We start from the raw sequence: 270,059 nt of genomic DNA on the forward strand, positions 1-270,059 counted from the left end.
TAAAAGACCGCTACTGAATAAAGATCAATAGGCTGCACACCAGAAACCCTAACAGCAGGAAATGTGTAGTGAAAGAGACATGCAAACAAAAATCCCATAATCTTCTGCAGTGGCTCGGAGGGCTGCAGCCTGTAGTCTGGTAGGGACAAAGAAGGGTTTTATTCTTTGAGCAGGCTGCAGTTCCAACAAAAATATGCTTGTCCTGCAATTACCTTTTTGCAAAAGGAGACAAAAGATTGGGGTTTTTTATTCATGAATTGTGTGGCACTGTCAGATTAGTGATTTTGTGCATTTTGGAGATACTCTTAAAAAAGACTAGTATCTTCTAATTCTGCAGACTACATATGCATGTTAAATGTCCTCACCAGCACCCACACTAATCAGAAAATGTAGAATTATTCATAAATTTCATTAGAGGTCCCTATAGTGAGTTATAATCATTATTTTTAAATAGACAGTTGTTACTTATGGCACTGTTTGTCTTAATGTTGATTTATATGTGGCAAATGTCAATGACATTCAGATAATCTTCTTCATATGTAATTAATTTAATTGAGGAGGCTCATTTAAATTCTACTGTGAAAGCATTACTAACATTTGTCTGAATCGCAAGTGAATTAATACAGTGTTTATTTTAATGGGAGTAATGTTTATTTGTCTATATCTGTCTATTTCCTCCTTTTTTTCTGTGGTTAACATGACTAATGAGATATGACTACAAACTAAAACTACCATCTGCAATTTTTTTTTTCTATCTGAAAATACTGACAGATGTAAAGTTAAACTGTGTTTTGTGCACTGAAGAAACAGCTGTTAGTCACAATACCAAATAAAAAAAGTTAGTTTTTTTTGGGAAGTAGCCAGAGGTTTGGACTAATCAGTTGTGACAAAATGAAATGAAGGCTACCAATTAAACCAGTAATTGCATTGCAGGGCAGTAATTAATTTTGGCAATGAACAGCTAGTGAGATGTGCAATCCATTTATCCAGTGGCACGACACTTAAATTACTTTCAGGAAACTACATCAATAACGATAAAGCTTCTCTAATCACTGTTTTTATATTAACAGTTAGTAAAATGGCTGTGTGTAATGTGAAATGGGATGCTGTGATGAACCTACTGAGCATGCAGCCCCACACAAATCCTCCTCCTTTATAGCATCTTTTCACTTTTTTATTTATGGAGTTTTATTGTTTATATTCACTCTCTCCGCTCTCATTAGTTTCGTTTCGGGCCACAGCAGATTTTTCTGGTGAAAAAATTGTGATAAAACCCACTGTCCATTACCTGGGTGTGCTCTCTGGATATATTGCGGTTGAAAGTTTTGGTGTGTGGCCAAAAGAAAATCAGTTAGGGCAGCTTTAAAATGGCAGAACACAAAAATGAAGTTTAGTATACAAGAATATGTTATGACTACACTGAAACTAACCCCTAAAAAATGATAACTAACATCTCACAAATTTTCTTGAATTATATCATTTTTATTTTAGCAGGTTCACAGTTCCAACAAATAATCTTCTAATTTTCAAGGTCTGGTTTCCACAGAGTGTGTGTGCAAGTAACGGCAACAATTACCAAACGTGTGCAGTTATTAACTTTTTCTCAAGTACACTTTTCACATCCTTTGTTTTGGAGTGGATGAGAGTAAAGGTAAGCAGCGCAGACTTGTTTGAGTGGCTAAAAGTTGAAGTATCTGGGTTTTTGTCTCAGGGAGATGAAAAGAAGAGTGGGAGCGAGAGATAAAGATGTATTAAGGATTTAGATCCAGGCTCTGAGCCCAGTTCATTATCCCAAACAGCAAATCCATAAAGAGGAAACTACAAACACTGTGATCCGTCATATTACAGTGCATGTGTGTTTGTACGTGAGTGTGAGTGTTCGCTATTTAACCACTCCTGTATTTTTTTTTTATACTTCAGAAAAAATTCTTTGTTCACTGTTTTTTCTCTTGTACGTGATCCCAGTGTTTTTGCCTGAAATGATAGGAGAGGATTTCAAGACCTGCACCTAAACTCGTTTCTGTCAACAGCCTTGAGCCCCATTTGGGTCAAGCATATCTATACTACATGTGTGAGGTTGATGTGTGTATCTCATGATGATGATAATGAGCCTCTGAGGTGTGCTAAACGATAAATCAACACTCTATCTGTTGTAAATAAGAACCTCCCATACAAATGTCTTTATTTACACAGCACTTTTCATACGTGAAATGCAGCTCGCAGTGCTTGACAGTGCAGTTTAGCTTGTTGAGAATGTTAATCACGTGTTTCATCTTTGTGAATTCTTTTGTATCCTCCTCCACGCATCCACAAGTTAATGTGATAATGAGAGAAACAGGACCAGAGTTTAAATAAATAAGTTTAATAATTACATAAATAGTGATGAGAACACAAGAGACGAGTTTACAACTCCACTCCAGTTAGCATGATAATCAAAAGTGTAAATGTAATATATTTCTTATTAATGCAGTGAATCATTAAAGCAGCAGAAAACTTGCCACAGAATCACAATGGCAATGCCAACACAAGCTAGTTTACATGCTGTGTGAACTGTTGTTGGTCAGGAGCAAAGCTGGAAGAAGCGGGATGTTCTCGTTGCCAATGCAAAAAAACCTTGTGGGGAGCAAGTTGTGGTGAATGCAGATATCAACAAAGCACTGTACTTAGACACAGGAACAGTCGATGCTGGTCTCTTTGACAAATCACCATGTTTCCTGTAACATTGGTCAAGTCATTTTTGTGCCAAATGTTTTTTGGAAAGAAATAAAAAGCAATATTTGAGGGATCTAAAAAAAAAAAATCAGAGTTTCAACAATACCTAAAGTACAGCACGCAGCGCGGAAGTGGACTGATGAAGGCAATGGAGTGAGAAGTGTCACAGCTGTGCTGTAAACCTGCATGAATATAACTGGATATCACTAGTCAGCTGAAATAACACTTTTAGTTCAGTAAGCAGACACCTTGAAGACTAGATTGAAGAATGTCCAGGGTATTGTGACATATCCACGCCTCCGAATTAGTCATAATAATTCAAAACACTTGATGCATGAGTTTGAAAGTAGAATATGAGATGTCACATTGGAAAAGAAGGTGAAAAAACTGCTAAGCAGCTAAAAATGAAGCCTTGTGGACTTTCATCTTTTGCAAAGTCAAGGGTAAAGGTAGGGTCCATTGTCTTTTGGGGCAAAGGGTGAATGCAGAGCGAAGTGAAGCAGGTGAAGAACAATATTCTTGAGAGGGAGGAGCCCAGACAGGTGGACGAGGATAAACAGTATTAAAATGCTACATTAAAGAGCAAAACAATAAGCGACAGACAGGCCCTAAATAACCACATACCTTGAATATGTATTTCTAGAAAGGACCTGTTTCTTGCTTTTAAAGATATATGACCTGAATGACTTGTAATGTAGATGGACGGGAAAACAAAATGTCAGACTTTGACACTGAACACCGCTGTTCTCTCCCCGTTTCTTTTAACCATGACTGATGCTTTTCCTTAACCCGAATCTCCCTTTTGCTTACGCATAACCTCAATTACAGAGGTGTCAGATCAGAAGACAGTTCTAAGTGTTGGAAGGCAATGCTGATACGGGTGTCAGATCAGAAAATGCTTCTGTGTTGTCCTGGAGGGAAATTACAAGCAACGTATATTCTCGTTTGATTGGGAGGATTTATCTCTTTGAAAGTCTCGCTGAAAGACTTGAAGGTCTGACAGTTTGAGGACCGAGATGTGAACTCAGTGAGTGCATTTTTATTTGACCTGTAGTCAACCAGATTATCTATGACAAACTCTATACCCCAGCAACAACGTTCAAGTGCCTAGTATGATGACGTCCTTGGGTAAAATGTCATTGATGGACTAGTGGTTGCCTTGAGTCCAAAAGTCCTGACACCAACATGGAGACAAATAACTCTGGTGGCAAGTTGGAGCAGATCACAGCAGGAGGCTGATACAGAGCAAACCCACATGTATAGCAATCAGTTTGCAGGAAATGCCTGCTGAAAGCATTTCAACTCTCACCTCTGAATGAGCTTTTCGTGTCCCGGAAGAGGGTGAGACGTATAGTTACACCCCTGTCATGGAAATGGCTGCAAGGGAATTTGGACAAAAGGTGTCCAATGCTTCTCGGAGCTGTAACCAAAGAGAGATTTAATGGCTAACAGTAGTATGGGAGGGGGGAGACAAGAAGAAAGAGCCTGTGATGTTTTGGAAACGTGTTGTTGAGGCTGATAAAATGAGTGCCTCAAAAGAACTGAAGTGACCTGCAATTTGTGTTTTATTATCTCAAAAGGGCAGAAAATTATCATAAAATTGCTCCAAACAACATATTCTTTGTGTTCTGAAGCTAAATGTCAATTCAGGGCAAGTGTGTAATGACCAATATTTCAGATGCATAATGCAAAGCATTCCTTCAAGGTGGACTGTGATGCAGTTTTGAAGTACAAAGGCTGCACTCCGCACTCATTTATCAAAGTGTACCGTTAGAGCTCCACTCCTTCTTCACTCATCATCTTGGGGGGAAAAAAAACCACACTACCGCTTCACAACCTTTGTTACATATATTACTGTAGCTTTATTTGAAGGTGAATCGATGAACTGGATTACCGTTCTCAAAAAGTAATGTATGTAATATGTACGTCTCCAACTGGTTCAGGCAAAATAAATGAATAAACCAATGCAAAATAATGCAACAAAAATATCCAAAGTTACCAATTAGAAATCTGTGTGAGAACCCATGAATAAATTGCTTAATGTAACTGCAGGACCAGCAAATAAATAAACAGTAAAAATTGCCCACTTTTCTGTTTATGAATCATTAATAATACAAATATTAGTCCACTACACAAGCATTACTGCTCTCATCCAGAGCAAGTTTATATAACAGTGTATTGTTTCTGTGAGTGACTGAGTATGACTCAATGCTGTACCCACAGAGCTGTGGTCAGCCATGTTTGTGCAGGATGGGAAAACAATTTGTTTGGTTTTTTGCTTGTAGAAATTCCAACAGTAGGCCTGAGTCCTGAGTTGATTCTGACAAATCAGGTCTTCACAGCACTACTGAAAATTCATATTCTTCTTATTATATATCTTAACTGTACTGTTTATCTGGTTGTTTCTCTGTCTTTGCAACTTGCTTACTTAGTACATAATACATTTTTGTTGCAGTTATACAGATTATTTCTATTTTCAATCTCTTTCTGATTTTGTTGTGTTTTTCACTCTATCAAAATTAATGAATTATGTAAATCACATGTAACTGCATGTAACTTTAGCTGCAGGCAAAGCCATTAAACTAAATGGCCAACAACAGTAAATTTGACTTGGAACTAATTGATTGTCATTGTGAGCACTGAATGAAACACACACCTTGTTTACGCTTGTTTTAGCTTCACATGCTGAGATCTCTTAATTTGCCCCGTCCTATAATTTTGTGTTGTTCTCCCACTGAATGGAGAAACCCTGTCTCCTAGAAAAACAAATCTGCAACGGCAAAAGCATTTTGCAGGAAATTGTAAACGTTGGCTGGATTATTTTCAGAGGCAACATGTTTTTTTCAATGATAGAAGCCCTACATTTATTAACGCCAGCAGAGATGCCAGGAGTTGGTGCGGGTGGCTGGTAGGCGTACAAAGCACATGACTGCCACACCAGAGACCAGGGTTGGCATTTGTAATCCCATCTGTGGCTAGGCTTATGCATCAAAACCTCCTTTTGGCTAAAGTTAGGGAAAGATCATGGTTTTGCTTAAATGTGAATAAACACATTGTATTTAAAGTCACTTTGAAGTTTTTTTGTTTTGAATGAGATTACAATATTTCCCCAATATTAACCAAGTATTTTGAGTGTCTAAACATAACCATAAAAAAACAAAACAAATCCATTATCTGTCAACAGATCCTGTTAACAGATACTGATATGTTCATCATCAACGTATGCCAGCATGCACAACAGGGCCCTGGAACTGGGACACCTAACTGGAATACAGCCATCGTTAATGTTAGTAATTACACCTGCGCTTTTCCAGCTGTAACATGCATGTCCGGAAACATCTGTGTAGAGCTCTGCAGCCAGATGTGCAGCTCACTTGAATATTTCAACCCATGGAGGTCAATGCAGCGATTTACTTTTTCTTCTACATACAATATTTAGCACAGAGGCAGCGTTTAAGGGGGGCGTGTTTCCACAGTACTTCTTACCTGTTTGCCCACAACACCGACACTCATAACAACCTTTTGTGCTGTGTAAAGTTAATTAGCGCTGACATATTCAGTCCATGCAGTCATGAATGTAGTGTTCGTTTCCATTCTTACTTTTAGTGATCTTGACATTGCTCTGAGCAGCACTGCAGACATGGTCTCTTTCTGGCCTGTGGATTATTGCCTGAATTAAATTACATTCCTGTCACTGCTTTAGAAGCTCTAGTTACGGTTTCCTGTCTCTGTTTTCTCGTTCCCATGAAGACTACCAGAGAGGTTCACGTGGAGTGATCCGAGTATGTGCATGTGTGAAAGACACAGGCGGACACAGTGTTGTTCATTCTTGGACGTGCGTGCACACAAGTGGATGATCATGTCACTTCGTCTTCTTTTGGATTGTCACTGTGATGTCTCAGAGCTGTCTGTCAAGAAAACATGGGAGATCAACACGAGGGACATATTTCATAGCAATGCTTCAGACCATTGAGACGCCAAAAGGCTTTTTGCATAATGTTTAATATTCTGTCGTTTTATATATTGTGAAGTAGGAAGGTCATTTTATCCTAAATGTAAGAGTCTTGCACAAACAAGCCCTGTGTATTTGTTTATCTGTTCACTACTGGGAACATAGAAAAGCCTACAAAGCCCAAAGGGGCAAAATAAAATCCTTGTATCATTTATGTGACATCTTACCTTTGCAGAGACAATGTCTGTCGGTGGGACAAAGATGAAATATACTTAGCATAAACAGTAAATATTTTAAGGGCTGGAACCTTCATACAACTTAACTTTGGCATACATTTTAAAAATAGCACCATGTCTGTAAACAATGAATAATTCAATAACATATTTAAAAGCACACATGCATGTTTTAGCAATCAAGGTCTAATGCATGTTCTCATACTACATTCTGTGGCTTAGTATGTTAGTCACTGGCAACGGGTGGTCCAAGACAGTTTAGAAGGAGAATGGCTTGAGTATCAGTGATAAAGTAATAAAGGAGGACTACTTACAGATGCCATAAAAGCATTAGTATATGGTGTAAAATGATAAGGACTCGGACACTGGAACATACACTCACATATGCACAGACCTTTTTGTGTTTCAGTAAAGTATTACTGGTAATTTTATCTTTAATAAATGTTTTTCACCAGCCTGAAATATACCTGCTGTTGGTGCAGACCAAACAACGTTTTCCTACATTTGCAGGATTACAGCAGAAAATGTAATTAAGTGAGTAGACGATGGCCTTGTAAAACCTTCAGTCCTTTCAATAGTTGGACATGGACAAAAGCTGCACAAAAGAAGAGAGTATTTAAAAGCTCAGGCTTGTTTTTAAAGAGGGGCCAAGGCACACCACTACCTTTTTTAAAATGAAGTAGAAACTACAGACAGAAAATGTTCCTGTTAGAAGAGGAATGAGTGAGGGATGTTAAAGCTCTGGACAGTCATTAACTTTTAAACCTTTAATAATGCAGAATTTGGGCAGAGTAATAGGACTTGTCCTGCTGGGTTTACCTCAAGCTTTTTGTTCCACTGGTTCTGCTTATGCAGATGATATAACTCTGTTTATAATCAAAAATCAGAGGGCAGTTTAGGGATCTATTGGAAGCCCTCTTTGGCCAAAGTAAACCGGGAGGAGGCAGATCCTCAAATTTCAGTGGGCTTTCACTGTGGAACCAGTCTCCCAGACTGCTCACAGGTTTATCTCACAGGTTTGTGCTTCCCAGTCAGGTCTGTCAGGACTGTCTTTCCAGCTGTCTGAAAATGGGGACTAGATTGATGCTATTTTAAAAAAAAAGAAGAAGAAAAAAAAAAAGTATTAAGTATCTGTTAAAAAAATCACACTTGTACACTTTGACAGATGGAGTTTCCTCTTTGACTTAACATTTGAACTTAAGCATCTGCTGTTGCCAGCTCTAAATACACCCCTGTGTCTTTGTATTGCAGTGTGACCAGAAACACAGACACACCTTATTTGTCATGCCTAAAAAACACTGGAGTGCAGTGTTAGTGATTAACCCTGCATAACATTGCTATGTGAACGTTGACTTAGCATGTCTTCAATTAGCTCAGCATGGGTAGATATTGATGTGTGGACAAGTGGCAACCTCTGGGCTTTATTTAAAGTCTTTGTGTGTGGATATAGCACTGTATGAGATTCATGTATTGACAGGCTTAAAGCCATGTATGAACTGAGGGACAAACAGGATTTCATCCCAAAGTGTTTGGTCAAATGGTTGTTGCAAAGACATAAGCCTGCTGTGCTTGACATTTATACCTCCAACCAGGACTCGGCTGGTGTCTCTCTGCCCCCCTCTACTCTTTGAGGGGATCAAGATGGTTATGTTACTCTGACCCTCCTTTTTCAGATAGGAGTGACCTCATGGTCAACAGCTGCCGTTTTGGTCTATGACCACTATGTTTCATTGCAGCTTGGAGAGCAATTTGTAACCAGAGGATGAAAGCAATACAAGTATTCCATCTCCTAGGGACACTTGCCTCAGGTTAGCCCTTCAGTTATATAAGGGCAGTTGATGTTCTTGGCCCTTGAGCAAATCCATATTAAAATCAATTTTTCCTTGTCCTCGAAACCTGCCTCCTGGCCATTGAAAACCCACAAACACTGACATTAACTAGTACTTAGGTAGCTTGTTGTTGTTCGTTTCAATTCCTCTGCATGCATGGCTTGGGTATATACCATTTGAAGCCGTACCTGCTGTTATACAGCTGCTCAAGCCACCTACATCTGGGTCGTTTCCTGCGGAGACTGCATCTGTTCATGTTGATTGTCTACACTAACTCACATTGGGCACAAATGAACACATTAAACGGGTCAGGGCATACACAGCCATTCATTTGTTTAACAAATAGATTCACAGTCACATGTTCTGTGGGGGTTCACATGACCGGTCCCTAAAATGGGATGAAGAGGGGATGAGAATACACAACACCGGAAGGTGTCCTCACAGAGAAAGGATGCACAACAGTGTCCGTTGTAAAAGTCTTTTATTAAACCCACACACACACACACCCACATCCCATCATTGGAAAACTATTAGTGACTCAATTTTGCAGTCCGACTGGAGGCTGCATCTGATGAGACTGATATGGTAGACTGCCCAGAACAAAGGCCTGGGTCATGCCCACAGACACCACCAGCTAAAAACCATTAGCGACATAACTGTTGCACAGTATCTAAGAAAAGCTAAGACCACCACCTAAGATACATACAAACAACTACTCACTATTGTCACTATTGTGGCTGCAAATAGAGTGTCAGGACAAGAACTGTTATGTGGAGATTAAGTGAAGATGGTGGAAGATTTTTCTTTTTAATGAACCCCCATTAAGTGTAAGATTTATAAAAGGAGAGACATAGCACTCTCTGCTTTTGAGCTTTCTGTCTCTGAAACATTTATGCAAATTGTCATCTCCTACTCTCCTAATCAAAAAGTAATCTGTAGAGGTCAAAGTACAATATGCATTTGAAAACTATAGAACATCATTGGTCACATAATTAAAACTGTCTCTTATCCTCTCCATCCAGGACTACAATTTGAAACATCCAAGGTCACCAGTCTGTGACCACAAAGTGACATGTCATAAATCATAATATGTGATTTAATTAGTTTTGATCTCAAATCTTCCTCTTCTGCCTGTTTTCCCTGTTCTCTCTGGAGAGGACGGGGACTATTCTGCTCTTTAACTGTGCAGTTTACAGCATAAAGCAATGTGAGATGTTTGCAAATTACAGGGATAGTGAGTAGAGACAGTGAAGCTATCTTTCTTCATCTTGCGCGCTCTGTCTCTCGGAGCGAAGATGGATGTTGCTCCACCAGCTGCTTCCAAGAGGGTTGATGATGGCCGCTTAATACTCTAATCCAGCAGCTAATGCTGATTTTCAGATGAGATGCTCTTGAGATGATAAAATCAACAGAGAAACAACAGCAGGCCTATAGTTTGTCATGCTTTGTTTTTTTAATATAAATAATTCAATTTAAAAATGATTATTTGAAAGATTATTATTATTATTGATTTATTATCTGCTTTTGTTTATCTTTTACACTGAAAAAAATCTTATAAAATAAGTGCTACAAAGGATTTTGACATCTTATAGTGATAGTTTTCTAATTTTCTATTGCATTGGTTTATATTAGGTTGTTCATGATATAAAGTCTACCAACTGCTTGTCAAGATGCTGGTTTAGCAGAAACCAAACTGCAGCCCTTTTGAGACTGTCCACCCATTAAAAAGCAACCCCACAGGTTGTTTGTGCAAGCACATTATTAGGACCCATTGTTAGGTTTTATTAGTAAGTGACATCTAGTATTAGTCTTTTCAGCGAACCTAAACGAGTTGTTTTTGTGCCTTAACTGAAACAAACCTTTCCCATTAGCACTGTCATCGTAAGGGTTTATCTGCAGCATATCTCCTGCTGCTGTAGGGGTGTTAATTCAGGGGATGCTCCCTTTGAGTTGAATCAGAGGATAGGGATAAATGGCCTGTATGGTCATTTAGGCTGGAGGACTTGTTGCCCTTTTCTCCTCTGAATGTCTGGCTGTTTTTTTTCTGCCACCTTCATCTCTATCCCTCTCATCCTCTGGGCTCATGTCTACTTTGGCTTTCTCTTTCTTTCTCTTCATTAGAATATCTTTCATGTCTTTTGCTTGACCCCATTTCTCCTCAGTCCTGCAAGCTTGTTCATCCTAAAGCATTTTTAGAAAACTTATCCAGGATCAGACTCATAGACACTAATGGTCAAAAGAGGATATCTGTGGATTATGTCTCTTACCTCTTGACAGCTGACTAGAGACATGAGTAACATGACTGCAAGATAGTATAGCTATCTTGGTGTGTGTGTGTGTGTGTGTGTGTGTGTGTGTGTGCATGTGTGTGTGTGTCATTCCGCATCTCAAATAACAAATTGCTGCAGAATCATACTGAGCCTAAGGGGCCGATCTCACAGAGATGCTTTGCTAAAGATGAGTCCTCTTTACACCTCGCCTTGTGTTGGACACAAAGGGTGAGTGCACCTAGGGCTGTTCTGGCCTGAGCAATTTGGTCAACTTTTGTTACTGAGGTTTTTTTTTTTTTTTTTAAATAAAACTTGTAAACCGCTAAAAACAAAAAGAGAAGAGACAAAACGAGAGATGAGACAACATGTTGTAAGAGTCATGTAAAGTACAAAATATAAATCTCATGTTTTATGAACAAAATGTGGGTGTTTTAAAGCAGTATGGTTCCTCTCAGCTTTACAGAACTGTTTCGCCTCTTCCAGCTTTACTGTTTAGGTTTTAAAGGAGCTATTAGTAAGTTTTGATTCTAATAGAAGTTCTGTAAAGCTGAAACTCCTCTGCTGAGCAATGCATTGCCATTTATTGAGTCACAGAGCATGAGACTATGTTTAGCTATCAGAACTCACAGTTGCATCGATCTGCAGGTGCAACTGTGGAGCAGCACACTGATCATCAGGGTCTGCCTGTACTTATAGAGTTGGTTACAGTGTGTAACCTTTTTTCTATTTCACCCTACCTGTTTGCCCTCTCACGGACTCTACAGAGCCAATAGATACACTGCCTGCCATGACAATGACACAATATTTCGAGAATGACTTGTGCCGCCATGTGTGTCACTAATAGCCACACTCCAAGCTGTTGACAGCAGTGAATGAGGAAATCAAGCCAGCAACACTCGACTGCACCTATGAAAGTTGCATGTGTGTGTGTCACAGTGTAAACCCTGAAAGACACGGGCACACCTCAGAACTGTTGCAGATGGAATGGGTTTGGGGCAAGCCCAAGGAGAAACAACAAAGCAGCACTGAGCAGCAGACCCATCCTTATCGCCTTGGGAAAGGTAGTGGATGCAGTAACATCACATGACCCAGTTCACAACATCAAATCTCTCTGAGATAAAACTGCACTAAAGGGCAGGGCATAGCCCAGGACATTTTGACTGACCTACTGATTTTGCTCAGACAGAAAAGCTGCCTGAGCAACACAGCCGCATGTCATCAGGTAGATAACATTCAGACAGAGCAGAACTCTCTCTTTTGTCTTTTAATGCAGTTCCTATAAAGCTGTAGATTGTTTTATAAGGAACCATTGGAGGTTGTTTTTTATAGAATACAAATTCCAGAAAGAGGGTGACTTTTATTTACAATCTAGTGGAAGACCGTTTTTCTTTTCTTTTTTTAATTAAGCAACTTTCAGAGCAGTGCGTTTTTCAAATGCGTCTGTGACAGGAAATTCATTTAGGCATGACAATGTACAATAGAGGTAATATAAAACTAATTACATATTTGTTCATCCCCAAAACTCCCTGTCCCTTGCATATACAGAATTCAGTAGGCTATTTAAAATGTGCTGTAAAAAATGCTAATCTACACAGACTGCCAGGAAGTTGAAACTTAAAGTTATAGTTTGACATTTTGAGAAGGACAGTTATTCACTTAATTGCTGAGAGTTAAATGAGGAGATCAATAGCACTGTCATGTCCCTCTTGTAAACATGTAGCTGGAGCTAACATCTAGTTAGCTTAGCTTGGTGCAAAGACTGGAAACAGGGGAAACAGCTTGTTGGCTCTGTCCAAAAGTAACACAAGCCACCTTTTTTTAAAAATGTTTTTTTAAGTGTAAACAAGCGAGATATATTGTGTTAATTAAGAAGCTTGTAGGTTTATTGTGTTACTTTCAGAGTAAGCCATGCAGGCTGGTTCCCAGTTTCCGGTCTTTGTGGTAAGCTAAACTAAACTGGCTGTTGGCTAGATTCAGATTTAACAGCATTTGGTATGAAAGCAAATAAGCAACGAACAAAAACTATGGGGGACAGGACGACTCATTTTATGGCACGGTTTCTGAATATGGGCTGTGTACATTTCTCTATGGATTGAGTATTAATAGGCCTATAGAACCTAGACCTGCTTTATATTTTAAAAAAGACATGGAAATCACACTTTACACAATACTGGACCTTTAAGCCTCAAGAAGAAACATTCACCCAAATTTTCATTGGTAATTTCCAAATTTTTACTTTCATTCAGACAACCCTTATCCTCAACACAATCATCAGTGATCAGAAACATACAAGCAGCTACACACCTTAGAAGTAATTAATTCATGTTCTCATTCATACTTTGCCATAGCACACACACTCAAACATCCATGCCATGTTCATGTTCATTCATAATGGTGCTCACGTCCACAGGCACACTGTCACCAGGGAGATGATTGCTTCTGTTCCACAGTAGGCAGCACAGTGGGGGTCGGAGTTGTGTGTCTGATGCTCAGTCTGCCCCGGGCATTCAGCACATGCAATCTCCCCGTGAAAATTTATTCACACACACTCAAGTTCTTTTTAACAGTCTCCCTGCCTTCAATGAAACATGCACACGAACAAATGTGCAAACACACACATGTGAAACTGTAAACAGACACATAATATGTAGCACTCACTCGGGTGAATAGTGATGAGGACATTTGCATATACTGAGCTGTTGTTTATCTGAGCATGCTAGTTATTGCTATTATTGTATATGTATACTCTGTATTTGCCAACTCAACCATATCTTTGCCTCAGCTTTCCTACCAAAATATTTTGTGAATTTATTCGTAATGATCCTTCCTGCTTTTAAAACCAGGCCCAAAACTGTCAGTATATCCCCTTAATCTGCTGCCTCAAGCCTGAGTTTGGGGCCAAGTGTAAGTGGAGTTGCACCAAACTCATCCACTATGTGCATGTTACACAGCTTTTTTCCAGTGTCATGCTGAGGTCGCCAAACATTTTTGACTGCTTTCGTCAGGATGGTGTCTGAGACTGCACTTCATTCACCAGTGATGATACAAAGATCACATGAAAAATCTTAATGACCATAAGTGCACAACATATAGTAAGGTGATCATCTTTTCAGAGTATTCAGCAGCAAATACAACCTTTCAAATTGTTTCTCGATACAAGGCGACAAATTCTGTAGTCTTTCAACCTCATTTTTCAAACTCGTTTCTCAAAACACACTCAGATCTCTTCCATCTAGTTATTTGTAAAATATTATACAAAAAATACAAAAAATTACACCAAGTCTGGGTCTCATTCAGTCTGCCTGGGTTTAAGTAAAGTTGTTGTATAAAGGAAGAATTATAAACATATTACCAAAAAAAGCATTTCTCTCCTGAGCTTAGACCAAAGGTTCCTCTTTGAAATGATTGGTGTTAGTTAGTTCTCAACTTCTGAGCTTTATTCTTCAGATCCAGGTCTTGCTCTCTGTGCCGTCTGCTTATGTTGCTGAATATCAAGAGAGTCAAGGAAATTAATTTCCTCATCTCGGCATCTATGATCTTCTTTTGGAATGACCTTTCATTTCCAAAGTTTTGAACTGATTTTTGAAAAATTTTACTCAGCAGCACAAAACCTGCTCTTGTCAGGGCTTTAAAAACAACATATTGTTGAATACTGATAATGTCGAGGTCAATGTTAGTGCTCCTTCACCTTTTCCTACTGTTGACCCTTGCATTGACGGAGTGAGGCAGAGGGTTGGTATCTCAGCAACTGTAAACTGTATTGATGTGATTTTCATGCCAATGGTAAGAATTGGACAATAATAAGAGCTGGGGTTATTTCAATAACCTGGCATTTCACACGCTCTCCACTATTTATACCTGGCTTCACACCACTGTGTAGATCCCAAATATTAAATTGACTAAGTAATCAAAAACATATATACTGTATGAATGTGTACAGGGATGCACCAAGGTCCTTTCAACCTACACAATGAAAGAACCATATGTGATGTTGGTGTTCACATGCTTATTGTGTTATATAGATGTGACTTCTAAATATACTGTAGCTGTATGAGATTATGCTCGTCTTCCCTCCTGGGTTCTTAAAGGGGCAACCTGACCAGGGGCTACAAAGAGCTGCTCATCTGTTCAAATGTTACCTCTTACCTCTCTAAATCCAGTGACAGGGAAAGCAGCCAGTTCGATTGTTGTTTTCTCTCGTTTTGTCATATTTGGCTTTGTAACACTTAAGGCTTGTTTTCCTGCCACTAATCTAAAATTTGACCATCTTATCATTTTGAAAACGAAAAATTTCAGAGTATATCTGACATGGAAAGCAATGAAATCAGTCGGATTATTATTGTGATTATTCTACTCAATCTACATGTGCAGAAAGTTCCCTGACATACAGTAGACTTCAAATCTACAAATCCTCTCGACTGCCAGCTCTAATATTATAGTTAACAGGTTGCTCTCTGCCAAACTCTTAGATTATATCATTAGCAGAGCAGTACTCCAATTAAGTAATCTATTATTGCACTGGAATTTCTGTATAAGCTACAGAAAAGACCTTCAAATAAAAACAAACAAAAACGTCCACTTATCAGGTCTTTCCAGCTGACTTAAAGATGACCATGACATGAAGTTGAAAGCAACAGAAAAAGCTAGTTGATGGACCTTAAGTCAAGACTATGTTTGTGCAGGTGCATTGCACCATATATTGTAAATAAAGATGGTCAGAGCCTCCATAATATCACCCATATGTTTCTGAAGAGCATTGTTGAAACTCAGAGTGGGCTGCTCCACCATTGCCATCTTGGCAGTACCTGACTGCGCCTAACTCCCGGCTAATCCCAAAATGGGCAAAGAGGTGGGGATTGTGTGGAGCCAAGACTTGGGTGCATGCTGGTTTGCAGCAAGCAGACATTGACCCACCTGTCACTCAAAGCAACCACACTCTCAATTATGCATATCATAAGCCTTAATAACTGGGAGGAACTGCAGTTTTTGGCACTTTGTAGTTGTCTTCATTTTTCAGCCCGAGAGGATGCTGCTTGCTTTGCACGAATAAAGAATGTTTTTGTAGACATTAACCAGAGTGCTAAATTTTTCAAGCGCCTCTGAATCAGAAAACACATAAATAGCATTTCAATAGAAAACTTAAACTGCCTATGCTTGTGCATATACACAACCACATTTAATACTCAAAATTCAATTGCAGTTGTTATGCATTGGTGTATACTCCACACATGAATAAAATACATGCAAATCATAATGTGTAGAGGTTGAAAAAAACTTTAACTCAAGGAAGAAATCTAGAAATGAGGCAGACGTGGGAATCATCTGCGCCCTGTGCCTCCAGTCATGAAAACACCAAATACACTGCTGCTACCTCTGAGCACAGTGCACTTGACTACGCTTTACACCCGGAAATTAGTGCCTGTAGTGTCACACACAAAAAGCAGGTCATGCCAGATGGCATAGGTTAATAAGATAATGGATCTCAAAACAGTTCTCTATTACACTTTTTTAATCATTTATCTTTGGGAGATCAAATCAGTGACTCGAGTACTAAAATATTTCACTGGAGAGTCCTCATGATGATTTTGGATTAAATTTATGTTCATCGAATAAAATAATTTAAATAGTATAGTAGTTATATTTAAAATGTAGTCCTATGTGTGTTTTATCAAAATCAAAATGTTCAAAAACGCCCAAATTCAAAATTGGTTTAAGGTTAAAGGTGATGACGCACAAGCAGATATTCAGAAGCAAACTGGGCCAGAAAATTTAGCTGTAAGCACTTTAACAGACATACAACTCCAAAACGGGCTGAGAGGAGGATACTTTTTGCTGTAGGAATTCCATATAAGGAGAATTTCACCACCTCTTTCCACAGACAAGATTTTTTTCACATAAAAGGGTTCCTCTCATCTGCTACTGTTAAATATGGCCCTAAGTCTGCAGTCATGCAGTAATCCACTGAGTGTGAACCAAGACAGGTCTGATAATCTTGTCATTTTTGGAGTTCCTGTAATAATAAATTATAGACCCTCTCACAGCTCTTCAGGGAAAATAGCTGTAAATGTGGCTCCAGTACAGACTTGACAGTTCAAAGTAATATCTGTAGTTAATTGTCCCCTCAACATAAGATCACTTTCTAATAACATAAAATATTCAACAACATTAGAGTAAAACTTGATTTGAGCAAAGACATGTGGTTGAACTCTGTTCCCATAACTATGATTTTATTAGTTTTCCAAGAACCGGTGGTTATTTTTAGTAGATGTAGCCCCTTAGCAACTAATAACTTGTGCTGCACAAGTTCAAAGTTTGGTGCTCTGACTCTGCTCTGTTCTGTTGTTTATCGTCCCCAAAATATAATGCTATATTTGTATCTATATTATCTGAAGCTTTAGGCTCTCTGGTGTCTCTCTTGCATCCTGACAAAGTCGTGATTTTGACCATTCGCACGGATGAGTGTGTCAAATGGCTTTGCTGCAGAACATCTCGGAGCCCTTCTGAGACTACTCAGTTTTTCTTAATTTAGTTCTTACTTTAACTGGATGTTTACTGTTTGGTCCTGTGAGAAGTGTGTGTGATCACAGACCCATTGTGTTTGAATCCACTTGTCGTTCTCACATCTTCAAAGATTTGAATGCTCAAACATTTACCTCTGTATTTGCCAACTCAACCATATCTTTGCCTCAGCTCTCCTACCAAAATATTTTGTGAATTTATTTGTAATGATCCTTCCTGCTTTTAAAACCAGGCCCAAAACTGTCAGTATATCCCCTTAATCTGTTGCCTCAAGCCTGAGTTTGGGGCCAAGTGTAGGTGGAGTTGCACCAAACTCATCCACTATGTGCATGTTACACAGCTTTTTTCCAGTGTCATGCTGAGGTCGCCAAACATTTTTGACTGCTTTCATCAGGATGGTGTCTGAGACTGCACTTCATTCACCAGTGATGATACAAAGATCACATGAAAAATCTTAATGACCATAAGTGCACAACATATAGTAAGGTGATCATGTTTTCAGAGTATTCAGCAGCAAATACAACCTTTCAAATTGTTTCTAGATACAAGGCGACAAATTCTGTATTCTTTCAACCTCATTTTTCAAACTCGTTTCTCAAAACACACTCAGATCTCTTCCATCTAGTTATTTGTAAAATATTATACAAAAAATACAAAAAATTACACCAAGTCTGGGTCTCATTCAGTCTGCTTGGGTTTAAGTACAGTTGTTGTATAAAGGAAGAATTATAAAAATATTACAAAAAAAGCATTTCTTTCCTGAGCTTGGACCAAAGGTTCCTCTTTGAAATGATTGGTGTTAGTTAGTTCTCAACTTCTGAGCTTTACTCTTCAGATCCAGGTCTTGCTCTCTGTGCCGTCTGCTTATGTTGCTGAATATCGAGAGAGTCAAGGAAATTAATTTCCTCATCTCGGCAAGTTTTGAACAGAGTGGATATTTTTGAAAAATTTCACTCAGCAGCACAAAACCTGCTCTTGTCAGGGCTTTAAAAACGACATATTGTTGAATACTGATAATGTCGAGGTCACTGTTAGTACTTCTTAACCTTTTGCTACTGTTGACCCTTGCATTGACAGAGTGAGGCAGAGGGTTGGAATCTCAGCAACTGTAAAGCCCACTATCCTTAATTACATGTGAAATGCCTCAAGACTTAGTCCTTGGAATGTTTTTTTTCTTTGTATGTGCACCTCTGGGTCACTTGATGAGTCAAAGACACAACATCTGCTTAAATTCCTGAGCACTCAAATGTCAAAGGGTCAGGGAGATGGTGGGCACTAACCTGTAAAGTCACTGGCATGTATGATATTGTTGCTTTCAACGCTCAACATGGATTCTGTTATGCTTCCATCATTAGATGCTCTCATCTGAGTCTATTAAATACCCCTTCTCCTCAAAATCAAGCTTCTAACCTTGTTAACATATCCATATGAGTTTTTTTTAATATATATAATACAAGACATATCATGAGTGAAATAAGCAGTCGACACGAGAATTCCCAGGTGGGAACTGCAATGAACCAATGACTCAAATCTCACAGGAACAAACAGCCAGGCTTCCATTCGTCGTAAACCCAAGCGACCACTCCCGTCAACTTGTTGGGATGAGGGGCATTCAAAAATAAACCTGATACCTTGTCAGTACAAAGAGCGAAAGTTTGCAGTAGCACAACCACTGTGTCAGCCACTGCCAGTTGCAAGCTAACAAACAGCATAAACAAATTAAAGATGCTAACTACACTAACCATTCTGATACGTCTGCTAGTTGCGGATTTTGTTCACAACAGACTCGTCATCTGAGTCTCTCCAACATGTGGCTGAGTCTCTCCGATGTTTCCTCTAAAAAAACTCTTGAGTCGGGGTCTGACTGAGGCTCAAACATGTGGCTGAGTCTCTCCCATGTTTCCACCACCAATCATCTTGATCTGCTCTGCTCTTTCACCTGTCAACCTAGAGCAGGCACTGGTGGTGGGCGGGGCACGATGAGGAAGTAAATGTAGATGTACTTCCAGCTGGTTTTCTGTTTTTCAAGTGGGAAAATATTGTTAAACAAAATGTTCATCACAGCAGAGTATTTTTACATAGAGATAAAAAAAAAAACAGTTCACATTGATATTTGTAGCTTGGAAACAAAGCTTTTGCACTAAAGTACACAAATTGTGATCAAGTTGTGTTTTTCTGGAATATGTTAGAAGTTAATTAAACCCTCATCTTCCTAACACATTTGGACAAAGAACAAACTTGTGATGCTCAAGCTGTCTGGTGATTTTCTGCAACACTTAACTAGTGAGACAGGAAGCTTTGGATTCACTCAGTGCCTCACCATCTTAATATTGGTAAATCTTACACTAACACTGGCATAGTAATGTCTGTCTCACCTTCCATACAGATAGTGTCGAGACTGCTCTTGCATGAAAAACTGCAGTTTTCCCACGTTGAACTATGACTGTTTCCCTGTGAAGCAAAAGCCTGGCATTGTTATAGTTTTTGACCCCAACACCGGAGACAGTAGTTCACATCTCTGTGTGTTTCTAACAGCCAGCATGTGGTTTCTTTTCCTTTAACCATTACCACTTAGCTTTAGTTGCCTAAACTTGACCAAGAAAGGTGGAAGATCTGCAGCAGTAGATCAGAAAACACTCATATGACCAATTTTTTCCAATGGTCACATGCATTTTGAAAACACTGACATGTGATGTCATCCTGCCAATAGGGAGCACCAGATCACCAAAAATTTACATGGCTTGTTTCAGAGGGCAACGACCACCTTAGCTGTTTAGGTTTTCACATATAATGGACCATCTGTGGGACATAGCCAATGGTGATGCATTTGATCATGAACCTTTAAATCAAATAATTAATTCAAACTATCCCAAAGGATCTGCATGTCTCCTCTGCTGTGTTTGGTGAACTGATGTTAGGATATTGTTCATGTACATTACCCACAACACTTCATTCACCACGGTCGATTACACAGGTGCATCAGAAGTGTTGCTTCTTGTCGGAGGGATTTTTAGAGTTTTATTTTCTTGGGAGTGTTTGATTGGAACATATGGAAGATATGATTGGACGCTGGACGGATGGATTATCTGAACAGTAGGGATGTTTTGATAGCACTGAACCTTGTTTAATAGTGACTATTCCCTCATTAGAATAGTAGTAAATGAAGAGAGGTAACGGTGAGGTCTGTGGATTATCCCGAATGAATACTGCTTTTTCTTCTAAAGATAAACCGTTGAGTCTTTTTCAAGGTTTGAGCACCACACCTCCACTGTATTGGAGAAGGGATGAACCTGGGGGATTTTGTGTGTGTGCGTGTGTGTGTGCGTGCGTGTTGTTGTTTTTAATGTAGTTTCAAGTTCATGCTCAGATTTAGCATTGGTTTTGTTCTTCCTTTTGACTCCTATCAAAATGTACTGTCTACCTAGTGCTGCCCTTCCTACAAACCTGGTAAAGGTAAAGTCACAAGTCAAAACAGAAAAGCAATTTAAACATGCCCTGTCAACACAATATCTGTCTCCCTTAGGTCGCACATCTTCAGATACCTTGTGTCAGTGATATGGGAGGCAGGAGTCTAAAAGAAAATTGAGTATGAAAGTCTTGATTCTCATCATCTGTCCATGTAATTCTTTGAATCATTTTTGATGAAGGTAGATTATATTAGAGATATGAAACTGACATGATTAAATATATTGTGGCCATTCTGTTCTTCAGACAGTAAGAAACGGACCACTTGCTATTTATAGGCCCTCTATTTTTAGTCACAATGGTGCCACAGGAATTGACAAATTGAAAAGCACAGCACGTGCCAGACTTAGCCTCTACAGCTCACCCCCTTCCACTTCCTTGGATGCATCTTTCTCCTTCCTTTCCCCCACCGTCTCACTGAGGAATTTTTTTTTTTCTTCTCCCTCCCAACATTAACATTATGTCTCGCTCTTTTTCTTTCCCCGTTCTTCCGTTACCTGCCCTTTCATTCAAATCATTCCCTGACTCGTTTCAGCTCCCCTCACTCTCTCCTCTCCTCCTCTCCATTCAGTCGTGAACCACTGACTACACAGTCACGTTTTGCTTCATACTTTCGCAAACCCCTGAAGGCAAGCCATTTCAGGATATTTCACAGCAGAGCAACACACCAACTCTGTCAGTCTCACAGACGTGAGCATACAAGCCCACGTCAGTGAGAGAGCACAGACACGCACACGTACCCCAACCCGCACAAACAGGCTCGCTTCTTTTTTTCCATAACCTGCCACAACTGATAGGGTTTTACCACACCGAGATGTTTTGTGTGCCATTTGCAAATAAGCCAAGCAGCAACAAAAGCAAAGGATGGGATTTGCTGGAGGCAAGAAACAGCACAATTCATATATAGATTCATAAATGTATGAATGCAGCGGAGCTAAAAATAAATTCACTTTTATTTATTTATTTTCTCCTACACCCCCCCCCCCCCCCCCACACTCCCCGCCCAAAATCATTCAGCTCATGCTTGTGCTTTGCTCTCAGAGGAAATGTGCTAAAAATAGAGGTGTTTCCCATGCACGTTCCAGAATTATTTCCCTCAGTCACTAACCCTCGCTCCCCCTCCCTCCTGGTCTGTTCTTTGCACACACACACTTCATTCATTTACAATCCTCTGTCAGCCAGATGCACAGCAGTCATTTAAGTTGGATGGTTGCCCACATAGGCAGGGGCTAATGCTCCTTATCTATAGACACACACCCACACACACACACACATACATATATATATATAATCAATCAGTTTGCCAATTTGTTAATTGCTGTTTGTGTTCCAGGTCCATAACAACCCAACAGAAACCACTCTGGCTCAATAACACATGGGGTATAAGTTTTTGTTTCTTTGTGGATGAAAGAAAAACAAAATCAATAACAGCCTTGTGTCCTTAAAACCTGCGTACAAGCCTGTTTTGAGGGAAACATAATTGCTGCCGATATTATATTCAGTCAAAAAGAGTTGAAAGTCCTATCAAGACGTTCGTGGTGGATGGTGGGTGTGGGTGAGGTTAGGGAAACTTTTTTTGTAAATGTATGTGTTTATGTAATATGTAACAACAACAAGGAGCCAATAGACTTCAAAATGGTCATGTTATAGAAAAAGTTGTTCCACAGCGGACATGAGATTTCCAGTGATTCTTGTGACACAGAATGGTTGAATCTACAAGATGAACATCAGTCAGAAATAGTCACCATGAAATTGGTGATGCAAACATTTATCACAGCTGAAAGAAATATGTCTCAGTCCTCAATAGACTTGACTCAAACAACCATATAGGTTGTTTGCCCCTACCCCCAGATACGACTCATCGGAGCGTTCCAGTCCTTTGTTGTCATGGTAACATATAGTAGGTCATACAGGTTTATAGGAGCACAGTCTCAATGGAAGATACTTGACTTGGAGGTAGACATGGGGGTGGGAAGGGAGACAGGGTGCCATGAAACTACGGAGGGGAGCCTTGGTTTGAAAATGTCTGGAAACCAATGATCTAGGAGGCAGGGTTGCTCTATCACACCCTGTAGATAAAATCATTAACAACACCCTCCAGTCTAAAATGTACAAGTAAACTAAGCACTGTGTTTGTGATTAGATTTACTATATAAAAAACAAAAAAAAACCAAACAAAAAACATTATTATTTATTTCAGACTCCACTATACAATGACACTTCACAACCTCACAACTGGGGATAGATTTGCACATGCAATCTGTTTTTAAATTAACATCCAATTGACAAAGGCAGAGGCTGATTACACACTCAGCCACAGCAGCTGTGTCCGTAAGTGTAAAAAAGGTTTGTTAAAGCAGCAGAGGTCATTAAACAAATGTGTAAGGAGACGGAAAAGAAAAGTAAAGACATAAATAGACTGCATTTAAAAAGAAAAAAAATAATTCCAAGCCCCCTGTGCAATACCGAGTGGAGGGAAGGTTGAGATCAAACTTAATGACCAGAAAGCCACACCTCCCCGTTCACTCTTTGTTTGGTGGTATTAAATACTCACCTTTTGTCTTGAGTTATTACTTCTTCTCTCTTCCTAAGAAGTTGTATTATTCTCACCTCTTTTTTTCTGCTATCATGGTGATTTCTATTGAGGAGGTTAATTAAATTTTCTCCCACCGGTACCAGCCTTTAATATACCCATGAAATTTTCGCAGCTACTTCTCAGACCTATTTTTCTTTTTTTTTTCTTTTTAATTGCATGAATCCGGAGCAACCAAATCTATCCCATCTTCTCAGTATTTGTGTGATCCCCTCAAATGCATATGTAATAAGGAGAGAGGTGCACTCAACTGATTACTCTCAAAACTGACTCTCTGTATGCTTATTACAATACCTGATTATGTTTCACAAATGGATGACAGGGTTGTCCATAGCGAAGGAGCATCAGATTTTTCTTTTTTTAAAAAGATTAATCTTTTGGATGACCTTGTGTTTTGATTGGTTGCTCAAAGTTCAGATGACAGCAGGGCTTGATTTCAAGGCAAAAGTTTGGGAATCCCATTATCACAAAGTCCAGCTGCAAAGTATTACCCCCCTTTTAGCTGTGCTGAGCCAAACCAAGCCATGATCTCATGCTTTCATCTGCACTTACCTGCATGAGTGTAGGTCCTGCTTGGTAGCAGAGCACATCCTGTGATGATGTCACACTTAAGTAAAAAGCATGTCTTGGCTCAACACACGTGTGGTCAGGCTGGTGACCACACGTGTGTTGAGTGCTGTAGAGAGAACACGCCATTTGAAAATGTCTCACTATGTGCAGCTCTCTTTGCAGCTTGCAACTGAATCTCTGCGATTTGGAGTTTTGTTCCACTCTTATGTTCTTGTTTGAGACAGATGAACAGATCAGTGATTGCTTTCCTGCAGCTGTTTCAGAGCTATATGTGCTGTATTAATTTAGGGCTACTGCAAACTGAACATTTCCCACTGGAAACCAGCAGAAGGCTTTTTTTTTTTGTTTGTTTTCAGCGAGATTGGTGATTGGTGATTAGTGCTATTGTTCAGTAAAGACTGGTCTTGATAAGAAGATATGGACGCTCTTTTGTCAGTGGATCAATGTTGAATATTGTAGGGGCCAACGGTAGCAGAGGCAGCAGCCACAGTGAGTTGTGAGATGATGAAGATGCAGGCAACAGGCTGGTATTGTGCTTCGTGTGGACGAGCACATCACCAGCCATGCCTTCAGCAATGCCCTTTATACAGTAGCACACAGCAAAACATTGGCTCTGTGCTACCCCTACCATCAAGTGTGGGAAAAACAGCCTATATATAAATCATATTTCTTCTTGTCACAAAAAGGATTTTAGAGATACAAATTTATGCAACATGCATTTTTATCTCAAGTGAAAAATTCACAGGAAAATAACTGGACAGGAAAGATGAATGTATCCCTGTGTACAGAAAACCACAGGATGCATCTCCTAATGTAAAAATCCAGCAACGCCATAAACTGCTCTGTCACAAAACTCCTTCAGCAATTCAAATCAATAATGCTGCAGAACACCTGAACTGAATTTCACGTTTCCATAGAGGGAAACATTCCCCTTATACCATTTTCCCTGGGTTGAAGCCTGAGGAGCAGAGGAGAGACGAGGAGCAGAGGCGAGACAAGTTTCCGACAGCGCCCTGGAAGTGTGTTAAAGCATGTTTGGTACTGGTAGCAAAGTAGCAATGCAAAAACCTGACAACAGTGGTAGTTCGGAGCTAATGGAAAGTCTGTGTCATTGCTGATGCCCATGAGATGAAATTATCTGTAGTGAACGGTGGGATTGCACGAGCAGAAAATGGGAGTTGATGTGTTTTACATCGACATATATTCTGTCGTTGCACCTCAGCTGGTCACTGAGTTCTTCCAACTGATAATCTGGAGCTTCTTTTGGACATTTGGTTGTGTTACACCATGGCTACCCATGTTGTAGTCACTGGAGTGCTTCTCTTATTGTCACTACTGCTGACATTAATAAAAACAGTAATGCATTTAACCTGACGAATCTATGCACTCATCAAGTCTTTTTCCAAGTTAAACAAATTTTTTGTTGAAGTTGTTATCATTAATCTTCATCTTCATCTGTTAGTAATAGTCCTCAGTGACTTATCTGAAAGTAGGCAGGTGCATATGTGTATACAGTATATCATAGAAATATAAATAACAAGGATAATACGTACAATGCAGTGGCGTGAGAAGTACAACTATGTAAAAAATGTCACATTACAATTAATTCTACCTAGGTAAATGTACAAAAGTAGCAAATCCTATTAGCGTTGCATCAGTGCATATGCAGAATTTTATTATTGTAGCCTAACTACAGAGAACTTAAGAAAAAGCAAAGATCTTCTTCACTAACTTGTAGGCTAATTATATTTTTGACTCTTTAATCTTTGTTTTTTTGGTGAAATAATTTTACCTTTCGGGGCCATGAACAGTTATTTAAATGTAACCATCTGACAAATTCAGTCTCAGTATTTGATGGAACTGCGAAGAATTCATAGACATCTGAAACATGATAAGGTATCTCAGTTAGACACAGCTTTTTATTTATTTATTCATTTAACCAAAAAGGTACATTTTTAAGTCAAATATGTGTCTGAAAAGTAGAAGCTGTTGCTGTCAAATACAGTTGATGGGAAAACAGGACCTTATATTTGTAGAAGTATTAAGTAGCATGAAATAGTTATTCTCAAGTAAAGTACAAATACTTCAAGATGTTACTTAAGTATAGTAAATGTTCTGTGGATCCACTAGTAACATGTTAAACTTGTAAAGATGCATAAAAGATCAATAAAAAAAACTAGATAATTGAAATATATATAGACAATTCATGGAGGTTCATCTCCGCTGGAATATTTAATCTAATAACAGACTGTTCGTGTTAAGTGCACACCTTCAGTTCAGAGAGAGTGAGAACGTTCTGTTCAGTGCGTTCAGTGTTCTTTGTTGTGTTGTGCTTGTCAAACAGCATCAAGCTAGTTTACGTAGACTTGTTCAAACTGTTGACAGGCCATGTTGTGTTGAGTGTAGACATCCTGAGGGTGGTAACAAGAGTGGAAAATGAAGACTTCACTGAACTTATGCAACACTTTCTAACCATCCCTTAAAACAAGCAATCAAGCTAGTCTCAGAGCACATGGAGTCTCTTTGGTGGAATGTCGACGGTGCTTAGGTGCTCTACCTTATTCCCCTGCACAGGGCTGCAGGAGCACCTTGGGTATTGTTTGCCATTAGCCACTAGACTGTACAACATTTACTGCTCAAATGGTCTCCTCCTGCAAAGCGAAGAGGATGTTTTGCGATTATGGAAACAGGAGCCTTGAAAGTGCATTACATCTCTCACAAATACCTACATGGCATGGAAAAATGGACGGCGCTCAGCAAGAAGACGATCAATGAACACAGAAGCCGTGCAGCTTTAGCACGCCTTCCCATATCAAGGGTGTCTGTCATCTCAGAAACTCACTGAGGGTGTTTGCAGCAAGCTCAGTTGGACTATATGCCACTAAGTGTTTAGGAAAAACAACTTCTGAGCTATTGCTTGCCAAAGGAAAAGCCTGCTTCTTAAATGTTTGCAGGGTTGAAATGGCACCTAGTAATTTTAACCTGATCAATGAAAGGTATGGGTTTATATTTGTCCATGCGTGTATCATTTACACTAATATTATGATACCATACGTTAAAATGAGTGTACGGTGTGTTAAACTAAAATTACTCAAATTATGATGCTGCCATTAGGGGACCATGACATTTAACCATGAACTGATTTAACTGAATTTTATACCGATGTGACAGTAATTTTCTTATAGTCACACATTTAGAAAAAGAAAGGAGCATTTTATAAAAGTTTATTTTTGATGTAGACATTGTAGACATAATCAAGTGACCTAATATATAGCCTAATGTGAACCCAGCGCTAGAAGTACCGATCCCACCCAGAATCAACACCCAATGCTGCAGCTTGCTCCTTCTTATAGTTTGCTGGTCATTGATCTGCAATATCTGTGCAGGGAAGTTACACATGGTTAGGGTTATGGAAACATGATGATGATGGTTAACTATGGTTAAGGTGTGCTTAAGGTTAGGCAACTAAGCCACTTATTTATGGCAGGATCATGGCTAAGAAATAAGCAAACATTACTTGAAGGACTTAAACTCAGGTCACCCAATATAACATTTCAGATACTTACTCTCTTAGATAGTAATGCAAAATTACTATAAACTTGCTACTTACAGGGCACATCAGACTACATCCTGCATTGATACTGAATGTTGTCATAAGTCAGTCACTGCAGCTTTGTCCGATATGAACATAATTCCTCAGCACACTGGGCTGTGAATTCAGATATAAAATTGTCGCCTGGATGAAAGTATTCTATTGATTGAAAACATGATAGCGCTTGATAAGCCACTGATACTTCAAGCCTTTGTTGCTGTAAGTTTATTTTAGATTAATTCAAACCTCCAACAATAAAAAGAAAAATCAATTATGGCAGGTTAAAACATGTCTTGCTTCAGGGCACCTCAGAGGGTGTACTGAAAAAGGGAGCAGGGAATACACTTTTACTTCCTGACCCGGGTATAGCATTCCAGTGCAGGGATCAAACTGATGATCTGATGTGCCGCCTGACTGCCACAGCTAATTTCCACCCCTTCCACTTAATAACTGTTACCTTTTCTAATCCATTTCTTTTAAACCCAATGCCTTCATCTTTAGCTATTCAAGTGTTCTTGGAAAATTTGATTCAGACTGATTGTCTTCCCCTCCAGCTAAATTTGTGCTACAATTGAATTTTGGTTGTAATTTTACCAGCGGGTGACACCCATGAGACCATATACTCTGCCTGTTAATGTGCTCATTAGCATGCAATTCAGTTAGACCCACACTAGCACCAGGTTAATCTGCTCTTTGTGTAAAGCAGCAATAACAACCTTGGGGTCTGACCCTTTTTTGTTGCACTACACAATCTATTATTCTCTGATCCATTTTTTTCTCCTACTCATTAGTGTCAGACAATGAGATGAAGTAGGGATATACTGTGGAGGACACTTGTGATTCTAAGATAGACCGGCTGATCCCCTGATATTGGATAACAAATTAGTTTTTATGCTTTATGAGCCCTAGTTGTTTGATGTTGCGTGTCTATTAAGCCTCTTGAGAAGTATCAGAAGTTAACTAAAATAAATAGCAATGACCCACAAAAAATATGGAGTTAAAATGACGAAAAATTAGATTTAAAGTACAAGTACACTCCAGTAGGTGGTATTATAAGTAAAGCGTGAGAATGCCACGTAGGACATGAAAAATACAAACTTTTTACCTTAAATGTCATTAAACTATTGGATCTCTCTGTGTGAGCATTAAAATGTTGCCAGATTGAGGTGATGAATCCACACTGATTTCTGACAAGGTGCCGATAGTTTTACACACCAGACTTTCAATATTTACTGAAATCAATATTGATGGATCCATCCATTAATTTATCCATCATGCAAAAGGTGCTGGAAAATTATCCAAGATGGCTTATTAAACAAGTCAAATAAAACTATAACAAGGATGAAATTAACAATGTAGAATACACTACACAAAGTCTGCTCAATGTGCCATTTATTATTTTCTTACGATAACACATTTTTATTTCATTTTTTAAATTTATTTCCTATAATTTAAAAAGGTTTTGTCTGGAAATGATCAGCTAGTATAAACATAAGCCCATAATTACGACATTTATTGTTGATTGGAACGGTCCTTCTCTATAAAAGCTGAATGTGCAGACTTTGCCAGAGGCTGGTTGAGAGTATTGCAATTCAAGCAGTGCTGTACCACTTTGTAACTTCTGTTTAATAAAGCACTCTTTAAATAATGCAAAAAAAAAGAAAGAAAAACTGTTATCTATGTTTCCATCAGATCATCAACACAAACAACAGCTTCTGTTTGATGGAAGCCAATTGTGTTCCTGATGCGCTAGCTTGGTCCGCACACACAGACCATAACCTAGATATCCTAAGATGGAGGTAAACATTGGCTTAAGAATAATAAGCCTTAACTGACAATATTCAACAGAATGATAATGGAATCACCAAGCTACTGTCAGATTAAGGGAGCCACCTGCCAATGTTTTCTTTGATTTTTCAGAAAATCTGTCGGGTTGAGCTCATCTGCCGGTCAGACTACACTTCTTGCAATCACTCCATTGATTGGCTGCCTGCTGAGAAACTATACGCTTGTTACCACGTGAATAAAAAAAAAACATGCTTTGAGTGCTGAATGAGAGATTTGAGGTGAATTTGGCACGTTGACGACTGAACACACATGTTTAAGGACCAGAGGGCCACACCTGACTTATCAGAAGATCAATAAATTGTATGAATAACCCTGTAAAAACAACATAATAAAATAAACAATGTGACAATAAACATGAATGGGGGACCAAACCAACATTAAAACAAAGGAATAATAAGAGAAAGAAAGCCAACAATAAGCAGGTTAATTAAGGGCAATGTAAACACATGCTTCGACAGTTTATTAGGTTGCTTGACAACACTGTGTTTATGATACTGGATATCAGAACACTGTCTAATTTATGTACGGAAGGTAAAGTTAATTAGCCAACATTCATAGAAAATACAGCTGAGGTGGAACTAAAGATATAACATTTACAGAATAAAATATAATGTGTAGAATGGATTCAATATAAATTCCTTTATCATTTCATATAATTGTTTTGAGTTTTTATGGGTATTAACTGTTTATTTTTTCAGAATTTATTTCTCAATGTTTTTTTTATTTTCAGTTTCTTTGATCAATTTATTCATATATTACTTCTTAATAATGTTATTAGAAAGATGGAGAAGATGAATTAATTAATGAGTAAAGCAATATAAAATATGAGACATAAAGCCAACAATAACCAGGTTAGTTAAAGAATCCGCACTTTGTTATGCATTGCATTTTATTCAATTCCATTAATTACTTAGACTTCAGCACAAAAATGGGTGACTCTCACTTTTTTGGTATCATTTCTTGTTATGTCATTTTGTTCCCCACACAACTTTCATTAAACAGAATAAATCCAAATAACTTATTTAATTTTGTATTAATGTTTATGTTCATTGGTTGTGAGCGATTAAATTAAAAATCTTACCAATAGCTTAATCGGTTGGTTGCACTGAGCCTTGTCATACTCAATGCAGAAGGAGGTGAAAATTTACATATGTACAGCAGAGAATACACAATGACTTCAGAGGCACAGTCTGTGTATTGCCATTGTTTTCCAGATTAGATTTCTCTGCCTTGCCATCTTGGGTGGAATCCAACTCTCGTCTTGTCGATCCCCAGTGAGATGCCTTTGAGAGCTTCAATTGTGAGGAGCATGAGGCAGAGGAGAAGCCATTTTCTGAAACTCCATTCTGTGCAGCTTCCAAAGGCTGAGCAGATTTTATGTGAAGGGAGAAAACAGGCTGAAGAGATGGGTCAAATCCTATAAGGGTACTTAAGTGTGCTTTAAAGTTGAGATTGTTTTTTAGGGCCAAACAGCTGAATGCTCTCGCCTGGCCAAATCAGATGGTTGTCTGTCTCAATTGCTGAAGACTGAAGTAAAAAAAAAAGAGAAAGGGAATAAAGAAAATGGGCAGGAAATGAAGATGGCTGCAGTAAAAGGCTGGCAGATAAGGAAGAAAGAGTATGTGATATCTTTGTTTACTTTTCAGGCAGTTATGAATCATGACGATGCTCCAAATATTAAGTGACTTTGAAAAGAATTTGTCCAATTAATTGTGCTTCATAAAAATCTGTGCGGTGGGGTGGGGGGTGGGGGGCGGGGGGTGGGGTGTTTAATCTGATCAAATTAAAGGAACAGTTAGACATTTTAGGAAATGCACTTATCTGCCCTCTTAGCTGAGAAGAACGGTATCACCGTAAGCAAGACAGAATTTCTTGACATTTCCTGACATATTGCTTTAAAGCTTAAATCAGACACTTTAACTTTATCACCCTGTGTGTCTGCTTCTTTCTCCCTGGGAGGCACAGAGACCTGAATCTATTGCACCATAATAGTGACTATGCTGCGGACCCGGTCGCATGCTTCACTTCACCTCTCTGAGGAAAACATTAAATCTTCTCGTTAACAGACCAATTCCCTTTTCAATTACATTTCTTTTTCATTCCTCTGCCATACAGCTACTGAAAAATCACCAATAACAAGTCACAGAGATAGCTCTATATTAAATTTACTGCAATGCCGGGACACCAGACCATTGCTCTGAGTTGACCGTTTATCTGTTCTGTTAAACATTAGCTGTGAAGACCCACTGTCTCGTCAGAATTAATTAAGAGTAGTCATTTGTCTTAGAATTTAACTGTTATAATTAAGCCGATCACCAGCGATTTACCAGGCTTCTCTTTTGGGGATATCATTCATCTCCAAGTGAAATCCAAGACAGACATGATTGTGCTTACATTAATTAAAACGCTCTCACTGGGTACCTTTGAGTCGTGAAAATAGCCAGCTAGGCCATTTGGACACAACCTTAAGGATTAAGTAGTTTGCTTAAATAACCACCACTGTGCTGGGAATAGATCCTGGATGTGATGTGCCTATGTTAAAAAACATCCAAGCTGCTGCTACGATACTGCTGTGCCTGAGAGTGAAACCAAAAATGTGTAGCTCCCCATAGTCCTCATCACACTGCTGCCCTCATCAAAACTGTGTGTAATCAAATTTGATCTTAAATAGGCAAAAAACTATTTTACTGCAACTGTTGGTATTTTTTTTAAATACATTTTTCATTAATCAATTGATGGTTGAAATATAAATATAATATTAATTCCAATTTTTCTAAATAATAATGAATGTCTGCAGTGCTCTTGGCACTACCAGGGCCAGTGCATCGACACATAGCCCCATAGTGGACCTGAATGAAGCAGACATACACAGATTGCCATTGTTTTAATTGCAATTTTTTGTTTTGACATGCATGATGTCTTCATTAAGCTGGATTTACAGGCATGAGTTAAGGGTAGGCACCATAGGCTATGCAGTAACTAACATGCACCTCTTAAAAAAAGACTAGGTCAAAAACCTAATACATGGCTGGACCGCATCATAGGCTATTTACATTCTGCCTAATGGCAGCCGTTTTCTGCCCTTCATCTGTTCGCTTCTCTCTTCCTCTCTGTGCTCACACCGGATTTCCAAAAAAGCTGTTTTTCATTTGCATGTTTTTATGTTTCTGATGTCAGACAATAGAACAAGTATGAAATAGTCACTGAAACTCAGCCAATGAAGCTGTTGTCGGCACCAGATGTGCTGTGATCTCGGCTTTATTTAAAATAATCACTAAGAGAGGAAGTTAGAAGCCTGTTCACATCCGCTGCCATGAGGTCAGCATAGAGAGGTGGGCCTGCAGAGAGAAAGCCCGACCTGGCACTCGCTGAGCAACACTGGCGACGGTCTTATCTGGAAAATAGATAAAGTTTGACCAAAAAGTCACTAGATTTGTCGCTGGGTGCTTTTTTGGAAAAAATTAAAAGTTGGTTAATGTAGCGACAAGGGCGCTTAGTTGATTACACTGCTTGTTTGCGCTAAATCATTTTGAAAGAGTAACGACCAATGTAAGCCGGTCGACCAGTGGTGTAATCTAACCACTCGGTCATGCAGCATGCGGCTGACCAACAGTGTAACTTGATCAATCAATCAGTCAGTCAGTCAACGACATTCACGTTTATAAGGATGACCCCACCATTGTGGTACCACATGGCAATAGCAAAAGCTGTGATTGGTCAGCTCAGGCTTCCCCCTACGTGTTTTTTTTCTGATGCTTGTGTATTGTTGATGATGAGGATAACATAAACAAGTTGAAAGAAGGCTTCTCCTTTTCACTAACATACATCTAACAAAATCGTCTCCTCTGCAAATCTGCTCACTGCGATTATCACTCTGTGTTGCAGAGAATGAAAGAACGTGAACATGGTTGCTCAGTAATACTTTATTCAGTAGACTAGGCTAAATAGAAGATACCTTCATGTAATAATACATTAATTCTGTACACACATTGCTCACCATCACTGTATGTCACAACGTAATTCAAAGAAATTAACCACAATTACTGTGGCAAATAAAGCAACCTGATCACATACACCTGTCCATTCAGCTAATGTCATATTGCCACTAAGTATTAAAACGAAATACTACAAGAGGGAGGGCTAATCCATGTCTTCATGAAGACAGTGCAGCACAGTAATGATGGTGGAAAAATGGAGACAACAAAGAATTGCAAACAAAGAAAAGTGAAATCAACAGAGCAAACTGAAATCAAAGTGATTCGGGTCACACCTAATTTCTCACAAAGGATTAAGGGGAATTCTGAGAAAGACCCATTGGTTGGCTTAATAACAATGGTTTTCCGAATGCACCAGTCTTTTTTGAGAGTCTGAGTTTGGTGTCATGTGGTTGTGATTAAATGCCTGACTGGCCTTTTTCCTCAGTCCCTCTTTTTTTTTTTTTTTTTCTTACAACCAGTCTTTTTTTTGTCAATTTTATGATGATGATCATAACTCTTGAGACTTGTAAAAAGCCATTTATTGGAGATGCAATAGGTGTGACTGATCCTTCACCTTGACGAAAACAGAGGCGGTAGCGTGTGTGTGTGTGCGGCAGGTGTAAAGCTCTTTCGGTGTCTATGCTAAAAATCCTACTTTTTATCAAAGCCTTTTTCATTTCAAAATGTATTTTCCTTCACCAACAGCAGGAAAGGCTGTATTCATGAACTGCTTATTTAATCAATACATTACCATATGAAATGGTAAGGAGTGATGGCTTCAATAGTTCCATAAATATCACAGGTCCACACATCACTGAAGGGCAGAATATCATTAGTGTTGTCTCATGCTGAAGTCTGATTAGTCAGATTATTCACAGCGTTTTCTCAGGTGCCCCTGGAAACTGTAGCCCCCCCGAGACGCTGCAACTCCTGGCCCCCCACTGAGCCTGGCTTAAGACAGCACCAGGAAACTCTGGTCCATTGAAACCTGTAATTATTATGGGATTGGCTTCAACTGTGTTGGTCCACGAGGATAGCTTTGTTTCTACCAAGATAGACACTTTGAAAGAAAAAACCAAGGTGTAAAGCTTTCTGTTCTCGCACAGCTTTATGCAGTTTACAATGATAACGGGGATACATTTAATGAGCTGATCGAAAATGCAGTCTCTGGCTGACTTTGTAATGTTTCCAGCCGATGTGATGTAAACTCAGAATCATGTAAAAGGACTTAAATGTGCACCTGATGGCAACATGATACTGAGCTAAAAGCCTGAGGCTAAGTCTGCCCCCCCCCCCCCCCCCCCCTCCCCGGTTCAATGCACGTGTTATATAGGTGATAAGGAAAAATGTAAGATCAGACTTTTTTTTCCAGTTTCCAGTTTAAGGATGAGGACAGTCCAATGTGTTTGAGGAACAACACAATCTCCAATAATGAGTTTGGCAGAAAGCTGGGATGTAGCCAGTTTATAGCTAATATTATAATACTAGCTAATGTTGCGACTGCTAAGCTATATTTGAACAATTGCAGTTTGGGGATTTGGGCTTAGCAAACACTCAATTGGTGAAGTTTCTCAAAAGTTTAACTAAATAATCTAAAAGTAGGTTAAAGAATATGGAAGAAAATAAATGACAGCGTCTTGTCCCAGCAAATTGGCAGTGAAACTGAGGACTGCATTTACATTCATTGGCTCTCTCTTGTCTCAGATTATATTAGATGAATCCATCACAATGGAAATCGCAAATCAGCCTCAGCTGCAAGCAGAACCAAGGATGCAGCAAAGGAGGTCATCTGTTAAGACGCACACGGACACACATACGGACACACACGCACACACACACACACACACACACACGCAAGCCTTTAACACCAATTCCATCACTGTTTCACCCTCAGCCCGCCTTGACTATTAAAGGGCAGTTCCCATGAGGTGTCCTGCACGAGGTCAAGATTATCACTGCCTGTAATCTCCCAGGACAGAAATGATACAATTCCAGTTAACTGTCTCAGGCCAATAATGACACTGCAATGCTCTTAATATAGTGAACCATGTGTGGCCGGTGTAATTCTGGTCTTCATCCTTGCAGTTGTGGTCACCGTGGCCTGACAATGACACCGTGATGCGATATGATTCACTAATAGGGCGAGTTGGATATCGATGGGAGGTCACACGCGGTAAAGACAGTAAAGTGGTTTCGAGCAGTCAGAACCCATGAGGGGAAAAAAAAGACGCACTAAAAGAAAGTGAGACTGCTCAACCTGCTCAGTTCTTTGGAGGCTGGCTCTGAATCAGGTCAGCATCATCGTCAGGCCTGTATAAATAAAGGGACACAGTGTCATTTATAGAGCTTATATACTGCACATAGTTACTTTCATGGGTCACCCATGTAGGTGATTGCAGAATGTCTTTCATGACCATGCATTTCATTTACCGGCAGTACTCAGTATATTGTTTTTTTTTTTTTTTTTCTGTTAGAAAAAAAGAGGTGGTGAGGTTTATTCAGCCTGACTGCAGATAGAGCCTATAGGAGAAAATTAAACATCGACTTTCTGTTTATATATGGCATCTTTTTCAGGTTTCAGATGCATAAGAAAGATTTTCAAAACATCTTTAATGAACTCATGTAGCCTGTTATGTCTTACCTTTCCTCTCTGCAGTTATAATTTACACCTGTGTTTCTGCCTCACACAGACGACAAATTTTCTGCATTATTGCATAGGGAGCAAACGTTATAAATCAAGTGGTTAACTTCATCAACTACTCAGGCAAACAAGTTATGGCCAAACCAAACTGTTTCCAAAACATTATAGAACCCTCCCTTCCACCACAGGATATGCTGCTAACATCATTAACGTAACACCTATGGAAATCAACCATTCACTATGAATTTCAACTGGGAAAGCTGAAGAAAAAAGGGGCCAAATCATCACATCCTATACATTCTCACCTCAAATCTGCTGCACATTTCACCTCACACAGTACGACTGAGAAACAACGTGCAGCCCATTACCAAATTATTCAAAATAACAAGTAATTCAAAATGTTTGCGTCATCAAAATGACCCCGATCGCATAATGGCCTAGAAAACACAACTGAGTATCAAGGATTCAGGTGCGCTGCACTGGCAACAAAAATACCTTACAAATGAGGGAAAGAACGTTTCAAGGTCAAAAAAATAGCAATTTATGTGCCGCTCACTCTGCTAGTCTTTGCGCTGCCATGGAAATAGAACCCATAATCTCATTACAGGTGATCTAAATCAGTGATGCATAGCAAGCATGCATACAACAACCTTGTAAACACATGCTCGAATACATACTCAGACATGTCGACACAAGCGCGCGCGCACACACACACACACACATGTTCAGTCACCGTGAGTTATGTGATATTGTTGTCAGGTAATAATGATGTTAGCTAATAATCATTTATTATCATTATTACAATCTGTGCTTAGTCATCTGGCTTTTGATCTAAGTGGTAAATTGTACATAAGAGCAAGATAATGAAATCAGTAGTAATATACAAGTAGATTATACAGCGAGGAGCCCATCACAGGTCATAAACTAACCGTTTGTGTTATTGTTCTCATTCAGCCCCTAATTATTATGTGCATACTTGTAGATAGTTGTGAAGATGTTCACTTTCACTGAGAGAATGATCTTTTATCATGCCGGTTTGAAAGGAAGAGGCTGTACTTATGTGGTTTGGGTAGTGGAACAGTTTTCCTTTCATCTGTCAGCAGCCATTAAGCACGGCCAGAACACTGACTAGCTAAACAAGGTTGGCTCTCAGTACTCCCTCCTCACTCTATGCAAATTTGTCCCTTTGATGTTGAACCAACAGCACAGGGAAGGACAGCGTGAGGAAGAGAAGACGAGAGAGGGGAGGGTAGAGGAGGATGACGAGATGGGCTTGTTTTTAATCAGCAACTGGTTCTAATGAGGACCTGTGTCAGCAAAACAACACGGCCACGCTGCTGACTGACCCGAGCAGAATTTCAAATATTATTCATAACCCGGGAATTTCATATAAATGGCTGCTAGACTTTGTTGTTGCTGCTGTTGTTATATTCTTGCTGTTATGTTGTTTTGGGTTTTGGCTGAAAATCAGACCAGGGCCACAGTCCAGAGGGGGTTTAGGAAGAACAGGAAGCTGCTGTAAACCATAGAATAATTCCACAAACATCAAACCATGTAATGAGCTGACTTGAAACTTTAAGTAACTGTTTGTTATTTGTTACCTCCTTCAAGAGGGTTACGTTTTGTGTCTGTATATTTGTCAGCAGAATTATGCCAAAAGTGCTTAACTGATTTGCACTGAACTTGGGTCATGGTCCAGGGAAGAACCCATTCAAATTTGGGGCAGATCTGGATCATTTACTATGAATTAGCATTTTTCTTCTCTGTAGAATGATACATGTTGTCTGCACTCTCTGAGTGCCCTTCTAGTTTTTAACTATTTTGGGGTTAGTTTAATTGACTATATAACAATGCCATATAACATATTTTATATCCATCATAAGTTTTCAAAATTATGATGTGAGCATTTTACAGATAAAAACACATTTTTTAAAAAAATGGTTATGGTCAACGGTCCAAACACCAGTGAAAAGGGTGAAAGGACATTCAAAAAATCCTAAAGGAGTTTTAAATCGAAAAAACATGTACGCATCTGACCAGGCTGGGACTGGACCAGTCCCAGCCTGGTCAGATGCGTACATGAACTGATGAAGCCTCTTGGATGAGAGGTGAAACGTCTTCCCAGACAAATAATCAAGTCCAGTTGTTTTTTCGATTTAAAACTCCTTTAGGATACTATGACCTGGACAAATGAGAATATGCACAGGCTGACATTCAAAAAAACAGCTTTGGTCAACAGTTCAAGATAAAAGATGTCTAAAAACATGTTTAAAAATTAGTTAAAAGACATTCAAAAAACAGCTTTGGTCAACAGTGAAAACGAACAAAAACTGAAAAAATCCTATTCAAATTGAAGAATAACTACCTAGTGAGCATTTTACTGCTGAAATAATTTTCAAATAAGGGCGATGGACGACAATCCAAAAACTGGTGAAAATTCAAAAACAGTTTTGGTCGGTGTTTCAGACGATCCGTCACTGTGCTGCGAATCTCTCACTCTGTGAGGCTGGAGTTGGACCGTATGACGGCCTCTATGGTATTAGGGGAATGGCGTAATCGATTACGTTACATTATTAAAGAAGAGGCTTTGACTTTATGACCACACTATTAGTAATATCTTTAACCACAGAGTACATAGCAGTTTCCCACGAAGATCCTCTTGTTTTGAGATTTGATGGAAGGAAATGTTGGATTGCTTGACCTCGGTGGAGGTGTGTGCTCCACCGAGTGTCATTCTAGTTATCTCCACCAGGGAGGTTATGTTTTAACCTGACCCTGTTTTTTGGTTTGTTTGTTTGCCAGCAGGATTTTGCAAAAAGTACTTAACCGATTTACACCGAACTTGGTGGTGGGATTGGGTGTGGGCCAGGAAAGAATTTATTCAATCTGGGGACAGATCTGGATCGTTTACCATGAATTTGAATTATTTTCTCTGAAGTCTGGTGTATGTTGTCTGACACTGGCCTTGGCAGCGGGCCCAGTCTAGTTTTTGTAAGACGTGCTATTACAACTGATCATTGGTTGCAGTAAATTATATTTTCTAAATTTATTTCTGCCATGGTTCGCTCGCTCATCCGAGAGCTATGTATGCTATTAAAAAAAGGCAGTAAATGTAATCTATAAGGTTACCTGCGTATATTATTAAATGTGGTTTCCATTAGGCAGCCATAATTGTAATGCCAAGGGGGCAAATGACTACGTACAGGTATCAGGTATCAGGTAGCAGTTGCAGGCAGTTTTTTTTTTTTTTTTTAAATTAAAAATCAGAATGACTTCAATGAAAGCTGCTGCTGTGGATGCAATTGATATACTATTGCAGTTTAATTGAAGAATTAATGAAAGGAGAACGCATTTTTTCCCTAGTTAAGCAATGTGCAGCTGCAGGAAAGTGGTGTGTATGCCGCTCATACATATCTGTCATTAGAGAGAGAGAGAGAGCAGAAAATAGTCAGAGAATATTCATGACATGTTCTATACATCAGGTGTAATTTTCACCAGGCATGATGGTTTGTGTAACAATCAGGTGGTACCGACGTCTGCATAAATATGTTACACTGCATTACATGGATGTGAGCTGTTAGTACGACATCATGACATGCTGAGATCAAAATCATTTTGATCGGAGCAGAAAACACATCAGATCAAACTGTTCTGCTGTCACTAAGTAACACTATGATCAGCTTTTATGGAGATGCCTTATTAGATGAATGAATTGAGAGAATCTAAAACTAAACAATAAAAAGATCTTATAAGTTTAATTACGGGCTGCTCCAGCTTGCATGTCAGTCAACTTGAGAACTCTGTAAAAGTATCATCATCTTATATGCAAAGCACAGAACTTATTAAATAAACAAAAGTACTAACTAGAAGAATTACAAGATGTTATGTGAACTAGTGCTAATTAAAAAATCAGGCTCTGAGTCATCAGTACATATGACCCATAATAAACTTACTTAGCATTGTGAAGTCTAAGGACAGAGAAGACAGCGTGGACGCAGATAGAGATGCCAACTACGCTACACCCTACACTGCTACACAGCACTGCTGCAATGTGCATGCAATACAATGTAACTGTGCTACAGCTAAATGGGGCACAAAAAGCTTGGCTATATAGTCAATCTCTGATTCATTAAAAAAAAAAAAAAAAAAAAAAAAGAAATCAGAATCATGCCACCTGATTGTTTTATGAAACTGAAGTAAACTCACACATCAGCTCACTAAACTGCTCAAACGGACTCGAAGTGGCAGGCTCTCTCCTGCCCACATACTCGACTCCAATCAGGCAGTTCATTTCTCCCATTGCTTCTATACCAGCACAATAATTTCCCAAGTGCTGTGCGCCCATACATTGTTTATCTTATTCAACTCCCTGTGGTTATATCATATTATTTATGAAGTTACATCATTGAGAATTGGGAGACTATTGAGAACTGTACGGTTCACTGTATGTTTACATAATGCTTTATACTTCGCTGAGTGCAGAAGGTTAAAGTTGACATCTGGAGTTTGAGAGCACAGCTGAACCTTTCTCAGCTTCCCCAGGTTATACTGCCTTGAGCCTTTAGTTGTGCTGTGCAGCACCAGCAAGTTCAGTTCACAATGAATGTCTTCCTATTACCTCTGCAGTGCTTGAGCCCCATGTATGAACAGTGGGTTACACCATCAATCTACATGTAAAGCTTGTGCATGCTGGTGGTAGCATTTTTTTTTTCTAGTACTTGAAGCATTTGTTGTTGACAGGTTTGTGGCCTTTGCTGCGAGACACAAAGTCGTGTCCATCTGCAAAAAAAGCCTTAACCATGAGGAAACCTGTGTGATTATCACTATATTTTCTGGTCCCTGCTCTCACGGGGCGATACTGTGTTATCGTCCATGTTTGGCTTACAGACTGCATCAACAAGACGGGTTTTTTGGCCAAAGTCTGAATGTCAACAGTTCGTTGTTTTTCGCCAGTTTTCAAAAGTTACTAAATCGAACAACAGATCCACCAAGTTGCCAACAGTGTGTAATTTTGATTTGGAGGATTAGGCCCTGTTGGCTGTGTTCCCACTGGCAGGTCAGCCATTTGTGCTTTCTATTGGCTGGGGCTGTCACAAAGTCAATCCAAAGCAGCAGCAGACTGTCCGTGGCAAATCTCTGGGCAACAAACTAACATCAAACATCATTGAGAGTTCATTTGCATCCGCTCGGAGGCTATTTGCGCTGCAGCTGATTGCCTCGATTAAAGGGAATTTGTTAAGTGGCAGGGACAGATTTTTTTTACATAGTGATGGGCACATCCTCAACATTGTACCCACTGAATATAACACATTTACAGTCAGAGGCATGTATTCAAACAACTGCAAATACTCCTAGGCTTTAAAAACCAGCTGAATACTAACCTAATCTTTAATTAAATCAATAACTGTGAATAAATTACCTGTCAATTTCCAACCCTCACCTATAGTCATGAGCTCTGATCTTAATGCAATTCATGTTCATGCAAGTGAATGAAATGAGTTTTCTTGCACTGTCTGAGTTCACCAGTAAGGACACAGTAAAGTCTGGAAGGAGCTCAGAGGAGAACTGCACTTCTTTTGCATTGAAAGAAACTAGTTAAGGTGGTTCAGGTGTCTGATTAGGATGGTCTATTGATGTCTTCCTGTCGGGGTATTCCAAGCACGTCTAACTGGGAGAAGAATCCGAGACAGGGCCAGAACACGACGGAGGGATTACATATCCCATCTGGTGTGGGAACTTCTCAGGGTCCCCCAGGAGGCGCTGGAGATGTTGGCTAAGAAAAGGACATATGGGCTACTTTGCTTAGACAGATAAAACAAGGACCCAGACCTGGACAAGAAGTAGAGTATGTATGTATGGATGGATGGATGGATGGATGGATGGATGGATGGATGGAGTAAATATCCTGCCAATCTCTGTGCCCAGAGATACATAGACATGGACTGAACATCATGTATGAAAAAGCCCAAATATAAGACAACCTTCATTATAAGAACCCTCCCTTTTCTAATACCTATATTTGGAAGGAGAGGATACAAACACTTTTAGACTATGTTGGGAATGTTTCTGTGAAATACTATTAGTCCACATTGAACACCCTCAATGTCAAAAGAAAGAAAGATGGAAGGAAAAGCATAAAATATAAAATAACCAAAAAATAACCAAGTGATTGCAAATGCAGGTTATCCAGTTAGAAATTATCCCACCTAATGATTTGGTTTTAAACAGCCCCTGTCTCACAAACACATCTGAGTTCCTGCTCAAACAGAATAGAGGGCCAATCACAAGCTATCAACCATCAGCCTCTGATGAGGGCTTCACTTGCTGCGCCATGTTTGAGCACAGAGCCCAGTGATGCGTGCTGCCAAAATTCAAACTCCATTGTGGCTGAAATAATGGGGTGTGGTGGCGTCTTGGGGCTCGGTTGACAGATCCGAGCCTTTTGGGTTGCAGACTGGCGCTGATTGCCTCTGCTTAACAATGACTCGCATCTCTCTAAAAAATGTAGGTTTACAGCATTTGTAGCAAAGTGGAGCGGAAACTGAATGTATACTATACTGTTAACCACACAGAGGCCATTACTGCTGTGGAGAAAAAAAAAGCATATCTTTAATGAAGACTCCACAACAATAGATTTTCATAAGTGGTCTACTAAAGCAAAAGTGCTTCCTCGGCTGTGAGGTGGATACAAAAATGGCTTTGACACTCTCAGCCCTCTGCCCTCTGCTGACTCTTCTTAGTGTTACTGCAAAATCTGTATTAGGCCGTTTCATTATAACTTTTATATCCCCTATGTGTTCTGGAAAAACAAGGTGTCTTAACAATGAAACTCGGCAAACTTGGCAAACTTATAAACATAACCGAGTAGCTGTAAATATACACGCGCACACGCCGTTTGACTTGGATGGATGTTTATACTGACGGTTGCCAATTATCGCAGTGTTGACAGAGAAAGGCTTACACCTACACAACCCAGTCCACTGGCCTCCGTATTAGCAGTTAGAGACATGCTGTACAGAGAAAAGGGTTGTTATTGAAAATAACATAAAAATTTCTCATTGCAATGTTAATGTGAGTAGTTAGATTAAAGAGATGAGACATGCTGCCAGTGCCAGCAGCTGCCTCTGGTTACCGAGTCCTTTACAGATGAAGATAGACAAATATATAATGAGCTTGTAAACTATGTTGCTTTAATACTGAATCATCTACCGAACAGTATATAAACTATTTCACATTTCCATCTCGCTTTGCCTCAACTACACAGCCACATGCATATTTACAAAGTAGAAAATACAGGCCTTATTATGACAGTGGCACACTGGGTAAAGCTGAACCTACTCTAACCTGCCCGTGTTCAACCAAAATTCAGTCGAAAAATAAACATGTTCTGCTCTCTGACAGCTTCACTCTGTATAGCTCCACATTCTGTAACGATGTCCAGCACTTCTGCCCGTCCATATCATAGAAGGACAGGTGCCCTGGATTCAAAGAATCTTTTCATCAGCGACGCCACTACGAGTACCTTTCTCAAAGGCACGTTCACCTGTGATTCTGAGCGAGATAAAGGTAGCACCGTCTTCCTCTAGTGCCTGCTGACAGCTGCTTGGATTTAGTGTTGCAAAGATCATCAAAACACAGAGATCGCCACAGAAAACTATTTAATTTATAGGTAAGGTCTGACTCTAAAGTTTGAAACCTCACTTCAGACTGTAGCCTAAGCAATAAACCATGTGATTTTGGTAATAATGTAAGGCATAAACAATGGACCTGCCTTTGATCTTACTCAGTAAGCTAAGGCATAATGAGAGCCACGATCTCTGACATGTCATACCTTTGTAAGTGAAGGGCAACTCATGATCATATTGCAGCTGTTCACTCACCCTTTCCAGTCCAGGCAGTGGTGTGTGTGGTTCATATGTAATGCAGCCCCTGAATTCTCTCCTCATCCCCTCTGGTCCATGTTGCACTTCACGCTGGGACAGTTGTAACGGCCACTTATCCTTCCCAAAGTCATAGATGTTATGAGTCAGCAGACCAATGTCACTGTTGGGGACACGGCGAATGCAACGAGAGCATGCTAGCCGTTTTTTTATTTTTAAAAGCACAACGATCTATACAAGGGCAAGCTGCAAGGGTAGGAAACTGTAAGGTAAGCATGTCAATATTTGTCACGTGTGCATGACCACCTCTGGCCAATGCTGACGATGAGTGTTTTGCATCTTTTATTTTGGTGACTGTCTCAGGGCGCAGAGGGGAATCATTATTAATGATGTTCACAGGTTTTAAATGTGTCACAAGGTTTCTGTAGATTTTGATCGACATTATTACACACAACCTCATATAGAACAGGGAGGAATCGTATTACCAAAAAAAAAAAAAAAAAGTCCAATACAAACAGTTTCAGTTCAATCACCAACAGGACAATACACTAAGCTTATCTCTCTGCAGAACTAGGGCATTTTATCTATGTTTTTATTCTGCTTAAGATAAAGCACAGCAATTTATAAATGAATAATTTGCACTCATTTCAGAGATGTGTTTCAGATTCACTTGAGTGGCTAACTGGCTAATATATTCAAACAAATTCTAGGCACAAGATATCTCATGGCTCCAGGGCTCTGGCACAGGACTTGGTATGGATCTACTTCTGACAGGATGCCCTTGCATTCGAATGTGTGTGTATGTGACTGTGTGCGTATGCGTGGGCATGCATGTGCACACTGTGGGCCAAAGTGAAACCCAGAACAGATGCCCTGGTATGCTGGACTCAGAGGTCTTTGAAGAGCTTTTATCTCAACAGATCAAAGTGGTTTATACTTGCCCATGCTGTCAGTGACACTTGTAAATACAATACTGTCTAGTTTTTGACATTTACTGCATTACTGTCGGAGTCCTCTGAAATCTCGCATGTGGCTTCACACATAAGACTAATGTGGAAAAGTAGTCTTTTCTTGATTGATAAGAGTGACCTTGGTTGTGATACTTCAGTAAACAAAGAACAGAAGAAAAAACAGATGACTCCAAAGGAATACATCACTCAAAATGCATCCCTTCAGCCCTGAAAGCTGGAAAAGCATATGTTAAAGGGGCTGTTTGTAGGTTTTCTCTACTGTCGGATGTGGTTTCTTGCCGGGAGCAGGTGGTGGTAATTGTTGCGTGACAAGATTGGCCATTTTTTCCGTTTACAAGACAAGAGGTTATAATACGCCCTCTGAGCAGCGCTGTGTCTTCAGGACAGATTGGAGGCTACAGTGAATCTTTATTGGAAAGTGACGAGACGGGGAAGGGCTAGCTGGTTAGCGTGCTAAGTTTGATGTTTAACTCGCAACATTTCTTCTAGACTGGAGAGTAAACAGGCGTTAATGCCCACACTGGCTATGTAGCAATAGCAAAACTAACAAGTAGTTCATTAGTTTCATTCTCCACAGAGGATTCAGTGCTGTTGTAGCAAGTTTTAGCATCAGAAAAATAGAATAAAAGCTTCCAAATAAACTTCTCAAAACATTCCTGCAGCATATTCAAATTCTCTGCTGCTCATACATTATCTCACTTTGGTCCAAACACACATTTTCTATCAAAACATAGCTAAATATATGTTTGTCCCAAGCTACCATAAGCAATATTTTTCTGGGGAAGTAACAGCATCACCATTTCAAGTTTTTATTGTGAATTAAGGCCCATGATATATTTACCACCTTGACTAATCAAGAGTTTTATTTGTGTCTCCTGTCAGACATTTTTAACTACAGGTGTCTTGACCTTGCACCCTCTCTGGCTGACTAAGACCTTGATGTGCAGCATTTATGAAAGAGCATAACTGAAGGGAAAGCAGGCAGAAAACCTTTACACTTACACGGTTGATTGTATGGTAGAAAATGCCATTTGCTTCTCATGAAAAGGATATAAACATCTTTGAATTTGATTGTGATAAGAGGCAGTGAGCTAAAATCGTAAACAGCAACCATGTTTTCAGAAAGCTTCTGCATCAGCTTTTAATATGATAGATGTTTACCAGACTTTTAGCCAGAGCTGCGAAACCATTTTAATCAGGGCTGTTCAGAGGATGATTTAAGAGTACGAGGGCTTTCTCAGGCCACGCAGGTACATGACTGTGAAGTTGCATCGGTGAAGCTGAAAAACTGATGCGGCATGAGTCATGCCATTTTAAAAACAAGCCTGAGACAACATCATTCAGGCATTATGATTAGAAATCACCTCAGACTTCTCTAGATATTAACCATTTATTCAGGTTGATAACTCACAGTATGAATTTCCAAAGTAGTCACACCTGCCTAATGCTATGCTTGCAAGTCACACCATCGATTGGAGGTGGTGGTGTTGAAATTGTCTCATTTTTCACTCTTAACACACACACACACACACACTCACACTCACTTGAGTAACACTGTTACTTCATAGACATGCAAGCCTGGCACCTAATTTCATCTTTGATGTATGTAACACTAAAGGCAGAGTAGCAATATGTTGACATTCACTCCTAACTCCTGTAAGAGGCAGGGAACAGATGTCACAGCAAGTATGGTTTGAAGAGGAATGAAGTGAAAAAGATGGAGGTGAATGGTAGTATCAAGGGTGATTTTCTGCTGAGCAGGTGTATGTACATGCGCATGCTACATTTGAAAGATTAAAGCCGATAGTTGCGGAATAAAATGGGGCTTCTGTCAGCATAAAAAACATGATTGAGCTGTTTACACATAAGTTAGAAAGATGACGTTTTGTTAATCTTCAAGTGCCATTGTTCAGCTGCTGCTCTATTCCTGGATATATTCATACATTAGAATAAATGGATGAATATTAAAATTACATAAAAACTATCAGATGTTTATAGAAAGAGTGCGGAAACAGTCACTTCATTGTATTTTCATTGGTGAAATAACTCCATATCCAGGTTCAGGCTACCAAAAGAATAAAATAACAGGATCCACTTACACCAACTAACACTGCATAAAGTTATATAAAATATCACCAAATATGTTCATATCTTCAACGCTGTGCACCACATAAAAACTACTAAGGTCTCATCCATGGCAGTGAAGTGGAAAGAGAAAGTAGGTGGTGTTGTATGATGTCGGTGGAGACAGTAAAAAGGATAAAAGGACAAAGAACAATCAAGTACTTTGAACAGCAGAACACAAATCGAACCATATGCTGTCTTTGTTAGATCAGTCCAGTATCCCTGGGAATTATGTCCCTGCTAGATGATTCAACAGCACACACTTCATGTCCGATGCCAACGGTCAGTGCCAGTGCAGGAAGCACCTTTATGTAGCGGGGCGGAAAGTGAGGGCGTGAGGGTGCGGGTGGTGGAAGGGTGAGAAGAACGTCCAGCTGTCACACCAGTATAGATGAGGAGGTTGTGTCCCATCCCAAACCAACAGCTCATCTTTGCTTTTAATGCGTCCAATATACACTTTCAGCTGTGTGTGTATGTGATAACTAATGAGAAGATTGATACCACTCAGGTCTGTTCGTCTGCAAGCTGCCAGCTATCTTAACACATGGATAAAGACTGAAGACAGGATAAGCTTGGTTGGCTCTACCTAAAGGTCATAAAATCCCCTCGCAGCACCACTAAAGCTCACTAATTTATAACTTGAGTATCATTTGTTTAATCTGTACAAAAATGGAAGTGAAAAAAAGGACAATTTGCCATTTTACAGGAGGTACTGAATGTGTCAGACTGCTTCTTGGCCAGGACCACTAATTTCTTAATTGTTACCTGGCAACCAGTCCTGGTGGAAAAAATAGTTTGGTACAAAACCCCCTGTAATACTACAGGTTGTTGTTTTAACAAAACAAATGAGATATAATGTGTTAATTAGTGAGCTTCAGAGTCGCAGGCAGGGGGAATTTGCTACCGTCTGGACAGAGCCAGGGTTGGTGCGAAGTTAGCTGGCTGTGTTTTATTTACCGTACACACACGAGCGTGGTATCAATCTTCTCTTTTACCTCTCAGCAAGAAAGCGAATAAAATAACTATTGCTATGAACACTCTGTAGCTGGCATGTGTTGATATGTGGATAGTTAAATTAACAATTAATAAACAACATTGGCATTGAACGTTCAAACATGTTGTCATTGAACATCATCCAGTCAGCTGGTAGCAGCCATCTGTCTGACGAGTGGGTTGGTTACACCTAATATATTCACCAGCCGAAACAGCGGGGCGGGGATTGTTTTTAGCTTGTGAGTCTGTGTGTGTGTCATCATGGCAGAATGTGGTCCTGAAGCAGGAACTACCACAGAGGTGGGTTTAAGTACTTTAGTAGGCGTTTATATGTCTGTCTCAAATTCACCAGAATACCACAATAGCATTGCAACCGTGCAGGGTACAGTCATGAAACTTTACACGTGTGTAGCTGAGATCAAAATGAAGGCTAAGTTCGAAGATGTGTGCGGTCAGACCGATTAGTATTCATGTAATAGTGTAGTGATGAATATGTCATGGGTGTCGCCACTGGTGTGATCCCATAACAAGATGGTCTTTTTTGTCGCTTTTTTTATGCTATACTTTTCTGTTTTGTTTTGGTTTTTTTAAAGTCCCATATTGTAAAAAGTCTTTTTTTTTAATGATGAATTGGGTGTAGGTTTTATATTAATACTGTCTAGGTATTAAAGCACTCCAAGTCCAAAGTCCAAAGAGAAATGCACACGGCCTGTATTCAGAAACTGAGCCTTAAAACAAGCCATTAGGACCTCTGTAACTTTGTGATGTCACAACAAACAAAGCAGTCACCGCTCACATCCATGCCCCAAGCCCAGCCCACCTGAACCCACCATCCATCCTTACAGGACTTGGTTTCTCTTTTATTCAATCAGTTAGAAAACAGTCAGCCAATCAGAAGAGAAGCTCAGAGCCTCCTCTCTTCTGATTGGCTGACTGTTGTTGCTAGAGCTAATTGCTAAAGTTTGAGAGAGAATATGAAAAATATGTCTTATTGGGTACATAAATAAAGCAACATTAATGATCGCTAGAACAGTTTATATACATCAGTATATAGTTCTTTTCGAATATTACTTATGGTTATCTGAATAATTGTCTTTTCTGGCTTCAAACTAAATCATCTCTTTGTAAGTAGAAAACTGCAATTACGGATTTATCAGCATGTCACTGTGAACATGAGCTGTGATTATAAGCTCTACAAAGTAATTTGATAAACTGACTAATGAGCAACATACGGACTGCAGCTTGCTGATCTACTTTTGCAGAAATTTCTGCCAATCACACACTCACCATGTGATAATACTTAAAATTCTGTGCCTCGTCCACGTAGCCTGCTGCTCTGCTCTGCTATCTACTGCTGTGTGTGTGTGGCTGCATCATATGTGGATTCTGCTGTTTATCACTCAGCAGCCAACCCTTCAGACGTGACCTGCCCGTGCCTGCTTTTATGTACTGCAGCAGGATATAATTTGTATGCATCCTGCATATATTTCTGTGTGCAGAAGGTACTGTAAAGCATATTAATTTATAGATGAAATCATATTACACTGCCATGTCATCTTATTCCACAGTGTCTCTTTCCAGTGCAGCTTTAAAGATGAAGATGAATGTGGTTACAGCATTTGCATGCAGGGCTATGAAAAAATGCAGCTCACTGCAAACCACTAAATATCTCTAATGTATTAAAGCACATAATGCATTACAGCTTTAGCAGTGAATCATCTGCTATACTTCCACTGCTTCCTCCAATTGCCATCGTCTGCTGTCCATCACACACACACACACACACACACACACACACACACACACACACACACACACACACACACACACACCTCTTACATAATGTGTTAGGTAACAAGCACTGCCAGGCTTTTTTCATCATTGGTTTCAGCCAGTTTAACCAAATCACTCAGTCGTTGCTATCTCTTAATTTGACTTCTTAAGAGTAATGGCTCCTTTGCACACAAAATGCAGTATCTAGTTATCTGGATCCATTTGTAAGTCTCCTATTCTTTCCAATGAGGAGCAGCGAATCACTCAAGCACAGCATGATGGCATTTATCCAGCGGTAGAAGTGGGTGGGGCAGGAATAAATGTTTAATTCAATAAACTCTAACTGCCCGTAGATCCATTATGTGTTGCTTTGCAGAAACACGATGTACTGAACACCTCAGTAAAACAGACTAAAACAATAATCTAAATTCATTTCAATTCGATTTTATTTATATAGTGCCAAATCATAACATACATTATCTTAAGGCACTTTACAGAGTAAGGTCAACATCTTAAAAACTTATGGAGAGAAACCCAACAGCTCTCACCACAAGGAAGCACAGTGGAGAGGAAAAACTCTATTCTAACTCTGTTTCAAAATGTATTCTAACACTTCAGTCCTGCCGTTTATTCCAGTCATAAATGCTTTGTTTAAATCTGACTCATGTATATCAGACGTGGAGTTTTGAGACAGCTCATACCAACTATTTCCCGTGGCAAAATTGCAGATAAAACGGATGAAGCTCACTTTTTGGGACTGTGCTGTATGCGGAAATATGTGGATGAGAAAGTCGTGTGTGTACAAACTTCTCCGAAACACTACAGAGGTTTGTTTTGTGGATAAATATGGACATTTCCAATTCAGATCTTATTTGAATTCTGGTCAGGTTTTGGTTGCTAGCTGACAGCGAGCTGTAAGCTTCAGCATGTATTGCTGTTTTCTATGTGAAGTGTTGTGTATTGTGTATTTATTGTCATATAATACTGCTTGGTTTGTTTTTTTATATTTTCTTTCCACTCGTATTCCAGAGCTACATAGCATATAATCTGAAATTTATTGTGTTTGTCTGCGTACATATGAGTCAATTAAACCATGTCTATGTAAATGAATTAGATCAAATAGATCAATGAGGAAAATATTTTCAGTTTAAGTTGTGTGCACAAGTTTAGGGTTAGAGTACATTCAAAGTATAAATGATAAATAAAGTATAAATAAAACACACCAAATACAGAGGATTTCGCCAGAACACGTCATAGTGGCAAATGAACGTGGATGCGAGCAGGACAAGAGACTCTGACTTGGTGATGAACTCAATTCACCCTCATTGTGGCAAATTCACTTATGGTGTTAGTTAGGTTGACTGTCAACAAAAATTAATAACTCAAATAAGCCGCAGCCCTAAAGTATGCGCATGTGTATCTTTCTCTCTGTGTCCACATGAAAGATCAAAGTGTGCTGACAGGTGGTCATTATATCCATTATATGTTTTCGTCTGTGTGCATACCATGTTGTACGAGGTCATCGGATCATCTGCAGCATGTGAGCCGAAGGGTCTGAACACTAACTCCAGCTGGTTGAACTCCAGCTGTCTAAACATGATGTCACGCGCCTGTGCTCTGGTGTTGACACTCCCAAACTGACTCCTACCCACTAACCCTTCACTGAGGAGTGTTATCTCTGTGTGAAGTCAGACTGGAGGCTGTGGAGGGAAATCTGGATTAAAGGGGGGAGGGTACGGGAGCAGGTAAAATTTGGGACACACTCGCCGCTCTCTGCCGTGAGCAAGAAATGTTAGAGACCACGGATACTGCTGGACAATTTGCACTGACAGAAGACTTGCTTATTCAGATGTTGACTTATCTCTATATTATCTACTGTTTTACTGCAAACATCATCCAAAGCAGTCAGCGTGTGCAATAACATAGATGGACATTCGTTTTTAATTGATTGATGGGTTTTGCAGTTCATTTATTAGCTTTTGATCATTATCAGTAGATGGGAGTTTCTCTGGTTGTCATGGAAATCTAGATGTTCAAATATCCTTTTTTCGGAGCAGTTTAAGAGCTTCTCATCCAAGTTGGCTTAAAGAGTGACTATTCAACTTTTGAATAAAGAAATAAAACATCAAAGTTGAATTCATGAGCAGTAAAATATACTCTGGCGCACTATTATATATTATATATTCACAACGAATACTTGAATGGAAATTTGAGCATCTACAATCCCATGACAACCAGGTACAACTTCAGCCGCTGGGGACGAACATGTGATATGATCAAAAGCTTCAACTGCTGTCAAACCTTGAGGTGAGGGGTTTTTTTTTGGTCAAATAATCAAATTAATTTTTCCTTTTCTTCCACTTCAGCCTCACACCATCCCTCTTGCACTTTCCAGATCTCGTCATTCTATCACTTTCTCCTCAGAGATTCCCTCCTTTGTCAGTCGCATGACGCTGCTTTTCCCTGCACACCTGTCCCTCGTTGCCCTATCAGTGCCACAGTAAATACGCCAGTCACCCATTAGCAGCTGGACAATAGTTTTTAGCGAACACTACTCAAACAGGAATGTGCTTTAGCTGGGGACTATCTTCAACCCCAGTCTGATACACGTTTGGTGTGAGCATCTAGCAGGACAGCATTGCAGGACTGAGTAAGGTTAAGTGCCCGTGTTCATTGAAATAAAGAAACATGTCATCCAGTGCAACAGTGTCGTTCACTGATGTGTTTTTGGTTGTTGAAAAACAATCGAGCTCTATGGCACAGAGAAATAAACTCTTTCAGGCTTTAGCTACACAGACAATATTTTAGCAGGATAAACTGATTGTTGGTTTGGGGCTTTTCATGGGATTTGTTAACAATAAGAAAAATAATAGGATAATACCAGGCTCATCCTTTTAAGACAGTAAAACCTGTCTGTCCTGAGCGCATTAGCTACTGATGAAACTTGATTGTTTTATCTATTATTTTATTTCCCCTCCACTTTATCCTAGCCGGCTTGGGACGGCCCTACATATGACAAACCCTTCGTGCCAATGTGCAAACAAAGGCAGGGATGGATAAGTATATAGGCACATGACTGGGATTGAGCTGCAGACAGTCAAAGACAATATAAAACACATGCACAGCCGCTCCGACAAATACATACAGGAACGGTCTCATTATTTATCTCCCTCAACACCTGTTAGCCGGAACAGTGTGTGCAAAACACAAAGTTTCATATTCATGTGTTGTGCAAGTGTCAAGGAACACGGCATGGGCAGATGTTATCATTTCTGCGGCAGAGGCACAGAGTGAGTGGAATTGGTAATACACTCATTAGAAAGCCAGTGGCAGAAATCTCATTAGTTTTGACCATTTCATAATTAGACAGGGGATTTATTATTAATCACACCATTAAGCATGGAAAGGCTCAGTCTTATCCCATGCCCCTTCTCACTCTTAACCCCCCCGCTCCTGTTCACATGGGCTTGATTGACATTGCCAGAGGTGTGACTGTATGAAAAATGAGACCTCACCTGTTCGACCTTGGCATATGTGGAATACTAAATGGACACAGTGAATGCACGGAAATCCAACTTCCTTTAAAATGACGAAGGGGGGGGGGGTTGCTTACAGACACTACAGGAAGTTCACCTGGAGGTTACCTGCCCGTTTCAGAGTGAACAAAAGTGTCATCTCAGTTGTCGTGACAATTTTTTTCTTAACACACGGGAGCCAGCAGCCAACCCCCGCCTCCTTAACTCTGTCTAAGGTCTTTACCCAGAAGTCTGTGCTGTTATCCAGTTACACCGCATTATAAATTAATCCTCCTCAGCTGTCTGACCCAGAATCTTCTCCCCACTGTGCCAACATGCACGCTGCTTTCTGACCTCCGTCTTTTGTTTTATCAGTGATCCTCATTAACCTAATGTGGCCTTTCAAGTGCAGTTGTTCAACGGTAATTGTGCCGTGCGCCTGGGTTTGTTATACACACTCATACACATGCACTTTATAACTAAATATTTATTTTCCAAATTTTCTTTCTCTCCGTCTCAGTCACTTACTCTTGCAGTTTTTCTGTGCAAGTTCTCACAAACAGAAACACACACACACACTTTTCTTTACCACTGCTTTACACCAGCGTTTGTTCTTGAATTGCTCGATCAATAGATGAGTTGAAGAAAAATCTTCTGTCGTGTGACCTCTCACCGTAAACCTCCAGCTGCTTTGGTTAGTGCTTGTCTCAGCCAAAGTGATTTTTGTTACATTTGCTCACTCAGACCAGTAGACTTGACACTGTGTGGAGATTTGGCGCTGCTTAACCTCATTGCCTTGCTTTCAGTATATTAAGTAACTCTCACAGCCAGAATATGAAATGTTGAGGAGGTGCCTAGAACTCGAAAGATAGATTTTATTGTGCATGAAAACAAGAGTACTGTAGATAAACAGGCCTGCCTTGATTTTTCAGCCCGACGTTTCCGTCAGGTTGCACACTGCACTGCACCGACTTCATGCATTACAGCTTCCTTCAGGGTCATGTTTTTCTTTGCAGCCATGTTTACCAGAGCAAATGTAAAAGCCTCCTCCTGATTGGACATCGACAATCAGATGCGTCATCAGCCTCATTCAGACAATAAACTCCTCATTGAAAACGTATTCAAAACCATGCGTGTGTGCTTGACTGGACAGAATGGATCAGCGTGACTGTGTGTTTACCATGAATGGATCAGTGTTGTGCTGTGGTTCATTTCCAGGGTGGAGACATCATCAGATTCAAAGTAAACTACTTTTCCTTTTTACCACAATGTAATAAAGTTGCTATGCAAGAAACTTTCAATTCAACATAGTGGCAGTAAAAAGCCGGTGAAAATCTGACTAAAACATCAACAATACAAAATAAAAATCCATGTGAAAACTGGATTTTTATTTCTATTTTGCAGTTTAACAATTTATTTACTTTGAGGAATAATCAGCAACTCATTTCCATTTTCTCTCTTAATTTCCAGAAGCATTTTCTGAACCGTGCTCCCCACAACAGGATGTCGTTTACTATGAAAACTACGATACGCAGCTCTGTCTGTGCAAGTTCTCATTCGTCCAGGTCATTGTTATCTCTTTCTCAAATTAAATCCAAGGCAACTGGACTTATATTTGTCTGTGGAAGACGTTTCGCCTCTTATCCAAGCGGCTTCATCAGTTCTTATGTATTGGTCTCTCTAGTCCGCACTAGTCTGACCACGAAAGTGGAGTAGGACCCAGGTATTTAACCTCTTGTGGGTGGGTCCAGCTCGTTCTTACTGCGGGAAAACAATTTTTTTTTTTCCTGGGAACATGAAATCCAAACAAAAATCATTTAAACTGATCTGCATCTCTGACAAGGTTTTGATGGTTTAAAAAAAAAATAAAATAAAAATTGTGCCTCATTAAACAGCCCATCCTCCACAGTTGTTAAAGTGAGGTCTGTTTTAGCTGCTGCTCTGATCACTTTGGCTGTTTTGCAAGTGCTCTGTTGCTGTTTGTGTGTCAGGTTTTCACTGTATATGAAAGGACCTCACATTACATATGGTGTTCGAGTACTGACAGCATTACAATGGCGTATGTCAAAAGGGTCCCTGTATTGTACGTACTGAACTTTGTACAGAGAGTTTTTATTAAATTGGGCTGTGTGAACATGTCGTGCTGTGGAGGATATATGAGATGCTGTTTTACCACAAATATAAACACACAAACTGTCCTGGATGCCCTTGCTGATTTTCTTCATTATGCACATCTCTTCAGATAAATACGTTTTGGCTGAGCTGCAAAGTTGGCATCTAGAAAAAGAGAAAAAACAGGAGGTGCAATAAAGGCTGACAGAGACAGATTCTTCAAGTAGACCTTGACGCTACAATGCCAGCTTCTTTTTCTGCCACTCTAGACAAAGTATTCATTCATACTGCCATTCAGTGTAACATGCCTCCAATCCAGATAGGCCAAAATAGAAAAACATGAAAAGAGAAGAGGTGTCAGGTGTCATATGATCACAATGTCCCTTGGGTCAAATACAGATGAGGGCCCTTGTTGCATTTTACCCACCTTTATATCATAAGTGTGGCTTTTTTTTTTTTTTTAATGCCACAGGGCACATCATATGGATCAGAAAAGACAAGTTCATTCATAGAAAAGAAAAATGTCATTTTAGTTGAGGGGCACAACAAAAACAACAGCAGAGAAATGATCCAATCTCTCTGCTTCAAATGATTGCAACATTTTAATGGAGACATAAGTGATCATAATTACTCAATAGTAATTTCAATTCGTTGCGGTGATTGGCAGGGACGTCTGTCTCCTCCAAAACACCATCACAGTTTCAAGTTTTCACAGGCATTTTTATCTACTAGATTTCAAGAAATTACAAATTCAGGGAGCATTTAGTTGAACTAATTTGAATTGTTGATTTAAAGCAACATGGTATTTGCATCTCAGAGAGATTATTACAGGAAGAGCTCATTTTCACTGATTTATTTATATACTTAAGGGCTCAATGGAAGCCTGAAATGAAGTAAACCTAAATTAGATGAAGAGCCATCAGTGGTTAAACCCCCTCATCACTTGATTGAAGAAGCATAATCTAGCTTAGTTTTCTGTTGGACCATCATCCTCCTACAGACACACGCACACTCACACATGTGCACTCTCTCTCTCACACAATAGACCACACACACTCCCACTATCCAGAGCCGTCTGACGAGGATTAGCGATTGAAAGGCCGAGGCGTGGGAACCACTTCCTCTCCCAGTGTTTTCGTGCTGAAATCAGGTCTCCTGAGGGAAATGACATCAGCGCAGTTCAAACAACGATCCGTTTTGAAACAAAGGATGTCCAGCTCTGGGATTTGCAAGCAGGTCGTTCCTAAGGCATCGCGTTCTGGAGGTGCAAAGGTTTTCACTGATGAGAGCAATTAGACAAACAACTCAAAGAGTTTCAAATGGCTACTCATCCCAATCAATGACAAAGTTATGCTACATCTGTGTGGGCAGTTGAGGCCAGTGTTAATTTATTAGTCTAATTGTTGTTCCCAGAATTGTATGTCCCCACGCACCCACAGTTTAGAGCAGTGGTGCCCGTGGGGTGGGCTGCAAAGGTGGTGCAAGTGGGCCAACAAAACCTCAACAACCCCAACAAAAAATTTAACTATAAAATACATGTATGTATGTGTATATATATATATATATGTATGTATATATATATATATATATATATATATGTATGTATGTTTTTAAATTATCTTTAACAACGTCTATGTAACAACGTATCTTTTTTTTTTCTTCCTTCCTCGTATTAAGGCCTATCACTGTGAGCCAATGATAGGAACTTTTATGTTATGATGTCAGGTGACCTTTCACCTGCATTTGAGATACAAATAGAATATTACCTTTATAGCCAGAGCAGGAACTGGTCCTCAACATGTTCAGTCCACTTCAGTGCAAACATCACATCACCAGAATGTCCCCTTTTATTAGTGCAGAAATAATCAGAAAAGTAATTTATTCCTCTATTACTTGCAATTTCACATTGAAGCTCAACCCTCCTGTAATCACACCGGGGTTGCCAGGTTCGTCTATCATGAACATGTGACTCTTTGACATGTCACTTTAATAAGAAAAAGCTGGCTCGGCTTGGCACATCCTGAATCTATCTCTGTACCAAGTGGGTGCACAGAAAACAAACGGATATCGATCTCTTCAAGTGAGTGAGGATTTGTCAGCAAACAAGTACATTTTCCAAACTGTCTGACTTTTCCTTTAACTGCCTGAACACTCACAATCCAATCGCACACAATTCAAGCAGCTGAGAAAAACCTGTTACATATGAAGTTGCCCATGACCCCTCTGGTCACCTTCATCTTCTCATCCATCAGTTTCTAAATCAACCTGCCATTCCTAAATCCATTCCCCTGCTTTGAAACACAAGAAAACATCTTCTGTTTATATCTCTGTCCTCGGCTGCCTCCACCTGCTTCTCTCTTTCTCCTGAGGATTTCGTGACCTACTTTGAGAAGGTTTTCAATGCCATCTAGTCTGAACACAACCGCCTCCTTTAACCCTACAAACTTTGACTTAACACGTTAACTAACCATGATAAATAAAGACCTGCCGCTGCTTTCCCCCAGCGTGGTTTCGGTCTGTTCTGTCAGGCCTCGCTGCTCCGCAGAAAGGTGCCTCTGTTGCTCCCACTGTTCCCAGCTTGTTGCCAAATGTACTGATCCAACATGGCAAGCACAAGCTGTGATACATCTTCCCACACAGTGTCAGCAAGTAAATAAAATAAAACCAAATTCCTCAAACACCTTTCTGGATGCATAACATCTTGTTAATTTCACAAATCTTTAGCTTTCTCTCATCTCTCTGGCTGCAGCCACAGTTTGTACCGATGTTTTTTCAGGTCACTCGGGCTTTGATCATTTTTGCCTTGAAAAAAAAAAAAATGAATTTATTCTCCTGCTACCTTCATTAAAGATAAGTAGAATGAAACTCTAAAGGTAACCTTAGCCTTAAGTACCACAAAACTGCTGAACAGCAAAGTAATGTTCTTAATCAATAACCACTACCATTGCAGTTCTCTTTGGCTATGACATCGATTTTTTTGCAGCGCTGTCTTTGAATTACTCGCAGCGCCTCTTGTTTACCTTTTGAAAAGTTATTTCAACAAAGAAAAAAAAAAGAGAGCCCTAACAAAGAACAGCTTCACGATAATGCCTTTAAGCTCCTTTCAGTCTGCGCTTGTCACTTAGGAATGAGCCGAGGAAGGAAACGTGAGGAGAACAGAGGAGGGTGAAGAAAGTGGAAACTGGGACGGAGACGCCAGAGAGAGAACAGATCAAGACAGATGCGCCACTACAAGCAAAAATCTTTCCGATCTAGCAAAGGGTATTTGTCTGTTTTGAGTCGATCTTCCGGTGTCAGGAAGACAGTAAGGGCACAGGGGAAAGCCTCTCTCAAGTGTGACCTATCGATCATGCCTCGCGGCGCGTCCCTGGGCGGAGCTTAGATGACCAGTTTAGGCAGAGCGGGAGGACAAGCGCGGAGAGACAAGAGGATTTACCGACGGCAGACAGCTGGTCCCCGGGGAAAACGGGACAACGGGTATGACTTGCAATTACGGTGGTAACCAGTCCAGGAGGAGTCCAGAGCTGGGAAGGGTGCTCAGAGCGGAGGAAGAGGATGAGCGTGGCTTCCTTCGGTTTCCACAGACCGGCATGCAGCGCGGCAGCAAGCTGACAGACATTCACAGGATGTAACAGAGACACGGAAGAGAGATTTTCCCATGCGGTGCGGCACATCTGCTGCCAGCCTCATTAGTGTTAATGAAATGTATGTGTGCATCAGTATCTGTGATATATTAATATATATATATATATATTAGATGCACAGATTACCGTTATCATTATGACAGCAAAGGTTACAGTATTTCATCATATAGCACTAAATACTTATTTTCTGGGAGCTGCACAGATGTGTTTTAGTAACAGCGGTGGCTCTTGACAGGATAGATTATTGTTTGATTATTGCTCCAAGGTTTTACTAACTAAGAAGGCAGAAGCGTGTTACTAAAATAACGGCAGACTTTTTCAGTGGTTATTTGCAAGCAGTTTCTAAACTGACACATTACAAGAACACTATAGGAAGTAATTAACTGGATTCATCATGTAATAAAACTTTTCTTGTAAAAAGAAAAGAAAAAAGCAGTGAAATGGGAATTAAATGTGACAGTTAAATGAACCATATACCAAAATAAGAGTTTCACACTTTAAACACTTTATTTAGACTTTCTGCATTTTGCATACTTAACTAAATTTACCACAGGAAAAAATAATAAATAAGGTAGGTTGTGTTTAACTCATTTAACTTGTATGTCCTCTGTTGTGAACATGGCCTGTAGCACCAAGCAGAAGCACCGGTTACCTGAAGTTTAATAAAGCTGTGCAATGATTTAGAGCGATGGTCCATCGTAAAGTATTTAAATAATTACCAAAATGAATTAATCAGTCACATTTTCCGAGATTTCCGTTATTTCCTTCTTTAATGTTTAGAGTTTCAATTCGGTCTCATGCTTACGAGACTGAAATTGATGGATGTGCTTAAACGCATCTGCAATTTTGATCCAGCAGGAGTCTGCCATCTAGCAGACTGAGAGATAATCATCGGATAATAGCAGCCCCGTCTGAAATCATATCCCCATCATTTTCCAATAATTATTATATTATTGGTGGCTGGTTCATCATATCTCCAGTTCCTAAAGACCGTTCAAGTTCATGGGACATTGAATCAACTATGAAGTATGAAGGGAATAAAGATTATCTCTTGAATGTTATTATTTCAGGTAGGTTTTCTGACTCAAAATAGCGTTCACACAGTTCATAGAACATGTTGCTGTTATCTAAAATGGTGGTCATACCAGACCATCATCAGATCGTCTCAGCTGTTTCAAACTTTGTCATTTAAGCGACATCACTGCGCTCCTCAGCAATCATTTTGGTTATTACAGGTTGGTTTTAAAGGTCCATATTGTATAAAGTGAAATGTATTAATTCCATGGTAACACTGTGAAAGTATCAAAGTGCTTAATCCACAGAGAAATTCACACAGCCCTTATTCAGAAACGGTCCCTTGACACAAGCCGTCCGGGCTTCCATAATTTAATGATGTCAAACTGTCACCACCCTCAGCTTGGCCCACCTGGACCCACCAACCCTGCAGGATTTGGTTTCTCTGAGAGTTTTTTATACGATCATTAAGGACTCTGGAGAAGCATATTTTCGCTATATACGCTGCCGTCACGCCGATGATGTCCCTGATCCCTATACACTCACCTTAACATCGCTCCTCCCTAAACCCTCTCTTCTGATTGGCTGTTCATTGGTCGGTTCTTTCTAGAGCTCCAGAGAGGAACCTGAGACAGGAGATGTAAAACTACTTTGAGCTGTTTTATGGTACTTACTACCACAAATATATCAAAACCTCCAATTAAACACTGTAAAAGTGTAAAATATGGGACCTTTAAATGCTAATAGAAACAATGGCTGAACCAAGAAAATAAAGATTACAGTTGTTGTAAACCAGAATTATCCTTTGAGATAGTGCTACTGTACCTTAATCACTCACATAACACATTCTTCATGTGTTCTACCAGTTCCACAACTAAATCTAATAAGTCAGGGAACATGGAAGTGTCACATCTCCAGTACATCCTATGATCCATCACATCCTTGTATTAACTGGCTTAGATGTGAAAAGATGAAGAGATGAGTGGACAGCAGTTGATTTTGAGGGTCAGTCTATTCCCCTCTTAATAACCTGTGTCAGACCTCATATCAGATACAGTGTCATGAGCTCATCCTCTTCACTCTGGCTCATAAAGATACTCAATGAATGTAACCTTACCAATTCCACTTAGTTACACACTTCCCCTCATCTAAGTGTGTGTATTTTAAATCCCAGAAGCAATTGTGACATTTATAGAGTGAATGCAATTATTGAGTTATTTCACCACCGGGACAACCTGGTGGAAGAGGAGACAACATGACATGGGCTAAGATCATCTCCAGCCTTGAGATGCTTTTGGGAAGAAGGGACGAGGGCCAGCACAGGGACGGTGTGTGTGTGTGTGTGTGTGTGTAGAGTTGGCATGGCTTCCTTCACTGCCTGGTGCACCAGGCAAACCAGGATAATACATGTATTTGGGCGGGTTGAAGTTTTTACTACAAGCACCTGTGAAACTGTGAGAATTACACTGATATAAGAAACGTGACAAATTAAATGATAGTGATTATGTATCAATAAAAGATAAGATAGAGTAAGAGATAAGAGTTGGACCAAACATATTGTAGAAGTTAATTGAAAAAGTAAAAAGGACACAACGATCACAATAGAATAGACTAGGCTACCTAGGCACAGGTAAACTTCACAAGAGAGATTAGAGAGAACAAGTCCTCCAATTTACATGACAACAGCTACAGTTAGTTTATCTCAACCCTCAGATATGACCTATAGGAGTGTGGCACACCCACTTTTGTGTTCATGTCCAATTTTATTTGTCCTCAGTTAACTTCTAGCGACTTCAGGGGCATTTCATCAGCCTAGGAAAATTAGTGAGAATTACTATATCTAATTTTTTAAATGTGGACTGTACAGAAGGACAGTAAAGCAGAACAGCACCTCAGGTGGAACTGTTGGCATGGGAACAGTTGCGCCCACTTTGCCTCAAGAGGGATCTTCCGCCCACACCCCAAATGCAATCTGGAAGGCAAAGCGAGTGCTCTGTGTCTTCATTGCTACTGAGTTTTACCTGCACCTTGAAGTAATCTTGGTAAAAACAACTAATATCTACCTTTTGAAAAAACAAGTTTTATTTGTATGCTTATGTTGTGAGAGCATGTGACATTTTGAGCATTTATGTGGAAATATGAAAGTTTGGAAACCTGCAACAGCCTCAGGCTGCAGGTTTGGGCTTAGCAAGTGAAGTAGTTGCCACACCGCTGTAACATGGGTCCCTGTTCCTGAACGTAGTCTTACAGGAATCTCTCTGTACTTTGTACTTTCAGCTCCTACGCACTTCATGGACACCGGGTTGAACTGTTTTTATGTTTCAGTGCCTTGGATATAAGTACATTTTGAAGAGTACAGAGTTTGTTCACATTGAATTTATTGACTTGTGAATGTAAAAATGTGAATGAGAATGAGTTTCAATAATATGTGGATAATGTAGTGCCCAGGACAAGTGCAGTTGTCCACTATAATTTCCAACAGCTAAATGAAACTAGCTTCAAGTTGAAGGTGTACCATTATGTTACACTTGAAATTGTGAAATGTCGACAGTGAGGATGTCTGTTTTTTCTCTCGTAATAATTGTGGGAAAAGATGGACACTTGGGCACTTTAAGGACACCGGGACTGAAACAGTTATGTGCACAGAGATATTATCAGTGTGAATGGGACATAAAATGCGAGGTGCTCTGCGTCTTCATCGCTGCTCAACTTTACCTGTAACTTGCAGGTTACTGCTTAGAATTTCATTTTTGTTGCTATGGTACCGGTCCCTGGGATCCGTAACAGGAGTGCACCAGCAGCAGGCGTACTGGACCTTCATCGTCATGGAAACTGTTATAAACACGCAGTTAAGATTGTGGAACAGTTAGGGACTGAAGAAAGTGCTGACTATGGCTTTAACACAGGAATCAAATAGCTGCATCCTGTGTTTTGGTGAGCTAACCCTCTTAACGCAGACTTTGTCGCCCCATATACCACATCATCCGACTTCCTCGTTTGCTCCCGTCATAATCACTACGGCTACTAGAGGTCGCATTTCAATTAAACAGAACTACGGGTTGTAATGAGCTATTTGCACAAATGACCTATGGGTTTGTCTCCAGTTAGCCCAACATCTACAGTTATCTGTGACCAACTGCTGGTGAGAGAACATACTTATTTCTCTCTCCAATTAGAAAACCATTTCATACTTACTCCTTCCCAGAAATACAGTGAACAACTGGAAACACATGACAAAATACTAGATGAAATGCATTGGGATTTGTATAGGAAATGCATTCTTAAAGCTTTCTGAAATAGTTCTCACCAAATTGATGAGGATGAGGAATGCATTCACGTGCATGCGTGAGTGCAGGTAGCCTCTCTGCTCGTTTTTAAGCATGCAAGAATTGTGCTCATACCAATTTCCATACTGATTGTGGTTACCTCTGTGTTATCCCTTAGGGGGAGGACAATCTCACATATTTCTGATTTTTGCAAGATTACTTTCCCTGTGATGAGAATGAAGCGACGTCACACATTGCATTCCACAGCCTTTTCGATGGTATGATTTGTTACAGGCTGAAAAAAAAAGGCACATTAGTTTTACCGCAATAATTAAGCTTCTTATTTTTTATTCTTTTTGGTCTTGTTTGGATTATCTGACAAAAGCTTACAGTGGATATTTTCAGTTTGTCACATATTTGCTACAATTCAGTAACCATAATATAAAATCGAGTTAAATCAGAAGGTCAGGAAACAGACGGCCCTTGATGCTAAAACATTTACCGTGTGTGTGCTAATGACTACATCACTCTTATAAAGTTTAAATGTTGGACAGCCTCGGGCTCTGAGACAGGTGTTCCTGCACCTGAGGAATTTGAAAAGAGAAGCGAGGGGAATGTGATGGATCACTGATCACTTTGTGCGCCTTGTGTTTGGACCGAGTGTCACGAAGAGGGAGTTGTAACCAATGATCTTAGATGATGTGCATTCCCCTCTCTGCTGGGTGTTCAAGTTGCCATAACACACAGTAACACACTCATGTCCCAAAGTGTGCTTTCCGCCCTATCTGTTCATTGCACAATATCTGAAGAACAACCATGAATAATGAAATTAATACTAGTGCACGTACATGCACGTATGTGTTTGCTATAATAATAATATCACTAACACTGGGAACAGGCAGTTTGGGGATTGCTCACAGAGTGCATTTTAGAAACGGCATAATTGTTTACTGAGTCAATAGCAAGACGCTAGTGAGCATGAACAGGCACAAATTTGCTCTAAATGCAAAGACGAAGACTTGTCCGCATGAATTAAAAACGTTTCAACTTGAGCGAAAGATCTGTGTGCATCGAGGCTCTGTGATTCCACTTCATCACTGTGCAAAGACAAGAAATAAAGGACAGGAAAATAACACACACACACATTCACAATTCGCCGCAATTTTTACAGTCACAGCCATTCTGCTCTACTTACGTCATGAAAACATGAAAAACTTCCCCACGATGAAAGACATTAAGAGCTGTAAGATGAGCCCAGGATGTTATAATTGAAGAATTACTTAAAGTTACAACTCCTCCAGTCATAATTCCGTCACATAATCCTTTCATGTTATGAAAATGGATTGTGCTCACTTCACAAAAGATATTTGAAGGCAGTCTCTGCTGATTAGTTAAATTGCTCAGCAGTTTAACTTAAAAGGAAAAGGTGCTCTGAGACTTAAACGACGTAACTCATGTCTTCCTTGTCTCTCTTTAAACTTTCAAAGGCATTTTTGTAAGGTCCTTAAACTTACAAGTGAATTACAAACAAAATCATCTTTACACAGGCACAGTGTGCGTCAGTACATCGTCAGTATGTCAGTACGTGATGAAGCCTGTACATTGTTTGTTTAGTAAGTGCAGGAGAACTGGACGGCCAGTCATTTGTGTTGCTAATTTTAGGCTCTCCCCAAGTCTCACTTCATCAAAGCACGCAGATCAAAGCGGCCAGCTGTCTAATTCACCTTTTGGAATACATTGCGTCTCCATGACTCTCTTCAGAGATTATTGACACTATAAAGCAGAGTGCTGACTAGTTTCATAAACAGACCTTCTTAAATCTGGTATCTCATTAGAAATGAGTGCATGTTTGGTTAAGGCTGGACTTGAATTCCGTATATTAAAGAATATATAAATGTCGGCGTGATGTTTTCTCCGTATGGGATGAATCGCTGACCTTGAGGCGCAAACATTCGGTGAGCAAACCTGACTGACCGACTGTGGAGATGCGTATCGCATATGGATTTTCTGTGAGGCCCTGCAGCCTTATTGGAATGTGAGATCATCCTCACTAAAGAGCGTCTGCCTCATCATAACTTAAGGCTTGAGTTCCCATGCGGTAAATCAGATATGGGCTCATGCATCCGACCCTGAAGTGATCAATGTGAGTCACGTGACGACGGCTTGTGTCTCGCCTCTTGCCAAAAACTGCACAGGATATTAGGTACACATGGGTAAATTTTAATTTGAGGTGCAAATGTGAAATTGTTTTGTCTACTTCCACTTGACAAATTCTCTCTGTAGATCCTCGCTCGTTGTGAATGTAGCCAGCTTTGCCTCATAGTTTGTGTTTTCTTTTGAGACTTCCTATAATCTGTCTTCCTCCTCTTGAAAGCTGCACTGATATACAATGTTTTATATTTCTGTCACAACAAACACTGTGGGAGAAGTTTCTCAGAAAAAGTAGCTGTCATTATCTATCACTTTTAAAACAAAAATGATCACTTAATTTGTTATTCACTTCATTTATCTTCCCTTCCACAAACAGTGCTTCCACCTGCAGAGCTTGTGAAAGAGTGTGTGTGTGTGCGTGTGAACTGGTAGAACGTGTGTGTGAGAAACTAGACTAAAGGGTGTTTTCTCTCTCTAGGTCAAATAAATAGGACCCAGGACAATATCGAGGCGACTGAACCCTTAAACTAAAACAATGTCCACTTGTGACCCCTTGTCATAGGTAACCTTAACCCTTTAGATCAGTTTCTGTAGCATCTGGTGATGGCAACGCTCTCTCCCTCCCTCTTTCCTGCTCTCTCTTGCTTGGTGTTTCTTATGTTTAGTTATTCCTCCCTCAATAATAACTACTTCAAAGTAGTTTATTTGCCGTAATGGAGGCGAGGCTCAGTGAATTGGAAGTGCTTCTCAGCTTCCCTGCAGATCCCAAGCAGCTGGGAAACTAGAGTGGCAAGTTGACTGCCCATTACAAGAGGTGTAGCCCCAAGCCCAAGGTAGAGGAAGGAGAATGGGAGGCTGGATGTCGGAGCGTGGCTGAAGATGGCAGGTGAGTGGCGGGGCTAGAGAGACTGGCGGAATCATATAGACAGGCGCGGTGTGGCAGTGATTCCTTGACAGGAGCTGGTTGCACGAGTCACAGACACGAGAAGACTTCTGGTGACAGGAGACGAAAACAGACTTAGACGTAGTTTGGCCGATCACTTTCCCGTGTGAGAGACGGAACAATCCGGCGAGGAGTGGACGAAAGCCAGGGGTTCTTGTTGTGACTGTGATGAGATGATTAGTTGCAGGTGTACCAGGGTGCTCTGGAGATCAGGTGGAGCCACGCCTCTGGCGGGGACGTGTGCGAACAAACCAGACGGGGGAGACAGAGACAGGGTAAAGATAAACACCAGGGCAAAACAACACACACAAGGAAAACCCAGACACAAATTCATTTTAAAAAAGCAAAGGCCAATGAGGAAACTCCAACTCAGTCATGTGACATTCAGCTGACCAGTGGTGGAAATATGATCACTCAGTTAGTCAGGGACATTTGTGATTACAGGGATTGCCAAAAAAGCTGCAATCCAGCCAATAAAGCTATGAGCAACGAGCCAGATTTTGACATACATTTTATTTTGTGTATTTTATTGTTATCATCGTTATTATTGAAATTTAAAGTGAAACACATCAACCGTCAATGTGTCTACTAAAAGTGAAATGGTATTGCACTGCTTGTGTTACTGTTAAAAGTATTGAATTAAAGTACCACAATCCTAACTTTAAACAGTGGCAGGTACCAACAGGTATCTGTATATATGTGATCCACTGAATCCTGCAGAGGCTGACATGTGAGAGCTGGTTTTCAGCAGTAATCTGAGCGTGAGCGTCCGTCTCCCCTGATGTTTTGATTGGTGTCACGCTGAATCGTGCAAGGTCCTGTGAGATCAGAAGTTCTGACGTCAGAGGAGTCCACACATTAATCTCAGTTATTATGTGTGAAAGCCCATCTTTGCTTAATCTTCTTCTGTGACCATAACTGGGAGACATCATAAGTCAGATCCACGCTTGTGTGTGTGTGTGTGTGTGTGTGTGTGTGTGTGTGTGTGTGTGTGTGTGTGTGTGTGTGTGTGTGTGTGTGTGTGTGTGTGTGACTCTGATACAGCACTGTTCCACATCCAAATTTGGTTAGGACCGTAACATTAGCAACCCAGTAGACTCACCAGTTCATGATTTCAAATGCATGTTATGAAGCCATGCACAAAGCTTCAGTTAAATTCTAGGGTTCTGAAGTTTGCAAACATGTGATATGCAGAAAAAGCTTAATGCAAAAACATCTTGATGAGGACAAAAATAACTCATACATGATGGGGACAGTAGAGGAACAGGAAAGAAAATGTGCATGATGCTACACACTAAACTAATAAAGAAAATATCTGACAGAAAACAACCACTGACATGGAAGAGTGTATTTGACAGGAAGAGTAAAGGGATATAAAGAGATCACGCAATTCAGTGGGTTGAACAAACAATCAGTGGGAAATAAATGGAAGCAAATGATGTTAATGTGTTTCTACATAGATATTATGTCAAATGTGTATGTGTGAGCGTGTGTGTGCTCATCTGGTACAGTCGATTTTTAGTATATATTTTCCTTTGTGCTATATATAGAAAAAAATCAACTGTACAAAATGAATGAGGCTAAATGAGCTTAATGTGGTTCATCCATGCATTAACCAGCGTAAAATTAGTCAGAATTAAATCTTATTAATATCAAGAATACAACATGTGGTCAACATGAGGCCATGCTGTGATGATACCAGTGTGTCGAAGGCGTAACATGAAACAATTTTAGGCCTCGAGCAGTGCTCTACTATCCTGGTCAGGGCAGTGTGGTGCAAAAAAAAACTAAAAATAAATAAACTTGAGCAAGTAGTCTTTTGTGTGCCTTACACAGCGTATTGTGTCTCTTTGTATGGTGTCTGTTCCACAGCAATGAAAAAGGTTCCGGGGAGTTTTGGGAAAAGGACTTGGTGTTCCTCGTAGTGACTTGTGGGAGTTCACTGGTGGTTAACAGCAGTGGAGTCACCAGGTGGTGCTGCTGATTGCTCTGCAAGCAAGGTCTCTTTTTCAGGAGTTCCCTTTTTTCTCGGCCAATCCAGTGATATCTCGGTAATTTCATCCTTTTATTCAGTACAGGAACAGCAAACATTGGTACGCAATGACAGATGATTGATAGTAACACAGTGGTCCTGTCATCGTGGTTGTTCATGCATAATATACCAGCTGTTAACATTCACAATTCTATTATTACTTGAATGGCAGTCAGATCTTATTACCAGCTTTTGTCGACATTGCGTCAAACTGTGATGTCGTGTAAAGAATTGCCTTTTACGGTAAGGTGATTGGAGCACTGGAGAGCTGGAATGGGAAATGGAGATGGGCACGAGGTCACAATATGATATAATTGAATTTTTCTGTTTATTTAGTTGGCATATTGTTTCATGTGCAGATGAGCAGACACAGATATTTTCATCATCATATAATCCCTAACAAAGAAATATGCAAGTGGAGTCATTTGAGATGGCAGGTGAGTAGTTAAGGTTGCTCATGCAAGGTGACGACAGGCAGAGCAGGACAAACAGACAAGTCTGCTTCCAAGTGAACAGGTCACATTTGCTTTCCCATCATGCATGGTTACATTTGGCCAAATAATGGCTGCCAGGATAAATAACCCATGGCAGGTTTGGCTGTTTAGTCAAGCGGTTTTGACCCGTCACATCGCTCCGTTATTTGCTTTGAGATTTTACATACCCAACATATCAAATACGTGCAAGTAACACAGAATGGATGCAATGACTAAGTAGGAAGTAATATCATATTATTGTTGTTTTATTTGTCTTCACTCTAATAGTATAGAACTTTTCCAGAGACACAGCAGCATTAGTAAACTCAACAGACGGTGGAAGAGTCTAACATGAGAGCAGTTATTGTAATTAAAGCTCTGTGATTAAAGAAAAACACATTGCTTGGCAGGGAACCAAAGTCAGTGGTTAGAAGGACCCTGAAGCTAAAGTTTTAATATCCATCTTTGGAGAACACGTTAAATTTTTGGACAAGAGTGTGTTGAAGAGAAGATGAGCGGCGAACGGTCATTTAAAGGCTTTCAGCATATATAGAGCTGCAGAGCTGCTTTAACCTTGATGAAGCTTTCACCTCGGCCCTCCTGTGCTTGTCAGGCCCCGCTCATGATTATACCACTTTGCTCCTATTAACACACTCCTCTGCCCTCTAAATGGTAATCACACACTGCTTTTGTAGTTCAGGGCAATTTTGGATGCAGCCCTATCCATTCTGCATGCAGTCCATCTCTTTCTTTCCCTCTTTCTTTGTGGCCACTGGGAGCCCCGGGGGCTTGTGGAGAAGCCAGTCATGGAGAGCCTGATAAGGTGCAAACTTTGAGTAGCATGTAAAACCCCTCTCTTTCTCTCCAGCTGTCTGTTTCTCTCTTCCGCTACAGTAGGGAGAACCCGCACAGAGGTCATTTATCACTTGTCCCTCTGTATTTGTCCTTTTCTATATTCAGGTTGAGCTGCGTGTGTGGTTTGACTGATAGCTGAGCTTTTGTAGCAATACTGGCAGGGCATTTTCAACGCATTTTTGATTGCTATTTTTTCTCCTTGAACATGAAAACCCTGTCATTTTGTTATAGATATTTCTTTCTCTTCTTGGCCACATGCCATCACACAGTAAAACTAGCCTTGATATAGATTTTTTTTTCCTTCTTTTTTTTTTATTTTTAGCTAGTACCAGATGTACAGGTGGGTGACAATGATGGGTGAGCAAAAACCAGGATGAATTAGTGGAGAAACATAATTAATTCAAAAGCTTCCATACAGGGATAAGGGGCCACTGACTGGTTTGATGAGCAAGAAAATTATATGAAACATGACCCAGTAGAACACCTGTGGAAGATTATGGGTAAGCTAGCCATAGTTGCTTTTACATGATAAGAGGTTATAATACGCCCTCTAAACAGCGCTTCTAACGCCTGGGGCTAGCTGGTTAGTGTGCAAACGTCAGTAGAAGAAAAGTGATGGAAACAGTAAAGGAATAAACTATGATGCTGAACATTTCTTCTAAAATAGTAAGTAAACAGCTGTTGATGCTAACGCTAGCTATGTAGCACTCACGAAACGTACAAATAGCTCCTTTAAGCAGAGGTGTGGACTCAAGTCACATGACTTGACTCAACATTTTTTAGCTACATATATATATATAAATATACAGTATACTGTATTATTTCTTGTTGTGTACTGTTTGTGGAGAGGTGGCAAATACTCAGCAAAAATTCCACACATCTAAACAAGTTTAAAACACATCTAAAATCATCATACATCCACATAAGACCACTGTCTATATATATATATATATATATATATATATATTTTTTATATATAAATGTGTTGATGGTTCTATAAACTTTTCAGCTCTGTAACATTAATTTGCGCAAACATACCTTTAAAACTGCCCTTTTTTTGGACTTCTCATCAGCAGCTTCAGCAAATTGTTTTGACCCCATTCCAACACCTTTGTTTACCTGCGGCTGCTTATAATTGAAACTTAACACGAAGCATGTCCAGGAACTCCTCTGATTAATGAGAAATTATTATAAATAGATGATTTTGGAGTCAAGGTACAAGAGGGACTGAGCACTGATACATTGAGCTGTGGTTGGTTTTAAAGTCTTACCCCAATGTAGTAAAATTGGAGCCATGACCTACATTTCAAACAATTTAGCTGTGAGATTAAGTATTGGTGTACTTCAAAGGCAGTGAAGAATGTGTGGCCTCGGCGCCTTGAGCAATGCACACTCGTCCACCACAAAGTTGGTGGCTAACTCGCTCATGTGTTTCTATGGGAACAGTAAAGATGGCAGATAGATGGGTTTATTTTAACCCATAGAAATCACTCCTTTGCTGTGACTGCAATATCCTCAGATGATAGCTGTGGAGGACAGTTTATCTGGTTTGTGTGATCGTTGACTCTCACTGATCTTCATTTTCAATTTGTCCCTCCTTTAGACTTCTGCTCGTACACTTTCACTCAGCCTGACATCTCATTTACTTTCATTTTATCAAATCCTACTCGCTTCCTGTTCCTGTTTCTCTCTTTCTCCATCACTCTTTGCTTCCTTCCATATTGGATGACACAATCCTGATCTGAGTTTGGTTTCTAACAGTGAGATTCACTTGATGTGAAAACAGATCGAATCGAGGCCGATGGAGAAGGGAGAGCAAAAAGGGAGAGGGTCTGGAAATCGAGTGGGTGGTTTAACCGTGAGAGCTGGTGTGGCATTTGTGTGTGTGTGTGTGTGTGTGTGTGTGTGTGTGTGTGTTTGTGCATGCATACGTGTGTGTGGGAGAGTGACAAAAAGAAACCAATGGAGATAGTAGTGTGTCATGAAGCTCCATGCTCAGTCAGATCCAGGAATACTGTCACATCCTATCCTCTTCAACACTGGTCTCTGTGCTCTGTGGGCCAGCAAGATCTATAAGAGATGTAGATATAAATACTACACCGTCTTGGCTACATCTTCCTTTAGTGTCCCGAGGCAGCTGCAGCAGAAATCTACAGTACTCCATTGATCGTAATAAGCCATTAAAAATGATTTGATTATTGTTTTAAGCAAACGGCATCAATAATCTGAGGAATAAATTCATAGCGCACATGAATGGATTGTTTTAACATGAATATTTATGATAGCATACAGCACAATAAAAATCATTCATGCAAATAGATATACAAAGAATGTTTTAATTTATTTTCAAATACCTTATTTATTATATCCATATCTATTTCACTATATCGATTTGTCCCATACAAATGCAATTTCCTTTTTCAATTTTTTTTCATGACCCAATTTTCCTTAGTAGTAAATCAAAATAGTAATTTATTTGCTCTTTTAGGATAGGATGAGGATGGCACTTTTCTTTGTTTCGTTTACTGTCACCAATTTGCATGGAAAGAACAAAACCAGCAATGCGTTAGTCCATCTCCCAGTGAGCGTGGCACGGTTGTTGGTGCCACGCGGGCTGGTTTGAGTGTTTCTGAAACTGCTTACCTCCTGGGATTTTCCACACACAGCAGTCTCTAGAGTTTTTACTCAGAGTGTTGCCAAAAATAAATTAAAAAAAAGATCCAGTGAGCAGCAGTTCTGCAGCAGAAACACCTTGTTGATGAGAGAGGTCAGAGGAGAATGGCCAGACTGGGGCTGGCGGCTGACAGAAAGGCTACGGTTACTCAGATAACCAAGAACAGAGGCCCACATCAGGTTCCGCTCCTGTCAGCCAAGAACAGAAATATATCAGGCTGCAGTGTCACCAAAACTGGACAGCCGAAGACTTGGAAAATGTAGCCTTGTCTGATAAATCTCAATTTTTGCTGAGGCGCGCAGATGGTAGGGTCAGAATTTGACATCAACAGCATGAAACCAACAGTCTAAGCTGGTGATGGTGGCGTATATTTTCTTGGCAAACTTTGGGCCCCTCAATACCACTCAATCATCATCTGAATGTCACAGCCTATCTGAGTATTGCTGCTGACCATTTCCATCCCTCTATGGCCACAATCTACCATCTTCTAATGGCTTCTTCCAGCTTGATAATGCACCATGACACAAAGCGAAAGCCGTCTCAATCCAGTTTCACGAACGTGACAATAAGGACTGTGAACTTCAGTGTCCTCCTCGGCCTCCAGATGTGAATCCAGTAGAACACCTTTGGGATGTGGTACAACAGGAGATTTGCAGAATGAATGTGCATCTGACAAATCTGCAGAAATGTTGTGATACAATCAAGTCAACATGGAGCAGAAGCTCAGAGGAACGTTCCCAAAATGAGGCTGTTTTGAGAGCAGATAGAAGGCCCTACCGAGCATTAGTATGGTGTTCCTAATAATGTGCTCAGTGTAAATATTGTTTGATTTAAAAAATAAAAAAAGGTTCAGTAATTTCCTATCAGAGCACTGTGGGTTTTTATGAAACTTCGTTCAAACAGGAGTAAATTGTGCATTTGTTAGGGACTGTTTCCAGTTGCGGATTGATACACGTTTGGTTCTCCATTGAGATTCTTCCCTTCGTGATGAAGACACGTGTTATCTTGTGCAACAGTGTGGCTCATTTTTGTGTTTTCTCATAGGTTAAGAATGGAGGTCTAAGCCCCAGATGAAGAAGCTTTACCAGCTTTATTTTTTCGTTAGATGTGTTGTCTTTTCATGGGATTTTTGTTTTTTTCCCAGACATTAATTAAAATGTACAATGTGACAAGCCTAACCCTTAAACTTTCTGTTAAACCAAGCAGCCTACCAGCTGATATCGAAGCTGCGTGCCGTGCCTGTTTGTCTGCGTTATTATTTTTAGGTGACCGTGAGTCATGGCTTGTGAGGAAATTAAACAACATTTAATAAGCTCAGGTCTGCTACTTCAAGACTAGATGAGTTTACTGAGACTGCAGCCTTGTGTCATTTGCAAATGACAGCAAGTGGGTTGGTATTTTTTTTTTTTACTTACACTATGTTTGTATCATGATCTGAATGATCTTGTTATAGCCGTCATTGGAGTTTTTATGTATGATCTGGAAATGAGATTTTTCCCACAACGGGATGAGAGAATCTCGGTATATGTTGTGGATCTGAGCTGCAGTGTTGCTATGACTGGACACATGTTCATTAATATCATTTTTAAAGGGACATTGCACATTTATCATGTGTCATTCAAGTGTCAGAGCACTGAAAATCTGAAACTCACAAGCTATAAACTGTTCATATGCTGCATACTGCTGTCAGTCACATTAACACGAAAGCTGCTGGGCACCGAGGCAGGAAAAATTAATAAATAAATAAACTGTAGTTACATTCTGCTGTTTGTGCTGTTCTTCCATCCCCCTCACTCACTGTCTGGCACACACACGCACACACACACACACACACACACACACACACACACACACACACACACTGTACAACACAGTGAACTCTTCTCTTTGCTCATTCCTGAAAGCAGACACTACTGCCTCTGTCTGGACATCAGTTTGAACTACACTCTGTTCGAAAGCAGGGCGGTTTAATGACCGTCATTTTCCACCGCTCCTCGCTCTTTTGTGTTTCAGGAACTCACTGTGGCCCGAGAGCACGGGGTATTTTATTTTATCCATAGGGTCGCAATATTTCATGATCACTTCAACAAAATTTCAATTTTCCAGCTGAAATTGGAAAATCTATCATCATTTTGTTGCTCAAGTGGTTTCATTTAATTTCATCACAGTGCCCAAGGAATTGTGTATCTGTGTGTGTATCTCTGTGTGTGTGTGTGAGTGTGTGTGTGTGTGTGTGTGTGTGTGTGTGTCTTGGATGAAAGTCTGATTGAAGCCGTTCATGTTATATTTTTTATTGTTGTGTCAGTGTTTCACGTGTGTCTGGTGGATCGTCTTGAAGGAGTGCCACACTGTAGATTTGCAGCCTAAAAGCAACAGTGTAGGTCAGACCGTCATGACAGAAATGGGTCCTTGTTAAAATTGCAGCGTTTATCAGCTTTTGTTGTTGCTCCCTCTGATGCAGTTGTTGTGTTTGGATTGTGACTTCTCAAAACCGAGAGATGTGTAGTTGTAACTCTTTGTCTCAGATTGTGTAGCAGAGCTGTAAGTACACAGAGGTCATGGCCTCTCTATTTTTTTCTGGGAATATGGGAGCCTGAAGTGCAGTTTATATTTTATCATTTAAAGTTAGATATAGTGGGATTTTAAAAGGCAAATACCAAACTCTTTTAGACTCAGTGTCCTTAAACGCTTTAAACAAACCATCATCTAGAGAATTCATGGATATAAAAGTTTTTTTTTAATGAATAAAGAATTAAAAATCAATGGAAAAATATCCAAACTCAAAGAAAAAATTCATTTTTAAAAGTCAAAAAGAGGATGCTTGGATTTATGACCTCATTTTCAAATAATCCTGGCTACGACCTTGTTTGTGAGCTTCATTAATAAATGAATTTCCTTCTCAAAATGTTTCATGTGAATAATATTTACAGGGCACTGAGAAGATAGAACTATCTATGATTACATAAGAACCAAGAAAATATTAGAGAAAAAATGTTGCATGGCAGTAATATGGTTTTCATTCTGTCTTATAATCATCTCATGACCCCTCAGATTCATCTTGTGACCCCTTTGCGAAAGCGCTGGTTGGGAGCCAGTGCGTCAGTGGTTCATTCAGTATCTGTTTTGGAATTGGAAATAGCCCACAGACTTTGAACAGGTGCCAACTGCTGTCAGGCGTTTGCAAACCCGGCAAGTCCCTGCCAACGACCTAATGCCCTTTACCGTGTTTACCAGTTGTCTTCACGAGCGGGTATTCGGTTTTCCTTGTGTAACTGTGGAGCTGATACCGCTGTACACATGGAGCTTTCAGCTGTTGCTGCGAGCAGCTGAAATGTAATTGAAAATGATTGTGTAACTGCAAAGCACAGTAGAATAAAACCACCAGGCATGGGATGGGGTCAGTTCTGTGCACCCTCAGCTTTTTTTCCATTTTAATTTCTTTTCTTTTACACTCTAAAAAATATTCAGTAAAATGAACAGCTGTGGTTATGAAGTCTATCTCTACAACCTTTTCAAGAATACGTTCAGAAGGCATCAGTACTGACAAACTGTATTAATCATTATCATTAAATTCTCATTAGATTTATTCAACTCTATCCTTGTCTTTTTTTATAATAATGTTTAGACACTTTAATTATGGCTCACTGTGAACATTTTTTACAGAGAACTTACAGAGATTTTTTCAGCAAAGTGAAATGAATGCTTTATCATTATAAAATATCTCATGATAAAAGCTTAAAGTCCTGGAAATGAGTCTCATGTAAGCCACCCACTGTAGTCACACAACAGATCTGACCTAACGCTCCTTTATCCGAGCCATTTATTAGAGATTCTCAGATAAATGAATTCCTCCCGCTTCATGTGGAGCTGAGGCGCCTCAGCTCTATCCAGCCATTGATTGGAGATGTGCTCAATAATTCATATAATAGCATCGGAAAAGAGCGTGTCATTCATCATCAGTCATGTCATTTTGGTGTAAGGCAATGACCCTTGCAGGCATGCCAGTTAAATCATCCCATGACATTATGGATGGGGTCATTTGTAACTGTGTCATGCTATGATTACTTTGTTACAATGGATCCTTCTGACCTTAGTGTGATTCAGTGAGTTAAGAGTGTTTGCGCTTTATGATCATAAACCTGAAGTTTCTCTCATAAGAGTTCCAGTTGCGGGGCGACAAGAGGTCAGGCTTTTATTTCTTTATTTTTTGACCAAAAGGTTTTTCAGAAGAGCTCAGTGTAATGTATTTGACAGTTTTAGAGTTATGTGTGAGTGTTTCTATTCCTTACAGAAATACTAAAAGTTAAAGAAGTTATGAATCAAGATAAGTTTATTCACCATGAGGAAAACTACTGCACCTTAATGGGAACTGTGGATGGATACTGGGATCTTTGTGGAAGTGCAATATTACATTACTTGTGTACCCCTCAATTGCGGCATATTAAATGGAAGAACTAATAAAGTGAAATGGAAACTCAGTTTTGAGTTTTGTGTTTCTGATTGGAAAACAAAAAAAAACAAGACTACTGCTCTCCATGACCTCTTATCTAGAAAACATTACCGTGTTCACCATCATCAGTGTCTGGGAGGATGAACAGGAAATAAAGACCATGAAGGAACATAAATTTGATCAAGTCCTCTTTTCCAGTGTGATCCAGATGCCCTTCTCTGGTCGCAGAATGAGCTCTCCTACCGGCCGCAGCTCCTCTCGTTTCTGACAAGCTTCAACGTTGAAGTTCCGCAGAATGGACGCCAAGATCACCTTCTCCTCCATCAGAGCAAAACGCTGACCTGAGGAGCATCGTAGTGGAGCACACACACACACACACACACACACACACACACACATACATCAGTAATGCTACACACATGACAGATTCAACAGACATCACTCAGAAATTAAAGTATGCACGGAAACAGATCCAGTCAACTACAAAATAAAACTCTCCTGTTCTTCTCACCTATGCAGTTGCGGAGTCCAGCAGAGAAGGGGAGGTAGGCGTATGGAGGCCTTCCTACTGAATTCTCTGGTAGAAAACGTTCAGGCCTGAACTCCTCAGGCTCAGGAAAGTACCGTGGGTCACGATGAAGAGTGTACGTGATAATGGTTGCATTGGCACCTTCGGGAACCTTGAAACCGTCTACAGGTAAAAACACGACTTAGTTAAGAAAAGAAAAAGGATCTTCTTAAATTATTATTTGGACTTTCTCCATGAAGGATCCTTATGAATTTCACTGCGTTTAATTTAGACGTAATGAAATTAATTTCATTGCGCCATCAATCATGACAGACAGATGAGAGATGTCCAATTACCAAAGGAAGAAAGGCTGAATTAATTTTTAAACATTATAAACTGTAATCACCAAATGATTTGCTATAGTCTGAGAGAAAAGTTTTTTAGCAATGACATCATACAGTATTCCCACAATAGGAATGATAGCAATAACTACAAAAATAAAGCCCAGTTGTAATAAAGCTGAATTATCTTTTAATATGATGCTCATGTTTGATCCATCTCCTCGGGTTGACGCCATATTTCGTGTATCTTTGCTTCACTTCTTTTAATCAAAAACTCAAACTTTTCTTGGCTTTCCATGAACAAACTTAGTATGATCATATGCCGCAGAACACCATTTACTCTTTCACCACACAAACTGATTGATATTTACCACATGTATTAGTTCACATTGTTGCCATTTTATTAATTTGAAGAAACCCAATGAAAAGTGGTGACGAGACAGCAGCATAAAGTAAATGGTGTGTGACAAAGAAAACTATTTTTCAAATGAAAATAATAGAGAGAGCCTGGCTTCCCTTGGCTTCTCGGTAAAAAAAAAAAAAGAAAGAAAAGAAAATACCACCGCCTTGGGGGATTTGCACTCAACAAATTAATGTTTCATTCAAGTGTCATCACTCATCTGCAACTCACTGATATGGCAGTCTTCACAGATTCTGCGGGCAAAGAAAGGCACAGAGGGAAAGAGTCGCAGGGCTTCTTTGATCACACACTCCAGGTATTTGAGCTTCTTCAGGTCCTCAGTGTTAATGGCCCGGTCAGATGTACCTTTGCACAATAAACAGGAAATACTGTTAAGCTCTTCAGCACAGAATATAGTTCTTAGGTCAAACGGCTGTTGATAAGTTTGAGCTCTGGTTGCTTGGTGTTGCACTTTCGCCTACTTCTATATCCTTGATATATTCTTGACCTGCTACAGTAGATAAGACTTTGCTAGTAGTGTATTTATTAAAGTTAAGAGTCTTTACTGCACTCATTTTTATAGGTATTCATAGAATGAAAAACCCCACCTATAGATCATTAATAAGCAACTGGGTGGCTACATCGTAAATGTTGGGAATAGGATAAAATGAACACTTCTGTTGTTAGAACCTCAAACTGATGCAATCTTAGTATCTATTATTGCTACAAGGCCGTGTAGCTTACGTCATGGAAAAATGTATAGATGGATCCACACATGTGTGGAAATAATTCAATTATTCTCTATGTATTTTGGCAAGGATTTTCACAGCTATTATCCATGTATAAGCTCCCCTAGACTTGTAAAGAAGAAATGAGTCTGAACAAAGTTGAGTCAAAAGGCCTTCGGGCAGGAAAATAAATGATGTCATGAAAGTGAGAACGCGTGCTGTTACGGGGATAGAGAGGGATGTTGCTGTTACCGAACACCTCCTGAAGCTCTTGTTGAACTTTGCCGTGCGCCTCAGGGTGGGAGCCCAGCAGATGTATGGCCCAGTTCATAGAGGCGGCTGTAGTATCATGACCCTTCAAAATAAAGGCAGTTAAATACAGAAAAACAGCTCATTCTTTAAAACTTTAAAGATACATAAATACTTTTTTTTTTTTTTTTGTCATATTATCACCATAGCATGTTAGCAAACAATTGCGCACATCAAGCAGACGATAGTATTCATTTGGAGTTGCTTTTCTAGCCACTCCATGAATGTAAGTCTTCCACTCACCCTCCTTTTCACTTTGGGGCTCAAACAGCCTCTGAGGGAAATATCTGGCGCCTAAGCTGCTAAATGCTCCACAGGCGCCATGTTTACCAGCTAATGGTTAACTTTCTCTGCCATGTGGTGCTCAGCAGGTAACGTAGGTGTACTAGAGAGTTTAGGTTAAGCTGTGAGAGTGAACCAAAACAATGGGGTTAAAGACACTAAAACGCTCTGCAGGCCTTAGGGATGATAATTCACTGCAGCTTTGTCACTATGAGCAACATTGTTCATATCAAATATTTTTTTGGTGCAGCTTTACTTTGTGAGTTTTATTTGTCACCACCAACCCTAAACATAAAGGTGTCCACTTCCTCCTGAATGTCCTGATGACTCATCGTGTTGCCATTCTCATCTGTAGTCTTCAGGAGCATGTCCAAAAACGCCCGTCTTTTCTTTGTGCCTTGATCAGAGTCGCTGTCTGACTCCGTATCGGAAATCTTTTCTGCTCTTTCATGTATCACCTGAGAAGAAAGGAAGCGGAACATTGTCTTAATATTGTGTCCTCTGTGAAACGCTGGTATGTTTCAGTGTAATAAACACACTGAATATTCACAGATTTTCATACCGCCGGCTCCATTACTCACATTGTATGTGAAGGAGTGCAGAACCTTAAGTGTCTTGTCATGCTCCCGGCCCTCACCAAAGTAGTTGTACACAAAGTCAGGCCAAAACCAAGGTGTCCTCTGTCTGCGGCTGATAATGTCGCTCATTCTGAGGACAAAGTGAAATAAAACACAACAAATATGACATAAACCTAACTTTTTAACTCATTATTGCCCGTATAAACATGTTAAAAAGAAAATAACTCACTTGTACACACTTTTAACATATTCTGATTCTGAGTTGCTCTGGGCATAAATTTTCTTTCCCATTGCGGTTTCTGAAAAGACATCGTTTAAAGAGTGTTTTGTTCAATCCAGTGCCCAGTGCATGAATTGGGTATCTCTTCTTATTGTATATGCACAAGATGTAAAAGGTTCATCCATACTTCTACATTTGATATCCACATACTCACCACAGATAATGTCCAGAGCGCAGAGGGTGATGTGACTGAAGCAGTTGAATGGACCCTTCCCCGCCTGCTTCTCCAGCTTCTCCACCAGGATATCCGCCTGCTCGTTCATCACCTCCAAGAAGTCTGTCAGGATGGAGAAGTGGAAGGTGGGAGTCAACATCTTCCGCCGCTGACGCCACTTACGCCCAGTGCTGATCAAAAGGAAGGAAACGAATCAAAGATGGTTTAAAGGTGAGACGGAACACAGGGCCCACACATTCTTATGAAATCATAACTGGGAACAAAATGAAACGGAATCACAGGAGAAGCAGAAATTAACTTTTACTTTATTAAATTTAAATCATCATAAAGTGGCAGATTACCATGAAACTGACCTTTTACACTTTTATACTCACAAAGAATGGACACCAATCTGCTAAGACTTAGTCTATATTATACATTTGAGATATAGCTATAAAGTTAATATTGTTATTGTTATTATTCCATTACCATTTTTTCAAACCCACAGTTCCTTTTTCTGATTGTTACTTGTCATCTTTTAATATCATGCAGAAGAGGATTGCAGGTACACACCTGGTGAGAAGACCAGTTCCAAGCCACGGGTGGAGGAAATTGTATGCTTGAGCCTTGTCCATATGAACAGGGTTAGACAGAACTGTCTACAAAAGACAGGTTGTAGCAAAACAATAACATTTTAAACAACAAAATATATAGCACAAAAGCAAGCATCCATCTTACAGCTTAACCACTGGTTGTATATTGTAAATACAGGCTGTAAATGCAGGTGGAGGCAGGGCTTAAATGTTTAAATGCAGTAGCTCGGTTATATAGAATTGACAGTGGCTGCAATCTGAGCATCAGCACTGTTTTGAAATGCAGTGTCATCCTAAACAGAGCAGGTTGTCTGGCAGAAATTAGCTTTAGCACTGTAGCCCCCACTTCATTGAATGTGTGACTTATTTAACATATATGTGGGTGTTATGTTTATGTCTGCGAAAGACTGCGATGGCTTTACATGTCACTGAGCTGGAATTAAAATGAAACCCTCCTTGTTGGATAAGAGACATATTTACAAGATAAGGCATGAGGACATTTACAAGTTACACCTACTATATGCACTGTACACTTGATGTTGTAAATGTGGAGCTGTCAGCCAGCATACCTCAACCGTTTCAGCATGAAACAGAATCACAAATGGCACTGGTCCAATCCAGAGTTTAAGCAGCGGCGCATCACAGAACTCACGGGTATAATCCTCAATTTGACGGAAGAAATCTGGAACAAAGAAACAACTGTAGGCTATATATGCAGTAATGGGGCATTATCCTATCAGTTATGTCAGTTAATGTAAAATTTTGCACCGTATGAGTTCCATTGTTTCTGATAGTCTATGCCTTAACAGGCTGCACATGCTGTAAATCAGCCTATGCAGCCTCCTGTAGCAGCAATGTTGACTGCTCTCTTACCTCCTGCGTTGGTTTTGAACTGCAGTGCATTTCCAATGAAGGGGTATGTCCCCCCCAACTCGGGAATAGGCTTCATCTCAAACCATTTGTGCAGGTAACTGCTGAGCAGCTTGTAGGTGATGTAGATCAGAATAGCGATGAAGACGCTGACTCCAAGTGAAGGTATCATGTTACCACCAAGTAAAACTGCCATCTTGTTTGCAGGTTATACACACTTGTACAGACAGTTTGGGTGTGTGTTTGTGTGTGTGTTCAAGTTATGCATTCAGTATAAAGGTGCTGTGACGTATGCCCAGCTTTTACTCCTCCTTCCCTCTGCTTTCAATCCACTGAAAACTTACTGGATCAAGGGGACCGACTGCATTTGCTGTCATTTATTGATCTTGGGCAGTATCATAATTTAGGAAATGTTATAGACTGCTGTAGAGGGAAATACAAGATAAATTATATATAAGATTGGAGCTTGATCCACATTAACAGGCTACTAAAATATGTAAAAAAGCTATAAATATTGGCAAAGATTATATAATGAAGATGTTAATGATCTAGCTGACTGGCCCTGACCTTTGTCCGACTCCCCCCTCTACTTGTCTAGTATTTTTCTGGTCATGGCATACCCATCCTCTTTAATGAATAACAGCCTTACCAAGTATATACCACTATATAGGATCTTATGTGGCAGCAATCGCTTCAGAGTGTCGGGTCAGGACACGATCGGAATGTTCAGGATGCGTTAAGAAGAGGCAGAGTCCTTTAATAACGTTCAAGCTGTTTATCTGAGTTTTGGGTCAATTAGTGTGTGTGTGTGTGTGTGTGTGTGTGTGTGTGTGTGTGTGTGTGTGTGTGTGTGTGTGTGTGTGTGTGTGTGTGTGTGTGTGGTTTCTGCAATACAAGCACAACAATACAGATGGATTAGAAATAAAGCACAACTTAGACATAAGATACTGAGCTAGATGTCTCTATCCAGATAACAACTGAAAATATAGCTCAAGATTAGTTATGAATTTACAGTCAGCATTAATTTACAGGGTTGGATACAATACAAGATAATAAAGTTAAGTTAAGTAAAGTTAATTTCATAGTGTAAATAAAAATATCCATATCTATATCTATATCTATATAATATATATATATATATATATATTTTTTTTTTTTTTTTTTTTTTTTTTTTAAGATTTGACTTTAGTAGTGTCTAAAATGAGTGTTGTGTAAACACAGTTTATTTCAACCCAGCTTTTTTTCATTTTTGAGGCTATGGGTAGTTTGACCGGTTACATCATTACCTCTTTGACCAAAACAAACATCAGGGCCGTCGCTGTTGACACTCAGCACATCAGACACTAATGGCGGGGCATGTCTCTCTCTTTTTCTAAAATCCTATTTTTGTTCTAGTTAATATTGTTATATAATGGCAATAGAATTGAACATCAGTCAAAAGTAAGATACAAAAACGAAATGCAGTTTATTGTCAAGATGTAAATACCACATCGTCTTTTAAAGGGTATCGTTATTGTAATGATACAGAGGTTTATGTAGCATTTCTCCTGTTAGTTGTTTGTTTTACTACTTTTCCATTATCAAAAGAACAACATGTGTTACCTCACTGTGTCCTTTCCACCAAACATTCTCCTTGAAGATATAAAGTTTATGAAATGTGTCTTCATACTTTCTTTTCAAAATTTTTTCCATTAGAGGTAAGAGGTCCTTTTTTTGGGGGGGGGGTGTAAAAATCTGTTTTACAGTAAGCTTCACAAACGTTTAAGAAATTTGTATCATGTCCGATTGGGGCTTTGTCAAAGCAACCAAATGTGTGTCTATTGCCTGAGCTTTTCTGTTTCTCAATTTTTCAAAGCTTAGGAAAAAAAATCGCTGCTGTTTGATATGTAACTGGATGGGTTGACAGATTGAAGAACCACACTAAATGGGAATAGACAATCCCATGACTGCTGTTATATTTTGCCCCGAAAATTAAGTTCTACAGCTGTGCAATATTTATCTTGTGTTAAATAAATTTCATAAGCTCATTTCCAATTTCAACAGTAACAATGACCTACTTTGTAATTTGCAAATGGTCATATTACTGATGAAATATTTGTGTAGTATTTGAAACACAACAAATATTGTAGTTTCTTATTACAACCACTAGATGTCAGAGTGACACATTCATTCATTTTAATTAATTTTTCACTGAAAATGAGACAACCTTTTAGCAAACACTTTATTAAGAGACTGCATCATTAAATTACTTGCAATAGATTTAATATCATTTATACTTTGCATTGTGCGTTTTTGAAAACAGTACTGGAAAACATGACGCTTTTGCCTCACTTAAACAGGTAAACAACAAATGTTAAACACACACACACACACACACACACACACACACACACACACACTAATAACAGTATATTCCAGCATCAGTGAAATGCCTTCAGGGACCAAGTGGACCCGTATGGGAGCTGTGTGGCTGCTGGATAAAGATGAAGCCATAATTCAGACCACTGTTCAGAATCCACTAAATCTCAGGCATACTGTCTGAGTTTCAAAACAAAGACTGAGTTCGAAACAAACGCAGCGGAAGAACAGAGATTTCCTTAATTACTGATCAGTGGTTTGACAGGGGGATCTGTCTGATTCATTAATTCCCCAGTTAGTTAAACAAGTTCCATATACAGACAACAAAACAATCAGCGATTGGTAGCAATTAGTAATAATTTGACAAACTTTGGTAATTATTATTATTACAATTGAAATTTTCCACTATTATCAATAAAAAACAGTCACTCCCTCAATCGATTCGTCATGCCGAGTGCAATGAGGAGCTTCTGGTGAAAGGCCGGCACCCTCTCCTTATGACCATGCCAGTCCAGGATGCATCTCGAGCGCAACATGCCCCTGCGGAGGAAGAGTGAGCGAGACAACTTGTAGTCGTGCACATCCTGCAGGAAGACCAGAACCACAGAGTCCCTGCTGGCTTCAATGACCTCGTTAAGTGCATGGTGGGCTTTAAATCTGGATGAGAAGAGACAGGGGGTGGAGGGACAGTTTGAGAGCTGACGATACTGCTAATGTACAGCACGGATAGAGTATAAAATATGTCACACATCACAACATTTTAAAGAATATATTAAATGAAGCTGTGTATGTTTGATTTACCGTCTACACCAGGGATCTTTGAGAAGACTTTCAGTGACGACGAACAAGATTTTCCTGGACATTTTCATATTATCCACAATGGATTCAAGCAGTGGCATCCCAGGGACTTCATCTCTGTCCTGCAAACAAAACTTGCACCTTTCATTCTCTAAGGGGACCATCATCCTTTCCACCCAGCGGCTGTCTTCTTCTGCATGTATGATGTAAGCGTCATATTCAAATTCCCTGCCCTCTTCAACGCTGGCGTCACTAAATCCTAATGTGCGATTGATCAGTATGTTCCAATAAAACTGAATCCTCCAGCCATGGAACCGCACCACAAGTGCAGTTACCATCAGCATCAGGACAGCTGTGCTGCTCAGTACGTAAAGAGCCTGAAAAGGGGTCATATCTTTGCAAGAGAGGGTGTCAAAATCCATGATTGATCGATTGAAGTAAGCACGTGGAGTGTTGCACCTATACTGGTCCCTGAGGTTTGGCAATCTGGTAACATTTGTGTTATTCAACCATATGACAAACCACAGGATGCTCTCACATGTGCAGTCAAATGGATTTTTGTCCATGACAAGTAGGCTGAGGTTTCTCATCGGAGTTTTGAACACTTCGGGCCTCACAGTTGTGATCAGGTTCTTCTGTATACGTAAAACACGCAATGATGTTAGATCATCAAAAACGGAGTCCTTAAGACTGTTTAGGAGATTGCTTGCGAGACTTAGTTCACTGAGGTTGCTCAAACCTCTCAGAGCCTCCTCTGGGATCTCATCCAGCCCGTTACTATCCATCTGTAAGGTGATCAAGTTCTGTACCCCTTTGAGAAACAACACTGGCCCACCTAGGTTGGCACTCTTCCACAACCGGGCTAAGTTATTGTGTTGGAGCTTCAGCACCTTCAGGTTCACAAGCCCCTCAAACGTATTCTCTCTGATGTTTGCGATGTTGTTGTTACTGAGATCCAGGAAGGTGAGGTTGGACAGGGGCTTGAATGGAGAGGGATCCAGTTCAGAAGCTGTGATATTAATGCTTTTTCCCAAAGTCAGGACCCTAAGATTGGGCACCATAACAAATGAAGTGGAGCTGAGTTTGACTTTCTGGTAGTTATCGCTCAAGTGTAACTCTTGAACCTGACAGAGGCCTTTAAACTCTTCGCCAGTGAGAATTTTACCTATAAAATTATGATCTAGAAGGAGGATGGTGAGGTTTCCCAAAACAGAGAAGCTTCCAGGATTAATCTCTCCTATATCTGTTCCTCTCAGATTTAGCTGTCTGAGAGGCGATCCTGCGAGAGAGACTAAGGTCTTGTCACTGATGCTTTTGAGCGATGCACAACTACTCCAGCTCATATCAAGTTCCCGAAGGCTTATCAAGCCTGTAAAGGTGTTCGCTGTGATTTCCCGAAATGCAGTATGCTGTAATGTTAAACTCTCCAGGGCACTTAATGGTTGGAAGGAGAAATCATCAATAATCGGGGTGGAGGAGGTACTTCTCACCAGAGCTTTTGTCATTTGGAGTTTTTTCAGACTTTTGAGCCCCTGAAATGTGTCCTTGGTCAGGTGCTTGATGTTGTTGTTGGCCAAAATTAAAGTCTGAAGTCTGGGCAGCCACTGAAATGAGCCTTCCTCAATTTTAACCATGCCATTATGGGACAGATCCAGAAAAGTTAAATTTGCTTTCTGCAGCCCTGTAAAGGTTGCATTCAAGAGTGTGACCAGGTTCACCTTCTGAAGAGACAGGGTCTCAATAGATGTCCCTGAAAGCTCTAAGCAGAGTTTGGAAAGGACCTGATTGCCCATATTACTCCCATCCATGACTAACGTATGTAGGCCTGAAATGGGATCAAGGCAACCGGGCTCCAACTGCAACAAAAAAAAAAAGGGATCTTGCATTAAGACAAAAATTGGGAAACAAAACAGACAACTGAAACCAAGGTAGGTAACCCTACTTTATACTACTAGTTCTGGTTTTGACTGCTCAATTTCATTTCTCAATTCCATGTAAGTTTCTTACTTTTTTTAGAGGCACAGTTGAGAGATTGAGGACTCGTAGAAAGGGTGAATGGTTAAGGAAAGAAAAGTCGTCTTTCTCCAGAGTGCTGAAGTCGTTGAATGCCAGATTGAGGTTCACAAGGCTGGGCAGCTGAGGCTGAGAACTGAGCTTGGCTGAAGGCAGTTTGTTTGTGGAAACATCAAGAAATTGCAGGTTCTGTGAATGATAGCAGGTGAATAAACACAAAATAAAGTGTTAATTAATGCAATGCATGACAGGCACGTCAAACAACAGATTCCCGTAAGTGATGTGGGATACATCAGGGTGAGAGAAACCTGTACCTTTAGCGCAGAGAAGGGCTCTCCTTGAAGCTTTAGCCTATTACTAGCCATATTCAACCGTGTTAGACTGGTGCAGTGGCTCAGATCGTCCTTCTTCAGCAGATGCACTTCATTGTGTTCTATGATCAGCATCTGCAGCTGGGGCAGCGTCTGGCACAAACGCACATCCAGCTTGGTGATACTGTTGTAACTGACATCGAGGTGGAGGAGTCCATGGTACAGGCTTAGAGACTCAGGGGAAATCCTCACCAGCCTGTTGTGAGACATATCCAGGCTGGTGATGTTCCTGGGAAGGTTTTGAGGGGTTGCGTTGAGGCTGAGGTGGCTGCAGTCAGCTCTGCCATCTTGCACGCTGCAGGATGTCTTCTTCTGGGACGCCATGCAATGGTACGGGCCCGTCATAAAATAACATATGACGATGACCCATGTCAGGAGAAGGGAGCGAGGGGAGCGCATCGCTTCAGAAACCTTTACAAAAAGAGAGAGAATAAAATCTGCAAAAGCCTTAAACTTACATTAACTCATTTTTTTGACAAAGTGGGACAGCACAACAAGGACATTGACATTTTATCATCTTATAAAGTTGACATACAAAACAATTTATCAAATAGTTACTTGTTTGCACGTGGAGCAGACACAAAACACCACTAGGAAATATTCTGTAAAATGTAAGTCCAATATTCACTCTTATTTAAATTATTTTCCTCCCCACCAGCAGCGATGCTCCACTATGCTCACCAGCTAACTTTGTTTATCTGCTGTTTTACTGTTAACATATCGTGGGTTAAACAGAGCGTTTTCACTGAAAACCACAGCCTGCCACTGCTGGACACAGGGTTGGTGACAGTAAAGCAAAACAGTCTCTCTGTAAGTTCCTCACTACTAGCAACATCTGTCACTTTACACATAATCATTTCATTTATTGTTAATATTAAATACTGATTAGTGCAGCTTATACAATGCTACAATATACAGCACTGTCCAGGTATGGCATGTGATAACTCTCCTTCATTACATTACAATATAGACTTGATGGTATTTCAAAAACTGTCTACAGAAATATTTGTGCCAAAAGCTTACATAATAATAATAATTATTGTTATAATTAACACAGTATGCTTAATATGATTACTATAGGATTGCATCATAATTATAGCACTGTCACCTTGACATTTCACACACACTGGCTAACATCTGAGATATAATACCTGCAGAGCTCTTACCAAATGCTGCCTTTGCATATTATCTGTTGCATTTAGACTCCATAGACTTCAAACAAACAATGTTCTTCAGGGAGCACAGAGGCAGCTTATGTCACAGGCACTGCAGCAACAAAGCAAGAAAATAAGGAAATGAGACGGCACCAGCTCCGGTTTCGCTTCCACATCACCGTCTGAATCTGCTGGAGGATTAACTCTTTCATGCAGGAGGATAACCAGTATATGGAAGTTTGAATGAAACTCATACTCACATGCTACAAACCAGCCTGGAGCCAGTGTGTTTAAGTCCTCAGAGTTATTAAACATATACAAATGCCAGTTCTAATAAACTCTGATCAACATGGCTCCTGATATCGGTGAGGATTTGGTGACACGTGGTGTAAATAGGCGAGGTTACGGCACAGGCGGACTTTGGGGCGGATATATGTGATGTGTATTTGAGAGGACAACTCTGCATCTGAAACCGTAACGCATGTGTTAAGTAAGGACAAGTTAATAACAGTTATGAAAAAATCTCATAAATCTGTTCAAATAACTACCCTGCAAGGGAAGACGAGTTAAATTGTAAACGGTTGCTTTAAACATGAATGTGAGGTCACATTTGTGCTGTTTTCACTAAAACAAACTTGTGTGTGGGATAAAGACCGTAAATTTATGAGTAGATGTGCAAGAAATTTAGCGTGGAAGAGCAAAACTGATGCAATTTTGCTGTAAATAATGTTATTTAAAAGATATAAAGCCTGTGATAAGTTTTTTTTTTCATTTTTAGGATATATATCCTCTGAAAACAGAGCATGACTGTACTGTGCACATTAGTTCTTTTGAATCTTTTCTGTTCTATATAGTTGACGAGAATGAACTTGTCTTCAGCCCATGATGTGTCACCCATTTGTCTGCCCAGTTTGGCTCTTACAGTGACCTGACACACATGAAATAAGTGCTCCGCTCCACTTAGTCAAATTTATAAATTATATTTTGACCTATTATTTTGGACTGAATTGCAATGACACATTAAAACAATGGGCAATAACAGATAAGTATCAATTTCATTCACTCAGTGTCAAACTGCCTGACAAATGAATTATTCAGAATCTGAAAGCCAGTAGATACAATTATGGTCTCATTTTATTTGAGTCCAAAATCCAACAACCAGGTGACACAGACTTACAGTATAAAGCACACACTTATACATTCTGTTTAAAAAACTTCAGCACCTGTGGCTTGTGGTTCCCTAAAAGAGACTGCAGCTATCAAGATGCAGAAGTAGGAGAATTTAGAATTTACCAGACAGTATACCTTGAACATCCACTATAATAGAATCAATTCAACCCTGCAGTGAATGATCTTTGCAAAAGAATTTGTATGATGGCATATAGGTTCTTATTTATTTGCACAGTCACTTGCACACAAACTTGGGAACTGCCCACAAACAACAAAGGCTTTCATTAGCCTTTCTTGCTTTTGCTCAATGGCACTTTAAAAGTTTCATTTAACTCAACTTAGGGCAAGGAAACAAAAAACTTTGTCATATGATAATGTTTAATTTGACATGGTTTTATAGCATTACATAACTTGTCCTCATTCACAACACAGGATAAATGAAACCTAAGTAATCTAAACTAAATCTAGGTTAGTTAAAAAAATAACCACTAGATGGCAGTACAATACTGTCACGTAGCCGCTCAACATCCCCACTATTAGTATGGGATTTGGCATTATATGGGACTTTGTGGGATGCTTACCTCTGTTGGCTTCACCCCAGTCTGAACCCTGAAAATGACCATTGGCTGTCAAGATCAAGTCAGCTGTGAGTTGAAAAGAGAGTTCTTGTGGCAAATAAGACAAGAAAGTGAAATGTGTCACTTTAGTTTTTGAATGGAAATATGGTCTAGCTGTTAGGAATATGCTTTATTGCTTTTATTTGATGACTGGACAGTGGGGGGGGGGGCAGGAAATGAGGAGACAGAGGTGTCACCCCTCCTTTGCTGATTGGAATCAGATCCCACTCTTCAAGATTTCAGATTGTCATTTTAATTGTAGAATATGGACATACATGTAAAGTATGAATGTTATGTAATTCATGACACCTAGTTGCCCAGGGGTCTGAGACATTGACCATGTAGTAGCAACATCGCCTGTTTACAAGCCCCTTTGTTGTACGTCACCCCTCTTTGGGTGACTGAAACTGGATAGGTTCAAGCAGCTATAGCTGGAAAATATTATGAAAAGCATCAGGGTAAACAATTGTAAATCCTGTTAATGAGTCTGTTAGCTTTCATTTGGAGCTGCTATTGTGCAAATTGATTTGGGCCATCTAGGACTGTTATTAGTAACACATGAATTATTTTCTTTCTTTTTTTTTGCTCTCTTCGAAATGATGACTTAGCTATTAAGAAGCATGCATGTTAAATGAAATGCATTTCCTCTAAGATTGTGCATTGCGAGTAAATGGAGTGAAGCTAATTTATTGAACTTTAGGCCTAAATATCGGTATCACTGCAGTTGCAGGCTGCAAGGAAGTACATTACTGAGACAGTCCAAACACCAATAAATCTGAATATAACCACATGATTAAATCCATTTTGAAAGGTCAGAAGTAATATAAAGGTAGAAATGACCTGGGGCTAAACGAGTCATCAACAAAACCTGCACCTCTTCAAGCAAAAGCAATTAATGCCTTGTCATTAGTTATGGGTGACAGATGTGTCATTTATCGTTATTAACATGGATTGATGAGTAAGTCTTTTCAGTTCGGAGCAAACTGCAGTTTAAACAGAAATATTTCAAACATCTTTGATATCCTGTTGACAGTTCACTCACCGAGCGTGACTAGAATATCCTCAGTGTTGTTTTGAATCTTTAATCATATCACACTTTGAACCACAGTGTCTTAATTAACTTGACATCAGGTGTCACACAACAGAGCACATCTATCATTCCCAAGCACAGCATTAATCCAAACCTGCACTGTGTCAGAGCGCTGCTGAAATGAATGATCCATCTCCCTGAAATACAACATTAACTTTGATTAGAAATCTGTCTGTATTTCAAGGCTTTTTTCAAATTCATTGTTCAGGCTGTGTGTTTGTGTTTAGTGCTAATTCACAAATGTTCACTTGCTAACACTTGCTAGCTCACAGTGTTTTCCAACCCCCTTGCACAATCTCTCTGCTACTAGATTGATTATGTAGAGATTTATTGGAGGGAGGACACTCACCCTACAGTGACCTCTCATCACAGCATGTTTTCTCTCTCTAGTAACTGGATTAATACCGTGGCTGAGAATGATTGTGTTGCATGTCTTTGTAGGTGATTTGTACGACATGCAAAGCAGAAAATGTTGCATTGTTTCAAGAAAATAAATGCTAAAATAAACAAAGTCCCCCTCCTCCACAGTCGTACACACACACACACACACACACACACACACACACAAATATGCATTCACACCTTTCCATTCACCCTGTTTTCCCCTTTATCCTTCCCTCAGATTAATAGAGCAGGTCCTTCCTGGGATAGACCTCAGGCCATCTGATTGGTTTAGTCCAGTACTAAGCCCAGGCAGCTTATAGAGCTTTGTGCCAATGACTGGACTGTTGAAGACCTGTAAAAATGTGGAGGAGAGCTAGCATGGTCAAGTTAGTGATATGATTTAAAGAAAAAACACAGAGATAAGAGTCAGGGATTTACTGCACAGCTATGAAATAAAAAGAGAGCAAAAGTTACATGGAGCAGAGAGGGCCGTGATGAGAACCAGAGCAAATGATGCAGCAGGGAATCGTTGCAGCTCCGTTCTGCTGTAACACCGGCTAAATCATGAGGTGCACTGTCAAGAGCTCAGGAGGGGAAGGAGGCAAACAGAGACATGAGAGCTGACAGGAATCAGGTGCAGATCACATTTTCAAAGGAGAAATAATTTGGCGCTGGAGAGAGAGATATTAAGAATAAGGAGAAACACTCATACTGTACTGTGGAGTGAGTGACAAGCATTGATATACACTAACTTTAGCCTAAGAGTGGCTAGTGCGTATCATGCGTGCGTGTGATTGAATGCACTCATGCAAAAGGGATAACTGGTGGGGGGCAGCAGCTCCATCAATGGGAGTGTGAATGCCACATTCTTCATCTTACCGGCTCGGGGTAAATCTCCTCTCCCTCATTTGCAGACTGAACCTCTGGAGTGTTGGAATGCTGCGAAACAAAGGGTGAGTTTGCCCTCATGGCTCTTCACTGTTGTTCATAGTGGATGTTAACCTATATGTTATGTAATCATGTACATTAACTCACACTGTAAATTCATTATCAACGTGTGCACTTCGCTTCACTACACACTGATCTGCTCACATTTTGTTGTGGGATTATCTGTTTATTTGTTCTTGTTGTCTCACAGCAGTGCATTGTCATTGTCTGATGTAATTGGCATCTTTTTACATATGTGCAGTTTAAGTCAGAGAAACAAAAAGTGGAGCATGGATTCCTAATAAAAAACTGAAGAACAGGGTTTTTTTTTTTTTTCAAGTCTTTGTTTGCTTGACTTTGCACTGATATTTTAAGAGGAGGGAAATAAATCCCCTGTTTCATCTTCCCATGGGGCTGGTGAGGTTCAAGCAGGAATAAATAGGGTAGCTGCGGGATGAAGAGATTTTAGATAAAGGGCAGGAGATGTGGAAGACGGAAAGGGTAATGTACATACAAGGAGAGGTGCAGGCAGCAGCAGTAATGTTGTAGCATGTTCTCCCTCCCCTCTGCAGAAAAAAAGAACCACACTGCAGTATATCGCCCCCTCCCCAGTTTGCTGACCAATGATGTTTGGAGGTCAGACTCCCAGCTCTGTTACTGGTGTCAGCCATTGACACACAGCTTGTCCATGAACATGGTGGTTATTACACCTCACAGGAAGGGAGGGGCAGCTGATTATGTGCATTTTGATTTCATGCTGGAGGGAATACAGAACAGAACATGGATGTATTAAGATTAGTGTATTTAGTGAGTCTGTCCTTCAGTAAGGACCTGAACACACTTACTACATGCATGACTCCACCATGTGTCACACTGCACAGACGATGACAATGATGGGAATGAGCAGTCAGTGTCAGATGACAGGTGTTTATATATATATATATATATATATATAATATATATATATATATATATAAACAAACTAGATCATTTTTACTTTATTTATTGATTCATTTATTTATTTTAATTTTTGAGCATTAGCATTAGCTGATGGTATGTGCGTCTCATCACTGGCTAGTGCTCACTAAGTGCTGACTCAAGTCTCTTCTCACTTTAAGTGGTCCCCAGGGGTGACAGCACATCAATACTGAACTGGAATCAGCAACATGGATCTACAACTGTGCTGTTAACTCTCTGCAGTGCAGCTCAGCAAAATGCACGGAGAGACAGTTCAGTGTCTGTGTGTGTGTCTGTGTGTGTGCGTGTGTGCTTCTCAGATTGAGCAATAGTGAGGTCCAATTTTCATGCTCCTTTTCGCTCTGTTTTGGTGCCTTGAGAAAAATATCTGTCTCTTTAGCTGCTAGATGCTCTTAGCTAGTCACCAACTGTGTCTGCTGTTTGATGCTGGGATGGTAGCGTACAGTTTTTATAACTTTTTCACTGAAAATTGGGATGTCAAGAATGAACCAAAACAGTAAAGTTGTGGGTTGTAAAGCCAAGACGATGAGCTGAAAGATGCTAAAAAGGTCTATAGAGCTCTGGGGATCTGCAGTCAAGTCATAATTCTCTGTTGAATATGAAACATAATTCATTGTTAACATAAAAATATTTATTAAAGCAGCTTTATAACTACAATTAATTATTTGCTTACATTATTTGCTTAAAAAAATAATAATATAAGAGGTTGTGAACTTTGGGTTTTCAAATTAATTTTCATGAATAAACTCAAGATGTTCATCTTGTTAAAATAAATTCTCCATCTTAGAGCTATGTGTGGAGGTGTAGTGTAATTTGAACCTGAGGTATACAAACACTGTCCTCATCTGTGTCCTCCAGTTTTGATTTTCTGTAAAGTGCTGAGACCGCTGGGATTTGACCATGTGCTAAAAGGTGTGAGACAAGTGGCCTTTTCAGAGGGAGATTACACCTTTCTAACAGCAGGCAGAGCGCATGGAAGGCAGGCCGAGCTTTGTGCCAGCACCTTAAGCTTTGGCTACAATAATCTGGCAGTGCCAACAATCCAGCCTGTCAGTGATAGTTAACAGATGGGACTTCATGCCTTTGGGATTTAAAAAGCCATGTGTATGGAGGCAGCGTTGAAGGTGTAATTGCCTTTTTCAGCATACAAAAAGGAAAAAAGAAAAGAATCTAAAGTCAAGTTACAGAAACAACATGATCTGTCTCTCATCAGAGCGTCAGTAGTGTCCGGGAAAGGTCAGAGAGCTGGCTGCAGACTTCTGCCATTTTCTCATGATTTGTATGCGCTGGAAGAATAACATCATTATACAATTGGGGACTTGTGTCTTCAGTCAAACAAACAAAGAAACAAACCACAAACACAAGAAAAGCAGATGTGAGCAATGCAAAAAATACCCAAGAAACAATGTCTTTTTTGATAGGATTTAGTTAATTGGAGAGTGTGACTCGGTTTTAGCTGACAAATAAATAAAATAACACATTTTTGCTTTGTTCACTCCTCTATAAGAAGTTCATCCCCTTTGGCTAAATACACAAATATTTCTGTGGGTCATGTGGTCAGAACTGATTTAGCGATTTAGGTCTCTTTTGATGGTGCAGCCCTGTTACCAAAGAAGGAAGAGGGAGATCCAGGGGTCACATTCCTTATCCCAAAAAATTCTGAGAGTCTGAACAGATTCCTTTGCCCCAAAGATAGCAGAGCAATTTTCTGCTGTCCATTATTCCAATTTCCTGTTAAATGTTTGTGCTAAATTTGGACTTACTTGATAGGATACTGAAGGTTAAAATGAAAAGTATTTTTGACAGCTTGATGACAGCTAGTTTATTAGGATTAGTTTTTTCTTCTGCTGCACATTTAGATGAATAAAAAAGAAGTAAACAGCACAGTTTTTCTGCTTTTCACCACGTTTCTTTTCAAACTTTAAATAATTCTCCGTCTGTGTTTCCTCTCTGGACACAAAGATCTTCCTGGCACTTTGCAGCCTGTTCCGTCTTTCATTTAGATTTCTAAACCCATTAGAAATTGTGCACTGTTGTCTGCAAAATTGTGTACCAGTATTGTTGTATGTTTGGTCTGTACTAATCTCCTCCTGTTGGCTCCTAATGAATGTCCCTGCTCTCCCCTCTGGCAATGCAGGTTGGATAGGATTAATTGAGCCATTAGTTAATTACAGGCCCAAGAAGAAGCTGAAAATCTTTGAAGAGGATTTACAGCTTTACCAATAAATCAAGGACTGAATTCTGAAGCAGTTTTTTTTTTCATAAATACGCTCCACCAACAGGCTCATTAGTGAGTAGATGAAGGAAAGAGCTGGTAATGCTGTTGATTCTGTCAACTCTGCAGGAGCAGACCCAGCTGGTTTCCCCACTGCTGATATGAACAATCACAATAATTACTCAGTGGCAGTATGTGGACATGGGCAAAAAAAAAAAGTGCTGTTGTGAATTACAAACCATTTGTTAAAATTAGACAAAATATATTTCAAATTATTGACATATAGAAAAATGTAGCTGTACACAAAATCTACTGTGGAGTTGCAAAGTTCAACAATGATTTGATATTTGACAGATGTGGCATGTATGTACAAGAGTGTACATTTTTATGCACTGTATATGTAAACCACATAAGAGCAACAAACCTAGGCACATTCTGTATATTACAAATGAAAGTTGATGAGTGCCTTAGAATGATTTACTATCTATATTATATGGTGTAAAAAATGTTTTAGGTTTTACTGTAAAATCTGAAAGTCTTTACGGCCTTTTTACAAATTCATGTTGGGAAAGCCTCGGGTTGGAATATGGTATTGGATTGAAAATAAGGCATATGACATGGCTGGGCTAGTTGGATGACTAAATAGATCAATACTAGTTCTCCAGGAGATGGTCCCTGCGTTGCCCTCTACTGGCTAGCTGCAGAACAACATGATACTCCATCAACTTCACAGATGGAGCAAGTTTCTAAACAAAACAATGGCACATCAATATATGTTACAGAATTGGACTTAACATTCAGGAGTGTTAACACCTGAGCATCTTAGGTGGGTCTGTCAAAACCAGTCAGGACGCTGTTCCCTCCAAGATAAACAGGCATGCTATCCAGCAGGAAACAGTCATTCCGGTGTTATTCTTGCATGTTTGCCTGTGTTTTAGTTTGTCTGGTGGTGTCACTTGTTGGGTGTGCTGCAGGTGTGCTGTGTGTGGAAGCTAACTGCAAAATGAAATAAGGGTTTCCAATCCCAGTCCTTTAAGTAAAATCAAAACTGGGCACTAAAGAGCGAATATTGCTCAAGTGTAATTAGATGTATTTTTAGGCTGTTTCAGGTGTAACCTTTAGCTCATGTTTAATGATGCCTTAAAACACTGTTTTGCCTGGCCATGAATTCAGGTGCATTAAGTGGAACAATTGTTGATACTGAATTTTATTTTTGGCTCCAAGCACTTTTTTCTCAACAGTTGATTGTAATTTCCCTCAGTCCAGCGCTTACAACAGACAAAACAACACATTTGCACATAGGTAAATAAAATACATTATAAAATAAAAAATACAAATACATTAGAAATAACTACAAACAGAGCAGTAAAACTGTTTGGTTGGTAGCACAATGTGGATGCAATTAAAATATGCCAACACTCCCATCAGTTCTGTAATAAAACCATATTTTCAGGAACTTGTAATGTTGAATAAACTATATCTGAGAGATGTTGACTAACCCCCGTCATTTCCGAGGCCAGAGCTAGTTGTATAGTTGCACTGTAGTTTGCTGATCACGTGTCTGCCCCCTGTGCTTTTGTTACACCATCAAACCCTCAAACACTTCTCTCCTTAGCTGAGCATGTGTGTATTTCCTCAGTTATTAAACACTTGATAGTGCGAACTTGAGAGGTTCAGAGACCATGTAAATACTCAGTATGAGCCAGCTGGCATATCCACAAGTTGACTGCATCGCATTCTCTTGGAAATGCCCTTCCACTCAGTCATGTAGCTTTTCATCCCTGCATACTTTTTGCCTCTGTCTTCACTGTATCTATGTGTCTATGTTATGTTTAGTGCGATCTTCCCTCCTGCTCCTCTGAGGGGGCATGTCTGGCAGACATCGCATCAGCATCCAGCTATGCAACATTTCATCAGCCACAACACCACTTATCAATCCACTTAGCAGCCATACAGGAGAGGACTGGTTCACCCGCAGTGAAGTGCATCGAGGTGGATGTGAAGTGCAGAGCAATGTTAGAAATGTGTTCCAGAGAAACTGTCTATCAGATATTGTGTTTGGAAGACACACGTGCTACACATGAAGAGGTATGTTGCATAACGGATGAAAGATACTCTGCCCTCCCTTCATGGCCCGATAAGGAGAAGGAGAGAGGTGGGTGACAGTGTGAGGTCCAAGAGTCAGAATAGATGTTCCAATATCAAGGTATTGAGATGATTATCAACGCAATCAATACATTAGCTGTCCAGATATCCAGATATTTACACAAGGGCTCAGGTCGGAAGATCACTGAAGTCATCAGGCTTTATCATCATGAATGCCTGTGCAAAGATTGGTTCCAGTCCATCTTGTAGATGTTGAGATATTTTTACTGAATAAGTCGAAACCTTGACCTGTCGATGGAGCTGCAGGAAAAGTCAGGGGATCAGGATCCGTCCTCTGGGCACCATGTATTGCTGTATCAAATGTCATGGCAACCCATCCAATAGTTTTCAAGACATTTCAACTGTATGGTGATTTGTGTAACAGCTGATCATGATGACAATAATAATTTGGGCATTCATATTGTTCAACTCAATCCAAAAATTAAAATAACACATCACAGACGTTTTTTTTTTTTTTTTTTTTATCTGAATAACCGAGACAGTCAGATTGTGGATCTCACTGTACATACATATATATGTCGAGCATACTATATGAAGTTATTGCAACACAGATTTCATTTTAAATGAGGTTTAGTAGTGGTACGAGAATGGTAGTGTAAAAGCATCCTTGTGTCCTGCTGTTGTAATCACAGCGTTTGACTATGTTCGTTACTACAACTACAGCCTCTGCTGCCTCTGACTGCTGGACAGCTGCTGACTCCTCATTTGAAGGGGGAGAAACAGCAACGTCTGCCTTACACTGTGCCATGCAGATGTGCTGAACTTGTAATATTGTCACTGATTTGAGAGCAACTGCCACTGTCAGCTTGACAAGAATGTGAAAAAACAGTCTGCTCCATAAAGATGTCAAACACCTGACTCACAGAAATACTGTGTGAAAGTAGTCATACAGCATGTTAGGTCTAAGTGTTGCATACAAGCATTAACTGTGCTAGTGACTGTGTATCTTGCATATGACTCAAGGAGAGTAAGTTGCTTTTATTACTGCTAAGAATTCTGTATCTGCACATCCAGCAGACACGGAGGAACGTGCACCCATTGTGACTCTTGTTTTAGATTGAAAGCCAAATATACAGCACATGACAATACGCTGTATGCACTCTTTTGATTGCCATCAACTTCTGTTTTTCTTCACTAACTAGTTGCTTACTTTTTCTGTTTTCCATTTGGTGCTGGGCGAGTGTGGTGTGGATTAATCAGAGCTCTTTAAGCTGAAAACAGCTGCCTGCTGCTGCTGCGGGGAACCAGAGCCGTACGACCACAACAATGAGCTAAAAGAGGCTCAAACTCCACAATGCTCCACAGTAGGGTGATAATTCTCTGTGGCTGTCACTACAAGTGTCCGTGTAGTCATCTGATCCATTGTTATCATAGAAAATATTAATTAGTGGAGCTTTAAAGACTTGGCCAGCACTTTCAGGCAGATTGCAGATAGAGGCCGTCAGGAGCATCAACACCAACTTTCTGGACTATTTTAAACAAACGACTCAGCAAAAATTTTTTGTTATATTGAAAAAAGAAAAACTTACATCTCCCCTTTTTCGGCCTCCAGTCTCACACATCTTCAGCACTATTGATTACCAGTAAATGAAAAATATTAAAGAGCAAGTACGCAATGATTATCTTTATCATGAATTCAGACAAGTTGCAGACTATGCCATAAGACGGTAGTGCACCATTTATTTTATTAAATGCATGGTGGTATGAGTTTGTCATTCTTTATGAGAATTTCCATTCTAGGTTATTGCAAAATTACATATAAATTTCAATTAAATCAAATGAGAGGAATATAGAAATAACTGGACCAGTGTGGCTCATGCCCAGCATTTTATCACAGTTTTTTAAAAAAATTAGAATTGCATTTCTGTATGAAGCAGCATGGGTTCAAGTAATTCAGTTATATCACACACTGTCATGCAGTTACGATTCACATGAGGTGATCATGTCTAGACAGGGACTGATGATGTCAACTTGCGTAAGCTAAAATTTAGCCTATGACTCTTAGTATCATGCTCCTCTGGTCCTCTGTGTCCTTCACAGCGCACTTTGTTATTCCGTTATTCTTCATCTTCTTTCATCAACCAATTTTTTTTTCTATGTTCTGTTGTGTCAGCCTCTCCCCAGCATCTGTCATAACACTGCAGTGCCAGCAGTGACACTGGGCAATGCTCACTCTTTTTGATTGATATAGCACAGTAGGAAGCCAGAGGCCAGGGTGAGTGTTGGGTCAGATGTAGTGTGATTTGTATTTTGGTGGTTGAGTGATGGTTGGTTGACAGAATTCAGGGTTTTGTCTTCATCACCGCTGTCTCAGCATAATGTGAGGTTAGACCCTATTAAAATGGTGGCAGCCAGTGATGCTTAATTAAAGTAGACGTCTGACTAACAGCAACTGATGAAGCGAAAATGAGACAATTAAGGAAATCAAACAACACTGTTAACATACAAACAATACACAGGAGGTAAAAGGTCGGCACGCATTTTATTTCAGTGACAAAGCTTAACAGAGCGATGATGCAGGACTCCACATCAGCAGCCTTGTTCTCACACAGATTTACTCAGGCATTTCACCTGGTCAGCTCTCAGACATCAAAGCAAGCCTGGAATATAAGTAGAAGTGACATGATGTCATTGCCAGACAATGTCCTCATGCACTCATACGCCGTCCCCTCAGCACCACTGTATTACATTAACATTAGCCAGACGACCGAACCTCAGTATCAGCTGTTCCAAATGTGGATCTCTTTGGAAAGCAACAGTGGAAAGATGTGAGAGAGTGCCACTGCTCAGATAAAAGAGTTATTTTCTCACAAGATCCATGTGCCAGCCTGCTCTCCTTCATTGTGGGCTATTCTAAGAGAGGCTGTGAGGGCGTGCTCCTAGTATATGTGAGGGCTTGGACATTAGATAATTGCAGACGTGATGCGGATTAAGATGGGTTGCTGGGGCCATAAAAGCATGGCGCATGGCTGATGATTTCACAGCCTCTAAGATAAGGTTCATGTTGCTATCCTAAAAGGGAAATACTACTAAGGGAAGTATTATTATACTTTTGCATTTGGAAGGAGGTCTGTCGCACATCCAGTAAATACCTGTGTGAATAGTGGTTTTGTTGACTGTGGTCAGCCTCGATATATCCTGTATCTGAGACCAACTTTTGGATTGCACTGCACTGCCCGTCATCACTTGACTCCACTAGAAGAATGTTGCACAGTGGTGGGCAACTCCACTCCCCCTCTTGGCTCTCAGAGAGGGGTTGGTAGTTACACGGTCCAGGAGACGTCGCTAGCCTTGCTCTGTCCTAAAGCTCCGCCCTTAGTATGTCTGCACCTGTATCACCAATGGACCGCCGCATACCAGACATAATGTATCGTCATCATCTTCCCTGGCCCCGTCAGAATGGATTGCTAAGAGCATGTCTGTGGATAGCATGCCAACTATAAAAAGGCACCTACTTGACAACAGTAAGATTCAGTAGGGGGCCGCCTATACTGCGCATAAGAGCTGGTGATAAAAGACCGACACATGCATGCGTATAAGTGCACGCTCACACAAAAACACGTACACACAAATACACACTCACAGATGTAGTCTTGTTGACACTTCACAAAGGTCAGCTATCAATAACGGTCTAAATTTGTACACCTTTAATGTTGACAGAGGAAAGGGTTCTTTATGCATGCGTTAACAACAAAATCATTCTGCAGCTTTTAAACTTCTGATTAGACATTTGTTTTTAAGGTAATTTAAGGTGGTATTTATATCTAAGATGCCATGTTATAGTGTAAGATCCCCTTAAACAGTAAAACATGATCAGTAATTTGCACTACACTAAATTAACTGACAGGAAATTCTTTTACAAATGTAATTAGAGGGAAGACTTACTTTGGATGAAAACTTACGTAAACCAGGTAATCTGCAGATTAAAAGCACCGCATCTTTTTCTTCTTCTTTTTATTTTTAGCAAACATGATATTTTATTATGTGCAAGCGGTTTCAATTGGATTTGTATAAAGCAGTGTGTGCTGCTGTTGTTGAGTTGATAATATGAGCCAGCTTTGTACCACAACAACAACATCATAATAACTACATCATAGGGCTGAGTGAATTAACACAGAGCTGGAATAATTAGTTCAAAAAGGATTGTATTTGTTTGATATTTACACAAGAGCTTGTGCATTCCTGAGGCGCCATTTTCATCAGAAAAAAGGGTCATATTTTGCATTTGTGTCTGTTTCCATATCAAGTCACTAGACCATCTCTAACAGCCCTCTAAAGATTTTAAGAATTCATGAGCAGTTTGGCTTTTGCATTCACATTTTCACTCCAGGTCTGCAGATCTACGTTTCTGATGCTGCACTTAGACTTTACATTTGTGGCCTAATTAGTGCAAAAGATACATGGATAGACAGATTTAGTTCTGAACCTGTTGATTTAGCTTCTTCTTCAAGTCCACCAAAACAGATTACTTATTCTATTTCCCTTGAAACCAAAGCTAAACAATGTGCTAAATGTGTAAAGGCCATGTTTTCTGGTCACAAGATACCTAGCATTGACTATAAAGGAATACCATCCAGTCTGTAAATAATTGAACAGTTTAGTGTGTGTGTGTGTGTGTGTGATGGTGACACACGGACACAGGGTGGGGAGAATTCAGCAGTTAAGCCATCAAAAATCAAGACACAGCTCAGTGGCTTTGCATAATGAAGACAGAGTTAAAACAAATACAGTTTTGTTTCAGGGCAACACTTCGTGAGACAAAACCATAATTTAATGTCTTGTGTTTATCCAGCAAGGGCAGCAGTCCTCACAGCCAAAAATGTCAGTTTTAATCTAAAATGCTGTGTGTTAAAACCAGCACCATGCCAGGGCTGATATTAATCCACACCTATCAGAGTTCAACCCTGCAGCATTAACACTGAAACATTTGCTGGGGAGCTGCACCACAATGATTAATCATTGCTAGAAACTCATTTATCCAAAACACACCACAACACTGTGGTTGCAGGCTACTGGAATTTGTAATATCCTATCCTAAGAAAATCTACCAATATCCTACAAAATGTCTACAAATAGAAATAAAGTTAACCTACACCCCAAAACACCCCACATAATCTCTATTCAGTGTAAACTTGTATATAACAGTACATATATATATATATATGTATACAAGCTAATAGTATATAACAGTATATTATGCGTGGCCTATAAAGAAAAAATAAATAATATATATACATCTATATACAGTATAGATATATATATACAGTATATAATTACTTTGGCCCTTATTTCAAATCAAAGGATCAGATTCTTTGCTATAGAATTTGTAACCCTATCCTCAAAACACAAGTTAGGCTTACCTCAAACTGTTCTGTATTTCTTCAAGGATGTCAAGCTACTTGTCATTTATTAATAGCTCAGCATTCCCCTTGAAACAGTTTGATGACAACCTGATATACTGCCAGGGAAACAAGGCTGGATTCCCATTCGGTAATCCAGGTCAACCGCTCTCTGGTTTACTCCTTATCATTTGAGTCTTCATATTTTACTTCAGCAACATTACATCACAAAATAGCCAGAAATTTGTACCACTTAAAGAATAGAATAGAATAGAAAATATGACAAGTACTCCATCCTTTGCCTTGTGGATCTGATCTTGTCAAAATCTACTTGTAAGGTCTTCATTGTTTTAGTTTATATTGCTCATTTTCTCCTTCATAGGGGAACTGTAAGGCTGAAACCAATTATTGTTTTCATTATCAATACATCTGGAAGTATTTTCTTTACAAATTGATAAATTGTTCGGTTTATAGAATGTCAGAAAATAGTGAAAAACTTCAAATTGCTTGTTTTGTCTGTCCGACAGTGAGAAATTCAAAGATGTTGAGTTTACTGTCATAGAAAACTAGGAAATCTTCCCGATTGAGAAGATCAGTTAATTATTACAGTAATAATTAACTGATCATTTCAGCTCAAGGGTACTGGTTGATATGTGGGTGCCCATGGGGAAATAACAAAACTGCAGTGTAAAATCAGGGTCAATAGGGGGTCAACAACAGGGTTTTTTTTCCCTGGGGCCTAGAAGGTTAAGCTGGCCATGTGGGGAACCACACATAGTAACAAATTTTGGCATAGTTTTAGCTTATTCCTGTTATGGACCATGTTCTATCCATTAAAGGATAAAGACAATGATATTCTATATATAGCTACTGTCAACAAATTCACTTAAAAGTGAAATATGGTAGTCTTTCTCACAGTGAAACTTTCTGTGTCTGTGGCACCTAGCCCTAAACATAGTAGGATCATTTCATTGTTGGTTTTGGTCTTTTCATGTAATGTGTTGACACCCAGAGAAATATAGATTATCCCCAGACATATGCATTAACACACAGCCTGTATCCTCCTTAAGCTGAGCTGAGGTCAGTCTTTTGTATGTTTATACTGCGGATAGAAATTAAAGTGGCACTTTCCTGTTAGCGGTGAGCTGTAGGCTACACAGGCCTACTGTGTGTCCTCTGCGAGCAGTGATTGAACCGCGGGCGTTGCCATGGCTACACGAAGACCCAATGAGAAGCTCGCGGTAGACTGTTGCTGAATGAAAATAACAGAGGCCATTTTGCGCACGAAGCCACGGCATCATTCAACAATAATAAAAACGGAAACGGGGAGGCAGGTTCAGTCCATTTCTGGATAGACGCGAGTGCTTTTTAGAGCCAGCAGAGTGGTGTGGGGCCGCGGTGCCACTGGCGCTTGTAGTCAAGAAAAAAAAAAAAAAAAGGCATGCGGTAACTAATTGTGCCGCCGCGTCGTCACCTCTCTTCCCTGGAGGTTTATGTTGTGAGGTAAGAGGGACAGGACGGCTTCACTGCATCGCTATCCCCCCCACCAGCAGTGACCCCCGAGAGAGGGAGTTGCCTTCAGTTAGCTGACCGACACCGGCAACATCCATGCGCGTCGAAAAACAGGTGTACGGTTTCATCACACGCACACCGCGTTAGCTTCCGAGACGCCGTGGCTCGCTGCGTTTTGTGTGTGCACTTTTGCGCTTGTTCGAGTGAGGACTTCATTCATTTCACACGGAAGAGGCTGTTTACCTGATGAGATGTTGCGGAATTAAGGGGCAGTCGTTGTAAGGTAGGTACAGCAATATTGTTGGGCTAAAGCTCTATCTCTCCCTCCGCGCCGCTTTTAGCAGCTGCAGCGGACCTGACCCACAGCTCACTTTCTTGTTGTGAAGAGGTAAACAGGCTATTTTGAGTGTTTTTAAGCGCGTTACAAACAACAACGAGTCTGTGGTTGTAATCGCCGATACCACAGCAAATGAATCAGCTCATCTGGGATGCGGTAAGGTCGCCTCTGTTTCCTCTAAAGTGCATTCCAGTGGATTGCTGCTCGTAGTGCATTAAATGAAGATGCGGTCAGGGCTGGGATGATGTTAAATACTGAAACCACAGGCATTTTAAGCTGTGGAGAAGAGAAATGTTGCTTAACATTAGCAGTGAAAAACCGTGAGCAGTAGCCTGCTTGAAAGTAATGAACATGAATTGAGATATCCATGTTTAACCTACATCCCAAATGCTTGGGATAATCTCTATTGTTAGAGCAATAATGCAAAAAAATATGCTTTATTTGGTCTGTATTGCAGGTTTTTTCCCCCAGTGTCTTTCATTTCGAGAAAACAGGACTTATTGAGTTTTGTTTTGTACCTTGTGGAGCTAGTCTAATTTATGATATCAACACTAGTAACCCCAAGATACATTCTGTGTTGTGAAGGCCAGTACCTCACAGGGGAACTGTAAATATTGAATTTTTCCTCATTCCTGCTGATGCTTGTTGCATTCACCTGCCATCAAAGGTTCAAATCAGACAGTCTCTCATTTATAGAGGGCTAGAGTGAAAATCCATAGGGTCCTGAGAGATCAGTGCTACTGCAGTGGTGCATTTAATGTAACATCTTAAGACTTATCTATAGCTGTGTTGCTTATGTCTTCTCTAGGTGCACATTAGAAAACAATAAGGAATTGTCGGCTCATATGTTTCTTTGGTGCCATCTGCTAACTGATATGAAAGGATGATGTAATGAGGAAACAAAACAAAAGGCTAGCAGAGATGGTTGGTATCTGTAAAACCCATTTGAATGCTGGGTGAACAGGGAGAGTGAGGAGGTGTCCAGGATGCACAAAGTGTAACACTATCACTCCGGGAACCTCATACCACTCCCAGTGTGGCCTACCTGGCCTGTGAGTGTGTTATTGTGTGTGTGTGTGTGTGTGTGTGTGTGTGTGTGTGTGAGTAAGTGGGCTGTAGGCTTTCCTGGTCTGTGATATTGATGTAGTATTTTATTGCATACTTGTCAGGGGAGAGGAAGTGACACGGCGGGCGGCAATATGACAAGCAACAGTTGGCTGCTATCTGTCTCATGAGGGGCTGCTGCACCAATAAACAGCCTCTCATAGGGGCTTAAATATACACACTTAATGAGCGATCATAGCATTTTGACTTGATTGATGACCAATGAGCCAGAAAGTATGTCTCTGTTAGCGTTAACTCAGTTGCACCTGCCAGTTTAGGGTTACTGAGAGAGACAGCTTGTGTGTGTGTGTGTGTGTGTGTGTGTACATGTATGTTTCAGTGAGACAGGCCGAAGGAGAGAGAGTGAGAGGAGGAAAGAGGATCAAGGCAGGCCATCAGGGAATAGGAGAATGTGATACATTTTCTTCTGAAAGTACAGAATGTAACAGGGGGTTACTTGTCACTTTCTTTCTCCCTGACACTCTCTTTATCTATTTATCTCTCTCTCTCTCTCACTCACTCACTCACTCACTCACACACACACACACACACACACACACACACACATTCCTTTTAATTTTCCTTTGTCCTTTATTTCCTTGTTTTGGTGCCCTCTCTTTTCTCATTGTCCCTCTGCTGCCTTCTTGCTCCTTTTATATCTTCCCCTCTCTCTCCTCTTCCTCAGAGGCTGATGTCATGGCTCAAGTGGTGTGTGAAAAGCTTGCCTAATTCTTAGTCTAGCTGATAATAGGGGCCGCCTGCAGGACATGCTTGCTCCCTGAGCTTTCTCAATAACCAAATCCTTTAGAGCTTACTGAGCTGTTTGTGACTGTTACCTAAACTGCTCAACTTTTTAACTTAAAACTTGAAACTTGAAGATATTCATCTGTTTTTTTAAATTATTGGGATGATCAATCATTGTTGGTTACTGGGATGTCACAATAAAGATCTGTGTATCTATCAATTAATGAGATAATTATGAAAAACTAAAAGTGGCTACCAACATAAAATGGTGGGGTCTAGTTTTTACTGCTATTATCATTTCAGTAACTAACAAGAACACAAGGGGAGGCACCTCTATGCATCACAATAGCTTGGACACTGGCATACTGGTGCATACAAGTTTATAATGTAATAATAATGTGGAGAAATACATGTTATATTGGCAGAGACGGAAAATGATATAAAGTGCATATGAATAAATGTGCACATTCTTTTTGTGCATTTCATTTTAATTGTGTTTTTAAAATGAAATGAATGCCTCCAACTTGTAGAAAATCAAGACCTTCTAAGATGGGCTAAGTGACCACCACTACATTGACATATCAATGTACTAGAGGATTTAGTTGTTCAATATCTTAAAACTCAGAAATGTTCAGTCCAGTTAAGTTCATTTACTGGTACATCTTGTATTTTTCATAGTTATCCTGGCATCTAAATACAACTTCAGTCCAGTCAGTTTTAATTTATCAATTTCATTGGTCTTAATAACAAGCGCCAGTTTATCAGAACACTATAAAAAAGGCAAAATTTAAAAACGGTCTTTAAGTAGTCGAGGATCGGGATATACTTTAAACTGATTAGCAACACTACACAGAGGAATTAAGGAGCCTATCCTGCCCAGCTTGGAGGAAGAAGACTAGAAGACTGCCTTTAGTACATGTGTAGGTTTGAAATGCTGCAGTTTAGATGATGTTGCTGCCTTGTGCTGGCAGATCATGGACAATGGAGAAACACCCCCGAGGAATAAACAACATAGTTTTACCATTTCACAACAACTGTAGTATTCAGGCCGTCACAGATCAAAATAGGCAATTTTTAAAGACCGAGAGTCAAGCTAAATGCTACGTTACATCCTGTAACTACAACCAAAAAAGTACTGTAATATATGCCCATCTAGCTCATATTCCTCTGCACTGTTTCTGCACTTCCTAAGCAGCAATGCCTTGGCGCTGTGCCTGTTCAGCAATGTAGTTTTGGATGTATTTTTTCCTTTTTTGATCTGCTCCCAGGTTTAAGTGTTTTCCAGTAAGTGACACTTACTAATGTGAACATGCACAGCTCCTCTGCTTTTTATATCCCGCCACTTACTTAACTGGAAATGGCAGGGCCTTGCAGAAGCTGATAATGAATTAGGTGTTGAAACTGTACGGGTGAGACCATGTCGACGCGGCCACTGTCGTCCGGAGTGGCTCATAGGTCAAAGTGTCGGTGCGTTTGAGTGTGAGTGTGTGTCACTTGCTATAAAAATAGTTTGCTCTGCTAGTTTAATGAGATCATTCCCAAGCTGCTGTTGTGTCATGATGGTTTTAATTGTTTTTTTATAAATCATTCGTAGTTTAGATGCACGAGGGATCTGATCTAGATTTGTAAAGTTACATCCCTCAAAGGTCAGAAACTTTGGGTTGTGTGCGTTCAGATGTTGATGGAGCTCTTGTTGGTCAACCTCTGTGAAGTCTCAAGTAGGTTAAAGGAGAATATCTGAAGTAAAAATATAATAATCAATAACTAAACTCAGGTGCTTTACCTCTTCATTACTTTATTGGCCCCTTGATACTCCCCTAATTCTGGCCCCAAGGTTGCATCATTAGCACCTGTCACTCGTCAGCTTTTCACCATACCTCACTGATCCTTGGCACGTGACCAGAAAGTTCTGGGGGGCAGCTGCTGTTTGATCGTGTCTGCTGACACACTGATCACTCTAGAGCACTCTGGAAACCCCAAGGTCTGAAGCCTGGGTGTTTGGGAGGACATAGTTGTAGAAGGAGCACTACTTATCATCATTGGAGCCATCTGTGCCTGTGTAGATTTTTACATTACCACTTCATCATCAGCATGATGAAAGCCTACACAGATAGTGTTGATCCAGGACAACTCAACTAAGTCCATCAGTGCTTGATTTAATGGTTGACAACAGGTTGACATTTGGCTGAACTTGTCCAGAAGTTTAGATGTTTACCTTTGTGGCTTCATATATTTAAGGTACTTCTTGCTGACCCAGTTAAACTTATTATTTTTGATAGACTTTGATAGATCCATTTGGGGTGTAGGACCATACAACTGCTATCAAAAGAAAGGCAGTGAATTAAGTTGATGTCACTTCGCTGTTTTGTTGACTAAGGCTGAAATCAGGCAAACTCAGTAACCGTAATAGTCATACTTTGAATCAGTTGTTTTGGCTATCTGTTTTTGTTGGGGCAAATAAGTCACCATTCAGCAGTCTTATCAACATCCACATGCCATTAATAGAGCTGCATTACCATGAGTTAAGGAATTTCCTTTTGTAGTGACTGCTGAACTCTTCCTGCACCCTACCACGCAGTAATTTGTTAGTTGCTGATTTTTGTGCCCGTTTTGTTTATTGTCGAGTGAGGGTGTGAAGGGGGGAGGTGGAAGTGGTTCAAATAGCATATTGCACAGTAGCTGCCTGGCTGGTTTTAGGTATCCAGTCTCTAAATGTGAGATGCTAATAGCAGTAGTTACATCATCATTCTGGGAATAGCAGGGAGTCTGGGGTCTAGAGGTGCTTCTGGCTGACCTCTCTCCTGTGTATATTCAGACCTGAGTGTGTATGTGTGTGGTAATTTCCAAATATACATTCCCATATGAATTACACAGCAGTAAGATTATTAATGACACAGGTGAGTGGATATATAATTAGTCTGTATATATTTACAGCATCCACATGCTCATGGCTTGTTTGTGATAAAAAGGGAAGGGGTGCTGTTTGTGCCTCTCCTTGTGTATGCTTGTACATCACTGACCGGCCCTTCTTGACAGGCAATCAAAGTGTCAGCAACAGAAAGTGAAAGAAAATCTCATGTGAGAAGAATTTGACACTCCTGTCAGTTTCCGTGTGGAGTAGGCCACTTCACATAGCCCCACACTGATGACATTGGCGACTGTGTGACATTAAAGCCCGGGGAGGGGGGGGGGAGAGAAGATGGGCTCTCTAACACCCCATTTAACAATACATAACTTATCAAAGGTGCACCTACCTGGTGTCGCTGTACCATAGAATTACAATATGTATGTGTGACTCTGTTGTTGTATGTACAGTGAGTGAATGTGTGTGTAGAAATAGCCTGTCTTTGTGTGCATGAGTGTGCATACTACATGGTATGCATGCATGCAAACTTGTGAGTGTGGTAAAATAGAGATAGTCAGCCCTGTCACTTTGCCCCCACCCATGTACACTGGGGGGTAACTTTCCAGTCTCATAGACGAGCATGCCTCAGTCTGAAAATAGCCGTATCTGATCACTGCTTCACCCAAACAGGGAACTCTCTTTCCCTGTCACTCCCTCTCTTTGGCTCTCTAACTTTCTCCTCATTCTGTTGTCTCTGTGCTTCCCAGGCATTAAACGGGGAAAGATCTGGGAATAAAGCTTGACCGGGAGGAGAGACTTATCCTGAGCAGAGTGAGGAGGAATAGAAGAAGAGAAAGAGAAAGGAAAGGTGCTGGTGCACAGAGCTCACCTATACCTGACTCTTCTTAGCAAGTCTCCAGTCTCTTGATTTTATGACGGTAAGAGTTACATTTTCTCTGCTTGATGGACTGTTGCACCTGCACTCTGCTGGTCGAGAGGTCAGGCTTTTAGGATTAAATGTCACAGGAGATTAATAAATAATGTGCTTATGTGCATTTTCGTGCCAAAACTCAGGAGAACCTTTAAACTTTAAGTCCTGTTTTTAAAAGTGGACTATAGACTGACCAGTACAGGTTTAACTGACATTGTTAATCCATGCGAGAATATACATATAATATTTCAATATGTGTATATCTGATTTATTTTGAAGTGTTGCTTTGATGTCATGTTTGAATACACACAAACACAGATCTCACATTGCTGTTTACTGATTTGTGACACGTCTATATTTACTTGTTATGAACACATCGATGCTTTAAAGAGGAAGCAAATTAAAAGAGGCCTGAATAGTTTTTACAGCCCAAACACCAAAAGGGGAATTGTATTTATCTGTTCTGCCAAAACCCACAATTATAGACCAAGAGTGGAATTTTTGTCTTTTGTGACAGTGGACAGTGGAAATGGTGTCAAATAAAAACAGTGGTTTTTACCGCGGTCACCTCGGAAATAGCATCAGCAAATAACTTAGAGTACAGTTTTGAGGATTTAGAAGTTTTTATGTTTTAACTTTAAAATGTAAGTTAGATATACACACAACAGAAATTCACCAGTTGAACTTTATTTTATGTTTTTGTATCTTGATAAACTAAACGTTTCAGTTCAATCCCTATAACTCTTCCTGTCGTCTTTCCCTTTACCTCTTTGTCTTCATATAATTTTGCCCCAGAATCTCATTTTCCTCCCTCTCTCCTTTTTACATACTTCCATCTCTTGTTACACCCTCTTTTTCATGGTCTCCTCTTTCCCACTCAACAAAAGCCATGTACCAATCCCTCCAGTAGGGCCAGTCTCAGAGGTGTTGTGGAATGTCACCTTGACCCCTTGGGTACACAGTAAGGGGTGGTTCCCAAGCTCGGTTCGTATCATGGTTCATTTGGTTCCCTTTTCCTCTGGACCTGTTGTCTGTTCCATGTAAATGTCACAGTTTACACCCCATTTTTCCATGGCAAATTTGGCATTTTTAATACATAAAATGATTAAATCCAATACCAGTAAAACTTTATTAGTTAGCAGAACTTTACAGTGCTCCTTTAAAACTCTGTGGTTAGTCTAAGCTACATTATTTGGGACAGAGCTGGCCTGATTGCTTGGTTGGATCTGTATCACCTGTGATGTGGGTCTAGGAAGTATATTTCGTCTGTTGGAGAGAGACCAAAATAAGTCATGATTTATTTATTTACATGTAGAATAAAGTACAAAATGCTTTGACATATGTGTGCCCATAAAATCAGTTAGCTTAACAGTACTTTTCAACTTTAATTCCCTTGTTACTGTCACTCTGTTGTGACCCTCCTCTTCCTCATTCCTTCCTGATACGGGGCATTTGTTTAAAAGCTGATGTACAAAAGGACAAAGACATTCAAAAGTTGCCTTTAGGCTCTTGAATTTCAGTCTCATGTGCGATACTCACAGTAAACAGGCATTTTCCTTGCTCTGACATGCACAATAGTAGATGCCTCTGTGCATTAGACTTTACAGGATGGTCTTGTAGAGTTTGAGATCTACAGTTGCAGCCCACACATAAACATTCATATTCTGAAGCTTATGCCAAGCAATTGATATTCCACATTGTCAAACTAATAATGACATTTTCTTTTTGGACTGTGAACTTTACTGATTATCTTTAACCCTATGTTGGATTTCAGGAATTTAAAAATGTTGAAATGGTAGTATATCCTTCCTGACACCCAGAGAACATAAAGATTCCACAGATAGATTTTCCTGATGATCAGGACCACCTTAGAGGGTAAACGGTCCTGTCTAATGGCAGTAAATATAGCACCACTGCTAATCAAGTTCCTCTTATCTTCATGCTCGACACTTAACACTGGTACCTGGGGAATCCAGACTATGTATGGAGAATGTAATTTTAGTCACAAGTGATAGTCATTCTGCTTTACTGTTTTACTTCAAATGTGCAAACTACTTCCAAATGTCTTTCTTAAATACTGTAAAATGGGATATAAATGAGATATAAAGAGTTGATTTCCTTTTAAGATATCAATTTTTTTTACATGACAACCAAACCTTCACACAGAATATGAATAAGATGTTGAACGGTAATGATGTACAAGGCTTCTTTGCCTTGTATAGTGTTCACAAAGAATTTAGCTGGAAGAGCAGAGCGTCTATATTTGCTTCACCATCCTCCTTCATTCTTTAGAAAGGATTGTTTACTATCCCCGAGTTTGAAAAACCTAATGTCCTAATTTCTGCATTCTCCCAAAAGACCGCTCCATTAGGTCTCTGATGACACATTGGTGCCAAACAGGAGAAGAGATGAAACGGTGACAGCTTTAGAGATGCTGTTTACTGGTGATGCTGTGTATCCCCAGACGGCTTTAGCCAGACAGATTACATAATACTACGTGCTGATATGGACCTCCTATGTCATTTATTTAGTATTTCATCGATCATATTCCTTTTTACAATCTCTCTTCCGCTCTGTAATCTATAACTTTTTCTGTGTTCATTATTTCATTTCCATTTATATTTAATTCTTGTCTGTGTTCCATCTTTTTCTGTATCTTTTTTTTCTCTATTCCTCTTCATCAAGAGCAGTATACAGTAAATGCATCTTCAGCTCTGTATAGAAATCGTCAAATAACAAACCCACGAACTGTCACATCCGATTCAGTCTTCTTCGCCCATAGCCCCGACTCAGTACCCGGGCTTGTGTTGCATAATTGCATTAGTGCTCTCAGGCCAATGGCTCTGCTCGTTAGTGGGGTTGTGATGCAATCTGCAGAACACATGGGCCTCTGTTGTTTGCAGTATGGACAGTGAGTGGGCATGCAGGGTCAGTGTATTGACCTCCACTATCCATTCATACAGCCAGAGGGGGGTCTGCTAATGAGTGGCAAGGTTGAACAAACAACGCAGATAACAGAGACTTTGTTGGAAATGGCTGTTGTTCAACTAGTGGCAGTAATGTGGTGGCAGAGCACTTACATGGTCCTGATATTAAAAAAAAAAAAAAAAAAAAAAAAAAAAAGAAATATTAAAAAAAAGAAAGACCTGCATCTAACAACAACTGGCTTTGTATTTGTGTGAAAGAGAATTTTAAAACACTACTTTGAATGAAGTAGAATTTGATTGAAACTGTAGTTCTGCACTGAAACAGAAAAAGACGTTTCTCAGTTTTTATTAATGCAATAAATCCCCTATATGTGTTGTATTTGTTTTTCTTTAAGCCATAGTTTGGCTCAATATTTGATGTATTTTTAGTGTTCAGGGTTATTTGCTTTTATAAATTCAAATGAAGGCCACAAAGTTTCTTAAAAACCTATATAACCATGGCAGCACACTGAATATAAGAAGGCTAACTTTTACTTACCCCCTACATCCTTGACAAAAATCAGCCTCATTATTTATTAATGTATGATCAAGATGCATTGATCCACTGTAATACGTAGCCACACTCCAGTAGGTTGGTTGTCTGTCAGGCCAATATCATTTTATTAACTTGTTCAAAAAGAAAGTTTAGAAATGGGAGACAACAAGTGACAAGTTGTCTTTGCAGCAGCTGATGTAATGCTCCACTGCTAAGAGGCTCACAGGCTATACTGAAAGTTATCAAGTTTCTTCTGCTTGTAGTGACTTTAAGTAAAGCGTCAAGACTGTGAGTGTTTAATGACTTACTGTGATCCAAGTCTTGGGATGTGAGTGTCAATTACTAAAGTTCACTGTAGAACTCTGAACTGCTAACCCCAAAATATTACAGTTGTCCTCCTGTATTGTTGTATTATGTCACTGAATTATTTGCTGTTGAAATGTTTACTTGTTTGGCTGATGTCTAACATAAATACTTGAAGCACTAGAAATACTTGAAGCTGTAAAATACCATGTCCACTTAAAGCACAATGGGTAATGAGCTATAGCTAGACTCTTATTATGATTCCCAAGCCTTTCTTTCTTTTTCTTTTTTTTTTCACGTCACAACCCTGCATGCCCCACGTTTTTACCACAAAAATGCACCACTAAAATAACTTGGCTCCGATTCAGTAATTAAGGATTGAAGCAATTCTAAATTCTGCCTTTTTTGGAGGGGTCACTCTCCCTGTCAGCTGGGTTTAAGGCTAGCTATGTCTCAACTGAGATTTATGTTGGATCACCAGGGACATTCTGTTGCCTTGTTGAAGCAAGATTTGTTCTCTCTGATTCCTACTTTAAGATTTTAGAGATTGCTCTGTTTTGTGCTTCAGTTTTATCCCCATCAAATTTCCAGGCTTGTAACTAATATTGACTACAGAGCAACACTGCTGATTATACATATATTGCATGTTGTGTCCTGTAATATTTTTGCCAGAATGTTTTTAAAAAAAATCTTATTAAGCTTGTAACAGCTGACAATCTTGTCTTTTATAGGAACAGCTGAATAGAATCTATCCAATGACTTTTTGGTGAGGTCTTTAAATAGATTTGCTAAGGAGCTTAATCTGTTGACATCCTGTGGGTATGTCTCAGTCTGAGTGACCACTCCAGGGTCGGGACCCTTGAGGCCATAGTCGGCTTATCTCCAATGACTGTTCACTCTCTCCTGCTGTCTTTACACATGCATTTAAAAATTAAACTAGCTAAAATTAAGATAATGAACTAAAATAAAAACATTTCAACTGCGGTAAATTATAGTATTAATCTGATTGTTGAATTGTTATTTTATAGTTTATTGGATTATTTATGTAATCATTGATATGTTTTGTTGTGCTCATTTATTGGAGGATTTAATTTGTAAAGATGCATGTAATTATTTAGTTTTGGCAATTACTGGGGTCTCATTGCAAATGCATATGTAACACTTCGTATAAGTGGCCTTGTACAGTAAGTATAATCCTTGTATCTCCCTTGTCTCGTAAATGGGACCAGCTGTGTACGGAGGAAGATTTCCCCATCCAGCATGTGAAAAGGTTATGTGAAATTCTGAAATGCTGATTGAGATTGTTGCGTTATTATTACTTCTCATGTTTTCATTGCTATACTTTTTCTCGTAGAGGAATGGTGACACGTTTGTTTTTAGACTCTTGTTTTGTCTGTGCCAAGGCAGGCAGCCAGTGAGTAATGGCATCCCGGCCCGTGCTCTTTGAGAACATGTTTGTTTTTTTCTTTCCTTCCTTTTGTTTGTTTCCTTTCTTTTGATAATCATACTGTCTGGGTTATGTTGTTGTAAATGTTCTATTTTTTTTCTTTTTTGTTTTTCATCAGCACATTTATTTTAGTATAAGGACCTCGCTAAATTAAATATTTTTGTTGATAAGGGTAAAGATAGTGGTTCTTTCCATTCTCTGATCTGCTTTAATCTCTGTCTTTAGTGGTGTTGATTAAGCTCAACTTCGTCATCAAAGTCTCCACTCTAATTTTATGAGGTAATTTAAATAGCACACTCAGACACAGATCACAAATGAAAATTCCCATATTCTCACTGTGATTCATCTATTGTCTTCAAAGTTGAATTTGTGTCTACAAGGTCAACAATGTTAAAACTCTGCTGTGTCGTCGAGGCGAGGGAACTGGCCATTGCAATGATGAGTTCAAATCAACAATAAACACAGGAGGATGAGCGTCCTATCACAGCTACTACACTGACTTATGTTTCTAAATGTTCACTGTGCAAACCCTATTTCTCCACTGATACAAACCAAATGGGTCCCATTTGGTCACTCAACACGCTAATCAGACTTGATGAGCTCGTGGTGTTGGACCTCACGGCTTTCTGCGGCTCATAGCTCTGACTTGTGTATTTGCAGTCCCACAGCTATTACACTCAGTAATTATACACACTAGTCTCCAGAGTGGCCTACCAATGCCTAAATTACAGCCGGTTGATAAACCACAGCAAAGTAAGAATATAAAATGTCTCGAAAGAAACTGCTTTGGCCAAAGAAACTAGGACTAGAATTGAAAATAACTTCTGAGAAAATAAGTCTCTTGTTTATTATCAATTTATTTATTTAGTCAGTCATTCATATTCATTCAGAAATAAATTCTGGGAATTGACACTTAAGATTAGAAACTATAAGATTGCAACTTCCCTTGTAAGTATTACATTAATCCTTATTTTTGAAGAAGTGCTCACTGAATATTAATGGAAACATTTGGTGCCTCTCTCTTAGCCAGTGATATGCATGCTGAAATGCATACACTGCTAATGATCTGATTCAGTATTTAAAAGCTTAAAAAGGTCTTATGTGAAAAGATAGTCAAAGGTCTTCAGAGGTGTAGAGCCTGGTGCATTTTCTTCCCATGTCCAGCCATAACATTACACCATGGCCACAGCTGCTGTGTCGCCGCTGATCTGTCCCCAAGAAACATGATCCTGTTTATAATCTGACCATCATTTGGACGCCGACAGCCTGCGACGCCAGACCCATGATTTACCCCAGTGCGTGTGTGTGTTTCTCACAGATAGATTTACGAGGGCAAACTGTATGAGGGTAAGGACTAGGTCTTGCGTGGCTTGATGTAGTCCCTCACGTAATGGTACTTCCTCCTCACCAGCATGAACTGTGTTTTGAATGTTGGCAACAAAGTAGGTGTATGTCTGGGTAAATGAGGCTTTATTAATAATGGTCACTCTAGGAGGGTTGTATACAGTATTTACAAGGGATACTTGTTGCTAAGAACACAAGTTTATTGAAATGTTGTGCCAGTTGAACTCAGTATTTTGTGTTTTGCCCGAGAGATCCAAATGCAGAAACAGAAACACTTTCTGTGTCATGTGTTAATGAGAAGCTTCGGTTGACGTACTGTGGCTTGAAACTGTGAAATGCTGCTCTTCTGTCATGCGGAAATACAGAGCTGCCACAGTGAGAAAGTCATTTTTACAGGATCCCATTTATATTAGAAAAGTTATCTTGTCACAACAAAACAGTGTTCATTGTCATAATTTTTTCATGAGGACGAAGTTGATGATGAGTCTTAATCATATAAAAATGGGAACTCGGATATCTGGATGTTTACCCTCATCTCATCTGAATTGAGCCTGTGAAATTTTCAGCATGTTAGACTATGCTATGTGCGTAACTCCAGTGTGTAAGTGTGTAGCAGCAGGTACAATCATGGATAGGCAAATTTTTACAGGAATGTTATGGGGTTAATGTTACGCCATCCATCTAGTGCCACTCATCACTATAGCCAACTGCCAAGCCAGTTTACACATTCATGTTACAATATGGCTGCATACCTTCTCCAAAATAAGCATCAGTAAAAGATGAGCACAATTATCAGGACTTTACTTGTCAGTGTGCAATGACAAGTTGTCATAGCGTTGAAGTAAATATTTAATGAAAAATGTCAGTTTGTTTAGATTAACAGCTATGGGCTTATTACTCACATTATTACACAATATGATATGCAAACACAAAATGTGTGCATAGACTTTATATGTAATGTAATATCACTTTTGTACTCAACTGTATAGTTACTTGACGCACTGAAGAAAGTTCATCTGGAACTTTTATGCATTTTTGTTTTCTCTTATCCTGAATATAGACAGTGAGAGAGCGTTCTGATTAATTTGGATGTGGAAACTCTAGATGTACAGATTTGCTTACAACAGAAAAGGTAAAATTTGCATTGTATTCTACAGTTAATATCCCTGCCGTGGGTGTGCAATAAAGTCTTCACCCTGTTCTCTGCAAACTAAACACATTGTTATACAGTATTAAGAATTGCCGGATTATCAGTCTCTCTTCCGGATTAAAATGATAAAATAAATCTTGGCCAAATGGAGCTCAAGTTACATTTTCACCATTTGGGTTGAGACAGTGTTTACTGACCAATTATATTTGTGACTTTGTATGTGCCTCCTCTTTTTCTCTCTATTAGATCTGCAGTTATGAAGATACTGAAATCCTCCCAGTAATAATGTTTTATATTAAATAGTGCTGGAGCCAACTACACTAAGATTTTAACAGCATGTGTATGTCATGGTTATTCACATACCAGACATGTATGGTCCCTGCTGTAGCCACTGTAGAAACTCACATGTAGTTTCTGTCATACACACTAAGTCCCATGATGACACCCGTGTGCACGTATTCACACAACGATGTAACAGTCTGTGTTATGCCTTTGGCTTTTGATGTGTCCGCCCCCCCTCCTCATGTAAATCACTCAAACCTACTGCAACAGTTCCCAGAAAAGGTCTCCACATAGCACGAGACAAGCATCAAATATGGGTACAGTTAAGTAAACATGGCATTCTGTGTCATTTATCAGTGCCATTTCTGTTATTTATGTTTCATCTATCTGAAGAATTTGCTAAGGTCATTAAGCCTCTCGCTCAGATGGAAGAAATTATGTTCCCACATTTGGATTCCATGGGTTTAGGCTTTGGCGTAAACATCTTTTTGAACATGACAGGCAGTATGTGTTGATTTAAATTGTTTTTTTTTTTTTTTATGGTGCTGCATAGTAATTCATGAGTAAAAGAGAAAGTGTGTAATAGGGCTCCTCAATTATGGCAAAAATCATAATCACGATTATTTTGAACAATATTGAGATCACAATTATTCAACGATTTCTCATTGATTTAGGAAAAAAACACAAGTAGTTACTCCCATTATACGCGATATAAATATGAAATCTATTTACCTAATTTTTTTAAGTATCGATTGCAAAACTGATAACGCCGGATGGTTTTTGTTGGGGGGAGGGAATTTGTTGAGAAACAGAATGCAGCACGATGAGCGTTTTCTTGCGATTATCTTGTTTTTATAATCTTCGGAGGCCAAAATCGTAATCGAAAATTAAATTTGATTAATTGCCCAGCCCCAGTGTGTAAGTGACAGACCTTAGTCCTGCTATATAGCACTTCCACAACTCGGATGAGAAGATATTGTGAACTCTTCTTGCAGCTTATATCCTTTTCAGCTGCACTAAATCGCAGGCAGCTGAAGTACATCTCTGTTTAGGACAAACATTTTACATGTCAGTCTGTGTCTCATTGTTAACAGCAATTACTCATAAATACTCTCATAATCTTCCTCAGGCGTTCCCAATCCGTTTGATCAGTGTCTGCTGGTCATTAACATCCGTTCCATAGTATCCATGTATCTGTTCTCTAAACCTCCTATCCTGCTCAAGAGTCTGTGCCTTGAATAGTGTTTCCCTTTCATTAAAATGATGATGTTTCTTGCAGCACCCCACTTTACTTTGTCCGCGTCTTCAGAAGTGCAGTTAATGATTAAGTTCATTTATCAGTTGGCTTTTCATGTCCAGGACGTCTGCACCCAAGCCTATCGGTTTTCTCAAGATGAAGGGGGGAATGAAATGTGTGAAAGGAGCTAAAGTTGAGCTGACTTTCAGTCACTTGCAGTATGTCAGCACATAGCACTTGTACTCCTAAACATCATTAATCTCTCCAGACTCTCCCTGCACAGAGATGTTGGCTCTTTAAGCAGTGCTGTTTAAATCAAAGAAAACCAAATGACTCAGTAGGCAGCAGGAAACTGTCAGTTTTCCAAAATATTTCTAATATTTGAGATTTAATACAAAACAAATGTAATATAAAACATTTTGTTCATCTAAATTACTGGCAAAGACTATATGTTTTGCTCTGTCCTTGAAAACCTTCACTGTGAAAAATGTATGTGATTTTATTTTTTTAATGAAATACTTCATTTTTGTTTTTGCAGGAAAGTGTGTCTCCCTGCAGTGGATCAGTAAGAAGTGCTCTTCAATATGAATACAGGTATGTACACACAAACCTTATGTGAGATTGTCGGGGAGTCATCACCTTCAGTCCGTGTCCTTTCTTTTTTTTTTTTTTGGCAAAGTTTAATAATCACATTGACAGTATTTGTTTATCCACTGACCTGAAAACCATTGTTTACATATAATACTTGAAAATAAAAAGTCAATATGTTCAGGCATTTCAGGCCACCTCGCTATTTTAAAAGCTGCTATGTGTGCTTCTTTTCCTCTGCCACAGGCATGAGTCTGTAACTCTAACCCTGACCCTGTTTCACCACTTTGGTGTCGGTCCATTTTGGGCCACAGTTATTGTGACTAAAAGCATCATTGAGCATCGTAAGGTTGTTGCTTTTAACCACAGTGACGCATTAAACCTTCAATACATTTCCAAAACTCTGTCCTCAACCTGGCGGTCGTCCCGATCCGAAGTGTTTATTTCAGCCGGAGAATCAATGATGAGTGATCCATATTCAAGCCTTCTCCACACACCACACACCACCACCGCCAGTGCTAGCTTTACTCAACCTGGTTGTTAGTCTGTATATGAAATATAGAATAAAACACAGAAATAGCTCAGTGTGTTGCTTAGGTTGAAAGCCTACTAATAATAATAATAATAATAAGAATTACAAATTAATTTGATGGAGACTCATAGATTTTAAACAGCCTGTATTATCCAATAGTTTAAATTGTAAAGAATTGATCTAGGTGTTAGCGGCCTTTCACACACCTCAGAATTACCTGTGTATGTATAGGTACCACAATGGGAAGCAATAGGGGAAATATGTAGCAGCTTGTTGTACTGTACTGAAGGTATTTCACTACAGTTTAGTTGGGCAGGTGGAGCTGTTTCAAACATGAATTGACACTGACCAAATTGACACTTGACTTCTCCACTATTAACAAATGTACTTCATGTTAAGTGTTGTTGGTAGTCATGCTCAAGCACTTATACTGTTTATGATTTTTTTTTTTAAACCTAAGCATCTAGGATCTTCAGTTTTATCATACAGTATCTGACGGAAAACTTTAGTTTTTATCATTGGGCTGAGCATCAGTTTCATCACAAATCCTCGGCTCATTTTCTATGAGCTACCACCCAATCTGTAAAACTCAGGCTCTTTGAATGCATGTGCTTTGCCGCCACTTGTTTGGGTTATGTCTTTGGCTGGATGCATTTGTGCTCATGTAGCCCTGCGTTTGTGTCATATGCATGTGCATGTGTGCTGCCGCTGCTGCTGCTTCTGCCTCTTTGATCCAACCCTGCCTGGCTGTGATTCCTCAGATAGCGGAGGATACGCTCCCAAAAGCGTGGCCTTGTCACTCATACTCTCTCCCGTGAAGAGGGTCCAGAGCTCACCAAATCTAGCCACAGGTACTAACACTCACAAACACACAACGAATTAACACATGTTCAAACAAGAAGAGTGAACTAAATTTGTGAAATTCACACCACTAAAGGAACTGACACGGCTAAACTGCCCGAGGTAAGTCTTTAAAAAAAAAAAAAAAAAAAAAGCAGCTTGTTGTTTTTCAGACTCATGTTTGGGCTTCATCAACCTGATATGGCTTTGGGCATAATTGAAATACTTTCAAATAGTCTGTGGCTGCCTCTGTATGCTTAAGCAATGTTTTGGACTGCAAGATGCTATTCTTTTCGAATCAGTTCATTGTATAATTATTTTATTTTCTTTCGTTGAGTCTCTTCCGTCTTTGGCTTGTTTTGCTTCTTAAATCAGTCCAGAGTGGTACTGTACCCACCGGTTGTTGATGTTAATCTTCCTTCCTTCCTTCTGACAGCTGTCATATGTCAAGTTCTCCCCCCTGCTTCTTACCATCTCCCCCTCTTCATGTGCCGTTTATTCTACTTTCCCTGTTGTCTAAGTGTTTTTTAATCACTGTTTTTCCTGGCTCTGTTTCTTTTTTTCTGTTACTGTTTCTCTTCTGTCAGGATTGATTGGTCAGACATAACACAGCTCCCTTGACCTTAAGATGTTATACTTGGAAAGGCCTGTGTGTTCACTAGAGTGGCAGCATTCTGCTTAATTCTTCCTGATCAGTGGTTCGGTTTTACCCAAGCAAACTCACTGTAGATCTGCTGTATGTATGAGCCTCTTCATCCAAATTCTCTTTACAGAATAATTTGAAATTACAGTTAAAGTCAAGATGAATAACCAACAAGCTTTTTACAGAGCACAGTTGAATCTGTATTATTGGGCTTCTAGAGGTTACAGCTAGTGTAGTTTTCCCAGCTACTTTCTTTTTCCCTGCTGCTGTGCCTGCACCTTGTCAGCACCCAGGTTAACAGCTGCACCTATGAAGGCATCCTGGCACTGTCAGCTTCCTTTTTACAACAGTAGGACACTGTCTGGAAGCTGATGAGCTGCTCTCAGATAGACCAGGTTTAAGAGCTTAGAGGGCCCAACACTGTAGACTACAGACTGAAGCAGGGCTCCCACCGTTCCTTGATATACTTGAAAGTTTATGAAATTACACAAATAGAAATGGGTAATTGAAAGTGGTTGGATTTCTATATTCTCTGCAAAAATAATTCTGTCTTTTTAATTGTTGTCTTGCAGCGTCTGTACAGCCTGCTAGTCCTCTTTATAAAAATTAATAGTGTAACAGTAATTAACCTTGATCCGTGTATCAAACTGTGCCATGTTGGGTCCTTGAATTTGAGGGAATTGGGCCTTGAAAGTCTTTGAAAGGTCCCTGAATTTGATGTTTTAAGAAGGTGTGGGAACGCTGCCGGAGGTCACCGCCTTAATCATCTCCACTGTTAAAACCAGTTGTCTATTTTGCTCGGAGATAGCTAACTTAACCAGCCACCTGGATTCAGTGACAGAGGTGGGTTCTTATTCAGAACAAAAATGAACCAAAGCCCTCAAGAACACACAGTGACCATTCTGCTGTCCAGACATTAATTGTCACATTCAATGATGGGGCTGACATCACTCTCCTCATGTCCGTTCTTCATCTTGGGAGTGAAGTGATGTTTCAACAACTGATGTGCATGGAAAGCAGTCAGCACTCTTGTTTTCTCACCCATTTCTATGAGCGAGCCAAAAACTCTGATCTCAGAGGACATTTGTACACACCGCACGTAAAGATCAGCCATCTGCACTGTGCCCACTCTGGTAGCGCTGTGTGAGTTTCTGATCTGCGGTGTCTGTGACAACATCATCTTGAAATCTTGAATCTCGACTATTTGTTAGTTTACCATAAGCATTAGTGTAGTTTTCCATCCTCAAAAGTTTACAGGGAAACATTCATTCATTTCTGTGTGGACTAGCTGTGAACTACAAGAGAAGAATTATTAGTTGTAAAGGCCGGTGACGCAACAGTTGCTTACAAGTGATTGCGAACTTCTCACTACAGTACTCAGAATACTCGTGGATGCGAAAATGTTATGACAGCAGGTGATATTGTGCATCACATCTGGATAAAAATCAGGATTAAAAATGTTGTCTGTTCTGTGCTTTTTCCTCTTCAGTTTCGTCTTTTCAGATGTGTCTACTCCTTTACCCCCGTTATCAAGTCTCTGTTTGTCACAATAAACATTATCTTAAGCATTTTTTGGGATGACAGTATATTGTGTAACTACTTGAGATATAATCCTATTGCAGTATTGACATTTGCAGAGATAATGTGACCACACATTGACTCCTGTTATTTATTTTTTTCATGTCTTCCTCAGGGAGTGATTCTCACTCGTCAGACTTGGGTAAGTTTCTGTTGCTGTTGGTGAATTTTGGTGGAGACTGTTGACATTGCACTTGACAAAAGAGGTTGTGAAACACCCCATAGGAGACCAGAAAAGTTAATCAAACACACTGTAGTGGTTGATGTTAATTAGATTAAAATTATCTTCAGATTCTTGGCGGTCCCGCAGTGTAACAGATGGCCTTAAGAATGGAGACGCCAGCAGCTCGTCTCTTGCTGCCAAAGGCTTCCGCAGTGTCAGACCCAACCTGCAGGACAAGAAGTCACCAACACAGGTAGAATGTCTCACTCACTACTTGACACATGTTGAATTGTTTTTACTGCTGTTTAGAGTTTAATCAAAAATGATGGCGTTGTTTCATAATGGTGGAAAAGGTTATTCTTCATTCTCTATTTCAAGTATTTAATTTGATGATTTGTATCAAGCTTTTCACTGATGATTTTTTCGTTGTTGTTGTTTGAACTTGTTTTGGCTGCTGCTTTCTAATTGGCAAATAAGGATATCAGTCACTTGCCATTGCCACCCCCCAGGAGAGACAGTTATCACTTCTCGCCCACTGGCGCTAACCCACCAGACTATAGCTCCCTCATAGCCCTGGCTAATGATTCTAGCCCTGGAATGCTAACATTCACTCAGAACGAGAGAGCAGTTTTAAAAGAGTCCTACACTATTAATAGCACATCTTCTTACTCCTTCTCAGAGACCAGTGGAAATTCAGTCCAACAGGCGCACCAGCACACTGTCTCAAATGATATTAGCAACTGTAGTGCATCTACCACTGCTAATGCCCAGGTCCAGGAGCGTAAAGTGTCTTCCCTCAAACTAACCCCAGTCACCATCCCTGACCCTCCTGCTCACCTCAATTCTTACCTTGATCCACAACCTAAGACCAAGACCACAAATTCCCCTCCGCCCACTTTCCCACCTCCACAAAGTGGTCCCACTCTCTCTCAGCCCCCGACACAGACAGCCTCGATTTCTGTCCACTTGGGCGCCGAGAATCTGAAAAATCCAGAGCCTCAACCTCCAAGTCCCACAGTGGAACTCAAGCTCCCAGATCAAGCCCCAAGTCAAAACCCAAGTCCAGCTGCATCGCATGTGGAGATGACGAAGCCTCCTCCTGCAGTTCCACCAAGACCTTCTCCTGCAGAACTGTTGGTACATAACTGACTACATACTGTAACAACAGAGCAAAATCATCATCACTGGGTTTTTTCTCTTGGTGACACAAGAGTGATTAAAGGGTAACACACCGCTGCATCCCATCATTTGACACACTGGTCACACCATACAAACAGAAGTAGCCGGTGTAACGTAGCCATGATGTGTCAGAGTCAGAGAACAGAGGTTTTTCTGCTACAGGCGTTCCTTGAAATAGACGCAGGCGTTTCGATGCACGTCATGTTCTGCTTGTGTGTGTCGCCTTTTTAGTTTGTTAATCTTGGTGCTGCCATGCATCCAACCAAACTAACTGTGATTCTACATATGTGTGATAACAGTGTTTCATTTAATGTATACCAATGTTATTGTCTATATACTTTGCAGCCTTCCACAGAGTTTGAACTAACAGAGCATCTTCAATTCACAGCAGTTATCATGTTTGAGAAGATGATGCCGCAGCCTCATGACACCTCAGTGTGGTTTCCCATCAGCTTTTCACCTTCTATTAGGCTCACATGTTGCTTCCACACATCCTTTGTGACAATGTGGCTAATGAGTGATATCACTAAGCACTCTCCTCCTTTCCTTCTTTTCCAATCAATTCCCTCTCCCCTCCAACACCAGGGGCCTCCGTCCCCCGACCCCTCAGCACAGCGCTCCCACTACCACAGCCACAGCTCAGACTCACTCGACTACCTGTCAGGCCTAATGCCCAAGACCCTATCGCCCACCCCGTACGTTCCTATTGGAGCTGGCGGCACAGCTGGTGCTTTGAGCGGGCCGAGCTTTACCACATTCAGCGGTGCGAGCATCGGTGGCTGCATGTCACCCTCGGCTTCCCCAGTCACAGTGTCTGCTCTCAGCCACTACTCGTCGTCCACGCCGGGTCTGCTGGACGAGCTGCAGATCTGTAGTCTGGACTCACCTGGCGCCTCACCCACGCCGTCGCCCACCCTCAGCCTTGTTTCTACCTACACAACCACTGCTGGCCCTGATGATGTGCTAACAACCTCTGTGGCCTCCACTGCTGCAGCAGCCACTGTCACTAACGTAATTATCCCAACAAGTCACTGCTGTAACACACATCATTATCAAAAAAACAAATGGTCCCCTCCTTTCCCCAACTGATTTTTGGATGGCTGAACCAAACCTGGATGGCTGAAGTGTGATTACTACCAAGTTTTACCTTCCACTAACCATCAACTGCAACCTACCTGTCAGATACCAGAATTAAATTCAGCCCACTACGTCCCCTTATTATGTCAATGTCTCTGTCCTCATCAGAACTCTGTGTCTATGTGTGCTTGTCTATGTTTCTCTTTGTTATGCCTTCTTTGCAATCCAGTGCAATTACACTGTCTTTTCAGGCCAGTTCATATCAAAAATTCATGACCAGACAATTTTCAGAGAAGTTGCAGCAGGGTGGAGTACCCTGTATGTTGTTGTTCACATCTTGAAAGACTGAACTGGTCCACTGGGAATTAGAGGGTTTTTTAACATAACGTGTGTGAGGACTGAACTAGTTATGTTTACTGTCATATTATATTATACTATATATATATATATAATATATATATATATATATATATATATATTATATATATATATATATATATATATGTATATGTATATATATATATGTCTAGATTATGGCATAAATTTGCATGTGCACCTTGTCTTCCAAACTGAATTGTGATTTCGTTAGGACTGCACTAATTAGTCTGACATTGTCCTCTTCTCAGCTAAGTAATTAGCTTGGTGTCTATCAAGTCAATCAAAGTTGCATTGCATAGTCACTGTTTACTCCAAGCCTCACAGCCATCAAGCCAAACCTCTTCTTCAACTTGGTCTTTTATACATGTGGTAAAGTGGGAAAGATCTTCAGTGCATGGCGTTATTCTACCACAGTTCCTGTTCCCAGCCTCACTCCCACCTACAAATGTGTAGATTGGCCTTGTTGCTTTTTCAACCTGGGAAAATATCCATTCACACTAGGAAACATTCAGTAGAAGTCTGTGATTCAGAGGTCTGAAACCAGGATATATTGCAATGGTTTCCGCTTCATATCCTCAGCTTGAATTTGTCAGTTGTGGCATTGTAATCACAGTAACAGCAGCAGTAATTTACTCACTGTCATTGTCATTTTACTCTATGCTCCAGTGTTAACAAGAAAGAAGATAGAAATAGAACTTAGTCCGCTTGTTGCTTTATTGGAAATTGATCTGTTTTGAAGTGGCTGCGTTGCGTTTTTGAGCTGTCTTGAATCTTTGATCTGAACATGGAGGCCTTTAACTTGAAATTGTTTTTATCCAGATGAAATTCTATGTCTCTGTGTCATGTTGAATGGAAGAGCATTCTTCAGAAGAGCCTCCCATTATAACTACATCATGCCTGCTGTCTTGTTTATGTTCCAACTAATTTATAATGAAATGTATCTGAATGTGAAAGAGTTGTCCATGTTTTACTGTTCCTGTTTTAATCTCTGTTGTTCTGTTTTAGAGCAAAGTGATTCAATAAGTGCCCCTTCCCCTAACTAACTCTTCAGCTCCAGCACTTCCTATGAATCACGTCAGATCCAATATCTGACTTACATGTACATCCATTCCAATATCAGACCTGGTTCCTCTACCCTTATGAATGTTTGTAGCAATAAGATGGCTATTGCTATCTTTTTACATTTACACTCAAGAGTTTTATAGTAGATCTACAAGGTTGTGCACTATTGTACATTTTGCTGCCACTTCTGATTGGTAGTCTTACAGCCTCTGTTTCTGGCTTGTGGGTCACTCTTAGGGCCAGGTCCTCTCTCACGCTATGAATGGAAGTGCTAGCCATCCACAGAGACCCCTCTCTCCTCCGTCCTATCCTCCTCCCCCCGCCTCACTCCACACTGGGCTCCCGAGACAGAGCAGGAGCTCGGGTGAGTCACTGTTGTTTTGTCTCTTCTCACCAATAAGACATGCTTCAAATTGTCCAAATGCATGACTAGGGAAGTCATTACACTGCATTGCAAATAAACAACAAATACAGAACTAATTAAATCCAGACCTTCTACCTTTACCTGAGAAAAATAAAACTTTATTCCCTCTGTGTCATATTAATGTGCTTTACTCTGAGGTTGAAAGTGTTTAGAATTTCAGGAATGTGTAAATCTATTAAGCACCACTCAAGGGATCTTTGTGAATTAATCTCAGTGTTGGAATGGAAATGATTTTGTCAAATCTCATTTTATCATTGTTCCATAATAATTGAAGAGTTAAGGGAAATAGATTTATTTACAGTCACTTGCTGTGTAAGGTTTACAAAATATAATATCTTTATCCATCAGTAAAAGACAGAAGAATTGAACATGGAGGGTATATTTCTGATTATTTTTAGGGCTAACTGACGAGCCTTTCTTTTGTCTCTCCTCTTCCCTCTTCTATGTAGAGGGCACCGAGTGTATCACTAGGGAGTCTGTGGTGTCGGGCCACACCAGCGTCAGCAGCACCGTGCCCATCGCCCGCTTCTCAGAAGAAGAAAAAAGGGTTTCTGTCATTAAAGCCCCTCATTATGAAGGCATCGGCCCTGTGGACGAGTCTGGCATCCCTATCGCCATCCGCACGGTGAGGTCAATCATACACTACAACTAAACACATTGGTTTGCAGCAGCAGACTGACTCGGTTAGGTGCTGTAGTGGAGCAGAGGGGTGTCTTTAGACCCATTTCTGTTGTCTTGATATGCGATCAGGCTCATGAGAGGGGAATGCTTTCAGCTGTCAGCAGCTTTTGAGCCAATATTAAAAGCCTTTTCTCTCACCCACACTATCTCTGTGTCTCTTTTACTCTCTCCTCTGTGTGCTAGTTATAAAGAGCTCAGACAAGGTCTTTGCTTCAGTACTGCAAGGTCCTTGATACTTACTTGTCAAAGTGTGTGCATTTGTGTCCGTGTTATCTCTGTTAAGGATGCTCATGTATTAACACTTCACTCGGTTATCCATTTCTTGTAGAGCGACATTTAAAGGCAGACACGCTAAACTACAGGATGAGAGAAAGACAAACAGGAAGAATGAGAGATGGGCAATAAAAGCAAAGAGAAAAGGTGAAAAGGGAAAAGAAGCAGGAAAGGGAAAAAAACAGATGCTCCTTATTGTGAGCAGACAAACATTTTTGTGGCCACTCTGTTTGGTAACCGTGGAGAGTGAAGTGGTAATTGGACTGTGCCAGTGCTACATGCACAGTCACACACACTCCTTCACTGTGGAAGCAAAATACCTCTTCTCTGACCAGAATCCAGACACTGTTTAGTGCTACTGAATAAAGAGCGGATTAAGTCTCTCTGCCATTTGATAGCTCTTTTTTGAAGTGGCTATTAGATCTATACTGTATACACAAAGACACACATACCAGGGTTTCTCCAGGATTTTCCAGGCACAGAACCAGAGCGTCAAACTTTTTGTTTTTGTAGCAACACAGCTTCCTCTACGCTATGAAACCAAATCTGCTGGAATTGATTTCTGAGAGGAGGCACGGTCACATCACACACATTCATACGAAAACAGACTGTCGTAGTAGTTGAACAAGTGACTGATGGCATCGTTGTTGTTTTTTTCAGGGCTATATGTTTGGATATTATGGAGTTGTATATGCTGAGAATGTTTAAAAGTTAAATTTGCAATATTCAAATTATGAGAATGATGAGGAAGCATCCTGTGTTGTTTCACTTCTTTGTTGTTAGAAAGCATAGAAAATGTCATTAACTCACTGAAGAGCATTAAAAAACAAGTCAAATAATAAAAAAAAAAAAAAATGGCATCAATTAAACATAATTAACATCTATATTTCTCTTCAAGTCAAGAGAACAAATTCGTAGGTGAGGCATAATCATGAGGGAGCTTTAAATCAAATCATTAGTGGACGATGTGGACCATTAGGGAGCCATAGGAAGATATGGACATAGAGAGGCCCCCACCCACAAACTACTTCACCTGCACTGTTTGATCAGAACGAGGAGGATGAGGGAGAAATTAGGATTCTATCATCCATTCTTGTGTTTTGCCAACTGATATCCAAACACATATCCTACTTTAATTTGGCTGCGTGAGTTACTACAATACATGAGTTAACAGTCAAATGTGATTTTATATGGTGAATAATTGGGTTGATTATGTAAAGTTATATGTTCTTCCCTGAGTTCCAGATGACTGTTATATTTCACTATATTTTCACTAGCAAAAATGTTTGATATAAAAGTTCTTGAAAATGACTTTTTGAACATACGTATATTCAGCATATAACAAGAAGATGCAGGATTAGAACTAAATTTTACTAGGATATGTGTGAGAGAACCATGCGATCCACCTTTCAGACTTGTCACGTGGTGCAAATGATTCTTGATACAATTATGTATCTTTGATCAGAAAAAGAGGATGTAGTCATCCTCATGTCATCCTAAAGTCTTTCACTGAACAAGCTTGATCGACATTTCCTAAAAACACAATATACAGTGTGTTGTGCAATAAATTAAGCTTTGTAAATAATTTATTCACGTCTCAGCATAATTTCTCTTTGGGTGAAATATGGATGTCTAGAAAGGCTGATAGTGTGTTTTCTCTCTGCTCAGTAATGTCCTATAAAACAGTGAGAACCCTTTCCGGTTTCTAACTTAAGTTATCCAGTTTCATGCTGCATTTTCATGGCACATAAATCTTTATGATTATTTCTCTCTCCCCAGACGGTGGATAGGCCTAAGGATTGGTATAAAACTATGTTCAAACAGATCCACAAGGTTCACAAAGCAGGTAAGTCTCCACCGAATCAGTGAAAGGCAGAAATGGCTCATTATTTGATGTGATTTGATTGTCACATTATGAGGGGAACTCGTCATGCATGCATGCTGCTTGTACGCGTGTGTGTATCTGTGTGTATCTGTGTGAGTCTTAGCATACTGGTTCTTGTTAAACTGAAAGACCCCGAAGAACCTCAGAGCCAGAACTCATTAGATGCGAGCAAGAGAGTCTGGAGAGGAGGAGGTTATTGAGAGAAACCTCTAATAGACACAGAGCTGTCCTGGGAAATCTGCTCTAATTTTGTGGCCTTGACAGAATCACACAGTCAGTACAAGGCTTGTTTGTTCTAAGCTGCTCAGGCTGCTTCTACTGCAGCACACACACAAACACACGCACACTCTCACATAGAGAGACTATTTCATGACGATGTGTGCCTCAAAAACATCCACAGGCTTGTGATGGTCTCTTTGATGCGTCTCAGAATTCCCAAAGCTCCCTGAATATTCACATCGTCTAGTGGATTTATAAAGCAATACTTCAGTCCCACACAAATTCTGTCATCCGTACGGTAGTACTGAAAGGTCTTTCTAAAGGTGTGTAGTTTCTTTTGTTTGCAGACAACAGCAGCTTTGGTTAGATGCAGACGCTGCTTCTGTGGAGTACGATCTCCCATCTTAAAGCTCAAAAAACGACATAATAGAAAAACTGTTGTTTGAAAGCAGCTGAGCTTGTGGATGGGCAGAGGAGAAGTGGATTGTGCTGCCTGGGTGGTTTTGATACTTTCCACTGTGAAAAATGGTTGCTATTGGAAATTACTTTGTAACTGACTTTATTTAAGCTGACTGAAGCTGCTGTTCTCCCTGAGGAGGAAACTACACAGCTATGTACCATACAGTATGTCTGTGCATGTATCCCAATCAGCTTTTGTTCCTTTCTTCCACAGATGATGACTATTCTGACACATACAATGCAACATATGCTGTCATAAACAACGGTGAGACCTGCTTCATGTGTAACAAAAGTTGTGTTTCATACAGTAACATTTGTCTCCTCCTCTCTGGCTCGCTCTACCTTATGACCTCCCCTCCTGTCCTGTCCTTAGCAGACGACTACAGCCTGTTGTCCACCACCACCATGGCCCACCCAGCTCCCCGCACACATACGTACAGGCCACTATCCAAGAGCCCCTCAGACAACGGAGGGCACCTGGGGCCTCGGGAGCCTTCCCCGTCCCCTGTACCCCCACCACCTCCACCCATGCCATCCCTCCTGCAGCTGAGGGCCAGAGATAGTGAACGCGAAAAGGACTCCCCAGACATGTAGGAGGAGCTTATCTCTTTCATTAATTGCATGTCATCTTTAATCAATCAATACAACATTTTAATGGCTCTCTGAAACCTATAAATGTGAATTAATTATATTTGTTTTCATTCATGATGTACTTTTAACCTTATAATTCACATTATTCTGTGGCAAATGATTAGAAACAATTCAGATTAGAAATTTAACTAAGATTGTTTCTGCTTGTGTGGTGTTTTTCTTGCACCAGGAATGAATGGGGTCCCCCCGACAGGAAAGTGGACACACGGAAGTACCGCGCAGAGCCTAAGAGTATTTTTGAATACGAGCCTGGGAAGTCCTCTATTCTGGAGCACGAAAGACCAGTGAGTGTTTTTAAAATATGTTCTTTCACTTCATTATAATGAATTCTAATAATTTTACTGTCAGAATCCAGTAAAAGATCGACTTTATATTTGCGTCCCTAGCTGGCTTCACACCAATGTCTTGGAGGAATATTCACATAACTAATGGGGTTTTTTTTAATTTATGTAATAACACTTGTAAAAGATTCATTCTCTTGTTCTGCTCCACTTGGAGCTGAAAATGTCTATTTCTGAAGAGGCGAACAACTAAACATCAAGCAACTTGAAGGGAAATAACACGGCTGAGATGGAGCTACAAAGAATTGAGAGGAGTCACAGAGATACATTTACCTTCCTAACTGGTTACTGTAGTCTTTGTAGACATGACTGCGTTATTAATATGTTTTTTTTTGCAGACTTGTTTCTATCAGAGACAGTGGGCATTAAAAAGCAAAGGTTCCCAGTGCCACATCCTCCAGGGACTGTACTGTACTGGCTGTTCACTCTGCGGGGTGAATGACAAAGCAGACAGCAGAGATAATTACTGTGTAGAGGGAGTGCAGCAATAATAGACATGAGGTATCTGAGAGAAGGACAGGATAATGGAGAATGCGTTCTAGATGAGGCAGAACAGTAAAAAGAAAAGCTTTTTGTAAAGGTTTCACAGATGTTTAATGTGATGACTGCAGAGAGTGCTCTCAGGGCAATAATGCATGAGTCAGCCCCTGATAGACAGAGGCAATAAAAGGAGAAAGCTGTAGGAAGTAGAAGTGAACCCACGCTGGCTAATCTGCCGTCTGAGATTTCTTATGTTGTCGTCTTTTCTCCGCTCTCCAAGGTAAGAAATGGCAACCGACAAACCAACCTTTATGGTGGTGTCCATTTGGGCAATTATGAGCCATAGGAATCAAGAGACAATCAGTTTTCTTTAGCTTCTTCTTTTTTCTGTGTGTGTATACACAGCAGTTGTGTGACTGGCAGTCTATGCTGCAGGCCTCACTTTTCTTTTTTTGTTTTTACTGGATGACTCATTTCTCTCAAAGCTAAATTCCCTTTTTAGCAAGAGAGATGTAACACTAAAACACCTACATAACATCTCCTGGCAGTGTTTCATTTGGCATGAAAAATTCTGTCTCCATGTGGGGACGGGGGTTAGAAAGAGCAGACAGAGTAGTGAAACACTGCATCATCTCTCCAGTTAAAATAAGAGTAAGAATAAACTCTCGTCTGTAGTGCACGCCGAAGTGTGCAAATGGAAACAAATAGAGAAAGCTGTGCTTGTCGAAGTTTAAACAAGAAATGAGTAGATGATTAACTTGCTGCACAGCAGTAACCACTGTTTTGGCTTACCTGCCTGTTTCACTGGATGTAAATACCTATAATTTATTGCTGGTTGATTTGATATGAAAATTGCTCTCTCTGTGATACAAAGAAAGAGCTGAGTGTTGGAATCCCTCACGTGACATTAGCAGAGATGAACTTCTGCTTCCTTAAGGCAGTTTGTCTATAGTTTACTGCATGGCATTTTTTCAGCCTTGGATGCCTTATCATACCAGTTCTTAACTCCAAAAGAAATATTTGTACGTCTGCCCTTATGAGACACGATGTGGATTTAAGAAAAAAAAAAAAAAAAAAAAAAAATTCCTATTTCGAAATATGACCTGCTAACTGACAGTTTAGTGGTTTTTCATGCTGTCCTTGCTTGATGTTTTACCTGTTCTCTAAGTGACAGAAGTACACAACAGATCAAAAAACATAGTATGTTAAGTCTGATAATGTTCTTCATGTTATGATTAAGAAAATATGTCACACTGCAGCAGTGTGAGGCCGTCGGATCAGTCGGCTGGCTCACTGTGATACAATCCTGCTCCAACCAATGTACAAGTGAAACCTAACCTCATGTGAATAACCTCGAATGTTTTCTCCTAGCACTTCTATGAGATGTGCCCCTTCTTCCTCTTCTTAAATATAATGAGCTCTCCTCATAAAAAAAATTATATTTTCGCTTCCACTCTGAAATACAGTGTTTAGTGTGCCATCCACTGAGCCTGCACAGAGGTGTGGGTAATAAGGTTTAGTGTTGAATATGTAATGTTCAAAGTAGCATGTCACCTGTGCTAGGCAGCAGTAATTGGATTCTGTCCTGGAATCAGCGGCCTTGTCATTTTTTTATGCATGTGAAATTAATGAATATCAATTCAAAAGAGCCAAGGCGTATAAATTGTGTGTCTCTTCAGTCCAAGAGTGGCAAATGACTGTGCATATTAGATTATTTGGCATATGCAAGTTTAATTATTTTATGATAATATAGCACTATTGTACACTGCCTAATACAGACTCTAGTTTGCGTTTCTAAAGTTTTCAAATTAGCATCCAACCAAAAATTTCTCATTAGTATTTGTCAGTAGTAAATGGGTTTTGCATCATCACTTTTGTCCCCATTAGCCGGTCTAAATCTTCATTCTGATTCATCCTGTGCTCATCTCCCTGTGCCACCTTTGCCCATTCCTAACCATGAGGTCCATGTCTCTCTTTGTGTGTGTGACTTCTTTCCACACTTGCTGTCCTCTGTCTTTTCTTCTGTCTCCTCTCTCTGTCACTGTCGTGCTTTCCCAGACCTATGATGACATAGATTTAGAGAACGAGCCTTGGTATAAGTTCTTTTCCGAGCTGGAGTTTGGGCGGCCGGTAAGTCAGGGCCATAGCTACTCCCTCAACCCACAATCCTGCCATAGGCATACACCCACTTCGTCCACCCCACCCAGGATTTTTTTATGATATGTCTCCACCAATAGACTGGGTGGGGTTAGTTGTTTGGGCATGTGGTACTTGTTGGGTGCTGTGACCCCCTCCCCCTTCCCCCACCCTTGTGACAGGCTGTGTTATGTCATTGCGTTGCTGGGTTTTTTGGTCTGGTGGCTAGCAGGCACTGAAAAGTTCACACGCAAACCTGGACATTTATTTAAGTTGGTTCATTGCATCGATTTTTGCCCCCAAATTAGCAGGGAAATAGGTTAAAAAGCTGCGTGCTCCAGATGCTTTAAATGACCTGATTTTTGGCTGGTAGAACTGCACTGACCAATCAGTCAACATTAATAAATAAGCAGTAGATGAGTTTCCTATTGATGAATATTATCCTTTTGTTCTGATTAACAATCTAAGTCTGTGCAGTTTATTCAGCATCATTTGCACATGCTAATCTGTGTATCAATTAATCAGATTTTTATTTAGTCTGTCATTCATGTGATCATTTCCTGCTAGTATTTTGTTCATCTTCATATTCGGAAGTATGGGGGAATGCTCTGTATATCTACAAGCTGAATGGCTTTAGTGCCCTCTGCTGGATGTGAGTGGTAATAACGGCCTGGTGGCTCAGGGCAGGGATTGCCTCTAGCCGCAGATCTGGGATCAAATTACCCCAACCTGGCTGATTTACAAAGTGTCATGAGGACATGCCTCTGTCCATGCCAGAGCATGACGCAAGGTGATGACTGGGCTTATTCGAAATGTTCAGGTGCAAATGTCACATGTGGAGCTGGCATGACTTTGTGTCTTCCAGAGTCATGTTGGGCTGTGTGTTGAGATTTCTACCTGCAATATTCTGAATGTTTCACAGCACTGAATAAGCCTTTAGAGTGTAGATGGATTCCCTCCATGCACTGCCTGGTCCAGCAGGGACAGAATCTCACAGTATGTTCCGTGTTTGAGTGTTTATTGAGGTGACAAGTCACACGTTTTGACCGACTGAGTGAATAATAGTAGTTCATCTGCACTAGTAAACCAGCACTAAATCACAGCATTTGAGAGTGCAATTCATTGCACTCTCAAATAAACACAACACTACAGCTTGTGCTTCACTGGGCTTTCTGCTTTACAGCTTGCTGTCACACTCTGCATGTGTGTGTGGTACACGGGCACATTTCTGTGTGTGTGTTTATTTGTGTGTGGTATAAAGGGTGATGTAGTAGGCCTTATTTATTTTGGCATCCTTACACTGTAGTATAATGTTGAACATTTGAGATTAGTGTAGAAATAAAGCACTGACAGAAGGTGTTAGAATGTGCATATGAACGGGTGTGTTGATGTGCAGGTGTGTGCTTGTGTTTGTAAGTGAAAGCGTGTTGGTGCGTATAGATTGTGTGCACATGTGTGCATTGTACCTGCAAATCACATGTGCAACCTTTGTGAACTGGTCCATCTCTGGTTACTCAGATTCTCTAACGGGTGTCACTCTCTCCACATGTTTCTTGTTTTGTTTTTTTTGGTTTCTCCCCATGATGTCACCACTGCTTCTCCTCCTTCACCTCATCTTCACCTTCCTCCTATTCCTCCTCCTCTCCTCCTCCTCTTCCTGCTCACTGCTGCTGCTTGGGGCTCAAGCCTCCTAAAAAACGGCTGGATTATAATCCAGACATCTCCGCTCGCCAGCGCATTGAGGTAATCTCACATTCATGAGTGTTACAATCGTTTTTTTAATCTCACAATTTCTAACCAAAGATAGGAATCAAAATTTATATTGTTCAGCAAAATGTAACATATTATTGCTTAAAGTGAGTGTCCAGCCATCCACTGCAAGATGAGTGTGTTGTTGTTTTGTGAAGGCTGTTGAACATGTAGCTTTGAAATGCTATCCATGTTTTTTGCTTGGACTTGTATGGAGACCTGCTCGTTAAACTGTACAGAAAGAAAATATTATGGTCTAGATTTTTATTAGCTCAAAACATAATGTACTGGAAATCTTTTTCTGTTGTAACGTTTTCAACGCTACTGTGTGATTTGATGGTTAGCATTTCCTCCGGCAGACCTTTGCCTTTAAAGGGCATCGAACATTCTTTACCACTAAGAGTCATTCCAGCTGATCCACGCCAGGTTTTGCAGGGCAACATTTGCCCCCTGAGCTCCGCTCATAATATCATTTGCTGTATCACCTTTACCATCATCCTCCAGAGCAGCCAGAGAGAGAGCAGAAATTTATCTTCAGCGTTTACACCGGTAGGCCTCTTCGCAGTCAGGTGTGCCATGTGGAACCAGCATCCATCGCACCTTACGCTGGGGGAGTGTTTTGAGTGTAGCACAGCAACAACCGCATGCAGGCTGTGCATTGTGAGCTGCTCTGCCTCGAGTCTTTGTTCTTGCGGAGCTCACTTTTCTCTTTTGTTGTCTGCCCTATTTCAGACATCCCTACACATCGCTCCTGCTGACAAGGCTCCGGAGAGACCTGCGAGGTAACCTCTGTTTCTTTTATTTTCCTCTGCATCACCCTCATCCCCCTCCCCCACCCTCTCCACAGCAGTGGCCCTTGTTGTGATTCAGCACAGAATCAAAACTGTGCGCTTTCTTGCCCCGTCTCTGGTGCAAATAGCCTCTGTGGCTGCTATTAGTGATGGTTTGCAAGGATTAGTGTTAGTCTTTATTTGCTTTTGTCACTAAAGGCAGGGTACTTTGCAACTCCCTCTCTCTGAGCCAGAATAAATTAACCCAGCACATCTATTGATTCTGCCCTTCACCTCCTATCCTTCCCTCAACCCCCCCTCCTCCTCTCATCCTGCTCCCTTTCATCAATGGCCTGCTTATTCAGTCGCATTTTCCTCGGTGAAAAGAAAGGGCAGAAATGGGATGTGATGAATAGGCCATTTAATTCATGGAAGTGACATTCAGCCTGTTTGTTCTGAATAGAAAACCCACTGTTTTTTTGACATTTTGAATAAGAAAAGTTGCGGTAACTCTGGTGTCTCCCTTTGGGAATTCTGTCCAAAAATCATCTAGTGATATATTTAGTTACTTGGACAATCCTTTGCTCCCTTCCATAGAAGATGGTTGCCAGTATAGCCTCGCGAACGCAAGGTCGGGCTTTCCGGACATGGTTATAAAATCAGGATTTTAGCAATTCAGAGCAGGAGCTTGGAAATGGCTGGGAAATGACTGCTAGTTAACATGTAGTCTAAATTGGATATGTTTCAGGCACTATTTCCTAACTAAACATAGAAAACCCTGTAAATGAGAACAGCTTTACTGGGAATTTGGCTGAATTAAAATACTGTATGTGCGAGCACAGAGAGGAGGAGAGAAGCAAACAGATACAGGGCCACAAACACTGACAGAGTGAATATACAATGCAGTCTAGCATATGCTAGGTTTTGTCCTAGTCTTGTCATACTCGTCTGTACTGGGTTTGTAAGTCCTGATGACACAGGAAATACAGTAAATACAATGTACCCGCATGACATTTATGGTGCCTGAATTCCATGGGTCTATTGCAAACTGCATTCACCAGTGTATGCTGTTCTGAAAGCACTTCTGTTAATGTCTGACTGCGTTACAGTGCTGCCAGCGACTACAGGAAGAGAAGGAAGTCAGAGCCATCAAGTTCCCAAGTGAATGCTCAGTCTCAGAGCAGAGCTGCCACTTCCCCTAAACCAGTGGATGCCTACAGACCCAGCAGCAGCCTAAAGAAACCTGTCGTTCGTTCCTCACCTTCCTCACCCTCCAGAGCCAAAGGTAGACACACATACAAACACTCACTTGATGTTTTTTCTCTATATTTTTCTCTTTTCCCTTGTTTTCCCCAGACTGTCATATATGTATGTGAACTACGCTTACCATGTTGCCAGAAAATGAAAGATTTGTTGTCATTTGTTGTGTTTTTCATGCTATAATGTCTGTCTGGTGTGGCCATAAGTTTCCTTGAATGGTGTTGGTGGAAGTCTGAAGAAAAAAAAAACATCAAATCATCTTTTTTCCCCACTGTATTTTCTCTTCTTATTCTTCTCCCTCTCCCCAGCTCCTCCATCTCTTTTGCTGGGTATTATTGCTTAATGTGCTTTCCTCCTTCTCTTTCACCACGCTGCTTTCTATCGGACATCTGAAAGGTGGGGACGCATGCAACATGTATTCAAACAGTTTGACCTCCCCGGGTCCTTATCAGCGCCCCTATCTGCCCCCTGTCCCCTCTGACCCTGACCATTGCGATCAGGACGCCAGCCAGGAAGGCAGCTCCTCCTCCAAGCAGTCTGTCTGTTGTAAGAACAGTTGGCAGACAAAACGCCAAGATGCTGAGAGATGGAGCAGTGTGGAGGAGGTGCCACGCTCCCCTGTCAAGCTGAAGTCACGCAGCTGTGATGACTTACTCAATGATGGGCATTCTGGCTCAGGTGCGCGCAACGCCACCCGCTCAGAAAGTGCCGGGTCACTGGTGTGTGATGGGAATCCCTCAGGTTCAGCTGGATCCTCTTCCACTCGCTCATTGCCACGACCCCACCGGCGACGGGCACACGACTCACCGGGCTTTCTCCAGCTCTATCGTAAAATGCACCAGATTGACAGAGCTCAGCTCATCCCATCTGAAGTCATCCGCTCGGTCCGTGCACGCATCCTGGAGCTGGAGCGCCAGCCTCACCTGCATCGCCATCGCCTCTCTCCGTGGACACCCTCTTGGGGCATGGAGGTGCCACGCGATATGGTGCCAAACCGCATTTCTGAATATGAGCGCCTTATTCAGAAGTCCAAATCCATGCCCAACTTGGGTGATAGTGAGGTCCCCTCAGGCACTACCACACCAGGCGGCTCATCGTCTCGAGCCAGCAGTGGTGGTGGGGGCACACCCTGTTTTCCAAAGCGGCGTTTTTCCATAGAATCTTTATTAGAGGAAGACAACAACGGCAACAGTGGAGCAGTACCTCACACCATGGATCACTTGCATCGACCTCGTAGCCCGCCTGAGGGCCAGCCTCGTGGACCAGAGCGTGGGCGGTCCTTTCCTGCTCCTCCTGTCCCTCAAGGCCCGCAAGCCAACCCAGACTACTCTGACAGCGAACAAGACGCTGTTGCTTCAGACCTCAGTGACTTCATCCAGGTGGAGGGCTCCTCGTTTTGCAGTGAGAGTGACTTTGACCATTGCTCACTAACCTCCTCTGAGAGCTTGTACGGCTCTTCCACCCTCCACCACCACCACCTCCGTCATCACCACCATCACCACCACCACCACCACCCTGGTCACCAAAATCTAGGCCAGAGCCAGGGCTACCAACACCGGCACCTCATCAGCACCTGCAAAGGCCGCTGCCCGGCCTCTTATACTCGTTTCACGACCATGCTTCGCCATGAGAGAGAGCGAGCACGGCAGGAGCACCAGAGACCTTCACAGCAGAGCAGTAACGGTAATTCCCAAATCCAGAGCTCACAGTCCCAGCAAGCGATGTCCAAGCTGGCCTTCCTGGTCAGCCCAGTGCCTTTCCGCAGGAAAAAGGGCTCACCACCTACCTCTAGAAGAATCAGTGGTGGCGGAGGTCGAGGTAGCAGACCTAAGTCCAAACAGGCCATTTATGAAGCACTAGATGCAGCCTTGAGAGACATATATGAGCACATTCAAGCAGAGAGAGGCCACAGAGGCACTAGGGCACCTGATGATAGCATCCTGAGGAGAATACTGGCCGAACTGCTGCCTAACGTGCCTGAGCGAAGCTCCTCATTGCGGGGGAGGAGGGGGTGCTGGCACGGGGGTCACTCCTCTGCATCTTTGTACCCAGATGGAAGCCCCACCGGGTTCGCCTCATACAGAGAGGATCCCTCCACACCACGGTTACAGTCACCACAGCTACAGTCACCAGTCAGTGCCTGTTACGGACGCCACTCGGACACCTCAAACAATAACGAATATGGAGAGGAGCAGGGCAATGGAAATGGTCTCTGTTATTCAGGTGGAGATGGTACACATATCACACCTATCATCACATATCACACCTTAAGTATGTGCATGTACACTTTGTCATGTAGCCAGTCATACCTACACATAGTTTTTTTTCTATACAAACATACATGCATACTGTACATACATAATCAAAATATGCATCCACATACATTTAATGTCTCCATCAGTATTGCCTGCACTTGCCCTATTCCCCTTGTTGTTCAGTCAATACACCCATTACTGTGCCTTTTTATATATTCATATGGCCTTCAGTGAGACGTGGTTACCATAAATTCTCAAGTAGAACTTGATTCTTCCATTCAGTGCAAAGTTAATGTCCTGCTGATGTTTCACATCAGTGGTCTGCCAGGAAAATGGCAAGATTATGTCATTTGAGTTGCTGGAAGGCTTTTAAATTGAAGCCTGTTCGGGAAATGTTGAGTTTGAGTGACAGTACCTTAATGCTGAATGAAACAATGGCAAAATACGAACAATTAATTAAATGTACTTATAAAACAGCAGCGACCTGGTTTTCTGTGCAATTTAAGTAAATTAATATTTGAGAATTTACAGCATACTACTCTGGGTGGAGTATATAAATGTGAATATTCCTCTGTTTTTAATTTGAGTTTTGTTCTGGCTGTATTATTTGTCTGTTTTGCAGGTTGATTCCTGGAGCCATCTTCTTGTCCCACAACCATTTTCTTTACCTCAAGCCATTTGCTTTTATGTTTGTAAATGGTTTAATCATAATTCTTTTGGGCTGTATTCTCCTTGTTTCATTTTGAAGGACTGCATGTGTGTCTTTGTGTCGTATTGTGGGATAAGTCCACTTATTTTGTTTTTCCTATGAAATGGAAATAAAACACTTTCATTCCCTCATTTACCTGTTGGAATGGCATCATCACTGTACCATTCAGTACCTTCCCAAAGCACATGTATCGTGAGCATGCACATGGCATGATTGTAATTACTATGGTAACTCCTCTTACCTTTGTCATGTGTCTCTACCAATCACAGACCAGGATGTCTCAAGGAGTTATTCCACCATGGATGGACGCCACACACCCCAGAGTAGAAGACCTACTCCTGACAGAGAGGTACAACTGCAGTTCAGACAGCATCAGCAGGAGCTGGATAAATATGTAGCTAACACCAGACTTTTTTTTTTTAACATATTAGAGTCCACTTACACTTGAATAAGGTGTAAATGAATGATGATTGTTTGGCTCCATAATAATATTTCAGATTAATGCTCAATAAGCTAATATTTTTTTGTCTTCAGTTTTACAGTACCACAGCACAATCAAATTCATTCTCATAAACATTAAGAAGCTTTATGTCATGTTATACCTGGTAATGCTTGCCGGCTTTTTTTTCTCTCACTCTCATCTCCTAGGTCTCCCATAAACAGATGACACAACTTATTCTGTTCTCTCTCCTCCATCAGAAACAGCCCGCGAGAGCCATTTATGATTTTAAGGCACAAACAGCTAAGTGAGTAGAGGAAATACTCAGCGCACGCACAACGAAGGACAACTTTTCTGCATGAATGTCTAACAGCACATCAACACATCTCGACTCACTGCTTTAAATGTTATTGTCTCAGATTGTTAAGCATTTCTTGCTTAAAGTTTCTTTTGTTGCTAAGACAGCTTTATTGTCATTGATCTTACAGCTACACTTGGATGGCTTTAACTGATTTATTTTTTAGTTTTTAAATGTGTGCATGAGTTGAGCTGATTTCTGCTGTGCTGCATCTCACTCTGTTGTTGTTTAGAGGCTGACATTCTGTAGCTGATGCTGTTTTTAATGAGCTCTGCTTGTGTCTTGTTTAGTTCACATCTTCCTTATGCCCATGCAGTAGATCAGAGATGCATGCAAAGATACTTTAATGATATGACTGTGTCACAGGGAGCTGACATTTAAAAAAGGTGATGCAGTGAATATCATCAGGCAGATAGACAACAACTGGTATGAAGGAGAGCACCGTGGACGGGTGGGGATATTCCCCATATCGTATGTAGAGGTAAATGTACAACTGATGCATGAATCTGTATGTTGGTCCTGTATATGTGTGAGTGCACCATTTTTCTGTTTGTATCTAAATGTATTGAATACACTCATTCGTTTACACCATGTTCACGCACACACAGAAGATGCCGTCCACAGAGAAGCAGCAGCCGATCCGTCCTCCTCCGCCAGCACACGTCAGAGAGATCGGAGAGGCAGTGGCACGCTACAACTTCAATGCTGACACCAATGTGGAGTTGTCTCTCAGAAAGGTATTGTTTGTGCATATGCGTAAACGGCAGCATGCAACATGACTTTACGCATGCTGGAAATACCTAATTATAGGGTAAAAATCTTGTCTACAATTTTGGTATTTAGAGGTTGTATAAACTGTTTTCTGAGGTTATAGATGAGCGTGTAGTCTCTCAATCGAACATGAAACATGAATAAAACATGAAAACCAGGAATTATACGGTTTCCGCCGTAGGATGTTTTTATATTTGCAGTATTTTGGATAGAGGTATTACTGTGGACCTCAGTTTGTTACAACAGTGCTGTATCTAGAGCTGAAATGGTTGATTAATTAATCAATTGAGAGAAAATTAATTGGAAACAGATTTGATAATTTATTCATTGTTGAAGTTATTTTTAAGCGAGTGGTTTGAGATTCTCAAATGGGAATTGTTGCTGGTTTTGGTCTTAGTCTTCTATAATGGATAATTGGATGTCTTTGGATTTTGGACTGTGGAACAAAATAAACAATTTAAAGATGCCTTGGATAAATGAAATTAATCGATTATGATAGTCATTATTGTTAGTTGCTGTCATAACTCTGTTTGAAAAGCATGTGTATGCGTGTGTGTGTGTGTTGTGTGTAGGGAGAGAGAGTGATTTTGATAAGACAGGTGGATCAGAACTGGTACGAGGGGAAGATCCCAGACACAACCAAACAGGGCATCTTTCCTGTGTCCTACGTTGACATCGTCAAGCGCTCCCCGTCCAAGAGCTCCGCCCACCACATAGACCCACATGGTCACCCTGGCAACAGGACACCAAGCAGCACACCCATAAAGGTAGGGCAATCACTACAATGTGATAACAGCACAATACAATATAATAAACTAATATATATAACTCTAACTAAAAAGAATTACAGATTTCTAATTAGCAATTTGTTTTAAATTTAAAACAAGAAAAACACTAGAAAACACAAGAAATAAGTTTAGGTTATTTTGTATATTGAATAGGAGTGTCTGTAACCAAAAGTATAAATCAAACAAACGTTTTTTCATCCTCAAAAAGTAAATTGTGTTTTTAAAAAAAAAAGTCAAGGAAAATTATTTATGTGTATTAAGTAAAAAAGTAAATGCATCATCTGCATAAAGGAGTAAAAACAGTATTAATAGTCTGTCAAACACACACACACACAAAACACACACTGTACCTCTCTGTGAAAGTTTGACAAATCACACTCTGTTCCTTCCTCTTCACTTTATCTTCATGGAGCCTTTCTACCATCTACCTCCATCCTCTACCACCCATGACCTCCCCTCCCCTCACCCCTCGTTGAGAAGGCTTGACCTGCAAGCAATCACCGACGAGTGGCTGTCCCTCACAATGGTCCCTTCAGCGTCCACTCCAGCTCACTCCTTCACCACCACCCCTGTACCGCCCACTCCTCCCCCTCTTCCACCTGACCTCACACTTTTCCAAAAGGCTCTGGAGCCTAAGACACCCTCACCGTCACCTTCTCCTTCACCTGCACCAACACAAAGAAGCTTCGCTCTTCCACCCCAGATATTTTCCAGAACGCCACCTTTTAAAGAAGGAAGGCTCAGTTTAGGTCACACTCCAGCTGCTCTGCCTTTCTCCCAACCTCCTCCTCCTCTTCCTCCACCTCCTTCTTCTCCACCTCCTCCTCCTCCTGCCCCTCATGTGTCACTCACCTCTCCATCGCCTGACTCTTCTCTGCGATACAACAGCAGCAAGGGTTTCACTGAAACAGCCCAAATGTTATGCATTGCTAAGCCAGAGGTTTTGTCTTGCACAGCAGGACCCGAGCCAATAAAACCAGTCACACAAACTCCACAGTGGCACAAGTCCACTGCACCAGTAAACAAAAGCGGCAAATCCCCCGACATTGAGCTGCGAGTAAAAGACCCTTATGACGAGCTGTTGTCTATGATCCTGGATGGTTCTACCAGTAAAAACAACGTTGACTTTTCAAGATTGTCTCCGATAGATTCCCCACCAGCTACGCCAACCAGTGAATCTCAGAGCAGGTTTAAGCTAAAAGACGAAGAATCCCGTCAGCCAGCTGGGAAACCCCAAGCAGTCACTCCAGCCAGCGAATCAGCAGGCAGCGTTCGGTTAGAGGTGCTATTTCACAAGCCTGTGATGATGGAGCCGCTGTCCGTCTCCTGGGGAGAGCAGCCAAAGACTCTGAATGATGATGAACCAGTCGAGTTTCAAAGGCCACCGTCGGTCAAGGGGAAGGGATATACTGAGTTGTTCATTGAGGAAGAGGATGACGCTTTAGAAGAGAAAGAGGAAGATGTTAGAGTTTTTAATGAAAGACTCAGTCCACAGGTAGAGCATGGTGTGAGCTGCATCTGCTGAGGGACATGGAGGAAAATAATTTTGGTTATAGAAAAAATAAACCACTTTTGCACTCAAACAAAAAATCATTGTTACTCAGCCATTAATGCATTTTTACCCCCGTCCACACCAGTGAAAGTGACTTCGAGCAGAGTGAAACTCTTTAGTGAGCAGCTATTGAGTAGGATTTGGATTAAGGTTAATATAGTTAAGTTAAATGGTTAAGTACTGAGAGCAGTGATAACTAATTTTGTTCAGAAGATTAATGAAAACACTAGTTGATTTATTGCTATAGATGGTTATGGACTAACAGGCAAGAAAACTTTGTTCAAGTCATACTGTACAACTGTGATATTTTATTTCATTTTTAAATATCACACACTATGATTTTTTTTTTCTTATAGTGTATATATATCTCAATGTGTGCGTTTATTTAATTTTCCGTCTAAAATCTTTTCCTCCACGTCCTCTCTGGGCTTTAGTTGAATACAGCCATGACAGCATTAAAGGATTTAGCATCATGTGTTTCAGCTTCACTACTGATGTGTTTGTCATTGCCTCCATAGGCTGATGTCTCTCCTTCCACCCTGACACGACTTTCTCACCCCGGCTTCTCCTCACCCTGCACACCACCTCCTCTGACCTCCACACCTCCCCCTGCTTCTTCTTCTTCTACCTCTTCTTTTCCTTCTCCTTCGTCTTCTTCCCCACGCTCACAACAGCATGATCCAAACACCACCCCTCCATCTCCCCCTTGCTCCCCTCGGCCCCCATCCCTTCCTCACCTCACAACATCACCCCTGCCTCAAGTCTCTCCCCCTCCACCTGCCTCACCACCTCCCCTCCACTCCTCTCACCCCTCCCCAAACGTTCTCCCACAGCGCTCTGTCTCTCAGCCATCAAGCTCTCCCTGTCCTTCTGGTCCGCTCGCATCCTCCCCCGACTCACAGTCGCCTTGTCCCTTTCCCACCCTGTCTCCCCCTGAACCCGCCTCTCCTCCCCTCACTACTCCTCGCTCTCCCCCGACTCCCCCCACTGTACCCCATCCAGGACATAGGTCTTCCAAGGTGAAGGTAAAGCTAGAATGTGGAGATGATGGCATTGATGTTGATCACATTTGTGGTGACAAAAACCTGATAATACCCTTCGTTATCTGAGAAACTGTAAGGGGCATTTTTTTTGTATTTTACAGACTGTTTATAAACTAAACAATTAATCAAAATATATTTACAGATTTATCAATATTGAAATAATGATTAGTTGCAACCCTAACTGAGACTACCGTGTGTTTTGTACACTAACATTCAGTGCACACTAACATGAACTGCTCTGTGATAATTTTGGCCGGAGAATATTCTTGAATTAGTGTGTGTAGCTCGTGTTGGTTATAGTGCTTGTGTGGCCAGGAGGATTTTCATTGGCATCATCGTGTTGCCGGATGATGTTTTGCAGCATGTCATTAGCCTTCAGTGCGTGTGTCCAGCTCATAGTTAAACGTTGCTGACTTGGTTGCTGTTGAACATTATAGATGTGTTGCTTCTGGTCTTTCTGCCTGTTAAGCAGGATCCAGTTGTTGGTGGTAAACCTCCTCGTAGCCCCATCTTGTCCCGGAGGTCCTATCTGTCACCCATTAGAGGTCGAAGGGTAGGGGGGCATGTCTTCACTCAACCACGCTCTTGCTGTACTCTTGTCTCTGTGCAGGGAGGCAATATTCAGAGATAACCATATCATTCATGACTGATCATCACATATTCTGTAACGTGCATGCTGAAGTACATTGTTTTTCTAAATACAGTGTAAGTTTCCATACTGAGAAGGAGAACTTGTAGAACGAGTAAGAATATCGCACAAGTGTTTCTGTTCACAATCCTCAATCCTAAACTAAAATCCTAAACTACAGCTCCATAAATGCCACAGTTTGATTTACTGTCTGTCTGTGTTTCTCTCTTTCTCTCTCTCTCTCTCTCTCTGACTCAGCGATTAGTACAGGATGCACTCCATGGTGGAGGAGACCCGTAAGTGATATTTGTAATCATTAATACCACGATTATCCTTAAAGTTTCCTCTCAGCAGATGTGAAGTATGTAGATAAAGAGTCATGGACCTCAGCTCACAGTCAGTTTTTTCCAACACAGATACCAGGCCCTGTACAACTACATGCCTCGCAACGAGGACGAGCTGGAGCTGAGGGAGGGAGACATTGTTGACGTGATGGAGAAGTGTGATGATGGCTGGTTTGTTGGTAAGAGGAGGGAATACATCAACTTGGACTTGTTAATTAAAAATGGAGGCTTGTTTTTTGCCTGTCAGAAAAATCTTTCAGTTACTGCTACTGCATATCTTAAAACATTATCTTCACTGTTAACATCAAAATGTGCTAACACATACATGACGGACCTGCAGAGAAGAGGTACGTAAATGAATGTCTCTTCTGCAGACATCTCCTATAAACAAGAAGGTGCCGCAGATGCAATGAAAATGACACATACAAGGGATTTGTAGCTGTCAATATACAGTACTTACACACTGTGCATAGAATAAATGTATAGGAAGACACAAATACAACACAGCAAGCAAACATAAACGTATAACCAGAGGTAGACAACAGTAACAAAATAATCAAGTGCTGCACTGCACAGTTTTACAGTACGTGAGTGCTTGTAATTCCAGTTGTTAGCAGTTCCACCAAACATCATAGATTCTTTTATTTAAATTGAGAAAATGTTTGAAGTGGAAAGAAGTAAAAATATTTCAAAAGAAAAGCAAAGAATGGAGAAGGGTCCAATAAATGAAACTAGGTTTGTGAAGCCTAACTTTGTTTTCTTCCCTACGCCTTTAATTATCATACAACCCCTCAGATTTACCTGAACCACCAAACTGAACTCAAACTCTACATAAAGTAGATAAAAGTAGCTCCACCTCACCCAGCTGTGACGGTGAAATGCTACTTATATTGTTGCATCAGTATTAACAATCAATAATGTAATATGTAATTATATATGAACCACAGGGGCTGTTGTCTATGGAATGGGTACTTTTGATACTTGATATATTTGGTTGACAACACTAATGCAGTTAAGTAAAATTTGAAATGTCTTTGGAGTATTTTTGCATTGTTTTATTTAAGTATGATGCATGAAACTACATTTACAGTAAAGTACACTGGTCAAATTGATACTGTTTATTTACAGGGTTTGTGGTGTGGGTGCAGTTGGCTCTGATAGAGAAGTATTTTGCAGATATCCACAGAGACCACTAGATGGCAGTGTGGTCCCACCACCCTTTTGTTAACATGACTGTCTTTGAAGAAGAGAACATGATCCCTCGCAGCTGAGCACAGTTTCAGTTTGATAACCCCGGGACTCTTGGTCATCCTAACCTTTACATTCTTCTACAGTAAACTTTACCCTGTAAAAATGTTTTCAAGTGTTTCATTTTGAGTGTGATTCCAACTCATTGCAGCCTGATTTCCAGACTGCAGTGAGCTGGAATAGAGTTAGTGACAGATACTGCTACTGCCAGGTATCAGCCAGCGTTTAAAGCACTGTCCATCTCACCCCCTATCTCTCTTTGTCTCTGAAGGGACCTCTCGAAGGAACAAGTTGTTTGGAACCTTCCCAGGAAACTACGTGAAGCAGCTATAATGATGATTCCAGACTCCGCCCCAGGCCCCGCCCCCTTTCCGTGACACGTTCATCGCCCCTCGGCACAGCACCTGCAGGACCCCACCCCCCCGCCCCCCTCTAACAGTGGTCCACAGGGACCTGTCGCACATTTATGTGTTTGAGTGTTATGTGTGGCTCGTCAGCTTCACACAGACAGAACATTTAGCTCTAACTAGCCATCTTTAATGGAAGACTTCTATAAAATGATGTTGTTTTTTTAAACGTTATCTTTTTATCCTTATTTTTCTATCATGGAGAACCCAAACTTTGTGCTCCAGTCAGTGACCTTTAACTTTTGACAGTGATGGAATGACATTAAAGGAACTTTGCAAACGCTCATTGATAGTGGACAGTGCAAGGCAGTGATGCTTTTCTCTAGGTTTCAACTGTTTAAGGGCAGTAAGATCACCACCATCACCTTTTTCTTGTATTTTCCGGCAGTATCTGTAACTTAAAACTTGTTACATTTCATTTCAGTGTTCAATTACAAACATTCACAGACATTCGGTGCAGAGAGAGCTGCACAAACAGTATTTTGTCAGCAGGCCTGTTGTATGAACTGTGTTGTATGTCAGGTAAAAGGAGTTCCTTCCCATAGTTACATGTGGAACAGACTGTGCATGTATCAATGTTATGTGTTACCCAATGTATTGATCGGTTGGTAAGAATTTAGGAATATTATGATTCATAATCGAGCAGTTATTTCAAACATTGCAAATGAGGAAGTGGAAGAAATATTAATGACACTGTTCTACTTGCTGTCTAAACCTAATACATTAGTATACATAAGTATAAGATTAGAAAACACCAATATTTTCAACTTGTTCTTCATCTTCACACTAGAATTGATGCACTTTAACAAAATTTTAACACAAATTTGTGTTTGTTTTATTTCAGATTTCACTTCAGATTTTGTACACTAGACGTTACTATGACATTTGGGGCTTTTTGGGGATATTGGTCAAGTGTGGGAAGTGTATGCAAAAAGGTAAACAACCTTTTAGGTATTATATTTATTAGAGGGCAAACGCTGGTCACACTATGTGATAAGATTATTTTAGGAAGGATGGAAAAACATGTTGCTTTTTAACACATTCTAACAGCAGCAAACTCACATTTGAATGGATTGTTATTTTATTGTCAAGTATCATTGTCCAGATAAGTGCTGAGACTGAGGAATAACATGAGAGTTGATGGGCTATTTGGAATTACCAGATGTCATGTTGTGTTATGTTGAATTTATTTAAGTCAGATACAGGATGAGACAGGATTTGATCAAAAACTTCAGTCGTGTAAGTTTTTCCACTTGACTTTGGTGGCTTCTTTTAACCCTGTTGTCAGAGTGAATAGGTAGTGTGTCACTGTTCATGTGTTTATATACTATTTGGAATTATCTGCATTTTCCATCTTAGCTCGTCATGCTCAATGAATATGATCTTCTTTTTTTTTTTCTCATTTTGTGTTTCACAAAGGATGAACACTGACAACAAAACAAATGTTAAAGCACCTTAAAATATATTTTGTTTTTATCATTCATTGTCCTTCATGTCACCCCCTGTCATCCACTATTTCAGATGGCGTGAGAACACTTTGTGTGTGTGTGTGTCTGTGGTGTTTTTGTAAGCCTTTTGTATGAGAGCTGTAAAATGGCCAACATCCACTTGCTTTATAAAGTCGGCTTTTTCTCACCCACCATCACATTTGGTTTCCTCTCCTTCTTTCTTCACGTTTTCGTCATCAGTGGTGCTAATTTCCACTTTTTTGACAGCTGTTATAGTCAGGCACATAGGTCTTTTTTTCTCTCTCTCTCTCTCTCTCTCTCCAGTTATTTGTTGTTTTAGGAGTCAGTGACATATTTAAACTGAAGTTACTGTAGGTAGATTGAGTAGAGTTGGTGATTGCTGCCTTACATCCAACTCACTTATTTAATAGCCATGTATATGTAAACCTCTTCTGTGATGCAAAAAATTCATTTATGCATATGTAGTCTAGAAAACATCAGGAAGGTGTGTGACAGTGTGCACATAAACTCTACAGAGCTAAAACATTCAGTAAGTCTTTGATACAACAATAGGAACAGATTTGGACTGAACACATTAATTTGGCTCCTGATATGTTTATACATGTAATTGAAAATGTAAATCTTATATGTTATTCATGTTAATATCAAATTCAATGCACACTCTTGGACCTAAGTATTTCTACAATATCTTAGCATTTGTTGGATGATTTTATGGGGCTGTATTGCTAATAAAATCCAGCTGGTAGATGAAATATTTCCAATACTTTTTTTCTCCTTTCAGCTGAACAGATAAGACAACTTTGTTTGCAGATGACTGAAAAGGAAATCGCATAAAGTTTAAAGGTACCGTGCCGTGTTTTTGACCCTTTTCCTCCTATTCTTCTCTAAGCACCGAGGTTTGGTGACACACATTCACGTGCCTCTATTTCACACCCACATATCCACAGTTGGTGGCGGGAATGTGCCAATTAAATGGGAAGAAGACCCCAAGCTGATGTAAACAAATGCAGGTTTCAAAACACTCCAGAAAAAAGGCTGTTCAGCTGTTACGTTAAGGACAACCTGACAGCAGCTGAAAACCTTGCTTTTGCTGACCTCCAGTGGATGAAAAGGATAAAGCTCATTATATACGTTTCCTTACCAGCAGTTCCATCTCTCAGTGCTTTCAGACTTCCCTACTCTAATCAGCTCCAAGTCCATTTCATCCTCCTGATGATGTATAACCTTGATAACAGGTCACAAATATGTTTTGTTTGTTTGGTTTTTTTTTTAAATAAAAATGTATTAGTAGTTTTCTGACATTTGCACACTGTAGCTTTTAATCGTGCACCTGCTACACATTTGGTGCACACGAGTATGAGGGCTTTTTTTATGGCAGTATTTAGGGTGTGTGTGTGTGTGTGTGTGTGTGGGATTGACTCAAAATAAACTAGTGTCCATGTTCATAGTAATGAAGGAACATGGTGCAACAGTGTAGAGAGAAATAAGCCATGGCTAGGCGAATACTTGTTTAGCGGGATTTGTTGAAGATAACAAAAGGTAGTCCTTCAACTTCTCAGCTTTCAGCACTGATGTAGACGTGTACTCCATAAACTGTGACATCACCGGTGGGTGTGGTTACAGGTAAAACTCTGCTGCTCATCTTAGTGTTAATTTATTCCCTGAAGGTTTAACTGGACACAGAATTTAATGTTAAATATGTTTACAGATTCTGAATCTCTGCTGAATCAGACCTGACTTAACTTTAAAAGACTGTAAACCAGAAATAAGTTTTGAGTTTTTGGATTATGATGATACCCTTGCATGTGGGAAATCCTCAAATAGACGGTGGTCTGTGTTATGTAAAAGTTTAACTACTGATCTTTAATGACCTTCCACAATACTGTCTCTTCTGCAGGTTTATCAACTAAAACATGCACATGGGGAAACCACACATACACATATACACGTATGATAAATATGTATCCTCACATGCTTTTGTTCACGAGTTAGTGAACAAGTGCATGAATTCATTCAGACTTTATTGTTTCTGTTCAGAGAGAGAAATCCTGGCGTATGAGTGCTTCATCATCAACTTCCCTTATTTGTCAAGGCGCTGCGCACATCGTCATGGTAACCGCAGAAACAAACCATGAAGCTGGTCCACTCTTAAACACACAGAAGCACAGGATAAGATTTTCAGAGCTGTATGCAGATGATGGATCTCGTGGTGCAGTTTTTAGTTTGAACTGTTTGAACTGGAACTTTGTTTCTTTCGCTCGATGGAAACTCGCCTTACTTAGAGCAAGAGCCTGTCAGTGCTGACTGAGATTAACATGCCTTACTCACAGTTTGCTGACAGTGATCTAGTAGCCCCATGAAGTCCATTTGGTGTTTTTATAATTTTGGATATTATGCAGACATGAAGGGAATGTAGCAAGCAGGAAGAATAATCCCGAGCTGGCTGGAAGAAAAACACTAATAATAAACAAAGAGCAGAATAAATATGTTTTTTTTTTTTGTAGGATGGTAGATGAAAAATAACTTATGACAGATCTAGTTTGTGGCAAAGAGAAGGACATATGATGTGGTGAAAGGTCCAACTCAAAATGAAACTGGATTGTTAACAAACTCAGGAGGGGGAGTGCTGGGACCCATCCAGATCAATAGTGGTTGGAATGTGCAAGTGGGACCTCCAAGGCCTCCGAGTGGAGCTGCGCCTCCAGACCAAATAAGGACAGGAGCAACAAGACCCGTCAACCAGAGCAAAGAGGAGGCCAGCCAGGCTCCGAGCTGCCCGGGGATGAGAAGCTGGTTTACATCCTCACTGTCTACAAGTGTCCACATACCTACTTGCAGTGCGCTGTCCAAATCTGGTTGTGAGTAAGACAACTGAAGCTTGAGTTGCACTTGATTCGCGCGACAAAATACTGGCTTCTATTTATAGAGAGAAGTAGTGCGAGAGAAAAAAAGAAATAAAAAAAAAAAAAAAAAAAAAAGGGCTTCACAGAAATTGGAAAACTGGCGAGCAAGTGCTGGTGGGACACACACTAAGAGTCAGGTCCCAAAATCTGACAAATTACTTCACTGCTGGGGTGGGGTCTGTCCATTCTCCTCCCCCTGCACCCCTCCTCCCCCAACATGGTTCAAAATCTCCATCACTTTCATAGTCCTCTGCTCTTTCACTGTGTTCACCCTCAGTGTGCAGTTCACTGTCCGTGCTGTTGTTATCTAACAGCGGCGGAGACATTAAAGGGTCATGCCACTCAATGTCGTGTTGAACGGTCCGGCCCCCTGGGGGTTTCGCCTGATGGGAGGAAAGGACTTCAACCAGCCTCTGACCATCTCCAGGGTGAGTGAGTGAAAGAAAGAATTCAGTTTGCAAAATCAGTTTTCCTCTAGATCAAAACAAAACCATTTGACTTGACATATTTTGGGTTGTCTGGGCAAAATGTTTGTTTGACACTGTTTCTACTGTTGTAACTTCAGCCAAACGTCAAACAGTGTGAACATGAATGTGATTTTAAACTGTTGTGGAACAGTCCAGAGGTGTTAGTCTTTGGTTCAGTGTCAACGTTGCACTTCCAGGAGGGTTCATTCGAGAAAGAGTCTGTGGTATGGGGTCTGCACCTGTGCCACAGTAAATGCAAGAGGCTTAGATACAAATAGCAACTTACATTGTACTCTGACATGTGCACACACACACACACACACACACACACACACATATACGCATGTTTCACTGAGTGGATCTCAGAGTGGAGAATTTAGGAGCATGGAAAATACTGTACTCCAGTCCTGCAGAGCATGTAAATCAATTCAGACTAAAACCTGATGAAAAACATGGAATGTGGACAAACAGAGAAACGCAACTGTGGAATTTTCCGAATGTAGAATCGACTTTATATGTTTGGACAAACTTGCTTAACTCAGGGATTTCATGCTGACAGCTGAGTCAACACAGAAGAATGGATCTGTCAGTAATGATGATGTTGTACATGCTGTTGTGATATTTCTATTATAACAGTGCAGCTGTTCAGGAGATAGTGAACCTCAGCTGTAGGTCAACCCATAGCATCATGTAACATATCACCCTCATAAACTGACAGCACAGGTGGAGCTGGGAGGTGACAGATTACATATATAGAAGTAAAACCTAACTGTGGTTTATTAAAGAAAACTAAAAATGTATCAGACAGATACTTCATCTAATTTAAAGAGGAGCCGGCAAACGGTTTTAGAAGGTCATGGCCGCCGATTGAGATGAAGTGAATCAGACTTTATCTTCATCTGTGAATGAAAAGGATCGTTTCCTGGAACTAATATGGCATTTCCTGTTGATATGAAGTACGACAAACAACTGAATCGTGTGTAGTTATTAAAGTGAAATACCAGCAAGAATTTAGACAATTTAAAGGTCTAGTTTGACATTAGGGAGGTTTGTTTATTCCCCCTCCTTTTTCTTTTTTTTTTTTTTTTTGCAGGAGTTAGATGAGGAGCTTGATATCACAGTTATTACTGTACAGTAAAATCTGGGTTTAGTGACACACAAATGAACACGCTTACTTTCCATGATGTTGAAATGTTGCTTCAATATCTAGTCAGAAAAAAACACCCTTTTCTTTCTTTTTTTTCTTTTGTTACCTGTAGTCATGGCATTAGTCGTATTATTATTCACACTTCCTGGGCACTTAATGGAATTCATAGGTAGACAGTCCAAATAGTGAGGGAAACAAAAACAAAACTGAAAATATGAAAGGAAAGAAGGAAGAGAGGATCAATAAATAAACAGGCAAAGGGAAAAAAGAAAAAAAGCACAACAAAAACAAATGTGAGCGGAGCTGTTTTAGGAGATTATTACATAACAGTAGCAGTGCTGTATGTTTTCTATTGTGGAATAAATATGATATTTTCCCTTTTATCAATGATATTCCTATTTGACTATGGAAATAATTATAACACAGAGTCACTCCTTATTTTTCTTCACCACAACAAAACACAACAGCAAATATCCTGAACACAAACAGTGACGTCTTCATCAGCATTTAGACTCATTTGTGGGCCGTGTCCCCAGAGTCCCACATGCAGGATCAGATGTGAGGAGACCCAGTAATCCCGCTCTGTTGGGGTTATGTGAAATCTATATTTAGGGAAAGATCTCAGGAAGTACTGACTAAAAGTATAGTTCAGGCTCCGACCAGTGGCTCTGTCCAATAACCTCACACCTGTTGTGTTAGTGGACACTCAGTGGCTCCATATGAGAACAGTGATGAGAGAAGATTGGGATGGATGAGGAAGGAGAGGCAGAGAGGAATCCGGGAGAGTAAACCATACGAGAGCAGTAATACAAGAAGCCCATGTGTCAGAATGTACTTGTGAGAGAGATGTGTATTAAAGAAAAGGCTGATCTGATATACCCTGAATAACAACTAGTATCGTATTCAAGTGGAAGGGACTGTTGCTGCAGTGAACCCACAGACTTTCATTCAGGCACAAGTGAATCCAGTGTCTCCCTTCACTGCCATTTTTGGTCAGGAACATCCTCCTCTCTATGACCCGCCAGTGTTCCCAGCTGGTTGAGGAAAGTAAACACAAGTGATTATCATCTTTTTCTTCAGCAGACAGCAGCCTTAAAGGGCCACTCCATAAAATGTACACCTCAAGATCCGTTTACTTTATCCTCGTGTCATGGGGGCGTTACTGAGCCTGTGAAAGCAGCTGTATAGTTTCTTCTGTGGCTCCGGGGGAGCTTTGTTAAGTCTGAGAAAATACCTTTGTCATCACAGCCATTCTGGCTCGAGCATGGAGGCTACAAATTCAAGTCTGCTTTAAAAAAAAAAAGGTAAATAGACATCAATAGACAGAGCGCAACAAGATGACGTAATAAAGGAGCTCCAGTCAAAGCTGAAATAGTGAAAAACAATGTGGAAAACATGATGGAAATATGGAATTATGTTTGTTTCATGTACTCATTTCAGGAACGCTACAATCTCCTCATCACTTCACACAAATCTGATGTTGTTTGCCATCGTGTTTCTTCCCTTCAGCGGAGCAGAGGCTTCAAGCAGACGTTTGTGTCACACCTTCATGAATGCGAGAGTGGTCTCAAACCTTTTGTCTCAAATTTGTACGCCATAATTTATTCGCCCAGACTTTTAGCGATGCACTACCTTTTGCACCTCAACCAAGCATAAAAATGGTTCACGTAATATTTTGAATTTTTTGACAGGTGGATGGAAACCCACCTGCAATTGAGTTGCATTATGGGAGATTTAGGATCCAGCATTGTTCGCTTGTGTGGGATGAACTCAGGATATCTAAGCTTTCTCTTGAGATCTGTCTCTCAAACATTTCCCAACTTAAATTTTTTATGGCCACTTGGGGGCAGCGCATCAAGCTATGAACACAATATTAACATGTTATCACCATATATGAGCACATCCAGCAAATATGGAGTTATGTTTCTGGGCACTCTGAATGTAAATCTATTCATTTCTAATTTTAGCTCTGTTTGGTCTCCACCATCTCCTGTGGGGAATATCTGACTCTTTTGAAGCTAAATGCTCCACTACGTTCACAAGCTAGTCTTTTTCTGGCCGCTGTTTGGTATCAGGCATTTATCATACTTAAGGTTTACGACAGATGCCTGTGAAGTTAGTGAAATTGCAGCTGTAAATTCAAAACAGAGAGCTAAAAGATGCCACAATGCTCCTATACAGTTAATGGGAACGAGTTTGGTGATAATTCTGGGTTCTGGTGGGTTTGTCACAATGAACGACCCCTTTTTTTCACAGTATTTGATCCAACATTAATAACATAAATAATGATGAGTGCAGCTTTAATTGCATTACTAAATAGCTGAAATACAATGCTTTCTTATTACATCAGCAAACATTTTGGAACTGCCAGATTTGTTTCCCCAGTACTTTTTGGGTAGTTTATTGCTCTAGCTGGATTCTTTCTTTCCCTTTTTAATTCCTCACTTTTTTCATTGTGAAATCCGATTTTGTTTTACTCAAAAAACAAACAATTATCAGAAAGTCGTACCGAAGTGTCTTAAGTGAAATAAGAATTTAGCTTTCTTGTTCCTACTTCAGTTTTGAGGATTGTTATATAGAAGAAGTAAAAGGAAGGAAAAAAGTAAGAGAAGGAAACAAAGGCAAGAGGTAGCAGCAAAGGACAGAAGGAAGCAAGAAAGAGACAGGCAAAGAAATAAGCAAAAGATGGTAAGGTGGTTATAATTTAAACAAAGGCGAATGTTTGACAAGACAACTGAGCTACATTGAAATGAAAGAATCCAATAAAAAGCATAGTTGTGCACAGATTCAGGTAACAGACATCAGAGCAGTAAAACATACAGTCAGGCAGCAGCACTTCAACAAATGCTCCACTGTAAATTACTGCTCCCTCTTTGGCGGCATGAGACATCCCCTCAGCACTTTCATCCACAGTTATTTATAGCCAGATGATCTAATTCAAATTTCTGTGTAACATCCCAGTGTAGCAAAGTTTCCTATGTCCCGTAATGCAATATGGCTGATCATAGGTCATGCCCTGTGTAGTGTAAGTGGGAATGTTGGGTTTGGTTTGAAGCTGCCTCCTGAGGTATTCCCTGTGACCTTGATGGCTTTCTGGGAGTTCTTATTCATCTTGATCACTTGCTGGCCAGCAGAATACATATTCCATCTGGATGCTGTCACTTATTGGGAAGCAGCACGTGTTTATTTTATCTCCATGACGGAGGCCGGACAGTTTATATGCATGCATACCAAGCAGGGCAATGCCAGTGGTCTGTAACAAGAACACTCCTGCTGCATCTCAGAGAGCGGCCCATGTTTGGCAGAGTGCATGTGGTGAAAGAAAATATAGATTCAGGCCATTTAGTGGAGTCTGTGTTTTTTATTTAGGCCAGGTGAAGACGAACTAAGAGAAACATGAACAAGAGGCCTCGCCGTTGAGCACTGTACTAAGAAATGACGTGCCAGTGATGGAGAGCAGACCAAAACTTTTCACAGAGGCTGCACCATCTGTAGATGGTGAGCTGTTTGAATGGGTTTTTACAGAGGACCAGAAAGCAAAAGAGAGAAAACATTTCCGTAAATTTCCAAATTTTTTCACATTGCACTGATCCCTTCCATAAAATAATAATAAAAAAATAAACAATGGGAAGAAGAATTCAAAACTGAGCTTCCTTGTGACATTTGGGAGGAAAGTTAAATTAGAATAAATTCATATTCAAACTGTTTAGTGTGGTGGCCCGGACGGGTCGACACAAATGCAAAATCAACAACACGAAAGCAAAAGCCACAACGAAAGTGAGCAACATAATTTGCATTCCTGTTGTTGCTTTTGTTTTGTGTTGACCCGTCTAGGCCGCTCAGTCTCGTCAAAAGTGTCTCTCAAATAAGCTCCGGTCGTGCTGCTAATGTTTAATTTATAGAGGTGTGTGAAAAACTGATTAAATGCTCTGCAGTTACAGCAATTTTTGGAGTAACCATGCAACATCTTTGCCTCCATCCCAATACTGTTACTGCCTGACAACTTTAACTACTTACATGGAAATACACAAACCTCTGACATTAAGTGTATAGATTAAAGAATTTATTAACTTATTGACTGAAAAAAAATCTACATTTGCAAACAACATTTGTTTGTGCATGTTTGTTTTGAATTTGTATGTATGAATAAATATATATACTGGTTTAAAAGTTATTACAAAGGATATATGTAACTGGGATGTATACTTAGTATGCGTATATGTGTTTAAAATACATTTAGTTTTATACAAACTAGAGAATAACTTTAATATGAAAAAGAAAAACAAACGTAGGCAACATATTTCATTCCCACCACCTTTACTGATATACTCATTATCTTTCTGCACCATGAGCCAGTGTTTAGGTCTCAAACTTCTCATGACCTCCAGCAGTTATAGCTGTCAGTCGAATTTGAGCGAGGCTTATTTTTGTTTGTGGCTGGAACTCAAAATGTAATTATGCTGAAATGATTCATTTATGGATTTATTTTTCTATGGCTAAAAAACATAGTGATATTTAGTAGTGTGATAAAAGGGGGGAAATAAAAGCAAACAAAGTGAACTTTCGACTTTCATAATATACACACAGGTGACAAATTAAAGCGAAAACAGCATAAAGTCTCTCTCAAGTGTTTGTATATATTCTCTGGAACTACTGGAGGGATTTCATCCTCTCACACCGTCTTATGATGACATTTCAGTTCACTCTTTATTTGCTCTCCTTATACCTCTCACCGTGTCCCTTGTTCACCCCTTTGCTCTGCTCTCTACCAGATCACCCCCGGCAGTAAGGCTTCCATGGCCAACTTGTGCGCTGGTGACGTCATCCTGGCCATCGAGGGAGTCCCCGCCACAGACATGCTGCACTGTGAAGCCCAGAACAAGATAAAGGAGTCCACCAGTCAGCTCTGTCTCACAGTTGAAAGGTTGCATGTAGAAACACATGAGCACACATGCACACTGATGGACACAGTAAAATCAACACATGCACAATACAATGAAATCTAATACATTAACGGTGCAATAATTACAGAGTTTATGAAAGTTCATAGTTCAGTTTTTGTGTCAGGCACCTGTTGGTTAAAGTCTATGTTGCATTTGAAGCCCATTGTTATGGCGTTGTATTGGGTTACATACTGGACAGTTGTTCCTTTTACTGTGTCCATCGGGTCACATCTTGGTGTCTGCAGCTGTGTCAAAACTCTATCTACACGTACTGATACAGGAACAATGGCATATAATGTCTTATGGCCAGCTGTATGTTTAGGTGTTGTGACCTAGAGAATTTTTTTTCTCATTATTTTATTTGAATAATTTCAAAGACCTTTAAAAGCCTAAATCATCCAGTAAATCAGTCAGTCATCTCACAATGCCTCACATTGTTCTTTGGACCCCTTGCAAGGGTCTGCCCCCCCCCCCCCCCCCGGAAACCACTCCTTTATAATATGAACCATATACTAATCATAACAGTATAGAGTTTCTTCTGTTGTATATTAAAGCAAGACATTTGAGCACTTTATTGTTTTGTACTTACTGAAAATGATGCAAGACTTGTACCACAAATGTCAGTGAAACCTTTAAGGTTTTCCTGGAGCTTTCCTTCCACCATCTGCACTTAGTTTAATCCTTTTCCAGCTGTTAGCTTGCGCTTACATTTCTTCTGTGGGTTCTATTAAAGGGACAATAAAATATTCAAAAACACATTCAAAAATCAAGTGACTTTGGTATGACTATGAATTTGGCTTCATTTTGTCACTTTTTCAGTTTGGACACGCTTATGAAATAATAAAATAGGAACTAACGGCATGACCGAAAAGACCAGAGATGTCAGCATAAATTTAAACCTCAGTGTTGATGTTTTATGAGTTGGGATTATAGACTCACACACACATACACACACAGATTCAAAAAAGAGTTATTCAACAGTTCATCATTCAGGTTGAGTTGAACTTCTGACCAGGATCTGTGTTTAATTCTCAGGAATGATTCAAGACTGTGGTCCCCTCGTGTTGTGGAGGAAGGCAGAGCTCACCCATTTAAACTCAACCTAGAAGCAGAACAACAGGTTTGTAAAAGTGTCTGAGAAATGAATTCAGTTTCACGTCTTCATCTCATGTTGTCTCAGTGCTGTTCTTGTTCCCTTCTTATGTGTTCAGGAGTATAAACCTATTGGCACCGGACACAACCGGAAAGCTCAGCCCTTTGTTGCGGCAGCGAACATCGATGATAAGCGTCAGGTGGTCAGTACGGCCTACAATACTCCTATAGGCCTGTACTCCTCAGGCAATATCCAGGACGCCATGGAGGGCCAGATCCGAGGCATTGTCCCGCAGAAGCCTGAGAGGTGAGTGATCACTGCTGTCAATCATGGCGTGTCAGGTTCTTTAAAAAATAAAACCCACAGCACAGAAACTAACTAAGAGTTGTTTAGCCTGCACATCAGATCATCCATCTGTATCTGGGACAGCGTGACGTACCTTAACCTGACAGCTACTGGCCAGGCAGCCATAAAATTGGGTACTGATATATTCTGTGAATATCACTGGGTTGTACAATGATTTTGCAATTGTGGCCACATTTCAATCAGCAGGTCACACGATGAGCGTCACAAACAAGGTGAAATTTGAAACTTTGTCTTATCATAATTTCTGCCAGTATGTCCATTTAAAATTTTAACTTGTCAATCAACCATATCAGTATATCTTCTGTCTGATATGACATGATATCTTCTTGTCTTGGTGAATCCATGGTCACCTGAGCATAAGTCATAATGACCTTTGTGTGTCTCTTTACCTTTCATCCAGTGTTAGTCTACTGCCATGCTAGTTAGCCTTAGGGCTGCAACTGATGATTATTTTCATTATTTCATTATTATTTAATAATAATTTGATTCTTTATGAAAAGTCGTTCCCTCTAATGCCACCCTCAGGCCAAGCAAAGAAAAAATGAAAGCCTCATATACAGGACAGTATGTATATGTATAATGTAGCTGTGGAGTTTGTTCCTTCTATGATTTCTGTTCCCCTCTAGCCTTCAGTTTTTTTCTGCCATGCTCTTGTTACATTGACTTTTAGTCCACCTGCTCTTTACGTGACTCACCTCCTGAATGCCACTCTGTCACCCAGTTTGTCTGAAGGTGTCAGCTGAATAGCCTTATGCGGCCACAGATGTACTGCAGTGTGTCAGCCTTCATGCAGTCATGTGGATTTCATTAGGCTACTTGATATATGGTTTGTCACACTGAGAATATATTACCACAGCACACAGGAATGAGCCTTTCCATGGCTTAACCACAACCTCTGAATAAGACGTAAATCACATCTAAACCTGGGTCATGGCAACCGATGCAACATCGACTCTCCGCTAGTTTAGGCTGATTTACATCAATGTTGTAATGTAATCACGACCGTTATTATCAGCACACAAGATGGAATTATTTTAAACAGAATTATGATACAAGCTATTACGATGTGCATGGAAAAGACACGTTGTGGATCTCTGCCAAACTTGTTCATTCACCAACATCCATTCTTATTTCATAAAAAAAAAGAAAAGAAAAGAAAATATAATGCAGTTAAGAGTCCAATGCCTCTTCATGAAATTTGTGTGGTCTGGGGAAAAACAGTCATATGGTGTGTTTGTGTGTTTGTGTGTGCGTGTGTGCGTGCGTGTGTGATGTGTGACTGCACTGCACAGCCCCAGGACTCTGACCAGCATCGAGGATTCTGATGTGTACCGGATGTTGCAGAAAGACCAGGAGGAGCCCCAGGAGCCTCGACAGTCTGGCTCCTTCAAAGCCCTGCAGGATTTTATTGACAGTGATGGTGAGCTCTTCCTCTTCCTCCCAGACAATATATTTCCGCCACAACACAAAAACATTTCACATGTTGAAATCATCCAGTATAGTAGAGGAGGCTGACAGTCTGAAATACTAAACAGACACAAAATTTCACCTTAGAGACGCATACAGATGTTTTTTATTTATTTATTTTATTTCCTCATTCAGCCTCTTCCTACAAGCTGCAGGGTGCTATGTGAAAAAGAAAAATCTGTTAGGAAGTTCGAAGAAGTTTGATTATATCACATAAATACAGTTTCTGTATGTCTTTTCTCTGAGCTCTTCTCATGTTCGTAATGGGCGGGGGTCAGGAAAACTGTGATGTCACATTCACCAATCATATATGTTTCCTTTTAAAGACCCTTATAGCAACTTTTATTCAAAGACATGTCCAGCTCAAAGTGTATAAGCTAACACCTTTACCAGCTGCAATATTTATACAATATTTATTGTTCAGGTGTGGGCTATTCTGCGTAATGAGCACTTTAGGTACAAGTAAAGATATATTTTGATGATAATACTTCTATACTTGGACTTTTTCTTGTAACAGGATATTTATACACTGTGGTGTTGCGACTTTTGGAGAAGTAAGAGATGTGATTACTTCAGATTATTTCAAACAGAGTAGGCGTGTGTTAAACACTTAATAAAATAATACCTAAAGATGTCTTTTTTTAACTTTGTTGATTATTCACACCTGAATATTTAATTTTACACAAGTTTGTGATGCGACTGCAATTTTATCTTTATGAGATGTGTCAGGAATAAGATTTTTGTATCAAAGGATTCAGTTCAATTATATTGCATTACATTCTTGGGTAATTAGGGCTGGAGCACGCAGCTGTAGTTAGAGCTTTTTAAGAACCAACATTTTGACATCGGAGTCTGATAACAACAGGCAGTTTTCTCCACAGTAACCTATATTTTTACCTCCTATACACACATGAGGAACAGTTCAGGGGAATATTCATTATTATACAGGGAACAAAGAAATATTACATAGATTACAATAGACACTGAATGACGAACCAGTCTCATAACTTGTACATTTAAAGCTACACAATATGTTATTATGACACATGTGTTCCCCTCATTATTTGAGGAGTGGCGTATACAATACATCATTACAAAAGCACTCGTGTTTTCCTTTATTCATTGAGAAGTAAAAATGTATTCTGATTGAGCTGAACCCTTGTAACCCAAAAGGAAATGTAATTTAGGATTCAAGTGGACACAAGCGTCCCTGCCTCCTTTCTCTAAAGTGGTTTGTTTATATTCATGTGCTCTAATCATGTATGAGTACAGAGTTGTCTGGTTGAGTGTTTTCTCTCCCGTGTGGGCAGGCACTCGTCCCATTGTGACCAGGACAGTAAAAGCCCCCATGACCAAACCGACTCCGCCCACAGGAAACCTGCAGAAACTGCCCGTCTGCGACAAGTGTGGGAATGGGATTGTGTGAGTAAAAATAGAGCAAATCATCTGTGATTTACATTCAGACCCTGCATGAATCAATCCAAACAAAGGATGAGAGAAAATTACAAAAAAAATGCACTACAAACTATGTATAGCTTGTCTGAACATTCTGCAGCCTACATAATTTGAACATTACATTATAAGCCTAATAAAGTAGTGTTTATTGCTGCTTTTAGTTAGTTAATTAGTTAATTTAGTTATTTATTACCTTTTTTTTTGTTATTTTTTATAATTTTTCAGGACAGATGTTAAAAATACAAGATGAAGGGAAAAAAACCATCAGAAAAATTTATGAGTATGAAATTCACCTTTCCAAATGTAACTAATGTAAGTGTTGTGGATACAATTACCCAATTCAGTCTTCGTGCATCATCATGTTAAAGAAATCTGTTTTTTTGTAGACTTTTAATTTCATTATGGCAGCTTTTGTTTGTAGTAAAATGAGACAACCAGTGAAAGTTGGTGCAGACTATTCATTGCTTTCCATCTATTCATCTCAGCGTCCTTGTTTTTGAGATCTAGTTTGTGTGTGTCAGTACTCCGTGATATCACTGAGTGTGGTTGGAGGTGCGACACAGCACATGTCTGAACTGTGATGCCAAAGGTGAAATGACTCCTGTTTGGCCTGGTGTTGTTTTATTGCAAGGTTGTCAGTAAAAAAGACAATACAGCAGGTGGTCCTGATTTTGTTGATCCAATGTCTTTGCACATTTTAGAGCTCATACACCAAAGTTACTAACTTGTGGTAACTGGTGGTTCACATAACTTTCCATACATACATTCCTCTTAACATCTCCCTGTCTCTGCTTTCTATGATACAGTGGCACAGTGGTGAAAGCACGGGACAAATATCGTCACCCTGGCTGCTTTGTTTGCTCCGACTGTGACGTCAACCTCAAACAGAAGGGCTATTTCTTCGTGGAGGGGCAGCTGTACTGTGAGACTCACGCTCGGGCCAGAATGAGACCACCGGAGGGACATGACCTCATCACAACTTATCCATCTGCATAGATTCCCCTCCGACAAGCACAGACACAAGCACTTACACATGCAGGCACACACACACACACACACACACACACAAACAGACACACACTTCAGCACACACTCCTATGTCCTACGTCTGTTTAAGTGATCATATGCACTTTGAAGTTGTCTGTGTGCAATAACATTTCAGCAAGAATACACTTTTCTCTGAACATAACCGTATGCTGTGTTGACCTGTAAGGCATTTCTGTGTAGGAACATTTCGCAGGTGATAATCTAACAGACGTGTTGTTTAAAGAGCCCAGCAGAAGGGACTGCAAAACATGCCACTTTATTTCTTGCCAGTTTCTCACAATTTGATGTCTTTCCAATAAAGACCCCCTGTTCATAGTGTAAGATGATGTGTATGTGGAGTCTTGAGACGAAAAGCACCCCCCTTAAAAGGAGCTATTTGTAAGTTTTGCTATTGCTACATAGCCAACATTAGCATTAACATACTGTTTACTTATCAGTCTAGAAGAAATGTTGTGAGTTCGGCATCAAACTTCATTACTTTACTTTCCAAGAGCTGTCTCCAGAGGTGGAAAGCAACCCCCTTGTTAAATTTTATCAGTTGTACTGAAGATTGCATGCTAACCAGCTAGGTTAGCTAGCTAGATTGCCTGGACTGTCTCTTCACTTTCCGATACTGAGTCACTGTAGCGTCCAGTCTCCCCTGAAGAAGTTTTCTAACACCATTATTAAGTCATAATTTCAATTTGTCAAATACTATTTCAACACTTATAGCATTCCCATCAGCACCAGCTGTGGGCTACTGTGTGTTTAGTGATAATTAGCAAATTAGCATAAGAACACACTAAACTAAGATGTGAACATGGTAAACATACTTAAGATGAGCATGTTAGCGGTTTCATATTGAGGAGTTTTAGACACTAGAGTCAGTACGTACAGCCTCACAGAGCTGCTAGCACAACTGTAGACTGTTTAGTCTTGTTTAATATGAGACATGCACCTACTGGAGGCCAGGAATGTGGCTGTTGAGTGTTGACAGTTTCACTAGCTTCAAAACTGTGTTATTATTTGTTTGTGAAGTTCAGCTGTGCAAGCTTATTTATCCATATAAAGGCTTATCTTGGCTGAAATGTGTGTTTGGGACATGCTGAAATTCCAAGTGTATATTATGCTGTTTCCAAGGATGTTTTGATGCATTTGATCCAACACAACAAAACTGTGACCATTAGCCTTTTTAGCCAGAAGGCATTTTGATACATCACAGTAGGACAAGTACAGATTCATACTAAAATCAACGATGGCTGAATTCAGTTTAGCTGCTTCAGTTTTTAGGATCCTGGTATTGTGCATGCTGGCTCATTCCCACACGCATTGTCATGCTTTACTGGGATTTGAGTGAGATCCATCCTTAATGTTCTTATAACACCTGTGCTCAAAATGTCAGCTGTGAAAAGTAAAGCTTGTGGTCAACTTTTTAACACTACACAACATTTTTAAAGGATTTTTTTTGGATGAACAGTTACATTATTTTTCCTGTAAAATACTTCCAATATACAGCAAATCACAAAAAAGCTGAATACATTCGGTCTGTTACATCCATTTTCTTGTGCTGGATATAAGGGCCCTGCACACCCATAGTGGACCCACACAGGTGTTTTCACTTATTGTGGATGGTAAGACCACAGTGACTCAGCCCACCTTCTACCTGAGCAGCGGCCTAATCAGCACCACAAGTGCAAACACCTGTGTGGGTGTGGGAGACTGAAGTGGTTCATCTGAGGTCCAACATGCAAACACTGGGGGGGGGGTGTGTGTTTCTGGGTATATCCGGTGTGTTTGTAGAGCAACTGACAATCAATTTGTCCAACAGGTCCAAACAGGTCGCCTTTACTGAGTGAGTAAATACAGTTGAAAAATGTGTGTGTGTGTGTGTAGTTAGTCATCCGTTCTTTTTAAAGGAAACAACATCAGTACTGGCCAGCTGCCACAGAGACACCACACACAGCAATGTATTAGACCAATACTGGAGTCCCAGCACACACATTTCTGAACATTGGAGCCCTGATCAAGCCAGTCATGTCAAGGTAAGAGATAAGAGAGAGTACTGGCTGATGTAATATACCTCCTAGTAACACCAGTATTGATTTGTAGTCCTTGGTAAAAGACTAGCTTCCGACAGAAGGTCCTGTAATTTTTACTGTTTAAAAAGAATTAAAAAAAATAAAAATTGAACAGCATCCATTAAACAATTGAAACAAGAATCTAAATTGAAATGGCATAACATACTTTAAAGTTCCAGTTTGAATTAAATGTTGGCTTGATCATTCACCCTTTCATAACTTTAATTAAACGGTGTATAAAGGAAGGGCCGTAGGGATAAAATGTCCCTGCTACAGACAGTTACACAACTGAGTCTGCTTAGGCCGAGGAACAAAAGGTGAATGGGTCCATCATTACTCACACACGTTTCCGTTTTTCACTACACAACTTTATTCTAAAGTCCAGAAATGATCAAATTCCAGTTTTCAATATGTGAGGTTGAAACCGAGAGCAATGATCCACAAAATCAGCGTGTTTCTATTTGATGTTATGGTACAGTCATTGAAAAACATTGCATCAGGGTAGTAGCCAATACAAGCATCTGCAATGAAGTGTTCAAACAGTCAGAGAAAATCCATATGATATTATTATACAGTGATGAAAAATCAACCTTCTGCCAGTTACCATACATGTCTCCAGTGACTGTGTATCCAGCGATTCAACGTTGGATATAGATGATAATATTAAATAATAGGATTAATCCTATAAACAGAGGAATCATTACTATAATTAATTCAGTCCACTGTGAATATGACAATTAGAAGAATGGTAAGATCCTAGTGAGACACTGGAGGGAGCTACAGCATCGTTCTTCAGCTCTTTCACCATCCGACAACAGAACAAAGTGCAGTCACACTGAGGTATTGAGTTGTATGTTTTGAGGTCAGGAAATGTCTACAGTCTGTACCAGGTATTTATTGTATACATGTATATGGTGAGTTCAGACTAATGCTGAATATAAAGATCATTTTGACTCTTGGTGAGTCTCCTTTTTTTTTTTTTTTTAAACAGATTTTAAAATATAAAAACAAAAATACAAAAGCAATAAAAGAAAAAGAAAAGGGGGGGGCAAATAACTAATCCCCTTCACAAGTTACCAGAACCCAAAGTGATGTGTTAAAGCATTCATTTAAGAAAAATAAAATTACAATTACATAAAATCAAGTGAGTTTGCTAATACAAACACACCAAGGACATGGTGCAGCTCACATTAACCCCCTCAGGCATTTACCATTTACAAACAAACAAAAAGCTTTGCACACTTCCTGTATCACCGAAAAATACAAAAAGAAAAGATGGACAATGTTGTCAATAAGTTAGGAAAACAAAGTAGATTTTTTTTTTTTCCAGGGGCCGACTTTACATTCTTCAGGTGGCCAAAAAAATGACAACATTGAAACTTCTCCATGTCTGCTGGATGTGTGAGTAAGCAACTGTTAACAGGACATTGTGGCAGAGCTGCATGTCTGTCAGCTTGTTTTAGAGTTCTTCTGCCCCCTATTGGCTAATAATGAACGCATCTTTAAAATGTACAGTTTTTGTCTGTTCATCGGTCCAAACAAAATCCTAATTATAATACTGTAAATTATATATTTTTTTAAAAAAAATAGATCAAACAAATACCCACATGTGAAAAATAGAAGCCTGTAAAAGTTGGGTAGTTTTGCTTAATACATGATAACAGGTTGAATTTGCTGCCTAATTGAGAAACTGATTGACACAGCTAATCAATTCAGCATTAGTGTATCCTTATAAATACTATGCATAGCAACAACATCCCCTTTAAATGGACTCTAGTGGCCACGAGCCGCCATTAACCAAAAGGACTCTACGCTCTGTATGTTAACCATCACTGATGAATATGCTTGTCACACTGTGATTCACGACCAGCACTTCATTATTTCACAATAGACATACAGTTAAACGACAAAATCAATATTCACTCCATATATGAAAAGTCATTACTTAAATATTAATACTTGTGTATGGATGGAACGCAGAGAGAGAATCATGCGGAGTGGCTTAAGTGCTTTCTCTTATGAAAGGCGAAAGACAAGACCATCAGCAAACAGGATAAATTGAATTAGTTTCAAAACTATTGTTCATTTTACTTGATTAGCAAGTATCCTCCTGAGGGCACATTTTGTGGCAGCAGCTGCTACTCACACAGTTAAAGAAACAATTATTGATTTAGTGCTGAATACGCCATGAATAGCTTACTAAAAATGGAGATGCAGAGCTAATATCCCAGTCCCTCGGCTCCTCACGTACACTCAAAGTAAATCAGTGAGGACCTGGTCAACAGGAAGGGTTCTTCAAAACCTGAGCACCGGTGTAATCACTGTAAAAGCAAATAGTGGTAATTAGGATGCTCACTGCGAACAAATGCAAGTGGGGGAAGGAGAGGAACTCTATCTAATAAGCTCCTTTCTGTTGAACCCATAATGCAAACACACAAAAGCATCTGGATCCCTCTGCGTAATGCCCATAACAAAGAGCCCAATAAATGTCAAGGCCAAAACAAAGTCAAACTTGTATATTTAGTAATATTTACTTCACGTCAGTTTCTCTGTCACGTCATGAATTCACATGTATTTCATATTTATTTATCCATTTATTTTAGCATGCAGTAAATTTCACCTCCAATAGTTTTACACTTGGCTTGATTGCTGACAATTGCCAAGGTATTATGTCAAAGCAGACTGATGTGTGCTGTTATGGCCATCACATGTTAGTTAAGGAACACTTTAATGTACAATGAATCAAATGGCTTGATCCCACAGTCTTTTCCCACCCATATACTGAATGGTGACAGTTATCATCAAAACCATTGACGGACATTTCCAGCATCAGCAGCTGGTTTAAACAAGACGATCAACGAGGAAAATGTAATGTCTATCATGCAGATCCCATTTTTGTTTTGTCATGGAGTGGACGTTCAACGTGTGGCATCAGAGATGAATCCAGGAGCCCGGTTTTGTCGGTTTAGTCTTATATATCTTTGAGAAGTAAAACCCAGAACAGGTCTTTTTGACATGAGTCCATGTTAAAGATTTGAGGCCAGGTTTTCTCTCAGCAAAACTATCACAGTAACGCAGTAAAGATGCAGCTTGAAACAGGTCCTGGCAAGTTTATCATAAGGCTTTAAGTAACACCAATTAATCTGTTGATTTATTTTTTTCAATTAATCCATCAATTGTATAGTCTATGAAATATCAGGAAATACTGATGGATGTCCATCAAAGTTTCCCTTTAATTACTAAATATATCTGAGAATCTGCAACCAATAAATGTTAATATTAATATTAATTGAGTTTATGCAGTTAATGCAGTTTAATGTAGAAAGATTAACTTTCTTGAAATTGGCAGCTGTGTATTTGTAGTTGTTTAGTAAATTCAATAGTGCCTGACTAATTAATGCATGATTTGGAATCACTAATCACACAGATACAACTAGTACGTATAACAGGTGAGTCACTCTATAATGCTAACGTGTTAAAATACACATACATGACTTCAAGGCCTTTTGGACAAAAAGATTTACAGTTTTTGTTTCTTTTTCTCTTCATGAGGTTACACAGTCTGTGGAGGCTGACTGATGCACTTTGTCTCGATAGATTAAATTAAGGTCCTTGCATTCTTTGATAAATTCCCTGTTAATAGCAGCATATTTCACTTTTTTTCCATCATGAATAAATATATATTTATTTCCAAATTACATTTTCCAGTTTTGAGATGTGATTGCTCTAAAAGACAGCAACAATACAGCATAATACTGCCTTCTTCCAGTTAGATATACATCCCCAAAAAATATGTTTAACACAGACATATCTCTTCTAATATTACTGCCTGAGATATACACTGCAGAAAACTATTGAGGCTTCATCACTGTTGTGAAGCGTTTTATGGCGCCATGTGATTGATGTCCACACTGCTGGGTCAAGGCTGGAAAAATAAGAAGACAGGGGCCCCTGCTAAAACTTCAAAAGTGAACTAATGATTCAAATTATAATTTATTAATATGCCCTTAGCAACTTTCCGATTTTTAAAAAAAGGGGTCTATTGCATATGAGCCTTTTTCTTTTCTAAAAAATTGTCAGTTATTATCAGCGTATGCATGTGTTTTGATGCTGGAGCAGAGTTGTTAGCCATGGTGGTATATTACCTCCATTCTGGTTTAAAACACAGGTACAGGTTATGTTTTTCTTATTTACTGATTTTATGTTATTTGCAGTTACATGTATAAGCCCAGTGCAGTGCTGGCTTTGACAGGAGTTTTGAGAGGAGAAGCAAAATAATGCAAACATCTCACAGAGAAGGACTTTAATCCTTAAGTAAGACAATGAATTTACAAATACTGCGACAAAGGTGGATCATATTATAATGAACGTAAGTTAGTAACATTTGTCAGCAATAAAAAAACAACTCAGTTTGGTTTGGATATGAACATTTTTCCTGTTTTATTTTTATACATTTTTACTAAGGTGCAGCCTGAACTTGTTTTGGTGTTCCAGCTTTTTCTCATCCCAGAATTATACATCATACGAGACTCTATCTGGGCCTTGTTCACTCGTTCTGTGGTTGTCATGGCCTAAATGTTCAGAAGTACTTTATTCAGAATTAGAGTGGCTGTATTTTCACAATCTTGTGGTCTGCCATAGATTTTATATTCTGAATTATTGGGAGTATTACGAGAATGTAACAGTCAGCCCACTTGCCCACCCCAATAATTTTCATATAGTTTCTAAAAAGGGTCCTTATCATCGCAATTGACCGAGCGCCAAAGTCTTAGTCATCTGTTTAAATTTCAGATTCAAATCATTAAACGTCAAGAGCAGTCTTCTCAAAAATCCATGCCAATGTCAAACATAGACAATCTGCACCAACAAAGAGGAATGTCTATCATCGTTTGACTCTCAAACACTTGAGTTGACGAGCGCTATTGTTTGGAATTAGAGCTTGTATGACTCAGCTTTATGTAGTGAAGGTAATTCAATTATTTTTAAATTGAAGCCCCTTTTTTTTATGTTAAATTTCTCCAACCCATAAATGTTTTTCATCTTCCCTCATTGTTAGAAAAGAAATGCCCCCACAAAACCAAATACAGACTTCACATGTCCACAGGTGATTATTAATGAATTTCCTTTGTGCACCTTACACCTTTGTTGATTTGCAGTCCGTGCAGACCTTCCCTTCTTCACTTTTTAGTGTGTCTCTGCCTTTGGAGCATCTTGACCTCAGACTGAACGGCCTATAACACTTACACACAGACAAGAAGGCCGACCTGTAGTTGTTGTTCATCCACCCGTACAGGATGGGGTTGACAAACGTCGAGCACATTGCCACGATGTGGAACACAGTGAAAAGCAGCTTGAAGTCCTTCATATAAAGCACAGTGCTGTCGATGTCAACAGCCAACTGGAACGCATGGAAAGGCAGCCAGCTGACAGCAAAGACCACCACCATGGTCAGCAGCATCTTAGTGGTCTTCTTCCTGCGCTGATGGCGGTCATTTCGACCTCCGTGACTCATGTGATTCTTCAGTTTATTCCAGATGCGGATGTAAGCAACAGAGTTTATAGCCAGGGGTAAGCCATATTGAACCAGAAGCATCGATATACTGTAGATGCTTCCGTTCATGCTGCTTCCCGGCCACTTCTCTGTACACACCTGAATAGATTCATCTGGCGAAAGATCAAATGTCCCGTACTCCCTGAAGATGGCGAGCGGGCTGGCCAACAGGGCGCTGACGGCCCACGTGATGACAATGACCACAGCGCACATGTCTTTGGACATCTTGGTCTCCGTGTGGTAGATGATGCTCCTGTGGCGGTCCAGGGCGATGATGTTCAAGGTGAGGGTGGACACGTGCACGGCCATGCCTTGAGCGCAGGGCAGCATGAAGCACAGCACCTGACCAAACTTCCACTCGCCATAGAGAGTGTAGATGAGGGTGAAAGGCAAACACAGCGTGTTCACCAGCAAGTCTGCCACAGCTAAGTTCACAATAAAGAAGTTGGTCACAGTCCGTAGATTTTTAAACTTGAAGACGACGTATATCACCAAGGAGTTTCCAATGACTCCGAACAATATGATTGTGCTGTAAGCAAGGATGAGAATCACTTGAACTCCAACCAGCTTTGTGCTGTCGTCCAGCTTTAAAAGGTTCTCATCACTTATTGTGCCTGTAGTTGAGCAGCAGTTGGAAGATTTAACAACAAGTTGTGACTCTTCCGCTTGAGTCATGTTGAGTTGATCTGCTGTATCCATGGCTAACAGTCCCCATAAGTCGGTCTGTGAAAAGATGTACTTCAGTTTGAGCAATGGACATACATGTTGTGACCCAGATAAAGTAAATTACTTCATGTTTTGGTAAATGTTTTCAGTATTTCTCCAAAACAAATGGCTGGCATCTAGAAAATATATAATGATGTCTGTTTCCCTTTGGAGCAAATTCAAATAATGAAAATGTATTGTGCCTTTAAGCAGCAATGACGGTCTGTAAGTATTATTTTCAATCTATGTAAATTTTAAGGCATTTTAAAAGCAAATATTTCAATTATGATGACACGTATGCAAACTAAATATCTAACTTGCATTACAGAGAAAGTTGAGCTATGATTTATGGCGTGCATGGTAAAACTACGTGTACGAGCCATGTGAGATGAGATGGATACATTGAAAATATTTGAAGTGCTATAAGCATTTCAAGAGCCATCACCGTCAATCAGAGCAGACATCAGATCTTGAATATTGTACAGCACAATGAGCTGAACATCACAGAGATAGACTGCAGGTGACGCCTTCAGGAGACAGATACAGAAGAAGCTACGGACACTGACAGCAGCTCTGATTTTGCTTTAATATGGGCACATGTTCTGATCCATAGCCATCTTAAAGTGAAGCTCAAGCAGCATCTCTCTAATACTAATACAATCTAATACTGTCAGTAGCTTGATAAAGTGTCACCTGATGAATTCTGACAGTCTGCATGCTCTGTTTTACAGCTCATAGGATAACTGCTGTGTTTGTAGATATTTACTTGTACAAGCAAAAGGCACAATACACATTCACTTTATGGTGGATTTCCATTTAATATCACATCCGAGGCATAAACCCCAGCTACATTCTCCGTGAATGTTAAATTGAGCTTCTCTATCACGGGACAAACCTGAATCTGTGATTAGCAGGTTGTTCTTCATTCTTCATAAACTGCTGCACTTTGAAAATCTTTATTTTGTATGTCTGACCTAATAGTCCACAGCAGGAGCTGCTGTGTGGGACTGTCCCAGCTTTGTTATCTCTCTGCTACGACATGTGGCACAAAATGGCTTAAGAAGTTAAAATGCAGCTGCGGTGACTGGTGATAGTGATATAAAAAGAACATTAAGAAACGAAGCATGGGTCAGTAGCTATAATAGGCAACATATCATTCCATAATAGATAGCTGTCTGGATCAAAAGATCAAATGCAAGATCAACAAGCTTTTTGCTCAGATTAAGATCCACTCACCTCAATCCGCAGAGTGAGGTTTGTAGATTCCTCAAATAGCTTCTGTCTCCAGCAAACTTTTTAGTGTTTCTTCTCCTCCCTGCGTTATCCAGACGAATAAAATAATGGAAAACCATCAAACGCCGATGGAACAAGCGAGCGCAACAGCAAAGCGCGCAACGTTTGCCAGTGCGCACTGCAGCCGGTTTGGCACTGAGGGCGCATTACCTGCCCTGTGAGACGCTGAGAGACTGACATGAGGCGGGTTGTGCAACAAGGAGGAAACGTGTCCTTCCCTAACCAACATCCTGAAACAGAGAGATGTCTGCTGCATGTTTGCCTCCCAGTGGATCGTTTTTATGCACTTCATGCTGGGTGTTTGGGCGTCTGCTGGAATGGAAAATACCATGTACGTCTGTCTGTCAACAGACAGCAAAGCTAATGCTTTGTGAAGATGGAGCGTTTATGACCACCAGAAAGTGTGAGAATATCCAGCTTAGATGTCAAATTAAGAACCGTTTCAAGTACAAGCAGAGCATTAATACAATTCATCTTAATCTACTTAAGTTGATCTGTTTTTCATCAGTGTCAGATCTGCTGTGGGTGTGCCTCTGCAGACCAGTGCTTCAGTAGGAGCACAAAGCTCATAGTTTACATAAAAATGTAAAACAAACTCCTCTGTGTGGCAACTAAATCATGATTTCTAGAATTTGAATTTGAAGACATTGTCATTCAACAAATGTTCTTTGCGAGTTTAGTACATTTTAAGCAGTCAACAGTGGACAATCCCAGTGGGCTGTAAGTGGATCTGGCTGCACTCACTGTGTATAAAAGTGCACAGATTTGGGGCATTTTGAGGCATGTTACAGACATGTTTAAGTTTTATTTTAATCAGTTATTTACAGCACTGACGTGATTTAGAAAGTGAAATTATTTTCACATAAATCTTTCAGTGAAAACAACAGCATGACTTTGCTTATTGATTTGCTTCAGAGCCCACAAAATATATCATCATTAAAGAACTCACTTTGTGCAGTAACGCTAACATTTCATATTATGGTCAATGAAGTGTAGTACAATGCAGCTGACCCATTTCAAATTGTTGAGCCTCTGAATGGTAATTGGGCTCATAATTTTATTACCACTGTTATAAACCAAGACACCATGTAGCCGTTAGAAATTGAGTTACTTCCAAGCAGCCTCCTTGGCAAAAGCCCACTTTGCCCAGAGTGCAACAGCACAGATGGTGAAGTAATGAGAAAAACCAGGAAACACTGAATAGATGGGCATGTTTGAGGTTCCCCCATGGTTTTAGGAAATGGAGCAGTCAGTAAATGGTGACCTTGTTTAAATGTGAATGTCAGCACCAGAAAAGATTCCCCCGTTGTCATTTAAATAATATATATGGTGTGTTTAAGGTTTTAGCTCTGTAAGTACAAAAAAAACAATTTTCAAAGTTTTACTTTTTTGTACTTTTCGCTTCCATTCGAGGCAGTTATTGATTTTCATTTATGCCCTTACTGCAATAAAGTAACTTTAAAGTAGACTTGCTGTTCGCTGTGGATGGATTACCCAACTCAGGAAAGTATCAAAAGTCTGCTCGTGTATTTTCATACCATATAGAAAATAATTCAAACCAATGGAATGGTTTTAAAAAAAAAGTACATTTAAAATGTCTAAAGCACAGCAGCATGGCTTGTGAAATGGTTAGCTGTGAGGTAAAGTTTATGTGATTGTAGTAAATGGGATAAAACACGCCAATCCGCTGGTACCTTGGTGCTTGTCAGGTAGCATATAGTGGATTCATCAGAGCTTTTTGGTAAAAACAACTCACTGCTGCAACTAGAAATGAGGTTAATGAGAGCAGTGTCAAAACAGTTAAGCTGAAGAAAACCATAACAAAACAATGACCTGAAACTTTTGGCAAACTATAGAGTCGGCTGATAAATCTCTGTGAGACAGTTGCCACGAACGTAACCTTTCACATCCATATAGTCATTATAGTCATTTGTTCCATAAAATCGATTAATTTTGTAAAAGGATTATAGCTACAAATCAAAATGCAGCAACTTTCAGCATGAGACATAAACATTTCTGCATTGTTAATAGTTCACCTTTGGCAAATGAAGTCCCTACAAGATTGCTTCAAGTGCTTGATGACATTTTCACCACATTAATAAAGTGGACCGTGTTACTATCTACCTGTATCCATGTCTTCTTCACATCATCTTTTGGTAGGCAGTGCAAAGGTAGAATGCAAATGACACTAAATGTATTTCCTTGTTTTTTTTATGCTTTATTGATCCTATTTAGAGTCAAATTATATTGTCGCAAAACATATCCTCTAAATTAGAACCATCCACTTCCTAAATGACAATATGCACTGAGCCGGTAACTCAACACGGCAGCACAGAGAACTGACTGGTTGTTGATATCTTCTATCTAAATAGAATCATGCTCCGGAGATATCTGAAGTGACTGAAGCATACCTAAATACCTGCAGGAGTTTTCATGGCAAACACACTGTGTCTGAGGAGGACGGCGGCACATTTATCATTGTGAACAGCAGAGGCATTAAGATGCAAAGCTACATAGGGCTCCTATGTCAGGGATATTTAATCATAGCCTATTAAATAAGATTATTGACCATATGTCACCTGTTCTTTACAATGCTGCAAACTCCTGCATAATGTCACAATCTAAACACCAGATGTCTGAAGGTGAACTGCTAAAACAAGGTAAACTTCTCACTTCATTCACTGTTGTTATATGTTTTATCATGAGCTATCAATAGAGTTAAAATTGCAGTGAAAAATAAGTATCCTTTTTCAAACCCTGTGCCATAAAATGACATGATTACTTCCTACACATAAGTAATTTTACAGATATATTTGCCCTTATATTGACAGGGATAGTAGAGAGTAGATGGTGGACACCCCTTCTAAAGATCAATATGCAGAGATGAAGGATGATGAAAAGACTTAAAGTGGTCATAGTAGTGTGTTATCTTTTAATCAAGGCATCATTTAGAGCTTTTTCTTTAGATGCAAAAAAATTAAAGGTATTTTCTACATGGCTGAGCAGGTTTCACTTAAAGGACAGATCTTTGTGTGTGTTTGTCTCTACCTTTATCTTTGTCTCCACAGACAACAGGGACTAAACAGAATCTAAATGAGATGATCATGATCCATCTTCAGTCATTCCTGCAGCAAATTTGCAGTCAAATAACAATAATACTTTGCCCCTCCTTCTCACACGCACCAGGCTTCCAGTGTGTGTATATAGTCAATTTAGACTTGTATTGCCACACTGCTCTCGCACAGCCAGGGCTGATAGTCTTTCTGTCTGCTGCCTGACTACTCCTCTACCTCACTATACATCATAATTACTACAGCTGCTGCTGTGCCATATCTACTCTTAGCATTTAATAAAGCATTGGAAAACAACAACTGCACTGTCTCTACTCTATATTTCTCATTTAGGAATCAGCAAACCTTTCTCTTTAAATTTGCATTTATATAGGCTACAACTAAAATGCAACAATAAATATGTTTTGTAGGAAACATAATTGTGACCAGATTATGTTTTCAATCATGTTACTAATTTAGCTATTTGGAAAGCCCACAACACACAAGACAAAATGTTTTATTATTCACATTTAGCCAAAATCACAATTTTCCCTAACCTTAATCAAAGAGCTTTTGTTGCCTAAACAACAAAATGTATTTGCTGTTGCAGTTTAGATGTATGGAAACGTAATTACCAAGAGACAGGTTTGAAATCAGACTACCTGTAAGAATAGGTGGTGTTTCAGATGTTTGTTTTGTTCTTTTTATCAACACAAAAAAGAGAAGAAGAGAACGATTTTCTATATTTGTCTTGTCTTTAAGCAGTAATGATGAAATAGTTATCCATTTTCTGGAGCTGAACTCAACTCAATCTTTAAGGCATAGGTTTAGTTTCAAGGACTCCACAATGTTGCTAGCGGGATTGCCTTTCCTTTGATGGCATCATGTCTGACTATCATACAGTAATTTGAACATGTGCTATAATATAATGAAGCTCCTCAAACCTGAGGTGCACTACAGAGCATGAACTGGGAAATTGTAATGGAAATGTTTTGGGCATAAAGCTTATTTTGTGAGATGCAAAAACCAATAACATTGTAAAGACCAAAACAAGCAAAGTATTCCCACATAATCAGCATCTCATTCATTGTCAATAGTAGCTTCCAGTTTACCATATTTGGGCATCATTACAGGCTAATAGTTTGTTGTTTGTTAATTAAACTTCAGCCTAAAAACTGTGAAATTAGGTAAGGTTGCGAAGACAAGACAAAAACCGTTGGCAGTTTGTAATCAGATAGCCACCAAAATCTAAAGTTACTTCTATGTCGCAAGACTGTTATGTTTTTGGGCCAACAACTTGCATCTTAAGTTTGTTAGCATTCAGTTGCAGAAAGATAAATAGAATGATGCAAGTAAGTGATTTTTATTTGCATATAGATTTTGGTGTCATCTGCATATGTGAGCACAAATTGAGGATTTGTCAAAACATGGAAAGGGAACACAAAATACTTACTAACCCTCACCCTGACCTACACTGAATATTGTGGTAAAGCTGAACATTGGTTTTATCGGACAGAAAGGACTTAAATTCTTGATTGGTTGTTGCTTGATTGAGTTTACACAGTCCACAACTGACACAACTGCCCCTTGCATCATCAGCACTTTCAATGACAGCAGTTGGAATTTGTATGGTGTGATGCCTCTGGCCACAAAAGGATACAGCTATCCTTCCATGTAAAGGTAATGCATGTTGTAGAGATCAGTAAACCAACATTGAGAGTGCAGGCTACAGGGAGAGACAGAAAAAATAAAAGGATGCAACTAAATCATGTCCTGGTATGAGCAACTGAGATACTTGGCAGTGCTAGGAGTAGCTTGTTTGCTGCCTTTGAGAGATTCCTCTCCGAATTCTGGAAAAGCTTGGACCTTAATTGAAATGTTTCAAATAGACCATTGCTGGACAGATAATCATTTAATTGAGTCACCACTGGTCTTTCAATGGTGTGGGAACCATTTCACAGTTGGAATGTTTGGACTCTAATGTCCCTCAAGGCTGTGGCTGGGGTGAAATACTGTTGAAAATAAGGAAATAGAGACTTACTGCTGTGCTCAAATAGCCAATACAAGGAAGAAAAAAAACAAGAAAAAAGAAAAGAAAAAACATAGCCTATATACATCTGCACTAAGAGAACAGTGATAGCCATTTCTCCCTGTAACGATTTTTATGAATGTTGGATATTGTTGGTATGTTTATGCTTAGAGCAAGTCCTTTATCCTACAGAGACAGGATGTTTGTTTGTGCTCCTATAGATTCATCCCATTCTCTTCTTCCTTGCTTTTGGAAGCACCCATGTGTTCCATGTTTGATATATTTATTGGTAGCTAAATAAGGGAGACCTTTCACACCATGTGGAAATATAGAAATTAAATCAGATTTCCCTCAGCGAGTCGAGACTAAAATCTGAAAGGTGTCAATTTTAGCCGTGACAAAACCCAGTTACTCTTCAATCTCAGCAGGGACTGTGCACCTGCACTCCGCTTAATAGAACTTGTGGACTTCTGCCCATTACATCAGCCTCTGTTAAATCAATACATACGTTTCTCTGCAGGACAAAGTGCTTAGTGTAATGGCAAGGCAATTATCCTTAATTGACACCGGTCTTTACCTGTATCACTCAGGTTCAAGGCAGAGATACGTTTTTACAGTTTGATCTTTTTGACTTTTTACATCTTGCCATCCTGGACATCCAACAGGTATATGAGAGTTTGATGGAAAATATCTCTAACATCATCCATCGGGGTGAGGAGTATCTGATAGTACAATATCATTTTATGTGTAAAGCACAATGTTCATACATGACCTTGGAAGTAGTAAAAGACAAAATAATCTTAATACACGGTCTATTAACTTAGTTGTTATGGATGTGGCTCAGCTACTGTAATTATGGAAAATTGATGACCTGATAACTCCTGTACCTCCTGTCTCTGGCATCAGATGTGAACAGCTGCCTTGATGTTTCTCTGGCCATCCACTGACTCCAGCTCGATGATTCTGAGTCCAGGTTTGGTTTTGCATTCACATCATGTCATGATAGTTCTAACAGGAAAATAGTTTTGTATTTTTTCAAATGGTATCTTTATCTGGTAAGTTCTATGGTATCTTATTATTTGCACAACATTGTATCAATTCTGCGTAGCAACAAATGAAATGCGAAAGGTTTGGCTGATTATTTTACTCCATTACAAGGTTTTAGATTTGTTGTGCTTTGTTTTCGACATCGTCACTGAAATCAAGAGGTAGAAAAAGATAGTATGTGCAATTTACATCTGGCAGCCCTATGCTTAGCCGAAGCCTGTGCTAATAGAACCAGGGTTACAGTATGTCACCTTTATGTCCTAACATTACAGTATCTAATGTACACAGAGTTCATCAAACAAAGATTTTTAGCTCCAAATTTTTTTGGCACCATGTCCTGGAACTGATAAATGGAAAGTAGGTAGAATCCACTTCAGAGACAAGTACAGGATTTCATGTCAACAGTCTGTAACATTTTGCACACTTTTTTGCTCTGTTGCCAGTTAATAATCTCCTGCATATTCCTTCCCTGTCCAATAATTGTACCCAAATTTCCATATCAACTGACTTCCACATCCATCCACCCTACCACCCACCTGATCCCCATTCTCTCATCAGCTCCTCAGTACATACACCTGGACTCAAGCTGTAGCAAGCTAGCCCTGTAGTTTTCTTGCTCCTGCCTGTTCAGTTATGACCCCGTTCCTTTCTGTTTTTGGACTTTTTGCTTGCCTGTTTTCCCCCTTTGCACTTGGTTGACAACAATTATCCTCTGACTTTTACAAATACTTTTATTTAGATTATTTAGAAAACCCAGATGTTTTACTTCAGTTTGAAGTCCATTTCATTCCTTTTATGGAGTTACATAATCTTAATAGCTTTGTGGGCACAGATAGATACACCACCACCAAACTATAATAAAGGTTTATTCCTTTACCACTCAGACCCTCAGATTCTTGAAATTATGAATCAGTGAAATTCAGAGTTGCTTTAAATAATACTTCTCTATCACCGTAAAGTGTCTCCTGTATTCAATCAGTCTGTTTGGGTGATTGTTTTGTTTGCTTCCTATGAATTCTCAGGGGAAATGCTAAAAAAAGGTTTATGAACGTTGCCCAGTGCATAATGCTATTCTTGTTGTAGTTACAATGACAGACAGTTGACCACATTCTCTGCAGAAATGAGCAAAACATTTCACTCAAATTGAAATATTTTGTGGCTACTTTTTTCCCAAGCCTGTATTCAATGGTATGTTCCCATGGACCTTTAATGTATCTTAAATAAATGTTTTTCCATTGGGTGATATCGAGTCACAGAACGTAAATAACTTTGATGGCAGCAGAGAGGATGTGAAAATAAGTACAAGAAACAAAACGGGAAGCAGGTAGAAATACATGTTTAATGGACTGACAACGACATATATGACAATTGCCAATATGATCCATCAAAGAAATATTACGTAAGAAGCTTATTGCACTTTGTCCAGGCCAACGTTTAAGCTACAGCATGATGTGAGTGTAGTATCACACTGATGACTTTTTAAATGATCCTAAGGTATATACAAGTTGTGACATTCCTATAAGCTTTAGGCTACATACAGTATGCATCATCACTATAGGCTAATATATATCATAGGTAAAGTCTTCGTCGAGCTTTATCTCAACCCTCAGGAGTTTGCCACTGTGCTGAGTCAGAGGTCATTTATAAACCATGAGCTGCTGCTGTTGAATGAGATTGATGTTGAATATCAGAGTCTGGTGAACATTAATGATGAATAACAGACAAAATTAGACATCTAACAGAAAAAAAGGGGTTTTATAACAGCATCAAGAAGAAAATCCCATCAAGGCACAGAAAGATAAAACATCTTTAAATAAAAAAATCAACAACAGGTCAAACTAAATGTGTGTAACTCATGCGCTTATGACATTTTATCGCTGTGAACACATTTGTTTCCCAGTGCCTTTAGTCACACAGCTAATACACAGGGTGTAATTTCACTGTCCACCAGTTTGTTACTTGAGTCTTTACTCATGAGGCCTTTAGGCTGCCATCCAGATGGTGAATGAGATGAGCAGTGTTGGTAAAACCATCAGCGGCGTCACGCAGCCCAGATACAGCATGGTTCCTCCACCGCATAGCGCAGTCAGATAGGCAGTCATCCTGCTGCAGACGATCTTCCTCACCGTTGTGCAGAACTGGAGGAAAGGGTGTGAGAATTAGACAGTGATTGAGGGCAAAGCCGATGATAAATTAGTGGAGCAGTGACGGTCTATTGTCACAGGAAGTCTCCATTAACTCCAGGATGATAGTAAATTGGACGTAAAGCAACACTAGATGGAGCTGCTTGCCTCATGAATAAGTGACGTTAATGTTCACTGCAGTGGACGGAAGCAAGAAGCAAGCAGCCCTCTGCAGTCAAAACATCCTTGTATGACCACATACGAAACAATGAAAGAAGAAGTCCGTACTTCATAAGTACATTTGGATTAACATTGCTTTACACTGAGTGTGACTACCCAATAATCTGTTTATCACTAAACCCCTTGGATATAAAGGGCTTTTCAATTGCCACACATGCACTAACCTGTGTCTTTGCACGTGACCTTAGCAATGCAATATTATCCAGGAGTTGAAAATTAGAATCAAAGAATTAAGGATTACCGTGGATAAAAACTGGTAATCATTGCTCAGTAATAACCATTAAAAGTAAAGCTGATAAACCATGACATAAAAAATATGTTTTTACACAGAATATTTCAAAATAATCACTGATGTCTTTACCAGAAAGCAATTTGTAAACCACACAGCACACCACACTTTCAAATCTGTCTTAAATCAACACTCACATGTTTTTACAGACATTAAGGTGGTTATTGGTCATTAATTATTCCTCCTGTCTACACTGGCTGTGAAGATGTCAGTGGTGTAGAACTAAATCTATGCATGCATGCAAAACTGTATTTCAAAGTTCAGGTGAAGTTAATATGAGGCTAGAACAGTCTAACTTGGTCAGATAAAATAGATATCTGCCAAAGTTACTCAGTTTGTAGTACAGTATTCCTTCCCTCTTTGTGTTACTGTCCTTCCATCGCTCAGCAAGTCAGTACTGCTTTAAGACTGACCGACTTAAAAAATGTAAAACTAACATTTAATATCTCTACTGACTGGAAGCCAGAGACTCTACCTGGTATGTCTGGTAGCTGATGGCCATGCCATATCTGCAGTACATAACGTAGTGTTCACAGTTATACCACAGTAAACTGTAGGTGACGGAGCCCAGGAGTTTCTCAGCCCTTCGAGCCACCTCATCCCCATCCAACACAGGCTGGCTGCACACTTTGTCCATGTGGTTGATCAGAATCTCTGAGCCATAAGCGAAATCCGCCACAGAGTCCACTCTGACGCTGGCAACCTTCAAGATAACCCCAAGCAGCAACCGGTTATTTGTTACCATCTTGGCAATTGCAGATTTATTCTTGGAAATCGCAGGCAGGATGTCCGGAATGAGATGGGCCACACGGTTGTTGCCAAGGTAGATACCAAAATGGGTGAACAGTGTCCTGGGGACTTCTAATAGATCACCGCGCTTGTAAAGGGAAAGGTCATATTTCGAATCCTCCTCCTTTTTGGAAGCTGCGAAGAAGAAGTTGATCAGTTGGTAGAGAAACATGTTGGCAGTGTGCAGCAAAGTGACCAACACCTGAGCATTTCATTTATGTTGGAATTGGGAGGGCGGGGCCATTGCGGTTAGTAGGATTAGGTATTGGTCAATGTTTTTTTTTTGATTTTGACAGAAACAAAGCAGCTTTCTCTAATCACTTTGTTGTGCAGTTCAGACTTTGAAACTTGGGCCTTGTTTTTGGTGAATTAAGGTCAAGGGTCCTCATTAAGAAGGCTTAATTGGCAACAAGTTAAATCCTCATTTAAAGGTCACCGGAATTGAGCGATCATACACAAACAGCCTTTGTTATTCATGGACTAGATTAAATGTGTCTCATCCTTATTCAGCACTTTCTTGAACATTAAGAAAAAAATCTCAAACAGTTTAAGAAATATATGTGAAATGTAATGTGGAATTATCTGAATTCAACCTAACACATAGTCACAGCTATAGATTTATATCCAGCATGAAAAGATTCAGGTAGTTTGATGACGCTGCTTCAATGTGATTGGTTGAAATTTTGCCGTTATTCCTAAGCATTCTTTGCAGTGCATCTATACTGCACATTTACACACATGCTGTATCTTCTGTTTTACCAGTTTCACAACTAACGCCATAACCACCATACAGCATGGCATAGAGTATCTGCCGTTATTAAGGCTAATTCAAGGCTCTGCTTCCACTGGCATGTTGAGAGGGTCACACTCACACACAAGGCACACAAATAAAAATACATTTCTTTTATTAAACATTTTTTCATATTTACATCACTATATTAAGTACATCATTATAAAATCTCCTCTATGTACATTATGATGCTAAAGATATTGTTACAGTTCATGTACTCTGTGTATTCACTTTTGTGGTGACTCAAATGTTAGCAAGGTGAATCACTAACTGTAGTCTTGTATCAGAGATTTAATGTCCCTCACCACACTTGGTGAGAGGACAAGCATAAGCTGTGCAGGAAACTATTAACGCACAAAACATTCAGCATTGCCTACACAATAAAATGAAAGTATATTGTTGTAGAGCAGATTTATAAGGCATCACATGACAAGAGTCCAGTGATTGGAAGAGGTTCCCGGTCAGTCTTCTTTGCCAAGTAAAAAGTTCAGTTCAGTTCATTTGCACATTCTTTGCGCTGAGCCCCGTTTTTAACCAGCCATCCACAGAGTGAAGGGGATTAGAATTGTGGGTAATGTAGTTGAAGCTGCCATACCAAAACAGACCATGGAGATAATTCCAAGCAGTCCTGTAACAATGACGCTGCGCTGGTCTCTGATGATTGATTTCAGACACTCACAGAACTACAAAGGAAAGAAACAAAGTTAGTTAGTGCACATCTTTCCTGGCTGCTGCACAAAGTTTCAGCTTTGCCATCACCTGGAAAGTGTTTGTAAAAATCATCAACCATGGTTCCAGCAGTGAAACTGCTGTTGTAAATCAGTGTGCAAGGTTAAACCCAGTTCACTCACTGTTGGGCAGTTTTTTTTATATCAGATTTGCAGTTTTGTTTTGGAATGTGCACAACATAAGTACAATATGAACCCTGGGTAGTTCCTGTATTTACAAGGCTTCTTACAGTGCTTTATTGCAGAGGTGCTTTGCTAACATCAGAAAATACATTCATCTTATGGAAAAACGAGCTGTGGCATCATTTCACACAGCAGATGTAATACATTTAATGATGCTGGTGTTTTGTTTATACTCTCATCTACTGAGTAAACTGATGACAAGACAGGATGTCTCAGGATATGGGTGGGTCTAATTGAAACCCTCACTGTCTTGTAGAGAGGTCCTGTGTCAGACTCTAGTTTGAAGACCTTATTTTTCTTTATACCATGTTCCCACTGTGCATATTCCTAAATATTATAATGAATATAATTCAAACTGCATGAGTAGTATTTGAGTTTTTGTTTGCTTTGTTTAGTTTAGTTTTGTTGTTTGGGTCCTTGTGCGCCCTGTATTTAATGGGAAGTTGGATTTGTCAGGATCCATGAGCAAAGCACTGAGGTTAGGAGGGGGGCCCAACAACTAATTTTGGCCCATTTGCCTTCAAAATTGTTAATCCAGCCATGTTTGAACTGACTACAAAGAGACAGTGATGATGCACTCCAACATATGAAATAACCCTTGTGTAATGTTTACCTTTATGATGCACTAAGATAAACCTGTATATAGCCTAAGAGATATTATGCCATGATCAATAACCTGAGCAACATTTAATTCTGTGCTTATTCAAATAGAGAGTGTTGGGCTTTAATACCTTCTCTGTTTGGCGGCTTGCTGCATGTCCATATCTGCAGTATGTCACAAAGTGTTCACAGTTATTCCACAGCAGACTGTATGGGATCCCTCCGATCTGTTTTTCGGCTCTCTGGGCGACATCTTCATTGGGAAACGCTTGTGCCTTCATCATCTTATCCATGCGGTTAACCAGGATGTTGGAGCCATAAGCAAAATCCTCCAGCGTGTCCACGCGCACCGTGGCGCACTTGTAGAGGCAGCCGAGGATGAGTCTCTTGTTCGTAATGACAGAGCTGATGAGCTTCTTGTCGTTTGTAAGAACAGGGAGGATGTCAGGGATCAGGTGAGCTACTTTATTGTCACCTAGGTAAATACCGAAGTGGGTGAAAATGGTTCTTGGGACCTCAAGCAGGTCTCCTCTGCGGGGGGGCGGTGGCGGTCCGCGCTGAGCGGGGGGCTCCTGGTCCTCACCGTCCAACCAGCTGGACTCAAAAAGTTTCAGGCTGGAGAGGAGGGAGAGCTTTTCCACCAGGAATGTCAGCAGCTGCAGCATCGTGACGGTTGTCGAGGGGAATGTCTGTAAGTGCTTGAGTGAAATGAGCTTTTTATCCTTAGTGGCACGAGGAAGAGGGAAAGCCCCAAGGACACGAGTGACCTTCTGCACGTGTGCATTCTCCTTCCATCACCTCTTCAGCTTGTTGCATTTTTCCCCCCCGCTGTATTGTTTTTTGTCCACACATGTGCAAATGCTCTCCACTAATCCTCCATGATTTTGCTCTAATGCAGTGCAGAGAGGAAGAGAATTAGCTCAGATGTCCAAAGACTTAAGACAAGGAACATTTATTTCATAGTGAAACTCAGTGCTTAACACAAACAAATGAAGCAGGGTTTTTAAAAGTAGATAGGCTACATGATAAGTCTGATTTAAAAACTTAGAAACTTTTATAAAGTCTTTATACATTGTTACTAATGCTCCAAAGTTCTGTTTTAAGTTACTCATAGTTTCCAAGGGTAAAAAAAAAATCCCCTCAGCTGGTGTTTATCCACCTCACAACCTGGCAACCCAAAAGTGGTTCTGATTAATGAACCCATCTGTAAAGTCTTAGTGAAATATTGGGCAGCATTATATAAAACCATTCATTACACACTATAACCCATTAATAAAAGTAAGGCTACCTCATTAGAAAGTGGTAGTAAGATTAAGGAAAATAAAACTGACTTGGGGGAAATAACGACACACATGTAAAAGTAAGAGCTGCACTGTTCATTAGGAAGTTGTTTTTCCAGCTGTCTGCAGTAGCTGCTAAATGCTGTTTCAGTGTGTGCAGTTCTATCACCACTAGCTTTTTCCTCTAAATGATTTGTACTTTCAAGTCATGTTGTGGTAGAATTTACATTACAGCAACAGCTCTTTAAAATCTATTATATGAACAATTAAGATGGAGAAATAGAGATTTAACAATAGAGGCCATGAGCTCAAGTGTTCACTCCTCCTCTCATTTAAAACTGAGAACAAAATCACATTGTTAATAACATGCATCGCCAACATCTGCAGACTCAAAAAAGGCATTTCAGGAGACAAGTGTCTGATGATAACATGAAGTCACTAAACTTGTATTAGCTTCAAGGAAACACATTTTTCGTTTGTGTGTTTGTCATGATTTCATAGCAGATTGAGTTCTGGAGATTTTTGTTTGATCTTCAACAGTGGTGGAAGAAGTATTCAGGTCATTAACCCTGTGAAGCCTGACACATGAAATAATAGTCAAAGAATTCTATTTTTTTAATTGAAGTCTTAATTGGAGCTTTTGACAAAAACAAAAAATAAATTTATGAAATCATTGAAGTCCTATGAAGTCCTTTTACCTTTTATTTTGCCCTGTGGTTGCCAAAAAAACAGTTTCTGTCTTTGTTCAGGCAAAGATGGACTTTACATTTCCAGCAGTAGACATGTGAGAAGTGATTGTCTGTGCAGTGCTTGCATCTTTGTCAGGTTTCCCATGTTGGGAAATGATCAATACCATCCTTTCTCACATCAGGAGGCACTGTAGAGTTTGGTCTTTTACGGGGAGGTGTTGCATCTTTCTCTGGAGAGGACAGTGGTCTTCCTAGAAGTATTCGGATCATTAAAGGAGCTATTTTTGCTTACTATAATAACAGTCACGGCTTGGTTAGGTTTAGGAAAAGATAAGTACTTCCTCAACATGAGACGATCTTTGTTGTCATGGTTACAATAATAACACCATGGTTAACTTTGTCCACATGGGACTCAAACACCGCAGTCCTGTATCCTAGTCCCGTGTTTTGTTGACCCATCCCTCCATCCCAACCTCCTCCAAATGCAAACTTCGTTGTTCTTTATACCACGTCGCTGCACTTTTCCCTTTGCTGTTGTCATAATTACTACAGCCACTAGATGTCCCCTAACAATAACACGTAACTATGGGTTGTAATAAGCTGCTGCACAAATGACCTATGGGCTCGTTTTTTTACAGGACAGTCTCACTACAACATACTCTATTACAATACAGTGCGTTGTTTCTCTCATAAATGTACTTGAGTAGAAGCAGTAGAATACAAATACCTCAAGATTGTGCTTAAGTTCAGTACTTGAGTAGATGTACTTTGTTGCTATCCAACACGGATCTTTATGAGCTCAAAGCATGGCCTCAAAACTTGGGTTCAGGTAGCTCAGTATAAGTGACAGATTGCTTTCTCATAGATATTTATAACAAACTGAAATGTTGTTGGATGCTGCAAGAAGAAAAACAAAATGACATAAAGATAAAAAAAAAAATGGTTGCTATTTTCCAGTTTGCTAGAATAATGATTGTCATTGTTTTGTGATGATCTTTTTTTCAACTTCCAATTAGACTATTAAGCTGATTAACCAGTAGACGTTGCAGACTCACAGAGACCCGTCTGTTCTGTCCCGTCATCAACCCAGGATCAGCCCTGTGAAAACAGCGGGCTGCGCTGGATGGCCTGCACTTCCTCTGAGAAACCATATGAGATTCCTTTGACCAGATTACCTTAATCCTCTAGGCTTCGATTACACGCTCATCTTTTAACCCAGAAAATACCTTGAGAAAACACCTCAGCCTTTTTGATCCTGTGTCTTTTGAATCATTTGTTGCCGTTCATTTGCTGACCTAGATACTGTAAATTCCTCACAAAAGGGATAAATGATTGCTGGTATTTAATTTAGGCCAGCTGCTTTTTCAGACTGTGGGAAAAGCCAGTTTAACCCACAAAGTGTGTATAACCTACTTTTGAGGACGTATGTGTGAATAATGATTTTGCAGCACTATCACTCAAATTCTGAACTTCTATCCTGGAAAAATGTTAAATGGTAAACTTACAAATATAAATTATTAGCAAGGAACAAACTGTTAATGAAGTGGGTGTGTCAACAATGTCCATTCAAATCTTCAAGTCAGTATTAAATGAATTCTAACATTCATTAACTTTAAACACTGAAAACATCTAATGCTGTTACATTTTTTGGACCAGTCAACATAATAATAATAATAATCAACTGTCAGAGTTTAACTTAAATAGTTTTATATTTGAAGCACAACCTTTTAGTCACGATGAGAGCCTGTTTCATTCCTAAGCATTTATAGTCACACTGAATTTATATTGCAATCATCTGTGTAACAATCAATGGCGGAATAAATATTCAGATGCTTGTCAAAGTACAATTAGCAATACTGCAATGTAAAAATAATCCAGTACAAATAAATGTCCTGCATTCACAATGTTAAAAAGTAAGTAAAAGTACATATGTCTTGCCAGCGAAGTACTCACTGAGCAGAATAGCTCCTTTTTGTGTTTTACATTGTTTCACTTATTATATGAAATTATTATTACTGATGCTTTAATGTGTAAGCAGCATGCTGTAGTTAGTTGATGTGGAGCTAACATTTACTTCATATACTGTTTGGTAATTTGCTTTATATCTGTGCATCATAATTTATGAGATGCTTTACAGATGAAACTGTAAAAGTAACCTTAGTAACAACAGCCGTTAGTGAGTAGAATTTTAAATATTTCCTTCTGAAGTGTAGTTGAGTTGAAAGGAAATACTGACATAAAACAGAAATATTTAAGTAACCTAAAATTGTATTTGAGGACAGTACTTATTAAATGTACTCATTTGTTTTCCACCAGAATCCAAAGTGAGTATTCATACAGTGGAAGACCTGAAGTTAGAAAACCCTTAAAAGTAATAAAACTGATGAAAACTGCTAACACTTATCAATATGTTATCAGCAGCAGTCAAACATGAGTAACAATGACATTAGCCATGAACATTAAATGTGCAGTTTTACCTGATTATATATTTTTCTATTTTATCATAATTCACGTTGACAGGTTGATTTGAAACAACTTGTAATTTCTCAGAGAAAACACAAAACAAGTACATACTATATAAATCAGCGTAATGAATGGCACAACGTGCAATGAGCCAAGAGACGCGTGAAAGAAGCAATGTAAGACAAATATTAATATAGTAGTGTAAATAACATGGAAGATATGTACCACATCTTTTATTATAGAACAGCTGCAGGACCAAAGGAACCTGCATCAAACTAGCTGTAGACAAATTAAACATGGAAGCAATAAATCAGAACAGCAGAGCATCATAAGATGATGTATTATTACGCCAAAGTCGTCCATGATGCGTGGACAACAAAGTGTCAGCCTGGTTGCTTGTTCTACCTCAGATCACACCATGTTCAGCTGAGTCGACTTACCGCCTGCGACCGCAGGTTGAACCCTGAGGTGGCATTGCAACAAACCTTTGCCCTCTGTCTGGGGAGATTTACGCCAAATGGCTCCAGACTTATAGTTGTGGCCAATGGGGAACCCTAGCAAGGCTCTTTAAATTTAATTCCTGCACCGACGACCTGTGAACTATGCTGACTTTGTTTCTCAGCCTTGAAACTTAAGTTGATTACTGACGGACGCATTTCCTAAAGACGTGAATGTTTTCAGGAAAAACAATGATTCAGCACCATATTCCTATGACTGGATTTACAGGTTGAATAGTGGGGAATCGCAGCTGCCACCATATTATAAAGAAAACGAATAACTTTGTTCTGCTTGTATGTTGTTTTGCATTCTGCATCAGTGTCTGAATACATCAACTAGAACAACAACCCAAATCACATCTTAACATCCTGGACACAGTGTTCAAAAACAGTGTCCGTGTCTTTCATGGCACTTAAAGGAAAAGAGAGAGACACTTTCCATCTGGTGTTTCTACACAAAGAGGCCAGTTCAGCAAAAGTTCAGCACTGTTTAGGTTCATGTCCCTGGCAGTTCATTCTCAGGTCAGTGTGGCTTTATATCCATCCTGGGCCCTGGTTTTTCCCACATTATAAAACCAGGCCACGCAGAGGTAGTTAAGGTAAGATTTACCATCTAATGTCAACATGGGGCGGACAGATGAAGCATTATTAAGCTTCATGCTGTCACATGTGTCTTCACTGTTTGTTTTGATGTAATAAAAAAGAGGTGTGTTTGCCATGTGCAACCTGAAAAATACCCACTGGATAACCTTTATCAGCAGCTACATCCCTGCTAAACTGTACATCCAGCAAATTAACAACTGCAACAAAACAAAATCCTGAGTCAAACTGAAAAACATTGCACTTCACTTCAAAATCCACAGCAGGCGCACATTCCTGTTTTGAGAAAAGGCTTCAAACTCATCTGTTACAAGAGAGGACGTGTATTTCCATTAACTGTGACTCAAAATAAGCCCAGGAGCATGAAACCAGAGCCGTGTGGAGACGCTAAACATGACTGAGACGGTGAGGTGATATGGCATTTTTACTGTCCGGGAGGTGTGAAATGAGATATGTAAATGAAATGGCATTTACATACATTATGATGTCTTTGAACACACCGTGAGATCGTTCAGTTTACATATTGGCAGACTGTCCTTCCAAGAAAAATGATAGTTGTTTCAGAAAGTGCCCTCCAGCGGCTGTAGAGATTATGACAGGAGCAAAGGAGGAAGTCAGGTGACAGAACTACAGAGCCACTGAGTCAATGTTCAGAGGGTCTGGTCACCGAAACATGGGATTTTAGTTCTGGAGATCTCAGTTTATTTCCTACTGACAGTTAGCATTGTCTTTTTAAATCACGGCCACCATCATTCCCTTTCCTTAGGCATGTGTTTATTATTGCAATCATGAAGATGAAGGTCCAGGCCCAGACAAATGATATCAGCCTGCCGATAGGGCGTCAGATAATAAAACAACAAATGACCTGTTTTGTCATTTCATTTAGATAATTTGTCGCATAATGGCAGTATACACAAAACTTTAAGAGTGAAATGTTGTTGTTTTCTATACAAATGCATTGTTTAGAAAGTTTTTTTTTTCAAGGATAATGATGCAAAAATTTAAAACTAACTTATTCATTAATTTATGCCTGAATTCTGTCCATCAATGACATTGAAAGAAGATGTAAAATTAATATTTAATGATTTTTGAAAGATATTTGTTTGTTTTTATTCATTTTAACTTCCAAAGTTACCAAGCCATGAATAAATTTTGACCTTTTCACTGAGATTATTGGATAGTAGGCCTGACTCAAAAAAATTTTAGCTTACTATATCTGGAGTATTTTTGTTTGCATCAGATGGGCTCCATGCAAAACACATACCAACAAGTTTTAACAACAACATACACACCACAAATGACATGTAATCGTTTTCTGATCTGACACTGGACATCATTTGTCAGTGTCTTCCAAAACAGTTGAATAAAAATAAAATAATACAATTTCCTGCTCTTACACTGCTATAGCCAATCAACTATGGGTCGATTAGGTTTAGGTACAACATGACATGGTTATGGTTATGAACACTTCACAGTTTGGGTTACAGCATCTACGTTCGTTTGGAGACCTTTGGTGTCATGGTAACAGTAATAACTACTTGGTTAAGGTAAGGGAACAATGGTGGTTATGATTAAAAGACGCCAACATGAACTGTTGATAGAAAACTGAGCTATAACAGAAGTCTCCTGTAGTATGGCATTTTTATAGTTGTAATTCCAAACAGTTCTATTTTAAACTTCTCACTTTTATTTCTCATCCTAATATATTTTCTTTTATTTTCCAGGCAGAAATAGGCTTCCACATGTTAAAAGTTTATCCCGCATTTGTTAGCACATCTGTACTGACAACACGCCAATGTTAATGTTTTACGTGGACATGTTATAATGACATTGTGTCTTTATGGAATGACTCATGTTGTCATCTTTGATCTTTATCATAAATTGAATAAGAAAGGTGAATAAACTGTGTTCCAATCCTGTTCCTTAACTGGAATAAGCTCAGTTTGACGGTAAAGTCCGAGTGGAGAAAAAAAAGAAAATTGCCATCACACACAAAGGTTAGTCATCATGCTTTTAGACTTGCTCTGTCATCATTACCAACACTGAGATCCACATAAATATACAGTTTGCCGATGAGTCACCTACAGCTGTGTTCTGATGGCCCAACTACAGCTGTCAGTTACAGACCCTGTCAAATATGGGAAATGACCACTGTTGGACATTTGAGTCACAGCCTTGTCTGAACACAGTGAGTGGGATGTTTACATATGAACCCCTTATCGAACGCTGAGCTGGTGACCTTGTTCAGATAAATATCCCCCCAGAGTCAAACTGCTCCTCATTCTCCAAGAAGACAAGACCACAACTGGTGGCTAAAGCAACATGGCTCCATCACTTCTCGCAACGGCAGGAGGACTTCTGTTACTTTTCTCCTTCTCATCAGCAGTAAGTCACTGAGTTTACGTTTTACACTGATGCACTGCTCTTGTGCAGGAAATCATCTCAATCATTTCTTCTTCTTTTTTTTCTCTTCTGTAGCAAATAAGAGGAGACAGTCTCTCGTCAATCTGCAACCCAAATGACGGCTTTGTAAGTAAACAGCTATTGATGATAACCTGAGGTTTTGCTATGTGGATGTATTTATCACTCAGCACACTATCATTGATATTTTTCACTTGCTTTATGTGTACTCAGGGAAGATATTGTCCTACTACATGTGGAGTGGCTGATTACCTACTGAGGTATACGCCAGGAGTTACCAGGGATTTGGAGAAATTGCAAAGAGACCTGGAAACAATTGCTAATTTGACCCATGGGGCTGAAGAAAAAATTGTCTACATGAAAGACTCCACTGTTTCAGCTCAAAAGAGTTCCCCACATGGTACCATTTTTTAATATGACTAGATAATTACAGTCTGTAACAATTATATATATATTTTTTAAATGTGTTCTTGGCTCGCCTTAAGCACAAACTGTTGTATATATTGAAAGTTTTATTAACTGGGTCGAATGGTTTGAAAGGGTGATGACTAATTACTGGAACTAATATTTCATTTCAGACTCATACTTCAAAAAGTCATCGAATATGCTGGAGGATGTCCTTCGCTTTGAAAAGACCATCATTGCGCAGGAACAACAAATGTTGTAAGTTACAATTAGCACACAAATTCTACCTTTAATGGCTCGCTTGCAATAAGATAACTCTTTATTAGTCCTGCATTGGGGAAATTTGCAGTGTTACAGCAGCAAAGTGACATAATGATGATGTGACATCTTACATTTATTTCACCACTGAAATTACAAGTTACTGTGCAGATTAAAAAATTTCCCCCACAACATATGAACAGCTTATAAATTAAGATGCATTTGACTTTACACAGTGTGTAAAGAATATAAAATTTACTTTAATGTGAAAATGCTTCTTACTCATGAAGGCATCAGTAATAATAATGTAATCCAATAATATCATGTGACATTGAATACAATATGTAAAATAACACTCTACAAGAAATCAAGGCATACTTTCCAAAGTTTTGAATGCAAGGCTTTTACTTGTAATGGAAATGTTTTACATAGCAGAACTGGCGCTACTGCCCACGCCTTCAGGTCAATGCACGCCAACCTCCGCGCCCACGCAGTTAAGACTAAACACAGATCATGGGGTAATTTGCCACCCACACCTCTTTCCCCTATTGACTGGGGAACTCAGACTCACTGCTGACTTTGAAAAAAAAAACACTTAAATTTGATTATGTCTTTTTTTCGATTTGTCATTTTTTCATTTTGCTTCTCCTGCGTTCTTTTTCTTCTTATTCTGATTGTATCTATTTTGTAAAATATCTTCCATTGTCATCGTTTTGTGCTTCTCACCGCTGTGATGATTGTCCCACTGTGTAAGAAACTGTGGCATGAATTACTTAAGATTTGTTTCCCTCTTCCCAGTGAACTTCAGAACGTAATTGCATCCAACGAGAGGAGAATGGCAGAATTGAAACAACTCTCCATTCAGCTGCAGCAGAAATGCAGTGAGCCTTGCCAAGACACAGTTGAGATCCAACCCATCACAGGAACAGGTAAAAAAAAAAATCAACTGTGACCCTCAGGCCATTCCCATTTCACAAGAAGTTTCTCAATCATGCCTCTTCTGAACAACATTTGTCCTTGTTCATTGTTTAGTTAGAGACTAAAATCAATACGGTGCATCAGTGCAAAGTAAACCATTTATTTCTGATGTAATTTTTTGTGACCTCATTTCAAAGGACTTTCTAAACTTTATAATGTGGACTTAATTACTTATTTTTATTATTACTTATTACTATTATATAATTATAATTATCATAAACAGCAACAAAGGAGTTTAAGGATTCAACTATCCTATCTATATATATATATATATATATATATATATATATATATATATATATATATATATATGTGTGTGTGTGTGTGTGTGTGTGTAAACCCAAGCTATTGTTTTAACATATTCTTTTTTGTATTAGACTGCCAGGATGTTGCAAACAAAGGTGCTACCAGCAGCGGTCTTTACTTTGTGAAGCCAGCGAAAGCCACTGAGCAGTTCCTGGTCTACTGTGAGATTGATAGCTTTGGACGCGGCTTCACTGTGATACAGAGGGTATGATTCCCTGCAACCATTCACAAAAATGTCTCTTTACTGTCTTTATGTTGCACTGGATGATTCCAATATATTATTTTTGTAAAACAAGTTGGTAGTAATAGCCAGATAAATACTGTGTCATTTATCGCTCCTGAAAGCAAACAGCTGTTAACAGCGATTAGGGGCTGCCCAAAAATTATGAGACCATCCTGAGTGTTATTAATATTTATTTTAGATCTTCCCTTTGACTTAAAATAAAAGTGCAACACCCACTTCCCAAATCCCAGTATAATATGGGAGAACTGAGTGCTTACAGTAATGAATGAAAGAGGCAAAGCAAGATATTTAAAAGTTGTGTAGCCTACTTTAAAACTAATATTCTCCTCTTACAATACAATAAAATATTCATTAGATCAGATGTTGCCGAGGCCTGACATCAGATGTCTGACTGTCAGTCATAAGTGATTATGTGATAAATTTACAAGGGAATGCCAAAACAAAATTTGGTATTATTTTGTACAAAAAGGACATTCAAAAACTCAGGCCAAAAGACTTTAGTTCCCAGAGGATGAATCCCAGCTTTTCTTTGACCCTTGACCTTTCCTTCAGTGGCACCATCAGGCCAAAATGTCGAGGTTTTAAGCCAAAATCACCATTGCAAGAAAAGTCCTAAGAATACTCAGAATTATGCAAATTTGAGCTAATAAGGTGAAACCCTATAAAACAAGCATGTAATTAGACCCACTTGCTCTCAACTCACAAAACCTAGACTGCCCTCCTCGTTTTCTAACCTCCCTCTCCTCACTACCAATTTTCACACAGTCCCTTAGTGAGCTACTCTTTCTAGAGTTGCATACAGATTTTGGAAATGTTTCGTTGACTAACTGTAAGAACAGTAATCAAATGATTATTTTGAAACTGAGCATATTTTTGTGTCCACAGAGACGTGATGGCAGTGTGGACTTCCACAAGGACTGGGTCCAGTACAAGGAGGGCTTTGGTTATCTCTCCCCAGACGACACTACCGAGTTCTGGCTCGGCAACGAGAAGATGCATCTGCTGACTTCCAGTACGAACTTCCCAACTGTGCTGAGGATAGAACTTGTTGACTGGGAGGGCAACAAGAGGTATGTGCACATACACACACCGTACACACACACACACACACACACACACACACACACACAAACACACACACACAAGATAACAGGTTATATAAGAGGAGAGCAAAGGGACTCAATTACAGAGCAAACATGACCCCAGCGATGAGGTTTCCTTTGAAGAAGAGAAAGATAACGCAAAGATTACCAAAAACACTGCATCCTCCTTTCCTCTATGTGGCCTCCTTTCTCCAGGTATGCAGACTACACCATGTTCAGAGTGGGGTCAGAGGCCGACAATTACCGTCTCACCTATGGTTACTACTTTGGCGGTGACGCAGGAGATGCTTTCGATGGCTTCGACTTTGGAGATGACCCCAGCGACAAGTTCTACACATCTCACAACGGCATGCAGTTCAGTACCGTTGACAAGGACAATGACAAGTATGATGGCAACTGTGCTCAGCAGGACGGCTCTGGCTGGTGGATGAACAGGTGTCATGCTGCGCATTTGAACGGCAAATACTACCAGGGTAAGACCACATGGCTGAAATCGGTGCCAAAACCTTTAACTGATGTTCAATTGTGTGACTGGTGGCATTTAAAGCCCTATAATTATGTTTCTATTAACAAAATCAGCCACTGAACATCATCCAAAACATGTCGTCATCCATGTAACAGTGGAAAATCATTATCTAAACTGTGCTGTGTTCTCTTCATCCAGGTGGCAGGTACACAGAAAAGGATGCAGGTGAATACGGCTTCGACAACGGCATCATTTGGGTCACATGGCACAACCGCTGGTACTCGCTGAAAGAGACCACCATGAAGCTCATTCCCCTCAGCCGCATCGCAGCAGGTGGTGAACAGCAGGCCGGTGTGAAACAGTTTGCCGGACTTGGAGATTCCTAAAAAGTAAACACATGTGTTTGAAGTCTACTCTTAATGTGTTCAGCACAACAACACTGACACCACCTTAGATCAAATAAAATGCCTCCATGGAAAAGTTCTGACTTCATGATGTGTTTTCATGTGATGCTTGCACGCCGTGGTGATCTCACCCAGCTGGACACTGATGTTCACATTTTCTCCCTTCCTTCTTCAGTGTTGTTTTGAGCACTACATAAATGTATTTTCTTTACCAGATATGGTTTGTCATTTGGACTCAATTGGCACCAGTTTGGAAGCACCTACCTTGTGAAGTCCATATTTCAAACAGCTGTTTTATAAAACAATATGGAGATGAGACTAAAAAAGAAATAATCGGGAAAGCTAACAGAGGATACGTGTCTGAATTAACTCTGCAATACTTTCAAATGTTTTGTCATAATACACCATAAGTATACGACTGTATGTAATGCGGTGCACAGCCCTCAAATAAATATCATCTTAAATATAAATATTTTGTCCATTTCATTTGCTTAGGGTGTACAACACAAAAAAAACCACTGTGACACAGTGTCAACAATCATTAAAACTATTTGTTTCTCAAATGTAGAACCTATGACTTGGATTTCATCACAGTCTACAGGGGTTTTTCTAGCTCACTGACACCAGGTCATATTCTTATAGATAACACACATCCACACACGGACACGCAAACATGGCAAAATAGCAGCATATTTTCTTTCAGCTTTTTGATTAATGAGTGACTTGGCTCCACAGAGAACATTTTAAACAAATTAAAAGCAGCCTGGCTAAAATCAATTTGCTTTAAAAGCAGCAAAATGCAATCCATCAGCAGCCCTTTGTCACCATAAAATTAATAATTAAAAAATATTGACCAGGGCAGTGATCCTCAAAGCACTTCTAAAGGCCACTTGGAAACATTCCAGTATAGATTTAGGAAGTATGTAATTAAATAATTTACATGTGGTTGATTTGAAAAGAAATTTAACTGAGTGGACTGGTATTTATTCTCCTCACTAAAAGCTCAAGGTTGCACTTAATCAGCCAATACAGGTTTTTTACATTTAATAAAAACGACCCGTGCTTACTTTTACAGGACTGACCTGAGAAAAACAGTTTCAGCTGCAATAAAAGCTTGTAAGACAAATTGCAGGAATTATAGTTACATTTTCAGTATTACAACAGACACCCAAACAACTATTACACTGGTAGAGTTCTTTTTAGAACAGTGCGGTTGTAATCTGTATTTTGATTCACATTTGGACACTTATTTACTTTGCATTGTGTACTGGTAGTACTTGTCCCCGTGCATCATCGATAGCTACTGGTGGAGTCCAAATTCCATCTTGCTCATTGTAGATGGTTGTGCCAAGATGATAAATGCCTTTGCATGGCCTAACACTGGGTATTTGCACAAAAGCCCCACTGCCTCCCCACTCCTAAAAGTCCCCAAGGTCAGTTGTTGTTTTTGAGAATTTTATCCTAAAAAGGATTGTTTGGACCTAGTCCTATTATGCCACAACAGGGGAACCCAGACACTTTTCACTAGATAGGTGGGCTACATTTTCTTCGCACTGAAGGATTGGAAAACCATGATCCTCGTGCTTTGTTAGGCAAACATGACCTGGTACACAAGGCAGGAAAACCAAGTTATGGCCGATGGTCACAACAGGTTACACTCACTCCAATTACATCCATTGTATTAATATATCATTTGTGAAAATGCAGAATGTTGACATTTAGATTTTCTTGTGGAAAAGTGGAAAAGAAAGTAAATTTTTGACAGAATTGCAGCTCGCCTTCCTGGCCGACAGGTGGCGCTGACAAATGACCAGCTACTGCTTTTGGTGTTGTTTACTTCCGGAGCATTCATTCGTCAGTTTGTAGTGGTGGTGGTCATGTTTTCATGCTTGTGATATATTTTCGAGTGTGGCCAAGAGACATTTACTGAAAATAGTTATTTCTTCACCTGCGGTGTCATATCAGGATATTTATCACCACAATGTCTGAGGTAGGTCGATGTTTGAAGTCCTCTCGTGGCTTTTTCTCTGCTCCCGCTCAGACGCTACCGCACGGAAAGCCACTGGGTTGGGTCCGGCTATTTACTGGAACGCGTTGCGTTTACGTTACGTTTTGTTGTTTGGATAACATACAGCAAAGGATTGGGAAACTTAAAAAGGTCACCGTCTTTGTGCTGTTAAAAACGGTATTTTTTAAAACACATCTCTTCTTTCTCAGGATGTCCAGAAGCACTCGGTCCACACTCTGGTCTTCAGGTCTCTCAAAAGGACCCATGATATGTTTGTGTCCGACCATGCGAAATCCATCGCACTGGACGATGAAAGGTAAATCTGGCGATTTACATTAAAACCAGCAGCAGAACATCTTTAACGTTATTGTTTCTTACTGTACAGTAAAGGGTTCGCAAATCTTACACTGGTTTTAAAACTCTCATCGGTCTCTACTATTTGTACTTTACTGGAGTATTTCCATTTTATGCTACTATATACCTATACTCCTCCACAGCCCAGAGGTAAATACCTTACTTTATACCCCACTACATCTATTTGTGAACTTTAGTTACTACTGGATTAATAATATTGATGTTGGGGGCTTTTGCTGTGCTACCCCTTTTCTGATTACCTGCCTGGGCGGTACAGAGACCATATGATCTTTAGGATCTTATTATGGAAAATAATGTCGAGTAGCAGAAAGTTCAGACTTCTGACTGACTTCTGTGAGACAAGACCAAATGATGAGAGTTTGCATGTTTGCAAGGAAACCAGGGTATGTGGTGTAATGAAATACAGTTTTATGGAAAAGTTTGGGCATCACTGGGCAAATTACGTACCTTGTTGATTGGAGAAGTGCTATGAGAGAAGATTTGATCTCGTTCACCGGTTTGGTTACATGTGTTATTTTGAAGAGGAAAAAAAAAGATGCATCTTTGTCTCCTGTATTTGCAGCCACAAGGTAAAGATGGATGTGAAACTGAAAGCGGAGTATGGAGCAGTCTTACACATGCCTGTCCTGAAGGAATGCAAAGACAGGGTGTCACTTCTTTCAGGCAGCATGCAAAGCCACCAGAGCTACACACAGCCAGGTGAGGAGGAAATTAACTCTGCATGCTAACTACAATATGATCGCATTAGATTGCTTAAAAACTCATTGAGATAAATAGTTTATTACAAAGTGTAATGTGAATGTCACATGAAAAATAGTTTCTGGTATTCCCTCAAAGTCACACAAAACCTGCTGATCCCTCCAGATGCAGTTGTAGTTTATTTGAGCTGATTTTAAAGTAAGTTTCTTGTATAAAAGTGTTTTTTTTTCTCTCACTAATGTATCTATTTTTAATGTGTCTTGGAAGATGACCCAGAATACCTGATCACCGGGACACATGCGTACCCCTCTGGACCTGGTATGTGTGATGCTCTTATTTTAACCAAGTTGCATGTTTTCTGAGTTTTCCACGCCCATTCACTGAACTGCACCAGCGTTGCCAGTATCACATCAGTATTTCATTCAACAGGAGTGGCCTTGACTACCGACACAAAGATGCACAGGAATCCCAGTGATGGAGGGATCCATTCCATGGCATTGGCTTTGCCACCCTCACAAGCCAGGTAAACCTTTATCCTCCACCACACTGTAGAAGTTCAGTAAAGTACTTTTTCGGGATTTGGCACAATTTCTCACATGAAAACCTTAATAATAATCGGTTTTATTTATTGAATGACAGGCAGGACGCGAGCCGCACAGCAGCCAGTGTTGGTGACATCCATCGACACGCGGGAGGAATAGAGAGATCTCACCCTCACTCCACCGCCGTGGTATGTCGCAGAGGATTTCCACGTGCAGTTGATGTGATATCTTGTTTATCCTGGCTGTAAAATATCCCGGAAAGAAGTACAGAGCTAATCATAAATCACAATTTATTTTCAGTCGCTCATGGAAGGAGGCGGCACCAGAAATTCTGCACTCATGAGGAAAGCGCCAACCATGCCCAAACCCCAGTGGCATCCACCATGGAAACTGTTTCGGGTAGCTACAGATACTTTTTCCAGTTTACGTGGTGTTTTCTTTGATTTCACCCAGGTGAAGTCTGCATCTGGAATGTGCCCTGTGTTGTTTTCAACAGCAGTGCGTTTTGTCCGATAGGTCATCAGTGGTCACCTTGGCTGGGTGAGGTCCATCGCTGTGGAGCCAGGGAATCAGTGGTTCGTCACAGGGTCAGCTGACAGAACCATAAAGGTGAGTAAAGTAGAAGATAACAATTACTACTCTGTGTATAGACTGTCACAAATAATAACACTCATTATGCAGAAAGCCTGTCCTTTGGTCATCTTTGTCATTTTTGATTGTGTAACCACCATGTTTGATATTTAGATAAATTAGTTATGAAAGTTACAATTACATTACAATAACATAAGCGTCAAAACTCCTTCTCTCTCCGACGCTTTGACACTTTCAGCCACATCCTTTGTTCTTCAGCTTTCCTGATGTTTTCTATAATGATCCTAATATGACTGGACTGCTGTTTGTCGTGACAGATCTGGGACTTGGCCAGTGGGAAGCTAAAACTCTCCCTGACCGGACACATCAGTACAGTGCGTGGTGTGGCGGTCAGCAGCCGCAGCCCCTACCTGTTCTCTTGTGGTGAAGACAAGCAGGTCAAATGTTGGGATCTGGAGTACAACAAGGTAGAACCCTTGTAATGAGATTATTCAGAGGGATTCACTTTAAAACTTTGAATGGGTCGTATACTAACAATTTCAATGTCTCCCAATAATATAAATCTGTGTTTTAGGTCATCAGGCATTACCACGGGCACCTGAGCGCCGTGTATGACCTAGATCTACATCCAACCATTGATGTGTTGGTGACGTGCAGCAGGGATGCCACAGCAAGGGTAAACTGTACTCTGCGTGTCCTGTGCTGAATGTTTGGGTGAAGTGTTGAAATGAAGAAATTTCACGTGTCAGGTTCAGGGTCTATTTGAAAAGACGGGTCATACACACAGTTTGTGTTCCTTGATCAGAACGAGGAGGAACGTTTATTTTAAAGTTGGATTTTATATTTTCATTGGCAGTATCATAAGTGAGTCAGACCATGTTGATAAAAGTTTAGTGGAATTCAAAAATTGTCAGACAGTTTTGTGATTTCCAGACCGTGGTTTGTCTTCAGGTCTTCATGATAGGCATGAATGAGCACGAATGAACTTCTGATATCTGCATCTGCCACGTTTTACCACTTATAGAACAATAAAACAAGACACTCATTCTGCCCTGAGCTAAACAGAGACCTGCATTTTCACTTAGTATACTCATATGTGCTGTGCTCTCAAGTTCAAACAGCATTAGTGTCTCCTGTTTCATGAAAGAGGAAATGTAGTGTTCAGTTGAGTCACGTGACCGGTGTAACTTTCTGTGCAGTCCATTCAAGTTGTAGTATAAAGTCCTAAAGTCCTATTGCTGTTGAATATGTTTTAAATGTCATGTTCAAGTAAAGAGGCATCAAGGACCAATTGGATTTCCTTTCTATCCACACAGGTGTGGGACATCAGGACAAAAGCTAACGTGCACACACTAACCGGCCACACCAACACTGTGGCCACAGTGAGATGCCAAGCTGCAGAGCCACAAATCATCACAGGTAAATACATTTTACAACTATCTAAGAATATCAACCATATCATTCATTTTGATCTGGTATTGCTGCTGTCTCCACTCTGTAGTTGGTTGCTCAATAGCTCTGTTTTCATTATCATCCCTGACTGGCGACCCACACACTTCTTGCAGGCAGCCACGATTCAACAATCAGGCTGTGGGATTTGATCGCTGGAAAAACCAGAGCGACATTGACCAACCACAAGAAGTCCGTCCGAACTCTGGTGATGCACCCCAGACAGTAAGTTAACACGTAGTAAGTGTAGTGCTGTATTTATTAGTCACTTAATAGTCACTCAACTGGAAATGAATGAATCCAGTGATATACGATTAATTGTTGCTAATCGTATGTCAGTTTAATATGTCAAATGTTTGCTGGCCTCCGTGCTTCTTAGATGTTTTATTATCATTCTCAATAGAATGAATTTTGGATTTTTGTTCAGACAGTATGGGCTCTTGAAACTTCTTATGGACATTTCTTTTGTAGTTCTACAAGATTGATCCAAAACTAAAGAATCAGGTTAAGCAATAATGAATATTTGTGGCAGTTGTACTGGAATGACATGGTTATCAGGCAAAGTAAGACGTTCGACCCCAGGGGTTCAAAATGCTTCAGTGACACCATGACAGAAACAAAAAGAGTTTGTTTATTTCCTCTTTTCTTTTTTTTCTTTTTTTTACAGATACACGTTTGCGTCTGGTTCTGCTGACAACATCAAGCAGTGGATGTTCCCAGATGGCAACTTCATCCAGAACCTGTCAGGCCACAACGCTATTATCAACACTCTGGCTGTTAACTCCGATGGCGTGTTGGTGTCTGGAGGTATTAATAACTACCTACATCGTTGTTTTCCTCCCATAAAGTACATTTTTTCACACAGATAATAGACGTTTGAGTCGGTATATGTTTTTATTTGAGTCAGTTTTGACTTGATTATACAGGATGTGGTTACATTATTGCATCAGGAACACATCAAGACTCATCACACACACACGTTTGTGTTTTCTCTTTAGCTGACAACGGAACCATCCACATGTGGGATTGGAGGACGGGCTACAACTTCCAGAGGATTCATGCAGCTGTGCAGCCTGGATCTCTGGACAGTGAGTCGGGCATCTTTGCCTGCTTGTTCGACCACTCCGAAAGCAGATTGATCACCGCCGAGGCCGACAAGACCATTAAAGTGTACAAAGAGGACGACACTGCTGTAAGTTTCACCATCATATTTAAAGTCCATTTATATTTCTGTGCTAGTTCCCAGATAATTTGATAAATCTGTTTTTTGTTTTTGTTTTTTTTCTTGCAGACAGAAGAAAGCCATCCCATCAACTGGAAACCAGAGATCCTCAAGAGAAAAAGATTCTAAGGATTTTTTTTATTTTTTATTTGTTGCGCTTGTCGTTGTCACAAAATTAAATTTTGAATTTTATTTCTACCAAACTTCCTGTTATTAGATACACCCATCAAATTATGGTTGTTTAGTGCTTTTTCATGAGGCAGATTTCTTCATAACAAATGTGTCTTTGACAGAGGCGACCACATCTTTTAAAAAAAGAATCGATCAGTCTGCTTTATTCTAAAAACCACTTGCAGTCTTGATTATACGATGTTAGTCCAGTGAGGTGGCCGTTTTGGACGGCCAGGAACCTCCCTGAGTGTTTGTTCTTGATAATGACGGCCCTCTGGTGGCTCTGGTCTGTCTCGTCCACCAAAAGCAGCCACTCCTCAGACACAGAAGGACTGGCCTCGGAGTGGACCTCGTCCCTGCTCGGGTCAAACCCTGCAGAGGGAGAGACGGCGCGTTGAAAAAGCGGTAGAAAAAATATTATTTTGTATTGACTCGAGAGTTGTACAGGCTTGGAAACAAACATTGCCCCTTTTTTTTTCTGGCTTGCAATGTGAAATTTATTTTGCTCCATTTAATAAAGACCACATTTTTCACATTCCTGATGAATTTCTGTTCGTACCCAGGTATCTGTTCGTCACAATGTTCCTGTAGTATTTACAGCCGTGACCCTTGATCTCCTCCCAGTGACAGTGATCTCCAGGTGTCTCATCGAGCTCCACTGTGTTTCTGCTGTCGTTAGTCGGGTGGATTATCTGCTCATCTGTAAACACGAGTCATGACGCAAGAGAAAGCATAACACTGTTTTAATAATAACAGATTGTATTTATGCAAACGTTGTTAACCACGCAGTTTGGTTTCAGTGTGCAAGTCTCAGGAGCACATCGCTTCACACCATCACACAGAAAGAATATCTCACCAAAGCTTTTTAAAACCTCAACAACAGCTTCTTACAAATTATGTTCTACTTACTGGATGGTTTACACAATGTTCCAGAGACTTCACTGTGAACAGTTTTCACTGGAACTAGTTTCTCAAAAACAACTCTTATCCCCTATGTCAGTAAAGACACATTCCTGTATAGTTTTTAGATGTAATTTTTTCCATTTTTTAGATTCAGCTAATAGAATAAATAAAGGTTTATAAAGTATTTTCTACCAAATTTTGTATTCCTGGCACAGTGGAGAGGACTATGAAAAAAAATGTATATATTTATATTAATATATAATGATAATTATTTATTTTACAGGTTCCTAATTTCCTAATAGTTTTCTTATATAATAGTAATAATAATATTATCTAGTACCAAGGAAATTAAATGAGGGGGGAAATGTTCTGTGACCAGTTTTTATCCTTAAGATTTCCATCATATCAAACCAAATGTTGATGCTATTTACAGCTGGTATTTATCCTGTCATAGGCATTGAATGTATTTAAATCTGAAGGGAGCCTCAGTATCTCTAAAATCCTTGTGGCTCTGGGTAATTGAGAAGTTTTGTTTTTTTGTAATTTGAGTAAAGCAGTCGTCTAAGTGGTATTTCGAAGTGCATTGTTGGTGTTCAGTGTCCACATGCACCTGATTCGTGAATGTAGAGCTTTGAGAGGGCATGGCGGAAGCCTCGGCCCGGTTTCTTCTTCAGGCGGGGTTTTGGCGGCTCCGGCTCATCCACCTCCTCTCTGGTAGCTTCCTCCACCGCCAGGAGGTGACCGGCGTTAAACATGATCTCCTCCTCCAGAGACCTGAGGCACATCTCAAAGAGCTCCTCATCCTCTTCTGCATTTCTAGAAGATGACGGCATGAACGGCAGATTGTTTGTTTCAACGCGTCATTCCTTTTTTATGTGTGAAGACTTCCTCAGTTACAACAGAAATACTGAGATATCTTCATGATATTAAAACACAATTATAAGATTTACATATGGTTATTTACAATGACCTCTCAAACCCTTTGAAGGGGCGTTAACTTTTTTTTTCACCTGTCACTTTCAGACGGCTCCTCACCTGAAGTCCACCCACAGCAGGCCCGCAGTGATCAGGCCCAGCCACTCACTGGCCTCCCAGTTGTTGGCCAGCATGACCGGCACGATCATCACCTCCCTGCTGTCTGCGTAGTTCAGCTCCTTCTTACAGCTGCGGGACGCCTGGTAAGCTGGGGTCATGACCGGACAGATCACCGCGGCCTCCTCCACACCTGCAGCCATCCTGAAAACAAAACACACGGATTTTGTTTAAAGAGTAAATATATGTATATAATGCATGGTATATCCGAGATGTAAAGACAATATGTCAAAACATATATAACCATATAATCACATTCCTTTGTACTTACGCGTCGTTGATGTTCCCAGTCACCCCTCCTTCGATGTCCATCCACACCGGCAGCCCATCATCTTTCAGCCGGTCGTAGATCTTTTTCACAAGAGCCTGGTCATCCCACTGGTACGAGAGCATAATATGAGACGGCATTTTTAAAAAATAAATCTCTTTTCAACTCAAGTTGATCTGAAAATAATCCTGCGTGAAGCTGCTGAGGCAAGATTTCTTTCAGTTTGCTCAACAAACCAACTCAAGACAAAAGCAGAGTCAGTAGTTATGCAGCTTGTTTACTCAGGTGTGGTTCCCAGGTTACATCTGTTGCCTGGTTACAGCTCCTGCTTGCACCGGTGGGACGATGCATGGTGTGGCTACTACGGCCTGCAGGAGCAAAACCGGGGCTCACAGTAACAATCAAGTCGTGTATAGAGCTGCAACCAAGGAATGAATGAACCGCAGCTTCTCAAAGGTCTCATATGTTATCCTGAGAAAATGCACTGATATAGAAGTTAACATGTTCTATATCTGGTGTTGTTTTGAGCTCAGTAAAATAAATGATGTCATTCAGATGCAAAACACTTGACATATATGTCACATTCAGTCAACATAGTCAAAGTTGATTTGTTTTTTATTTAAATTCAATGTTACAGCAACACTGAATGTAAAATAATTTTAAAAAGTAATTTTGAACACATGTTCTATGTTGTTATGTTTACTCAGTTTTCTTTTACTTGTAGAGATGAGATTCCTGTTTATAAACTAAATGTGCACATTTCTTCAGTACTTTTAACTAATTTGGAGTAAAATCATTTTATATTGGAAGCTTTATTATTATATGCATCATACACTGAAATTATTAGTTGACAAACTGATTGATTTCCATAAAAACACATAAAAATTAAACAATTAATGGAGAGTAAAAACAGGAGGTGAAAAATCATAACTTAAATGTATGTATGTGTCTGTAAAGGTGCAAACTCTATTCATTCAACAACAAAGTTTTTTCTACAGCAATTTTTTTCTTTCTTTTTTTAATTTTATTTCATCACTGCACTTGCTCTAAATCTACTTGACATTTTGTTTATTGCAAGTGCTCCAGTACTGAGCAGGACCTGCAGTTCCCCTTTTCATTTGTACCAGTAGAGGGAGCCACTTTAACACTATACGGCCTTGCGCCAAACCCCAAAAGGACCTCGTTAAACCGCTTAGTAAGTTGGATTTCTTCTAAATACTTCACCAAAATAAGGAGACTTAAATCATAAATTGAATTAGCTGGACTTTCTGATAAGAATAGATTCCTCACGAGTTCTATCTTTATTTCCTCCACTTTCCTTCTCCCTTTGTGATCTCCCACAGGTCAAACATACTATGCCACCTGTCAGCACGCGGCACTGAAGGTAATCTCCCGGCCTAATTAAATCTTAAGCAATCAGGTCCACAGATGGAGCCGATCAGCGTGGGACGTGCCGCCTGCCAGGAGGTGTGTTCATCCGCGGCGCGGTTGGGACTCTGTGGCCACTCGGTGCAGTGATGTGTAGAAGAAGAAGCCAAAGGGGATTTGCGCTCCTGGATGTGTGGACTCCAAGTCTTCAAAATCACGCAACATTAAGCCGCTGAAATAGTGTGATGGGGAATGACTGCGGGCTGCTTTCCCGCGCTCGAAAATGCACCGTGCGTTTACCTGGTTTTGTTTGGAAAAGTCCTCTAAAACGTGAGTGGTCAGTGTGAGTCTGGCAGGGAAATATGTAGCCTTAATTGGACTCTCAAAGGAAGAGTTCTTGAGTCATGCGTGAAGGAGGAATGGGTCGCAAAAATGCCGCAGCTTGGCTCCTCCAGACGCTCGTCCTGTGGCTGCTCTGCGCGCCGTCACGCGGACAGGTGTTCAACCTGACGCTGTCTGTCAAAGAGGGCTTGCCCGCTAAAACCATCGTTGGAGATCTGGGCGCGGGGCTGAGGAAGCCAAGTACTGGGTTCTTCATCTCAGAGAGCAGGGACTCGTACGTGTTCAGAGACCTGGAAATAGACGCAGACACGGGGATCATCTCCACAGCCGTGATCCTGGACAGAGAGAGCAGGGATAAGTATGAATTCGTTGCAGCCACTCTCACAGGTGAGATGATCAAGGTGAAACTAGAGGTGGAAGACGTGAACGACCATTCACCTGTGTTCCCCTCAGGGGTGGTTGACTTGGAAATATCAGAGCTGAGCCCCCCAGGGAGCCGGTTTCAGCTTGAAGGTGCTAAAGACAAGGATGTGGGTGAGTTTGGTACCCAGGGATACAGGATCACAGAGAGCGAGATGGGGGAGTTGTTCCACCTGGATTATCGGAGCGGATCTGAGAACCACATGACCCTGGATCTCATCCTTAATAGCAAAGTAGACAGAGAAACACTGGACTATTACTCCCTAACCATTGAGGCCTTTGATGGCGGCATCCCGGCCAGGACAGGGACCCTTCAGGTGAACGTCCACGTCCTGGATGAGAACGATAACCCGCCTGTGTTCAGTGAGACTGAATATCACACCTCGGTGCCTGAGGATGCTCCGGTCATGTCCGCCGTTTGTCAAGTGCACGCCACCGACCTGGACCTGGGCGACAATGGCAGAATCACTTATGAGATCAACAGGCGCCAGAGTGACCCCAATGAGGTTTTCTCCATCAATGAAACCACAGGGCTGGTTTACCTCAACAAGCCGCTTGATTTTGAGACCCAAGCTTTTCATGAGTTGATCATCAGGGCGAGCGACAACGGGGCTCAGCCTGAGTACAGCAGCACTTTTGTGGGTGTAAAAGTGCTCAACATCAACGATAACAGTCCCACCATTAGCATCTTGTTTCTCAGTGAGACGGGAGATGCCGTGGTGTCAGAGGCAGCAGCAGTTGGGGACTATGTCGCCCGGATTTCAGTGTCAGACCCTGACCTTGAGGAGGAGGGGGTCACTGTCACCCTTGAGGGAGGAGATGGGAAGTTTAACCTGAAGCAGACAGATGATTTTCTGTACGCTTTGTGTGTCAACGCAGAGCTAGACAGGGAAAACAAAGATCTGTATGAACTGAAGGTGCAAGCATCAGATTTTGGGAGCCCACCCCTGAGCAGCGAGACGGTCTTCCTCCTGAAGGTGGCCGACACCAATGACTGCCAGCCGGTGTTTGAGAAAGACGTATACGTCATCAGCATCTCAGAGGACGCTCCCCAGGGGAGCTCCCTAATCCAGATGCAGGCCCGAGATGCAGATGAAGGCGTCAACTCAGACGTCAGGTACTCCGTCCTCAAGTCCAGCCCGGACGGTCTGATCAGCATCGACCCAGAGTCGGGCCTGGTCACCACAGCCGCATCTCTGGACAGAGAGGCACAGATGGAGGTGTGGTTTCTGGTGGTGGCAACAGATGGAGGAGAACCAGCTCTGTCATCCACGGCTACAGTCACTGTGCTGGTGGAGGATGTCAACGACAACGAGCCGGTGTTCCAGCAGCAGCTGTACAACGTGTCCATACCCGAGCACAGTGACCCCGGAAGCTGCTTCTTACAAGTATGTTGGAGAATATTTCCTTTTAAAGGATCAGTGCACACAAATTACAAAAACATACTTTCTCACAGACCAAGATCAGAGATTTCTGCCTCTACCCCAGCATAGTTTTAAAACCTTTTTGGGGGCATTTTTTATTTTGAAGAGATCATCTGGGGTCCTGAAAAATCAATTTTTTTGATAAATTTGACAATCTTTTTTTCATAATATAGATCTAATTAGTGTGAGACTATTGGACACAGCAGAGGAAAAAAGTTCTGCTTTACAAAATTATTATTTTTTTCATTATTTTTATTCAGTTTACATTCAAGAACAGAGAAGAAGAAGAAGGCCGAATGACCCGAGTTTTATCTCATCCTATTCAGGCCTACACGTATGAAATGTAGGTCTCCATTCAGATGAGGCAACGGCTGCTCAGACAAACAAGAGACACTATGTTAGTTGAAGTCATCATAGACATTCAAAACTGTAGTCCCTGATCTTTTATTGTGAAATACTGGATCGTTTACCTTTTAATGTGACAACCAAAAATCACTTTTGCATACTATGAAGTGGTAATATGGTATTATTACGGTGGTAATGGTACCGCTGCTCCACGACACAGTCCAGCAGACAGCTTTACTCTGGACTTGATACTCCTCTCAGTTACTCAGTTTATCAACGAGCTTGGTTTTATAAAAAAAAGAAAGAAGAAGAACCAGAGCAGTTTAACAAGTCTCTACTGTGGACATGCGACATCTCGTGCTCTCTGTCTTTGCTGTCACTTTTTCGTACGTCTCATAAGACAAAAGTAGCCTTCAGTCTGTATTCACAAAGCCTTCAGTGTTCCTCCTAAACACACACAACACGCACACACACACACGCACACACACACGCTCGCACGCACGCACGCCCTTTCCAGTTGAGCACTGTGGCTTTGACATGACAGATGTGATGCCTGGTACCACACTCCTGCTGCCTGGCACAAGCTGAAGCCCATTACAAAAGAAGTTGTGTTTACCACTGCAAGTTCTGTAAATTTAATGGACAACATGGACAAAAAAATGAATTGTAAAATTAGTTTTTCAGTGACGTCTCCTTGCTGTATAGTGATCCAGCACCAGGCTGAACGTTGGAGTGTGTGTTACTTTAGTTTTTGTTCGATGGCAAAACAAAACACCATGAGAAAAGTGAAGAACTCAATCAAAGCAAAATGAGTCACAGGAAGTGATCAAGCTAATTGGGAATTGTTTTAAAAGATCCTTCATGAACAGTAGATTATACACATGCAGTTACATTGGTGTTGCTCCATATACACCTTTAATATGCAAACGATGGACAACAGCGAATCCTCAAGAGGTCTGTCATAGTGACCATTTCTCAGAAACAGGATGGTGAACCACTGAGGTAAAAGAGAAGTGAAAAGTGAAAGCTACTGAGGCGGCTTTCATTATCGATTAATCTGTTAATTATTCATCCATTCGTTCATTCATTCATTCAGTATCATTATTTAGATTAATAGTTTAGTCAAACAAAATAGTGACAAACATTTAGCTCTTGTTGTCCCTCAACAGTCCAAAACCAAAAGATATTTAATGTATTGTTAAGTAAAAAAGAAAAGCAGCAAATCCTCAGATGAAGTGGAGACTTGTAAATATTTTGGAATTCTTCCCGATAAATGACTCAAAACAACAACAACAGCAAAAGCGACTTCAGAAATCTAGCCACTGCAACTGTACATGTGTGGTTTGTGCAGTTCACACTGATGCAACAGAAAACAGATGATGAACCCTCTAACAATGAATATCATTTTATAGATATGTACTTTTATGTCAAATTTATTTCAATTGCCAAAAGAGAAGAGTCAACAAAAACAAACAGAAGGGCACTAGACAATACAGACACAGGAGACCTTCAGGAAGACTGCAGTCAAACAAAACTAATGCAGTTATTATTGTATATTATTGTCCTTGTCCTTGTCCCTCAATATGGAATCCCTGCTCTCAGCTATGGAGGATTTTATATTGATATAATTAGAAATCCAGGATTTTAAAGTTGTTTTCTTGGCAGCTGTACAACCATAAAATAACCTTCTCCACTGCCTCAGCTTCGGATCAATACGAAAACCATCATTAGTAAGACACAGACCACGATTAGGATGCTCAAGCAATACTCTTAAAAACATGACTCTGAATATTAATGTGTGATATTTTATAGCTCATGTAACCTTACATAAAATCACACTGATCTAATGTGGGCTCAAAGCATGCCGGGGTGTGTTATGTGTCTAATCAGACCTTGACCCGTGTCTCTACGACTTCCTCTGATCAGAGTTCATGCAGCCTGAGGTGATATCATCTTTATGACTGGAAAGTGAGCGGTTGGTCTGTAAAGTGTGTCTCCTGTCACGGGCTCACGGAGACATGAAAGAGCTCTGTCGGATCTGAGACGTGTCTTCACTCGGCGGTGTGGCTGTTTCTTGTTTTTCCGCCGTAGTGTCGCTCGCTCATTCACCCTTTGATCATGGGGATTTTTTTTAATGCTTTTATTGCGTTGACCTTTTCAGGCGGAACAAGAATACAGTACATTGATTCAGTTACGACAGAGGCTACAGCTAAACATTGACAGATGGCGCTGTTACTACAGTGTCGCAACACTGTTAATGAAAGATGACATAACATACTACAAAGATACTGAATGAGTTTCATTATGCATAATCAGTGAATGAATTGTCAACTTGAAACATACTACATATGGAAACTAGTATATAAAACTTTGGAGCTGAAATAATTAGTCAGAAAATTACTGGACACCTATTCTGGGAAATGACTAATCATTGGAAACCATTTATCAAGCGAAGATTGTCCAAACGTCACTTGTTCCAGCTTCTCAAAGATTTGAGAGCCATTTGGCTTTTTAATAGAAAGTTAAACATTTGTTACTATTATTTATTTTCATCTTGGCTACAGTTAAATATAAATCACAACAAAGTGAAAGAAGATATTTAATGTTGATTATGCTCCATGTAAAAGTTAAAAGCCGTGTCTTTGATCAAAGCGCAGTAATGTGGTGGCCTCCTTTCGGTTTGGGAGAACCCTTTGAGGATGAATCTCTATTTGAAATATTACCACAGCAGGCAGTCTGAAGGCTGCTATTTGATGATGTCAGTCATTTTATGCAATTACAGTCTAATCTGTGAAATTCAGATACAACCTTCATGGTGAACACTGAACACACCGTCTGTGTTTTTTCATTATCACTTCTCAGATGTTCATGATCGTGTTTTAGTTGTTTAGGATCTTTAACTGTGGTTTTTTTTATTTACTTTTCTTTTAGGTTGTTGCCAGAGATGCAGACAGCCCAGACTTCGGCACAGTGCTCTACTCTTTGTCTGATGGCTTTGACAAGCAGGACCAACACCCCCTCTTCCAAATCCACCCCCAGACTGGAGAGCTGTGCGTCTCTCAGGATATCGATCGCGACGCGGGACAGACAGTCCACGACATTCTGGTCAAAGCTGAAGATCCAGTGAGCGGCTTCTTTGATTGGTCATTTTTTTCGGCATACTCTAAAACCAGGCCTTTGTTTTCATATGAGTGACTTCCTGCACAGTGATCATAAAGAGGATCAGGCTCCTAAACAAAAAAACCAAAAAACAAAACTCACTTCTTTTCTTACTTTTCCATTTTCAGGGAGGCCTGAGCGCTCAAACCTACGTGCACATTGAGATAGAAGACTTGAACGATAACGCTCCGGTGTTCAACCCCGACGAGTACACCATGAGCATCAGCAGCCACGCGCAGCCCGGCACAGAAATCCTCAACGTTATCGCCACTGACCGAGACTCCGGCAGGTTTGGACAGGTCACCTACGATATCCTCCCCGGTGACATGTCCAGTTTGTTCGCACTGGATAAACAGACAGGTAGGCAGGCGTGAGGGATTTAGGTACAGATACACAGAATCATCAGCAGCTTTATCGTTTGATTGTTTTGTTTTTGACGGAGTGAAAAGAAAACAAAAAAACAAATAACGTGCAGCTCTTTCAAGATCAGTGCAGTGGATCCTAAAGTTATTTGTGGGCCAAAGTTATTTCCTTGAGCTTGATTTATCTATCTTTCCGTAACTCATGCAAGTACGGTGGCCCTGAGAGGCAAAAACACAAAAGAGAAAACAGTTCAGACTGCGTTAACAAATTTAACACAACAACATTTCTGAAAAGCAACATTTCCCGTCTTTGTCTGTCCCAATCTGTGTGTGTTTGTGTTTTTGTGATTTGTTGATGTGTTTTGTGAAATACTGCTGTGTTTTGACCCTCAGGGCCACCATACCTAAGCCATGTACTCTTTGTACATTCTCCAGCCAGTCAGTCTGTCACAATCAAATCAGCAACACAGGGATTTGCAAAACATTCGACTGTTGTATCTCACAGTATTTTTACTCCGTGTTTGGATGATGTCTCAAGCTTCAGCGACTTGTGGCGTAGATCCACTCTCTCGTCAGTAAGTAACTTGTGTGACTGGCACGCCCAGTATTCAGGGATAAACAACTGCTTACTTGAAGTAAGTCCCGTTGATATGATTGGCGGTGTCACTGCTCAGCAGGAGGGGTGCAGGAAGCCCAAAGCTTAGAGAGTAAGATAAGCCACAATGTCACACTGAATAAAATTTTAACTAAAGAGAGAAAGGTTAACATTGTAAGCTGCTTTTAAGGGTGTGAGGTTGCTGTACCTGCACATGACCAGATACGCTATCAACAGTATTTTAGATTCTCTGAGCTCCCTGTAGGAGATTCCACAGTATTGTTTATTGTTTTACGACACCTTATGTCTGGAGAAAATGATTTGTAGGCATCACAATGCTTATGGTGCTAACAATGCACAACAATGCTGTGACACATTTTACCTTCATCAAAAAATTGCAGTGATCCTGTGATTTGGATATTGCACTCGGCCATAATGCGATCTCAATTATATTTCAATTAATTGTGCAGCCCTAGTTCTTACTGATGTACTAATTTAGCCAGAAACAAAGGACATTTTAAATAAATCAGCTTGGAAAATAGATAGAAAGAGTTGCTTTAATTTATTTTCATGGTCATTGAAACTTCAAATTATCTGTATGTACATTTTAACTGGATATTATTTGTGCTCTTTTTGTCCAGAATTGTTGGTCTGTAGTTTATTTTTTTGATAGTGTTTTTTAGCCAGATATTTTTGGTCAGACATTTCTTTAAAAGGAAGTTTTAAATTTTAAATTATTTTCATTATAAATGTATCTGGCAAAGGTTTTCTATTTAAAGTCTGTGAAATGCCAGAAATTAGTCAATAATCCCTGGAATAATTTTCCAGCCCAAGGTGACGTATTTAAACACCTTGCTTTGTTCAACCAACAACCCAAAATATTCAGTTTACAGTAATAAGAAACTGAAAATCAGCAAATGCTCACATTAAAGGAGCTGGAAGCAGCGATCAACCAGTTTTGCTCTAATTTCAATGAGACTTTTAACTGGTTCAATGAGGAAAGCTTAATGACTGAAACTTAACTTGTCACCGTAGGGATGCTCTTCGTGTCCTCCACTCTGACCCACCTGGGCGCAGCCGGCGTGAAGCTCTCGATAACAGCACAGGATGGGGAGGGCTTGACCTCGGTCAGACCAGCAGAGGTCACCATCAATGTCTTACGCAGCGCTCAGGCGCCAGCTGTGTTCCAGAGGTCACGCTACACCTTTACTGTGCCCGAGGATGCGCCGCCAGGGACCTCTGTGGGAACGGTGGAGGCCATAAACCCAGCGAGTGAGTGTGTGTTTCCGGGCCATGTCCCGCTTATTTACTTTATTGTACACATCAGGTGATGGATTCATACGAAAACACTGTGGCTTGATGATTCTCAGGCAACTTTGAGAGTTATAAGATATAATTTCTAAGAAGGTTTCTCATGAGCATAAATGAAATTACACACTCAGAATTAGGACATTCAACTAAAATGGCAGCCACATTTAACACACACTGTTCTAGATCAAAAGAATTAAAGTTTGCACAATCCTGTTTAATTGCAACTTCATGTTACCTTCCGAGTCGGTTCCACACAGCGAGGTATAAATATATTAAACCACAAAAGAGCATTTATATCTGATCTGTCGCCTCATACCCGGCTGAGTTAAAACAGCGGGACTGTGAGGGAAAAGATTCTTTTCATATTCTTGATTAAAATGAAACTGGCTTGATGTTTTATGAGGGGCGGGGGGGGGGGCTGCTGTTTTATGAGAGGGGGGAAAACAGCAAAGCATGTGTTGTAAATGGCCTCAGTGACCCAGTTGAAAGCAACGTCACTTCTTCTTTATGTCTGTGCAAGTTTCCTCTCGTAGTTAAAAGAAATGTAAGAAATGCTTGTCGGGTGATTCTGAGACTTAGTTTCAGTTGAGTGGGTGTGAAAAAAATGAACACTTAGTCTTGAAATTCATGTAAAAACTCTTGCTACCACATTGAGAGCACGTCTTATAGCTGATTTATAAGTAGGAGGAGCCTAAGCAAATGCACAGTATTTATTTACTTCTAATAACACTGACTTTTCTCATGGTCCCAGTTCAATTCAAACTAAATGACTGAAATGAAGTTAACTAAACTGATTTAAAGAGCAAATTTCTCCAACTCTGGATGTTGCAGGAAAGCCGTATTTAAGCGGGCTTTGTCCTGACAGATGATTGTGAAAAAAACAACTGAGCGATCATTGTCATTGCTCAAATCTCTTTGCAGACTTGAAGAGGCAAAGAGGAGTGCTGCGGTTTAATCTTTAATCCTCCTTAGCCTCAGGAGCAGATGACAGATGATAAAGGGGTCCGAGACGATCGTTCCACATGTTGTGTCGGTGTTCTTACAGGTCAAAGATAATCTTCTCATAAACGTGGAGTGGAGTAGGATTTTTTTTTTGTCATTGTTATTATGAAGATATCTATTGTTGTATCAGTATTTAAATTTGTATGATTTTACATGATGTAGTTGCAGGTAAAAGTGAACAAAATTTTAAAATATGCAAAGGAAAAACAGGATTCTGAGTGAAGGAGATACAGCAGGTTTTATTCTGTTTTAATATTTTATCATAAACCATTCAGCCTCCTCTCTCTTTGGAGGGATTTCACAGCTCCCATGTTTTCCAGGATTATCCCTTCATAGTCCACTTGTTATGTGCAACTAACCCCACTCAGTCCCCTCCACTACACTAGACAGTCATTTAAGGTTGTCTAGTCAATTAGCAGATTAACGCTTCAGCTTAAAGTAGAAACAACAGAATTGGGCGTGTTTGACAGGGGTCGGGCGCCGTTAAGCTCTCTGCTTGTTTCAGTGGTTTGTTGTCACTGTTGAGGTGCCACAAACACTTGGAAGGGATTAACAGGATCTGCTGGCCTGCACTGTAATTACTTAATGTTGCTTTACTGAGTGTGTGAGCTGTGTGTGTTAATGTTTTATATGTACTATGTTTCTCCACCACGTAACCGTGAATTTATAATGAAACATACATCAGAAACACAAAAAAATAGAGATAATATGTGGAGAGAGAGTGTAAATAGACTTCATTTTTTTCTCCCTTTCATCCCATTTGTTTTCTTTTTTGTCACTTTTTTCTTCACCTTCACGCACAGCCTTATGTTCCTGCACACACTCGTATATAGCAATATGTATATACTATAATATATCAACAGAACACCTTCCCAAACCAACTCCCTCTTGTTACTGCATTTACCTTCAACTATGATATTGTCTATTCTCCCTTCTCTGAATCTTTACTTTCAGTGTTAACTAAATGATGCAGTATGTTAATCGTTTTACAGTTCTTAGCCATGCAGGTAGTTTTGGTTTTATTCATTGTCTGACAGTTTTGAAATATCTGTCTCTGAGATTTTTGCTTCTTCCCTAATACGATAGAGGTGAATTGGATCTAAAGAAATTGCTCATCTTTCAACACCTTACGTTACTCTGAATAAAAAAACTGTTGACAGTGTGTTCTATGGAAGAAGCTTGCTGTGTGTAGTGTGTGTGTTCACACTGGAAAAGTGACAATATAATGTACAGCCTACTCACAAAGGTCACTATGCATCATAGATGTATGGATGGATTTAATTGACCTTTCGGTGGTGCATTATTATACAACTTCCTGTTAGCATAAATTGGGAAAGTATGTTGATTTCTTGTGCAAAACAGTATATAACACAATAAAGATTAATATGTAGCACACACTGTTTTTTGTGTAAAATTAAGATACAGGAACTGATATGATACGCTGATGCTGATTTGTCACTTTTCACTGCTGCGAGCATCACAACTGAAGTTAAGTGAGGGAATTTAAAAATGCAGTTTGTATTCTTGGTGAACCAACCCTTTAATGTTTCGTCGTTCATTCATCAATAAAGACTCTTTGTCTTCTCAGACTCTGGAGAATCCGTATCCTACCGAATCTCTTCTGGAGATCCTCAGGGTTTGTTCTCAGTTCATCCGAAGTCCGGCCTGATCAGCAACATCAAACCTCTGGACCACGAGTCGCAGCCGTACGCGCTGCTGGTTCTTCAGTCCTACACCGACACGTCTCCCGTTTACAGCACCACTCAAGTCAACATCACTATCGCTGATATCAATGACAACATTCCTGTCTTCGCCAAACTCAGTGACACCATCACAGTGTCCCAGAACACCCTCCCAGGAACTGTGTTGTTCATCGCTCATGCGCATGACTATGACAGTGGTGCCAACGGGAGGGTGAGCTATTACCTGAGAAGTAGCAGGAATGGTACGTTTGCCGTTGACCCCAACCTCGGGACGGTGACATTAAACCGCAGTTTACAGGTGGATCGTCAGCAGAGGTACAGCCTGGAAGTCGTAGCTAAAGATGAAGGTGAACTTTCCCTGAGCTCCGTTCTGACTCTCACAGTCAACGTGGACCGCACCGCTGCTGAGGACAGCCTGGCCTTTGAGACTTTAGTCTACCAGGTGGAGATAGGCGAGGGATACCGTAAAGATTCGAGGGTCATCCAGGTGAGGGCGCACCGGACCCGTGGAGCTCACATGTTGAACTCAGGACTCACCTACTCCTTGGAGGCGGAAGCCGGGTTCCCTCCTGCTCCGTTTCGGGTTCACCCGAAGACGGGATGGTTGTATCTCTCCCAAAACCTGGACTACGAGACAGAATCCGTGTATCGCTTTCGGGTGTCGGCCACGTCCAGGGAGGCCTCGCTGGCGAACGCCACGGTTACAGCCACAGTGATCGTGCTGGTGCTGGACGTCAATGACAACGCTCCAGTGTTCAGCAGTGAGGTCTACTACTTCACTGTATCAGAGGGGGCGTCGCCTCAAGGCCTGGTAGGAACAGTCAGAGCTGTGGATAAGGATTCTGGGAAAAACGCCCAGCTGTCCTACATCTTGCTCTCAGATGGGAAATTCTTCCGCATCAACGCTAAAACAGGTAAAAACATTCACGTTAGTGACTTCATCTTAATGTCATCTTGTGCTTTACTGTGCAGTTTTGCACCTTATTCTGTCTTCTCTGCGCCCATCCAGGGGAAATCATCAACTGGGTGGCACTGGACCGGGAGCAGCACAGCCAGCACAGTCTGAAGGTGATGGTTACAGATCAGGGTCACCCTCGTCTAAACGCCACCGCCAGCGTTCAGATCCTGGTCACGGACATCAATGACAACGCTCCGCAGTTTACACACCTGCCTGCCAGTAAAGAGCTGAATGTGCAGGTAAGAATGAATCCTGCTGGGGCGTCTGGTGGTCGAGAGCATCAAGATGTAAATTGTCATGGGTTGTTCCCTGCTGATGAGTCGGGATACACCAGTGTCCCATTTACCAGCATCAACTCACATCAACACTTCAGCTGCTTCTGTCTCATAACATAATTTTAAATGACTCAGCGCAACGTTACGTGGCCGACGTGTGTGCACACTCATGCAGAGCGTTGACAGTAACATTTTCCATTAGATGAGATGATTCCTGAGGTTTTCCGAAGTCTCTCTTCTCGTCTGAATCTGTGGCCATAATGATATGACACAGACCAACTAGAAAAATACAGCAGCACAGACTTGATAAAGGCAGGGAAGTCGTCAGACTCAGATAACAAACCCACAGATATGAATCTTTAAAGTGAGCAGTGTGGTTGATGAGTAGTGATTGAGACTAGATGTTATTTATACACTTTACATATTTTTCTTTTTACTGCAGATTTGGGCCGGGCTGCCAACAGGATCCTTGGTGACAAACATGTTTGCCAAAGATCTGGATGCGGGAGAAAATGGAACGGTTACCTTCTCGTTGGTCACAGGTGAGTCGAGAGTGGTACCTGTGCAGTATGCACATTTACTGCCGTGTGCCATTTATCATTAAGGTCCTGAATACTTCTCTTTCCAGCTGATTTTGATGAAGACGATGATTTTGGACACTTTGAGATTGACAGTAAAAGTGGAGACATCAGAACAACAGAGCTGTTCAGCCAGGAGGTTGAACCGTACTACACCCTCAAAGTAACTGCCAGGGACAGCGGAGTCTCACCTCGGGAGGACACTGCAGTCATTCATGTACAGGTAATGTCGTTCCTCCCATTCATACTGTGGTTTCTCGTATTCATTTAAAGCGGACATGAATGCTGTATCTGATACAAAGTCAGTTTCAAATCTGATGAATGATGCTATGATTATTGGATATTGAAATTGCCGACAAAATTATTTAAGAGGAGAATTCCAGAGTTTTGTTTAGTTTACAGATACCACCGATCAACATCTGCATTTTCAAATATTATATATCAATATATTCAGTCTTTCTTATCAAGGTCCCAGAATTTTGAGTTGAATTACCTCCCAACAAATCAAGTTAAAACTCCGTATTACCTTTTGTTGTGAATACACACCAGGTCCCATTTATTTGTTTTGCAAAGATGGTTTGCAGTTATTTGGCTCATGAGATCTGATCTTTAGTCTTGAGGGGAGAGAAGAAAAGTAGTGCGCACACTAAACAAATGCCCAAAGATTTTAATGACGTGACATTTTGAACATGTAAGAAAAAAACAAAAACATACAACATTTGTAAACACAATTAGGAGATCACATGATATTAAAAAAACTCTCAAATCTCCATAGCGATTCACTGTGTACACAAAAACACAAATAAACTCTCACCTATGCCTGATGGTCTGAGTATAATACACATTTTCTACACAATACACACAGAGTAGACTGAATCTGGCACCAGGGGGAGACATTTATTATTTTTTCATGAATATATATCATATATACATACGAAGCGCTTTATGGCATTTATTATTTTTATCTCTATCACCTCATCTAATCCTTCCTACTCTTTGGACCTGTTATAATTTTGCAAACAAAAATAAACATTAAATAAACAAATTAAATAAACAAACAAACAGTATTTGAATGTATGCATGTATGTATGTTTGCATTTCATCTGCAGGTCCATGGCTTAGAGGCTCCGTATGGCCGCACTGACCACCGCATTGTGAGGCGCTTTACAGTGAGAGAGGACACAGAGCCGGCGGCCGTTATCGGCTCTGCTGGTGTTCCAGATAAAGGGAAATTCCACTATTCCATCTCCGAGGGTGACGGGAACGTTCACTTTGGCATCGACGGCTCCTCTGGTGACATCTACATCAACCAGCCGCTGGACTACGAGTCGGCAATGCAGTACTTCCTCATGGTTCGAGCTGAGGATTCTGGCCTCGCTCCCGGAGCCAACGTGTCCGTGCTGGTCAGTGTGATGGTCGAGGACGTAAATGACCACACGCCCTGGTTCCCTGATAAACTGGTGACGTTCGGCCTGAGGGAGGACGCTACGGTCGGATCGCTGGCGTTTGCTTTTCATGCCAGAGACGCCGATGGGACCTTTCCTAACAGCGCCCTCCGCTACACTCTGACCTTTGACCCTGAACTCGGTGGGTCATCACCACGCTTCCCCTTTCAGATCAACCCTTACACAGGGAGCCTGACTGTAGCGGCACCGTTAGACCGCGAGACCACCTCCAGCTTCGCCTTCACTGTGACGGCCACGGACCAGGCGAAGAGGCAGGACGAGCGTAAACAGACGTCGGTGACGGCTCAGGTCTTTCTGCTGGATGTGAATGACAACCGGCCCGTGTTTATATCAGTGGATACGGTTCAGGTGACGGAGGACGCTGAGGTCGGGAGTCTGCTGCATCATTTTGTGGCCATAGATGGAGATAAAGGTGAAAATGGACTTGTCTCCTTCATCATCATCGCTGGAAACAAGAATGGGTTCTTCACACTAGAGGAGAAAACAGGTTGGATTTTTGTAATTGCCGATGGACTATTTTTAGTAGAGCTAGACTGATCAATAGGCTGGGCTGATATTAGCTTATTGCTGTCTGCATTGGTGTAGATGTCTCATTAAAACTATAACTGTTAATGTCCTGTCAGTACAAAAAACTAAAATAGCTTTAAGGGATCTGTATTAATACGTTTTTTTAATGTGATAGCCTTTAAAAATTCAAATAACAATATCAGATATTAAATTTATAAGTCTCAGATATTTATATTGAATCACTTTGGTCATTTTTAATTAAATAATTTTCATGCTATATAAAAATTTCTGATCGATAAAAGGTTTAAGCTTGATTTTAAATCTTACATTTTTCTCTGTTATCATTCGGAAGTTATTATTTGTGACTAAGCAACAATAAAGGTTACGTTAAAGTCGTTTTCAAACTCCATCTTCTCTCATCTCCTTCAGGGCTTTTGTTTCTCTCGGCCCCTCTGGACTACGAGACGCAGCGTTTCCACCGTCTGACCGTCCGTGCAGTGGACCACGGCCTGCCCTCGCTGTCCTCCACCCAGACTCTGACGGTGGAGGTGGGGGATGTGAACGACCAGCCGCCCGTCTTCACTCAGAGCATCTACAACGCCAGCGTGGCGGAGAACAGAGACCCCGGAGAACCGGTGGTCAGGGTCTCTGCCACTGATAAGGACTCAGGTAATAATCATCAGCTTTTCTCGTCATCGTTTGAGTTTTTTTGTGAATATTTTTGATTCATTACTAACTTGTAATTTACTGATTTGTTATCATTGGAGATGATTAGATGAAGTGTAGGTCTCGCGTAGTGGCAATCAAGTTTATGTGATCATCCTGCGGAAGTGGAGATGAGGCAGTTTGTCTCCAAGGTGCTAGATTACAGCTCAATGCACTTCAACTTAAGAGGACACATGCAAATAGACAAAACACAAACTCATTCAGAAAAAACATCTTCACCGATTTGACAATACACAATAACAATACAATACTCACAACACATCAAATACACAAACGTGCTGCAAGTAGCACGGATGACTGTGGAAGGGTCTCCACTCAAAAGTGATGAACCTGGCTGTGACACCCTTGTTGTTCAATGCATTGTGTGTGCATGGATACATTATAAAACATATATAATACGTTACTTATACGTTACATCCATGCAAGTGCGTCCCAGCTGGGTTCATCACTTTTTTTTTTTGTGTTCCCTTGGAAACACTTCCACTGTCGTCTGTGCTATTCGGTTGTGCTGTGATTATTTGCAGCAAGTGTTTTTGTCAAATTGATGAAGATGTTTTGTGAATTAGCTTGCGTTTTGTCTATTAACATGTGCCTTCTTTAGTTGCAGTGCGTTGAGCTCTCAGGGCCACCGTAGCTAGATGGCAGCACCAGCATGCGTCTGTAAAGCCTCACAACCTCAAACCACAGGCTCATCCTACATATAACCAAACTTTTTCTTTTATGTGACTCTTGAACCTGATTTTTAAAAATACTTGGTGGGTTAAATGGTAAAAAGAGGATATTCCCTTACAACCTTTTCAGAGTTGAGCGCTCTGCTGTGTTTTGGTAAAACCCTCAGCGCAGCAGTGAATCAAGGTTATCGTCTGTTTTGTTTCACTCCATTAGCAGTTTCATTCAAACCAATCCCTGCCCTTTTCCTCGTGTGTTGTTCCATTTGTGTCTTTTTTTTCCTGAGCTACTTTCACTGTACATCTTTGCAAATCTCATTCATCCGACCCCCTGTAATCACATTCACAAATCTGCACATCAGCCCTGTTTATTTTAACACGTTGTGCGCGGGGCCTCCTCAATCCCACTTCGCCTTGTCGTGTTGACAGTACGAGTCCTTTTAAATACTGGAGGTGGAGGGCATGTGGCAGGACAGGAGGGGTTTCCATGTTGAACTAACATTCTTGGGGGTGAGAATTGTCCAAGAACAGCAAGCACACAGCTCCTCTGGGAGAATTGAAAGGTCCTGTCTCATGATGATTTCCATAATCCAAGCCATCTGTGCCAATAGGCGCCGTGTTTTCATCTGTCTCCTCAAATCGCCTCGTCTGGCAGCTCAGCCCGCTCTCCCACCAGTCTTATTTGATTATCATTTGTGCTGCTTTTTTTTTTTTCTTCCCCCCGGCGCTCCCCAAAGATGACCATTGTTTTGTGCCCGTGTTGGCCTCTATATCCAGTTTCCAAAGGTTCACGAGTTTCGAAGGATTCGTGTTTTTAAGAATAGCTGTCTTTAGGGTCACAAGGACACAGATGCAGTTTTTTTCTTCATAGAGAATTTTCATGGTGAAATTTGATTATTGCATCCTATTAGCTCGTACACATTTACATTAGGACATGCTAGTGACAACATATGAAAGATGCACTGCCGCTCGAACACACGCAACACATTTCTGAATAAGTTTCACAACTGTTAGCACAATAATCTTCTAAATTGCTCTTTGTATCCTTAACCGTTCACTCATCACACTTTTAAGACTGATTAAAACACCTTTTCTAATCTTATTACCCCAGTTACTCAAATTAAAAATAAAACAAAAAACCAAACCATACTTTCTCACTTAACTCCAAAGAAATACATAGAACATATACAGAACAAGCTTTTAACAGTTTTCATAGGGACTATTTGTTGGGTAGAAAGTAAGACAAGTGAGTAAGTAAAACAATTAGAGCTCTCATATCGTCTCATATCTATGAACACTGCGTCTGTTCATTGTCCAGTTCAGATAAACAGGGGACAGAGCTCCTTGTCACTTGCTCTTGCAGCCCTGACAATTTCTCTAAAGATCCTCTGATACTGAGATGATGTAAAACGAACATATTGCTCTGTATCAGCTGCTAGACAATGCTAAGCTTTACCACCACAGTTGGTGCACAGCTAACTTTTTTTTTTTTTAATGTGTGGCTGCAAGTAGAACAACGTTAGAGACCCATGAGATCTGTAACCAGCAGCAGGGCCTGACGAACACAGAACAGGGCTCAGATAAAGGACGCGTCTCTTGTCAGTTTTGAAAGGTGACACATGACGGTGTGTGATTTCTACTTCATGCTTCTGTTTTCAGTTTGACAATCAGATAACGCTTTTGTGAAAGGGAGGAAGCTGGAAACATGAACTGAGCTGATGAGGTGCTAAACTGAACATCTGGACTCAAACTAATGCAAGAAAAAAAACACTTTATTAGTTTTGATAGAAAAACATGAGCATTATTTGAAACGTAGGATCTTGTTTTGGACATAAAACAATTTATGGATAAAAATAGATTATTTCACATATGTATGTATTTGTATTGTGCTGTGTACTGTGTTTTGTATTCTTGTATTATTTATTAATATATATTTATATATATATATATATATATATATATATATACATATATATATATATATATATATATATAATATATATATATATATATCTGAAATAAGAAATTTGAAAATTAGAAATAAGAAAATTCAGAGCATTCACTCAGTGGCCACTTTATTCCACTCTGTATTCCATCTGTTCTGCCTATAAGCTACTTTTGATGCCTATTATGTCCAGTGTTTTGTTTGTGTGTTTGACAACGTTATAGAAGTGTTAGTTGAATTATGTTTTAGCTTTTAGGTTGCAGTTATTGATGTAGTCGTATTAGACAGGAGTCTCTAATACAACACGGCAACAGGGATGAACAACAGATTGAAATATTATTAAAATCATAATATGGCCAAATGCAAGATCCAAATCGCAGGAGCTGCAATTTTTTTAATAAAGGTAAAATGTCTCAAGACAAACCGTTAAAAATGAATCATGTATTTAGCTATTCATTTTTGATTTATTTATTTTGCATGTGGAGCACCCTGTTTCCCTCACAACAGGTCAATTCTGTCATGTAAACCTGAAAGTATATTTTACTTTACAGTAAGTTACACTTTACAATCTGTCATGTGATCAGCTTTTTTGTTGTTGCTGTCTTGTTGCTGCAGAAGTAAAAAAAAAAAAAAAAAAACCCCAGCTTGTTACTACTAGCTAGCTACTGTAACAGCGTTTACATTTACCTTGTGTGTCCACCCCTCAGAGGAGAACGCTGTGGTGTGGTACAGTCTGCTGCCCGGCCCAGGCTACGAGCTCTTCAGCATCAGCCCTTACACCGGTCTGATCACCACCACCTCCTCCTACCTGGACAGAGAGCAGCAGCAACATTACACACTCAGGGGTAAGACACGTTAAACCAACACACGCTGGTCTTCACACACACACACACACAAACACACTCACAGTTAAAACCTCTTACACCTGAGAGACACAGAAGTAACAGCAGCAGAATGTGGTAACTCCACAACTCCCACATGAACTTTATTTTAATCTTTATTTAATCAGGATCGCTCAACATCTCTTTTGCAATAAGGCACGCCAAACACAGCCGGTCACACACAAGCAGCACCACAATATTTACTTTGTCTCCCGTGATGAAACTAGAACCTAATAAGTGAAGGGATGTTTAAACTGCTATGCAACAAGATGAGATGTGTCAGATCGGCTCGATTCAGCTCAGCAGGTGAGTGATGGATTGATCGCGTCATATGTTCGGCGCTCAGTAATTAATCAGAGCAACATGTTGCGTTGTCTGAGGGGAAAAGTTTGGAAAGGTTGTGTGAGAAACAGTCCAATCAGTCACAGTCCACTGCTGATGTCTCAGGGAAAAAAACACTCACAAGCTCGCTGCGTGGCAGGTCAGACACCAGACCAGTTTCAGCTTGAAATGTTTAGTGTTTTTATTGAGGCAGTGTAAGTTTAAAGTCCATGTATTTATCAGCGTATTATCGACGGCTGTGATCAGGTTTTCCTGGGGGACACTTTTTGATGTGACACTGAGGACACAAGCACAGCCACAACCAACTGTTTGAAAGTCTGTGATTTAGTTCTGGCCGCACGCTGAAGTCGGATCTTCCAACTGAAGGGCAATAGAAATATTTAATAACAAAAAGAAATAATCAAAAGTTGCTAAAATAAAACATAAAGTTATGGTCTGCAGTCCTTATCAAACATGGACATTTTTCTCTTTCTCTACCCCTCTCTGTTTCTGATTCTCTAACTTCTCTCTTGTCGCGCTTCACAGCCAAAGTCGTAAAGAATTGAAGGTCCGCCCTCCTGTATGAACGCAGCATTATTCAGCAGATTGATTAATGTCAGGGAAACAGTAGACCTTTAATGGGCTGAGGTACAGTATATCTAACCTCTGCTGACTGCACCGCTGCATCCTGGGCCTTTTGAAGTGTTTGCCTTCACTCCCTCATGGGCATACGCAGTAATTACATTCAAGCTGTTCAGCAGTGTTTAGTGATAAACTGCTTTCAGATGGTTTATCATAATATTTTTACAGTCGGTAGAATGATGAACAATTAAATTTAATAACAAAATATAATAATAGGAAAGCCTTGAATGTCTTGAAGTCGTGCCAGAATCACACAGGGCTTATTGGGAAATATGTATGAAATATGTGGGGACAATTTTCTCTGGCTGCAGATGAATTTGGAGAGAAATAAAATACCGAGTTCTTTTCAACAAGTATTAAAAGCTGTCGCAGTACTTTATGTTGACAGATTTTTTTTTTTTACTGCTATGAAAAGTCTAATGTGGCTTCAGTCTTTGGTCAGCAGAGTTGGCACCAATCAGACTTACTCATTGCTGCGTTTTGAGACTGATACTGAGCAAAACTGTCTATTTCTATAAACTGTTACATGTATTACTTATGCTTTCATTACATACGGTATATTACAGTTGTAGGAGCTATTATGATATTAGTCTGTGGCTAGCAGCGTGGCTCTAGTGATGGCAAAGCTGGTCTGTTGCTCGGCTGATCCATCACTTCCCAGTTGACTTTGAACTAACACGTTCAGCAGGTCAAAGTTTATTTGTACACTTTTTTTGGTTTATGACCAAATACCGTCAGAACAAAGAACATTCCCATAAGCCTCAGCTCAGCTTTGTGTTCAGTGCTAATTAGCAAATGTTAGCATCTTCTGTGCCTAAGTAAAGCTTCACAGAGCTGTTAGATTCATAGTCTTGTTCCTTTCTGCTTGTTTTTAAGTCCAGGAGTTAAATAAAAACCATAGGTGACATGACATAGATGTCACTGTGGAAACGCAGATGGAAATATGTGTCTTTGCGATATAATAAGAGCAAAACCAAAAAAAAAACATCAATAGAAACTGTTGTTAGTAACAGAAACCCTGATGTTTGAGCAATAAAACATATAGTTTCCTTGTGATTTGCAGATAACATCTAGATCTAATTTTCTAATTTTCAAAATGTTGTGAAGCAGCAGAAAAAACTATTCAATCAAAAGATTATAGCTTTCTGTGATGTTACGTTGGAGGACAGTGAGTGTACGTGTGAATTCCTTTCGATTCCTGTCCTCAGTCCAAGCTCGTGACAGCAGCACGCGGCCGCTCTCGGGCACGGCCACGGTGCAGTGCACTGTGCTGGATGACAACGACAACCCTCCAGAGTTCATGCAGTCGTCCTTCCAGATCAGCCTGCCAGAAAACCTGCCCCCTGGGGTCGTCTACACTGCTCAGGCCTCAGATCCAGACCACGGAGAAAACGGAACTATACACTACTCCATACTAGGTGAGGAACACAGATAATGCTCTTTATGTCAAGCAACTTGGGTTGTTTTTTTTTTCATTTTGGCAGTAAAAACATTATATCACCAAGTTACTAGTTCAGCATAACTAGATTCTGAATCTAGAAAAAATAAGAGTTGTGATAAATTGGAATTATCCTTTCATTTCTATCCACGGTTTGGTCGTCACTATATCTTTGATGGTCTTTAGGCGAGGACTACAGAGGTCGCTTCACCATCAACAGTCACACAGGTGCTGTCAGCACCACGCAGGTCCTTGACCGCGAGGACAGGCAGAATTACACACTCAACATACAGGCCCGTGACTATGGCCCCACCCCGCTCAGCTCCACCACCCAACTCCAGCTGGTGCTGCTGGACCAGAACGATAACATCCCCTCTTTCACCCGTAAGAGCTACCATGCGTCCATCAGCGAGGGCCTACCTGTCGGAGCTGAGGTCCTGCATGTTAACGCCTTTGATCCTGATGAGGGGCCCAACGGGGACATAACCTACTCTCTGACAGAGGACAGCAGCCAGGGGGTTTTCTCTGTGGACGCTTTTACAGGAGTGATCCGCACCACCAGGGCTCTGGACAGAGAGAGCAGGGCTCAGTACACCCTCAGAGCCGTGGCTGCTGACAGCTGCACTCAGGGACCCCTGAGCTCCATGGCGTCCGTGACCGTACAGGTGGAGGATGTGAACGACAACGTGCCAGTCTGTGACCAGAATCCCATTAATGCATGGGTTTCCATGAGGACTCTGCCAAACCAGATAGTTACCACGGTGATGGCAACAGATGGCGACCAGGGCGAGAATGGGACAATACATTTTACGTTGTCTGATGAGGAAAATCTGTTTGACATCAACACTGAGTCAGGAGAGATTTCACTGAGGAGACGAGTGCGAGCAGGTTTCTCGGGGAGGAAGCTGCAGGTTTTGGTTTCAGACCGAGGACGACCTCCTCTGACCTCCACCTGCCTGGTTTTTATCCACCTGAAGGGAGAACATGAAGGACTCCACTTCACAAACAAAGTGTACAACACCACTGTCAAGGAGAACAGTAGAGCTGGTAGGTTTCACCACCTCTTTTCCTATTGTTTTCACTGGATATCATTAAAAAAAAATGTCATCAACTTTTTCACTTTCTCTTTGTCAAGGCACTTGGATTGCAAAAGTGGAGGCCAGTGACCCAACCAACAGCAGACAAAGGATCACCTTCACCGTATTTAGTGGCAATGAGAATCACATTTTCTCCATTAACCGTCACACAGGTAAAAAAAAAAAAACATATGAAACTTTGCAAACAAAAACATTGTTTTGTTTTTTTTTTTCCTTTTTCTTGCTGTCCATCCAAAGTTCAGTTCACTTGGTTATGATTAGCAGATTGTGTTAATTTGCAAGAACACGCTTTCATCAGTTAAGTTATGCTAATTGCACAAATTCTCATGCACTCATCCATTTTATTTTCCACAAAAGTATCCAGAAAATATCTTTTTGATTTCAACCCCTCATCATTGTTTATGTCTGACCAATAAGAGCTTCCAATCCAACCATTTTAGGCTCCATCTCTCTCTGCAAAATGCCCTCTCAACTTATCAGCTTCATCTGGTTGTTTATATACAAGTATTTCCGAAGGAATTATGATTGTTGCCTTCCTGACTTTATCATGTTCTAACCCAAATCTTTTTCGGATACATGTCTACATAAGGTAATGAAGTAGACACAGACACAGACACTTAAACACTCAATATTATTGTAATGTAGGACTGAAGTCTAGGGTTACCACAAAAACTTGAACCTAAAAGTGCTTCTGTCGACACATTTTTTAATGGAAGAAAAGTTATGTTTTCCTTTCCACTATTTTCCCTTCATTTTTCCCTGATCCAGTAAAAAAAGGCCCACTACAAGGCCAAAGAAAAAAGTACAAAATTACTCAAATAGTCATCTTATAATGTGGAATATATTATTGAATATAGTAGATTGTATTATATAAACTTACCATTTGGGCGTTGTTTTCTTGGGTTGACGTCTCGTGCAGGTGAGATCCGGGTGCAGAAGGATAACTCTCTGGACTTTGAGGCGAGTCCTCAGATCCAGCTGGTGGTGCTGGCCGACAACGGACTGCAGACGGCTCACTGCAGGGTCTCCATCACCCTGCAGGACATCAACGACAACGCACCGCTGTTTGAGCACAGCACTTACAGAACAGCTGTCTGGGAGGGGCAAGTGCACAACACCTACATTATGCAGGTACACTCAACATTTAAGCCCGCTTTGACATTACAAACATTAAGCAAGTACCTCATATATTTTATTGTGCTCATTGGTGGTCCAATTAATTAATACCATCTAATGACCACCTCCCATATCTTCTATAGGTGTTTGCGTCTGATGCTGACAGCGGGATGAACGGGCAGATTGAATACTCCATTGTGTCCGGTAACCATAATGAAGCATTCATCCTGGACTCTGTGCGAGGGATCCTTGCTACCAATGTTTTACTGGACCGTGAGATTTCTCCATCTTACAAGTAAACTCACACATTAGATACTATGAAGTAATATTTAAAGCCATTTTAAGAATGACTATTTAGATCAGTTTAATATTGGTTCTACTCATCTTAGCTTCTGTAACAAAGTAGGTTTTCTTTCAGTTGGTTTGTCTGAAGCTGAAACGCGTTACTGTTTTTTTCCATACAGTAAGCTACATGAGTATATAGTACTGTACTTTTTTGTAAAAATGTAACCAGGATAAAACAACAATTATTTCATTGGCACATTTTCCAGGGCTCATGGGAGCTGTAGTTTGTGAATGGTTACAAAAATAATTGTTGTTTCATCTTCGTTAGGGGAGGAGACTAAATACCTCATTATTAGTTTGAATTAGTTCAAATGGGAAGTCATCTCCTGCTCTGTGTAATCATTGTGGCAGGCCAGTGTGGAACTCTATGGCTGGTTTCACATAGTGATTTGCAAACACTTCTTGTGTGCAGATCGCAAACAGAGGCAGCATTAAGAGTAAGAAAAATATTTAAGACCTACAAGGCTCTCATGAGCAGGTGTTGTCAAGCAAACTTGATGCAATGGGCCCCTGAACATAATCCAGCAGTTTCATAATGGCTGTGCTTTTCTTTATAAGAGAGACTGACAGATTTGCTGACAACATAAAAAACTAAAATGGAATTTTCTCCCGACTCAGCCATAACAGCATAACTTTGGACCACTGTGTAATTCTTGCTTTTCATAATGACAAATTGAAAGTATTCAAATTAAATTTGAATCAGTGATTTTGGAATGTAGTTACCTCGTTTTTTTATTATTGAGAACATTATTACTGATAAATTTCCAACCTTGTATAAAATATCAGTACACCATCCAGAACATGCTTTTAATCAAGTGCAATCATTTGTTTACTCCCTTTATATTGAAGGCTGGTTCTGCAGGCAGCAGACAGGGGGAACCCTCCACTCAGCAGCACCACCACCATCAGGGTCCAAGTGGTGGACGTCAATGACAACAGCCCTGCCATTCCCCCCATGGAGCCCGTGCTTATTGCAGAGAGTAAGACCAAACCTCACTGCCCTGCACTCTGAATTCCTTTAATGACAGATATTCATCAGATTTAAAAAGACAAAACTGTGTTCTCTCTCTATTTGTGCTCCTGTCTTTATATGTTCTGCGTTTCTGCAGATCTGCCAGCAGGTTACATGGTCACCCAGGTGACTGCGAACGATGTGGACCTGAGCTCAACTATCACCTACAGCTTTTCAGACAACAGTAGCACCAACAGTCCCTTTGCCATTGACCGATATACTGGTGTGGTTACTCTAACACGAGCCCTGGACTACGAGGAGCAGACAGATTACACTCTGACAGTTTGGGCATCTGACTCCCTCCACCAGACCTCCGGGGAGCTCAGAGTTCAAGTGCTTGACGTCAATGACAACGCTCCAGTCTTCACACAGGTCTCCTACCAGGTACAGATGATATATATATCAGTAAAAAGGTAGAAGACCTATGTACCAACTAGTTGGGGTCAGCGAGCCATGAATAAAATGATATATACATGCCACCATAAAATGCCAAGAGAAACAGCTGTCTAACAAGGCATGCATTATTTAGGATTCATAAGATTAGAAATAAATTGTTTATTAATGCTTCATTATAGAGATTAATAAGGATAACTTTTGGGTTGCCAGGTTGTAAAATGTCCATGTGCCTTCAGCATAACTTGGTTTGTCTTTTTAGGTCACTTTTTCCCGAACACACTTTATGCAACTGTTTTCACAAGCTGCATAGCACTCCTCATGACAAGTAAAGGTGTAAAATTGGTGGCGTGCCCCTTTAATAACAGGTCACAAGGTATATAATTATAAATTGAAGTCAATCATTGATCATCATTGAGGGTTTTTGCATGTCACTAATCCAGCAAGTCAGAAGTTTTATATGTTTTTCATGTTGTTCCAGATACTTTGCAGCCCTTTTTCTGAGGGTAAGTGAGTAAGTGTCCATCAGGAGAGTTAAGCTAGAGAAGGTTGTATACCAGCCAAAGAGATTTTTTATACCTGGCAACCCAAAGGCTGTTCTTACAAATGCTTATTTATAGAGCATCAATAATTTATTAGCTTTCAATAAAGCATCTGCTCCCATTATAAACCCTTAAAGTGTAAAGTATGTCTTATCAGAGACTGGCACCTGAAATGTATCATGCTGTAGATGTGACTGATTATTCCTCATCTCTTTAAGGTGGAGTTGTCAGAGTTGGTCTCAGGAGACACACTGGTTGTATCAGTGTTTGCCACTGACAAAGACTCTGGACACAATGGCAAGATCACCTACAGACTGCTTTCATCTCCTTTACAAGGCTTTTACATCCAGCCAGACAATGGTAAGAACATCTTAACTGCTGGAAAAGAAATCCTCCTGATTTCTGATATACGTGTCACTTACAGCAAACCACTATTGTGTGTGTGTGTCACTCTCTCTCTCTCTATCTCTCTCTCTCTCTCTCTAAATATATATATATATCTATATATAGTCATACATTACATTAAGACATTACGAAGTCATATATATATATATATATAGAAAAGGGCTACATTAAGAAGTCACCAGTGAAAAAAAAACGTAAAAAACTAAATGTACCATATTTCTTCTGTAAAAGATATTACTTCAATCTTTACAAGTTTCATGACTTACGACTGTCTGGTGGTCTGATTCTCATATCCATCCCTCTTATTCTCTCCATTAAAATCAGTTTTTCTGGCATAGTTAAAGCAGCACACGCCAAGGAAAAGGGCGCAGAGAAAGCCTCTGCCGTGTTATGAGCAGCCCAGCATACAATATCAGAGGTTGCTAAGAGTTTTCATTGTGCCAGTAGCAGTATATTTCTCCATTGTTTATATTTCTGAAGTATTGGGTAAAGTGCTTCAAAGGAATCATGCCTATCCTATTATCTCCCTTTTAAAAATACCCAAACCCAAGAGAGAAGATAAATCCTACAGAGCTGAAAACCAAACCAGTACCCCCTCAGTACTGGCCAGTCTTTTCCACTCTTGAGTGATTTATGGACTTCTACCATGTTTGAACCCCAAAGTTTAATATCAGAGAAACGTATTTGACGTGTTTTGCGGTGAGGAGCACTAATGGAAAGTGAAATTTGTATCAACGTTGACTAAAGCTCTCTAACTAGAATCCAAAGATTTAATATGGTGCTCTTAGCAGCACTGTGCCTCTCAGTTTTTCCATGCCCATATGTTTCACAAACAATAAGTGGTGGTGCTTTAGAGCAGAATTAATAAAGTAATCCTGGAGAAAAGTTCAATTGGCGGTGGAGTGGAATAATAAATTGGAGGGACAAACAGTTTATTGTCATCCAAGAGGAAAATTTGCTCTTACGGTCTGCACATGGAATTCATTTAAGAATTGTCATACAGGAAATTATGTTGCATTGTGGTGTCTAATGACAAGGGCAGTTGTGATTTAAATCTCAATATATTGTCATGCAAGCAGACATGTTTTACAGTTCTTATTCTGGAAAGTAACACATCCAGGAACAATCTGCATATTTGTTAAACCATCTGTTAAGTCAATTCAAAGGAGTTTTATAGTTTTACATTGGTGAGACCATGTTTCTCCATCATGTAAGCTGTGTCATTGTAAGATTAAAAAAATGGCATTGAGTGCTCAATGTCTGACTGACTGCAATATAATATTTGGATAAAACTGCAATAGATTTTAGTAATTACTATATATATTATCACCTTGTTAAGTTAGTATGGCAAACTTTTTAGCCAAAAGTTGCCTATTTTCACACCCAGCAGACAGAGAATTAGCATTAGCATGAGCATTCAATTACTATCTGAGTTTCTGGCCACCTGATGAATATAAAGCCATCACTCCTTTTAGCTTTTTTTACTCTCCACCAGCTCCTGAGAAAAATACCTGGCTCTTAGCTGCTCCACAGTGTTAACCAGCTGGTCTTGCCTGTCTGCTATTTGGTGCTGGATAGGTAGCTATAGTGATTTTATCAGAGCTTTTTGCTTAGAACACCTGCATGTTTCTGCTAATTTAATTATGTACCAAAAGCAATTAGCAAAACCAAAAAACCAAAGCAATAAGCTAAAAGCAGCTAAAAAGTTCCATAGACCTGAAGGGAATAGATTTTGGTGTCAACTGACTGTTCACTAATTCGCTCCCCCAATCAGTGATTGTTCAGTGGGGTCTTCTTCTTCTCATATATAGCAAGCTGGCAATTTTTGATTTTGTTAGCAGTAAAGACAACTATTGGTGTCAAATTTTATTTTTTGTAGCTAGTTAGCTAATTAAGGTAATGTTGCACACTTAGTTTTAAAAGAAAACCCTGAAAAAAGGGGCCTTTAATATAATCTTAATGGCTGCATGATATTATGCTAAAAGGCTGAGGCTAAAGCTACATAACACTGGAAAAAGTGAGCAATCTTGAAAGATGATGACCCATGTAGAAGACATAGAAATAGAGAAACACTGTTCCTTTATTGCAGTGTAGGACCATGTAGACCTAGTGTTGTAATATGACCAGACATAACCCTTGGCTGGTCTTTACTGCTAACCAAATCAACAATTGCTACCTTGCTATATATGAGAACCTTATTTTATGTACCTCTGCCTATAATTAAAGACCCATCATAAGAATTCAGAATGGTAAATGTGCCACAGTTATCACAGTAAACTACATGCTATGAACAGAAACCGCAACAGAAACCAAGGGGGGACTGCTTTCACATTACACAGACATTGAATCCATTGCTAATGATCAGTACAGCTAAAGAAAGCATTTGTTCATGAACACATTTTTATCTTGCAGGATCTGTTTTCACCAACAAGCCCCTAAAGGCCATCACAAACAGCAACCTGATCCATCTTCTGGTTGAGGCACGAGATGGCGGCGATCCCGTACACTCCACTGTCACCTCCATAGACATACTGATTCTAGACACCAACGACCATGCACCTTTATTCCATCAGGATATCTACACCCTCACTGTCCCAGAGGACACCCCTACAGACACCACCCTCCTGACGCTGACTGCAGACGACCAGGACTGGAGCCCTGAAAATACCCATTTGGACTACGCCATCATCAGGGGAAATGAGAAGAAGCGATTCTGTCTGGAAGTAAAAATGATTGAAGTTGAGAATCAGATGAAGCATTTAGGAAAACTCGTTCTGTGTAACCCTTTAGACCGTGAGACCACAGAGAGCTATACACTGATAGTGAGTGTGTCTGATCGAGGAACACCTCCACTGAACTCCTCTGCTGTTGTTATGGTGACTGTGACAGACTGTAATGACAATGCCCCTGTCTTTTCCAGCACAGAGTACCATGCATATGTGAGCGAAAACAGCCAAATAGGTACCAGGCTGGTCCAGGTCAGTGCTCAAGATCCTGACCTAGGAATCAACGGCCTATTGCGATATGACATTATCTCTGGGAACAGCAAAGGTCACCTCAAACTCGACCCTAACTCTGGTCTTTTGGTTGTCAACCACTCCCTTGACTATGAGGAAGAGTCGAAATACAGCATCACTATCAGAGCATCTGATGGCGGTGAATCATCTGAAGAACATAAAGTTGCTTTTACAGTTGTCTTCATCACAGTGCTGGATGAAAATGACAACACTCCGTACTTCACGTTTCCCAGCATAAACTGTTCGGTGTTGGAAAACCTCCCGGCATTTACCCACGCCTGTTCGGTCCATGCTGTTGACAATGACTTAGGCCACTACGGCCAGGTCACCTACTCAATTCTATCCTCCTGCTTCATGGACTATGGCAGTGGCAGCCCTGAGAGGAAGGAGGCCTTTGCCATTGACCCCCTCACAGGGGACATTCACACCAGACAGACCTTTGATTTCGAACGCGAGAGTGAGTACTGCTTTGTAGTGGAGGCCAGGGACAAAGATGACAAAGCAGCTACAGTGAGAGTCCAGGTGACCATCAAGGGAGTGGATGAGTTCAGTCCCATCTTCACCCAGAAGCAGTACCACTTCCTCCTTCCAGAAAACGTCGAGCCTGGAGAGACGGTCGGTTATGTGATGGCAATGGACCATGATGGAGGGGTGGATGGGATGGTGGAGTACTCACTAGTGAGCTCATCATCATTTTTCTCAATAAACAAAACAATTGGTGCTCTCTTTGTGTCAGGTCCTGTATTTCGCAGAAGAGGTCATGCCAGTGAGGACATGGTGCAGCTGGTTGTGTCGGCAAGTAGTCCCAGATTGGGTTCCAGGTCTACCACCTGCCTGGTTTTCGTCAATATCTCCAGCTCAGCAGAAGCATTCACCGGGGTTCCCCTTGATGTGCACATGCTCAGTCTTAGCATCTCACTAATTATGTTCCTCCTTATCCTCATCATTTTCGTGGGCATGGTTCTCAGGTACAAGATTAAAGAGGCTGCAATCAAAAAGGCTGCTGCCATTGCCGCAAACTTGAACCATGGCACAGGTTCGTTCGGTAGATCCAACAGCCAAACGCAAAGTGCCATCTCTTTGCACGAGATGAAACGGCCCAGCATCTTGGTGACCAATAGGGACATATCAAAGCCATACAATCAGTCAGACTCGAGCGGCCGTGGATCAGCAGAAGGTGAGACAGCTGAGGACCAGGAGATCAAGTGGATTAATCAATACCCCTGCCGTAAAAGAGATGAATCTGTGAAGGGCAACCAGACCACAGAGATCCCAGACTCTGCCTTACCTGGAGATACTATCTCCTGCCACTCTATCGATGTAGGGCCGGAGCATATTTTATCAGTCAATAAATGTTTAGTCTCAGGGATGGCCAGTACAGAAAGCCTCCACCACTTCAAAGAGGAGGGAGGAGGTGAAGGGCTACTTCCTGCAATACTCAGGGTGAGAGATTTGGAGGAGAGCATGGGGACAAAAGGGTACGCTCCCCTCTCTGAAGCCCATGGCTCAGCAGATTCTCTCTCCTCACTGTTGTGTCTAGACGAGCAGCTGCAGGGCAGCTACAGCTGGGACTTCCTGTTAGACTGGGAGCCACGCTTCCAGACTCTGGCGTCCGTCTTCACCGATATCGGGATGCTCCCTGACGAGGAGCTCCAAGGCGGCCGTGAGGACTTAGCAGCAGAGTCTAGCTGTCTCATGTACCCACCGCCTCTAATAACAGGAGTGGCTCAGCCTGGCATCAGGACTGTACCTCCACGAAAGCTGGGGCGTGTGCCAAGCCTGAGCAAGAAGCCCTCTTACCGCAAATATGCGTATTCCCCCTTAGCCAGGAACACAGGACTTACCCCTTCAGCCATGACACCAACTTTCTCCCCATCACTGTCTTCTCTCACCATGAGGACCCCCAGTGCCTCACCAGTTATCTCTGAGACTGGGGTAGGGGGCATCAGACTTGACTCAGGGCCCCTTACTGCAAGCCTGTTGGAGGCAGAAATACAGGTGTAGACATGAAGTTTATCTGTGACACTCAATTCCATCTTCCATTCACTATCTGAAGGTATTTCCCCCATTATTTTTATGGGACTTTAAGGGACTTTAACTGAACAGTTTGGTTTTAATTTAGGTTTATTAACAACAATTTTTTAAAAAACATGTAAAATTCATCAGTTTTTAGGGGTAAAACAATAAAGTCCTGGTCTTATTTCCATCATTGTCCCAGTTTTCAATTGTTTTAGATTCATGGGTCTAGACTCAAGGGGGCAATACCGGGCAGAATTGTCATATGAAGGTAATATAGTCATTTAATTACTTAGATTGAGGCTGATTTCATAACTTTGTTCTTTAATAAAACTGATATATGGAAAAGGCCAAACTCAGCCTTGCATTATATTTTTATAATGCAGCTCTTTGAATAAGAGCAGATGTTTGAGTCAGCAATTAATTATTGAATGTTTTATTGTAAACATGTCTACATATGCAGAAAATGAAACACTTTGTTATTGCAGTTGGTTGCAGCTTCTAAATGGAAACTTTTTCAAGGTTGGTTTAACTTTAATAACCAAAGAAAGGCAACATTGTTCTGTGGTTAAGTCCATCTTCCTGGAATAACAAAAACCAGCGTTTTGAAATCGGGCCCTTTTTTTGCCCCCCCTCTTCTTTAATATATTCTGCCAATAAAATGCCAGTAAAATCCCATGACGAACAGAATTTATTTCATTCCTTTAATCTAGGACAGTTCTTAATTTTAGTATTATATTGTTTGGCTCGAAAAGAGTCGAGGCTAATGCAGACATCATCCAAAAATAAAAATAAATAAATATGGGGGATTCTTAGCTGACACTAATTTTGTATGGATTCAAGACATGGGATTCTTCAGTATTGTACTACTGTCACTGGTCATCATGATTGCAGATTTTCATAAACCCGTTCCAGGTTCTCACTGTTTTATTTTTTCTCATGGATAGAAATGGTCTGTTCCTTCATGATTGTTTATGTGTGTGCTGACTTTAGACTATGGACACCCTGTTAACAAAAAGCACTTTATGTACAATTTCCAGGGAACTGTATGAGTTTTAATTTTAATAAATTTGCAATAAAGAAATTTGTTTCGTATTCTGTATTTTAAATATTTTTAATAAGGTATATTTATTAGCTTATACATTGTTGTGTGTAATGTCATATTCAAAAACAGGATATCTTATTTTATAGGGAATAAATAAAAATAAAGAGTATTTTTATGACAATAATAAGACAAGGAAAATTGTATAAAAAGTTTTTCCTGCTACACTTTCAATGGAATATCACAAGTGCCCCTTTAAAATTCAGGATGGAATGGTATTTTGTTTTTTTCCTGAATAAATTTTTCACATTTACCATTGCTTAACGGTGCCAGCTTGAATCTAAGAAACACTTTCCCTGAATTTTACACTGCTTGGTTTGGCTTTAGAGAAATCCCAATGCGGATGAGCTGTCTCCACAGATTGGTTACAGTAATGGAATCAATTTATCAATTCTTCAATGTTGCCACAATGCAACGCCACATCTAAAAATCTTGTCAGGTTTAAACCCCACAGATGATTGCAAATCTCTGCCTCTGAATCGCTGACCATGCCTTATATGTGTTCAGTGATTCCAATATGAAATGTGAAAGGATTAACTGAAACAAAATGGTAATTCAGTGTGGTTGTCAGGCTACCGGTGATCATCAGCAGCAACCTAATCCTTGTCTGCTTACTGATGGACCATAAAATAACTCATTACCCAGCATCATTGCATGTTTCCTTCTCTATTATTTGCTGTAGGAAGAGGCTTTGGAGACTGCACATCCTTCTGCTGCCTTGAACAGTGACCTGAAGATCTAAGAATTTTTGCTTCTCCAAGAAAAGTAGAGAAATACAAAGTGATTCAACGTGGCTCCACTTGGTCTGCTGTTAATCCAAATGTGCTGCCCTCAGGGAACATATGAGCTGTGGAAGCTGAGGAGCTAAAGTCTTTATCAGATAGTTTCATGAAAGATAATAAACAGTCAGGCCCTGAACCATACCAGCCAAGTGTGCCCTGCATGTAGTCACTGATAGGTGCGTAATTATTTATTGACTCAGTTCAGTCTCTCCTCTGCACCTCGGTGGGTTTTGAAAAGCTCCGCACTCCTCTGTGTTTGTGATTTCAGCAGGTCCTTGGCCTTGGGATCATGGTGTTGGAAGAGATCTCTTGCCATATCAGGTGATCTGACCAAACAAGCTTCTGTGTCTCAGTGCATAGCTCCACAGTCCCCACAAATCATGTCGAGAGCTGCTCCGTGGATCTTTATCAAATACTACCTGTCACTCAGTCAGGCAACTAAATTTGCAGAGAGAGTTCAGGGGGTCTCAGGTACAATAAGATTTGTACAATAAGGTTTTTGAATTGGCAGAAACAATTATGTTCAATACATGCTAGAGAATTCACTCTTTTATAAGGCTGACAACTGAAATCCTCAGCATGTCACCAGGCAGTGCCAGGCTTGCTGAGTGACAATTGATTAAACACAAATTAATTAAGTTAATGTAACATGTAAACACAATAGCAAAAATGAGGGGATTTGATTTTACCCCAAACAATCAATAGTAACTGACGTACCAGTACTTACCTCCAGAACAAGAAAAGATAATCATCTGATAGTTACGTCTGATAGTCACTTGGAAGAGGAGGCATAGTGACAAATAAAACACAGCTGTGCTCTCATCCTGGCTTGGATTTCATATTTATCTCAATTTGCATTCTACTGAGATATGTACTGGCCTCTAAACAAGTTCTACATTGTGGTTTCTGGCTTGTATCGCAGGGGACTTCAGGCTATATGATGCACTGGAGGAATTTAGCTTACATTCACTTGGAGAAAAAGTTGTGGAGTGGGAAGGTGCAGTCAGGGTGACAGTTGATTTTATAATAAATCATTGATGGATTGCTTAATTTTCCACTTGGCTAAAAATATAATGTGATGTGTCCTCAACTAGAAGACAATCTACAAAATGTTAGTTGACATATTTTTGTGTTTAATGTGTGTTACCTCACACATATATTTGTGTTTAGCTGAACTAGCAGTCAACTCATTCCATTGTAAGCAAGTAGCTTTCTGTCTTCACAGGGTAGGCTATTTTAGTTTTTATATATCTCTCTTTTTTATGTTTTAGAAACTACACGTATGTTCAGTTAAGCTGCAAAAGTTGTTTACAATAATCACTTTGCCCCCAGTCAAAGTCTCAACTTCCTCCTGAGCAGTTGACTTCACTGAAGTAAAACATCCAAACATCACAGTGAAGTAGAGCTGGATGTCGAACCTCAGTAAATTTCTGGTAAAAACCATAGCAAAGTATTGAATAAGGACTGAAAGCTGACATCACTATCTGGTAATATTTATACTTTACTTATTCTTTGATTAGACAGTTCCTGATTTCAGTCAAAATCTTCCCAATTTGTGTGTAAACGAAAGCTGACATGTATGATCAGATTCATAACAATGTTTACTTGTTCTTTGATCAGACACTTCCTGGTTTCCATCAAAATCTTTCCAATTTTTGAATATTTCATGTAGACAAACTCCTTGTATAGCCGAGTGTACTTAAACAGCACTTAACATTTCAGAATTTCTTGTTTCTTTTGTTAAATGAAAACAGGCTTGAGCAGCTCTGAGGCTACACACTAACATAGCAGTGCTTTCAGCTAAATGCTAATGTCAGCTTGCTAACATGCTTACGATGATAATGCTAAAATTTTTTGCAGGTATAAAGTTTACCTTTAGTATTTTAGTGTGCTAATGAAGGCTGTGTTCAAACATTAATGAGCTCATTCATGATTTATTTATAAAATGATCAACACAGTTACAGGCTGCTTCTTATCAGTGTAGAATAGGTGGTTGCAGGAAAATTATATCTGCACTGATGAAGCTTTCGCTGAATGTTAAGAAGATAAGTTTTTAGTTTAGAGGAGAGCTAGAATATGTTTATGGTATAACAGCAGGATTTTGGCAAAAACATAAATCATCATCTTCAGTATCATAAATCACCACTGGGCCCTTTGACTCCAGACAATCAACACATGTGCAGAGTCTAGATAGTTTTCCATAAACCTTTAAGTTCATTTACGCTGTGTTGCTGAAAGATTATGTAAACATTGTCACACAGAGAGCATGCTTCATGCTTCATTTGTGAGCTGGAAACAATCCAAAATGTTTTCTGTTTTTTCTCTTCCACCTTTTTTTCCCACCCCCCCAAAAAAAGGGGACACACTTGACAGCAGAAGAAAGAAAAGCTAACCATTTTAGCATTTAGCCAATTTTAGCATTTTATTATTATAGAGCCATTTTTGCCACAGACATTTAGTATGTTAAAGAGATAACAATGCAGTTTTCATAAAGAATGAATCGCAGAACGGGAACAAGTAAACTGTGCTCAGTGACCAGCTTACCTCTGGTTTTATCAGAACCATGTGCAACATCCTTTCTATGCTTTTCAGATGTTTGACAAGTGTGTGGGACGATATATGCCAGAGTGCGTTGCTGTGCCTGCTCCTGATGGAAATTAATACAGACGTGATGTGGGATAGCTGAGCAGAGCTGGGAACAAGAGTTTGAAGTGGGGATGGTAACGTGCAGTGTGTAGAAACAGGCTTGTTACTTGGTATATTTTTTCCAGACCCTTATCAAGGCGTGTTTTTTTTTTGTTTTTTTTCATGATAACATGGAGCAGCTTACATGCATTTTTTGGAAAACACCCATATCTCTTAAACCTATTAAATCCAGTTCATGACTATAGTGAAGTCAAATAAACAACATCCAGTGATGGAAAGTAATTTAAGTACTTTAATTTACTCAAGTACAATTTTAAGATGCTGAGTGTTTCCATTTAATGTGACTTTATACTTTTACTCCACTACAGTTCAATGGGAAATACAGCCATTTTTACAGGTATTTGACAGCTACTAGTTACTTTGCCGTTTAATATTTTAGGAGCAAACTATTCAACAGTATATAAAACAATTAATCTTAGATCAACTGTGACTTACAACAATTTTTAAATGCTATTTATACGCACATTAATGCATTAGTGATAAGAATCCAATGATATTATTATTTGAGAGGGGATATTCAGCTTAATATGTACTTTTTTAATAGCAGGCAGAGACACTAAAATACGATTTTAGAATGAAACAGCTCAGAATTGCTCAGATGAAATCCTAAATATATTCTTTGACAGTCCTTCAGGGAAGAAGATGACTCCAAAGAAAGTATAAAAATGTACAAAAACTTATAAAAACACTCCAAATGCAAATTTAGCTATGCTGTGGAGATGGTAATGTCGGCCTGTTGATCAGTCCACGGCTTTGGTCTAGACTGAAATATGTCAACAACTATCAGATGGATTGCCATGAAATTAGGTACAGACATGTATTGTGCCCAAAGGATGAATCCTAATGACTTTCGTAATCCTATAACGTTTCCACTAGCGCCACCATGAGGTTGGCATTTGTGGTTATGAGTGAAAAGTCAAAATAACCAGTGGATGGATTGTTTTTAGTCATATTTTGTTCAATATTTTTGGTGTAGGAAACAGAAGACTTTCCCACAATCCTCAGCTGTACTTTATATTTAGCACTAAATAGCAAATGTTAGCATGCTAACAGATGTTGAACATGCTCAACATTATACCTGCTTAACATCAGCGTGTTAACATGTGTTCTGATGCTGACATCAGCACCCAAAACAGCACAGTACGTGTAGTCCATAACATAAACAAAGGTAGTTGCATGTGACAAACAAACAGCAAAAGATGTGTGTGTCAAGTGGGTCACCGTTGGGATCCATTGTAACTGTTTTCAATTCAAGCTGACAACAAACTTTTCAGAGCCACCTTTCAAATCTACAGGTGGTTTAATACTTAAATAACAGGTTTTCAGTTGAGTTTTCCTCACAGTATAGACCTTAGCTGGCAGCCCAATAAGTGAGACAAGACTCCCTGTTCCCATTCCCACACACACACACACACACACACACACACACACACACACACACATACACACACACACACACACACACACACACACACACACACACACACACAGTCAGGCCTGGAGCCCCTTGAATGAAACCAGTGGGGAGAGGGAAAGGGAGCTTTGTTGGTGGAGGGCAGGAGAAGGAGGGTCAAACAGGCTTTGGATGTATGAAGGAGCCTCAAGCATCACATTTGGGTCCAATCAAATCAGTGATGTTTTTTGGCCACAATATATAAAACAGATGGAGGAGTACGATTCTTTTGTATAAACGCTGTTCGGATTGAAGAAGTAGCTTTCTTTTTCTTTTGAAGGCGATTGATCTTTGCTTAGCAGCTTTCCTTTTTGTTTTCTGAATTGTCGTCTATTCTTTTTCTCCGTGTTTCAGACTGAAGCATTTAAAGTTCGTTCTTATGTGTTCAAGGTGTTGTTTTGTAGTTTTCACTCTGTCTTTGTCTGTGGTACTGATTATTTTCATGTTGTGACTGTTGCTTGTGTGGCCTTCTGTTAACATTAATAATACTTCAACCTTTGACCTGCCTGTAATGTGAGGCCTAATAGATTTAACCACAGACTTGAGTGTGAATGTCACCTTAAAAGAGTGTCTCTGGACATACAAAGTTGTCTCACACCCTCAAATGACCTCTAACCTCTCAGGAAAGCAGCAGGGGATGAAGTGTGTTCAGGGGGGTTGGGGGCTGTTTTAGCCACAAGGTGAAAACACGGGGGCAGGTGCTCCCTACAAGGGGCCTCTGCTCCCAGAATAAGGGGCCTGGTTCTGCTATGATGGATGCGTCTGGATGAGATGCCAGGCCCCTTTGGGGCAGAGTCCACAGCAGGGGAGGCACCATCTGGGACCAGAATGTCAAGGCTGGCCCGAGGGTGGAGATTTATGCCCCAACCTCAGGTTCAAACGACTGTGTCTGACACAGCATAGACGAGGTGGCAATGACAGCTTTCCTCCCTTCTAGTCCAAAAAGAGTCCATCCATTTTTGTCTGTGGGGACATCAGAAGGATGAAAGGGATCAAACAACTTTAGGGTCAAGTTTTTCCAACCTAAACATCTTCCTTTTTTTCACTAGGTGTCACTCAATGTGTATCATGTAGATCTCTCTAGTGGAGCCAGCTTTGAGTCTTTGTGTTTGCTCTACTGAACAAAGGGGAGCTGCTGTTGTGTACAGTTCCAAAATGTGCAAAAATAAAGAGATTTTTTACGTCCAACTTCAGCAGCATGCATAAATTAAGGACAGACAGACTGAAACAAACAGACCAAAACTTTTTTCTCCTAGTTTCCTCAGCCCCCTGAAGAGTTTTTTCCAAACCAATCTACCATCCTCTACACACACTTCCATACACAACCCAGCCACAACGACCATGTGGAATAAACATAGATGATGTGTAGTATGAGTTCATCCACTGACCAGTGAAATCTCCATGGGTTACCTCAGAGTAACAAGAATCAGAGGCCCTGGCAGTTTTTTTGTGGGACCTACAGTGCCTCGGCTGCACAGGGAGGTTGGACGGGGAGAGGTATTAAACAATTAGGGCCGTAGACACAGATGTTGGAGACAGAAGGAAAAGTGTATGTGTTTGAGTGTGTGTGTGTGTGTGTGTGTGTGTGTGTGTGTGTTGGGGGTTCCCAGGCCGATGAAAGTGGTTGTGCAGGACTACGCACAGTGTCCCATGTGGAGCTCATTTTATCCCTTCACATAGGAAATAATCTGCAGTGTAGAGGCATAGAGCATGTGTGCATTTATACTATTTAGTTTACTGGAATATAAAAGGAATGTGGCTGTGTCTGTGTTTCTTAATGTACCTATAAACAGTGCAAATACATAAAAGAGGCGGATATACTGTAGCTGTTATATACAAAGAAAATGAGTATAGAAACTGGCAGTGTAAAACCGACAGCCAAACAAATAAACAGGAAAAGTTGATATATATACAGGCTCCATATACAAGAGTAACAGAGTGCCTGGCATTCTACAAAGATATTATGGAGGATGAATTTCAGCTTTACAAAGTGAGAATCCACTGACAAACACTGATTTTACAAAACAATATTTCCCCATGCCATATATCTTGTTGTTTGTTTTTTTTAAATCCAACCTTTTGTTAGATTTTGTCAGTCACCATTTGAAAGCTTTTTGTGAATTAATTGTGGGCTACATGAGTTTCCTAAGATGTTTCATGTTAAATTGTCAATATATTTTATGTAATATTATCTATTAAAGCCACACTTCAATAGACATTATTGATAGGCAGTGTTTTTTATGTTTTTCATTTCATCACTGTGAACCTCAAATGAGCTAAAGCCTTAGCATAATTTAGCATAGATAGTCTGGAAGCTAGTTGAAACAGCTAGCCTTGGCTCTCTCCATGCACCAACACCTCCAAAGTTTACAGATTAACCAAATGTGTGTAATTTGTTTAATCTGTATGTCAGTGGAAGGCTGTTGTAAAATCTACGGACCTACCACACCTGGCTATTGTTAGCGAATAAATTACAGTCCCTAAATATCCCTATATTTTTTTACTGTTTGTGTATATAGATTAAGCAAAAACCTCTCCAACCCTCCAAGATATAGAGATTGGCTTTTTAATGCCATGAACCAAACAGTTTATTAAAATAAAAGATCTCGATTTGCATTCAGGAATGCCCATATGAAATATATGTACATATGAAGTAAAATCACATATGAAGCCTTATTAAAGCATATTTAAAAATTAGATATTAAACCTGTTAGAAAATAAAAATATGTCATATATTGACATATATATCTAGCTAACAGAAATATGTATTTTAGTATGTCTGTTTATATTATAGACATATGGTACATAGATATACATGTATATCCATCCCAAAGCCTGTGAGTATATGCACATATTATATATGTAAATATAAAAGATAGACATGTATGTTTAAATGTAAAAAGAAATTATGAAGAAAATAATGTACAAACATTTTAATTAGCATGTTGTTTTAATAAAGTTGTATTATGAGTATTTCATATATATCATAAACGTATGTCTTTTTATGTCCTTTTTATGCCACAGTATACTGAGGCATAAAAAGGTTCGATTTCACCCCTGCTTCACTGAACCCTTAGTCAGCCAAAAGCCCTCTTCAGCTATCAGCTTCCCTAGGATTAACTCTTGTGTCAATAAATAACTTAACCTCCACCGCATCTGGTATATCTCTGAATTTGGGTCAAAAAAACTATATTATCAAAACCATAACAGTAAGGCATAAAAGTCATACTCAGAGTATAGTAAGGCTTAAAAAAGTCATAGTATAGTAAGGCATGAAAATGTCAAAAAAACATCATAGTATAGTAAGGCATCAAAAAGTCAAAAAAATACATTGTAAAGTATGGCATAAAAATGTCAAAAAACATCATAGTACAGTTTGTCGTAAAAATGTCAAAAAAATTTCATATTATAATATGGCATAAAAATGTTGAAAAGGGTCATATAATAGTAAGGCATGAAGTGTTATAGTATATTAAAGCATAAACCATCATATTAAAGAAAGGCATAAAAACCTCAAAAAAGTCATAGTATAGTATGTAGTAAAAATGTCAAATAAATGTCGTATTATAATATGGCATAAAAATGTTGAAAAAGGTCATATAATAGTAAGGCATGAAGTGTTATAGTATATTAAGGCATAACCCGTCATACTATACTAAGACATAAAAACTTCAAAAAACGTCATAGTATAGTGTGTCGAAAAAATCTAAAAAAAATGTCATATTATAATATGGCATAAAAATGTTGAGAAAGGTCATATTATAGTAAGGCATAAGTTGTCATAGTATGTTAAGGCATAAACCATCATATGATTCAAATACAAAAAATTCAAAAAAATGTCATAGTATAGCATGTCGTAAAATTGTTAAAATATGTCATATTATAATATGGCATAAAAATGTCAAAAAAGGTCATATTATAGTAAGGCATAAAGTGTCATAGTATATTAAGGCATAAACCGTCACCTTATAGTTAAGCATAAAAACTTCAAAAAAATCATAGTATAGTGTGTCGTAAAAATGTCAAAAAAAAACGTCATGTTATAATATGGCATAAAATGTCGAGAAAGGTCATATTATAATAAGGCATGAAGTGTTATAGCATATTAAGGCATAAACCATCAAATTATTAAAAAACATAAAAGCTTATAAAAAAGTCATAGTATAGTGTTTCGTAAAAATGTCAAAAAAATGTCATGTTATGATATGGCATAAAAATGTCAAAAAAGGTCATATTATAGTAAGGCATAAAGTGACATAGTATATTAAGGCATAAACCGTCACATTAAAGTAATGCATAAAAAATTCAAAAAAATGTCATAGTATAGTATGTCTTAAAAATTGTGAAAAAATGTCATATTGTAATATGGCATAAAAATGTCGAAAAAGGTCATATTATAGTAAGGCATAAGTTGTCATAGTATATTAAGGCGTAAACCGTCATATTATGCAAAGACAAAAAATTCAAAAAAAATGTCATAGTATAGCATGTCGTAAAAATGTGAAAATATGTCATGTTATAATATGGCATAAAAATGTCAAAAAAGGTCATATTACAGTAAGGCATGAAGTGTTATAGTATATTAAGGCATAACCCGTCATACTATACTAAGACATAAAAACTTCAAAAAACGTCATAGTATAGTGTGTCGAAAAAATCTAAAAAAAATGTCATATTAGAATATGGCATAAAAATGTCGAAAAAGGTCATATTATAGTAAGGCATAAGTTGTCATAGTATATTAAGGCATAAACCATCATATTATTCAAAGACAAAAAATTCAAAAAAATGTCCTAGTATAGCATGTCGTAAAATTGTGAAAATATGTCATATTATAATATGGCATAAAAATGTCAAAAAAGGTCATATTATAGTAAGGCATGAAGTGTTATAGTATATTAAGGCATAAACCGTCATAATATTCTAAGACATAAAAACTTCAATAAAAAATCATAGTATACTATGTCGTAAAAATGTCAAAAGAATGTCATAGTATAATATGGCATTAAAATCTCAAAGAAGGAGTGCATTGAGTAGCGCAGTGGTTCGAGCAGGTACCTCATATGTAGAGGCTGCAGTCGTCCCCGGTTCGAATCCCGCATTAGATGGCCTTTTACTGCCTGTCATTGCCCCTCTCTCTGCCTCCCCATTTCCTGTCTAACTTCAAAATACGTCATAGTATAGTGTGTCGTAAAAATGTCAAAATATGTCATATTATAATATGGCATTAAAATGTCAAAAAAGGTCTTATTATAGTAAGGCATGAAGTGTTATAGTATATTAAGGCATAACCAGTCATATTGTAGTAAGGCATAAAAACTTCAAAATACGTCATAGTATAGTGTGTCGTAAAAATGTCAAAATATGTCATATTATAATATGGCATAAAAATGTCAAAGAAGGTCATATCATAGTAAGGCATGAAGTGTTATAGCATATTAAAGCATAAACCATCATATTATTCAAAGACAAAAAATTCAAAAAAATGTCATAGAATTGTGAAAATATGTCATATTATAATATGGCATAAAAATGTCAAAAAATGTCATATTATAGTAAGGCATGAAGTGTTATAGCATATTAAAGCATAAACCGTCATATCATAGTAAAACATAAAAACTTTAAAAAACGTCATAGTATAGTGTGACGTAAAAATGTCAAAAAAATGTCATGTTATAATATGGCATAAAAATGTCGAGAAAGGTCATATTATAGTAAGGCATAAGTTGTCATAGTATATTAAAGCATAAACCGTCATATTATTCAAAGACAAAAAATTCAAAAAAATGTCATAGTATAGCATGTCATAAAATTGTGAAAAAATGTCATGTTATAATATGGCATAAAAATGTCAAAAAATGTCATATTATAGTAAGGCATGAAGTGTTATAGCATATTAAGGCATAAACCGTCATATTATTCAAAGACATAAAAAATTCAAAAAAATGTCATAGTATAGTATGTCGTAAAAATGTCCAAAAAATGTCATGTTATAATATGGCATAAAAATGTCAAAAAAGTCATATTATAGTAAGGCATGAAGAGTTATAGCATATTAAAGAATAAACCGTCATATCATAGTAAAGCATAAAAACTTCAAAAAACGTCATAGTATAGTGTGTCGTAAAAATGTCAAAAAAATGTCATGTTATAATATGGCATAAAAATGTCGAGAAAGGTCATATTATAGTAAGGCATAAGTTGTCATAGTATATTAAAGCATAAACCGTCATATTATTCAAAGACAAAAAATTCAAAAAAATGTCATAGTATAGCATGTCGTAAAATTGTGAAAAAATGTCATGTTATAATATGGCATAAAAATGTCAAAAAATGTCATATTATAGTAAGGCATGAAGTGTTATAGCATATTAAGGCATAAACCGTCATAATATTCTAAGACATAAAAACTTCAAAAAAATCATAGTATACTATGTCGTAAAAATGTCAAAAGAATGTCATAGTATAATATGGCATAAAAATCTCAAAAAAGGAGTGCATTGAGTAGCGCAGTGGTTCGAGCAGGTACCTCATATGTAGAGGCTGCAGTCGTCCCCGGTTCGAATCCCGCATTAGACGGCCTTTTACTGCCTGTCATTGCCCCTCTCTCTGCCTCCCCATTTCCTGTCTCTCTCTACTGTACTATCAAATAAAGGCATAAAAAGCCCAAAAATATACTTAAAAAAAAAAATGTTGAAAAAGGTCATATTATATGAAGGCATGAAGTGTTATAGTATGTATTAAGGCGTAAAAACGTCAAAAAAAAAACATAGTATAGTATGTCGTAAAGATGTCAAAAAAATGTCATGTTGTAATAAGGCATAAAAATGTCAAAAAAGGTCATATTATAGAAAGGCATGAAGTGTTATAGTACTTAAAGGCATAAACTGTCATAATTTTCTAAGACATAAAAACTTCAAAAAACGTCATAGTATAGTGTGTCGTAAAAATGTCAAAAAAATGTCATGTTAGAATATGGCATAAAAATGTCAAGAAAGGTCATATTATAGTAAGGCATAAGTTGTCATAGTATATTAAAGCATAAACCGTCATATTATTCAAAGACAAAAAATTCAAAAAAATGTCATAGTATAGCATGTCGTAAAATTGTGAAAAACTGTCATGTTATAATATGGCATAAAAATGTCAAAAAAGGTCATATTATAGTAAGGCATGAAGTGTTATTAAGGCATAAACCGTCATATTATTCAAAGACATAAAAAATTCAAAAAACTGTCATAGTATAGCATGTCGTAAAAATGTGAAAATATGTCATGTTATAATATGGCATAAAAATGTCAAAAAAGGTCATATTATAGTAAGGCATGAAGTGTTATAGTATATTAAGGCATAAACCGTCATATTATTCAAAGACAAAAAATTCAAAAAAATGTCATAGTATAGCATGTCGTAAAAATGTCAAAAAAATGTCAAAAAAATGTCATGTTATAATATGGCATAAAAATGTCGAAAAAGGTCATATTATAGTAAGGCATGAAGTGTTATAGTATATTAAGGCATAAACAGTCATAATATTCTAAGACATAAAAACTTCAATAAAAAATCATAGTATACTATGTCGTAAAAATGTCAAAAGAATGTCATAGTATAATATGGCATAAAAATCTCAAACAAGGAGTCCATTGAGTAGCGCAGTGGTTTGAGCAGGTACCTCATATGTAGCGGCTACATTCCTCGCTGCAGTCGTCCCCGGTTCGAATCCCGTATTAGATGGCCTTTTACTGCCTGTCATTGCCCCTCTCTCTGCCTCCCCATTTCCTGTCTAACTTCAAAATACGTCATACTATAGTGTGTCGTAAAAATGTCAAAATATGTCATATTATAATATGGCATAAAAATGTCAAAAAAGGTCTTATTATAGTAAGGCATGAAGTGTTATAGTATATTAAGGCATAACCAGTCATATTGTAGTAAGGCATAAAAACTTCAAAATACGTCATAGTATAGTGTGTCGTAAAAATGTCAAAATATGTCATATTATAATATGGCATAAAAATGTCAAAGAAGGTCATATCGTAGTAAGGCATGAAGTGTTATAGCATATTAAAGCATAAACCATCATATTATTCAAAGACAAAAAATTCAAAAAAATGTCATAGTATAGCATGTCGTAAAATTGTGAAAATATGTCATATTATAATATGGCATAAAAATGTCAAAAAAGGTCATATTATAGTAAGGCATGAAGTGTTATAGCATATTAAAGAATAAACCGTCATATCATAGTAAAGCATAAAAACTTTAAAAAACGTCATAGTATAGTGTGACGTAAAAATGTCAAAAAAATGTCATGTTATAATATGGCATAAAAATGTCAAGAAAGGTCATATTATAGTAAGGCATAAAGTGACATAGTATATTAAGGCATAAACCGTCACATTAAAGTAATGCATAAAAAATGAAAAAAAACGTCATAGTATAGCATGTCGTAAAAATGTGAAAATATGTCATTTTATAATATGGCATAAAAATGTCGAGAAAGGTCATATTATAGTAAGGCATAAGTTGTCATAGTATATTAAAGCATAAACCGTCATATTATTCAAAGACAAAAAATTCAAAAAAATATCATAGTAAAGCATGTCGTAAAATAGTGAAAAAATGTCATGTTATAATATGGCATAAAAATGTCAAAAAAATGTCATATTATAGTAAGGCATGAAGTGTTATAGCATATTAAGGCATAAACCGTCATATTATTCAAAGACATAAAAAATTCCAAAAAAATGTCATAGTATAGTATGTCGTAAAAATGTCCAAAGAATGTCATAGTATAATATGGCATAAAAATCTCAAAAAAAGAGTGCATTGAGTAGCGCAGTGGTTCGAGCAGGTACCTCATATGTAGAGGCTGCAGTCGTCCCCGGTTCGAATCCCGCATTAGACGGCCTTTTACTGCCTGTCATTGCCCCTCTCTCTGCCTCCCCATTTCCTGTCTCTCTCTACTGTACTATCAAATAAAGGCATAAAAAGCCCAAAAATATACTTAAAAAAAAAAATGTTGAAAAAGGTCATATTATATGAAGGCATGAAGTGTTATAGTATGTATTAAGGCGTAAAAACGTCAAAAAAAAAACATAGTATAGTATGTCGTAAAGATGTCAAAAAAATGTCATGTTGTAATAAGGCATAAAAATGTCAAAAAAGGTCATATTATAGAAAGGCATGAAGTGTTATAGTACTTAAAGGCATAAACTGTCATAATTTTCTAAGACATAAAAACTTCAAAAAACGTCATAGTATAGTGTGTCGTAAAAATGTCAAAAAAATGTCATGTTAGAATATGGCATAAAAATGTCAAGAAAGGTCATATTATAGTAAGGCATAAGTTGTCATAGTATATTAAAGCATAAACCGTCATATTATTCAAAGACAAAAAATTCAAAAAAATGTCATAGTATAGCATGTCGTAAAATTGTGAAAAAATGTCATGTTATAATATGGCATAAAAATGTCAAAAAAGGTCATATTATAGTAAGGCATGAAGTGTTATAGCATATTAAGGCATAAACCGTCATATTATTCAAAGACATAAAAAATTCAAAAAAATGTCATAGTATAGCATGTCGTAAAAATGTGAAAATATGTCATGTTATAATATGGCATAAAAATGTCAAAAAAGGTCATATTATAGTAAGGCATGAAGTGTTATAGTATATTAAGGCATTAACCGTCATATTATTCAAAGACAAAAAATTCAAAAAAATGTCATAGTATAGCATGTCGTAAAATTGTGAAAAAATGTCATGTTATAATATGGCATAAAAATGTCAAAAAAGGTCATATTATAGTAAGGCATGAAGTGTTATAGTATATTAAGGCATAAACAGTCATAATATTCTAAGACATAAAAACTTCAATAAAAAATCATAGTATACTATGTCGTAAAAATGTCAAAAGAATGTCATAGTATAATATGGCATAAAAATCTCAAACAAGGAGTCCATTGAGTAGCGCAGTGGTTTGAGCAGGTACCTCATATGTAGCGGCTACATTCCTCGCTGCAGTCGTCCCCGGTTCGAATCCCGTATTAGACGGCCTTTTACTGCCTGTCATTGCCCCTCTCTCTGCCTCCCCATTTCCTGTCTAACTTCAAAATACGTCATAGTATAGTGTGTCGTAAAAATGTCAAAATATGTCATATTATAATATGGCATAAAAATGTCAAAAAAGGTCTTTTTATAGTAAGGCATGAAGTGTTATAGCATATTAAGGCATAAACCGTCATATTATTCAAAGACATAAAAAATTCAAAAAAATGTCATAGTATAGCATGTCGTAAAAATGTGAAAATATGTCATGTTATAATATGGCATAAAAATGTCAAAAAAGGTCATATTATAGTAAGGCATGAAGTGTTATAGTATATTAAGGCATAAACCGTCATATTATTCAAAGACAAAAAATTCAAAAAAATGTCATAGTATAGTGTGTCGTAAAATTGTGAAAAAATGTCATATTATAATATGGCATAAAAATGTCAAAAAAGGTCATATTATAGTAAGGCATGAAGTGTTATAGTATATTAAGGCATAAACTGTCATAATATTCTAAGACATAAAAACTTCAATAAAAAATCATAGTATACTATGTCGTAAAAATGTCAAAAGAATGTCATAGTATAATATGGCATAAAAATCTCAAACAAGGAGTCCATTGAGTAGCGCAGTGGTTTGAGCAGGTACCTCATATGTAGCGGCTACATTCCTCGCTGCAGTCGTCCCCGGTTCGAATCCCGTATTAGACGGCCTTTTACTGCCTGTCATTGCCCCTCTCTCTGCCTCCCCATTTCCTGTCTAACTTCAAAATACGTCATAGTATAGTGTGTCGTAAAAATGTCAAAATATGTCATATTATAATATGGCATAAAAATGTCAAAAAAGGTCTTATTATAGTAAGGCATGAAGTGTTATAGTATATTAAGGCATAACCAGTCATATTGTAGTAAGGCATAAAAACTTCAAAATACGTCATAGTATAGTGTGTCGTAAAAATGTCAAAATATGTCATATTATAATATGGCATAAAAATGTCAAAGAAGGTCATATCGTAGTAAGGCATGAAGTGTTATAGCATATTAAAGCATAAACCATCATATTATTCAAAGACAAAAAATTCAAAAAAATGTCATAGTATAGCATGTCGTAAAATTGTGAAAATATGTCATATTATAATATGGCATAAAAATGTCAAAAAAGGTAATATTATAGTAAGGCATGAAGTGTTATAGCATATTAAAGAATAAACCGTCATATCATAGTAAAGCATAAAAACTTTAAAAAACGTCATAGTATAGTGTGACGTAAAAATGTCAAAAAAATGTCATGTTATAATATGGCATAAAAATGTCAAGAAAGGTCATATTATAGTAAGGCATAAAGTGACATAGTATATTAAGGCATAAACCGTCACATTAAAGTAATGCATAAAAAATGAAAAAAAACGTCATAGTATAGCATGTCGTAAAAATGTGAAAATATGTCATTTTATAATATGGCATAAAAATGTCGAGAAAGGTCATATTATAGTAAGGCATAAGTTGTCATAGTATATTAAAGCATAAACCGTCATATTATTCAAAGACAAAAAATTCAAAAAAATATCATAGTAAAGCATGTCGTAAAATAGTGAAAAAATGTCATGTTATAATATGGCATAAAAATGTCAAAAAATGTCATATTATAGTAAGGCATGAAGTGTTATAGCATATTAAGGCATAAACCGTCATATTATTCAAAGACATAAAAAATTCCAAAAAAATGTCATAGTATAGTATGTCGTAAAAATGTCCAAAGAATGTCATAGTATAATATGGCATAAAAATCTCAAAAAAAGAGTGCATTGAGTAGCGCAGTGGTTCGAGCAGGTACCTCATATGTAGAGGCTGCAGTCGTCCCCGGTTCGAATCCCGCATTAGACGGCCTTTTACTGCCTGTCATTGCCCCTCTCTCTGCCTCCCCATTTCCTGTCTCTCTCTACTGTACTATCAAATAAAGGCATAAAAAGCCCAAAAATATACTTAAAAAAAAAAAATGTTGAAAAAGGTCATATTATATGAAGGCATGAAGTGTTATAGTATGTATTAAGGCGTAAAAACGTCAAAAAAAAAAACATAGTATAGTATGTCGTAAAAATGTCAAAAAAATGTCATGTTGTAATAAGGCATAAAAATGTCAAAAAAGGTCATATTATAGAAAGGCATGAAGTGTTATAGTACTTAAAGGCATAAACTGTCATAATTTTCTAAGACATAAAAACTTCAAAAAACGTCATAGTATAGTGTGTCGTAAAAATGTCAAAAAAATGTCATGTTAGAATATGGCATAAAAATGTCAAGAAAGGTCATATTATAGTAAGGCATAAGTTGTCATAGTATATTAAAGCATAAACCGTCATATTATTCAAAGACAAAAAATTCAAAAAAATGTCATAGTATAGCATGTCGTAAAATTGTGAAAAAATGTCATGTTATAATATGGCATAAAAATGTCAAAAAAGGTCATATTATAGTAAGGCATGAAGTGTTATAGCATATTAAGGCATAAACCGTCATATTATTCAAAGACATAAAAAATTCAAAAAAATGTCATAGTATAGCATGTCGTAAAAATGTGAAAATATGTCATGTTATAATATGGCATAAAAATGTCAAAAAAGGTCATATTATAGTAAGGCATGAAGTGTTATAGTATATTAAGGCATTAACCGTCATATTATTCAAAGACAAAAAATTCAAAAAAATGTCATAGTATAGCATGTCGTAAAATTGTGAAAAAATGTCATGTTATAATATGGCATAAAAATGTCAAAAAAGGTCATATTATAGTAAGGCATGAAGTGTTATAGTATATTAAGGCATAAACAGTCATAATATTCTAAGACATAAAAACTTCAATAAAAAATCATAGTATACTATGTCGTAAAAATGTCAAAAGAATGTCATAGTATAATATGGCATAAAAATCTCAAACAAGGAGTCCATTGAGTAGCGCAGTGGTTTGAGCAGGTACCTCATATGTAGCGGCTACATTCCTCGCTGCAGTCGTCCCCGGTTCGAATCCCGTATTAGATGGCCTTTTACTGCCTGTCATTGCCCCTCTCTCTGCCTCCCCATTTCCTGTCTAACTTCAAAATACGTCATACTATAGTGTGTCGTAAAAATGTCAAAATATGTCATATTATAATATGGCATAAAAATGTCAAAAAAGGTCTTATTATAGTAAGGCATGAAGTGTTATAGTATATTAAGGCATAACCAGTCATATTGTAGTAAGGCATAAAAACTTCAAAATACGTCATAGTATAGTGTGTCGTAAAAATGTCAAAATATGTCATATTATAATATGGCATAAAAATGTCAAAGAAGGTCATATCGTAGTAAGGCATGAAGTGTTATAGCATATTAAAGCATAAACCATCATATTATTCAAAGACAAAAAATTCAAAAAAATGTCATAGTATAGCATGTCGTAAAATTGTGAAAATATGTCATTTTATAATATGGCATAAAAATGTCAAAAAAGGTAATATTATAGTAAGGCATGAAGTGTTATAGCATATTAAAGAATAAACCGTCATATCATAGTAAAGCATAAAAACTTTAAAAAACGTCATAGTATAGTGTGACGTAAAAATGTCAAAAAAATGTCATGTTATAATATGGCATAAAAATGTCAAGAAAGGTCATATTATAGTAAGGCATAAAGTGACATAGTATATTAAGGCATAAACCGTCACATTAAAGTAATGCATAAAAAATGAAAAAAAACGTCATAGTATAGCATGTCGTAAAAATGTGAAAATATGTCATTTTATAATATGGCATAAAAATGTCGAGAAAGGTCATATTATAGTAAGGCATAAGTTGTCATAGTATATTAAAGCATAAACCGTCATATTATTCAAAGACAAAAAATTCAAAAAAATATCATAGTAAAGCATGTCGTAAAATAGTGAAAAAATGTCATGTTATAATATGGCATAAAAATGTCAAAAAATGTCATATTATAGTAAGGCATGAAGTGTTATAGCATATTAAGGCATAAACCGTCATATTATTCAAAGACATAAAAAATTCCAAAAAAATGTCATAGTATAGTATGTCGTAAAAATGTCCAAAAAATGTCATGTTATAATATGGCATAAAAATGTCAAAAAAAGTCATATTATAGTAAGGCATGAAGAGTTATAGCATATTAAAGAATAAACCGTCATATCATAGTAAAGCATAAAAACTTCAAAAAACGTCATAGTATAGTGTGTCGTAAAAATGTCAAAAAAATGTCATGTTATAATATGGCATAAAAATGTCAAGAAAGGTCATATTATAGTAAGGCATAAGTTGTCATAGTATATTAAGGCATAAACTGTCATAATATTCTAAGACATAAAAACTTCAATAAAAAATCATAGTATACTATGTCGTAAAAATGTCAAAAGAATGTCATAGTATAATATGGCATAAAAATCTCAAACAAGGAGTGCATTGAGTAGCGCAGTGGTTTGAGCAGCTACCTCATATGTAACGGCTACATTCCTCGCTGCAGTCGTCCCCGGTTCAAATCCCGCATTAGATGGCCTTTTACTGTCTGTCACTGCCTCCCCATTTCCTGTCTAACTTCAAAATACGTCATAGTATAGTGTGTCGTAAAAATGTCAAAATATGTCATATTATAATATGGCATAAAAATGTCAAAAAAGGTCTTATTATAGTAAGGCATGAAGTGTTATAGTATATTAAGGCATAACCAGTCATATTGTAGTAAGGCATAAAAACTTCAAAATACGTCATAGTATAGTGTGTCGTAAAAATGTCAAAATATGTCATATTATAATATGGCATAAAAATGTCAAAGAAGGTCATATCATAGTAAGGCATGAAGTGTTATAGCATATTAAAGCATAAACCATCATATTATTCAAAGACAAAAAATTCAAAAAAATGTCATAGAATTGTGAAAATATGTCATATTATAATATGGCATAAAAATGTCAAAAAAGGTCATATTATAGTAAGGCATGAAGTGTTATAGCACATTAAAGAAAAAACCGTCATATCATAGTAAAGCATAAAAACTTCAAAAAACGTCATAGTATAGTGTGTCGTAAAAATGTCAAAATATGTCATATTATAATATGGCATAAAAATGTCAAAGAAGGTCATATCATAGTAAGGCATGAAGTGTTATAGCATATTAAAGCATAAACCATCATATTATTCAAAGACAAAAAATTCAAAAAAATGTCATAGAATTGTGAAAATATGTCATATTATAATATGGCATAAAAATGTCAAAAAAGGTCATATTATAGTAAGGCATGAAGTGTTATAGCACATTAAAGAAAAAACCGTCATATCATAGTAAAGCATAAAAACTTCAAAAAACGTCATAGTATAGTGTGTCGTAAAATTGTGAAAAAATGTCATGTTATAATATGGCATAAAAATGTCAAAAAAGGTCATATTATAGTAAGGCATGAAGTGTTATAGCATATTAAGGCATAAACCGTCATTTTATTCAAAGACATAAAAAATTCAAAAAAATGTCATAGTATAGCATGTCGTAAAAATGTGAAAATATGTCATGTTATAATATGGCATAAAAATGTCAAAAAAGGTCATATTATAGTAAGGCATGAAGTGTTATAGCATATTAAGGCATAAACCGTCATTTTATTCAAAGACATAAAAAATTCAAAAAAATGTCATAGTATAGCATGTCGTAAAAATGTGAAAATATGTCATGTTATAATATGGCATAAAAATGTCAAAAAAGGTCATATTATAGTAAGGCATGAAGTGTTATAGTATATTAAGGCATAAACCGTCATAATATTCTAAGACATAAAAACTTCAATAAAAAATCATAGTATGCTATGTCGTAAAAATGTCAAAAGAATGTCATAGTATAATATGGCATAAAAATCTCAAAAAGGAGTGCATTGAGTAGCACAGTGGTTTGAGCAGGTACCTCGTATGTAGAGGCTACATTCCTCGCCACAGTCGTCCCCGGTTCGAATCCCGCATTAGACGGCCTTTTACTGCCTGTCATTGCCCCTCTCTCTGCCTCCCCATTTCCTGTCTAACTTCAAAATACGTCATAGTATAGTGTGTCGTAAAAATGTCAAAATATGTCATATTATAATATGGCATTAAAATGTCAAAAAAGGTCTTATTATAGTAAGGCATGAAGTGTTATAGTATATTAAGGCATAACCAGTCATATTGTAGTAAGGCATAAAAACTTCAAAATACGTCATAGTATAGTGTGTCATAAAAATGTCAAAATATTTCATATTATAATATGGCATAAAAATGTCAAAGAAGGTCATATCATAGTAAGGCATGAAGTGTTATAGCATATTAAAGCATAAACCATCATATTATTCAAAGACAAAAAATTCAAAAAAATGTCATAGAATTGTGAAAATATGTCATATTATAATATGGCATAAAAATGTCAAAAAAGGTCATATTATAGTAAGGCATGAAGTGTTATAGCATATTAAAGAATAAACCGTCATATCATAGTAAAGCATAAAAACTTCAAAAAACGTCATAGTATAGTGTGACGTAAAAATGTCAAAAAAATGTCATGTTATAATATGGCATAAAAATGTCGAGAAAGGTCATATTATAGTAAGGCATAAGTTGTCATAGTATATTAAAGCATAAACCGTCATATTATTCAAAGACAAAAAATTCAAAAAAATGTCATAGTATAGCATGTCGTAAAATTGTGAAAAAATGTCATGTTATAATATGGCATAAAAATGTCAAAAAATGTCATATTATAGTAAGGCATGAAGTGTTATAGCATATTAAGGCATAAACCGTCATATTATTCAAAGACATAAAAAATTAAAAAAAATGTCATAGTATAGTATGTCGTAAAAATGTCCAAAAAATGTCATGTTATAATATGGCATAAAAATGTCAAAAAAAGTCATATTATAGTAAGGCATGAAGAGTTATAGCATATTAAAGAATAAACCGTCATATCATAGTAAAGCATAAAAACTTCAAAAAACGTCATAGTATAGTGTGTCGTAAAAATGTCAAAAAAATGTCATGTTATAATATGGCATAAAAATGTCGAGAAAGGTCATATTATAGTAAGGCATAAGTTGTCATAGTATATTAAAGCATAAACCGTCATATTATTCAAAGACAAAAAATTCAAAAAAATATCATAGTAAAGCATGTCGTAAAATTGTGAAAAAATGTCATGTTATAATATGGCATAAAAATGTCAAAAAATGTCATATTATAGTAAGGCATGAAGTGTTATAGCATATTAAGGCATAAACCGTCATATTATTCAAAGACATAAAAAATTCCAAAAAAATGTCATAGTATAGTATGTCGTAAAAATGTCCAAAAAATGTCATGTTATAATATGGCATAAAAATGTCAAAAAAAGTCATATTATAGTAAGGCATGAAGAGTTATAGCATATTAAAGAATAAACCGTCATATCATAGTAAAGCATAAAAACTTCAAAAAACGTCATAGTATAGTGTGTCGTAAAAATGTCAAAAAATGTCATGTTATAATATGGCATTAAAATGTCAAAAAAATGTCATAGAATTGTGAAAATATGTCATATTATAGTAAGGCATAAGTTGTCATAGTATATTAAGGCATAAACTGTCATAATATTCTAAGACATAAAAACTTCAATAAAAAATCATAGTATACTATGTCGTAAAAATGTCAAAAGAATGTCATAGTATAATATGGCATAAAAATCTCAAACAAGGAGTGCATTGAGTAGCGCAGTGGTTTGAGCAGCTACCTCATATGTAACGGCTACATTCCTCGCTGCAGTCGTCCCCGGTTCAAATCCCGCATTAGATGGCCTTTTACTGTCTGTCACTGCCTCCCCATTTCCTGTCTAACTTCAAAATACGTCATAGTATAGTGTGTCGTAAAAATGTCAAAATATGTCATATTATAATATGGCATAAAAATGTCAAAAAAGGTCTTATTATAGTAAGGCAAGAAGTGTTATAGTATATTAAGGCATAACCAGTCATATTGTAGTAAGGCATAAAAACTTCAAAATACGTCATAGTATAGTGTGTCGTAAAAATGTCAAAAAAATGTCATGTTATAATATGGCATAAAAATGTCAAAGAAGGTCATATCATAGTAAGGCATGAAGTGTTATAGCATATTAAAGCATAAACCATCATATTATTCAAAGACAAAAAATTCAAAAAAATGTCATAGAATTGTGAAAATATGTCATATTATAATATGGCATAAAAATGTCAAAAAAGGTCATATTATAGTAAGGCATGAAGTGTTATAGCACATTAAAGAAAAAACCGTCATATCATAGTAAAGCATAAAAACTTCAAAAAACGTCATAGTATAGTGTGTCGTAAAAATGTCAAAATATGTCATATTATAATATGGCATAAAAATGTCAAAGAAGGTCATATCATAGTAAGGCATGAAGTGTTATAGCATATTAAAGCATAAACCATCATATTATTCAAAGACAAAAAATTCAAAAAAATGTCATAGTATAGTGTGTCGTAAAAATGTCAAAATATGTCATATTATAATATGGCATAAAAATGTCAAAAAAGGTCATATTATAGTAAGGCATGAAGTGTTATAGCACATTAAAGAAAAAACCGTCATATCATAGTAAAGCATAAAAACTTCAAAAAACGTCATAGTATAGTGTGTCGTAAAATTGTGAAAAAATGTCATGTTATAATATGGCATAAAAATGTCAAAAAAGGTCATATTATAGTAAGGCATGAAGTGTTATAGCATATTAAGGCATAAACCGTCATTTTATTCAAAGACATAAAAAATTCAAAAAAATGTCATAGTATAGCATGTCGTAAAAATGTGAAAATATGTCATGTTATAATATGGCATAAAAATGTCAAAAAAGGTCATATTATAGTAAGGCATGAAGTGTTATAGCATATTAAGGCATAAACCGTCATTTTATTCAAAGACATAAAAAATTCAAAAAAATGTCATAGTATAGCATGTCGTAAAAATGTGAAAATATGTCATGTTATAATATGGCATAAAAATGTCAAAAAAGGTCATATTATAGTAAGGCATGAAGTGTTATAGTATATTAAGGCATAAACCGTCATAATATTCTAAGACATAAAAACTTCAATAAAAAATCATAGTATGCTATGTCGTAAAAATGTCAAAAGAATGTCATAGTATAATATGGCATAAAAATCTCAAAAAAGGAGTGCATTGAGTAGCACAGTGGTTTGAGCAGGTACCTCGTATGTAGAGGCTACATTCCTCGCTGCAGTCGTCCCCGGTTCGAATCCCGCATTAGACGGCCTTTTACTGCCTGTCATTGCCCCTCTCTCTGCCTCCCCATTTCCTGTCTAACTTCAAAATACGTCATAGTATAGTGTGTCGTAAAAATGTCAAAATATGTCATATTATAATATGGCATAAAAATGTCAAAAAAGGTCTTATTATAGTAAGGCATGAAGTGTTATAGTATATTAAGGCATAACCAGTCATATTGTAGTAAGGCATAAAAACTTCAAAATACGTCATAGTATAGTGTGTCATAAAAATGTCAAAATATTTCATATTATAATATGGCATAAAAATGTCAAAGAAGGTCATATCATAGTAAGGCATGAAGTGTTATAGCATATTAAAGCATAAACCATCATATTATTCAAAGACAAAAAATTCAAAAAAATGTCATAGAATTGTGAAAATATGTCATATTATAATATGGCATAAAAATGTCAAAAAAGGTCATATTATAGTAAGGCATGAAGTGTTATAGCATATTAAAGAATAAACCGTCATATCATAGTAAAGCATAAAAACTTCAAAAAACGTCATAGTATAGTGTGACGTAAAAATGTCAAAAAAATGTCATGTTATAATATGGCATAAAAATGTCGAGAAAGGTCATATTATAGTAAGGCATAAGTTGTCATAGTATATTAAAGCATAAACCGTCATATTATTCAAAGACAAAAAATTCAAAAAAATGTCATAGTATAGCATGTCGTAAAATTGTGAAAAAATGTCATGTTATAATATGGCATAAAAATGTCAAAAAATGTCATATTATAGTAAGGCATGAAGTGTTATAGCATATTAAGGCATAAACCGTCATAATATTCTAAGACATAAAAACTTCAATAAAAAATCATAGTATACTATGTCGTAAAAATGTCAAAAGAATGTCATAGTATAATATGGCATAAAAATCTCAAAAAAAGAGTGCATTGAGTAGCGCAGTGGTTCGAGCAGGTACCTCATATGTAGAGGCTGCAGTCGTCCTCGGTTCGAATCCCGCATTAGACGGCCTTTTACTGCCTGTCATTGCCCCTCTCTCTGCCTCCCCATTTCCTGTCTCTCTCTACTGTACTATCAAATAAAGGCATAAAAAGCCCAAAAATATACTTAAAAAAAAAAAATGTTGAAAAAGGTCATATTATATGAAGGCATGAAGTGTTATAGTATGTATTAAGGCGTAAAAACGTCAAAAAAAAAAACATAGTATAGTGTGTCGTAAAAATGTCAAAAAAATGTCATGTTAGAATATGGCATAAAAATGTCAAGAAAGGTCATATTATAGTAAGGCATAAGTTGTCATAGTATATTAAAGCATAAACTGTCATATTATTCAAAGACAAAAAAATTCAAAAAAATGTCATAGTATAGCATGTCATAAAATTGTGAAAAAATGTCATGTTATAATATGGCATAAAAATGTCAAAAAAGGTCATATTATAGTAAGGCATGAAGTGTTATAGCATATTAAGGCATAAACCGTCATATTATTCAGAGACATAAAAAATTCAAAAAAATGTCATAGTATAGCATGTCGTAAAAATGTGAAAATATGTCATGTTATAATATGGCATAAAAATGTCAAAAAAGGTCATATTATAGTAAGGCATGAAGTGTTATAGTATATTAAGGCATAAACCGTCATATTATTCAAAGACAAAAAATTCAAAAAAATGTCATAGTATAGCATGTCGTAAAATTGTGAAAAAATGTCATATTATAATATGGCATAAAAATGTCAAAAAAGGTCATATTATAGTAAGGCATGAAGTGTTATAGCATATTAAGGCATAAACCGTCATATTATTCAAAGACATAAAAAATTAAAAAAAAACATCATAGTATAGTATGGCATAAAAAGGTAAAAAAAAAACGTCATAGTATAGTATGGCATAATATTGTCAAAAAACTTCATAGTATAGTATGTTGTAAAAATGTTAAAAAAAAAAAAAGTCATATTATAATATGGCAGAAAAATGTAAAATAAAATGGCATAGTATAGTATGGCATACATATGTCAAAAAATGTCATATTACAATATGGCATATAAATGTCAAAAAACATTATAGTATAGTATGGCATAATATTGTCAAAAAACATTATAGTATAGTATGGCATAATATTGTCAAAAAATGTCATATTATAATATGGCATAAAAATGTCAAAAAAGGCAATATTATATTAAGGCATAATCCGCCATATTATAGTAAGGCATAAAAACGTCAAAAAACATCATATTATGGCATAAAAATGTCAAAAAAAGTCATATTATAGTAAGGCATGAAGAGTTATAGCATATTAAAGCATAAACAGTCATATTGTAGTAAGGCATAAAAACTTCAAAATACGTCATAGTATAGTGTGTCGTAAAAATGTCAAAAAAATGTCATGTTATAATATGGCATAAAAATGTCGAGAAAGGTCATATTATAGTAAGGCATAAGTTGTCATAGTATATTAAAGCATAAACCGTCATATTATTCAAAGACAAAAAATTCAAAAAAATATCATAGTAAAGCATGTCGTAAAATTGTGAAAAAATGTCATGTTATAATATGGCATAAAAATCTCAAAAAATGTCATATTATAGTAAGGCATGAAGTGTTATAGCATATTAAGGCATAAACCGTCATAATATTCTAAGACATAAAAACTTCAATAAAAAATCATAGTATACTATGTCGTAAAAATGTCAAAAGAATGTCATAGTATAATATGGCATAAAAAT

The 270,059-nt window shown here is 39.4% G+C and overlaps 11 protein-coding genes across 33 annotated transcripts; 5 read left to right on the plus strand and 6 right to left on the minus strand.

The window, feature by feature from the left end:
• Nucleotides 1-76,019: 76,019 nt before the first annotated feature.
• On the minus strand, nt 76,020-82,365 carry LOC130167034 (cytochrome P450 4V2). Its single transcript, XM_056372974.1, has 11 exons — nt 82,118-82,365; nt 81,814-81,926; nt 81,225-81,310; nt 80,652-80,842; nt 80,447-80,516; nt 80,221-80,347; nt 79,924-80,097; nt 79,301-79,403; nt 78,552-78,686; nt 77,583-77,762; nt 76,020-77,412 (listed from the first exon to the last, which is right to left on the minus strand). Exons 1-11 carry the CDS (start codon nt 82,308-82,310, stop codon nt 77,252-77,254), a joined length of 1,533 nt encoding a protein of 510 aa, XP_056228949.1. The 5' UTR covers nt 82,311-82,365; the 3' UTR covers nt 76,020-77,251.
• sorbs2a (sorbin and SH3 domain containing 2a) lies at nt 80,766-151,947 on the plus strand. 22 transcript variants are annotated; one of them, XM_056372949.1, is made up of 30 exons: nt 80,766-80,882; nt 92,984-93,022; nt 111,004-111,174; nt 120,931-120,986; nt 122,274-122,363; nt 124,689-124,715; nt 124,865-124,989; nt 126,501-126,926; nt 128,670-128,796; nt 129,306-129,481; nt 131,590-131,656; nt 132,588-132,638; nt 132,747-132,963; nt 133,194-133,308; nt 135,904-135,975; nt 137,668-137,724; nt 138,463-138,512; nt 139,610-139,785; nt 140,157-141,983; nt 142,994-143,073; nt 143,373-143,470; nt 143,888-144,002; nt 144,130-144,258; nt 144,865-145,059; nt 145,493-146,575; nt 147,151-147,657; nt 148,145-148,228; nt 148,562-148,599; nt 148,720-148,826; nt 150,167-151,947. In XM_056372949.1, exons 4-30 carry the CDS (start codon nt 120,977-120,979, stop codon nt 150,226-150,228), a joined length of 6,111 nt encoding a protein of 2,036 aa, XP_056228924.1. In that variant the 5' UTR covers nt 80,766-80,882; nt 92,984-93,022; nt 111,004-111,174; nt 120,931-120,976; the 3' UTR covers nt 150,229-151,947. The 22 variants fall into 22 exon arrangements, with proteins under 22 accessions (XP_056228924.1, XP_056228930.1, XP_056228938.1 ...); XM_056372955.1 differs by lacking the exons at nt 80,766-80,882; nt 92,984-93,022 and adding an exon at nt 104,860-105,489 and having other exon boundaries at nt 143,930-144,002; XM_056372963.1 differs by lacking the exons at nt 80,766-80,882; nt 92,984-93,022 and adding an exon at nt 104,860-105,489 and having other exon boundaries at nt 143,424-143,470; nt 143,930-144,002.
• Nucleotides 84,317-89,199, minus strand: tlr3 (toll-like receptor 3). Of its 2 annotated transcripts, XM_056372972.1 has the most exons (6): nt 89,069-89,197; nt 88,821-88,920; nt 87,598-88,065; nt 87,278-87,472; nt 85,274-87,126; nt 84,317-85,129 (listed from the first exon to the last, which is right to left on the minus strand). In XM_056372972.1, the coding sequence occupies exons 2-6, from the start codon at nt 88,836-88,838 to the stop codon at nt 84,898-84,900; spliced, it is 2,766 nt and encodes a 921-aa protein (XP_056228947.1). In that variant the 5' UTR covers nt 88,839-88,920; nt 89,069-89,197; the 3' UTR covers nt 84,317-84,897. The 2 variants fall into 2 exon arrangements, with proteins under 2 accessions (XP_056228947.1, XP_056228948.1); XM_056372973.1 differs by lacking the exon at nt 88,821-88,920 and having other exon boundaries at nt 89,069-89,199.
• A 2,973-nt stretch (nt 151,948-154,920) lies between the features above and the next one.
• On the plus strand, nt 154,921-169,674 carry LOC130166753 (PDZ and LIM domain protein 3-like). Its single transcript, XM_056372496.1, has 7 exons — nt 154,921-155,102; nt 161,061-161,212; nt 162,267-162,351; nt 162,443-162,630; nt 163,983-164,110; nt 165,468-165,579; nt 166,419-169,674. Exons 1-7 carry the CDS (start codon nt 155,010-155,012, stop codon nt 166,606-166,608), a joined length of 948 nt encoding a protein of 315 aa, XP_056228471.1. The 5' UTR covers nt 154,921-155,009; the 3' UTR covers nt 166,609-169,674.
• Nucleotides 169,675-172,677: 3,003 nt separating this feature from the next.
• On the minus strand, nt 172,678-174,969 carry npy2r (neuropeptide Y receptor Y2). The gene has a single exon (XM_056372323.1). The coding sequence runs from the start codon at nt 174,964-174,966 to the stop codon at nt 173,851-173,853; it is 1,116 nt and encodes a 371-aa protein (XP_056228298.1). The 5' UTR covers nt 174,967-174,969; the 3' UTR covers nt 172,678-173,850.
• A 9,404-nt stretch (nt 174,970-184,373) lies between these two features.
• On the minus strand, nt 184,374-186,004 carry si:dkey-30k22.5 (lecithin retinol acyltransferase family protein). Its single transcript, XM_056372569.1, has 2 exons — nt 185,519-186,004; nt 184,374-184,529 (listed from the first exon to the last, which is right to left on the minus strand). Exons 1-2 carry the CDS (start codon nt 186,002-186,004, stop codon nt 184,374-184,376), a joined length of 642 nt encoding a protein of 213 aa, XP_056228544.1.
• A 716-nt stretch (nt 186,005-186,720) lies between these two features.
• lrata (lecithin retinol acyltransferase a) lies at nt 186,721-188,946 on the minus strand. The gene is made up of 2 exons (XM_056372321.1): nt 188,265-188,946; nt 186,721-187,305 (listed from the first exon to the last, which is right to left on the minus strand). The coding sequence occupies exons 1-2, from the start codon at nt 188,796-188,798 to the stop codon at nt 187,153-187,155; spliced, it is 687 nt and encodes a 228-aa protein (XP_056228296.1). The 5' UTR covers nt 188,799-188,946; the 3' UTR covers nt 186,721-187,152.
• Nucleotides 188,947-195,782: 6,836 nt separating this feature from the next.
• fgg (fibrinogen gamma chain) lies at nt 195,783-200,717 on the plus strand. Its single transcript, XM_056368986.1, has 9 exons — nt 195,783-196,047; nt 196,141-196,191; nt 196,297-196,483; nt 196,662-196,746; nt 197,545-197,675; nt 198,102-198,235; nt 199,160-199,344; nt 199,573-199,850; nt 200,042-200,717. Exons 1-9 carry the CDS (start codon nt 195,985-195,987, stop codon nt 200,227-200,229), a joined length of 1,302 nt encoding a protein of 433 aa, XP_056224961.1. The 5' UTR covers nt 195,783-195,984; the 3' UTR covers nt 200,230-200,717.
• A 1,380-nt stretch (nt 200,718-202,097) lies between these two features.
• Nucleotides 202,098-207,839, plus strand: plrg1 (pleiotropic regulator 1). The gene is made up of 15 exons (XM_056372250.1): nt 202,098-202,237; nt 202,465-202,571; nt 203,193-203,329; nt 203,597-203,647; nt 203,759-203,852; nt 203,969-204,059; nt 204,172-204,270; nt 204,388-204,480; nt 204,780-204,929; nt 205,037-205,138; nt 205,779-205,881; nt 206,028-206,136; nt 206,579-206,718; nt 206,910-207,103; nt 207,203-207,839. Exons 1-15 carry the CDS (start codon nt 202,229-202,231, stop codon nt 207,260-207,262), a joined length of 1,539 nt encoding a protein of 512 aa, XP_056228225.1. The 5' UTR covers nt 202,098-202,228; the 3' UTR covers nt 207,263-207,839.
• LOC130166564 (uncharacterized) lies at nt 207,835-209,843 on the minus strand. The gene is made up of 4 exons (XM_056372251.1): nt 209,571-209,843; nt 209,243-209,443; nt 208,818-209,023; nt 207,835-208,004 (listed from the first exon to the last, which is right to left on the minus strand). The coding sequence occupies exons 1-4, from the start codon at nt 209,705-209,707 to the stop codon at nt 207,835-207,837; spliced, it is 714 nt and encodes a 237-aa protein (XP_056228226.1). The 5' UTR covers nt 209,708-209,843.
• Nucleotides 209,844-210,683: 840 nt separating this feature from the next.
• dchs2 (dachsous cadherin-related 2) lies at nt 210,684-243,041 on the plus strand. The gene is made up of 20 exons (XM_056372249.1): nt 210,684-213,085; nt 216,398-216,589; nt 216,754-216,985; nt 218,618-218,854; nt 221,484-222,512; nt 222,608-222,795; nt 223,274-223,373; nt 223,460-223,632; nt 224,519-225,362; nt 225,812-226,051; nt 229,429-229,566; nt 231,774-231,983; nt 232,190-233,050; nt 233,139-233,252; nt 234,020-234,231; nt 234,360-234,511; nt 235,411-235,541; nt 235,671-235,957; nt 236,727-236,868; nt 239,326-243,041. The coding sequence occupies exons 1-20, from the start codon at nt 211,340-211,342 to the stop codon at nt 241,932-241,934; spliced, it is 9,837 nt and encodes a 3,278-aa protein (XP_056228224.1). The 5' UTR covers nt 210,684-211,339; the 3' UTR covers nt 241,935-243,041.
• The last annotated feature ends 27,018 nt before the right edge of the window (nt 243,042-270,059 follow it).

Source organism: Seriola aureovittata, chromosome 3 (assembly GCF_021018895.1).
Source record: "Seriola aureovittata isolate HTS-2021-v1 ecotype China chromosome 3, ASM2101889v1, whole genome shotgun sequence".
Classification (NCBI taxonomy): Eukaryota; Metazoa; Chordata; class Actinopteri; order Carangiformes; family Carangidae; genus Seriola; species Seriola aureovittata.

What these genes read in the sequence shown, in the direction of transcription:
- LOC130166564 (XM_056372251.1), bottom strand. Translation starts at nt 209,707, where the DNA reads ATGCCGTCTCATATTATGCTCTCGTACCAGTGGGATGACCAGGCTCTT. An exon ending in CTGCTGTGGGTGGACTTCAG is followed by an intron (nt 209,024 to 209,242) that starts GTGAGGAGCCGT and finishes GTCATCTTCTAG; the next exon opens with AAATGCAGAAGAGGATGAGG. An exon ending in GCTCTACATTCACGAATCAG is followed by an intron (nt 208,005 to 208,817) that starts GTGCATGTGGAC and finishes TCGTGTTTACAG; the next exon opens with ATGAGCAGATAATCCACCCG.
- sorbs2a (XM_056372949.1), top strand. An exon ending in TTTAAGGCACAAACAGCTAA is followed by an intron (nt 143,471 to 143,887) that starts GTGAGTAGAGGA and finishes ACTGTGTCACAG; the next exon opens with GGAGCTGACATTTAAAAAAG. An exon ending in CACCCATTAGAGGTCGAAGG is followed by an intron (nt 148,229 to 148,561) that starts GTAGGGGGGCAT and finishes TCTCTGACTCAG; the next exon opens with CGATTAGTACAGGATGCACT.
- fgg (XM_056368986.1), top strand. Translation starts at nt 195,985, where the DNA reads ATGGCTCCATCACTTCTCGCAACGGCAGGAGGACTTCTGTTACTTTTC. An exon ending in GCAACCCAAATGACGGCTTT is followed by an intron (nt 196,192 to 196,296) that starts GTAAGTAAACAG and finishes ATGTGTACTCAG; the next exon opens with GGAAGATATTGTCCTACTAC. An exon ending in CCAACCCATCACAGGAACAG is followed by an intron (nt 197,676 to 198,101) that starts GTAAAAAAAAAA and finishes TTTTTGTATTAG; the next exon opens with ACTGCCAGGATGTTGCAAAC.
- si:dkey-30k22.5 (XM_056372569.1), bottom strand. Translation starts at nt 186,004, where the DNA reads ATGTTTCTCTACCAACTGATCAACTTCTTCTTCGCAGCTTCCAAAAAG. An exon ending in TCAGCTACCAGACATACCAG is followed by an intron (nt 184,530 to 185,518) that starts GTAGAGTCTCTG and finishes CCTTTCCTCCAG; the next exon opens with TTCTGCACAACGGTGAGGAA.
- LOC130167034 (XM_056372974.1), bottom strand. Translation starts at nt 82,310, where the DNA reads ATGGCAGTTTTACTTGGTGGTAACATGATACCTTCACTTGGAGTCAGC. An exon ending in TGGACACCTTTATGTTTAGG is followed by an intron (nt 79,404 to 79,923) that starts GTTGGTGGTGAC and finishes TTTATTTTGAAG; the next exon opens with GGTCATGATACTACAGCCGC. An exon ending in CTGTGAAGACTGCCATATCA is followed by an intron (nt 77,763 to 78,551) that starts GTGAGTTGCAGA and finishes TTTTACCTGTAG; the next exon opens with ACGGTTTCAAGGTTCCCGAA.
- npy2r (XM_056372323.1), bottom strand. Translation starts at nt 174,966, where the DNA reads ATGGATACAGCAGATCAACTCAACATGACTCAAGCGGAAGAGTCACAA.
- lrata (XM_056372321.1), bottom strand. Translation starts at nt 188,798, where the DNA reads ATGCTGCAGCTGCTGACATTCCTGGTGGAAAAGCTCTCCCTCCTCTCC. An exon ending in CAAGCCGCCAAACAGAGAAG is followed by an intron (nt 187,306 to 188,264) that starts GTATTAAAGCCC and finishes TTTCCTTTGTAG; the next exon opens with TTCTGTGAGTGTCTGAAATC.
- LOC130166753 (XM_056372496.1), top strand. Translation starts at nt 155,010, where the DNA reads ATGCCACTCAATGTCGTGTTGAACGGTCCGGCCCCCTGGGGGTTTCGC. An exon ending in GTCCCGCAGAAGCCTGAGAG is followed by an intron (nt 162,631 to 163,982) that starts GTGAGTGATCAC and finishes TGCACTGCACAG; the next exon opens with CCCCAGGACTCTGACCAGCA. An exon ending in GGATTTTATTGACAGTGATG is followed by an intron (nt 164,111 to 165,467) that starts GTGAGCTCTTCC and finishes CCGTGTGGGCAG; the next exon opens with GCACTCGTCCCATTGTGACC.
- plrg1 (XM_056372250.1), top strand. An exon ending in TGGCGTGTTGGTGTCTGGAG is followed by an intron (nt 206,719 to 206,909) that starts GTATTAATAACT and finishes TTTTCTCTTTAG; the next exon opens with CTGACAACGGAACCATCCAC. An exon ending in ACAAAGAGGACGACACTGCT is followed by an intron (nt 207,104 to 207,202) that starts GTAAGTTTCACC and finishes TTTTTCTTGCAG; the next exon opens with ACAGAAGAAAGCCATCCCAT.
- tlr3 (XM_056372972.1), bottom strand. An exon ending in AGCCCTTCTCTGCGCTAAAG is followed by an intron (nt 87,473 to 87,597) that starts GTACAGGTTTCT and finishes TATCATTCACAG; the next exon opens with AACCTGCAATTTCTTGATGT. An exon ending in CAACTGTGCCTCTAAAAAAA is followed by an intron (nt 87,127 to 87,277) that starts GTAAGAAACTTA and finishes TTTTTGTTGCAG; the next exon opens with TTGGAGCCCGGTTGCCTTGA.
- dchs2 (XM_056372249.1), top strand. Translation starts at nt 211,340, where the DNA reads ATGCGTGAAGGAGGAATGGGTCGCAAAAATGCCGCAGCTTGGCTCCTC. An exon ending in CCGGAAGCTGCTTCTTACAA is followed by an intron (nt 213,086 to 216,397) that starts GTATGTTGGAGA and finishes CTTTTCTTTTAG; the next exon opens with GTTGTTGCCAGAGATGCAGA. An exon ending in CACACTAGAGGAGAAAACAG is followed by an intron (nt 225,363 to 225,811) that starts GTTGGATTTTTG and finishes CATCTCCTTCAG; the next exon opens with GGCTTTTGTTTCTCTCGGCC.